At 38.9% G+C, this 288358-nt stretch overlaps 2 protein-coding genes and 1 long non-coding RNA gene across 7 annotated transcripts; 1 reads left to right on the top strand and 2 right to left on the bottom strand.

Annotated features, from left to right (window-relative positions):
• Positions 1 to 15364: 15364 nt before the first annotated feature.
• sgcd (sarcoglycan, delta (dystrophin-associated glycoprotein)) lies at positions 15365 to 222340 on the bottom strand. 4 transcript variants are annotated; one of them, XM_079898341.1, is made up of 8 exons: positions 222273 to 222340; positions 102202 to 102387; positions 72245 to 72346; positions 62120 to 62207; positions 59130 to 59249; positions 33109 to 33181; positions 21602 to 21725; positions 15365 to 18423 (listed from the first exon to the last, which is right to left on the bottom strand). In XM_079898341.1, the coding sequence occupies exons 2-8, from the start codon at positions 102385 to 102387 to the stop codon at positions 18247 to 18249; spliced, it is 870 nt and encodes a 289-aa protein (XP_079754467.1). In that variant the 5' UTR covers positions 222273 to 222340; the 3' UTR covers positions 15365 to 18246. The 4 variants fall into 4 exon arrangements, with proteins under 4 accessions (XP_079754467.1, XP_079754468.1, XP_079754465.1 ...); XM_079898342.1 differs by lacking the exon at positions 222273 to 222340 and adding an exon at positions 193625 to 194047; XM_079898339.1 differs by lacking the exon at positions 222273 to 222340 and adding an exon at positions 164029 to 164202.
• Positions 208395 to 213604, top strand: LOC307174495. The gene is made up of 3 exons (XR_013824001.1): positions 208395 to 210528; positions 210813 to 212010; positions 212310 to 213604. It is a non-coding gene; the product is annotated as an uncharacterized lncRNA (long non-coding RNA).
• Positions 222341 to 238491: 16151 nt separating the features above from the next.
• On the bottom strand, positions 238492 to 240070 carry LOC307174491 (uncharacterized protein). Of its 2 annotated transcripts, none has more exons than XM_079898356.1 (5): positions 239835 to 240070; positions 239335 to 239428; positions 239156 to 239243; positions 238888 to 239058; positions 238492 to 238743 (listed from the first exon to the last, which is right to left on the bottom strand). In XM_079898356.1, the coding sequence occupies exons 1-5, from the start codon at positions 239845 to 239847 to the stop codon at positions 238510 to 238512; spliced, it is 600 nt and encodes a 199-aa protein (XP_079754482.1). In that variant the 5' UTR covers positions 239848 to 240070; the 3' UTR covers positions 238492 to 238509. The 2 variants fall into 2 exon arrangements, with proteins under 2 accessions (XP_079754482.1, XP_079754481.1); XM_079898355.1 differs by having other exon boundaries at positions 239811 to 240070.
• Positions 240071 to 288358: the final 48288 nt, after the last annotated feature.

Below are 288358 nucleotides of genomic sequence, written 5' to 3' on the forward strand. Positions count from 1 at the left end.
AACATCCAGTATGCGGCAGTCCTGTGGGCGAAAATGCCTTGTTGATGCTAGAGGTCAGAGGAGAATGGGCCGACTGATTCAAGCTGATAGAAGAGCAACTTTGACTGAAATAACCACTCGTTACAACCGAGGTATGCAGCAAAGCATTTGTGAAGCCACAACATGCACAACCTTGAGGCGGATGGGCTACAACAGCAGAAGACCCCACCGGGTACCACTCATCTCCACTACAAATAGGAAAAAGAGGCTACAATTTGCACGAGCTCACCAAAATTGGACAGTTGAAGACTGGAAAAATGTTGCCTGGTCTGATGAGTCTCGATTTCTGTTGAGACATTCAGATGGTAGAGTCAGAATTTGGCGTAAACAGAATGAGAACATGGATCCATCATGCCTTGTTACCACTGTGCAGGCTGGTGGTGGTGGTGTAATGGTGTGGGGGATGTTTTCTTGGCACACTTTAGGCCCCTTAGTGCCAATTGGGCATCGTTTAAATGCCACAGCCTACCTGAGCATTGTTTCTGACCATGTCCATCCCTTTATGACCACCATGTACCCATCCTCTGATGGCTACTTCCAGCAGGATAATGCACCATGTCACAAAGCTCGAATCATTTCAAATTGGTTTCTTGAACATGACAATGAGTTCACTGTACTAAAATGGCACCCACAGTCACCAGATCTCATCCCAATAGAGCATCTTTGGGATGTGGTGGAACGGGAGCTTCGTGCCCTGGATGTGCATCCCACAAATCTCCATCAACTGCAAGATGCTATCCTATCAATATGGGCCAACATTTCTAAAGAATGCTTTCAGCACCTTGTTGAATCAATGCCACGTAGAATTAAGGCAGTTCTGAAGGCGAAAGGGGGTCAAACACAGTATTAGTATGGTGTTCCTAATAATCCTTTAGGTGAGTGTATATATATATATATATTAAAAAAAACACAAATGAGATGTTTATTTTTGCTTATTTGTATGGTTTAATTGGATCAAAGGTAAGCAGCAAATAGATTGGTTAATAAAGTGAGATTAAATACATAAAGGACATTTGTATTATTTAAAAATTTAGATAGTCTAGAACTACAGTAAGCATCATGTTAACACAGAGCACACAACACCTCTGCACTTACTCTCAATTTCTCTCTCAAAAAAAAAAAAAAAAAAAGGGACAGGTAGACCAAAAAGGTAACTTGCATTACTTATTTGAAAAAGTAACTCCAATATTTTGTAAAGCAATGTGTTACTTTATTCTACACTTGAAAAAGGAATCTGATTATGTACTTACATTACTTGTAATGCATTACCCATGCACAACACAAATAATTAAATGCTTGGCGAGCTTTACATATCACAACTAGACCAAATTAAGTTGAACACTCATGGCAATGAGTAAAACCACTAGCAATGGTAAAACCTCATAGTAAAAAGGTATCTACTTCATAATTTATTATTCCAGGTGTCTGTCAGTAATTGCTTCCCAATATCATGGAGTGCCTCAAGGCTACCTGAGCTGACAGTGAATGAAACTAGCGTAATATCAAATGCTTACATTGAGTCAACACCCTACGGCTATTCAGTACATTTTGTGGGATGAACAGAATCCACATATAATATGAAAACAGCCATATTTGTGCCAGTTCATCCAACCACAAGCTCATTTCAGGGGTTGTGTGGTGTACGTAGCCTTAGCAGCTCAACCATTGAGCTAAAACTGCGGTTCTGTCGCAGTGTCAGAATAATTGGCTGACTGAATTAGACCAACTGTGAAGTGAGTGATTTTGATTGTCTCAATCTGTTTGTTTCTGAGCAAAAGCCTTTTAAGTTTCTAAATTCACTTGTGCAAATGAATTGGATGGAAAACCTGCTAGTTTGCTCAACACAAAAACAAGTACGTTTAATTTCAACGTGCATTTTCTTCCTCCAAAATGTCTCCAGTTATACAAGGGAAAGTGAAAAGCAGGGTCAAGGGTCAGAGAGAAACCGGGTTAAGAAAATAAATTGTCCCAGGAAGTGAGACAGACTTAACTGATCTGAGGCTTTGCAATGCGGAGAGCTATTTTTCTTACCCCTTAATCTGCATGTCCTTGTAGCGTTTGCATAATTACACTGGATTTGCTTGCGTTGAATGTACCTCAACAGGTTCAATAGTGACACATCTCCACTCAAAGCAAGGACAACACTTATGTAATGTAGCTTACACTGTGCCAGCTGAGCCCTCATGTACGGTAATGAAAACCCCACGGACATATTTATTGTTCGGCAAGGTTTCTGATCACAACAGCCAGGTGTTGCAGTTTTATTTGTTTTGCTCTGGGGAAAGTGCGGCCATGGAAAAGTGAAGACGCATGCAAAGCTTGGATGACTTGCGTCAACAGCACTTACATGCCATTGAGGGACTGGAAGAATAATTGAAACTGAAAATGATAATTAGTTGTTAACAAAAATTACAAAAAAAAAAAAAAAAAAAAAACTAAACATTGAAGACATGTTTTATATAGTACTGTGCATTCATCTAAAGCTGACAGCAATAAAGAGGTTTGGTAGAATACCGACGTATTCCCAATGATCCTTCAAAGTGAGTCTTCAAAGCCAGGTATGAGTTATGACTGCATAAGTTTACAATAATGCCAGCAGAGGAAACTCTGCTTGCTTTGATTTGTGGTCTTTGTATTGTTGTGCATCAAGCAATTCATCATTATGGGAAATGTTTCTCTAGTCTATCTCACATCCTCACAGCTCTATCAGAGGAACTGTGTATTTCTGCATGTAGGTCATAAGCATTAGACAAAACTCACAGACAGCACATAGACAAACAGATAGTCCCGCCCTCAAACTCACATTATAGGCTGAGTCATTGTTGCTGTGTCAGGCTGGTCAAGATGTTCAAATAAAAAGAGTGATAACGCCACATAGAGCTACAGCAATGAATGAACGAACGAATGAATGAATGAACGAACGAATGAACATTGTCCTACGGTTTGGAGGATGGACGGACAGACAGACAGACAGACAGACAGACAGACAGACAGACAGATGATAGATAGAAGGAATGGATGGATGGAGGGAGGGAGGGAGGGATGGATGGACGGACGGACGGACGGACAGACATAGATAGATAGATAGATGGATAGATGGATAGATGGATAGATGGATAGAGGGAGGGAGGGATGGATGGACGGATGGACGGACAGACAGACAGATGATAGATGGATGGAGGGAGGGATGGATGGATTGATGGAGGGAGGGAGGGACGGACGGACGGACATACGATAGATAGATAGATAGATAGATAGATAGATAGATAGATAGATAGATAGATAGATAGAGGGAGGGAGGGAGGGATGGATGGACGGATGGACGGACAGACAGACAGATGATAGATGGATGGAGGGAGGGAGGGAGGGAGGGATGGATGGATGGATGGATAGACAGACAGACAGATGAAAGATGGAGGGAGGGAGGGGCGGACGGACGGACGGACAGACGATAGATAGATAGATAGATAGATAGATAGATAGATAGATAGATAGATAGATAGATAGATGGATAGAGGGAGGGAGGGATGGATGGACGGATGGACGGACAGACAGACAGACAGATGATAGATGGATGGAGGGAGGGATGGATGGATTGATGGAGGGAGGGAGGGATGGATGGATGGACGGACAGACAGACAGATGATAGATGGATGGAGGGAGGGAGGGAGGGAGGGAGGGATGGATGGATGGATAGACAGACAGACATGAAAGATAGAGGGAGGGAGGGACAGATAGATAGATAGATAGATAGATAGATAGATAGATAGATAGATAGAGGGAGGGAGGGAGGGATGGATGGACGGACAGACAGACAGATGATAGATGGATGGATGGATGGAGGGAGGGATGGATTGATGGAGGGAGGGATGGATGGATGGATGGTTGAATTGACAGACAGACAGACAGACAGATGATGGATGGATGGATGGATGGATAGAAAGACAGACAGACAGACAGATGATGGATGGATGGATGGATGGATGGATGGATGGATAGAAAGACAGACAGACAGATGATAGAGGGAGGGAGGGAGGGATGGATGGATTGACAGACAGACAGACAGACAGATGATGGATGGATGGATGGATGGATGGATAGAAAGACAGACAGACAGATGATAGAGGGAGGGAGGGAGGGAGGGAGGGAGGGATGGACGGACAGACGATAGATAGATAGATAGATAGATAGATAGATAGATAGATAGATAGATAGATAGATAGATAGATATGTAAAATAAATAAATAAAAAGAAAGCAGGAAATAACATCCCCGGTTTGATTCTTTTAACTTCTTGTGAAACCTGACATGCAAAATCAGGGTGCTTGTTTAAAGTTAAAAGCTGTAAATTGCAATATATGTAATATTATAAATAATAACAATAATATATAATACATAATACATAATATTAGATAATATCAAGAAATCCTGGGGATTTCCAGTGCATGGAAACAAACGGCCTACTACCAGACAGTTCGTATAACTCAAGTACAAACAACAGCTAAACCTTCCCAGAATTCACTCTCCAGGAATGGACAGAGAGATTAGTTCATTATTTATTAGATTAACTGGATATTTTAAGCCTTTACATGATAAACTAGCAGTCACACGTCTTATTTAGCTGTGTTTTTGATCAATCAAATTCTGCCCCCTAATGGCAGGCCACATGGAGGCTCACTGGTTGGAGGCCAAAGATCCAGCACCCGGCCCGTTCTTTCATGTCTCCTATGGAGAGACCATCACACAAATATGGTAACTTGTGTTAAAGGCCTTTGATATTTCAGGTTATTCATCATACTGCTTACTGGTGCTCATAGATACAGTCTCTATGTCTTTATTTGTATAGGTTGTCCAGTGGTGTTGATGGCAAACAAACTTCAGGCTTAATGAATTATTAAATATCTTGTGCTATTTCGCAAACTATTATTTATGGAAGCCCTCAGAGTAAAAACGGTGATTGTGAGATAAAGTTTAAAATAAGAAATAAAGTCACACTGTGAGATATAAAGTCATAATTATGAAATTAAAAAAAAGTTTTCTCACTTGCCTTTTCCCCACAGCTTCCTTAAGTTTTGCAACAATATTCCACATGAAGGTTACAAAACATTTTAAATTCAATATCTCAACTGCATCTGAAGTAGATGCCTTTGAAATTCATGGTCCCCATTCAAATGCAGGTCTCAATATTTGCTGCTAAATAAGTTTATCCTTTACTTTGTAGCCGGTCTCATGTCATATTCATTGCATCCACAGACAGCTCACAATAGAAATGTATTCTAAAATATATATTTTTAAACATTATCAATTAAAACTAGATGATATTTTGTACTTTAATTACCTTACTAAATTAAATATAGCATGAACAAAATATACATGTCATATATCTATGGAAGCTCGTTTCCACCACGGACAAAATAAAAATAAAACAAATAAAAATGAATTAATTAATTAACAATAAAAATTATTTTATTTTTATTCTGAGAGAAAAAAAGTCTAAATTGTGTGGTACCATTGCAATCACGTAGCTAAAACAGAAAAAAAGCTGATACATTGCCATATTTCAAACGGTATGATTCGTACACAAGGCCAATTTGTTATCATTAAAAATTATGGCTGTGCAATAAATGAATAGCACATGATTGAAACATGAATGTTTGTCTGGATTTTTTTTCCAGTTACCCCCAGGGATTGGCTGGCATGAGGATGCAAACGCATCGGTTTAGTGACTGATGATCTGAAACATGACACCTGTTTATCCAGACATTTGGTCTGATTTGAAATATATGATAATGAAATTAATCTGCAATGACTGCGTTTAGTTGAGTGATTTCACAGTTCACATCCTGCACGGCATGCACGCTAAATTGATTTAATAACTTGACCTGCCATCCACTAATTTACTTTGATGTGATTCCACTATGGTGTGAAGTGCATCTGTACAAATGAAGTATTTACATCTTCATTGTAATTACTGGGGTTAATAAGGCTGTAAATAAGAGTAATCTGCATAAAAACAAGTTTTCGATTAGAAAGGCAATGCTGAAAACTAATCTTTGTGGGATCATGAGAAAAATATGATTATGCATTTGATGGCATCCTTCATAGCATGATAAAAGCTTGTAATAAATATGTAATAAGTGATGTATTAACCCTTTATAACAACCACGATTTCTGTATTTAACCAAAAACATAAGCATAAATCAAAAACATATGTATTAACATACATATAAAATATGTATCAAATAAAGACTGACCAAACACCCATATTTCAACGCAAACACCAATATTTCAAACTTCAGTTTAGTTTACTTACAATTGGAAACCAATTGCACATTTTTTTAGACTCCATGGCCTGGTTTCACAGACAGGGTTTAGATTAAGCCAGGAGTAGGCCTTAATTCAATTAAGACATCTAAATAGCTTTTATAAACTTGCCCTAGAAAAAACATCGGAGTGCATCTTGAGACAAAACATATCTTATAACAAATATTTTAAGGTATGCCAGTGCAAGCTGCTTTCAGTTAAAACAGCTCAAACACACATTTTTGAACTAAAACACACATTTTAGTCTGGGACAAGGCTTGTCTGTGAAACCAGGGTATACTAAAACGAAAGTCTTTTTTTCCTTAGAATTGGACTTTATAGTTTCCAATAACTTTATAGTGTTGCTGCTTGATGATACTGTTTATTCAACCTCTTCAAGAGTTCTTCTTGAGTGTATTAACAGGGAGTGGGGGTGCAAAGACTTTTGCACGGTAAATGCAATGTCACCTTTCCTAGGCCAGACATCTGAAATATATCATAAAGTATGGAAGCTTGTTTCCGCAACATTTTAAAATATTATTTTTATCTCACAATTGCGAGTTTACATCTCATCTCAATTTAGACTTGATTTCTTAATTTTTATAAAGTCAGAATTGCGTGTTATAAAGTCAGAATTCCGACTTTTTTTTCTCGCAATTGCGACTTTATAGTTCTGACTTTATTATACTCAATTGCGAGTTTATATCTCGCAATTCTGACATCTTTTCTCAGAATTGAGATATAAACTCACAATTGAGTGTAATGAAGTCAGAATTGCGTGATATAAAGTCGCAATTGCGTGTTATAAAGTAAGAATTTTGAGATATAAAGTCGCAATTGCAAGTTTATATCTCACAATCCAGATTCCAGATTCTGACTTTTTTTTCTCAGAATTGCATGATATAAAGTCGTAATTGCATGTTATAAAGTCAGAATTCTGAAAGATAAACTCGCAATTTTGAGGAAAAAAAGTCTTTTTTTCCTTAGAATTGGACTTTATAGTTAGCAATAACTTTATAGTAGTTTTTTCTCGCAATTGCGAGTTTATATCTCGCAGTTCTGACTTTATTACACTCAATTGCGAGTTTATATCACAATTCTGAGAAAAGATATCAGAATTGCGAGATATAAACTCGCAATTGCGAGAAAAAAAGTCCGAATTCTGACCATATAACACGCAATTCTTACTTTATAAAAATAAAGAAATAAAATGTGAGATGTAAACTCGCAATTGTCAGATAAAAATGCTCTTTTCAAATTTTTTATTCTGTGGCGGAAACAAGCTTCCATACTTTATGATATATTTCATATTTGTAGTGGCCAAAAAAGATGTCTGGCCTATAGGAAAGGTGACATTGCATCTACTGTGCAAAAGTCTTTGCACCCCCACCCCCATACACTCAAGAAGATTTGAAGAGGTTGAATAAACAGTATCATCAAGCAACAACAGCTCTGTCCTTCACAAGTTCCTTCCTTTATAACTTCCTGATTGCTTTGGTATTAAACAGAGATGAAATCGAGTAGGGGGAGAAAATGACTTTCTGATGAAGTGTAATTCTTCCTGGAAATGTTGCACCTACGCTGAGGTCGGCTTAAATTTTAATCTCAAAGTCTGGATGATGAAATAAACATAAAACATATGGATGATAAAGCCGCTGCTCCGCTTAATTGATGCTCCACTCAGCCTTGAAGCATCTGATTTAAAGAGCAAACTGTGTTGTAGATTGGCGCCCTGCTCCATTCTGCAAGAGTGCATGCTAAAAAAACGTACAGTCACAATAGCAGTATAAAGATGCCTTTGGCAGTGACGACTGACGAAGTTATGCCTAAAATCTCTCCAAGATGCTCTGTAATTATGTTTGTCCATTTGTCCATTTATTTTCTATTTGAAATCAACATGTCTCTATGGTAACTGACGAGTGAAACAAATAAATGACATGGCAGCTGTGTGTTTTTCTTTTGCTTCCTTTTCAAACCAGCTAATAGCCTATCAGTCTGAATCCAACACATTGTTAATTATTTGATGAAGAAACTGCAGTGCATTGTCATGGTAGCAGAGTTAATGCTTCTAACTGTATATTTCATTCATTATTAAACTGAATTTCATGTTGCAACAACATGACATTTTACAGGCAATGGCAACAGAAACCAGTTTATTGGGTTATTAATTGTGTTTGTCCCTGGCATCTTATTAAAATTCTCACCTAAAAAAAGTTAAATTCTGTCATTTTTTACAAATATAGCAAAATCTGCTAAGGGTTAATAATGGAAGAACACTGTTATTTACTATTATTCAGTTCACTAATATTTACAACAGATTCTGCACTTTTATGGGTTTAAATAAAATATTTTTGTTATAAGAGACAATAAAACCAACTTTGGGCATCATTCCTGGTTAAGAAGGAACCTGATTTTCAAAAGTCAATGAATTTGTGACAGCTGAATGTTCAGTTCAGTTCAATTCAATTCACATTTATTTGTGTAGCGCTTTTCACAATATTGTTTCAAAGCAGCTTACAGAAATTGCATTGTCTACATTACAATTTAAATTAAAGTTAATTTGAATGTAACATTTTGAAAAGCCAAACATTTCAGTCTCTGAGTAGCATGTCATTTAAGCAAGCCACAAAATAACATAATTCTGTGAAATAAGTATAATGAACTACGCAAAAGCATTTCGAACGTCTCCAGCACATTTTATAATTACACAAAAATCAAACATAGTTCAGCCCTTACGCACGTCATGTCTGTCAAAAACTGGCTGTTGGTTGTAATATTAGAACTAAAAACATTGACACACTCATGGGCATTAATAATTTCACTGAATACTTGCCGGCTAAGAACTAATTAATTATTACCCTACGATCCATCTGTTTTCAGATCCACATCATTTGAATATCACAACATGATGTCTGTCAAAAAATAACGTGCACAATGCACGGAAGCATTTACGAGAAGCAGAGGTCCAGCGAGTCATGTCAACTAAGGTTTTCCAGGCATTTCCAGGTGGGTTTTCCAGGCATTTCCTGTAAAACCCTCACTACCAGATGTTGTGACCACGTAATCGCTTTTCGAGAAGAGGGAGAAAATGGAGGCCTGAGCGGCTTTAACATTCGGTCTGTCAGAGACGATAACATACGCAACAAAAAATTTGTCAACAAATAATTTATTTGCAAATGACAAGTGCATGGATACATCAGAAATTGAACGGGCATCTGTTGTATCCATCCAGTGTAGACAGCGTCTGTGATTATAATGGGTTATATTTGCTTTTGATGTGACGCAACGATGCTCACATCCAGTGAAGGCCAATGATGGCTGAATACCAGTGGGCGGGGCCTATGTTGCAATGATGCATAATTATTCATCGATGTCTTGCTCTGGAGGCAGTCATATGCAAATGTATTCTCCCATGTGACGTCACAAATCCCGCAATATCCAAACGAGCCATTTTTTGAAGCTTGATTAAATAAATGCTTTGTTTATAATGAGGAGGACATTTTAAGCTATGAAACTTTCAGGATGTTTTAATGGTAAAAAAAACCCGATATGTATATCAAAAGATCAAGGCAAATTTGATTTATCATGTCATGACCTCATTAAAGTTTCAGTTTGTGCAGTTTTAAATATAAAACTCTCACTTTGTTTAAAGTGCATCTCTAAAGATGCTCAGTAAAGGCAGACGGAATTTCAACATGACAAGACAATAAACTTAAACCAATACCTGTCATGACATTATTCATCACTGAGTTGCGATTAGCCCTTAACAGTAGCATTGAGAAGAGGAAATATCTCTTATTCTGGTGTGCAACCGCCAAAACACAGTACTTTAGATAAGCAGCTAAATAAACACTCAATAAATAAGCACTCATGGATGGCCTTGTTTGACGTTTGAAGAACTAAGTGGCTCATGTGGATGTTGTAAACTTTGAATGACTATTCAGTGTTTTGTGGTTTAAACTTATGAAAAGAAAAATATGGACAGTAGTCAAAGCTTCTGTTGTCTGGCAGTTCTTCTGAAAATCTATTTGAGGCAATCTCCCATAAGAACCACATGATTCTTGATATAAACATTACATATTTTTTTTCATAAAACATTTAAGGTCTGTTAGTTTCTTTAAGAAACTCTGCATCCCTTGAATCTTACTAGCAGCAGTATCTGTCTTCATCAAGAGACCCATTTATCTTCACAAGCCGTCTTTGAGAAAGGCTGTGGATATTATACAAACATTTAAATCCATTGGGAAATGAGTTGCTTGAAAATAAAATATTGTGTTGACACTAAATGGACGAACAGGCAGTGTACCAATACAGTTTAAATTCAAGCAGCATTAGCCTTTATTAATATATGTCACAAGTAAAGCGGTCTAAAAGTATATTCCAAAAGTCTGTCATGGCAGCCGGAAGAGTTGAGCAAAACATCCACAGAGCTAATAATGGTAAAGGACAGAAGGGTTGACATTAATTGCTACATTGTGACAGCAATGAGTCATTTGTTTACTAAGCTTTCAGTGTTGCAGTGCTGTTCTTGAGCTTGATTTTACTTCTTAAATCGTTGCATTTAAACGCAGTAGGCTCTACAACGTCATCAAACATTTGCTTAAAAGAGGAGTTTATCAAATATATACTTTCATCATTTACTCATCTTTATGTCATTCCAAACCTTCCAAACAATTACACAATAATTTGAAAAAGTGTTTTTTTAGGGCTTTTTTCAACACACTCTCATGACGGTTCGTAACTATTTTATGTTTTGGTGTAAAACTTCATCTCATCTGCAACATAAAATCTGTACATACAATATTCATTGGGGAGGACCTTCATGCTTACTTTTAGCTGAAAATCTTTCCGCTTAAAATTTCCATATGAATCACTTTGTAGAAAATCTTACAAAATCACCTCAAGTAGAAATAGTTATGTTTTCTGAGATCCATTTTTTTTCTGTGCTCCATCCATACAATGAAAGTCCCAAACGTTCTTCAAAATATTTTCTTTTGCATTCTGCAGATGAAAGAAGTTATTTGGAACAACATGAGTGAGTGAGTGAAAATTTTCATTTTTAGTTACTGTATCTGTATCCAGGGCCTAAAATTAACACTCTTTCAATTCTTCTTGCGCTTGAAAATGCCTGTATTGGCGAATATCCTCATAAACATTGTCGGTTATGTCTTAAGTGAACATAAACAGTTGAGAAAGACAGCTCGTAATTTGGGATTTTTGCCACTTTGTTCTTGGAAATAACGTCTGGAACGCTACTCAAAGTCGGACATTCGATCTGTGAACTCGGGGTACGTACATTGATCAACCCCCACCCTCAGCGAGACGCGTCATTTGACGTCACCAAGATAAACGTAAAAACAAACTTTAACATTAGACATTAAGTTTATGTAGTACTTCCTTCGTTTTTGCTTTTCGTCAGCTGTTTTCAAAGCAAGTCGTTTTTGCCAAAATTGACACAAAACATGATATGCTCTCGTTGTGTCGTGGCGACATCATGTTGTCAACATGTGAACGTAATGTCTGACTGCCTGGAACTCACAACTCACTGAGGTCGGAAGTGGGACATATAATTTGGGATATTCCCATATCCAACCTCGTCTGGAACGCAGCATTAGCTCTTAAAGTGACAGCAGCCTTATGATTAAATGATTACTTCCATCTGTGTAGGCCTACTTAATGTTAATAAAACAAGACAAGACAAAAAACTCACTGCTCTTGACTGAATAACTTTAATACTTTATTACATTTCTGTACCTGAAAATTGTGACATTTCACTGGCATGTTATATGTTGGTGTCATAACTGCCTGTTTTTGCAGTTTCATGGCTGGTAAAAAAATTTTTTATGGACGGTAAATTTTGTCAAAGTCACTGGTCATTGGCAGGTGTGGCAAAAAGTTAGTTTTAGGCCGTGCATGTACCTGAAAATATCAGTAAATGATTTTGTGGAACAATGTCTTAGTTGACATTTTACATAATTCTAAATTTATTTATTTCTAAAACTAAAATTGTTATGTATTATATGTATATGAGTAAATAAGTATTATGACAAATTGCTTTTGATGTTCCTCATTTGCAAGTCGCTTATAAAAGCATCTGCTAAATTAATAAATGTAAACACAATTATAAAATAATGAGTCAATAATAGAGATTGCATGACTATAAATAATTATCATTAAATAAATAATTTATATTTATGACAGTTAATCTATCACACTGGAAATTGATGGTCGAGCACATTGTGGAATACAGTATTTTTTGCAGTATGGTCTGTTTTTTCAAATGTATGTACAGTACATCAAATATGAACATACAGTACTACAGTATATACTGCAGCATATTCCCTACAACATGCTGTGTGATATTTCAGAATCAGTTCTCCAATTTTTCCCCCCCAAATGTCCTGTATTAGATCTGGCCAAAGTGGTTTTGATCATCCACAGTCAAATATTCACTTTAAACATAATTACTTGCTGTTTAGTGTAATCATGTGCAGGAGCATATTGAACAATTCAGAAGAAACTTGACCGAGCCATTACATTTAATTAACTTTTAAACTGGGCTGTCAGTTCTGTGGAGGACTCCTTAATTAGCGACAAATTAGGCCAAAGTGCTGTAAAAAAAAAAAAAAAACCTCCAAGTGACCGGAAAGGAAGTAAAGAAATTCACTCTAAATAGCCAGTCAGTGCAAAATCATGGAATACATGTTACAATTACAATAATAATGGATTTTAGCAATACATGCGACAGTTATAATAATAATGCACTTCTGGAAATACCTACATGGGATTCATGTGAGGTCTAAGTCACAATTAGAACCTTCTATCATGCGTGATAAATATTCATGAATAATGCATTGCGGCTACAATAATTATCGGTTGAATATGGCGAGGTTCGTGTGGGGTTCACTGATGCAACCGTGTTTACAGATGCTTTAATTGTCAGGGAAGAATTCTGAAGCGTTTTTTTTCTTCACTGTTGACTTTTGAAATAGCTTGGTCTGCATTTCCCCCCACCCCCCACCCCACAAAGTTTTGTCTTTCAAAGTCAAACTGAAAGTTTACATTCAGCACAGTATGGAATGTGGGCGGTATAGCGAAGTGTCTGACGCTTGGAAGTGGAAAGTTGACGATTTAAGCCCTGCAAAGAAACAAGCAAAGGCAAAGCAGCAGGGAAACTGGAATTGATGTACTGTAATTTGCTTTGGATAAAAACGTCCCCTTAATTATTACTTTCTTAAAAGTGGGTGGCACCTGTAGTCATTGAGGTATAACATGGTCTGCATCTGCATGGGTGTAATTCAGTAGGATTGCAGTGAGCTAAGAATAGTTTTGGAACTGTATTACCTTTTCAAGTCTTTGAGTCGTCATTGACATGCTGCTGTGTATAATGAGCAGGAATCCCATCTATTCCATAATCTATTCTAGCCATTAGTGCCACTCATGAAATCATTTCTTCTGTTGGGTTGCCATGGTTGCTGGCCTTCAACATTGAACATGTTACCAGTTGTCACCCTAACACAGCTAATTTTCCAATATTACCTTGGAGTCATGAAAAATGCCTCGTAAAAATTCAAAAACTGGTAACACTTTAACAGTCTAACCTAACAGTCTACTAATACTCTAAAGAGAGTTAGTTGACATGTAGTTGCAAAGTTACCTATAGTTAGTAGAATGTCTAATGTGGACTATCGACATTAGATAATGATTTTACAATATTCTGAGAATTATTTTACTTCATTCACTTAGACAGTATCACATGTAAGGGTGTATAATGTTCATTCACAGATCATTATCACAAAATAAACTCAACCATGGTGATTAAGACAATCATTTATTTTGCGATTATGACTGTACATTATCTCACATATTACATTGCTAATAGAAAAATATAAATGGCCCAAAAAAGGATTTGTTTACATATCCTGGTTAAGTTCTCATGTGTGTATATATATATATATATGTATGTATGTATGTAGAGAGAGAGAGAGAGAGAGAGAGAGAGAGAGAGAGAGAGAGAGAGAGAGAGAGAGCGAGAGAGAGAGAGAGAGAGAGAGAGAGAGAGAGAGAGAGAGAGAGAGACCTCTGTATTAATACTGTAAATTGTAGATATTTCCAGTTTATGCTAGTAAAGATTACAGTAACATTTATTTTAAGGTAGTTACATAGTAACTTTATTCATAAGTTAACCCTAACCTAAACCCTAACTTTTACTAATTACTGTAACTTATAACTTATGATTAACTTATAAATACTAATTAACTTATAAATGCATAGTTAATTACTTAGTACTTATGTGTAATTACACTGTAACAACATATATAGTGTAACCAAGATTCCTAAGCAAGTGTTTAACTTAGAGAAATTGGCCCTTATCCATTTTTCTTTTCTCAAGTTTATTGGTTCAGTTTAGGTTGCAAATCAATTCATAAATACAAACCGTATACATTAAGTTTAATAAATTTAATATAGACAGCTGACATTTCTTTGCATCAATAAATTTCTCTCAACAACCATGTATGCTTTGCATAGAATATGCGAGGATTTTCATCGTTACCTCAAAAAAAAAAAAAAAAAAAAAACTACAAACAAGTTCAATGAGTTTCCAGTCATCACAAAATGTCAAACAAAAGTTTAATGTCACTGAATTTCTGCAAAATGGCCAACAAAAGTCTGATAGACCAAATACAGGATAAAATTCTGCACACCATGTTGAAGAAAACCAAGATACTGTAAGTAAGCCCCAGCTTCAACTGAAGGCATTTAGTCTGTAATATTAGCTATTTATGTAATCAAATTCTCAATTTTATTTACACAAATGTATACATGTGGGAGACTCATCCAGTATAGCTGTCACACATTGAAAGCTAGGTTACGCAAGAGCTGATGTGTTGTTTTATTATCAAAAAATATATGAAACATTTTGTGCTCCTCGTACAAAATCGTACATACACGTTGTTCTGAAGTAACGTCTGGGAGAAGAGAGGAAACTAAATGCTATATCTTTTCCTGAACACTCAAATGGCTGTAGATTAAAACCTTTATTCAGCACAAAAATTCATCAAACAATATAATGAGCACATCAAACAACAGAAGAATCCGTCCGTAAGTCCTGCCTTTAGTCGAGTCGTTCAATACAGGGGAAAGGTCAAACAAACGTAACATATAGTACACGTAAATGTTTTTTCTCTAACCTCATTCAATTATGTCACTGGCGTCCGTCTTTTAGTGTCAAGCAAGAGTTTATTACAATAGCAATCAAGCACACACACACACACACACACTATCAAATTTCAAATTCTCCTGAAAAATCAAAAGAGAATGAATATGATTAAGCCCTTCTGTGAGGCTGTGTTGTACCCTACAGAGTTCCCTGTGTTACTCTCTCCTTTCACTACCCATAGAATTTAGTATGTTAATTGGATGTTAATTTAAACGCAATGATCACAGCTGTCACTCCTCATTGCTTCAGATATAGTGGGCAAGTGGCAATGAATTTCAGTGAGAACCACTTAAATTATATCACAGGATTTCTTTTCTTCATATTTCAGTGGAATATAACCCATGGGAGTGTGAAATGTAATTATACAAGAGACAAGATTCAGTGTTTCATATAAGGTCAGTCCAGATCTACATTAAGAACAATCAGTGCGTCCGAAATCATGTACTGTCTGAGTAGGCACTGCATATGAATTTGAACTTACTTTGCAACCGTTAAAAAAAGTATGTGTTATGTAGTATGAATATGGGTAGCATGTACTGCTGTACTGTCATCCGCCATGTTGTCACCGTCACGTGAACTACCAGCGACAGTTGCGTCGCTTCACTTCCATTCATAAATCCTCTCCCATGGCCTCATGGGATAGCAAAGTGTCCAGCGAATGCACACTTCAGAATCTCTCCGGAAGTTGTAGGTCTTCTGGGGACTTTTTGCATTCTGATTTTGAATACTGTGAATTCGTACATACTACTCGTTTGCCGTACTGTTTTTCGCATACTATATAGAAGGGAAGTATTCGATTTCGGACGCAGCGAATGTGTCTTTTGCATTCTGGCATATGGTGTATACTATATTTGTATACATGCTACCGTTCAAAACTTCAGTAAGGGTCAGTAAGATTTTTTTTAACACTTTATTTGAAACCTTTTATATATAATGCATTATTAAAGTATTCACTATGCTTTGCAATGCATCTTCTAATGCATTGTATGATATTATGAATAGTTGTAAACAGTTATTTTACATAAGGGTCACACTTTATATTAGTCTGTCTTTAACTACCATGTACTTCCATCAAAAAATAATTATGGATGTGTAACTACATCACCTTAAAATAAAGTGATACCCTTTATTTTACCGTCCTGTTTCGCATATACATACTATATGCACTTATTGTAATAATGACACTAACTGGGTAATAACTAGGTACTAACCCTGGACCTACCCCTACCCCTAACCTTAACCCATGTTGTTACCTTATATTACTCAGTATTTTCGTTGGGATGTACACTGTATCTAACAATTATCTTTTTATTTTACAGTATGTGCACTTTCAATGTGCTTACTTATTGTGTTTATGTTGTATTGCAAAACACTTTTGCTGCTATTGAGATGGGTTACAGGTAAGGTTAGGGATGAGTTTGGTGGTATGGGTAGGTTTTAAGGGTGCATTACGATTTAAGGAAAAGGTCAAATGTGTAATTATAGATGTAATTACATGCAGGTATTAAAAAAATATATATATATATACACACACACAATGTCAAAACATGTATGTACAAAATAAGTGCATTGTAGCCTATCAAATGATTAATTTAAATATTAGTACATATAGCAGTTAAAGACCCTTAATATAAAGTGAGACCAAAAAACCCAAACTTCTGAACGGTAGTGTATGTACAGTATAAAAGCAAAAACAAAATGAGCCAATTCCTCTTTCAGTCTTGGGAATTGGGAAGTGTGAACTTTCAATTCATCTTCAACAGCTTTGTTTTACACGACAGCTTTGCTTTTTGGTTCGGGTGTCTTGGTTTGTTTAGCACATTTTAGTGTTCAATTATAGAGAAAGAACAAAAGTCAGGCTTAACACACACAAAAACAGTAAAAACATCCACACATCAAGAAAGTGTTTCTCCCAAACTCAACTTTTCTTCATTCCGTGCCAAGCCAAAAACAAAAGAGTTTCAAACAAAAAAATCAGAAATGTTCTCTTCACCTTTCCAAATTAACGTGGAAATCAGCGCACAACGTGTGAGTTTGGGGTCACTGGGTTTCTCAACATTTTATATGCAATTAAAAAAGTTGATCTGTGGGAGCAAAAAGCAAGTAACTCAAATGCATGTCTCCTTGTCTAAATAAAAGTCAGTGGGGTGTGCTTCTTGCCACGAGTGCATTGTATTAAGGCACAGGCGCTGTTCTCCTCTTTGAACAGAGTGGGTGCATGGGTTCCATCCCAGTGCAAGCACAGTTTTGGTTCAGGTGATCACCATCATGAGAGGCATCCCACATGGAGGACTGTCAATGTAGGACTTGAGTAATAATACAAAATGAGATGTTACAAATAGTTTTGACCTCAAAACAAAAGAAAACCGTCGCATTTATGTGGCGTACGCAAGATAAAGCACCCACTGTACTTTCCTCAGCAAAACATAATTGATTCTGATAGAAAAAGAGGACGCTAATGAGAAAAGGCGAGGTATGCGCGACTTTAATGGTGTCGAATGGATTTCTGGTGATCACCTTGAAAGTTTCTGGTTCAGACATTGTTTTACAAAGTATTTTCACGAATCTTGAGGAAATCCTTTTCGGTTCTTGTCAACGTTGGATTCTTCAAGAGGAACGAGTCCTCTGTATGTATGAGTGTTATGTAGTGTTTGTGTGTGTGTGTAGAAGTGAGTTTGTGTGTATCTAGAGGCATAAGTTGCTGCTGATCTGGCAAGTGGAGCCAGTTCCTGCTTGTGATAAGAAGAGTTTTCCGTTGGGACAGACACACACCTCAAAGACAGTCTGTCTAGTTCCAGAGGGGGAGGGGGCTTTTCCCTCCGGCAGACGTAGGAGCTTGATTTTCCTGGCATCCAAGGTGATCTAAAGAGAGAGAAAGGAGAGGATCTGAAGTTGATTTTTTTAATAAACATACCTTCAATCGGTTTATGTCACTTTCCATGAACAAGGTACAATGTAGGTCCTTTATTGTCAACCTCAGAGGCCTTTATTGTACATTCTTTGTTTGAATATTACTTTTTAAAGCCTCTTACTAAAACTTGGGACATATCTAAAACTATGAATTTGTTATTTTATAGCAATAAACATTTAAATCAACATCAAAATGAAATAATAAGCTACTTTGGGACCTTTTGGTGGTTTATTTAGTCAGAGATACACTTGTATTTTTCATAAATTAAAGGGGAAAAATCTGTTAATTAAAATGACAATAAAACTATTTTACTACAATGAATATCATAATGTTAAAAGTTTGGAATTTTTTTTTTTTTTTTTAAATGTTTTTGAAAGAAGTCCTCACCAAGGCTACATTTATTTGATCAAAATACAGTAATATTGTGAAATATTTGTACAAATTTCTATTTGAATATTTATTTATTACCGTGAAGCTTAATTTTCAGCATCATTACTCCAGTCTTCAGTGTCACATGATCTTTCAGAAATCATTGTGATATGCTGATTTGCTGCTCAATTATTATGAACTAAAATTGGTACTCAATTGTTAATTCTTATTATTATCAATGTCGAAAACTGTTTTCGCTGCGTAATATTTTTTGTGGAAAATTAGGATGAATACAAAATTCAAAAGAACAACTTTTTTTTTTTTTTTATGGAAATCTTTTGTAACATTTTAAATGTCCTTACTGTCACATCTGATCAATTTAAATTGTAATAATATCTCACAAAATTACAGTTTTTACTGTATTTCTAATCAAATAAAATACAGCCTTGTTGAGAATTAGAGACTTCTTTCAAAAACAGAAATAAACCCCGAAATTATTCAAAATTTTTGACTGGTAGTGTATGTCGACATGATTTTATGACATTGTGACTTTAATTGTTGGATACAGAGAAGGTCAAGACCTCTGAGGTGAACAATCCCTATTTTAAGAGATATACGGAAATTAGATGTGCTTAAAACTAGACACATTTCACACTACATTCTTTTTTTTTGTTAGATAATAATGTACCATATTCATAGAAAGTACCTTCTATGATGGTAAAGATTAGTTCCATGTTTATTTTTCTCTTTAGAACTCTCAAATTGTAGGCCCCAAAAGACCAGAATTGTCATTTTATTGAACAAAATATTCCATCTTGCAGCCTGTTCATCCAAGTCAAGTCCTCTAACCTCCTACATCCAACCAATCGTAACAGTTTCAGTGACATAAGCACTCCAGTAAGTCTCGCTTAGACACACTTTTAGCCCTTTACCCGAGCTGCTCCTTTCTCATTTCTCACTTTCTATTTTTCATGGGACCCTTGAGAAAGCATGTATTACCAAGGCTGGGAGAGGAGCTAGTCAAGGTATAAAAAGGTAAGAGGAGTCATTACTGACAGCCTCAAGGAAGCATTCCCATCAAATGACCTGAAACACTTTTTAAGCAGGGGTCTCAGCTGACTTCCCCAGACATCTGCTACCGGGCAAATTCGAGTGAGGGAGGGCTTTCCCCCCGCTCTGAGGTGGCTAATGTGCAAACCTCCAGTCTAATTGTGGTGGAACTGTCAAGAGGGCAGTCGGGCCGTTGGAGGTGTCTGGTAAAAAAAAAAAGAGCGACAAATGAAAGTGCTGAGGGGTACTGGAGTGGAATATGCGACAGACGGGAGAAAGTCAAGAAAGCATAACCTGAAACTATGAGAGCTGATTCAAGCTCGGTCCCTTGACCTCACTGGGACTCGTTTATCTATCAATCTGCAAGTCAAATGGGAAAACCCACGGGCGTAGCAATTATTATAAATGGGGGACATGTCCCCCACTCTTTTAGAAATTTCTGCATTAGTTCCTATTCCTTTTTGTTTTGCGAGAGCATGGATAATTGTGACACTTTGCTCATTTATTAAAAAAAAAATTTCTGGTAAAGCTCTGAAATTTTTCCTCCATGGCTTTGGCATGTTAGCAGATATTAGCTGGGCCAATTAAATTTATACCTTGATACAATTAAAATAGAAGTGTACAAATTGAAATCGAATGATAAATGTACATAAAATGACGAAAAAAGTTATGTATTGTGAATAATAATTATATTTTATCTGTGCATGGTTGTTTTAGTCAAGGCACAACCTCCTCAAACACTAAACATATTTTAAAACTATGAAAGATCGGCTGTATAGTGATATACAGATATATTTTTATGCAAATGAATATAAAGATATTTAAAGTGCATTATAATGGCGCGTGCAAAAATGTTCACTGTTACGGAATTATGATGAAAATTAAACAAAAAACAACATAACGAGGTCTTATTTGTTCTCATTCAAACATTTTTTAAATATCTATGTATGAAATTGTCTGTTAATTTGTAAGAATTATTGTTTTTAATTGGGCGTGTGGAAGCACATTTCAGCTTAGTGCAAAAATAAAACAGGTAATTATGAAATAAAATTTTAAATAATGTCACACTGCGAAACATAAAGTCCCAATTATGAGAAATAATTTTGCAGCTGTGAGATATAAAGTTGCAATTATGACAAATAAAGTCATAACCACTTTATTCATTTAGTCTGAAGCTGAAAATGGACCTCCGTAGATTACAGTTATTTGTGCTCTCCCCTAATTATGACTTTTCCATGCCTTAATAACTCTCTCCACTTTTGAAATCATCCCCTAATTGTGAAAAACCATTCTTGCAGTGTGTGTAGGTCTTTGGAAGTGGAGTTTTAACTTAGTTTTCATAGAACATATATTGCATATTAGTTTGATTCATTTAAAAACTTGCTGATCATTTTAAATTCATTACAATTCCCGTAAACAGATTCCAACTCTATCTCTTAAAAGACCACCAACAACTCATTTATCAACACATTACCAGTCTGTACAATTAAACCACAGATGTTTGAGCCAGATAACTGACATACATATTGTATTACAGCATGAATGTTTAACTAAACGTCTGCTTCCCTCTGAAGATGAGAAGGGGACATATGGATGTACAGTAGATGGAGAGCTTGTTTTGATGACAATTAATAGCAGATGGAAGTGTCACAACACAGAGTACATTAACTACAGCACCAGGACTCCCAGTACAGAATGAAGGACAGTTACCTCTCCATCTTTTGACTCCAGACGTAAATCGCTCCTACAGGTCGCTTGGAAATCCCCTGCGTCGGCTTCTATTTTCACTCCTTTAGGTGCCTCCATGTAAAGCGAACGTGTGGGAGACTCCAGCCTGAGCAGAAGACATCACAAAATAGGATGTCTTTTAAAATAAGACCTTCGAATCAGATCAAAATGGCCCAAAATGTTACAGCAATGAAGCTGATGAGACTTTAGTGCTTCAAAGTTCATGATTCCCTGCAGGCAATGCAATTTATGCAATCTCATTTTTATCACCAAATGTAATTGAAAGATTTGTGAGAATATCCAGAGTGTATAATATGAGAATTATGGAACATTCAGTTCAACATTCAGATGTTAATCAAGACACTTTGGGAATTATGGTAACACTTTTGTTACATAGGTTACATGTACTTACCATAGTAATAACAGTAAATTATGCATAATTACATGCAACAAACCCTCAACCAAATCCTAATCCTACCCTAACCTATAGTAAGTACATGTAGTTAATTAATAATTCTCAGTCCTTAAATATATAATTACATTGTAACAACACCTTAAAATAAAGTGTAACTGGAATTATATATAGTGGAGTGTTTATTATTATTTTTTGGAGTCAATTTCTATATAGACATTTACTACATAGAGATCAAAACAAAACTAAAATTATAACATTCCCACAATTTTTTCTAAAAGATACATTCAATGAACACACTTTGGCCTTTTGGCCCTGTTTACACGTGGTATTAAGATGAGTTTTGGTCGATCGGATCACAAGTAGACGAGGGACACATTCCCGTTTACACCTGGTGTTTTAATCCGTCTCTTTTGTCCACTTTCAACCACTTCTGTCCAGATGTCTTTGAGGGGAGTGTCTATTGGCGGGTAAATGTATGTGTTTTTTCAGATCTTTCGATCGAACGGACAAAATAAGCTTGCGCAACTTACACGTGAACGTGCCCAGAGACGATAGAGAAACATATGGAGAGCTCCAGACCAGCTTCATTTCTGCTCAGACAGTTGCAAGATCACGCTGAACGCTGTGAGACCATGTTAGAAATCATGAATGGTGAGAGAACATTGTGCTTGGTACATTTTTCGTCTTCATTCAAATTTGGGTCTACAGCTGACAAAGTTTAAATCCCGTCTGGCTAACGCGCTTCCCATAATGTTTGCGCATTAGGTCAGTAGCGGAGAGTAGCCGGTCTTTTGTGGCTGTTCGAAATGCATTCAACCACATGAGCGCTTACACTATGAAAGCAATCCGGTCGAATTTGTTTTCAGAAGTGCCAGAAAGTGCACAAGCTCAAAACGTTTAAGACCACGTTTACACCTGCATTTAGTGACGTCCACTTGTGATCCGATTGACCAAATCTTAGTACCAGACTTACAGTAAACAGGGCCTTTTTGTTGACAAACCCACAACTGTGAGTAAACAATTGTTTTTGCCCAACAGATATTGTAATTAAGGAATAAAATTCCCAACTTCTCTCTTGTTCGAAAAAGTTTTTTTGACAAAAAATGGACATTTAGTAGGTACATTCATTAAATAATGCAAAATGAAACAGTAGAGTATTTAAAATACTCGTTGGCATTTATCATATTTTTATTTTATTATATTTTAATAGAAAAATATATTTTAACAAAATTATTGTTTTACAATAAAATACGTATTAAAACATAATTATACTATATAATAATTATTGTTTAGCTATATTTAATATTAATATTTATATTTATAAAATGTAAATTGCAAAAGATAAAAATAATTTCTTAAAAAATAAATACATAACAAATGCTTTTGAAAATGGCTTTTTATGAAAAACCCACATGATACAACACAATGACCTGCTAGTTAATGAGCTGTATAAGAGATCTGATTAGCATGTTAGTAGGCGAAGCGAAAGTAAGAAGTGAAAAGATGTGAAGGGCCAATCTGATGCAAATTACTAATAACAATGGGGAAGATGAGGAGACCTAGCTCAGTAGAGATTTAATTGAAAAATCACTCAAAAAAACATTTTATTTCAAAAATAGCCTAGATGGATGCATTAAAAGTTTTTAAGATGGTTACGCCTCATATGAAAGCTATTTAGGAGTTTAAATGTTACAAATCAAAGTAAAATTAGGATCATTAGCTTGATGAAACATGAAAGCATCCTTCATTATCCTGAACCCGGCATTCAACCTTTTGAATTTCAAACAGTCAGCATCTGCGTGATATCGGTATTCACAGGGAGGTGGAGCAGAAACACAGGAGCAGTCAAATAGGAAATTTAAGCAGATTAGGTGACATTGGGTTGGTGCACGGCAGTCGCCCCTACCAGGGATAAAAGGGAGTTGACTAATTTGTCGCAGGTAGAAAAACAAAGGGAAAATCTAATTAACCCCCTCTGGGTTTGAGAGAAATATTAGGACAAAGGCAACACAGCATGCATGTGTTCTACTCAGCCAAGGGAATACAGCCCATATAGCCTACAAATGCAGCTGCAAAGAAAGAGAAACAGAAGAGGAGTTCAAATAAACCTGTACAGTAGCTTGAACATTAGCATGGCGCTAACTATGTGACTCTGTAAACCTGGGAGCTACCTTAAGGAGCTACCTTAAATGTGTTGGTATTGTAAATACCTAAAGCATTGGTTAGCATAAACAGTTAGCATTCCCATTCAACTAAAATGCATTTGCTTGGCTGGTGCATATGTCTCATAATTTCTTCTGTTAATGGTTTCCGTTCATGTCCATGTTGGAATCTGCCATGTGTCTGATGAATTTATGCCAAAATACTACAGTTTTTGACTGGATGCACACGTAAACAACAAAATATTCAACAAGAAACATGTTTTCTTCTCCCTTTTAAATCGTATTAAGCCTACATGTACTTTCCTAATAATGCACAATTTAATACTTAGTTGTGTTTTTATAGCATACTGGCATTTAGCTGTCTATTTACATTTAGCCTGCTCACAGCTAATGACAACATTGCTTCTAGCCATGACCTTTTTTTTTTACATGTTTCAAGTTTTATGCATTTTAGTCATAATTTGTTTCTCTCAGTCTTGTGCGAACCAGCAAACCTCATACAAAACACAAAACAACAATGCAGACAGGTTAAATAGGTGCCTCCATTAGTTTTCAGCAGTGCCACTAATTTCCATACATTTAGCTTTTTTACAGCCTTACACTTTCTCTGAGGACTATTTCAAACTTGCTGTTACAATTTTCCATCCTGCCGATTATTCCCAGTACATTTATTCAATGATAATGAAAAGACCCAAGGGTGCTGTGACCCTGTGCACGGTGCACAGCATCCACCCAATTACCCCCAGACATACAGGCCTCAATGGGGCTCAGCAAGACAGTTCTGGGCTCTTTTCAACTCGGATTGGAGTGATGACCAACGTGTCATGAGCAGCGAGCTCGATTCCATGACCAAGCGCATATCGTTAAACAATTACCGCCTCCTTGAGCTGCGGAAGTAGAACGGACATGGCTGTTGAACAGAAAAGATAAGAGATACCACAGAAGCGCTCTTGTTATATTACATGCACACTATAAAATGTGTTTTATGGCCTATTGTTTCACTGTATGCCTCTTTCTCCATTTATACTCACTGTCTTCCCAACTTTTATGGACTGCAAATTTTCCACAGTCAGCCTGTACCTGCCACAGTCCAGTGTCTTAAAAGTGTGATTATTTCTCACTCTTGCCTTATGGGAAAGGAATTGGATAATAAAATGTTAAATCCGTATTGACAACGTAGAATTACAAAGACAAAAACGTTTTGTGCTGAAAGCCACACAATTCCAAATTGCTACCTGCCAAGCCTTTCAATCTAATGAAAAAGGGAGTGAATTTTACTTCAGCCCGGATGGAGAGCATGTCATGCAAAAGAATAAAACAAAGGGTCAAAATTTCATTTCATATTCAGTCAAGAAAGACGCTGGGATATGAAAAACATCATATCTAAAAAAATAATCAAGCATCAGTCAGAACTCAAAGGGCCCTATCATACACCCGGCGCAATGCAGCGTCAAGCGCTGTTTCAGCCTGACGCAGTTATCATTTTCACGTCCTGCGCCACGTTGTTTAAATAGCAAATGCATTTGGGTCCATTTGTGCGCCCATGGGCGTGCTGGTCTGAAAACGAGGTGTGTTCTGACGCATTGTTGGCGCGTTGCTATTTTGAGGCAACTGAAATAGACTGCGCTATTGACCAAATGAAACCTGGTCTAAAGTCAATGGCGCACTATTTTTTAATATTAACACAAACATGCCAAATATTTCAAATAAAAGGATTACTATGTAAAAGATTATTATTGTGTACATAAAGATATGGTGGAATCCGGCTTGTCCCATAGATGGTCTGCTTGCACGCTTTAAACTTGCGCACGAGCAGATCCGTTTGCGCTCTGGAGAAGCGTTCGGTCTTTCCACTATCAAATTCTGTCATGTAAATAGCGAATCCGTCATGGCATGAGCGCAACTGGCATTTAAAGGGAATGGGAGATGAGACTCTGATTGGTTTAACGCACGGAAATCCCAAAACACACCCATTACTCATTAAGAGAATAGGGACAACCCTTTTAGACCATGCGCCTGGCGCGCCGTACGCTTTAGACTATGCGCTTAGATCGTTAAAATAGGGCCCAAAAAACTCTTCAAACATTGATGATGTCCGAGAGTCTCGACTCAAAAATTAAAATCACAAAACTTGGGGATGAAGTGTCATGCCAAGTCTTTGTCGTGTGAATAATTTAAAGGCACTGTCAGTAAATACAAGAAGGTTAATAATATCCAGGGATAGCATCTGTTAGCATTCTCATTTACCTCAATGGCACTTGTTTGGCTAGCGCAGGACCCACAACCTAATGTAAACGGCAGCAGACAATTAAAAATATCCATTTCCATGAAAATCCATGTCCATTTCATGCTTTTAAGAGTCCTCCAAAAAAGAATCAGGCACTGTTGGCTTGGTAGTCTTAACTGGTCTCCCAGCTTGGTCAGGCTGATTTGTTGGCTGATTTTAGAGAGGCTTTGTGGCTTTTTATCTGTACCAGCTGAGATAGTCCATCTTAAAGCAACTAAGACTAGCTTAAAGTAGTCTCAGTCTCAGACGTCATGCCCATGGACCATTGGGTGAATGTCTGATGCATGAGGCACACAAAATGTGAACCAGTATGTGAAGTTTGCGGCACCATTTTTGAAGTAAACTTGCTCAATGTTCTTGAATGAATAATTTATTAGATGCACACTGGTCTGTACAAAACTAACTGTGATTGATTGACTTACATAATGGTCAGACCTCATCTTGGGTCCAAACAAGCTTATGCTTGTTTAAGCATTGTTTCAGACTACAGGGTTAGGAAGTCACGGTTCGGTACGTACCTCGGTTTTGGGGTCACGGTTCGATATGAGTTCGGTACAACAGCAAAAAGCAACGAATCCCCAATGCTAGGTTTCTTTTCATTTATTTTGAACAGACAGTAGTGCAAATTACAGTTTGTTCCACCTAGAGTTATTTAGTCCCCCTGAGCTAGTTGGTGCAGAACAGCCTCCTTTAGTGTATTAAACACTAAGCAGTAAACATAATGCACTCTTGCATAGTCTTTTTTTTTTGTAGGGCTGATAAAAAAACAAAAGTTACTTGGTCACAATCAGCAACAAAACTGAAAAGTATCTCTTGTGTTATAAAAGTACAAAATAGAATAATGAAAAAGAATACTTGTGTAGAGATTAGTTTTTGCACTCCTTTTTCTGCCTAGTTATGGTGATTGTCGCATCTGGATGACGTCGTCTGCCCACTCCCCTCATTATATCAGCGGAAAAAACTTAAAATACTCTGTCATTTATGGTCATACAGATCATCATAGACATCATTCGAAACTGTAAAGGGTCTATTTTTATTTCTGTACACTCAAAATGAAAATAAAAACATTGTTTTTGTAAAATAAAGAAAACAACAGAATGCCGTTTTCTGCCAGTTAGTGGAGTGTGAACCAAACAATAATCGAAACGTCTCGGTTACGTATATACCCCTCGATCCCCAAAGGAGGGAATGAAGACGTTACGTCAGAACGGAACTGACGAATTGGGATCTCACCTGAAAGCCCAATCACCTTTGAGTGTAAACTAACCGAGCCAATGCATATTGGCGTGCAATATTTGCAATGATTTGCATCGAACGTGACTGACTAAAATGGAACTGAGCGCATAGGCTATACTAGCAAGCTCTTGTGTGCCATCTGAACTCTTGTTTTGGTTTGGTGCATAGATCATCTCGTCTTCTTCTGCTCTTTTTCCTGTTATGGAGGTTAGCAAACAGCGTTGCATTACCGTGCACGCCCCCTTCTGGATTGGAGTGTGGATCACCTGTGACTGACTGTGTTCATCCTCTGACTGTATGCACAGAAACTGTGACCGTTCGGGACAAATACATGTACCGTTACGCCCTTAATATCTTTTATAGCTTTTGGGTTGGTTTTTGTGACAGAGAGCCAATGAGAGACTTCCCTTGTAGACTTGTGTTTTTCATGAATGAGCCTCAGATTTTCCATTGCTGGTACAGTAGTTATAGGATCTACAGTACCAGCAGATGCTTTTTCATAATTTACAGAGCCTATAGGCTCAGAACACCTTTTTTCAGTTATATCTGTCAAGTAATAGGGACATTTTAGGCATACTAATAAAAAAATAAAATAAAAAAAACCTTACAGATCCTTTAAATGACCTGCTCAAAATATACACCTCTGCCTGTGATTGGAATATTTCTTTTTCATTCAGGTTATCATCATAGGATGACATCTTTTACCTCTGCTTTCCCTCAAAGGTAGTTGAGGCTCTCAATTAAATTAATTACATGATATGCTGATTAACTAATCACATTATTTGCATATATCAATTGTATGGTTTACTAAGGCAAGCCCACAAATAAAGATTAATCAAGAAATTAAACACTTTAGGAAAATGATTAAAGCATGGAACTGATTTTACATAAAGTAATTTTTAGAAGTATTATCCACCCATTCTCTAAACCACTTATCCTCCTTACACTATATCAAAAATTCTGCCTTGAATTTTAAGGTGCAATCAACTTAAATGTTTAAGTCATTTCAACTTAAATTACATTAAACGGAATGAAAAAAATGAGTTGAATCTCTTTTTTTACAGTGCACTGTAGGGTTGCGGGTAGGAGAATCATTGTATTATATTATATTATATTATATTATATTATATTATATTATATTATATTATATTATATTATATTATATTATATTATAATAAATAAAAGCCTAAATTATATCTGTTCATCATATGAAGTATGTCTCTTCAGAAAACATGGATTAAATCAATGGATTCATATAGTTAACTTTTTTTACGTCTTTATTACGTTTAATACTTTAAAATTTGTTTACGTGGACTTTCAATGGATGGACAAGAATAATGAGATGATATTAAAAATATCTTCATTTGTGTTCTGAAGATGAAGGAAAGACTTTGGAATGATTTTTGCTTGAACTTTCCTTTTAATGATAAAACATGACAGACTCCTAAAATCTCCAAACAATTTTTTGTCTGTTACATTTTCACCTGAACTAGTTGAAATTGACCTGAACAAATGTAAAATTCTGTCATCATTTACTCACTTTCCTGTTGTTCCAAACCTGTATGAGTTTCTTTCTTCTGTTGAACACAAAAGAAGATATTTTGAAGAATGTTGGAAACCAGCAGTTGACGGTAGCCATTGACTTCCATAGTATTTTTTCCCCCTATGAAAGTCATTGGCTACCGTCAAATGTTTGATTACCAACATTCTTTAAAATATCTTCTTTTGTGTCCTCAGACTGGGTTAGATCAACTTGAGGGTGAGTAGGTGATGACAAAATTCTAATTTTGGGGTGAACTATCCCTTTAAACACAGTCCTGTTAACAGTTATTCAGGGAGATTTCACCCCTCATTTTGATTGAAGGCTGTCAGTGTTGTTGTCCTTGTTCATCACAGAAAGCTTGATAAGCCACGACACCTGTCTGTGCTTGTGGCTTTACTTCTGCTTGCTCCATCAGCAGAACAGACAGGAACGGACCAGTAATGTGTTTGTGTGTGCACGGGCCGTTCATGAGGAGCCTGTCTCCCCACCGGCCATTTATTGCTCATTATTTCCTGCTAAATGTGCATTCACTGCCATATCTGACCCAGTTGCCAATGCTCTGCCGTTCATGTTCGCCTACTGCTTGGGGTATTGGCATTGCAATTCACGTGTTTGTTTTAGTTAATGAGAATCTACTTTAATTAGATTTTGATGAGCATCCAGGCTTCGATCAGGACAGAAAGGAGGCGCCAGCGACACGCACATTGATCTTCCTTTGTCTGCATGTATACAACATTACTTGGATCGAGCCCTGGTCTTAATGAGTAGCTTCACCACGGGTAAACTGTACTTTACAGCGCCAGCACTTTCTCCAAAGAGGCCTCAGATACTACGCAGAGACCAGGGACATATTTTGTTTGTGACATTTGGCGACAAAGGCAGAAAATAACACTTAAATTGGGTGTAATTGCTCAAAGCTTTCAGAGCAAAGAGCAAGAGCGATTATCCCCTCAAGAACTCTCATAATGCGCGGCCTGATCTTTGGAAGCGGCGTGTTGGAGGAGGTTGGAATTTTATCCAAACCATTATTACACAACAATGACATCAGTCTAATTTATAACTCTTATCTTCTCCCACCATAACGCTGACCAATAATAACCGTGGAACAATGTATCTGATTGAATTTAAAAAGCCTGCAATAATAGGGAACATTTGTCTGGATTTAGACTGCCTTCGAAAGCTTAGAAAAGGACATAAACTCTATTCAAAGCAATTGTAAACCATTAAAATCACAGAGAACTGACACCCTGTTTGGTTTACGAGTACCTTAGACAAGATAGTATTGAAATATCCAACGCATTCTCATCCTAGGGCGTCATATACTGACGCTTTTGACATTTCGTCTACATCGAACGCACATGGCACCCTTTAGCGTCAATATGACACGCACAGAGCTTTGTTCGGTTACGGTTTAGGTCTGGGGTAGGGTTAGGGTTAGACCGCTAGGAGGCGCCTTCTGGCCAATATCTATCTGCGTCTCATATTGACGATAAAGGGTGCCATGTGCGTTCGATGTAGACGAAATGTCAAAAGCGTCAGTATATGACGCCTTGGGATGAGAACGGGCTGAAATATCATGACAACTGTCTGTACCAAAACATCCATTTGGGTGTTTCTCAAATAAGCAGTGTAGGATAGGTTTCCGAATTTCCATGTGACTGTCTTTACAACGGATAGTGATGCATTTAAAAGACGGTAATACAAATTTTTGCCCCCCCCCCCTTCCTCTCTGCTGTCGAAAACAGCTTACAGAGGTGCTCTATAATCTGCTGTCAGCCAGACGCATACGCTAAAAACCTAAATTTAGAGGTAAGTGGAATTTGTACAAATGTCATGCTGTATTTCCTTTCTTTGTAGCTTTCAACAGAGACATGTGTAGTGCTTGCTGGAAAAGAATCATTTTTCCCCGCAATCTTTGATCATTACGCTCTGTGTGGGAAATTGCAATCGACGTGCAATCATCTCCCTATGCAGCTCGGTAGCACGCCTCTGGATGTGGCGTCTTCTGCAGCTGTACTTTAGTGAAGGGCTTGCTGTTAATGATTTTGATAATACTAGCAGATGCAGATCTATAAACAGCATATTTAAAAAAAAAAAAAAAGCCGCTTTAGCGAGATACCAAAAGTGTTCTTAAATGGTTCATAATTTTCATCAGTGGCATGACTTTAGATTCAAGCACAAACACACACAAACACAGCAAAATAGCATTTTGATTTTAGTAATCAGTAGTTTCTTCTCAGTAAAGAATAAAACAAATACTTAAACCAAGCACATGCTATCGGTACAATGTTGGTTATATACTAATATTAGATTTTTTTTTTTTTTTTAACACTATCAGCCAATATTAGTGGAGTGGCTAAGTGCTTATGTTTGGCAGAATCGTTCAGTTTATGATACAAGCGTGAAAATTGGCATGAGCAGTCTCTGTGGGTCACTTGACAATAAGCCACCTACAGCTACTTGAAATTTCAAGATGGCGGCCATTTTTCAAGATGGCCACCACCTTAGTGGAGCAATTAGGCTTAAGAAATCATTTAGTTGGTGATACAAGCATGAAAATTACCATGAACCTAATTGCTCCACTAAGGTGGTGGCCATCTTGAAAAATGGCCGCCATCTTGAAATGTCAAGTAGCTGTGGGTGGCTTATTGTCTAGTGACCATCAGAGACCGCTCATGCCAATTTTCATGCTTGTATCACCAAATAAACCACTATATCACTTAACTGCTCCACTAAGGTGTCGGCCATCTTGAAAAATGAAAAATCTTGAAATTTCAAGTGGCTCGGACAATTTTCTTGTCACGTGACCCATGGAGACTGCTCATGCCAATTTTCACGCTTGTATCATAAACTGAACGATTATATCACTTTGCTGCTCCACTATATTGTTTGGATTGGATATTTAATAATTTCCCGTTTTTTATTTATACAGAAAAATAAATACATGTAATTATTTAGAATATATTTGTTGTCATTTACTGCTCAGTTAAAGTAAGTTGTTAATATATTCTAATAATTAAATAAAATGACTAAATTCACTCGTAGCATTTAAAATGATTAATTTTAGGTTTGATTGTTTACTTATTTAGATGAAATGGTACATATTGTTTACTTATTATGACTAAATGGTATATATTGTTTACTTATTTAGACTAAATGGTATATATCAGCCAATTATCAATCAGCCATAACATGAAAGTAATTATCAACTTATCTGTCATAATTTTAACATTCTTTAAACAAGATAAATTTACTTGAGAAACAAAATTGTGTAAGATATGAAGATCTTTTTAGAGAATATCTTGAAGTTTATTTTTCCTAGCCTATTGCCATTTCTTTTCTCCTCACCAAATGACACCAAATTTAGTTTACACCAACATATGTTTTACTTTCTACTTTCCAAACTGTCTATATAAACTTTAAATAAAAAAGCCATAATGACACAAATATTCTTCTTCTTATTTAAAACGTTATAAACTATAATCAATGGCTTCCGTTGCCATGACAAATCGGGTCTCACTTGAAATTGGGTCTCTATTAACTATCAGTTCATGATTATACTAATTACATGGACAATGCTAATTTAAAATATGTATAGGTTACTATATAGTGCATTATAAAACCAATTGAACATTTCTTTCATGTCATAAACTGTTAATTATTAACAATACTAAAAATAATAATAGCCTATAAAGTGAATAACTGAACATCATTACATTCTTTTATAACTGAAATATTTGGACATGTAATTACAGTGTAGTTAGAGAAAATGAAAACACCTTGGATGGAACACCTAATCAGAATCCAGAAATCAATAATGACATTATATTTTTTTAACGGTCTTACCGTAACTCTTTGAAGGGCTCAGCCCTCACATGCGGGGTCTCCACTGAGTTACTGAACACTGCACCCTCCGCTCCTGCAAACACAATCCGACATGTACAATCTCAGTCATGCTCTGAACGAAGCAACGGTCCACATGCTAAAATCAATGGACATAATCTGTGAAGCTCCTGTATTGATCCATACAGTCTGGCTGTGTCCCTGCGGATGTGACCTAAAGTTGAGCCACCGAAAACCTTTTCACTAGGCTTTGCTGAAGCAGTTACGTCACGGGTTACAGCCTCAGATTCGATCAATAGGCTTCGGTAAGGACTGTGGAGAGGCTCCTTGGAATGCTAATGCTAATTTGGAGTCCTTCTATAAACTACACCTACAGCTCAATACAAATGCAGCAGTATCATATAACAGTAAGTGTGATTTTCCTCTTGTAGACTCTAAAGGACGATCTAACACAAACCTCAAAAACTTTTTGACACCAAAATGACCATGACTAACAGAATAGCATGGCTTGAGTGCTTTAGGAGTGTGTGTACAGCTCCGATGTTTCCCGTGGAGATGCTCTCAAATTACAGTGCATCCTAGGAGGCTGAAGTGTTCCTAAAAAGGTTGCTACAAGGCCTATCTCAGGGGGGAGTGCTACCATTTGGCTTAATGGCTGCTCCGGGAGGTGTAAGATCTGTTGCCCACATATAGGTTGTGAGATCAACTGTGGATGGATTTGTTCCAAAATATCAGGAGGGGGCAAAACAGGGTTCTCAGCTGGTGTTTTATTCCAATAAGGAGACAGTTTCATCTTAGTACAGCTCACCGCAGGGGACAGATTTAGAGTCACAAATATGATTTGACTAACTAAACGAATTCAAACATCAGAAGGCAAACATCAGAGCATCTGTTCAAACACCAGTACAATCACTATGAAATCAATAGTTATTACACCAGCATCACTGTGAAAAACATTTGTAAGTATGAAAATCAACAAAGACTTTTGGTCTCTTGTTCCAAACTCCTCTTTCATTTGGAATAAAGGCACAAAGAACAACACTGCTTTGTGTAATGACTGAGACAAAATTTAACAAATAATTTTTAAAACTCACTCTGGGATATATAGAACCATGACCACCATCAGATAAGATGGTTTTATTGCTGTTAAAAATGTGGTCATGAGGTCAAGACAGAGGCCATTGGAAAGACAGAAACAGACCTTAAAACAGACTTTCCGGCATTCATTTATAGACAAATTGATCTATAAATGAACATGCATCCCAGAACATTGTGTGAATGATTTACTGTCTTGTGTAGTGTCTTTTAATTATATTATTTTTTGATACTGTGTATTTTATGATCGAACCAACGGTCAAAGGTCAACCTCACCTATACAATGTTTGGTCTCTATAAATTGGTACTTTGAAGATCGAAATGATTGTGTGTATGTGATATGTTGATAGCTGCACAACATATTAGTATCAAAAGAAGCTTTCATAGTTTCTTCATCAGCAACCAATCCAGCTGCACATGCAAATGAGCACGCTTGAAACAAAAGATCCATAAATTGCCAACAGAGGAATTTCCCGCTTGGAAATTCCACCTTTCTCATTGGTCAAGCAAACCTGGAAAGGTGGGACTTTTCTCAGGCTTTATAGAGACAAATTCACAGTGACAAATTCCCTCCCTCTTCTTTTTCTGGCCTCTACTGCTGCTTCTTTGAGTTGATGTCTGTGGGGACCTCCACAGGGGCCCATGGGCGCCGGCAGGCCTTGACCACAGCCTGCTACTCCTTCACTCTCCCAACAGAGTCAGACTGTAATTTCTTCATTCCAACTCAGAAGAAAACTGCAACTTTACTATCACTGAATAGAAAACCATCAACTCTTCCGACTTCCTCCCTTCTCCTGGTTGCTTGGCGTGGCCTCTACAGACCAGGGCCGCTCTAGCTCTACAGACAATATGGTTTTCTGTACAATCTGCACTCCAGCCATGTGCTCATAGAGACAAAGAGAACTTTCAAGCAGAACAGAGTCAAACAAACCTTGCAAATTCATCGCCATTTCTTCATTCAACACAGAAGAAATAGTTTGAAACTCATGGAACCATCAGAAGCCTTCTTCAGGAACTTCACAAAATGCTTTCACTGCAAAGGCCATGCAAATATACATTTAATGAGGTGCTCTGAAAATAATAAGCTGATGGTTCTTTTCATAGTTAGATGAATCTTTTCCATAGCTTCATTCCCTGTTTACGGTTTTATCCAGTCACTTTCTATTTTATCCATGTATGTGTGATTGTGCAAATGTGTATATGTTCAGAGAAGTTGTGTTTGTGATTTAGTCAATAAAACTTGTGCACAATACGTATTTGGTTCTAATTCTCTGACTACAGGCTCTTAGTAGTAATGTACAGTAAGAAAGACATTTCCCTCCCCCGGAAATGAACATTTCTTAGAATTAATAAACAATTAACACTGAGGGCCCTATCTTGCACCCAGCGCAATTGACTTTGAAATGAACTTGCGCTCCCAGGGAGCGGATCAGCGCAAAGAGGAGGCGTGTTCCGGCGCAAACGTTCCCTGATGCTATTTTGCAGGTTTAGAAAACAATTCCGCCACTGACCAGGAAAAACCTAGTCTAAAGTCAGTGGCACGTTGCGCATGTTATTCATATGCTATTTTAGGGGCGCATGCTTGGCCATAATCAATGTAGCGTGTACACAATGCACATACACTTTGCTTATCTCATCTACACACAGTGTAGATTCTCAGTTCTCATTTTTAGAAAACCATACATTATTACAAGGAAAAATATTAACACACGAGGGAAATCATTGTTGTGTCCATGAATATGTGAAAAAATAGGCATAAATCTAGCTTACACATTTACCCAAATTATTATACGCCTGTTTAACCAAAGCTAATTTGGGTGGGTTTCTCCCATCCCCATACAATGTCACTTCTCTGTCTTTTACAGCCCTGACGAGAACGTCGGTCTCCTCGGCTGTGAACCGCTCCTGGTGCGCGCCTGGCAAGTCCGCCGTTATAATAGCAATCCGCCATGGAACAAGCGCTCCTGCTTTTAAAGGGAATGTGAGATGTTGCTCTGATTGGTTTATTTCATGTAACGCCCAAACCACACCTATGAATAATGAAGCTACTTCAGACCAACCCATTTTAGAATTTGCGTCGGGCGCAAGAGTCATTTATCCCGCTGGTATAATAGCAACAGCGCCCAAGACCCGCCCACAAAGTTACTTGCGTTTCGCGCTTGATACTTGGGTTTCAGATCGTTAAAATAGGGCCCTGAGTGTTCACGGGACAAATAGGGTGATTGATTGTAATATCAATTTTATTACATTAAAGTAATTCTATTAACTGATCCAAATATTCATAATTAATTATTACAAGTTATGATTGAATATTAATTTTTATATTGAGATAATTTGCTACATTTGAAATATAAATATTTTGTAACATAAATGTCTTTACTATACTTTTAATCAATTTAGTGTGTTCTTGCTGAATAAATGCATTACTTTGAAAAAAAAAGTGTTACGTGTTACTATTACTACTTCTAAATATGTGACCCTGGATCACAAAACCAGTCACAATTCGCACGGGTATATTTGTGGCAATAGCCAACAATACATTGTATGGGTCTAAATTATCGATTTTTCTTTTATGCCAAAAATCATTAGGATATTAAGTAAAGATCACATTCCATGAAGATATTTAGTAAATTGCCTACCGTAAATATATAAAACATTTATTTTTGTGAGTGAATGCAGCACAATCATGAAAATAAATGTACAACTTTAAAGGCGATTTTCTCAATGTTTAGATTTTTTTTGCACCCTCAGATTCCAGATTTTCAGTAGTTGTATCTCTGCCAAATATTCTCCTATCCTAACAAACCATACATCAATGGGAAGCTTATTTATTCAGCTTTCAGATGATGTATAAATCTCAATCTCAGATTCTCAATCTCAAAATTGACTGGTTTTGTGGTCCAGGGTCACATATATAGATGAGCTCTTAGAGAAACAATGTTTCTTCGGCTAATACTGAAAAGTATAGTAGAATTCAAATGAGTAAATTAGGTGTGTGAAGAACTATTTCTCTTAAAGGTAAATATATACATCAACATGACATGTAATAAAAATTATAATAAAATAATTTGTTACATTTATATGGTGCTTTTCTTGGTACTCAAAGCACTTTACATGGAAGGGGGAATCTCCTCAACCACTACCAATGTGCAGCATCCACCTGGATGATGCAACGGCAGCCATATTGCGCCAGAACACCCACCACACACCAGCTTACTGGTGGAGAGGAGACAGTGATGAAGCCAATCAGTATATGGGGATGATTAGGAGGCCGTGATGGACAGAGGCCAAGGGGCAAATTTGACCAGGATGCCAGGATTACACCCCTACTCTTTTTCGAAGGACATCCTGGGATTTTTAATGACCACAGAGAGTCAGGACCCTGTGTTCATGTGCCTGTGATAACATCGTCTTTGGAGTAATAGAGGAAGCTGGACGGGCTACATATGTAATCAGATACACATCTCTCCTGTGGCACATTGGGTGGGCTTGTTCATAGAGAATAGCTGGAGGCGGGCCACGGCAGATTCCATCAAGGTCGGGAATCACTCCAAGGCACAGCAACAAAACGGCCATACCTGAAGGCCTTGGGACTTTGCAGAAAATGAAAAACAAGTTTATCATCTATACTGTATGAAAATGATACTCTTCTGCGAATCGAAATACCTACTCCTCTCTGGCAGTAACATAGATTATGGTGGCAGCTTTAGAAGACAACACTTCGAGATGGCATGCAGATATATGGGCCTTATGAATGGCAAGTAGATTATGAAAAGCTCAGTGGTCACCAGTGGATTCATTTAGGGCCATATAAGAAGTTTTGTTTGCAGAGAGGCACTCATGGCTGGAAGTCATGCACAGACATAAAGAAAATTGGACAATTATTTAATGCCTGCTAGATCTTTTCATAACTTTTTTTGTCCAAAAAGTTAATCAAAAAGTTTACCAAAAAAGAAACAACAAATTGCTAATTTATAAGTATTCACCCCCTTTAATGTGATGGATTCATGTTGAGTCAGTACTATTGGTCAGCTTATATCAAGTAGTTAGAAGTTAGAAATTGAAAAGCTCAAAGCATGTATAGTTACAAGAAGATTTCCAAGGCAGAAAGTGATCTCAGCTGAAGGAGAATGGAGAGGCTGTGCATATAAAAACTGCTGTCTGGGTATGTGCAAACTATGAAGTCAGCTGGAAGAAGGATTTATCTAGAGAGACAAGAATCAAGCTTTTGGCCATCAGACTAAATGGCATGTTTGGCAAGACAGACACTTCTTATCAGAAACTCAACATCCCTGCCATGAAGCACGTTGGTGGCAGCCACAACATCATGCTATGGAGATGCTTCTCTTTAACTTGGGAGATTTGTTTTCTGGCAAGATTTAATCCAAATCTTCTGAAGAGACATGATTGATTTATATGATGAACAGATATAATTAGGCTACTATTCACATACAGAGGGGAGAACAAGTATTTGATACACTGCCGATTTTGCAGGTTTTCCTACTTACAAAGCATGTAGAGGTCTGTAATTTTTATCATAGGTACGCTTCAACTGTGAGAGACGGAATCTAAAACAAAAATCCAGAAAATCACATTGTATGATTTTTAAATAATTAATTTGCATTTTATTGCATGACATAAGTATTTGATCACCTACCAACCAGTAAGAATTCCGGCTCTCACAGACCTGTTAGTTTTTCTTTAAGAAGCCCTCCTTTTCTCCACTCATTACCTGTATTAACTGCACCTGTTTGAACTCATTACCTGTATAAAAGACACCTGTCCACACACTCAATCAAACAGACTCCAACCTCTCCACAATGGCCAAGACCAGAGAGCTGTGTAAGGACATCAGGGACAAAATTGCAGACCTGCACAAGGCTGGGATGGGCTACAGGACAACAGGCAAGCAGCTTGGTGAGAAGGCAACAACTGTTGCCGCAATTATTAGAAAATGGAAGAAGTTCAAGATGACGGTCAATCTCCCTCGGTCTGGGGCACCATGCAAGATCTCACCTCGTGGGGCATCAATGATCATGAGGAAGGTGAGGGATCAGCCCAGAACTACACGGCAGGACCTGGTCAATGACCTGAAGAGAACTGGGACCACAGTCTCAAAGAAAACCATTAGTAGCACGCAAGGTCCCCCTGCTCAAGCCAGCGCATGTCCAGGCCCGTCTGAAGTTTGCCAATGACCATCTGGATGATCCAGAGGAGGAATGGGAGAAGGTCATGTGGTCTGATGAGACAAAAATAGAGCTTTTTGGTCTAAACTCCACTCACCGTGTTTGGAGGAAGAAGAAGGATGAGTACAACCCCAAGAACACCATCCCAACCGTGAAGCATGGAGGTGGAAACATCCTTCTTTGGGGATGCTTTTCTGCAAAGGGGACAGGATGACTGCACCGTATTGAGGGGAGGATGGATGGGGCCATGTATCGCAAGATCTTGGCCAACAACCTCCTTCCCTCAGTAAGAGCATTGAAGATGGGTCGTGGCTGGGTCTTCCAGCATGACAACGACCCAAAACACACAGCCAGGGCAACTAAGGAGTGGCTCCGTAAGAAACATCTCAAGGTCCTGGAGTGGCCTAGCCAGTCTCCAGACCTGAACCCAATAGAAAATCTTTGGAGGGAGCTGAAAGTCCGTATTGCCCAGTGACAGCCCCGAAACTTGAAGGATCTGGAGAAGGTCTGTATGGAGGAGTGGGCCAAAATCCCTGCTGCAGTGTGTGCAAACCTGGTCAAGAACTACAGGAAACGTATGATCTCTGTAATTGCAAACAAAGGTTTCTGTACCAAATATTAAGTTCTGCTTTTCTGATGTATCAAATACTTATGTCATGCAATAAAATGCAAATTAATTACTTAAAAATCATACAATGTGATTTTCTGGATTTTTGTTTTAGATTCCGTCACTCACAATTGTAGAGTACCTATGATACAAATTACAGACTTCTACATGCTTTGTAAGTGGGAAAACCTGCAAAATCGGCAGTGTATCAAATACTTCTTCTCCCCACTGTATAAACATTTATCAACGCACATACAGAGCACATCAAATATGGTAGATGAAAGCTCATCACTTGACACACAAGAACAAACCTCACTGATTCTCACATTTCAGCTTTAGTTTCTGCAAAACAATTTCATCCATTTTTATCACTCTACACATTTGCGATAATTATCAATGACATTTTGTTGCCCAAATTATGATTTTATTAACTACCTGAACTGCACAAAACAAAAATCTCCATTTAGAATCACAAATGCACAATTTATTTTACAAAAGTGCTATACAGTGAAATAATCACTTAAGCAATAAAAGTGCAAATCACTTTGGTCTGTGTCTGTATTTGTGGGCCCAGTGCTTTGTTACAATGATGGCTGAAACATTTCAAAAGAATATCTGCTTCATGAATGATAAATGAACAAATAATATGTGGCTGTCTTGTAGAGGTGACGCTTCCCACAACACACAATTCACTGGCTCGTGGAAAAAGTGCTGCTGTTCAAAGATGCTAATTAAAGTTTCTAGCTTGTATTTATAACACTTTTACAGAGCTCAATGTCGCTTTACAGCAAAGGTTATACTGTATGAGTATATACATGACATACATGTCTTAAAGATGCAAAACATACTGTTGTTATTTTGCAATTGAATGACCATGCAGATTTTCCCTTTAAAGATGAAGTGTTCTAGCAATTTCTGTGCCAGTAGCATCACCGGATTTGCAAGAATAAACACTAACTCGCATTGATGCTCCCTCCATTTTTGAGCCATGGCTAACTTAGGCTCTTTATTTTATTTCCTGATCATTTTTCTGCCATTGTTAGAGTCCTGCACGGGTTCGGGTACCCACGGGTATTTTTGCTCAAACGGGTGAAAAATATCCAACCGTGTCGGATACGGGTGCGGGTCGGGTCGGACACGGGGGAAACACGGGTCTAAACACGGGTTTAAAACAATCACATGCAAACGTAAAAATATATGCATATTTTTAGGAACACATCTACAAAAATATGCCTGTATTTCAAGTTGATAAAATAATTTAAAATCCACATCAGTTTATTTGTGCCGACGCGCCACGCCCTCCCAGGAATCTATAACGTTACCTAGGCTACTTTCACTTTTAAAAATGCATCATAACCGCGCACGATCTGCTTGCAGTCATTGAGATGGATGCTGAGGAGTTGAAGAAAAGAATAACTAGTGGAGATTGTAAAGTTGTCGACAATACGTCATAAAAAATCAAATCCACTATGTGGGAGAAATTTGGAGTTATTTGAAGAAAGTATTGTGAAAGGCTTATTTGCTGCATGCATTTTCGTGTTGGATAGCCGCAAATGTGGAACTTCATCGCCGAGGAAGCACGCAGATACTGTGGTAACAAAGCAGTTCTATCGAACAGTATTTTTCAAATTTAACACTGTTAAGTATGTGTGGTGTGCAGGGCGTGTTTGAACCCAAAATTATCAGATGTAGGCTAGACGAAATTGCGTGGCATATAGTGTTGTAGCCGCGTCTGTTCGATTGGTAAAATGTTAAGGCTTTTGTGGTTTTGTGGTAATGTGTTCAGGTTTTGTGGTAACATTTGCCATGTTCTTCATGTACCAGCCTTTTGACAGCTTCGGCTGAAGTTGTCCTTGTGTTAATTGTCGTGTAATAACTTCTGTATGACCTGGCAATAAACATTTTTGTAATTGTGTCTATAATGTGATTGGCTAAACTGATTTTATTTCGGGTGCGGGTCGGGTATCGGTTCTGTTTTAAGCGGGTCGGGTCGGTGCGGATTTTAAAGGTCCCGTTCTTCGTGATCCCATGTTTCAAACTTTAGTTAGTGTGTAATGTTGCTGTTAGAGCATAAATAATATCTGTAAAATTATAAAGCTCAAAGTTCAATGCCAAGCGAGATATTTTATTTAACAGAAGTCGACTACAGTGAACGGCTCGTTTGGACTACATCCCTCTACTTCCTTCTTTAGTGATGTCACTAGAACCGTTTTTTGACTAACCTCCGCCCACAGGAATGCTCCCTCAACTCTACTGGCTACTTGCGCACTTCTTATAACTTAGCCTACTGTGTTTACTCAGCTCTTACGGTGATTTTCTGAAGTAAAACTGACGCTTCATCTTTTGTGTGATGTACAATAAACTTTATTAAACTCATCAGTACATGTTTGATCATCATTCGGACCTGGTCCGAAACAGCAGACTTGTAGGCTATTAATAAATAATGGATACATACAAGCAGATGACAAATACGTTATAATAACCGTAATTAAACTACTAAACTATACCTGTTTCATCTCTAAACAGCACTCTGACTCTGTAGGCATTATTGTCCGACTCGAAATGAACACCGTTACTGAGAGTTTCTGATATTATCATCATTCCGTGAGATGAATTTGTCCTGAGAGACTGAGCGCGAGCTCATGAAGCTCCGCCCCCTGGGTCGTCCAGCAGCAGCTCATTTGCATTTAAAGGGCACACACTAAAACAGCTTGTTTTTCTGAGCCCCAAAAAATTTCAATTTAAACATGCTGTAAAAAATGATCTGTTGGGTATTTTGAGCTGAAACTTCACATACACACTCTGGGGACATCAGAGACTTATTTTACATCTTGTGAAAAGGGGCATAATACGGGACCTTTAAAATTAGTGCTGCTGTCGGAAAACGGGTCGGATGCGGTTTGAAGAACTGCGGGTACGGGCGGGTGCGGATTTACAAAATCGGACCCGTGCAGGACTCTGGCCATTGTGTAAACAATCAAATTATAATTAATGGACAAATCTGCTTCTACATCCATCTGAAAGCCAGTCCAAAGGCAGAATTATACAAGAGATTTTCAGAGCATCCACACAAAGCCACTGATGGAACATGACACGTGTTGCCTCTGTTGTGACCGGGGAGATTATGCACATGGCAGACAATTACCAAATTCCAATCGCTATCAGCAATCTGAAAATCGCTTAGCTTGAGCCGCCAAAGAGGAATTATCAACTTTTTACAGTTCTCTTCAATCCTTTGTACTAAAAGCAACAAAATATTGTGGATCTTTTCAGTAATATGCACCAGAGGACAGCTAAGGAGAAAATGGATTTGAATCAGACTTCAGTCATGACACCTTTCGGAGTGGATTAAATTCAACCAGCATTTGTTGGCATGGGGCATGAAATATACATAACTTGATTTTGGCGGATGAGATCTGCTGCGCTGCTACTGCTACTGTTGCTTCTGATGATGAGCAAATGCAATAATTTGCTCAGCTTAGTCAAAAATAACAAACAAAGGAAAGACTGCTGCAATAAATGGTAGAACTCCTGTAGCAGATCTCTACAGGTGGCACTGGGGAGGAGGAGGGATAACTTTCACATTGTGCAGAGTGCCGATTGCAGGTACGATATATATGGTTACGTGGATTTGGCTTTGAAACTTCTGACTGGCTGGTGCTGCGCCATTTAAAGAACCAATCAACGTTCAGTTAGAGTTTCATGCCTGAACGATGTATGTATCAGACATTGAACTTTTAGTTTATATTTGAGAGTTCATTGTTTTCCATACATTTCTATAATGGTCATATTTGCATGGCACCGGGGCCAGCTGTGTCTTGTTCAGAAAGTAAAAGAGTGGGCAGTGGGAGGATTCCTGGGAGGAAAACAGGTCTATCTGTGCATCCCAGAAATCGACTTCAGATCAGCTGGATCACCCGGGGGATAAATGCACTGCAATTGCACGCTCCACCTGAGGAATCTCTGTGTACCCTTTGGCTGCCCCACCATAGAGGGTAGTAAGAGTAGAGGAAGCAGTGAAGCAGCTTCGGGCAGTAAAAGGTGACTTCCACAACTTTGTGACCTCCTCATGTACCTCTGGGAAGAAAGGTACTGCGGCAGGACAATGTTGTGAAGCACGCCCCGCACCGAGAAAGCAATCGTCCAACCGCAAGCATTCAGGGCAGGGTGGAGTGTTCCACTCAAGCCCATTGCTCGCAGCGGCCTGGGAAAGCATGGCCATCAACTCTGGGTCTGACTCAACCTGCACCACTCTCCCAGAAGGGTGTAGCACTACTGAGTCTTCATCCCTGGAGGATTCAAGCCCAGAACGGGGAATAATGGAGAGGACTCAACCTTTTTCAAGGTATTCGAGTCTTGATATCAACAATGTGATGGTCATGTTCCTACCGTGAGAACATGAACCATCAGCAAACTCTGCCTAGCGTGTTAAAGGCTGTCGTGGCTGTCAGACAAGATCACACAGGAAGTGACAGCATCCAGAAAAACACAGGTGGAATTCCATCTTGAAAAAGGCCATCCGTGTTTTGCTCTTTTAGGGAATCTTCTCTATTGTGTTGAAGCGCCCCAAGGCAAAATTGCTGCACTCATCTGTGCACTCGTGCACTCATCTGTGCACATCACAACACAGATGAATGCACCTTTTCTCCAGTGGAAGAACATCTCCTCTCTAGCAAAGGGAAATGGAAGAGCAAGTAAAGACAACCGCTCGGCTCCAAAGCAAAAAGCTGAATGAGTGAGTTGCCAGCCAGCTTACCGTATGTCCGGGGGAGTGGCTTGGCATGCAAATCTCACTCCCCAATCATCATTGGCCGATTTCTTACTACCCGAAGGTGACTGGGCTCCCAAGGGAGACCCGATACATCAGTATAGACATAGCATTGAACGTGACTGGTATGTATAGTAATAATGAAGTTTGCTTGACATACTACATACATACTGTAATAACAAAGAAAAACAATACTTACAATGGGAGTTCGTAAACACTGATGAACATCTGTAAGGGTTTTAAAAACAAATACTTGACTAGAATATTTCAGCAATTTCCACTGAATGGTACACTGAAGTACCATGGCATAAATATTCTTTACACAAGCCTAATGAAATCTGTGTACATGTACATTCAATGGATAAGGGAAAGAATATAAATAATACCAGGAGTATTTTTACATTGACTGTTCATTAGCATCCGGTTTTTCTGCTCCATTAGTGTTACATTATTTTCAGACTGTCTATAGCCAAATTAGCTGCAAACTCCAACAACATCAACTCGATAAACCACCTGGGGAGGTATTGATATATCATTTTTTCAATCCCCCACCTCATTAAAGCCAACGCTTTCAATGACTTGGACAAACCCTAGATAATCACGGGCTAATTCTTCCAAACAAACCTGCTCCCTGCTGACACCCTGCAAAATAAACTTCATAAACAGATTGAGGGGGTAATCGATAAAGCCATTCAAGTTTCGCTTTAACTTCCACATACCTTCCCCATCTCAAATGATTTTATCATTGTGTTTCTATTTCATTGGCTGCGACTTTCCTCTTCCCTCAGTGTCACATTTGATCAATCCTGGAGTTATGGGCCAGTGCTCAAGTGTTCTGGGCACTCATAAAGATTCACTTAATGGATTTGTCCATTGACACAGGAACCACAATAGAATCTGACCCGCGCGTCGGAAGGTGCTCCCTCTGAAAAGATGCTTTGTTTACTTATGAACCTGTCAGTTGTGGCACCACGTAAAATGCTTTGGAGTGTGTCCGATCAAAGAGAATCTCTCCGCTGAGCGACTGCTGCCTGACAAGTTGGCACAGTTTCAAAATACACTGTCAAATCATTGTTTTAGTCAGAATTTTTCCAGTATCAGTATCGAAGCAAGATTACTTCAGAGGCAACCCTTGTAAAAAAGAAGTACATTTTTGTATATTTAGGTAAAAACAGTACTTGTTTCATAATATATAATATACTTTAAAAGAATATGCAAACTTAATGTAATGGTTTCAGACACTTAATTACATATTTACAAATAAATAAACAATGTATAATAGCTTTTTTGACCCACTTAAGTAGGACTTTTTTTAAAATGTATAATTCATACTTACGTTGTCTTTAATATATGATTAAAATGTACTGGCAAGAGTTTTGACAAACATTTATGGTTAAATTAAAATATAATTTAATGTCAGTTCTGTTGAAACGTGTACGTCATGTATTTAAATATATTTGTAATTACACATTTATAATGATAAAGTTGCACTTTGGTACATTTAAAATACTCTGTATATTAACTAAATGTAATATCAAATAACTCTACAGGTAAATTTATAATCAAGTACTTTACATGTGCTTAAGAATGTTAGTGTAACGCATATTCGGTTATTTGTCTTAGGTTCATGATATTTGTTTCTTAGTTTCTTAATATGGTAAAGCTGTTTGATTTTAGGCAAACTATAGTATAAAGTGCTAAATTAACAAATGTGACGTGATATTACTAGAGTTCCGAATTGCAGAGCTCGTGCAAACACATCCATATCATATGTTTTCTCAATTTTGTTGTGTGTTTATTTTGTTATTGAGAGGAAAGTGGGCAGCATACATTTACATATTTATCTAACTGTTGCTCAGCAGTGTGGGCGGCATCGGATATTCGCTAACATTATATTGCTTCTCATGTTTTTCAAACATTGTTTTACCCCTAAATGAAGAACGAAAAAGAACTTCATCATGAGTATATTGGGCCATTAAGTCTGGCCTTTGTGATTTTTGTAAAACATTTGTATTTTTTTTGCAGTGTACACAACAGTATTGCTCTAAACAGATACACTATAAGGGTTCTTTTTTACTGTTGGCCTTGCCACTCTTTATTGGCGTAGTGGAGGAATGACAGGAAATGATGGGGAACAGGATTAGATAAATGTCACAACACTGTACAAAACAACAACAACAAAGTATACATACTCTTTACTCCAATACATTTGTAATGAGTAATGCAATTACTCGTTAGAGGTTATTTCTGCTACAAAAGAAGATATATCGCCATCTACAGGGCATTGAAGGTGCAATTTCTTGAGTGTTTTGCCCTTACCCACCCAAACTTGTCAAGAAGGCTTTATTATGTGAATGAGAGTGCATTAGCAGGTAATTTCTAAATCACAGGTGTTTCATATATGAGATGAGGACGTGGCTGCAGCCGGTGATGAGGCTTTGGCTGCGTTTACACTTGGCATTAACATGCGACCTGTATCCGGATGTTGTCCACCTACACATTGAAAAGACAAGTGTAAACGCGCTTCTGATCGGAATGTTATCCGATCAGCGTGTCCAGGTTCTGAGGTAGTCGAGGACGCATTGTGATCGGATCTCAGTGTAATGTAAACGCAATCCAGCCATCGTGTCTGCATTCTCAGGTGGACGTCACACGAAACCCCACCCACTGTCATCATTCCCCCTCTTCTCTCCAGGAATTGCTGCACGTAGCTATGTGGTTTTGCGATACAGTCGAAGGCGAAGTACATTGCAAATATACAGAAATTTTTGCTTTCAGAACCATTTTCTGTACAGAACGCGTATTTTCCCCACCACAGCTGGCAATGTTCTCGGACCCATACGTTTCTCGGTATCGTTTCCATTACGGCATCTATCCACATTATTAGTACTTGCAGCTTCTTCATCCTCCTCATTTTGCAAGATTTGTAAATTGTACCCCGACTGAAAACTGTTTTTAAAAGAAAACCCACCACTTCAAGTCAACTTTAACCGGAGCCATCCTTTTTTTTTTTTTTTTTTCACGGGAATGCGAGATCCGATCTTTTATCCAGATACAGAAGCCACTTGATGTGGACAGGTGTGAACGCACCGTGTCCTGATTGGCTTATGATCCGATCTGCTTGATCAGATCACAGTGATCGTATGTTAATGCCAAGTGTAAACACAGCCTTTGATTATTCAATTTTACATTTTTTACAAAAATCCTTTATATTGAAGAACATTTGTGAAGGACATTGGTTTGAGCACTTGAGCTTAACTAAAAAGACATTTAAGAGGCTGTTGTGTAGACCTTGGTTTATTGCAATATTGAGGTGTTCAGTTTTATTTCGATTTTAGAAAATAAACGTGATTGTTTTTCAGTTCCATGTCTCTTAAGGGACTGTCACACTGCACTTTTAATTCAAATGAATATTATTCAAACGCATGCAAATGCGTCAGACTGGAAATGCAAGCTCATGCGAAAGTCTCACATTTCGCTGCGTTCCACAGTTCTATCTTGGTGAACTCTGAGCTGCGAATTCGCATCACGTGAAGACGTGTGACCAATAGAAGATCGATACGTCACGCCGTGACCTCTTGGCTGAATTAAAAGAACAATATTTTTACAGCAAAGTCGAGGAGATTGTATGTTTTTTACATTTTTAGTGTATTACTATTTGTTTTATGTTGAATTCATGTTTATCAAAAAAAATATGTTGCAGAGTATGAAGTCATATCACGACCGTTGCAGAGTGTGAAGTCATATCACGACCGTCGCAGTGTCTGAAGAAATTTTGCATGCTCAAATCTAGTGTGACTGCGGCTTTAGGTGTTGAGTGCTAGTGTATCCTTGAGCCTACATTTAGTACGAGTAAAGTACTTTAGTACTGTAAGAATCAGATCGTATTGAAAACTCAAGTCGTATTGGAATCGGTGACTTTAAATTGGGGAATTTGGTCATTTTCAATGTGAGGTATCTGTACTTTTACTCAAGTATGGTTTCCATGTACTCTTTACACCTCTGTGTAACAAATGATTAATGCAAATGTTATTACATAGTAGTTAGCTTAAATTCATTCATTTAAAGTGGGACACATTGATAAGGCTTTTTAATCCTAAAATGCTACTGTAGTGTTGCCGCTTACAGCTGGATATTAGGGTTGGATGGGCTTGTATCCAGCAGAGATGTGTTGTGCATTGACTAGACGGACTCCACATGAACGTGAGTAAATCACTGGCAGAACTGCAGGGCGGTATGACTGTATAATGCTCTGAGTGCGGTCAGAGCACAACAGCTTGTTACCGCTGATTAATGGAGACAACCGGGCACCATCCGTTAACGGCAATGCAGGCAACTGTGTCAGTGGAACACCGCTGCAGGTGGCCAAATGAGGCGAAATCACAGCTATCTGTCTGCAGCCAATAGCACGTTAGAATCAGACCAACTTGTAGCAAGATTCCCAGTGGGTATATTTTTTTATTTATTATGGATCAAAAAAAGTTAATCAAAATTGTCCTAAGATGAGAACGGGTATTGTTCGAAATTCATGTATAACTTTGATGAATAGTTTTGATCCACTTCAAACCTTGACTACTGTCCTTTGGGTACAATGTACTCATTGTTTTCATGTTGTATTGTAAAACACTTTTGCTGCTATTGTGGTGGGTTACAGGTAAGGTTAGGACAGGTTTGATGGTGTGGGCAGGTTTAAGGGTGGATTAAGGAGTCAACAGTGGAATTGTAGATGTAATTACATGCAGGTATATTGTACACACGCAAAGCCTTTGAATACATAATGACACCATAAGAACCATACATTAATCATTATGCATCAGCTCAACATGTGCTACTTGCTGATTCTCATGCAGAGATGACAGAAAACGCAACCCTCAATATTTTCACCCATATTTACCCATAGTAAAAATAGCATATTACTTCTATTTACTCTTAATTGTTGTAATTTACAATTTACACACAAAAGTATTTAAGAGTAAATAATGTAATGGTATAAATCAACCTTCTATTACATATAGTGTAAATAATATCTACCTTTTTTATAGTGTAAATATCTAATTATTTAAATATTATTTATTCATTTAAAAAACAATTACCCCGATTTACACCTGCATCTCTTGTACCACAGCTCAGTGCATCTTGGCGCAAGTTCTAAGCACTAGACTAGGCATTTGAGAGACAGCCGTGGCATTTGTATCTCAGAAGCTTGCGAAAAACAAACAACTAAGCAGTTAATTATCAAGGGTCGCTTCAAAAGTTAGTTTTGAAAACCAGGGATTTTAAATAAAATGGCAACCCTAAATAAAGACCCCCAGGTGTTTACCTCCAGAAAGCCTGTCCAGTTTTTGCATGGATAGTGTGTTAACTGAGGCAACCTCAAACACAAGAACGCATCATCACATAGATGAACAGACCTTCCGTTAGGGAGATAACACCATCCTCTGCAATAGGGCAATTTGTCATCGCTACAGTGAGCGTGACGCTCTGGGCTATAAGACTGTGTGCATTTGGGCAAAAGAGAAAAGAAGACCAGCCTTGGGCAGAGAAGAAATGTTTACAGAGGCTTTGAGCACACATAGGTTTATATAAGAGAAATGGAGTGTATCCTTAATCAAATTAATGAAAATGTACAGAGAGTGGTGCTGTGACTAAAATGCAATTTCTTCAGTAAACAGTTATACAGAGAGTCAGTATTAGGGAAGTCATTTGAAATTTTAAATACTGTCAGTCATACTACCATCAAAAATAAATAAAAAAAACGTTCAAAATAAACGGAATATTTAAAGGCACAGTATGCAAGATTTGGAAAAGCACGTAAAAGTCCTGGCAGAAAGCGATGCATAAGGATGTAGTGTAACGACGCCCAGTTCCAGGAATACACAACAATTTTGTTGGTAGTACCAGTTTGCAACAATTATGAGTTAACACTAAGTTGTCAACACTTCGGAAAAAAAAATCGAATTCGTCGTTACACTACATCCTTTTATGCATCGTCCGGGTTAGAGGTAGCATAAGCCATCAGGCAAGTGTTATTTATTTAAGTAAACTCCTGATGTACTTACAAACTTTCCAATGCCTCGTTTTATGAGTACAGAACCTATTTGTACTACTGTTGAAGTTTGGTACCATTCTGGGCATTATTAGTGGGGTAATTTACGAGATACAACCTTGGATCCGTTAGCGCCGGCACTAAGCCATTTGGCTGACATCTCTAAATAAGCTCTAACTTTAATAATGTTCGACCAAGGGAAAAAAGGCTTCGAGTGGGGGGGTGGGGGGGGGGGGGGGGGGGGCTGCTGGGGGTTTGCTCGAGATCATGGTGCAAAGGACCCTAGGTTGATTTTACTCCGAACCATCACTTTAAACTTAAAAGACTCAATGAATCATTTATTTGGATGATGAATCATTTATTTGACTAGTGATTTACATGAACTATGCAAACAAACTGATTCAGACTTCCTAAGTGCCCATTATGCTGCACAATGGAGTGTGTTCAATTGCTGCAACACGGTTTTGAAAACTATTGTTTCGCTACTGAAAGCGATTGGTCTAACTTATAGCAATAACTTTAAGTTAGCTATTCTCTCTAATACTGTAGAGAATGTAGAAGTTTGTGTTCAACATTTATCGCATATTGTGTAATTTGGCCTGAACACTGCATGCACTGTATGTAGACAAGCTCACATAGTTCAATGTGTACCACTAAATTGACTCCACTTCACATTGTATCTCACAGAAAAAAATGATTGTTGTAAGGCTAAATTATCAAAATAGTGAGTAGACTCAACTAATACAGCTCCTATTGAAAATTCCAAGAAAATGTTATAAAAAGAACCATATATCAAACCCCTTATAAATGGTATGGCTTGGTATGTTTGTGTGCTCATAATGCCATGAGGTTTCAGATAACAAGACATGACGTGAGACACACAGCACCAATATACCGTGCTCAATGTGAAAATCTAATCTTGCTTGGTGACCAGAGACAAGCTGAATTATTTCTGTGTGTGTGGGTACAGCAGAGCCTTAACCATAATTTACCTGCTTTTATAGACTCTTTATCATCCGCTTACCATGGTCATCTGACAGAATTCCAATGGTCACTCAGCACAGCAAATTTTCCATTCAGCCATAATAAAACAGTGAAATGTAGGGGCCATATTTCCTCTGTAAAGGATCCTCCTGTACCACATTTCACAGACTGTTAATCTCCATCGCCCCAACAAATGCATTGAGATTGAAGCCCGTCGAGAAGGAGCGAATCAAATTTGTCTATAGATTCAATTAACAGCTTTAATTACAGGCAACATTAATTGCTGCATGCTGCGATAATTGCAGTTAATTGAATATTCTTTAATAGACAAAAATATTATCTTGTTTTTATTATTTTATATATTATATATATTTGACTCACAGCAGTGGAAGTTATTTGTTTATATATATATATGAAGAGTTCAGATGCGAAAGCCTCTAAGTGCCATCTGAAATTTTCTTCTAGAATGATCATTTTTATAAAGCTTGTATATTTAAGTTAAGTTATTTCACTTAAATGACAATTAATAGGTCATTTGCATTGCCATTTAAGTGAAATTACTGAACTTAAATATACAAGCTTGATAAAAATGATGAAATTTCAGATGACACTTAGAGGCTTTTGCCTCTGAACTCTTCATATATATATATATATATATATAAACAAACATAAAAAAACAAATAACATCCACTGCTGTGAGTCACTGGAATATAATTGAGGCTAATCAATGCATGTTAATTATAATTAAGGCAAATAATCCAACTGCTAATATTATTATCCCTCGGACTGCTGTTAACTGAACATACTGGTGATGAGGAAGAGCTGCAAGCACAATCTGACATATTCAGCAAATTCGCTGTCACGGCCCGTTTCGATTATCACAGCGGAGCGCTGCTATGTCTCATCTCAGGTTCTCAACATCACTGAGACTCCCCAGTCATTTTCCAGTAAGACTTTAGGAAAGGAAACTGGGGTGAATGACAGTGGTTTCAAGCGATTGTGCAGTTTGGGCTTTTTTGATTGTATTCCTGTAACCAAGGGATGAGCCTAAAGATCCGATTTGAATTATTTACAATTGCTGGCAGGTGAAAGCTAAATGGCAGGTAACGGATAAGGAATGAGCAAAAAGCGAAACCTGTGTGAGCTGTCCAGAAAATTCCCAACATTTGACATAATGACAGTTGACATATAGGTGCAACGTTACTTATAGTCAACAGAATGTGTTACCAGTCCATTGAACAGAATTCAAGAAATGTTCACTAAAATCAGTGTAAGAAATCTCAGTACCACTTTACAATAACATTTCAATTGTTAACTTTAGTTAATGGATGCATGATCAACAATACTTCTAACATTTACTAATACATTTTCAAAATCAACATTTGTATCCGTTAACATTAGTTATTACACAGCTCTGTGGAATACTTGATTCTGATTGGTCAATCGCGCCATCCAGTGGTAGTTTTTATTTGGCGAACTACTAAAATATTAAAACTCAGTCAAATCAATATTTTGTGTACAGTTATTTAATTATGCCATCCAGTATCGTGGACTCGCTCTCTCTAGTTTCATACAAACACAGTTGCTGCCATTTTGTGACTATTGTTTTGTACACTGTTGGATTATAACGGTACGATTTTAAAACAGTTTAATCTGAAATCAATATCTCTTATCTCCGAAATGCTGTGTAATAAGTGGTATGACTCTATACTGTATCTCTTAAAAGTTTGTTTAGTTTGAACTTGCCGCGCTGCAACTGCTCTCTCCACGGAAGCTTTGCGTTTAGAGACCTAATAAAATATTTCAACACAGATCAATATTTTGTGTCTAATTATTTACTTACAGTATGTGGCAAGCCGTGTAATAAGTGGGATAATGTACATCCAGCAGGTTGGGATAATAATATTAATGTACATCCAGCCGGTTGGTATAATATACCCCCTTCAGGCCAATGCAAGACCCCTCCTCATCACCCTGTCGGGGGTTTATTCTGAGATAACAACAGGCTGGATGTACATTATCCCTTACTTAATGCACTGTGAACTAACAAACAAACAATGAAGAATTGTATTTTTATTAACTAACATTTACAAAAATGAATACATGCATTAAAAATATGTGTGCTCATTAGTTAATGTTATAGCTAATGCATTAACTAATGTTAAAAAAACATAAAGTGTTACTAAAAACCCTACAAAGAAATCAACAGATTATGTCTGGCCTCCACTATGAGCTTAAACAGAAATTTTAATCACACCAAATTATTTCTGTGCTGTGTCTCAACCTTAATATTTCTTTATGCCCCTAGAAACCATGAAGTAAAAGATTACACGAAAGAAGGGAATAAACGAACAGCTACATAAGGCAATTTTTAAAAACCATCTAACATTTTAATGTAAAATTGCCTAATTACTCACACATTATGAGACTCGAAGCTTGACATAGCATCTCTCGGGAGTGACTTTGGTACCCAAGCAAATTGCTTTCCCCTCTTTAACATCTGATTGTTAAAATTAATGAAGAATGACATTCAGCTCCGACTAATATAACGCTCCTGGGACAACATCAGCACGGAGGCCATATCATTGTTTCAGATATAAATAACTCTTTCGTTTCAGTCTTACAGGAAAATATTGCAGCCTTTCATTAGTAAATTTGAATGCTTGGCATTTCAGTGTTCGTGGCTAGGTGACAGTTTCCTGAATTTTGTCTCATGTAAAAGCACAAAAAACAAACCTACTATCTTAAAAAATAGTCAAGGTCTTCCAGTAGCTCATATTGAAATAAGGCAACGCGCCTGAGCAGATGTTGCAGGGTCTGTCCTAATTTGCTCTTATTGCTCTTCCTGTGGAGCTGAACAAAATCCGAACAGATTTTCGCAGCTCCCCCGCCCCCCGTGAGACATTTTGAATTTTCTTCCCTGCTCTGTATTCTTTTATATCGGGGCCGACACTTATACTATAGCAGTCTCTCATCAGATGAAGCACTGCTTATCATAAAAGAGTTGCAAAATACTGTAATCAAATGTCTCCAGCTGGGAATGATTCTCCTCTGCACCGAGACGAGCACATGAAAGAAAAGTCAGCGAGTGAATGAAAAGAAAAGTTTTCACAGCGAGCTCTTCATGTTCTGGAAGACTTTAAGGTTGGATTGTTTTATGAAACTATGATTCATCCCATTTAGTGACTGTATATGCGTTTTCATTTATTTGTGCATACACTGTTTAAAGTAAAGCCTCTAATTAGAAGCAAAAAAAGTCCCACAAGGAACATTCATCTCTATTTCTTTAGAAAACGCTCAGTATTGAAAAAAAAAATGGAAACCTAAAAGATGTGCTGCAAATGGTAACTTTGCAGCATTCAAGAATATTCAAGAATGTTTTTTACTGAATCAACCTAAATATACATCAGGTCACACCAACAAAACTAAATTTAAAGGTAGGATCAAGGTAAAAATAGCTCTTTACCACTTTTTACATTGTACTAGCATCTCAAAGAACTTAGAAGATATCACAATATCACAATTAAGAAAGTAGTACTTAATTGGAGTGAATGCTATCTTTCTGCATGCTATACGAATTGACAAGAATGGGCCAATAACATATAAGAGTATCCATGATAGACAAAAAAAAAACAAAAAAAACAAACAAACATATGTCAAGTTCTTGTCAATGTACCCTTCCTTCCTGTAGCTTAAACAGGTAGAGCGTGGCAATGGCAACTGATAAAATGTGGATGTGAATGGAAAGTCGCTTTGGATAAAAGTGTCTGCCAAATGCATAAATATAAAAATACTCTTTGTATTCATGTTGGTTTTTCACCCACCTTTCGTAAACTGTTTTTAACCTCTAAAAATGCCACTGTAAATGTCAAGTAAAATAGAAACTTTTTATTTTCATTACACTGAATAAACATGAGTTAAAGTTTTTATACACTTAATGTCCCTTTTAAGTATGCTTTTAAGACAAACTATGTGCAAATTCATCAGTCAACACCATTGCTGAGTATTTTTTTCTCCTTAAAACTGCAGTGAACCAAAGACTTTGAAATCGCTGGTGTTTCTGACGTCACAAACTACCTTGTAATCAATCACGTCAACGAATGGGGGGTTAGGTGTAGGGTTCCCCGGGGCTCTGGTCCCGCTGCTGCCGAGGCACAGCGGCGATCACAGTCATGGGGTTCGCAAATGAATCTATCAGCGGGTTAAAGACGGGCCCAGCCTTATCTCTGCCTTCACCTGAAAGGTCCAGTGCCTTCTCTCAGGGTTTGGAAGCTCGCGCAGCGGTTCCTTCCGCCCCGATTGAGGAACTAGATGTTACCAGTGTCTATGCAAGAGATACTGAGGACTCGCCACCTCAGTCTCATACGTTTGAGGAGCTGGTTGAGGTTGTGACAAGAGCAGTTGAAAGACTGAGTATTGACTGGCCAGCAGATAAGCAGGACATTCATTCCAAAAGCAGGCTGGACGAAAGCTTCCTGCCATCATTGTCACAACCTTAACGCCGGGACCTACAGTTTTCCCCCGATCTCCACATCGAGGTGTCGAGATCGTGGGAGAAACCGGTTTCGTACAGAGTGTATAGTGCACAAATATCGCAACCTATCTCTCCCCCAAGGCGGCATCTTCCCTAAAGTCCCCAGCATTACCCACTAAGCCAGTCAGAACCACATCTTCGCTAGTGGGTAAAGCTTACTCAGCCGCTGGTCAGGCTGCAGCATGCCTTCATACCATGTCGCTGCTGCAGGCCTACTAAGCTGTGTTGTTAGGAGACATGGACGAGGTTGGGGGAATTGGTCCTGACGTTTGCGAACTACGTCGAGCCACAGATTTATCTCTCAGGGCCACTAAGGAGACCGCTAAATCCATCGGCCGCTCTATGGAATCCCTGGTGGCCACTGAGAGGCATCTGTGGCTCAACCTAAGCAATATTAAAGAGAAGGACAATAATTTTCTTATGGATGCGCTGTAATTTCAGTCGTCGAGAGGTTCCAGGAGGCAGCCAAGCCGGCGGCCGCTTTCCAGAAGCTCCTCCCCCGTCGCTCTCATGTCTCCGCAGCTGCTGAGTGGGAACAGCCCCAAACTTCCAAAGCCAGCTCCTCACACCGTGCCACCCAGAAACAGAGCATAGCCTCCCGTGTTCCCCCACAGAAAGGCTGCGGACAGGGAGGGCGCTCTCAGCCGCAGTCTTCGAGGGGTAAGACGGATCTGAGGACCGTCATTATCTCCAAGAAGGCTGCAGGGAAGAGGTCCTGACACCCGAGGGCTCAGGCCAGTGAGGGCAGTCCCCCCTGAAGTGGAGCGGTTAAGACATTTCAAAATAAATCCAGGTGCTTGTTTATAATTAAAAGTCCTGCATTGTGCAGTTTTCCCCTAGTTATTATTAGTATTTTGGTTACACAATACACTGTGTCTGGTATTTAATTCAATGTTTAAAATATACATAATCCCATAATTATTACATTAAAAAAAAAAACAGTTTGGAGCTGAAATAATTAAAAACCTAGTGTACTTTTTGAATTCAAATAAATAAAATCATTTTGCTGTGTCTCATTGTATCTCTTTTAATTAAGGAAAAACAAATTATTTTATCAATTTGCATTGCAATAAAGTTCTTTGTGCCTAAATTTTTCATTTTCTTGGGGAAAGAAGTAGCTAGGTGTCAAGCCCTGCAAGTCATTGGTTGAATCAGATTTTTTTTGAAAGATTTGCCCAATAGAAAGAGATTTTGTCAAAGAACAAATATTAGAGTGAACATTGCTATTTGTTAAGTCTTGCTTGGACTGACAGGTGTAAAGTTGTATTCTGAGTTGATCAGATGTGTTCTGAAGGCAATTGAAGTTGTGTTTACTCTAGACTCACTCTCAGCTGTCATGACATTAGAGCGTAGATCTATTGGCAGGAGCTCTTAAGATTGTTTCTAAGCTATAGACTCGTAAAAGGAGACATTTATCTCAGTATTAGAGTAGCAGGATTTTACTGACCTCATAACGTGCACATCCTCCCTGTGTGGTCCACCAAACTAATTCAGATGCCTGGCATCACCCCAGAAACACTTGAGATAAAATCCGAAAGAGAAACATTCAGTTCTAAATACTCCTGTTCTCGCTGCAGTCCGTTGCTGAGTTTGAGTGGATGTAAGGTAATGAACTGTGGCTTAGGGAAAATCATTGGGGGAAAATGGATGTACACAGGCTTGAGTAATCACTTTAAAGGAAGTTTAGCTCTACCTTAGAGACAAGCAAAGCTCCATGATCAAATACAGCACAAAACAACCTTGAACAGTCCAGGATTTTTTTCACCTCCTAAAATAAATCATTGAAAAAAAAAAGATAAATGGGGGAAAAAAAACATAAATATATATATTCTACCCATCTGGGGTTTTAATGTTGGAAAGCACTGCCAAGTGCTTCTTGTTTTCATGCCAAATGTGACCAGAAACAGAGAGGCCTTTTCAAAACGATTTGTGCCAATATTCTTTCAACATGCTAATGAATAGAGAATAAATGGGCCAATATGCCTTTAATAATAATCATAATAATATTAATAATAAAGATGCCATATTGTCTCTGTACTAAAGCCAAAACTGTTCAAATAATATCTGGAAAATGTTTACTTTCTATCAACCATACAGCAATAAAATAAAAATCAACGGAATAACATTTTGATTAAAGCAACAATATCATTCAGTAGTTGTGTCAAAATCAATTATTACTTTAACACGCTGACTCCCTGACGAAGGCTTGTATGCCAAAATGCGTCGGAGTGTTTTAAAGGTTTAAAGATGACCAAGCCATAACAATAAAGGCTTTTTAATCTTTCTAAAGAGAGTACCTTGGAGTTTCCTGAATTTTTGATTACTTTAACATGTTAAGTTTAACAGCGCTGAAAAAATGCATGTGTAGAATCCCCCACCCCCTCAAACCTCCTTGTCCTCAGACCCCAGAAAACCTGTATATTAGACAATATTATTGCAAATGGTATTGAAAGTATTTTTGAAAGCAACAAATAAATGTCAAATGTTTCATTATATTGTAATAGTTGCTTTGCCATTGTTTTTGGAGGGTTCTTAAATGTGTGAAATGGACTTTGACATCAAAGCTCAGGATGTACTTATTGAATTATACCACTGCATCAATTACCAACACAATTCGTACAAGAAGGACAATGTCTCATGCCAGTCTGTGCTTAAAATTTGTTCTGTGAGGCTCAGTTAGCACTTCAGCTTTCTCTTTGTTGACTGTGCCAAACAACTGTGTGATGGGAACAGGGCTAAGGCTTTGTGTGAGCATAAAACAGTTTAATACCCTCAAATGTGTTATAATTTCAATGTTCACTCACCCATAACTCGTAATCTCTCTGCACCAACTACCACCTCATGGTCGTCCGCAGAGAAGAGCAGTTTTCCTGCACTTGATTTTACCTCCAGCATTTTCCCCCGTGCATGAACTCCATGAGAACCTGGCAAAAATATATTTTACAGTTTATGAAGAACATTTTCCATGAGTCACCAAAGAATCTAGCTCAAATTATTATTATATATATTAGGGGTGTAACGGTACATGTATTCACCCTGAACCGTCACGGAATGTACGTCACGGTTCGGTGAACACAGTCAGTCACAGGCGATCCACACTCCAATCCAGAAGGGGGCGTGCACGGTAATGCAACGCTGTTTGCTTTCCGCCACAACAGGAAAAAGAGCAGAAGAAGAAGAAGAGACAATCTATCCACCAACCCAAAACAAGAGTTCAGATGGCACGCAAGAGCTTGCTAGTAGCTTATAAGCTGAATTTTGATTCATTTTTGAGACGCTCCACAAACTTCCCAGAAAAGAAACTAGCACAGCAGAAAGAGGCATCCTGTTTGTTTTCTTTATTTAAAGGACAAGTTCGGTATTTTACACTTAAAGCCCTGTTTACAGATCGTTTCTGATGAAATAGAACGGTTGAGATAAAAATGTGGACACATGCTGCTGTCCCGAGAATTTTAGGTTTATTTCGCTTCTCCACCCCACCTACAGAATGGCAGCCTATGGGCACTGGAACAATCCTTCATAAAACGCATTAAACTTTCGATTACAAAGACGTGAAACTCACCGAGTGGTCAGGGGTGTCCACTTTCCACTTTCAGGGGTGTATGCTTTCCAACAGGTTTTATCGTAGTTTTTGTCCAACTCCATTGACTTGAATTGGATGGGCTGTGTGCGGTACGGTATTACTCTGCCGCTTCTTCTTCTGCTTCTTCTGTGTATTCAATTAAATGCCAGTGGTTTGCTTGCAATTGGCAAAGGTGCATTATCGCCACCAACTGGGCTGGAGTGTTTATTATTCAAGCTCTCAACGGAAGAATGTACGGGTGTGAGGCGTTTGGAAAAATAGGTCCACAGTTTTACAACGAATGGTAAAACACCTGTTGGAAAGCATCTTTTGCAGCGATTTTTGTGTGAGCATATCAGTGAACACCCCTGACCACGAAAGTTTAATGCGTTTTATGAAGGATTGTTCCAGTGCCCATAGGCTGCCATTGTGTAGGTGGGGGGGGGGAAAGCGAAATAAACCTAAAATTCTCGGGACAGCAGCATGTGTCCACATTTTAATCTTAACCGTTCTATTTCATCAGAAACGATCTGTAAACAGGGCTTTAAGTGTAAAATACCGAACTTGTCCTTTAACAAAGGTATAATGATTTTTTTTTTATTATTATTATTTTTTGTATTGTATTGTGAGTGTACACAAATAAAAATAAGTTTCGAATGATGTCTTACTCTTATCTGTATGACCATAAATGACGGAGTATTTTAAGTTGATTCCGCTGAGACAAAATCATTTGGCATTGTGCCGATTTGTGTCGTGAAAGTCTAACTACTACAGTCCAGTGATGAAATGTGCGTATCCTGGAAATAGAATACCTCAGGTGCCACTTAACTCGCTGTCTCTTCGTAGAAAGGTGAAGTAAGCTCAGATTTAAAATGGCACATTTTCTCCTTCTTGCTCATCTTTCCGTGATTTATTGAAAAAGCGCAATATTTAACTTTGTGCATCCGTCATTGTCACCGCATGTTAATGAACTCCCGTGCGCAAAGAAAATTACAGCGCAGGCTACGCACAACACCTTGATAAAACCAATAAGCTTGAAAACAGCCGTTGCATTTTACCGTGCAACATTGGTCAATCTCTACATCATCCAGATGTGCCAATCACCGAAGCTGCCAGAAAGACTACAGGAGCGCAACAATGAATCTCTGCACAAGTTTTATTTTTCATTATTCCATTAATTTTTTACTTTTATAAAACAAGAGATGCTTTTCAGTATTGTAGCTCATTGTGAACCAAATAACCTTTTTTACTAGCCCTACAAAAAAATAGGACCTATGCAAGAGTGCATTCTGTTTACTGCTTAAAACACTAAAGGAGGCAGTACTGTACCAAATACCTCAGGGGGACTGAGTTCCACTAGGTGAAACAAACTGTAATACTGTACATCAATATATGTTCAAAATAAATGGAAAAAAATAGCATTAGGGGTTTGTTGCTTTTTCCTGTTGTACCAAACTCGTATCGAACCGTGACCCCAAAACCGATCTACGTACCGAACTGTGACATCTGTGTACCGTTACATCTCTAAAATATATACTACTGCAAGCAAGCAGCAAGCAATTAAAATATTTGCCATTTGGCACATTCAATCTTGTAATTTACTTAATGACTTTTCTGACCAGCTAGTATTCCATGCACATTATAATTCAATTAATGAAACATATACTTGTTCTTCCACTTCCACTTTTTAGTTTTGTATACAGTTGTTCTAGCACCATAACTCAAGTGAAAGTCACTTAACTAGTCCATTTAAGGCTAAATTACTTTCATTAAAATATAGCCTTACTAGTACGCTATTAACCAGGACTTAATAGTACATGCATCCGTGCACATGCAATTACTGCGCTGTAATGAAGTCTCTAGTCACAGTTATAAAGGCTACATCATGAGAAGGATGAGACTATAACAACCTGGCTATCAAATAACCCTTTAACTCTTTCAAAATAGTAATTTAACCATCTGTCCCATAAAATCTAACATTATTGCTGCCTGGATTCATTTTCCTCCTGTGAGCGGATTGGCTCGTATAGTCGCCTCCAGAGTTCAGTGAATATTTCATTTCATGCTATCTACCCTAATATAAACGCCCACAGAGATGGGGCTAGAAATCTTCATTCCGATTTATAGTCTGCGAAATCTTGGGGAGCAAGACCATTGTAATTAGCACAAAGGGGTTACATGAGGGTTTTTAAACAATTCTTAGCTTAAGTGTGTTTGTATTTGTGTGCTTACCTGCAACGAGTTGAGATACTAATTGCTTCTTCTCGTTGAGGATGTTGACAGACACGTTCTTAGAAGACTGCAGGAACAATGGGCTTCCCTGACATTAAAAAGAAGATTCAACAAATAAATAAAAAATAAATAAATTCAACTTTTTTACTTGTAATATAAAAAAAGGTAAGTAACCTGCAATTGTTATGTTAAAGGTGCAGTAAGCGATTTCTGAGAATCATTGTTGAACACTGTTGATATTTCAAATCAACCCAAACAAACACACCATTGTTCATTGCTCCGCCCCCCAAAAATGCCCAAACACGTAATGCAAGAGTAGGGGCCCTATCTTGCACCCAGCGCAATTGACTTTGTAAACACTTTGTACACATGCGTATGTATCATTCTCTGTCTTTTAGAAAGCCCTGTCGAGAAAGTCGGTCTCCTTGGCTGTGAACCGATAGCGTGCGCCTGGCAAATCCACCGTTATAATAGCAATCCGCCATGGTACAAGCGCGCCTGCTCTTAAAGGGAATGTGAGATGACGCTCTGATTGGTTTATTTCATGTTACGCCCAAACCACACCTATGAATAATGAAGCTACTTCAGACCAACCCATTTTAGATTTGCGTCGGGCGCAAGAGTCATTTATCCCGCCGGTATAATAGCAACAGCGGCCGAGATCCGCCCACAAAGTTACTTGCGTTTCGCGTTTGATACTTGCATTTCAGATCATTAAAATAGGGCCCTAGATGTCTCTTTATCATAACAGAAGCAAAGCAAAATAATGCTTCTTGAAAAATAAAGCGAAGATGACGTACAAACGACAAGGAATGTAATGTCTCTCAGCCGTCTCTCTTTCAACAGTCTTTCTTTAAATCTCCCTCTTGCTTACTCTCTCTCCTCCCCAATCATGAGTGGACACACCCCCTGCTCCTGATTGGCTACAAGTTTGTTGTGATGACTGGTCCGATCCACTTTCAACAGTGTTTATCAGAAATTGCTTACTGCACCTTTAAAGAGCTATTTCTACCTGAACTTTCTTTCTCTCTCACACACACAATTATTTGTAGTTTAAAACTAATGAAAAAATCAGCCAGTGCAAAATACACACAATCAAGATACATTCTCCGAAAACAAGTCTTAATATTTTATGTAGTCATGCTAATCAGGTGAATGTGTCTTTTAAGGCTGTTTAAATATTGTATCAGGAAAATAAGACAACAATACTTATTATTGCAGTGTTACACGTTCGCCTGTGAGTGCACAATATAAGCATTTGTGAAGTCTCTCCTCAGGCAGGGTTCTGTGCAAACACTTGGTAAAGATTTCGCTCTATGCTTAGGGGCTGATCAAACATTAACACAGCATGCATGTCTGGGTTGATTTAAGTGTTGGGCAGATGGTCTCCTCCTAGAATAGATTAAAATTTTTTTTTTTTTTAAATACAAAGCATTAATCTGCATACAGCTGAAAATAGTAAAAAAATAAATAAATACAGATATCTGTCATAATCTTGAATAATATTTCAAGCTCCAGTTAACTCTTTAAATAAAGATACTGTGTTGCACATTAAAACCCAGAGATACGTCTTTAATTTAAATTATGCATTTTAGTTTTGCTGCTCTGTTTTAACTCAAGTGTAAAATGCTTTCTTTTCAGATGCTCTTCATTATTGTGGGAACATCTGCAAAAAATAGGTCAGAAACAGAAAAAAAATGTGTGAGGCTAATTAAGAGGAACACAAGCTATATTTTCTATAATATGCACATATGTTTCATTAAATTCCTTGTCATTGAGGACATTTAAATCAGGAAAATACATATTTACATCTTAAAATCTAAAGGTTTTTTTTTTTTTTTTTTTTTGAGTTGGTTGTTGGCTTGACATTAACTTTTTTTGCTCACCAGCCACTGTGGTTAGTGGTTTTCCAAAGTTACTAGCCACTCAACATTTTCATTGTCCACAATTTTGACATCAATAACATGGGGGAAAACGTACTCGGTTACTAACGTAACCTCGGTTCTCTCTAGAAGAGGGAACGAGTACTGCGTTTTTATCAAAACGCTACGGGAAAAGTCTCTTTTCACGAAATACTGAAGCAAAAAATTATCCTTAATTTTCATACATGTAAAGCGCGTTGCAGCAGTAGTCAGCTATGGCGAGACGGCTTGCTCGCTCATTGGCTGCTCTGCGGCAACTGCATAAGCCTATCGAGCGAGGCCTGAGGTGACGTCAGGCCAATGAGGGCGCTTCGCGCCCTCCTTGCCATTTCCCGCCGAGACGGGTGTGGCTAACCTCTATAAAAGGAGCTCGAAAAGGCTGATTCACTTGATTTTCATCGCCGAAGCGAACCAGAGTGAACCGTACGCACGGCAGAGAACGCAGTACTCGTTCCCTCTTCTAGAGAGAACCGAGGTTACGTTAGTAACCGAGTACGTTCTCTTACGAGAGTCCTCTCGTACTGCGTTTTTATCAAAACGCTACGGGAACCCCTTGTAAAACGCCGTGCGTGCTGGGATAAAAACACCGATCACTGGAAGCTAAGCCAGATGTACAGTGCATAATCACCAGATAGACTCACAAAGAATCCGGGAATAAGGGATGGGGGACCTTAATTCCCTAAACTGTAACGTCCGCAGACGTAAACATGACCTCACAGAGAGAGTCTAGAGACAAGAGGGGATTCCCTCCGTCCTTATATGGTCGCGCCAGCAGACGCGAATATGACATCACATAGACAGGGTGGGGAACCTGAACTGAATGTGGGAAATGTGGGTCTTACACAATTCTGCCCATAAGACAGTCGGTAGCACGTTGCGCATGCGATTTCAGTGTTCTAGTTAGACAGCTGAATCGACTACACCGATAGTAGCTTAGCCTGCAAGGCGGGAACTTCTAGGTTGTAAAACCTGATAAATGTAGACGGCGAGGCCCAGCCTGCCGCCGTACATATATCCTGTAAGGAAATCCCGCTGGACCAAGCCTGGAGTGCGCTCTGACTCCCAACGGGCACTGAATGCCCTTGACAGTATAAGCCAGCGCTATGGCGTCAACTATCCATCTGGATAAGCTCTGTTTCGAAACAGCCATTCCCTTGGAACGACCACTGAACGAGACAAAGAGCTGCTCAGTCTGTCTGAAGACAGCGGAGCGGGACGCGTAAGCTCTTAAAGCCCTAACAGGGCAAAGAAAACTTGAGTCCCCTTCCTCACTTGACCCCGGCAGGGCAGACAGGGAGATAACCTGAGCCCGAAACGGCGTGTTGAGGGACTTTGGCACATAGCCATGCTTAGGTTTGAGTATGACTTTAGAGTCATTAGGTCCAAACTCTAAGCACGCTGGGCTCACGGAGAGCGCGTGCAGGTCGCCTATGCGCTTCACCGAAGCGAGAGCCATCAAAAACACTGTTTTGAAAGACAAATGTTTGAGGCTAATAGATTGGATAGGCTCGAAAGGGGCATCTTTCATGGCCGCCAAGACTGTAGAAAGGTCCCACATAGGAACTGAAGGAGGTCTGGGTGGATTCAGCCTCCTAGCTCCCCTGAGGAAGCGGATGACTAAATCGTTCCTTCCTAGTGACTGACCCAGCGTTGTTCCGGAGAACGCTGTAATAGCCGCCACGTAAACTTTGAGCGTGGAAGGGGATCTGCCCTTATCCAACAGCTCCTGTAGGAAGGAGAGAACCTCCGTCACCTCACAATCGAGAGGTGATAGGCTCCGAGCTGTACACCAGCCGGAGAAAACCGACCACTTTGAGGCATAAAGCCGCCGAGTCGACGGCGCTCTGGCCTGAGTGATGGTATTTATCACTCCCTCTGCGAGGTCAACGGATATCCGTTGAGCGCCCACGCATGAAGGGACCACAGCTCCGGGTGTGGGTGCCAAATCGAGCCCCCGGCCTGCGAGAGGAGATCTCTCCTCAATGGCACTGGCCATGGAGCGAAGTCTGCTAGCTGCATCAGGACTGGAAACCATGCTTGGTTCCTCCAGAACGGTGCTACAAGCAGCACTGGGCATTCTGTTTCCCTGACCCGCTCTAACACCTGTGGCAGGAGGGAGACGGGGGGGAAAGCGTATAGCGGGCAGCGCGGCCACATCTGGGACAGCGCGCTGTCGTTCTTGGAAAAGAACACGGGGCAATGAGCGTTTTCGCGGGACGCGAATAGGTCCACCTCCGCTCTGCCGAATCTCTCCCACAGCAGCCGGACTGTTTGTGGGTGTAGAGACCATTCACCCAGGGGAATGTTGTTCCTGGACAGTCTGTCTGGGCCCACATTCTGGAGCCCAGGCACATGCACTGCCCTCAGCGAGCGCAAATTGTGCTGAGCCCATATTAGGAGGCGTTTCGCCAGCCTGTACAGGGATGTGGATTTCAGACCGCCCTGGCGATTTATATAGGACACCACGGCCGTGTTGTCCGAACGGACTACGACGTGTTGGTCCTTGATATGGGGACAAAAACGCGTCAGCGCGTTGTGCACTGCCAGCATTTCCAGGCAGTTGATGTGTTGGAGCTTTTCTCGTTCCGACCACAGGCCGAAGAACGGTCTGCCCTCGAGCAGCGCTCCCCATCCCGAGGTGGATGCGTCTGTCGACACCATCCTCACTCTCGAGGAAGTCCCCAGGCTTACACCTGATTGGTACCAGCCGTCCGCCAACCAAGGTATCAGGGCTGTCACACAGCTTTGATTGACCTTGAGGCGTAACCGGCCGAAAACCCACGCTCCGCGTGGTACTCGCGCTTTCAACCAGAACTGCAGCGGGCGCATGCGGAGCAAGCCCAGCTGGAGAACTGATGATGCTGAGGCCATGAGACCCAGCATCCTTTGAAACTTCCTGAGCGGGGTGAAAGCGCCGCGGCGGAAAGACTTCGCCGCGCGCTGAATGTGCAGCACGCGCTGTGGCGACAGCCGCGCCGTCATAGACTGCGAGTCCAGAACAATACCCAGAAACGAAATCGTTTGACTGGGGTTCAGTGAACTCTTTGCCCAATTGACCGTGATGCCAAGATTCTCGAGGTGATCGAGTAAAATGGTTCTGTGCTCCACGAGCTGAGATCGTGATTGAGCTAGGATCAACCAGTCGTCCAAATAGTTCAGCACTCGCATGCCTCTGAGTCTGAGAGGAGCGAGCGCTGCGTCCATGCATTTCGTAAATGTACGAGGTGCCAGGGACAAGCCGAAGGGCAGGACTGTATACTGGTATGTCTGACCCTCGAAGGCGAATCTCAAGTATCGCCTGTGATGTGACGCTATCTGTATTTGAAAATACGCGTCCTTCAGATCTATCGACATGAACCAGTCTTCTCGGCGAACATGCGCAAGAATTTTGCTGGTCGTGAGCATTTTGAAACTGCGTTTCACTAATACTCTGTTTAGCCGTCTTAGATCCAGAATGGGTCTGATACCGCCGTCCTTTTTGGGGACTAGAAAGTATCTGCTGTATAGTCCCCCTTCGCTTTGAGCTCGGGGAACACGCTCTATCGCCCCTTTGCTTATCAGTTTTGATATTTCGGCGCGAAGTAGGTGTGCTACTTCTGAAACCACCGTAGTTTGGACGCGCGCTGTGAAGCGGGGAGGGCGTCGACAAAACTGTAGCGAGAAGCCTCTCTTTATAATGCCTAGCACCCAGTCCGAAACCCCTGGAAGCGCTGCCCATGCTTCTGCATGGCTGGCTAAGGGCTGGATGCGAAGCGCGCTCTGTTCGCCGTGCGACAGAGGCGCTTCGGGGCGCAATAACGTAGGCATTATGCCTGTGGCATTCGAGGCGGGGGGCGCGCTTATTACAGCGGGCAGAGCGCTCGTCCTCGACCTTACTACAGCGCTTGACTGAGTGAGGGAGGGCTGAGCGGGTCCCGTGGGACTCATGTCTGCGAGTAAATGTGGGCGGGAAGCGGGCACATTCACTGCTTTGGGCGCGCTGTCTGACTGAGCAGATCCAGATCCTCGTGATCCAGCGATGCGTGCGCTTCGCTGAAGAGATGAAAATCAAGTGAATCAGCCTTTTCGAGCTCCTTTTATAGAGGTTAGCCACACCCGTTTCGGCGGGAAATGGCAAGGAGGGCGCGAAGCGCCCTCATTGGCCTGACGTCACCTCAGGCCTCGCTCGATAGGCTTATGCAGTTGCCGCAGAGCAGCCAATGAGCGAGCAAGCTGACTACTGCTGCAACGCGCTTTACATGTATGAAAATTAAGGATAATTTTTTGCTTCAGTATTTCGTGAAAAGAGACTTTTCCCGTAGCGTTTTGATAAAAACGCAGTACGAGAGGACTCTCGTAAGAGAACTGCCATATAGATATTTTTAATATAATCTCATAATTTGGTAGTAGGTATATTAGGCTGCTATCACTTTAAGACCTGACTTACAGACCCATTATACTGTTCCATTCACATAAAAACATACATTAAGGCCCAATCCCAATTCTATCCCTTACTCCTTCACTTTCCCCTACCCCTCTGTTTTGCGCGTTCCCGTGAAGGGGTAGGATTGTCTATTTTGGTTGGAGGGGGAGGGGGAGGGGTAGGGGGTAGGGGTACACTTAAAAAGAAGGGGTATAAGAAATGTACCTTCACACATGGCTGCCAATAATCATTTTCTTTATGTCACATTCAATCTTGTGTTCATTTTTACGGTCATGTTCTTCAAAGAAACGTTTGCAAAAAAATCGCTGAAGTTCGCTAACGATAGTCCCGCGACATATTTTCATGTCTGATAACTGGTGAATGTAATTGCGGCAGGGAATTGGCTTATCTTTTACCGTATGTCTGCTATGAACGCATTGTTTTCTTGTGGTTATATGTGAACACGATATAAACGAACAGTGCTTAAACAGTTTCGTGCTTTTTGCAACATGATCAACCAGTCTTGTATATTCTTTATCAAACAGGGACACCTAAGGAAACCCGGAGGCTCATTCGTTTTCGCGCTGACAACGAGCAACGTTTCCTGAAATCCAAAAATACTTAGGATTCGAAGATATCGTCATCTCCGTTGTTTTCTACGAACTTCAGAAGAAAAATGCAAAACAAAAAAATAGCTGTAACTCACGCAATTGAGATGACTACAGCTGACGACGGCATCTTGGAAGTTTGTGATAAACATTGCCGCATCTCCTGTGACGTAGGCGCTAGCGACGACGTATAATGACGTGTAATGGTGTAATAGTGGTGTCCCATTTCTTAGGGGAATATTTTCACCCCTACGCCTTGCCACTCTGTTTCAAGGGGCAAGGGTAAGGGGTAGGTGAAGGGTTAGGAGTAGGCGAAGGGGTATAAAATAGAATTGGGATTGGGCCTATACTCGCCAAGACTGGCATTTTGACATTGCTTTGTATGTATTTGACTGTTTAAGCGCAACAAGCAGCGAAAAATAACTCAATTTTGTACTGAGAATAGGCTTTATGCTCACGCACTTTGGGTGTATATTCATCCAGAGCAAATAAAATTAGTGAGTGAGGGGAGGCAGGTTTTTGTGTTACTTGCTGTCGGAGAGATTAGAGATGAGAAAGTGCAGCTTGTATTGTGTATCTATTCTGTGGGAAATGATTATTGGAAGCATTTCAGATATTTCAATATCGATATCGAAAAATCGATATTTTTGTTAACACTCTTGCACTTATAGTTTATTATTTCAGATGCCTTTTTAAAAGACTACAATTGAAAAAAATATATATTATACATAAAATTCAACCCGCCAAACTGGCTAAAACACTGTACTGTATACATGATTGAACATCAATATGTTACAAAAATCTGACATATTTCAGAAATGCAATGAGAAAAAACGACCAGGTGGTTATTAAAGAGGCAGGGTTAGAAAAAATTGGAAGGATTTGTGACACCAGCCGAAAAGGAAAATTAAAGGCTGAGCAAGTTTTTAAAGAAGACATTTTTTTTTGTGTGAATCGTGCAGAATACAAACTAAAATCTGCAATGACAAAGTAAACAAGGTCAGTTCTGACATTAAAGTCTCAATGTAATAGAAATGTGAACCAGATTCATCATAAGAGAGTTGTTTACACAGAGAAACATCAGGAATGCAACAGGTGTTCAATTATTCATACGCTGTGACCTTCTGAATAAAACATCTAAACATCTATAACATTTAAAATGTACCATCTAACATACATCGAAAAAAACAAAAGGTTTGGAATATTACATTTGAAGGCCTCATCACAAAAGAGAGTGTGAAATAATGAAGAATAGTAGTAAATATTTAATTTCTATTTCAATGAATCTGATATAACTAAATTATTTGATATCCTTTATTTAAAAAATAAAATTCCGTTAATCATTTTGTATGCTTCAGTATGTGGCAGTCAGTTAAGCACCAGCGGATCAATTGGTTGGTAGATGCATCCCCAGGTTGCTATGAACTAGAAATGTGGCAACTTCTGGTGAGTTACTGTGGTTACAGTTCTTACTGTCCACTTTATGGGAATGTTCCTGCAATGCATCTTCTGCAACTTGCTTTGAATGAAAGCATCTGGAAATGTATATATATACAGTATATATATACATATAGATGTTTTTTTAAATGAAAAATCTCGGGTTAATTCATGGCACTTTTCCGCATGCTATTTTAGTACCAAAACCTGCACAATATTCACATACCATTCCCAATCCAAATGAATCAGCACTGGTATAGTGTATTTTTTTGTATATTTAATCAATATTAATTTGTTTTAATTTGGCATAATAATTTTGATCTAAATTAAAAAAGCAGTTTGTCTATCTATCTATCTATCTATCTATCTATCTATCTATCTATCTATCTATCTATCTATCTATCTATCTATCTATCTATCTATGCAGCCAAGGTAGTCTAGCAACTCTCCGTTGAGTTTCGAGCTGGAAAAAAAAAACTCTAATCAGGCCAATCAAATCATGTATAGAGTCGGTGGGCGGGCTTAACATAATGACGGCAGAGTTGTGACGGTTTTGCGTGAATTCAGTGCAACTTGAAAACAAAGAATGGCTGCTGCAGCTGGTGAACAACAGTCTTTCAAATCGGCTTTGGCCGTGACTCTGGAGGACTTGGAGTTAAGCTTTTCTTTGAGAAAAGAACAAAGAACGGCACTTAAGTCATTCTTAAAAGAGGAAGATGTGTTCGTAGTTTTGCCGACCAGATACGGCAAAAGTTTAATCTATCAACTAGCTCCGCTGCAGGGAAAACGCTCTGGTTGGTTGTAGCGCTATCCTATTGCGTGCAGAGGGAATTTGAAAGACAACCGTTTATCCCGCCCTTCGGATTGAGCCCTGCCAATGGTGAGTTGCCAGACCTAACGTCTTGATGTAGGTCTGGCTTGCCAGGCTAACTTTACGCGGCACACTTATCCTACAAGCTGCCTAAATGTAAAATAACACTATTTGTTCACTGTAGAAATTAAATATAGGTTCATCTTTGTTAAAGCTGTATTGTATTCTATTAACATTAATGACACAGACAACAGCAGGAATATTAGGCTGCTGTCACTTTAAGACTGAATGCACGGACTGAATATACTGACACACATCCGGTTTCTTTCTCAACTGTTCACTTATGATATAAGAGAAAACTTGTCGAGACGGGCATTTTGACATAATTTTGTGTGTATGTGTCCGTTCAAGTACAAGTAAGTGCGAAAGAGGGATCAATTTCATCCGTTGCACCCCTAATAATTAATGAACACACTTATCATCATGATTGCTATCTTACAGAGATGGAGAAAAATCCTACTCCGGTAAGTTAACGTGTCCCTGACCCCAAAAATGGCAAAAATGTTGGTACTCAAAAGCGCTTCCCTCCACGTTTTCTGCTTTGCCTCGTTTATTTTTTACCATGCATGCATACCATGAGTCTTTTATTTCCTACTGCAGTGGATGGGAGTTTCCTCTCATCACCAGTCCCATCAGGCCATTGCTATTCACCTCACCTCATCTCCTCTGTCTGTTTCTTTCTATCACTCTGTCTTTCACTCTCTCTAGTCTCACTCGTGCTAGACAGATGAGATAACGCCAGCACCCTACACATTATCAAGCCATCCATCCACTGCAGCCTCACTGATATTATTACGCCCGGACATTGTGTGAGAGAGAGAGAGAATGTATGTCCTCCTTGCTATCGCGCAGACACCATGCTGACAGGCCCTGATGTGTACTTACTGGTCTGGACTGGATTTCTTTGGCATACAGCGGCTGAAGGAATTCCGAATCGCCCTCCAGTTTCAGGCCTCTTTCTGTGATACGCAGGTTACCCATGCCATCCTGTAGAAAGAGGTGGAGAGAAAGAGAGGAAAAGAACAGGTTAATGACATGAATGAAAAAAGATGCTTATGAGTTTTTGTTAAAACATTTTTAGATTATGACATGGAAGTAAATTAGATTTTGCCTCACTGCAATGAATGAATGAATCTTTGTCTTAAACTAATCTTAATCAGTATTTTTGTCCAGTAACAAATTTGTAAACATTCGCAAAATTACATTTTAAAAAGCTACATTTAAAGCAAGACTTCTTTATCAATTAACATAAAACCTCTCAAAACCTTTTTTTTACATTTATGCTAAAAAAATGCCAATGAGGTAAAAAAAAAATAAAAAAATAAAATTAATTCAATGTATATTTTCTGAAAACAAGTATTAATATTTTACATGATTGTGCTTCTCAATAAATCTACAGTGTCTTCTTTTAAGGGTGTTTTCACTGGTAAATAAGAAAACAAAACTTTTTTTTTTCGACAGTGATTTATATAATGTCAATGAGACATCCCTCAGATGTTTTTCGATGTTAAAGAATTAAAATAGACAATTATAGATTTATAAAACAGAGGTTTTCAAACTGGGGTCCAGAACCCTCATGTCACAACAAGTTTTAGGCAGTTTACAGAAAACTTCAGTGAAAAAAATGTGTAAATAAATTAATAAATATATTTTCAAATAAAAAATAATACATGCCCCCTTGTTTTTAGCAGTAAAAAAGAAATCAACACCAAATCCAGATTTGTTTAGTCAAACAATCTCCTCAACAGAAATCCCAGAAGAACATCAAGTGATTCAAATCAAGTAATAACAAATATTTCACTTTCCATTGACAAGGAAAACTTTAACAAAGCAAGCAGATTCAACAAACCTTCAGCAGTTTTCGTGAGCCATACGAAACTCCATAATTTCAATAGGAATCAATGAAAGAATTTGCCGCGTTGAGCAACAAAAAAGGTGTTTGGTTTTCTATTGACAATATAAAATAAAATGTGCTCAAATTTCACTAATGTGAAATTAGTGTAGCCATATTCATTGTAGATATAGCACTTCCCTTAGGGTGTACTCACACTAGGCATGGTTGCCTTGTACCCTGCCTTGGTGTGATTGTCCCCCCTCCTCACTCCCCCGCTGGCCTGTACTCACATTGCATGTCTTTGAACATCCAATAAATGTAAAATTAATATCAGATTAATATCAGCAGTGTGGATTAGACTAAAATGTCATGCTCCAACTGTATAAAAACCATGACATTGTTACAAAAATGTTAATCATTTACTTTGATTTTAAAAACATTGACGGATAATTCAAAATTTTCCGTTAGTTTGTCAGGAAAAAACAAAAACAAACAAGAAAGAACATATTTAAACCTAGCACATAATCTTGTGTTTTACAACTATTATCTGTCCTGTACATGGTAGATAGGCCTATGCGGATTCACTCTATCTCTCTGGGTATGCACAGAGAGAGAGTATCCATACTCTTTGCCAAATGTCAAGAAAATGAACGTTTTTTTTCATGCATCGCATAAACTGATGCGCTGCTTTATATAAAAAGGAAAGATGTGTGATAGTTACTTCAATTATCAGTCACCCAATACTGTAAAATGCATTAGATGCATGGAGAGAAAGCAGGGGAGAGCTCATGTGGCTCACTTTACTGTGTGCGTAATATATATTTACACCATATAATACTATTTATAATATTTATAGCAACTACGAAGAGCTGCACGTGCAAGTGACGGGCTTTCGGGTGTATGAGCGCTGCTTGCACATCGTATTTGCCGCTAGAACCGCCCACGATTTGACTGTTTTGTTTGTCTCTCATTGAAAATGAACTAGGGACTTGTGCTTTCCACATCCCGTGTGAAACTGTGTTTATGTCGAACCAAGTGGAAGGTTCCTGCCAGCCCAACCTTAGGGCGGCCCGCCAGGAATACTCCCGATGGCCACTCCGGGCTTGCACTAAGCATTAAATGCATGCAAATGTGTTTTGATACAAGGTCCCAATAGCTCAGCTTGCTATTTTAACATTACTCTTACAGTAAACATAGACTGTTTGCTTTGAAGTCTGAAGCCTTTGGTGAGGAATCTTTTGCCACTTCCTATCCCTCACAAGCTCTTATCACCATATTTAATAACGTTCACATCAAAGGATCAAAGTGCCTGTCACAATTGTACCCTGCTTTGGTCTGCTGGCCATTTTCTTTGCACAACTGCCATTAACATGAGCAAATATGGGGAATAAGTTTTACTATGTCTGACTTCTGTAACAGACTCTTTGAGTTATGCTGTTGCAATTTGCAAGTCTGTTTGCATTGAGAAGACACATTAGCATGTGGATAGGAATCAAAGTCAGTGTGTGGCATCACAGTGTTTACTATTTGGTACATTAGTAGTCTATATAAAAGGGGAAGAAGAGAATCAAATAATGATAAAAATAGACTCAAATTTCCAGAATTTTAGTCAACTAAATCTTGACTAATCAAAAAACAGGATAGGTTGACTAAATATGCCAAAAAAACTAAAAACGTCATTTGATAAAGAACTAAAACCAAAAAAATAACAAAATAAAAATAGTTGACAAATTTAACATTACAATCATGGTAATTAGCTGCTTGTAACCAACTATCATGTTCCAAAACCAGATCTAAAAATCCCAAATTTATTTATTATTTTTTCAGTAGAAGAGATTTAGGGCAGGTTGGAAGTAAAACTTGGCTTTTGTGGTGATAGAATGCAAACTAATTAAAGATACAGGAGAAGGGGAAGGAAGGAGAAGGAGATTAGGCGCCATATGATAGTGAATATTTCCAGGTCTTTCTCTACATGAATCAAAGCAGAATCGAAGGAGTGGCGGATATGGGCAGAGGAAAGGCAAAGAATATGATGAATTATTCAGGCATGTTTGCAGCAGCTGACAGAAAGGCCGAAAACTCTCAGGTGTGTTTCCGCACGGTACCATGCGAGAATCAGCAAACCTCCTCTGGCGTGCCACAGTTTATGCAGCATCAAGGAGTAAATTGATTTCCACCACCAGTGTCACTGCACTGGCTGTTTGATATTTATTGTGGAAGAGAATGTGTGAGAGAGGAGACAAGAATTGCAAAGAGGGGTCGGGTGAAAAAACAATCTCCTTTATCTGATGCTGTAACATTGAGGGGAGGGACAGTTTAGAGTGCTTTAAAAAGAAAGAAAGAAGGGAGAAAGACACAGATCTTGCGAATAAGCTATTGCGGAATTAGCAGAAAAATTACTTCTAGGTTCCAGACCTCCAAGTGAGATCATTTCCCCTTGGGCTATGATGGGACCCCCTTTCTAAAATATAAAAGCAACTGTATTTTCATGTATAAAGTATTGTACTTTCGAAGGTGGACAGGGGTCATCATTGACACTCTGATTGGTCTGCGGCTACACAGCCCCATTCGATTGTGACCCATTCCCCCCATAACCATCATTTTTGTGTGCCATGTGACACAGTGGACCTTCTATTGGCTCGGACCATAGGGGATAGCCTTTGCTGCCCTTGCACATCGACGAGCTTGACAACACCCAGTCGCCGGTTTATAGTTTATCCCTCATCGGGCCACTGTTGGTAAATTCTCACCACTGCTGACCAAGCAACACATAAACCTTGCCATTTCAGAGATACTCTGACCCAGTTGCCTTGCCATAACAATTCGGCCCTTGTCAAAGTCAGATTTCTCCTGCATTCAACATGTTGATCATGAGAACTGATTGTTTGCCTACCAATTAATCTACCCAGACATTTATATGTGGCCTTGTTAGAAGTTGATCAATGATATTCGCTTCACCTGTGAATTTGACTCATCAGGCTATCAATATAATACAATTATTTGGGATTAACCCTTTAATTCATAAATGTATTGTCAAACATTATTACATATTCGGGTCTTAAACGACCCGGATCTATATCTAATCTCTAACTTCCGCAATAGTAGAACTCTCCTGATATTTTAGAGGTGACATATTATGCCCCTTTTTACAAGATGTAATGTAAATCCATGGTGTCCCCAGAATGTGTCTGTGAAATATCAGCTCAAAATACCCCCCAGATAATTTATTATAGCTTGTCAAATTTGCCCCTTTTTGGGTGTGAGCAAAAACGAGCCATTTTTGTGTGTGTCCCTTTAAATGCAAATGAGTGCAGCCTTACGGAGAGACTCAGGAAGATGTTGCAACTTTTAGACTGCACCTGGACGTTTCTGAATGGTTAGTGGACACATTTATGTAGTTGTAGTGAAGTTACATTGATTCATCTCATCGACTTGCATGTACTGTCATGTTTAACTTTTACACAAGTTGACACACTTCCCTGAGGTCTTTATAAGACAGCTGTGACGTTTTTTTTTTTTGTCAAATAGTGTTCTGTGCTCGTCTGTGCAGCCACAGGGGGTTTTCTTAAATGTTTTTGTTATATTGTTAATAATGAATAGACTGAGGAATAGTAAGAAGGTTGATGTCTAACTTTAAAAAATGAATGAGGGGAAGGGTAGTGAATGACTATCCTTCTCCTCATTTGAGTTTGTGACTATTATGGTTGACTATGATTATTATGTTGACTTGATGACATTTGAGGTTTGACACCTCGAAGATGCGCTCTCCTACATAATATCTTGATTATTTATTCATTATTATTAAAAGGAAATGACGAGAAAAAAAAAATATCTGAGCAAGCATAAAACTGGCTTGATATGTGCATCTCAATGCCAAAAAAGCACAGAAAGTATGCAGGGCTGTACAAGTCAAGCACATCTGCACACTGCACAGGATAGCAATTTCGAAACAGTAGAAGGTGAAGGTTTGGCTCTTGAATCTTAATTAGCTAACATGACTGGATGGTCTATGAAGATTACCAAGCAATGTCAGTGTAAGCTAATTAATATTTATGAGCCCAGTCTTCACCATATAGTGACATTACAACCCAACCATCTTCATTCCCCACAATTTAAAAGTCATTCTGTTGCCAAGGTTGTAAAGCCATGAATAGGGTAGCTTCCTCCACCAAAGCTATCTGATTTATATCTAAATGATAGCTTCCATTACCAAAGCTATCTCAACATATCTCATTTGTGAACATGTACACAAACTAGGGCTGCACAATTTTTTCAGATAAAAAAATGTGATTGCGCTTTAAAATGCAATCTTACTGCCGGTCTGTGATGGCACTCCATCCATCCATCCATCCATCCATCCATCCATCCATCCATCCATCCATCCATCCATCCATCCATCTATATATACCTCCCTCTTGCAGCAACATCTCTTCTCTGATGATGTGTTTACTGATTTGACGTGAGGGCAGGACAACCTGTCACTCACATGACATCACAGCAATAGCAAACAATAATGATCCAATAATGGACAGTCCCACCCTACATTTTCTTGTTCCAGAATCTGTTTCACACAGATATACACTACAATAGGGAAGAAAATACTATTGCAATTTCCATTTCATGCCGACTTTAAAGAATCTTCCAAAAATCTCTTTCAACATTCAGGTTGGGAGCAACATGAGAATGAATAAATAACTATATTGCATTGTCCCATATACCGGGTTCAGACTACATGATATCAGCCCAATTTTTGCACGATCCGTCTTATGTAGTGATTTTTAAACGACAATGGGTATCGGGACGCAAGAATCAATAGTTTAATCTCGTAGCCATAGTGTGTCATATTGGAAGACAACCGACATCGCTTCTGCTATGCTTCACAGTGTCACAACAGAAAGACTAGCATTTTTTTTTTCTTTTTTTTTCAGACCAGTAGAAGCACAGAAGCTCTTCCGTACACAGCTTTCAAACATGGCGGAGTGAAAGACTGATGATATTGGTGCTGCTAGGTGGAATTATGTAATGGAGGAAAGGTTTTTGGAACTATGGCAATAATACTCCAGACTTTATGAAATATCACGAAAGAGTGAAACAAGATAAATGCTGATGAAAAATAGCAGAGGTGCTTCAGCAACCCGGTGAGTACTGTAATTGACCGTTCGCAAAGACCCACCCCTTTAGTTACTGTTCCAATGTCCGAAAAGCCATGCTGCTCTCACGCCACACCATGTTCTCAGGCATGAAAAATACATTGCGGAGCAAAGAGGATACTAACAACACGCTGACAGACAGGACAGAGCAGAAAAATACCGTTTTGTGATACTTTAATGTGTTGTGACAGATCACTGTAGAGACTCAGTTAAAGCTGCTTGTGAACCAGTCATCTCTTCCTTCTAGTTAATTTATAGCATCCAATAAACATGAATAAACATCAGAAGGAATGTTGTTTCAACCGTGGAAAGACGTCAGTAAACGCCTCGGTTACGTATGTAACCCTGAAGGAGGGAACGGAGACGTTACGTCAGTGACTGACGAAATGGGGGTTTTGCTAGAGAGCCCTATGACCTTCGAGTTATTAGAAAGTGAGGCAATTGTATGAAAATACCATGGGTCTGCAGAATTTGCATTGCAAATTGAGTGCAATCTCGCATTATGTTACCTGCTGAGGAGCCGAGACTGTACGCCCCGGCCGTTTCAGCGGTACAGTGGTAGTGGCATGTGGATGTAACGTCTCCGTTCCCTCCTTCAAGGAACGAGGGGTACACACGTAACCGAGACATTCCCTTTCAGTCAGTCACTACGAGTTACATCAGTGACTGACGAAATGGGGGTCCCAATCTAATCTCGCCACTGCGGCTGTCTTCCAGTGTCCTGCGCAAGCCCAGCTCCCTGTCGTGAGGCTAGCACGAGCGAAGGGCCAGGTTAACGCAAGAATACGGTACACTGGGTAGCATATCCCAGGTGGAATATGTAACACAGCGCCTACCCGCAGGGAGGACTAGAATACACATATGACCCGAGTACAGGATGCTGTCACGGTTCATGAATTCACTGACTCTTTCTCGCGCTGTGTTTGTGTATATGTGTGTGTGTGTGTGGGCGTGGTCGCTGATCAGCCGCTGATTGTCATCAGCGCCAGCTGATTCTGATCAGCGATCTCTATTTAAGCTCCTGGAGCCGGTTGCACCAACAGGGCTTTACTAAGCCTGGTCCTAACTGCTAAGTAGGTCTTAGTTAAGACCAGTCTTTAGAGCTGACTTAACGTCAGTTGCACCAACCAAACTTAAGCCTAGGCTTAACTACGCCTGGTCTTAGCGTTGCGCGTTCATGTGAATGACCACGGAACTATAGCAGTTGACTAGCAGCGTGCGTTGCTAGGTTACGCTGTAAACTATCTTCCGCTGTTTTGTTAACTTGTAGCCGTATCAGTCGACACGCGGTGGATTTGTGGACATTAATCATGTCTCCAACAGTGTTTTGAAACGCACCATTTGCATAAAAACATAGCGCTATTAACAGCTGTACTGCTGGTGTCAATGCTGCGTTGTGGTTTCGACACAAACTGTAACTGTTTATCTCTCCGACAGAATCGAAACCTCATTGTAACAATGTAAACGTCCAATGGATTGCTTCTGTCCCTAATAACTCTCTCTCGTCTAATTTTTTGTGATTGATACATGTATCCCTTGTGCTTATGTTTAATAATAATAATAAAAAAAATAAAAATAAAAAAAACTCTCTCCCGTCTAAAAGCCCGCTATGTCTTTACTGCTGAGTTATCAAGTGTTACTATAGAAACACTATCTGTCGGATAATGGCTATTAACGCTATTATATGCCTAGATTTTGAATTTACGCCTGCTACTGACTAGGCGTAAGATTTACGTCCGGTCTTAGTGAGAAGAGGATTTAAGCCTGGATGGTGCAACTGTCGTAACTTTTAGGTCGGACTTAGAATGCTGAGTTAAGACCTACTTACCTTAAGACCAGACGTAAGCCCTGTTGGTGCAACCGGCTCCAGATCTTTCGTCCTGTGTTTGTCAGATCGTTGTTTGTATTATCCCCTGTGCTGTGTGGTCTTCGTTGGTGTTTCCCGGTTCCCGTTGGTGTTCGTGTTGAGTTTCTGTCTGCCTGCCGTCGTCTAAGGATCTTGTCTCTTCTCATCTCACCACGGGTTCAGGTTGCATTCTGTCTGCCAGCCATCATCGGAGGATTCTGTCTCATCTCATCACTCAGCGGATTGTCGGGTTGCCCATCTACCCCCTGCGCTGCCAGGGCTCATTGGACTGTGTGTTTTCTACCACCTTCTACGTGTTCATTCAATAAATCTGATTTCTTGCAGTTGCATCTTCTGTCTTCATTAAACGTCACAGATGCATATGGAGAACTCAGAGGTATCCAGCCTGCAGGGTGGAATGTTTCAACCTCGAGATGGCAAGAGAGGTCTTGCCGAGGGAAAGTCACGTGCTCGGAGGAGACTTACCATGGAAATACACACATGGGGGTTGCCCAAGCGGGGAACCATGCTAATGGAGGCACCTAGCCAATCACGAGGGCTGACAAACCGGACATGCACTCTGGTGACGGCATCAACAGTGCAGGAGGAACTTAGGGTCTATGGAGAACTCATCTGAGTAAAATAGCGCATGTATCCAGTCCGTGAAGTGGAATGGCACAGCAAGCGATGACACCAAGCAGGTCCTACTTACTGGCCACTGGGAGTGAGTACACCAGAGGACACTGGCTCTACACGGAGACTGTAGAATCTCACGAATGTATTAGGTGTCGCCCAGCCTGCAGCTCTATAGATGTCTGTTAGCGAGGCACCATGCACTAGCGCCCAGGAGGAAGCAACACTCTGAGTGGAATGTGCCTTCACCCCTAGGGGGCATGGCAGGCCCTGCACCTGGTAAGCCATGGCAATAGCGTCCACTATCCTGTGAGACAACCTCTTCTTGGAGAGAGCCTTTCCCTTCAGCTTCCCACCGAAACAGACAAAGAGCTGTTCCGAGGTCCTGAAACACCGCGTTCTGTCTACGTAAGCACGAAGGGCGCGTACTGGACAGAGCAGTGCTAAGGCTGGATCTGCCTCCTTCAAAGGCAGCGCTTGCAGGTTCACCACCTGATCCCTGAAGGGAGTGGTGGGAACCTTGGGCACAAATTCCAGGCATGCTTCATCAACCGAAAATGCCTGCAGGTCCCCTACCCTATTGATGGAGGGCAAAGCAACCAGGAGCGTCGTCTTCATAGAGAGGTACTTAAGCTGGACTGAGTGCAATGGCTCAAAGGGAGCTCTCTGCAGTGCAGATAGTACCACTGCGAGGTCCCAAGAGGGCATAATGTGGAGGATTTAACCTCCTCGCCCCTCTAAGGAACCTGATGACCAGGTCATCCTCCCCAAGGAGGTCATTGAGTCTCGATCTAAGCATCGCGATGGCCATGTTCCTCCACTGAGAACATGACTCATCCACGAGTGCTGCCTAAGCGTGATTAAAGCGATGCCCGTGCAGCTCTTTTAGAAAAAAAGAAAGCTCTCTTTAGCATTGCTGAAGCACCCAGGGGAGAACACGAGCCGTGTGCAAAGTCACTACACAGACGAGCAGCAGGATCATGAACCCGCTGAAATGCACTGTCACACCAACACCGACTGAAGAGAGATGCTCATTGCTCTTGATGAAGTTGAAGAGAAGCACATAAACACTTCGGCTCCGAAGCAGAAACATAATGCGAGTTTGCACTCACGGTTCCTTTTATACTCACGAAGTGGGGCGAAGTTCGCGATGCAAATTTTCATACCATTGGCTCGTTTTCTAATAACTCGAAGTTGATAGGGCTCTCTAGTGAAACCCACATTTCGTCGGTCACTGACGTACTGACTGACTGAAAGGGAACACAGTTTTTCAAATCCAAAGTTCAAATCCACTGAGGTTAATCTACTAACTCTCCTGACACTTTTGTCGGACAAAAATGGCAGATTCGGTGGATGGCGGATTATGATTGGTCAGATCGCCTGTCAATCAAACTCCCTGCGATGGGTGAATTAGCTCTTGTTTCCGGAAGTCAGTCGCTAGTTCCGCCTTCTCGATGACGTTAAAGACGGCAAGCGATGATTGGTCAAGAAGCAACATGTAGTCTGACATGTTTCTTGCCTGTGACAAATTAACATAATCTGACACAGTGACTATCGTAACAGAAAAAAATATCGTGTAGTCTGAACCTGGCAGTAAAGTCCACATCTGAATGAATGAGGACAACACATTAGCCTACATAACCAGAACACCCTTGTTGACAGATGTGATACTGAAAGTCTGTGATTCTATCTGGAACGGACACTCATTTGCATTACAGTCACACAAGGCTCCGCACTTATTTGATGTGCACGCTTTGATGCCATTGACACAGCGCACATCAACACCCAGTGAGCTCTGCAGAGCACTGCAACCTCTCCACAGAACATGACGCCCTAAAAAGACTCACCACTGAGAGATTTAAATGCATCTTTGTTGCAAAATCGCTATGAATAATGAAAGTCAGAGCAAGAGGGTGAACAATTGTTAGAGAGACATCAACAGATTGCATTCCTTTCCCTTTTTACCTGAGGAGAGAAATAAAGAACAAAATAAAGAGCCGGAATTGCTCATACGGGAGGCTTTTTGGTTAACCTGTACGCTAGTGTTTCATTCGCAGGGAAAAATATTCACAGAGTAAATTAGCAGGGTTAATTGGTGTCCAAATCGATTTGGATTTTTCAGTGTAATTGCATTCAGTAAGTCGGCAAAATGCCACTAGTGAAAAATGACATTTTCAAAACATACCACCTTTGCAATGCAAATAATGTTTCTAATGCTGTTTGTTTTACCTGTTAACTTTAGCTCATTTGTCTTTGCTTTGTTAAAAAATACTTTTCATGTTACATTTAATTATATTTCAGGCAGCAGCAGTCACTTCACAGCAACCTAGTGTGGATGATACTACACCGTGCCAATTTGTATAGTTGCTTTGCATGTGTGGAGAAGGAAAGATGCTGCCAATAAGAAATTGTGTATCCAAGCAGAAAAATATCTAAGATGACGTGACACATGCAAAGCTAGGTGTCAGTGTTTCCATGGAAATGAATTTGGTCTGAATCCTGTTCAGATTAAGAAGCAGCATTTAAATATGCTGAGGGATTACAACATTTAATTCCATGCCAATCCACTCTCGGTTTAATCTAATATAGAATGTGTGATCATAAATAATGCATAGTTGTAGGTTAGTATCACTTTCTTCATCCTGTGATTTTATGCAGGCCGCAGAAGAGAAGATATTAAAGTAAAAAAAAAAAAAAGATTCAAACTTCAAAATGTCCTCTTTTCAAACTTTGGCTCATTGGGAAAAAATGTGCCTCTACTCTACCTATATTTTAGCCAAACTCCAAAGCGTACATGTACATACAATTCCCTGCAGTTTCCATCTGAAATGAACATTAGAGGCAGTAAAATAGAGAGAGAGAGAGAGAGAGAGAGAGAGAGAGAGAGAGAGAGAGAGAGAGAGAGAGAGAGAGACGTGTTTCAGACAGTGCTCGAACACCTTATTTATTCCTCTTTCACGTTTACTTGCGCTTGAAAGGACACATACTCTCTGTTACTGTATGTCATAAGTGAACAGTTGAGAAAGAAACTGGATGTGTGTCAGTATATTCGGTCCATGCATTAGGTCTTAAAGTGACAGCAACCTAATATTCCTGCTGTTGTCTGTGTCATTAATGTTAATACATTTTTTTTTTTTTTAATTCATCATCACCTACCATGTTCGAAAAAAAAGAGGATAGTGAGGAGAGCAGTCAGGAGGAAAAAGATGACGACTGCTCCAAACTCCCAACGCAGGGTAATCCAATGTTGTTTTGTCCGGCCCAAATTAAATAGAATATAGAAAGAAAGAAAGAAATTAAATAATTTAGAGGTTGTTTATTTAAGAACAAGTGCTGCTTCTTTGTATCTTGGTGTCAGGTAAATTGTTTTCTCAAAGAGAAGATAAGAAGTTGCACCCTCTCGAATTCAACCTAAAACATGGGAAGCCTATTTCGCTTGGATCACAGGTGATAGCCATATCCCTGCTGTAGCCCATGTGTACCCTCAGATGCATATCGATGGAATTGCCTCTCGGCTTGCCGAAGGCTCCATCTCGAGATCTGATCGAGTTCCTCAAAGTCGGAGGAGCCACCCTTAGATCATCTATCATAGGAACGTGGCATTTCTCAGGAGTGCAGGGAGAAATGGAAAGAATGTGAAGAACACAGGGAAAAGATGGAGACTAAATTTAACATTTTAAATCTCAAAGGAATAGTTAATCCAAATGAATTTAGAAGCGACATTTAGAAGTCAGATATTTCCTAATATTTGCGATTGTCCTTGGCAAAACAGTAAATCAGTGTGTTTATCCAGGTATCTGAAACTGGCGCTACTTTCATGTCTCTCATATAACACCGTGCACTCGTTCTCTCTTATTCTACACAAACAAAACTGTTGTCATCTTGATTATTTTATCATAGCAGAATTTGTAAGATAATATACAGATAAGACTATGAAATAGTTTTGTCTTTAATACATTTTTCGTCCATGCATTTATTTATTTTGTGAGGTTCACGTCATCTCAAACCTATGGGAGCTTGTTTCTGCCACAGAATAAAAAAAAACACGTAATTGCTACTTTTTATCACACAATTCTGACTTTTTTCTCACAATTGCGAGTTTACATTTCGCAATTCAACTTTTTATCTCTGAATTGCATGATATAAAATCGCAGTTGCGAGTTATAAAAGTCATAATTGCATGATATGAAGTCCCAATTGTGTGTTTATAAAGTCGCAATTGCGTGTTATAAAGTCAGAATTGTGAGTTATAAAGTCAGAATTGTGAAATATAAATTTGCAATTGCGAGAAATAAACTCGCAATTCTTACTTTTTTTTCTCAGAATTGCATGTTTATATGTCGCAATTATGACTTTATAACACACAATTGGGAGATATAAAGTCAGAATTGCATGATATAAAGTCGCAATTGCGTGTTATAAAGTCAGAATTGTGAGAAATAAACTTGCAAATCTGAAGAATTAGAATTGGCCTTTATTACTCGTTTATATCTCACAATTCTGAGAAAAGATGTCAGAATTGCGAGATATAAACTCGCATTTGCGTGTTATAAAGTCAGAATGGTCGCAATCATCTTTTAAAATGTTTTATTCTGTGGTGGAAACAAGCTTCCATACAAACCTGTATGACTTGCCTACTTTCGTGAAACACAAAAGAAATTTAGCAGAATGTCAATAAAAACAAATGGTGACCATGGCTGCCAGATAATTTTTCAGAGAATAACAATGGAAATCTTAGCCTGTTCTTCACAAAAAGCTTTCAGTTGACTTGAAATAGTGTACGAGTCATATGGACCACTTTTATGATACTTTTATTGTGCTTTTTTGTCCTTTTACAGAAAAGGGCTGAATCAACATTCTTCAAAATGTCTTCTTTCGTGTTTCACGGAAGACAGAAAGGCATACAATAAATTATGACATTAATTTCATTTTTGGGGTAAACTGTCCCTTTAATTCAAGAAATACAAGGATCATGGCGAAATTGCTGCAAAACGCACGTTATGCAACACTTTCAAAGTGAACTGTCCAGTGAGTGGCGCTTAAAGCACGTTCAGTTTTATCAGAAACAGATGAATGTGAATCTGGGCAAGTTTCTTGGTTATTGTACGTATTGCAGAAGTTCATGAAATGTCCAATGACTGGAGCTAAAACGTTAATGCTCTGTCGCGTTCGGAAATACGTATCATATATCTTACTCTAAACCTAACCAATAGGGTTAATTCAAGCAAACGTAACATACATTTTTTTCTGAAGCACATCACAATTACAATGCTGTACCAGGTGAGCTACCGTTTACTACATCAGAACAATCATTATATAGAGCTGGATATGTGATGAAAACATCAAAAATGATTCATTTACAAATCATGCACTATGGTAAAAGTGTTTTGAGGTCACAACATTGAGTAAGGAAACATGCACATCGATAATCTCCCACAGTAATTAAAAAAAGTTGGCGTTTTACCGCCTCTACTGTTGAAGCCGCAGTAAACTGTATGTTATCTATATGTATGTTTTTGGAGTTTTGTAAAAAATTTAGGTGGAGGCACTTTTTCCCCCCATTGATCATAGGTTGTTAATTAGCCAGGTGAATAAACATGAGGGATTCATCTGATCTGACCCACATACAGTAGATGAGTGAGGCTTCATTAATGCTTCCCCAGAGCACCATCACCACCAATCACTGTCAGCCCTCATAGATTTCCTATAGAGTTCATATCACTTTGGACTGTACTGATCCGTCTCAGGCTGCCTATAGAAGCGCTAAATCGAGTGATTGCAGAACACACATTTTTAATATCAAAGAACTGTGAACATATTTTGCAAAGTCAACAGAGCTCTGCTGGGGCTTTTATCTGAAAGCCTCACAGAAGTTCAATCTTCTTACCGACACTCATGATCATCTGGATTGTGAAGTAGACTGACCATCAGCTGTGCACAGATTTAAAGTCTATTTTCAAAGCTGATGCAAATTATTGCTGACTGACCAAGCTCAAGCCAGCAGGTGAGCTTGGTCTCGCTCGAGTCTCTCAAACTGCAGAAAGCAATCATGTGGACTTTGAGCGACAAGGCCGCTGATGAGACACAATGTCCTGCTTGTGTTCGGATGTGGTCGGTCTGCAGTCCTCCATTCTCGGGCGGAAAGAACATTGACTAAGGTGTCCGCTCGCCAAAGACACGTACGATAAGGTCTTTCTCCCCTTTCGATCTAGGACGGACGATCAAGATCTTTTAAAATTCTGTGGGTGGCAAATTTACAGCTCTCTCACCACACTGCAGGCAGCTTTATTGAATCAGGGCACGAGGAGATTGAATAGCCTTGTTTTCAAGGAACAACATTAAAGAGGAGTGTCCACTTCAAGGTCTTTAAAAGATTCCTCCACACACTAGGGGGTGTAACTCAGTGGCTGTCATCTCAGTGGCTAAATGCTTTCATCTTTTTATTTCTGGGTCGTCACTGTGACCGCAGATTCAGCGTGCCCTGCGAAGGTGAATACACCAAGTGTGTCTACTGTTTACTTATATGGATCAGACTAACAACGCCATGATAAATGTTTCATTTGGTTTAGGTCACCCAGAAGATCTAAAACCTGTATAGAATGTGACTTGGTCCACAATTCGTGCGAGGGTACAGGTCTTATTTTAGATTTTATTATATATACCTGTTCAAAAGACTGAATGTTTTTGAAAGAAGTCTCTAATGCTCACCAAGGCTGCATTTATTTGATCAAAATACAGTAAAAATATTATTACAATTTAAAATATTTTTTCTTCATTTAAATATTTTTTAAAATGCAATTTATTCCTGTGATGGTAAAGCTGAATTTTCCATAATCCTTAATCAGAAATCATTCAAATATGCTGATCTGGTGCTCAAGAAACTTGGCTCTTAGTTATTCAATATTTTTGTGGAAACAGTGATTTTTTTTTTTTTTTTTTTCAGGATTCTCTGATGAATATAAAGTTCCAAAGAACAGTATTTATTTGAAATAGAAATCTTGATAAATATTCATTTGAAGCCTTTATATATATATATATATATATATATATATATATATATATATATATACAGTACAGGTCAAAAGTTTGGAAACATTACTATTTTATGTTTTTGAAAGACGTTTCTTCTGCTCATCAAGCCTGCATTTATTTGATCAAAAATACAGAAAAAAAATGTAATACTGTGATATATTATTACAATTTAAAATAATTGGTTTTCAATTTATTATACTTATTCTGTGATGCAAAGCTGAATTTTCAGGATCATTACTCCAGTCTATCACATGATCCTTTAGGAATCATTCTAATATGATGATTCATTTTCAAAGTTGGAAACAGTTCTGCTGCTTAATATTTTTTCATAACCTGTGATACTTTTTAGGATACTTTGATGAATAAAAAGTAAAAAAATACAAAAATAAACAGAAGCAAATGTTTTAAAAATAGAAATCTTTTGTAACAACAATATACACTACTGGTCAGTAATTTGGGGTCAGTAATTTTTTTCTTTCTTTTTTGAAATAAATCAATACTTTTATTCAGCAAGGATGTGTTAAATTGATAAAAAGTGATAGTACAGAAGATTTATATTATTAGAAAATATTTTTTTTTATTTTGAATAAATGCAGTTCTTTTTAACCTTTTATTCATCAAATATATTAGGCAGCAGAACTGTTTCCAACACTCATAATAAATCAGAATATTAGAATGATTTCTAAAGGATCATGTGATAGACTGGATGTCACATGTGATACTGAAGACTGGAGTAATGATGCTGAAAATTCAGCTTTGCATCACAGGAATAAATTATTTTTTAAAGTATATTCAAATAGAAAACTATTATTTTAAGTAGTAATAATATTTCACAATATTACTGTTTTTTTTCTGTATTTTTGATCAAATAAATAGCCTTGATACACTGTAAAAAAAAAAAAAGTTGAGAAAACTTAAAAGTTTAAGGCAACCAGCTGCAGGACATTTTTGAGTTTTCTCAACTTACGTGTTTGAGTTATCTCAACTTTTCTCAACTTTTTTCATGTTAAATAGTTGAATAAACTTTAAAAACTGAGTTTGTCATACAAAACGTAAGTTGGATTTTTTACAGTGTACTAATAAACAGCCAATATCCTAATAATATGCATGCTAATAAGCAACTAGTTAATAATTAACTGGAAACAGAAACCTCCCCTTATTTTCTTGGGGACACCAATAGATTCCCCCGTAGATGACACCAAGCGCTCTTGTGAAGCTCACTATAGAGACTAGTTTTCTCCTGTCAGACATCAACTTAGTGTCGGCCATGTACCAGATGTGGCCCGGATCTGGGCCGACACTATGATGATGTCTGGGCTGGGTGTGAGTTTAGAAGTAAACGGGAACTTTGATTGTTTCACAGGTAAGGTTCACAGTGTTTCACTGCCTTGTGTTATGCTGCCAACCCAGATGCCCCCTAGGTCTCAGGCTGGTTATACTTTATTTTAAGGTGTCTGTGTTACAGTGTAGTTATACAATTAAGTACTGAGATATAATTATTAACTACATGTACTATAGGGTTAGGGTTAGAATTAGGGTTTAGTAGCATGTAATTATGCATAACTTATAGTTATTACTATAGTTACTACATGTAATGTGTAACAAAGGCAATGCAAATAAAGTGTTTGCAAATTTTGGTGTAGGATTTACTTGGAAAGAATTTTTACTCAGAAATTGCTAGTAAATTTCACAAATAATAACAGCAAGTAACACATTGACTTAAATGTGAAACTTTGAAGTATAAAGACTGAAATAGTATTTGCTTGTAAAACGTACTCTCTGCTTTATTTACAGTGATGTTTGTATGTGATGTAGTATGCTTTAACTGTCCTCCGTTTCATCTAAAGTAAACCACTCTCAACTCCGGTTATAAAAGCACCAGGCAGTTTTAAACCTACAGAGGTTTGCAGTGGCCACTCTAGCATTGATATAAAGTAAACAGTAAGAGTGACATTCAAAGAGTAGCTGTTATTATGATTATTATTTCTGGCCCAAAGGACATAGTGACTTGTTTTACTTACTGTTCAAGGGGTGAAAGCACTTTTGCCGTTAAAGTGGTCTCCCACAGCACTTTTGTCACTACTGTAGTTTTGTATTTGCCTCAGACAAAACGGTGCAACTATTTTCCATTTCAAATAATAATAATAAAAAATAAAAGCTGCTTGTCTGCAGTTTGAAACTCTTATGTGAGCTTTTGATATATATGGACACCAACACACTCTCATACAGTGTACACTGCCAGGGTTTGGGTTCACTAAGATTTTTTACTCACAGCTAAGATCTTTTATTCTGCAAGGATGCATTAAATTGATCAAAAGTGACAGTAAAGACATTTACAATGTTGCAAAATATTTCGGTACAACTTTACTTGAAAGGTATTCATAAAGCATGTTATAATGCTTAATATCTTTTCATAAATAATTGTAACCAAAGTTAAAATCCATTTTACTATTTGCAGATTTCTTGTTACATCTGAAATTGGTTGTTTGCCATGTGTTTTAATGCTTTATACTTTCTAAAGGTATAACAATTATTTGATACTGTAAGTATTTTAATGTAATATGTGCATTATAAGGTGCATTACAGGGCATAATTAATTATATATATATATATATATATAGAGAGAGAGAGAGAGAGAGAGAGAGAGAGAGAGAGAGAGAGAGAGAGAGAGAGAGTTTGGAAACATTACTTTTTTATATATTTTTGAAAGAAGTCTCTAATGCTTACACTGACAAAAAAAAATTGTGTTACACTTTTGTAAAGGGTTAAGAAGTGTTTGTCACATTTTAGTTTATGGTCCAATTTTCATTACTACAGTAACTAACTATTAACTATGACTTTTGCGTCATTAAACTCCAAATTACTGCTTATTAATAGTAAGTAAGTTAGTTGTTACAGGTAGGTATTGGGTAGGAATTTGGTAGGATTAGGGATGTAGAATAAGTTTGTGCAGAATAAGGCATTAATATGTGCTTTATAATGCACGTAGTCATGTTTTATATTCGTGAACAAATCCCTGTTTCCTGTTTCTAACATAAAAACTACACAGGTTTTTATGTTTTTTACGAATCGAGTGAATAATTCAAAGACTTCTCCAGAAATGTGGCACAAAAATAATGTAACTTAACGACACCTACTGGTGTAACGGTGTAACCTGCAGAAAAGGATGGTAAACTAATCTGAAGGAATCTGAAGAAATAAAAAAAAAATAAAAAAAATAATGAATAATTAGCCTATAATTAGTTACACATGGCATATCTGGTATATAGAATAACTTTATGACGATAAAGTTACATCTAAAATGGGCATTGGAATTAGCTTTTTAAGCCCTGTCAAAATTAGATCTGCAGATAATTTTGTCACAGATACAAAAAGATGGCTTTGCTGCACATCTAGATATTATAAAAAACATTTTGCATCATTTTGAATCATTTTAATGTATTTCAATAAAAAATAAAATAGCCCACCACTTGTGACAGGCTCACAGAGAATCCTTTCTCAAGGTTTTTCCAGGTTGGTCTCAACACATAGGGGTCAACTGCTTCTTCCCCCGGGAGTCTCCCACCGGCTTTGATCCACATTTCAAAGGCATTCTGACCTACCCCAGCTCCTCTAGCCTACCTATCAATTTTTTTTTTGTGCTTTTCATAATGCATAATCTTTTTCAGAGGTACAAACAAAGACTTGATCAATGGAATTGTATTCTGCAAGAGACAAAAAGGCATTGCGCTTTACCCTCTGTGCTTCTGTTTGTCCATAGAGACAGGCTAACGGCCCCGCCTGCTAATGTTAGCCTGTGATAGAACAAAAGAAGTCAGTTGCATCACTCTCTTATTTTTGACTAGGGAGAGTGCAAGAGCATGTCATTATAGTAACATCTAAGAGAAAAAAATAACTCAAGAGTACACAAGCATAAAAATAAGGTTAACATTTTAAGGAAAGTGTTAAATAATGCTAATGCTAGCATAATGTGAGGTTTACTATAGTTCTGTCAGGGTTCTGTCACGTCAGTCTGGTTTCTTGTTTTCTTGTTTTCTTGTTTTTCGTTTCTTGAGCCCTGACTCTCATACGGTCTTGTCATTGTAAGCGTGAAGTGTGTTTATAACGTCCACGTGCTTTCTTGTTGTCTTGTGCTGTGTAGCACATGGCTTGTGTTTTACATTAGATATGTGCTTTCATGTTGTAATTTTCTGTGTGAACACGCAGTCGGTAAGAGCTCTCATTGGCTGCGTGTTTGTTTCTTGTTTGAGCACATGGCTTGTGATTGTGTTCACTTTAGGCTCGTTTGAGATGAGCAAAATCTGTACAAAACCGATCACCGCTGATCACCGCGAAATGCATGCCGGTTAAAAATGTGTTCGAGTGTGGGTCGCCATGCTCTTGCTGACGGCACAGCTTAATGCTTATTGGTTAAAACAACCGTGATGTAATTCTCTTTTAAAATGTTTGATTTGAAACTGTGATATGTTTTAATGTGTATAAATTATGCGTGAATATTCCCAAACTCTCAGAAAGTGCTATCTCTCTATGGGATATGCTGTCATAAAAAAATAAAATATGCCTATTTTAAACTAGAAATTGAGGGAAAACTTCTTTTGAAAGTAATTAAATAAATAACAAGTACTTTGCTTGTTCATCATATTTATTTTCATATAAAAGCAAAAAATGTTAAGAACGATATGCTTAAATCAGAGAAGTTTTTCCTTTGAGTTTTCCGTGTACAGATGACGCCATTGTCAAAACGATCCCCATTCACACGGATTCGCGAAAATGACTAAAAACGCTGCATTCTGCTGCCAGGCCATTAGATGGCGATGAAACACTACAGACTGAACACGTAATATGCATGTGCATGACGTCATCGCCGTCAGATATTCACGTTTTTGTTGTTTACACAGAGACCGTTTTCAAAAACGTGCACTTTGACAGCCATTTTCAAAAGTTTGCGTTTTCAGGCACTCAAAACGCCGTTGTCGTGTAAACGAATGGCCAAAAGGCATAAAAAAGTTTACAATTTTTTAGTCGTGTAAATAGCCCCTAAATTTCAGGCCAGGTGCATCTCAAACGAGCCTTTTGTGTTGTTTGGTGTGAGCACATGACTTGTCATGTTTGTTTCTATGTGCCATGTACTCTCCTGTCTATTGTCTTAACCCTGCCCTTCTTGTTCCCTGATTATTGGTTAATTTGCCCCACCTACTTTCCCTGTTTCCCTCCTGTTTTCCTTCCCTAGTTATTCTCTGTGTTCTCAGTCCTGTTGCAGATTGCAGATTCAGTTCAAAATTATTCAGGTCTGGAAAATTTGATCACTAATGATTTGGTTCTCAAGTTGTATGGCTTCAAAACACTTGAAAATGTAAACACAAGTAATGTGGACTACTGTTATGACATCTTTATTGTGCTTTTACATACTTAAAGCTTCAGTTGTCATTTATTCCCTTTGCATGGTGAAAATAAACCGGTTTATTATTAAAAAAAATATATCCTTTTGTGTTAACAAAAGGAAGTCAAGTTTTTAATGACTTGAGGGTATGTAAATGATGACAAAATGTCCATTGTTCCGTGGTTTGGCACAATAAATTCAACACTGAAAGACATGGAATTCTAGTATCCATGTGAAAAAGGAGTGCTGTTGAATAATCTATCTGATGTTTTATTTGTTCTTTAAATCTCAAAAGCTACTTAACAAGCCACTAACAGCCTATCACAGTGTGTAATGTAAGACATTTATGAAACGTCCTGCCAAAACAAATGGATCCTATACCGTCCATTCTCTACAGAGTTTCAATATCAGAGAAACTCTAATCTCCCTATTCTTCTCAGGTTAAATTAATTACTTTCCATTTGTATAATAAAAGAATATATTTTGTAATCCGAGTTATATGATGAGTAAACAAACTTTTTAAACTCTCTGCAATTGCATTTTACAGAAGTGTGTACCTGGACATGAGCGTTCATTTTGTAAAGTGTCCGAAATTAAATATTATTACATAATTGTCATATGTAAACAGATGTTGTAAGCCATCTGATCTCCCTGAGGATTGTTCATTTGCACTGCATCTGGTCTGCCATTATGACAAACACCCTTGACATTCCACCCATAACCGTCGTTCTGAAACTCGAATGCTACACTAGGCTGTTCAACCTCCTCATTTCCATTTAGCTCCCAAACAATTAATTACTTTTGTCAGGGGAGTAAAATCTGTAACATTTCCCTTTTGCTCCCACGCCTGACCTTTTCATGCTGCTGCTGAGTGGGATATTTTTTTCAAAAACCATTGGCGGCGACACTGCGAAAAAATGAATGAAACTGCTATGAATGAAAAAGCACTAAATCCAGCAATGTGGCGCCTGAGCTCTTTAGATGCAAATCGGACCAATTCATTCCGAATAAAGTCAACAAGCCTCTGGAAAGAACTATTGTTTTGTATGCTATTTCTCTATCTCTCAATCTGTCCTTTTCTCTTTCAGGCAAACAAAATTGACAAAAACCAATCAGACTCTATTGAAAGTGCTGTGCTTTCTTCTGCTTATAAAACTAATATCTTATTCAACTTCCTCTGGGGAAGTGGACACACTATGATTTTAACGCAGAGGAAACCTGGAAGCACTGACATATTCAATTGTGTTTACAAATGCAAATAAACCAATTGTATTAAACCTGCCATAAGAAATATATCTTTGTATCATCATGCTTCAAAGTTCATCAAAGACATGATTTGATGTAGTAAAATGCAGTGTTGGGGAAAGTTACTTTTAAAAGTAATGCATTAAAATATTGTGTTATTCCCTAAAAAATAAACTAACTGCATCACTTATGGCGCTTTTCCACTACACAGTACCAGCTCGCCTCGGCTCGGCTCGGCTCGACTCGCCTTTGTTTGGATTTCCACTTTGTAAAAGTTGTACCTGTACCTGCTTCCAGGTACTTTTTTTCGTACCACCTCCGGCGAGGTTCTGAGCGAGCTGAGGCGATACTAAAATGTGACGTGAAAACACGGCAGACTGCTGATTGGTCAGAGAGAATCATCACTATTCACTGCGTCATCATTGATACTAAGAGTATATTTTTAATCAGCATGTTAGAATTATTTCTGAAGGCTCATGTGTCACTGAAAACTGGAGTAATGGCTGCTGAACAGATTTTCTATTAAAATAGAAAACAGTTGTTTTAAATTCTACTACATAACATAATATTACTGTTTTTTTTTTTTATCAAATAAATGCAGCCTTGGTGAGCAATCTTTCAAAAACTACTGACCTCAGACTTTAAAACAATAGTGCATGCTCTTACATATTCAGATGAAGCCATATGTGGCACATACAGTGTTGATGGTATTATGATTTTTCCATTACATTTTAATTATAAGGAAGTTTACTGTAATTGTATTTGTCCCAGTTGAGCTGTGATTCAGCTACTTAATATAAAATACATTCAAAACCAAAATGCATTTACATTAAACAATACTAGTTAATATCATTATTTTGATGAATCTTTTTGCAAAATACACTGTGATCTGTTTTTCCAGGAAGAGAAAGACTGTACGTGTAAATGCATATTTCTGTAAACATTATTTTTGTCAGGTTTTAGATGTACACAAGCATATGCCATCAAAGCTAGACATGGACTAAAAGCCATAAAACGCTCATTTTGATTTCAAGAGAACTTTATAGATAAGGAGAGACAGAACAGAATTACTCCAGTGTTCATATAGTGCCAGAGTAGTGGTTTATGGTGTAGGCTTAAAAAAAATTGATATCCTTTTGTGAACTTTCAAATAACCTTGAGTGCTTTTAATGGCTGACATACTTCAGTCAGTTGCCTCTATTTCACCCTCCCCGGTCTGTCCAAATTGGGACAATGTTGTCTTTTCTAATCCACTGCCAGCTTAAAACCAGAAAGGTTGGTCCATCTAGCTTCACGCTGTCTTGTACTCTTAAAAACAGGGGTTCCGAAAAAGGTGTTTTTGCAGTGATGCTATAAGAACCATTTTTGGTTTCCCAAAGAACCTTTCAATGAACAGTTCTTGTGAAGAGCATTTTAATAATCAAGAACCTTTTTTTCCACTATAATGAACCTTTTGTGGAATGGAAAGGTTCCATGGATGTTAAAGGTTCTTCATGTAACCATACATATCAATAAAGAAGCTTTATTTTTAAGAGTGTAGGAGCCCGACATGCCCATTTAGCAATCAGATCTTCACTAGAGGCTCTGATCTTTAATTATTTTCTTATATCAGTATATCAGGGCTTTTTGTACTGCCGTTTCCACTACATTCATTTTTATTCATAATTAATTCAGGGCAGGGCATAATTTTTTTGGGCGTCAGATGACCCATACCATATGAACCCTGCTAAATAAGCTTTAAAAAGATAATATCTGCTTGCATAAAGCTAATTAGTGATTTGTAAGAGCTATTAAATGTTCAACCACTGTGTCCAGAGAGTTTACAGTATATGTAAAGGCAGCACATGAGCATTTTCGAAGTACCGCATTGATGACTGCACTGTAAAAAGAGCTTTATGAGATGTTGTGTGTGCGCTTCTTATCTAGCCCTGTAGGGGAGGGCTTTAGAGGTTGTGAATGTGCAGCAGCTACAGCCTCAGTGTTATTTTCAGTTTATGGATGGCGTTGAGGTGCCACAGTGGCAGCTCATGTTTGTCGGCAGGTTGAAAATGGTGCTGCATTCTATTAACCCAAGTACGCCATTGCTTAATGTGTCAGGTCTAGCAAATGATGTTTTTATCCTCGTGGGCCCTGGAAAAGCCTGTAGCTTTGGCACAGCATGTTGGATTTGTTCGCGTTTTATTGTGTTGGAGTCATTCTTTTCCAGCTTACGTTAGCTTTTTACTGGGAGAAAAATATGGAGCGCAGTGCCATACAGGAACAGGAGGACAAATGCAAGGGAAGTACATAGAAAATTCTCACTTTTCATTTGAAATTAGGGCTAGATTCAATATGAATGCAATTCACAAGCTAATTTATTTTGGTATGCATTTTTAGGAGTGTCCATTTACTCAAAGTGCAAATAGCCCGCTTTGTTGGCAGAGGCTATTTACACTGACTCCGCCCATTGACGTCTGACAAAATTACAGAAGATGCTGGATTGTTGACAGCAGCAATAGTGTAGGGGTAAGGTGCATGGCAGAAAGATTGGGCGCAAATCGACCCAAAGTTCGAATCTGCTTTTTGCCGAATTCGCTCTATTCCCATCACATATCTGATCGGAAAGGCAATTATTTTCAATTCAAATAATAAAATATTTGAAAAGTGGAAATAAAGTGTCTAATGTGTGTTCAGTGTTTATCGGTTAGGGGTAGGTGTCGGTGTCTGGAGGGCTTTATTGTCCCATAAGGTGGGATCCATTTAATAATTCATTTACATTCTTTTGCATACAGTTTAATTTACAAAGTGCAAAATAGTATGTTTCATCTGCAAAAAGTATAGCATTGCTACACGTATTGCAAAGAAAATGCTATTTGTACATAGAAAATAGAATCTATCTCTATTTTCACTTAGTGTAAATATCATATTGCTAAGAAAATGCTGCTATTTTCCCCCTTTTTTTAACTAAAAAGAACGTCTCATAACTATGGAAGCTTGTTTCCGCCACAGAATAAAACATTTTAAGAGATAATTGCGACTTTTTATCTCACAATTGCGAGTTTACATCTCGCAATTCTGACTTTATTTCTCAGAATTTCGAGATATAAAGTCAGAATTGCGTGAAATAAAGTCGCAATTGCGTGTTATAAAGTCAGAATTGCGAGATATAAAGTCAGAATTGTGTGAAATAAAGTCGCAATTGCGTGTTATAAAGTCAGAATTGCGAGATATAAAGTCAGAATTGCGTGAAATAAAGTCGCAATTGCATCTTATAAAGTCAGAATTCTGACTTTTTTTCTCGCAATTGCAACTTTATATCACGCAATTCTGACTTTATAATACGCAATTGGGAGATATAAAGTCAGAATTGCATGATATAAAGTCGCAATTGTGTGTTATAAAGTCAGAATTGCGAGATATAAACTCGCAATTGCGTGTTATAAAGTCAGAATTGCGTGATATAAAGTCGCAATTGCGAGAAAAAAAGTCAGAATTTTGACTTTATAACACGTAATTGCGACTTTATATCTCGCAATTCTGACTTTATAACACGCAATTGCGACTTTATTTCACGCAATTCTGACTTTGTATCTCGCAATTCTGAGAAATAAAGTCAGAATTGCGAGATGTAAACTCGCAATTGTGAGATAAAAAGTCGCAATTATCATTTACATTTTTTTATTTTGTGGCGGAAACAAGCTTCCATACATAACAGTTGTTCCATAATGAATCACTAGTCGCACTGCATGTTTTTAATTAACTAAAAGGAACTGGCTCATAACAGTAATTTTTTCGTGAATCAGACTGATTTGTTTTATGTTTTATCATGTTTTTGATTTAGTAAAAAGGACCGGCTCATAACAGTGATTCGTTCGTGATTCAGACTACACTGACTACTCTGGTCACACTGAATGTTTTTGATTCACTAAAAAGAACTGACTCATTAAGTCATTTGTTCATGAATCAGACTACTCTGGTCATGTTGCATGTTTTTATTGACCAAAAATAACCGGCACATAACAGTGATTCGTTCATAAGTCAGACTACACTGGTCTACACATTGCATGGCTAGTCATTTGTTCGTTAATTGGGCTGTACACACTGTATATTTTTGATTCTAAGAAAAAGAGTGTTCTAAAGTGTCATTTGTATATTGATGCTGTTGTTCTAAAATTATCATTCACTAAACTGAATCAAATGAATACAAATATGATATCACTAAGCTGCTTAAAATAAGCAGACCATATCAAGATCTTTCGAATCAAGACCATGGCCATTCAGAAAGTTTTGTTCTTTCGAGTTCTTTTCAATCGGATCATAAGCCATCTGAATGACTCAAAAACAAATCACTCTGAGTTCAAGCAGAAACATGCATGTGGCAGTGAAATGATGCACGGCTTTACTGAAACAGGCAGGTCTGACTGAACACTCGATACTGCAAAACTTTCTTCCCATACTCAGAGCTCAAAGTACCGACATGGAGGGGAGGCCTCCAGGGAAAGGACAGGGACATCATCACATCATCACTTGGTCATTTAGAGACTCTCCACACCAGCTTTTGAACTGACACTTATTGTTTCCCCCCAAGAGTTCAATTAATTCTGGTGTGAGTATCAGCCGCAGGCCAAGATGGCTGCAATGTGAGCGTGCGAGTTCTCTGGAGCTCACAGATTCATGTTCACGGTTGACCCGTGCCTCACAGAAAACCCTTGTGACAGGCTGTTGGTGGGGCCGTTACAAAATGGCAGAGTTAGTCATGACACGCATTTCCATAATAGCTTTGGAGGGTGTCAACGAGGCGGCGCTTGAATGAGAGCAGGCAGCACAAGCTAACAGTTGTATTGATATAAATAGAGCTGCCAGAATCAGAGGATCTACGAGGAACACTCTGAAATCCTGTAGCCTAATTGTGTGTGTGTGTGTTTTTTTTTTTGCCTCAAAAGAAATGTGAAGATGCAATTGCTTTTCTTTTTGTTTCATGCATGTTACTGTCCAACCCTCCCACCCCCCATTATAGTCTTCTCGTACTCTGATAACTGAACCCATGGGATTCATAGAACAATGCTCAAACAGCCCCAGGTCTGTAAAGCCAATATAATCGTATTAGTATCAGTGTGGTTGTAAAGAAGTCTCTTATCCTCACTAAGGCTGCTTTTATTTTATCAAAAAATGCAGTAAAAAACAGGAATAGTACTATAATTTAAAATAACAATTTTCTATTTTAAAACGTAATTTATTCATGTGATGACAAAGGTGAATTGACAACAGCCAAAATTCCAGTCTTCAGTGTCACATGATCCTTCAGAAATCATTCTAATACTGATTTTGTGCGCAAGAAACATTTCAAACATTTTTTGATTATTATCAATGTTGAAAAAAGTTGTGCTGCTTAATATTTTATTATTATTATTAATATTGACACATTTGTTAATCAGTTTAACAATTAGTTAGTCTTTCATGGACAAAATGTCTATAATTTTCTATCCACTATATGAGATTGAGGGTATTGCAATCTGGTCATTTTAGCACAGAGCAGTCTTCAAAATATTCCTAAAGACTTGTACATCTCTAACGTTCATGTGTAAAAGTGCTGTTTTAACACAGTGATAGAAAAGTGTCTATCCATATCCAAACATAAATACATACAAAAATGTATGTGTACACTTCACCACTTGAACACTGTGGGGACCAAACTGAAATCTCAGCACTGACTGAGCACAGAGACGTGTACAAATATTATAAAATCACCTCTGAGATGTAAAACATGCCTCATTAGTCCTGAAATGGGCATTCACTGCCAAATAGCTATGAAATTAAGACATTAAGACTTCTGCATGGTACTATATTAATCAAATTAAAATGATATAATGCTAATTACATTTTGTCTAGAGAATGAATATTGTGTGGAAAGAGACAATGACGTGCAATCTCAATTTCTAACGCATTCTCCCGTGATGTCAACATTGATATGCACTGTCCTTTGGCATCTGAGGACACTAAATATTTAATTCCGTTCTAGCCCTGACACATCGGGCATCCTGCAATCTGAGGTGACATAAATCAGCAAAACATCCAGCTGCTCATCTGCATCTGCACTCTTCACAGACCTGATCTCCACAGGTCCCTTGAGAGCCCAATGCCCTTCACACCATCTTACTCCAGCCTAACACTCCTTTTACAGGAAGGCTAAGAATCTTGACAGAAACGAGAAGCATGAGTTGAACGTATCACCCCACATAAACATCACATTTCATCTGCATAAATCTGCATTGCAAAATCATTTTAGTCACAGTTAGGGATCAGGCCCCAGGCATGCACTGTGAAAATGTTTTGTCAGGTAACCTAAATATATGCTTCCTGTGGTAACATCTAAATGAAGGGGTTTAATTTGAGTACAAATTTTGTTTAATATGACGGAATCAATCAGACTGCGTCCCGGATGGGACGGTTAACTAAAATGAAGTCATTAACATTCTTTGTGTGGTGGAATTTAATTATCATTGATGCTCAACAAGTATAAAATATTACCCGTCAGTGAAATATACCATCACAACAACAGAGCAGAGGAGGACTGTTGAGGCAGGCAAAAGGCAAAAGTTTGGCATAAATATATCAGGCATATATATATACGGTGGAATATATACGGTGTGGCATATATACCTGGCATATATACGGTGACAGAATGCAAAAAGAAGTCTATAGTAGTATGTCCCAAAAATGGCCAAATATGACAAAGTACATACTTTTGAGTGTGTAGCAGAAGAGAAGGCGGTTTCACTTTATTTTGATGGTTCCTTTAACACATTCTGTTATAAGTAATGTTGCACCTATCTACAAACTGTCATTAGAGTGTTAGTAGAGTATTAGTAGACTGGTAGGGTTAGAATAAGAATATGTTGACGTATTTGCAAAGTTACTTATAGTCAGTAGAATGTCTGTTGGGGAGCATCACAATAAAGAGTTAGCAGATATTAAGCAGACAGTCTAATAATACTGAGAGTTAGTTAGTTGCAAAGTTACTAGTCAACAGAATGTTCAAAAGGGACCATCAAAATTTTTGGGACATACTACTATGGACAGCTTTGTGCATATTGTCACCATAAACTGGCCTGTCAATCATCCTGTCATGTCCTCATATACACACTCCACATTCCAGCTCATTTAATGTACGCACATACAAAAATAAATGTAATTATTGAAATAAAGTTATGTACTTCCACAACAAACTTATGCAAAATGTTTTCCGGTCCAAATGTTTTTAGCAAACATTCCTCTGCATCCACCAGTACCAATCATGGAAGGATATAAATCCTACAAAGTAATAAATAACCATACAAATGTTACTTGAAAGTTAGTAGAGTTTGTTTACAGAGGGCATTGTGCCGCTGGGTGGGTTTGGGGTCCTGTGACAGTTCTGCCCACGGGCCCCCTCCTTTGATCGGGCCCTGCTGTACATCCAATTAATCAGAACTCAAAGCACAGTAGGAGAAAGTTGAAAGATCAGTAAACACATGAAGTGAGGGAAGGCAGTTGGCCTTGGAGAACTGACTCTACGTGCGAAAACCTTAACAGATCGACCACTAAGAGGCAAATGAAAGCAGCCTGGCTGAAGCTGAGAAAATACACAGAAGTGAGCAGAAATAACGGCTCTCCATCATAGTGATCCGCCAATTCTATCCAAGTCGTTCAAAGAATCGATGCCCAGCAGCAGTAATGAAGCCCAGAGTAAAAGACTGAACTTACTATAGTGAAGTTCATAACTTTGAGGATCCAGATGGTGAGAGCGAGGTTGACCACTATGAGGATCATGAGGAGGAGGACAAAGAAGTAAAGGCAACGTTTCCGCCAGCCGTAGATCCCCACTTTATACAGTTGCGGTTTTTCAGTACTCTGGACATTGTTCCTATGAGGGCACTGTTCCTGGGTCATCTGGAAGAAGACACACATAAAACGTTAATTGAAGATTTTGTTAGAGGCATTGAGAGGAACAATATATATATGTGTACCCTCACATGTATTAAAGGTGTAAGCAAAATAAATGACTTTTTATTTTAAATTAAACTTTTAAAAAGTCATTAAATTGAAACTTTTATTGGAAGTGGTGAAAAATATATATTTTTAAACCATATGAAACCAACATGAATACACATATTACATTACAAAATAAGTGGAAGTACCTGGCATATATGTGTTTTAAAGTAGATTTTGAAAAGATTTATATGTCATTGACCCTATTGTTTTAAATATAGATGGAGGTGTAAATGTGTACAGTAAAGACACTGCAATGCAGAACTATGGAAAATAATGCTTTGAGAGACAGTGCCTTTGGGATAGTTTGCCACTTTTCCCCTATTTATAATGAAATCATTCACTCAGACAACATTGTACACTGGTTACAAAATAAATGGAGGTCAATAAAGGGAAATCAGTGGGCTGGAAGTCAATCTCTGCTCAGCCAGCATGGAAACACTGACTGTGGGATATTCTGATATGAGTTTGACCCAGTCAGTGTAAAAGTTTGCTTAAAAAAAAAAAGAAAAAAAAAAGTTTTTTTGCACTGCCCTCTAAAACCTACATTTTATCTCTAGGCAACAAATTTCTACCAGTTTCACATGAGTAAGTGACAGTTAGATGTAGGTGACTGATTCAGAACACAGAAGGGTGAAGAATAATCAGTAATTGCAGCAAGGGTCCAGTTTTTATGTATAAAAAATGTATGTAATATGTAATTATATTGGATTAATCTGCTTTACATGAGGTATTCACATATGTTAGAAACTTACAGGTGTGACTCTCAAACCGTCCTGCATCCGAAATCGAATATTTCCTTACTAAATAGTATGCGGAAAACATTATGCAAAAAGAGTAGTGCGTCCAAATACACCATTTTGGAAAAATGGTAATCTACTACCGCCGAGATTCTGGAGTGCACACTTAATGAACACTTTACTATCCCATGAGGCATGGGAGAGGATTTATGGCCAAACCACAGAAAAGAGCATTTATCTCTTCTGGTTCCATCGTCCTCAAGTCAATGTTTTATTTTTATTTATTTTTATGGGTTTTTGGTTACATGCTTGAAATAAGGTCTGTGGTTAACACAAGCTCAATAACATTCCATTGATTATCTCTGATGAATATAAAATTATAATATATATTATATAAAATTGTTTGTAGCTCCCCTCCCTTCCAATGTTGATGATAGCATTATTTTACATACAATATGTATCTGCTTACATATGCTATGCTTGTTTCTGCTTCTTCTTCATGTCTTTTGATCAGGAGATTCAGTACTCTTTCAGAAGATGTGTCATTGCGCCCCCTACCGTAAAATAGTGGAAACACAGAAAGGCCAAAATTTTCTTCAATGGCGGGGAAAGAATTAAGTAATGTTACGTTATTTTTGCATTATTTATAATTTTTACCCTGGCCTGGGCTTACTTGTTGACATGAAACTTTCTGCCCTGGCAGAAAGCTGTGTTGTCGTGGATTTCCACTCTGGAGGGTGGTTTCACTTTTTTTTGCGTTTTTAAGCCCCCAAAACACCGTCGCCGTCTAAACGAAAGGCACATCTGATAAAATATTTTTACGTTTTCACCGGCGAGCGTTCTCGTGTAAACAGGGCCTTGGTCTGTGTTTGCCTTGTGTTCCTTGTTTCCTGTTACCACACCCCCTTGTTTAGTCCAAGTCTTGCCCTCATTTCACTAATTGTGCTCACCTGGTCCTCATGTGCTCTGGTCCCTTTATATTGTGCCTCTTTCCCTCATGTCTTTGCTGGTTTGTTTTGTGTTTGTACTTTGTGGTGTGTTCTGGTTTGTGCTCTTGAAATTATCCTAGCGTAGCTGTTTTTTGTAAAAAAAAAAAAAAAAAAAAAAAAAATCCTATTCCCAGTATCAGATTATCCTTGTTGCTATTTTGTGTTGCTAAGCTTTAGCTCTTGTGCTTTATAATCTGGTTTGAGTTCTTGTTTAAGAATTTTATTTTTTAGTTATTTTCTTCAGTTCTTATTTTTCCTGTCAAGAGGATGTCTTGCTTATCTTTAGCAACTCCAGTTTTTTCATGTATTGAATTTTTTTTAATACTTTTTTCATTAGTTTGCTTTTTTGATCTTATCAGTTTAGTTTTGGTTCTCTTTATTGTTGCTATATCTTGTCTATCTTGTCTTGAGTCTCGTCTTGTATGTTCTTCTGTGTGTCCCTGCCCAGTATCCTGAGTTGAATGCTTCCTGAGTAACTGCCTGACTGGTGCTGCTATCTAACCCCTGTGTCAAGCCTCTAGTTCTGTGAGCCTCTACCTGGTGCTACATCTGAGATCTACATCAAGCTACGTGTTCCTTGTGTTCATGCCTGGTCTTTCCTTCAGAGCTGCCTCATTGCACTCGCGTCATCGCCATCTTACTGACGTCTCAGTGGTCATCCATCCTGCCTGTCGTCTGCCCTGCCCTACTGTTTGAACTGTTGCTCACGCTTCACTCTCCCTGCTGTCTCAAGTCTTCAGTCTTGTTAATAAAAACCCTTGTCTGCTCATTTACGTCTGGGTCATATCTCTTGCAGAACTGTGACAAATGTAATGTCTTGTGTATTCATTCAGTGTTTTAACCGCTGAAAGGCATCAACAAAATAAGCTTGTAAACAATATCATGACATTCACCTCAGAAAAGACCATAGATCAATAACCATATTCAATTTAGTGTTATAGTCATGACCACCTAGACCAAAACCAGACTAAAGCGTTGAGGGGTTGAGACCAAGACAAGACCAACACAAAGCAGGGTGAGACCGAGTCAAGGCCAAAGCCAGACCAACACCCTTCAAATTCATCTAAATGATCCACATTTACTGATATTTAGTGTCATGTGGCGTAACGACAAACTAATAACATACATTATTGTGATTCTACCTTAAATGTGTGTACACTTAAACATTATACATTATATATATTGAAGAAATCTACTTTTCTTCAATGCAAAGTATTATTTTTGAATAAACCACAAGTAAAATGTCAGTAATAAAATGAGAACAAATAAACAAATTTCAAACAACAGCACAAATAAATGCAATAGTATAAAGAGAGCTATGAAATAAACATGGCTTTTCAGGTGGGTCTAACAAGTTATTATTCAGGTAAGAAATACTACAGAAATTAAAGTCATCAAATGTAAAATAACACTGTATAGACTTGTAAAAATTAAATGCAGATTAATGCTTACAATTCAAGTCAAGAGTCTTTTGTTCTTAGATTAACATGACAAACAGCAACAGGAATATTAGACTACTGTCACTTTAAGAGTTGCATGGATCCAATATACTGTTACACTACGCTATTTATTTATATGGTTTCACTTTATTTTGATGGTCCCTTTAACACATTCTGTTGACTATAAGTAATGTTGCACCTACATGCCGACTAACCCTCATTAGAGTGTTAGTAGAGTATTCGTAGACTGGTAGGGTTAGGGTTAGAATAAGTTGACATGTACATGCAAAGTTTCTTATAGTCAGTAGAATGTCTGTTGGAGGAGCATTATAATAAAGAGTTAGCAGATATAAACCGGAAACAGGAACACAAGGCAAACACAGACCAAGGCCCTGTTTAAATGAGAACGCTCGCGGGTGAAAACGTAAAAATATTTTATCAGATGTGATTTTCGTTTAGACGGCGACGGCGTTTTGGGGGCTTAAAAACGCAAAAATAGTGAAACCACCCTCCAGAGTGGAAATCTTAAAAACGCTCCACCGTCGCGTTCCCGTCTAAAGGGTAAAAACGCAAAAGTCTGCTAGACAGTGAAGGTTGTACGCAGGTGTTGCCGAAAAGGTGCGTCCTCAGCCGTTTCTTGAAAATGGCTATGGACTCAGCCGCTCTGGTTGAGTTAGGCAGATCATTCCACCAGCAGGGAACAGTCAAGGTAAAGGTCCGAGAAAGAGATTTTGTGCCTCTTTGAGATGGCACCACAAGACGGCGTTCACTTATAGAGCGCAAGTTTCTGGATGGCACGTAAGTCTGGAGTAATGAGTTTAGGTAAAAGGGAGCAGAGCCAGTGGTTGTTCTGTAGGCAAAAGTCAGTGACTTGATTTTGATGCGAGCGGCAACTGGCAACCAGTGCAAGTTTATGAGGAGAGGTGTGACGTGTGCTCTCTTTGGCTTGTTAAAGACCACTATAGCTGCAGCAGTCTGGATCAGATGCAGATATCTGACAGTGCATGCTGGAAGACCGGCCAAGAGAGCATTACAATAGTCCAGTCTGGATAGAACAAGAGCTTGGACAAGGATTTATGCTCTGATAAGGAAGGGCCAAAAGGCAAATCTGCAGGACCGGGCAGTTCTAGCAATGTGGTCTGTGAAGTTCAACTGATCATCAGTCACAACTCCAAGGTTCCTGTCTGACCTTGATGGAGTTTTATTTTTTCAAAAACTTTTATTAAAAACTATTTTATTTACATTCCAAAACCGACTGTGTTTAAATGAATACACGCCAAGACGTAGACATGACAAGAGGGCATTTTGACATAATTGTGTAAGTATTTGACCGTTTAAGTGCAGTAAGCCACTCATTTTGGCTCACTCGCTTGTGCGCTCCACTTATATTAGATTATGCCAAACTACTTAAGCTTTCATTTTTATGCATTTCATTCTTTTAACTTCTTCAGCTTAATCCTGTCAGAAATTAAAAGGCCTGCTCCTGCATTCAAGTCTTTGTACTGCATGCGTGAATTGCATTTGTAATATATATTTTTTAACAAATTAACACATCACACAATGCAATTACAGCAATGCAGAAACTGTATTTGTTCCAGTCCATTTTAACCTTGATGTTGAATGTTCAGTGTAGTAATAAAACTAGATTAAGAATTACATAATCATCTGGAAGCTCAATTACATTTCTGCAAAACGTCCTTGGTATGCTGAAAACAACAGCCAGGCTTTTAGCATCCTCAATAAAACATAGCCTGTGATTAAAGGAAGACTTAAATACAAAGCTCAGTGTCTTTCCTGTTTCTGAAGATATGCCTGGGCTCACACAACTGTAAATGGAGTTGCTGAAGGACAGGTCAGGTGAAGTGAAAGCACTATTCACTGCTGGTTCCTCGGGGAGAAGCTGAGATGGCAACTTACTCATCTGTGAACTGAAGTGTTAGTGTCCTACCCTTGTCAGCGGCAAATACTACAGATGTTAGCCGTATCGTAACAGGGACTGGTAACAAAATAAGGTGGAAAAGGACTTACAGTTAAAGATCAAGAACTTTTGATCTAATAACCTCAAAATAGAGCAACATACACGAAGCCACTCTAAGAATATTACTGTAATTTATCCAAACCTTTCTTTACAACATTGAAACGATTTGAAATTAAGTTTACTGTGGTCATACACCTTTTTTTTTTCTTTATTACATTCTCTGCATTTAAGAGAGAGAGAGAGAGAGAGAAAAAAATCCCTGAATTTAATTCAGTTGTGAACAGTGATTCTACTAGAAACAGTTTTCTTAACATTAAACATTTTAACATAAACAGGGATAGTTCACCCAAAAATGAAAATTCGGTCATCATTTACTCATCCTCAAGTTCCAAAACTGTATGAATGTTTTCTTCTGCTGAACACAAAAGAAGATATTTTGAAGAATGTCAGTAACCAAACAGTTGATGGACCCCATTGACTTCCATAGTATTTCCTACTATGGAAGTCAATGGGGTCCATCAACTGTTTGGTTACTGACATTCTTCAAAATATCTTCTTTTGTGTTCAGTAGATGAACGAAATTCATACAGGTTTGAAACAACTTGAGTGTGAGTAAGTGATGACAGAATTTAAATTTATTGGTGAACTATCCCTTTAACATTATTAACTAAACTCTATCCAAAAAATGAATTGAATTGAGAAATCAATATAAAAATTAGATACATTTCAAAGCAATCAGACTGAATCTCTTGCAGTTAATTGTAAGCTCCACTCTTTACACACTAAAACTTCAACATAACAGGAACTCTTCAAATTCACAACAGAACAGTACACACCCTGTTCTTCATATTGCTCAGAAACACATAAACAGTGCATTCCAAATGGTATAAATAATGCCTTTACAGGGCACTTCAAAGAGAGAACAATAATCGCTGCCATATTGTTGGGTCGTTCCAAAAAGGAAATCATTAAAAAGTTCAAAGAATAATAAAAAAAATGGTATTTGTAATTTACCTGTGACAATACTGTAGATAGAACTTAAATTAAATGTGCAAACATGTTTTGAGAGTGTTTAAGAATTTGTGAAAAATGTTTATGTATAGTATTGATATTGATATGAATTAAAATGAGCAAGCAGGAAAAAAAAAGAAAAAGAAAAAACATTTTCTAGTGTAAAGTCAGATACTGAACACTGCAAAAAAAAACAAAAAAAAACAATACATTACATCAATACATTACTTTTTGTATTTATTAGTCTCTGTTAACATAAAATACAACTGTTCATTATAGTTCATATTAATTCAGGTCCATTAAATAATATTAACAGATTAACAGACCACTTTTGAATTTAATAATGTTGAAATTAGCATGAACTAAGATTACAAAATGCTGTAGATGTATTTTTCATTGTTAGTTTATGTTAACTAATATACTTAACTATTGTCAACAAATTGAACCACACTATGAGCCCTATCATACACTCGACGCAATGCAGCGTCAGGCGCGACGCAAATGTTTTTTGCTAGTTTCAGCCCGACGCAGTTATCATTTTCACGTCCTGCGCCACGTTATTTAAATAGCATATGCATTTGCGCCCATTTGTTCGCCCATGGGCGTGCTGGTCTGAAAACAAGGTGTGTTCAGGCACATTGTTTTAAATAACAAAAAAAAAAATATTGCGTAGCTATTTTTGAGGCAACTGAAATAAACTGCGCCATTGACTTTAGACCAGGTTTCAGTTGGTCAATGGCGCAGTCTATTTCAGTTGCCTCAAAATAGCTACGCAATATTTTTTTTTGTTATTTAAAGAGTGCATTAGTAATATGAGCCTATAGGAGGGTCCAACACGCACGTACACTCTGCTTATTAAACACACAGGGATCTGCAACAGCACACAAACATGCAAATTAATAAAAATAAAAGGATTACGTTAAAGATTATTATTGTGTACATAAAGATATGGTGGAATCTGGCTTGTCCTGTAGATGGTCTGCTTGCACGCTTTAACCTCACGCACGAGCAGATCCGTTTGCTCTCTGGAGAAGTGTCTCTCCGCTATCAAATTCCGTCATGTAAATACCGAATCTGCCATGGCGCGAGCGCAACTGGCTTTTAAAGGGAATGTTTTTTTTGCATGTAAAGCCCAAAACACACCCATTACTCATTAAGAGAATAGGAACAACCCTTTTAGACCATGCGCCGGACGCACCGACCAATTCTCCTTAAACTAACAAAAGTGGATTTGGACACGCCCTAAGTGAACTTTAGACCATGCGCTTAGGTTGTTAAAATAGGGCCCTATTAATGTCTTACTATACGTCTTGCAAAATGTCTTATATTATAATAAATTAAATACATGCAACAAACATTTAACAATAAAACAAAATGCATTAAGAAAATAAATAGGGTCAATTTTGATTTAATGCCAGCTTTAAATATTCCGAGACCACAAAACACTACAGGGTCTACAGGGCACAGCTTGAATTCTACACTAACGGTTGTTTTCAAGGCTCAGTGTGGAGCATCGAGGCTCAGGATTTAAGACTAAATCCTGCTTTTATAACAAATGTCATATGTTCCCTTTGTTCTTTTTGTGAGTCTGGCAGGTTGCAGCGCTTGAGATTTTAGAGAGGATGATGCTCTACTGTTGGCTCTAAAAAAAAAAAAGGAGGATTGTCAGAAAGCCGCAGAATATGAAACACCTGCTTGTAGTTTAGCCTCCCTCCCTGGTGCATGCATTTATTGGCAGCTCACTGGAAGAGTTGCAGGAGGACTGCTCTCACACCCTCATCCATTCCTCAGTTTCTCTACATCGCTTAGAGCCAAAAGCAAATACAAAAACCATCTAGTTTGGTTTTTAAAAAGCACAGAGTGTATTTGTTTGTACATTCAGATTTACAGCGATTTTGTCACAGAGACTCCTGAGGCCACTTGTTTCCTCTGAGCTATAAAGCAGTCATCTGTACAGTCTTGTGATTGTGCCTTCACGGTAGACTTTGTTGTGATCGCTGCAAAATATCATCATAACCATATCAATATTGGGTTTAAGAGACCACTCAGTCTTGTTTATTTGAGGTTATAAAGAGAGGCAGAAAATTATTCAATGGCCTATAAAGTTACTTTTATCTTTTTTGCTAACTCCAAGCAAAAATAGTTTTTTTGTGACTACAGGTTCATTCAAATTTTAGAATCAACATAAAAGTTAAAGAAGCCTGTGGAGACCATATAGCCTATAGTAATCCAATTATAATATACAGGTGCATGGACCAAATATTGTACAGAATTATTTTTTTTAATTTTTTTTAAATCTATTGAAAGAAGTCTATGCCCACCAACGGCTGCAATAAAAACAGTAATACTGTGAATTATTAGGCCTTTTACAAATTAAAATGAATTACCCCAGTCTTCAGTGTCACACAATCCTTCCGAAATCATTCTAATATGCTGATTTCCTGCTCAAGAAACATTTCTTATAACTATCAATGTTGGAAATTGTTGTGTTTTTTTTTTTTTTTTTCAAGATTCTTAGAACTTTCAAAAGAACATCTACTTGAAATAGAAATATTTTGTAAAATGATGTCTTCACTGTCAATTTTGATCAATTTAATATGTCCTTGCTGAATAAAAATTTCAGTTTCATTAAAAAAAAATACTGACCCCTAACTTTTAAATGATAAATAAAACAATTCAGTATTGTGGGTCTTGCAAATGGCGGAAACTTTGGTAAATTCAGCCACTATTTTTTATCTCAGAAACACTCAGCAAATACAGGTTGCTTGACCATCATAACAATCATTCTATGAGAATGATGTTCATTCTGCTTTGAAGAATGAGCAGCCCAGCAGATTACAATGTATGTAATATATTCTGACATGACAGACAGTCGCACAGTCTGACTTGGCCTTGACACAGTCTCACTGCAGTCATATCGTACAACCTGACAAGCAACAATTGTAAATGACAGGAAGAAAATGCAACTGAACTCTGGGTTAGTTTAGTTCATACCTAACTTTACTCTTCATTTTCACATTTGTCCTTCACAACAGATCCACAAGCAGTATAATGAACCTGTGGGGGTTCAGAAAATGTGCTTGTTATTTTAATGATTCACAGGTATAGGCCAATTGCAAGGCAAATGTCTCATCATTAAAGCAAATGTTTTGCGTAAACTCATGCGAAACATCTTTTAGTGTTTTAATTTTATTGGACAAATGAATTGCTTGACAATTTGAGTACTTTTGCAAAGCATCCAATGTAAATATGGCTCATTAGCCTCACTGTTTGCCAAGGTAAACTGGTGTTTTAGCTAATGTTGTTGCACTCCACAGGTAATATCAGCTCTGATTAAAATTGACTTGTTAGGAAATAAAATGTGCTTTTAGTAAATTAGAACTCAGTCGGGTAACTGAAATTGGAATCGTGCAACATGGATTTGCTCAGCTTGATTTCAGTGCTACATGTCACTGAATTTCAAATGAGTCCAAACTATTTCTTCTCATTCTCTAGGTTAATGACTGAAAAATTGAGCTGATGGCCAAGTGAATATGGCAGGAAATCCTGAAGTACGTCTCTTAAAACTTAAAATGATAAGCAAACAATAGTCATGTTTGGCTATATGCATAGAAATCCTTCCCAAATAGTATGGATAGTGTTTAGATAGTATACATACAGGAATGAAGTTTTTATCTCACAGCAAAGGTACAGATAGTCTGTCCTATCCTAAATATACGCGCATGACAACGCAATGAATTTATTATTTTACAAAAGAAAGTTTCTTCATCTTACTATTGTTTATTTTATTTTCATTTATTTACTTTGGAACTTAAACGACATGAACAAAATTATAGGATTATTCATAAAACATAAGTCTGGCATCACTGCAAAAACAACTTCTCATTATGTAACACTTGAGTTAAAAACAAAAGACTTAAAACAATAGGCTATTACATTATAAATATGATGGATGAGCCACATTTGAAGTTGCTGTATAAAGCCAATACACGCACTTCACATCAGTTGAAATCTATTTTAATGCACCTAATTGGCAATGTTGCTCAGCTACCATTAAGAATCTTTAGTTACACAGTGTTTAGTTGCATGGCTGCGACAGTTCAAAACAAAATCTACTGCAGGATCTTTTCATTTCCCTTTCCAGGCTTCCACATTCTGCTCGTTTCTCTACCACAAACCTTAGTGGAATCTTAAAAAGCTTCCATAGGCTAATCTCAGGCTGGTTCAAATTCTCAGAGGCCTATGATCACGTCTGGGGCGGGGGAAAGCTGTTTTTACTCGGACACTAAAGGGCAAACTGAAACCAAACGTCCCATAACCTTCACAGCTGTTTCCTTCACTCTCCAGCCAAAGTCCAGCCCCCTCTTTTCCTCCTTATCTGCCATTCCCACTCCAACCTGGCATCCTCACAGAGAATCACAACAATCACCTTTCTGACAGAGTCCTTTCGTCAGAGGAGCATGAGCGTAAAACAGCACCGCGAACCCTGTCGGTATCTCTGCAATCTTTCCACAGCGAACCCCGTTGTTACTTATTTATAGTAGCATGTTTCCCAGAGGGCCAAAGTAATTGAAACCAAATGTGTGGAGGCAGTGAAATGGGGAAATAGAGCAGCGGTAGCATCTGGACAGGAGAAAAAGAGAAAGAGAGAAGCGGGAAAACTCTTTGTCTGCAATCGGGACACAAACTTTTTGGCTTCCAATTAATTCAAGACTTCTATTTGGAGAGCCCAACGCACTGCCAGAATACTCCAATACAATGGGACTGAAAGGAAGAGCGACAGAGAAAGAGACAAAAATAACGCAGCAACCCCAACTGCTCCAGCGCAGACAGAAAACTTCCCAAAAAATGAAGTAGCAGTTCGCATTAAGCACAACCCTGTCTTTCTGCTGCCAGGAAGTCACATGCGTTTCCTCGCACAAAGCACAAAGTCAGAAACAATGAGTTTAAAACTTACCATCCTGACCATTGCTCTCAATCTGAAGTCCAAGCTAGAGCACACAGGGTGTGACAGGCGGATAAAAGTAGACTGAGACACCACTTAAAGATGGCATGAGGCCTATTTTCTCTGTCTCTGTCTCTCGCTCTCTTTCTTTTTCCGACTTCAGGCAGTTACAATCCCCCCTTCCGACACTGTCAGCTTTTCCAATAGAGGACGCGCAAGCCAAAATCCCTGCCTCAGAGTCTGCAGGAATTTCCTGGACTCTTAGTCTGGTATCTGCAGCAGAACCACGGAGAACAGCGACTGAGTCTCTGCTACCGTTTGCCTGAGTAACTGCCCCCTGGTTTGTAGCCAGATATAGCACTAGGAGACACATGGGGGAAGTTAGGGGGTTGATGTCAGGGTTTTTTATTTTAGGACAGCCCCTCACCCTCCATTTGTGTGTGTGTGAGTTTCAGCATGCAGCCATGGGAATTGGGAATGCATTTAATTTTCTACTTGATGTTCCTGCCAGGCTGACTATGAGGGATAAAATTGCCACAGAGCCCTTCCTACACAGCATTTTCTGCAGGCATGAAGTCATCAGACTGATGAATAATAGTAATCATTGTTTAGGTCGCTTCCTTTAACTGGCCAGTTCAGCATTAGCAGGGCATACCATGGGGAGCGTGAAACCAAGACCACATGCGCGATCAATATGCAGAATCCCCAGGATGATTAATCAGCATGTTCATTGCTAACGCCGGTGCTGTGCTTGACTGTAGTGTGTGTTAGGGTACAAAGAATTACCATAAATGTATTCATGCTGTGTTTTACCTTACTGCGGTGACAAAGAATTATGTTTGGGATGTTCGGGCTTGAATTTATTCAGGCAGTTGTTGTTTGCTTTGTCAAGGGTTCGAAAACAACCAATTAGAGTCAGAATTCTGAATCAGGGTTTAGAGGCACCATTTCCATGTAACCTTGCTGATTAATGTTGTGGTTGTGTCGAATAAATTCACCACCAAACCGTCTGCATGCAGTTGTTTTGGTGGAGGTGACTCCTGGATTTTACTTGTAAATATTCACCAGCACCAGATATCGCTTAACCACAAAATAGATGCACTCAACAGAAAAACAAACAATGTCCTGATTATACTTCCTTTGTATGAGTTTTGTCACTCACCTATTATTAACTAAATAAATGTCCAGCTAATATGATATATTTGCCACTACATATTATGGAAACCTGCTGAATGACTGCCAACAATAGTACTGGCAGTCTGAATAATATTATCTACTCCCAAAAAAACAACTATAGCCTTCAAAAAAAGGAAGCCAAGAGGTCCTCTGAGGGGCAGAGCCAATACAACAAAAGTAAATAGAACTGGAGCAAAGCAAGTGGAGAAACAGATGTGTTTTCTCTGTGTCAGTAAGTGGAACCAATGTCCAGGTTTACACTATTTGGTAAAAAAAAAAAAAACTTACATTTGATACATTTGATACTATCAACCACAACATTCTTTTGAACAGACTTGAAAATGTTGGCATTAGTGGAATTGCATGGGCATGGTTTAATTTATATTTATCTGAATGTTATCAATTTGTAGCATTAAATGAAGAGGTGCCATATCGACCACAAGTTCAGTATGGAGTACCACAAGGCTTAGTACTATGACCGTTGCTTTTCGCCCTGTTCATGCTACCCTTGGGAGATATCATTAGGAAGCATGGCATTAGTTTTCACTTTTGCGCTGATGAGACTCAGCTCTATATTTCTTCGCGCCCTGATGAAACATACCTATTCACAAATTAACAGAATGCAAATGCATAGTTGATATAAAAAAATTTGATGACTAGTAATTTCCTATCGCTTTATTCTGAAAAAAATAAAAAAATAAAAAAATAAAACAGAGGTTCTAATTATTGGACCAAAAACATCCACACGTATAACCTAGAGTCTAACACTTGACGCTTGTCAAGTCTTTGTCATCAGTTAGGAACCTGGATGTGCTCTTTGATAGCAATCTTTCATTTGAATGCAACGTTTCTAGCATCTGTAAAACCCCATTTTTCCATCTTAAAAATATATCTAAATTATAACATATGTTCTCAATGACAAATGGAGAAAGGTTAGTACATGCGTTCAAGACCTATTGTAATGCTCTACCGGGTGGTTGCCCTGTACACTTGTAAATGTAAATGTAAAAGTAAAAAAAAAAAAAAAAAAAAAAAAAAAAAAAAAACCTCCAGCTGGTCCAAAACGCAACAGCTCGAGTTCTTACTAGAATCTGGAAGAATGGCCATATTAGCCCGGTTCTGTCAAACTGCATTGGCTCCCTATTAAACATTGCATAAATTTTAAAATATTGCTAATTACTTACAAAGCACTAAATGGTTTAGCTCCTCAGTACTTGAGCGAGCTCTTAACGCATTATAGTCCTTCACATCTATTGCAATCTCAAAATTCTGGCCAGTGGATAAATATTATAATAAATATAATTAAATTATAATTAAATATTTAATATAATAAATATTAAAATCAACTGCAGGCGGTAGATCATTTTTCTTTTTTTTCACCCAAACTCTGGTCTAGTCTTCCTAGACTTGTTTGGGAAGCAGACACACTCTGTCAGTTTAAATCTAGACTAAAAACACATATCATTAACCTGGCATACACATAACACATTACCAATTTCTATTATTCAAGTCAGTCAAGTGATTGTTAGGCTGCATAAATTACTGTATGTCAACCGGAACCTGGAACACTTCCTATAACACCTGATGTACTTGTTCATAAGAAGAATGGCATCTATACTAATATTAGTCTGTCTGTCTCATCCTGAGGTTAACGTAGTCTGCCTGATCCGGTCCATATCCAGATCAGATGGTGGACCTGCACCTAGACACGACCAAACCCCAGCCCTGAATGTCAGCAGAGACTGTGTCTACTAGACAATCCCCTGTGAAACCCTCATCGACATGACAGCCTGATCCTCAAAAAAGACCACAAGGTCCAGACACAGACCCTATGACCAGCTTCGACTCCATTCCTGCATGATGAATCAGATCTTCAAGCAAAATTAACTGGGTGAATATTTGAATGCTACCGATCACGATCTGAATTCTGACTTGTGATGCAGCCTGAATCATAATCACACTGTTTTTGTCTGTTGACCAGAGGAGAACTGGCTCCCCGACCGAGCCTGGTTTCTCCCAGTTTTTTTCATTCTGTCACCTGATGGATTTTGGGTTTCTAGCCACTGTCACCTCTAGCTTCCTTAGTTGGGGGCACTTAATATTCAATAATATTATTGATCTGACTGTACTGACGCTGTTGTATGAAGCTGAACTGAGCTGGCCGATGACTTTTTTTTTTTTTTTTTTGCAGAACTGCTATATACTGTATGAACTGAACTAATTGATGAATTGATCTTTACAATCTTTACTACGGAACTAAATCAACACTGAACTGACTTAAGCTGAACAACAGCCGAAATGCATAATGTCCTGTTGTCACTGTAAAGCTGCATTGAAACAATCTTTACTGTATAAAGCTCTATATAAATAAAGGTGACTTGAACTGACTTGACTTGACAAAATCATAAAATCAATAGAGTCAATCAATCATAAAATCATTTTCAATAGAGCATGTAAGAACTACAAACTAGCAAGCGATACTACAGTGTTCTGCTGCAAAGAGTTAAGGTCCCAAATTATGCACTATACAATATGCACTCTATGCTGCATATTGCTGTAGAACATTGACTGTAATGAACTAAATAGGCCACCAACTATTCACTATTCATACTGCATGTAGACTGCAACATTTATTTTAAACATATTCATTTGTAGACCTAATAGTAGCACTAGGCCATGATTTCCATCTCAACAACTAAATGTGAGAAATTATTCTTCTGTAAAATTTGGTGCATTTGGTTTCACATCTCAGTTATTCTCTAAAACAGAACAATTTCCACAGGATCACAGCTGCAGTTTAGTACAATTGTTACGTAAAGTGTCAGGAAGTGTTTATGTCAAGAACAAGTAAATGTATTACCAGATATTACATTATCTAAATCACTTCAGCTTGTGTCACAGTGGTTTACTTCACTGCCAGACCATGGGTGTGACAGTGCAGTGAACTGCGATGTTAAACTTGAAATGAAACACACACGAACGTCGATATGTGGTAAGAGCAGGGACGACTGGGGTCCAGAAAGTGTACTGAACATGATACTTAAGGGAACCGGGGGAACAAAATAATCAGTCTTTACCAGTGAGGGAGCTCACTTATGAAGCATAATGAAATCGGCCTCTTTCCATTACCGCAGTGGTACCGCAGGGGGTACACATTAGTCCTGTTTGTGCTTTTGTGTGCGTGTAGCAGCGCAAAAGGCTCATTGGAAAAACATGCCCATACCTACATTTTTGCTAATGTATTCACATACATATTCACTTCAGTTTCCAGCTGAAATCAAAACTGGTGGCAATAAAACAGCAACAACTTTTATTCCTTTTCAAACGAATCATGATTACAGGTTCAGACTATTGATTAATACTTTTTTTCATGCTGTTCCTTGCAGAATACTATGGTATGACCTCAAAACACTTTGCATGATTTGCAAACTTGAACATTTTGACTTTTACATCACATAACCAGCTCCATGTGTCTTTTCTGACATAGTAAACCAGATCGGTAGCTCACCTAGTACAGCAGTGCACTTATGATGCAGAGCGCTCGGGCAAGAGTCCCACAAAACACGAGTCACAACACCTTAAAAACTTGTAGAAGCGAGTAAAAATGTCACGATTGCTTCAGCAAATGCATTTTTCCTCCCACATTTTCTTTTTTTTTAACACTATAATTTGGTTCAGGCTAGGGTTAAGTGTAAGTGGTATATTATTTCCAAACGCAATAAAGCATTAACCATTTAAGCGCCACTCACCAAACATTTCATTTCCAAACTGCTGCAAAACATACCACAACCAAAGTAATAAAACATCGTTACATTCACACTCATCTGTTTCTGGATAAAACTTTAAGCACCACTCACTGAACATTTCATGTCGCCAAATGTGCAAGAAGCAACATAATGCAATTTTGCAGAAATGTCGCCACAGGCATGTATTTCCAATGAGCCTGGGTTGATGCAGCCACAAACACTTTATGACAAATGTCTACTGATCCGCAGTCGAGCGCTACCAAGAAGAATTGCGACACTGTTTAACATTTGAATTCCCTAGGAAAACTTCTGCAAAGTTGAGCAACCATTCGCGCAGCTACGTACTTTGAGTAAACCAGTTATCAGATCTGATGTCTGTGTTTTGATACGGCGCAAAACTGCCTCGCGTAGAGCGGGCATTAAGAAGACAGATTTCATATCAGCACAGCTGAGGACACAAACTCGGCCGTTCTATCAAAACAACCCTGCAGGGTTGAAATGCTATTAGCCTCTGTTAATCAAAACGCCTGCCACTGCATCAAGCATTCCTCCCACAGTTTGGGCAAAACATATTGCTGTCATTATGCAAAGCCGCTTTTCTGGGTCGAAGTGCTGATTGTTCCTCAGAAGCTTTGAATGATCAACATGACGAGTCTGGCATTGCAAGACAAGGCAGCGTCTGCGGGCAAGTCGTCTTGGGAGAGAGGATAAAGGGGAGGGCTTGAAAAACCCACCCATCCGACGCGAGTGAAGCCGCTGTTAAATGTTCCTTGGCACTGTAACTATTGTTTAACTGTTCAGTGGGTCAAAAACATTTTTTTTATTGACTTGATCGTTATAAGGATGAAGGATCACCCCCCAGGTTTTGGACTTTCCTCATGCGTGCACGGATGGCTGAACAGATATTTAAACACTCACTATACCCAACTTTCCTTCATGCATATTTTCAGAGCTTTTTATTGTCATTTTGTTTTATTCAAAGTAAGCTAAAGCCAAAAGATAAACCCTAATATACAAAACCAAGTCAACAAATAACAAAAGGACTCGAATTGGCGAATCATTTGCTTTGAATCTGTTCATTAACGATTCATAGAATTTAATGCCCCTAAAATGACATACCAATGCTACATATGAGAGAAGACCTTTTAGGACGTGGCGAGGAAACTTAGTTTGCTGCATTGCTATCTTTGAACTGCCATGGAACCAGGTGACTGATTTGGAACGATAAACGCACAGGAAACTCAACTGTTTATCGTTGAGTTTAGCATTAGTATGTTGCTATTTGCATTCCGTGACTGCCTTCTGTAGAAAGGATACATTTACTTCTGCCTAATTTTGCTAAAATTAGGTCTTAGAAGGCAGTATAATCATGCTGCCTAACATTTGGAACAGCTTTTGTGCCAAAAGCATGCCTAAGATGCTTTAAAAAATTTACCAGGTTTTGGAACAGAGTTGTAACTACCATCTGCCCCAACCATATGTACTCACAATCACGCACACGCATATATCCGGGGCCTACATATTTTGACACACCATTATCCCAACATCTGACTTCTGTGCGGACATCACACGGAGCCTGGGGAGCACGATATAGTTGAAAAGGGCCAATCGATCGCTAAGCAAATAGCATCTCTGGCATCAAATCTGCTTGGCAGTGGTCTGACAAACCTGGCCATGTCAAATGAACCGACTGCCACATCTATAAGCATTCAATAGGTAATTGAGGGCTGGCTAGGGAGGGAGTGGAAATGTTAACAAAGACCCTGGAGAAGCAGACAGTGTGTAAACAGGAGTCCCGTTGGTGGATAAAGACAGGGAAGATATTATGCTGCCTAAATGCCATAGGGCTTTGCCTGGGGCACGCAGTCCTTAGTCCATTTACACTTCAGCTCACTGCACTCAGTCGCATGTGTTTTGTAGCTAAGAAAGCGAAAGCGTGCAGCTGAGCAAAAATGACTTACGACTGTGCAAGGCCGTGTATAATCAAGGGAACACATATATAATGCCCAATATTCATACAAATAGAGGACTCTGAGGATTCACAAATCAGTTGTGCTTGGTTGCACATGGTATTTCAGCACAACAACCTGCATTTTATTCATTAAACCACTCACAATATAGTTTTATTTATTTTAGGGTTTAGTTCGTTAAGTAAAACCAACACAAGTCCAGCTCAGAGGTAATAAATGTGAACAGCAGGATTCTGAACTCTGCAATAAAACAGTTTAATAAAACAAAACCAAATGTAATATCGTCCAAGGTGCAAATACAAAAATATTTGGTTTCACTTTATTTTGATGGACCCTTTAACACATTCTGTTGACTATAAGTAACGTTGCACCCAGTCTACTAATACTCTAATGAGAGTTAGTGAACATGTAGTTGCAAAGTTACTTAGTCAACAGAACGTTCAAGGGACCATCAAAATAAAGTGTTACCAAATATTTACATTATTTCAAAAGCTGATGCAAGAGCATATCTATAATACCTGGAGAAAGCTATCCACTAAAATTCACAAACATCCCATTGACAGTTGCTCGTCTTGGGCCAGGCTCCACTGGAAGTGTACGATTTGAAATCTTCCATCTTGGCTTATTGGCTTTTTTTGAGCCAGTCACCTGAGCCATAAATGCCACATGACTGATCACTCTGGAGATGAAGAAAATGATGGCATGACAACACTGATTAGCTGATGGCACCACAAGAACATATTGGCTAAAAAATCCAAAATCGCCCTCTACACCCCTAAATAGGGCGCTATTTAAAAGGAGATAGCCATTTGAAGTGGTGTCCGAAATCACAGTGGATATTACTGAGTGCACTCATTCAATCCCACAATTCACCGCAATAACGAGTGTACAGCCGATGTACAATCAACAGTTAGAGAATATCCACAATCCACTGAGAAAGTCAAATGTCGATTGAATTCCCTCGTCTGACATGAAGATTTCACCTGCAGCTCAATTATCCATCCATCCATTTTCCAAACCGCTGGTCTTATGTGGTCAGAGCGTAATATCATATAGGTATAAATTTATTTTGATTTTGATTATGAAATCGAATATGATAATGTTGATGCATAATTTCCACAACAGTCTTTGCCAGTTTGCAAAGTTTCAAATAGTTATTAAACAGCAAGCACAAACTATGCAAAAGCGGCAACCCTTTATAGCGCACTCAGTGCCCAAATTCACTCACTCGTTTTCATTCACTCTCTCAAGTGAACTATTTTAGTGGACTAATGTAGGGAATAGTGAATGAGGGCATAGGGAGCGATTTCGGACATAGCCAAGCAGTCCACAAAACTCGACTCCTTGCAAGTTCGTTCATTTTTTTTTTTTTCACACTTTAATTGCATTTTGAATTTTGTTTAAATGTTTAAATACAAGGTAAATATGTATTTTAAACGGGCTTCTCAGACAATCAGTGCAGAAAATGTGTGCCGTTTCAGTTTGGGTCTAATTACTAGTAACACTTGATTTCATCATCTTTATTCTTCCTTTCTCTCTCTACATTCTTTATAACCTCCCACCACGAGCAGCACTGTAAAATTCCCACATTGCCTCCAAGGGTTGTAATTAGACTCTATTACACACCAGGAGAATCAGAGCTTGATTGGGCCTGAAGACAGACTACAGATCTTCTCTGTTGATGGCCTTTAAAGACTTTGAATCACACAAGCTTGAGTGATACAGGAGAGAGCCTCATTCTCTCTGATGGCTTTAATCACCTTCTGCAAGATTGATTTGTGTTTATTTTGCTGACAAAACATTGATTACCATGACTGCACCAAGCCTCAAAAGGCTGAGCAGATTGTACTTTGCCGCCTGCACGGGTACATTGGCATCTTCTTCAGGAAGGAAACGGGAGTTGGAGTTTGAGGCTGAATGGTGATTACATGTTATGAGTGGATCCAAGCGAGTTGTCTAACTCTTTGCTGCTGGAATCATTTTCTTTTCACACAAAATTCACTGAGCTGCACAGCTGTTCCTCAGTATAAAACATGTCAACCATTTTCCATTGCTGAGAAATGAAGAAACATTCCACATTGCAAAAATCCTTTTCTGGATATGGTTTTTTTTTTGTTTTTTTGTTTTTTTTTTTGCTAGTAAAAATATCTTAAAAAATATTCTTAAAACAAGATAAATTCACCTGTTAAAAAAATATAAAGAATATTTAATTTTTGCAATGCAGAAAAAATAAACCCATTTAACTTGCATGACATTTTATTGTGGAACAGAATATTCAAAATGGATATTAAAGCTAATCAAGACAAAAAATAATTTGTCAAAAATTAATTAAAAAATGAATTGAAAGTAAATAAAGTTTTACATTTTTGAATGTAGATAGATATATAGTTGTTTATTAGGTTATTTGTTGTTCTATGGTTTGGTGATATATATATTTGGTTGCACTTTATTTTGGTTTATTATGGTTTTGTGTCTTGTTCTTGTCTGTCATGTGTTCCCCTGTCTTTTCATGTTTAGCTGTCTCCCGTTATGTTGATTAGTCTTCCCAGGTGTTTCTTATTTACCACGCCCCCTTGTTATCTTGTTTAGCTTGGTTGTCTGTGTATTTAAGCCCTGTGTTTTAGTTCAGTCACTGTGAGTTATTGATGTTGTTAGGTTGCATGTTCTTTGTTCTGTTCCGAAGTCTGAGTTTATGTCAAAGTTCTAGTTTATTTAATAAAAACACTGCTGCACTTGGATCCTGCTTCTTGCTTCCTGCTCTGCATCGTAACACTTACAGTGTACTGACCTAAGAAAGTACTGGGTGATATATGGTAACTACAAGGGTTAAGGTTAGGTTTAGGGGCAGGTTCAGGGTTAGTACCTAATCATTACCCAGTTATTGTAATAAGTACATGGGGACAAGTGCTACCATTAATTTATTGTCATAATTACACACTAAATGTAAATTCTGCATGATTACAAGCAAGCAACTCTAAACCTAACCTTAACCTATAGTATGTATATGCAGTTAATTGATATGACTCAGTACTTATTTGTGTAATTACACTGTAACAAAATAACTAAAAAAGTGGGTTACACTTTATTACTATAGGGTGAGGGTAGGTTATAGGATGAGGGTTAATTGCATGTTATTATGCTACTGTTATAAGTACATGTAACATATGTAACAAGGACAATGTCAAATAAAGATTTACCAAAAAGTGTAAACAAAAATTCTAATTGTATCATGCACAAAATAATTGGGAACATGCATTAAGAAAGTGAATGGGGTCGTTTTTGATTTAAGGTTGACTTCACAGGATGTTCAATGTGGGTCTGCTGTTTTTGTTTTTCTTCTCTAGGCACATGAAATGTATTTGGACAAAATCGGGGGTGACAGAAGTGATATTTTCTTCCTGAGGGCTTAAAAGGTCCTTCATTTCCAGGCCACTTCTTAAAGCCACTGGCAATACTTTCCCACTGTCTACAACACCACGTGACATAACCAATTACAGCACAGCCATAAACATCACGTAAGGGATGACAGTTAGAACCGCCCCCAAACAGCAAACTAACAACCTGGAACAGACATTTCATAAATGATGATGCATCAATTAAAGAAGCCCTCAGTAACCTTGGACATAAGCACATTAGGAATTCAGCTTTCAAGTGGATTTGTCCTAAAGGGCATTTTTAACAGCTTTTATTTCTGAGACATAATAACACTTTGCTCTCTTTCTTTTACTCTTCCTCTCTGAAACGTGGTAATGCTGAAGAATTCAGTGTGCTGTGAAAGTTTCCCCCGGATATTTCAACACATCTGAAAGCCCTCTATGCGTGGGGGGTGTTTATATCCAGCCTGATCTCACGGCAATTCATACGAATTCTACGAGGTGGCTAATTCGTTCGAATTCATACGACCTCACTCGTACGAATTCGTACGATTTTTTTGCTAAATCGTACATATTTTACGAATTGCCCAATTCGTATGAATTCATACGAATGACCTACCCCTGACCCCACCCCTAAACCTACCCATCACGTGGGTTTAGACAAATCGTACAAATTCGTACGAGTAAGGTCGTACGAATTCGTACGAATTAGCCACTTTTTTATCACTCGTACGAATTCGTACGAATAGGTCGTGAGATAGCGTTGTTATATCTAACTCATCACAACAATAAGATTCAATGGCAAGATGTTCAAAAGGCGCTTATAAGTAATATTTGTTGGAATTAATTCATTCTCTATTCCTGTGCGAGTTCGCATAACAGTCACAAAAACAATGTAGTAGTACACTGTCAAATCTAATTAGGTAAACTTGCTTAAAAAAGCATCCACTGTTGTACTGACAAATGCTTAGTTAGTATAGTTCACTTACATGAGAGATCTAGTAACTAAAAAAGAACTGTAGAGAGTTCTTGATAATTTACATTAGATTTACTCTTGACTTATTATAGCTACCATTGTTGTTACCATTGTTGTGTTTTGCATGCTGAATGTTGTCTGTGTTTGACTCAAGCATGGTCAATTGCAAGAAATTATTAGAAATATAGAGGGATTATATCAAAAGTTTCACAAGGTGTTTATAACTTAAGTATTAGCAATAAAACTGTAAAATATCATTATTCGACATGAAAAATAGACTAGTTAATGATTTAGTTAGTGATTTAGTACACAGCCCGGAAAGTACTGCGTAATAAAGACGAATTTACAGCACAACTTTCGGTAATTATTGTGTACCTATAAAGTACTTACATGTTAGTATAAGGGAACAATATGTAAGTTTGGGGAATAAAGTGGTAACAACCAGGATAATTAAAAAAGTATTTATACTGTAAGAATAAGGGGTACTTATTCTTCTATTATGATACAACAATCTTACATTTGGGAGCAATTTAGCAAGAACATACACTGCGTACCTTTCATACTGTATAGGATTTTTAAAAATTACAGGGTACATTATCTATGCATTTATACAGTAAACTTTTTAACAAAAGTGCTTAAACTTTTTCTTAAATATTGGGGAAAGATACTCTTGTTTCATGTAGTGGTGCTTGTTACCCTCTTGTTCCATGTAGTTACAGGGTATGTGTGACGTTGCGGGCCGTGAATTAAAGTGGTGCTTGTTAACCTCTTGTTCAAATGTAGTTACAGGGTAAGTACAATAAAAATACATACACACAATCTTATATCAATGACTCAGAAACCTTCATTTGAAAAATAACTTAATTCAAAACAGATTTACAACACTTATTTTTCGTTTAAATCTGCTTTTTTAATCAACAATTCATTTCAAATGCTAGACAGAAAGTAGCACGCATTGTCTCCCCCCTTTTATCTCTTGCTTGGCTTCTTCCTTTTGTTCCTCTTCTTTTTTTCTTTCTTTCCACTGATGAATCTGAAGATGAAATCATGTCTCTTGTTATTCTGTATTAAAAGAAAATGCAGTAAACCCAGAGATACGTCCTCACCATTTACTCATCTTTTACCCTCATGCCATCCAAGATGTATACAACTTTCCTTCTTCAGATTAGCACAAATAAAGGTTTTTAGAAAAATATAAAATACATCTCTGGGAATACATATAATGCAAGTTCATGTGTTTCTAAAAGTTGGAGCATCAAACAGCACATACTGCAATGACTGTAGTAATCCATACAACCCCAATGGATGGATCAATGTATTCTGAAGTGAAACGATAAGTGTTTGTAAGAAAAATTACAATATTTTAAACTTTTTTAAACTGTAGACTATCGCTTCAGACCAACTGTAATAAGTTGTTTTTCAAATAAAGGTTTCTGAGTCAGTGATATTAGATTGTGTGTATTTTCATTGTACTTACGCTGTAACTACATGGAACAAGAGGGTAACAAGCACCACTTACCCTGTAACTACATGGAACAAGAGTATATTTCCCAGTATTTAAAAAAACTACTTTACTTTACTTTACTTGCCTTGAAACATGTAAGCCCAAACTTAAACATCTGCACTTTAAAAAAAAAAAAAAAAAAACCTGTGTAAATTCATAAATATGTACCTTGTCATTTAAAAAAAGCATATACAGTATGTATTGGTACACCATTATTACAAAAAGGTACAATAAGGCATGTTCTCGCTAAATTGCTCCCAAATGTAAGATTTTTGTATCATACTAGTAGAATAAGTACCCCTTAGTTCTATAATACTTACAGTATATATATATATATATATATATATATATTATTCTCCTGGTTGTTACCCCTTTATTCCCCAAACTTAACATAATGTTTTCTGAGTAAACAAGGAATAGTATGTCAGTGCTACAGATTACTAGATTTTTACAATTAAGTTAAGACTAAGTAAAGTTAGCTTGACTAAAAAGTGTTAGTTAGAACAACTGTTGGATTTTACAGTGTAGTTGCTTTATAAATGGAAAGAGGTTTATTGGCCTAAATCATAAGACATTAGTCATTCTGGAATATATTGAAAGGCAACTTAGATTATGTGAACCTTGCACTATTTATACTGTTACTGCACAATTTGATGCTTTGTATGTGTTGGAAATGTTGGATGTCATCAGTGGCTGTACCTATCTTTTCATTAGGGTGAATCTGGGTAAATTGCGCCACATTTTGACTGTTAAAATAAGGAGGTCCAATTTTGCTTCTGGAGGGCAAATGGCGAGTTTAGCACCAATCTTGCTCAACACATTTGAGGGAAGTTAGTAATTCAGAAGACCTTGATTAGCTGGTTCAGTGTCTAATTAGGATTGGAGCTAAACTCTGAAGGATATTGGCCCTCCAGGAATAAGACTGGAAACCCTACCGGACTACCGGCCTTCTTGTAAATTCTGAAAACTTCTCTTTAAAGCCATTTTATGGTAAAATAAAACCTGAACTATGCACTCAATTGTAGCTTAAATATATTTGTAGGATGTATGTTAATTAGAACCATTTACTTTTTGCAAGGATTTACCATAGACTGTATAAAACAATGGATGTAGTGTCTGTGGCGTCACCCGTAGGTTTTTGAAGAGCATTTTTGAAGCCCAAAGTGGGAGGAGCCGGCCGTCGCCATCTTGGCAGCGGGTCACTCCCGGATAACCAAAAATGGGCAAAGAGGCAGGATGCGGGTGGAGTTGAGGTGCCTGGTTTTATACAGTCTATGGTAATTACAGGCCTAGTTCCTAGTGTCAACATGTCAACAATTAAAGCAAATACTTTCAATAGTCTACCCTTTGAGACCGGAAGGTTGCCGCTTGGTATGCATGAATTAATAATACAATTAATCACATTTATATATTCCATTGACATTGGCCTCTTCAAGTACATGAGCCTTTACAAAGACCGTTTTTTTTTATCTGACAAACTCAATGAATGCTTGATCAAGATCGTTAGGGTACTATGACTAATTTGCCAGTACATGCACAAAGCAATACATTTGCAATACCAGTCTGGACATGAATACTACTACAGTATAATCTATTAATGGTACACATGACACGACCGAGACTGCTCATCTTTCTGCTGAGTGAATTAGTTTCCTGGGACGGGGAAGGTGACATTGCGCACAAACGGAAGAAGGAGCCCCAAGGTCGATTATTACACTAATACAATTTCCACATAATTACAGTTAAACTCTCATATCCTCTGACCCGTCCTTGAACCACGCTTGCGCGTTTGCAAACGGCGACAAACACGGCCTCCTCGAACTCCACCGTGTCAAAACGAGGCTGAATCGCAAAACAAAACAAAAAAGCAATCAAGGGAAAATCGATGCTTTTCAGCGTTTTGATCATCTGTTGTTTGTACCTGTCTACAACTTGGAATTCTCTATCGTTTATACACTTGGTCTTGCCCTCTTTACAAAGTGCTCTCCTTTATTTTCCAACGAAAGACTACAGTATATGGTCTAAACAGAATCAATTTTCTTTTCCTATACCATTTGTTATTTCTGTCTACGCTTCCAAATAGTTCGACAGCAGGTGACTTTCAAACTGACAGACAAACAGATAGATCAAAGCGAACAGAGCAACGGTTATGCTGCCTGACAGAAAACGCTTGGCTTTTTTTCATTGTACAAAGGTATGGTATGTCAAAGTGGTCATGAGTCAACGTATGTTTGTATTGCATAAATGCAATCGTGGTAATTGCAGTTTGCTGTAAGGAGGTAATGGTAGCCCTACATGTCACAATTGAGCTATCAAATGCCAAATCATTGCACATCCATCATGACGGTAAACCTGGACCACTCTTGAGCTTGTGTGCTGGACGTTTCATTTGTAATGCCGGTTTTGCATAAAATGTCAATCCCAAAAAGGTAGACGGTTCAGAAACCTGACAAACTGTCTGGAGGCTGACAGGTACACACACTGTCGACCTTTCTGCATTAGAAATTATCTGTGGGTTTGTAACATTTGCACTTAGCCAGACCAAAACGTGTTAATTCTAAGAGAAACACCCTTGATATTACTGTTATGTTTTAATGGTCTAATGCATGCTTGTGTTTATTCTACTTTACAGCTAACTTGGAGATTATTTGTTTTCTTGTGTCTCCTAGAGGAGTTGCCCGACTGTGACTGTTGTTCCTCATGGCAAGCCATGAATATGATGCAAACTTTCATTACAAAGTGTGACAGGATTGAAAACAGGTGTGTAAACTTAACTGTTTCATTGCAGTTAACTGGTTGTAAGCTCTTATTTGAAATTTAAAATGGTGTTTATTTTCACTTAATTTCAGTTGAACTGGCTCAAAACAATAAAAGCTAAGCTAAGCATTACTGAGATTGGGCAGAGCATTTTCAGATGCCTAAATGCTTTGTGTTTTACTGGATGTTAGAAAGTTAACTGTTGTTTTATGTGTGTTATTCATGTTATTATATTTATATATTTATATTTATATAGTTCAATAGATTTAATGCACAATATATATTATAGATATTATCAAGTTATTATCAGGTATACAGTTTATTGGTATATATATATATATATATATATATATATATATATACATATACATACATATATATATACATATACATATACATATATATATATATATATATATATATACATATACATATATATATATACATATACATATATATATATATACATATACATATATATATATATATACATATACATATATATATATATATATATATATATATATATATATATATACATATATATATATATATATATATATATATATACTTTTTTTTTTTTTTACCTTTGCTGTCATCTAATGCTCACTTAAAAGTTTATTTTTAATAAAACTAATAATTATACCCATCCGTCCATCCATCGAATAGCAAAGTAGCATTTGCCATAATACAACACTTTTTACAACAAACAATATCAACACCACTAAATACAATAAATACCTCAGATTACCACAATGCAAGTTTGGGAAATTAACCATTTAGAATCATGCAAAAGACTGCTGACAAACACACACAAATAAATAATTACATTTGTGTTGATAGATCGCATAATATAACACTTCTTGCTATAAGCGTTGAGAACTTACCATGACAAATTAAATAATTCAATTAAATCATTTATTTTTGTGTTCATTGTACCCCAGGGTTTACTGTGTTGGAAAAGTGGAGCAGTTTCGGCACTTTATTCTGGTGGGGGTGTGACACTGAGAAGGTATGCCTTGAGATGACATATGACTTGTAAGATGAGTTTTTCCTCCTAATAGCCCGCGGACTTCACAGCCAGACCACCCCTGGGCAATGAGAGAGTGTTGTCTTCAAGAACAAAACGCACACACTCATTGAGTGTCACTCTCCCTGCCAATAACTCTTCGTGCATTCAGTGGCACACGACACACGTCAGTGTACTTCTTCACCACTGCCCTTTAAGGCAGTTCCAGTTCCATCTTCTTGTCACTCTAGAGGGGCCCTCTTTGCTTCAACTTAATTTGGTTGGGAGAGCAGAGCGGGAGATTTTCCACCGACCTGACAGGCCCTTGAAGGAACACTTAGTGACAGCAGAAGAGAATCCACATTCATTTGCTGAAGACATAGATCTCCCACCAGGCCGAGTCCCCAGTGTTGTCGCTTTGCGTCTGGCACATATGCAATAGAAAGCTTGACCTTACTGTGCATTGAAATGCTTAATCTTGTGAGACAGAGGCTGAGTGGATGAATCAAAGCTTCTATATAAAGGTCAAACAGATAGTTAATCTACTGCAGCGTATCAGTGGACCTTGAAAAAAACACACTTGAAAACCACTTCATCAAAGATGGACTTGGACATGCATAAGATCTGAAAAGAATGATTTTTTCTGTATTAACTTTTCTGAACCCTTTCTGCGATGACTAGTGTTTTTTAGTAGATGCTTAAGGTCATTTTTCCGAGTAAGCGCCACGACAGCCTTTGGCCAACTTCGGGCTGTTGGTGAGCGTGTGTCGGGCTAGTTTTTGTGGTGTGTTCCACATGTCAGCTTTAGTCGGGCTCACCTCGGTGGCAGATTTCCATTTTCAGCACGTTGAATTGGCGTCGGCGAGAGAGATTGGATGTTCAATTTTGCTCAATGAGTGCATGAGAATAAAAGTGATGAAAGAGAGCAACGTCCTCAAAACGGCACTGACAGAAGGCTGTTCCAATTTTACGTCATATTACCTGAGCATTCCAATACGCGAATACTGTACTACTACTATAATAATTCATTATATTTATATAGCACTTTTCTCTGCACTCAAAGTGCTTTAGAAGGGGGAATCTCCTCAACCACCACCAATGTGCAGCATCCACCTGGATGATGCAACGGCAGCCATATTGCGCCAGAACGCCCACCACACACCAGCTTATTGGTGGAGGAGAGACAGAGTGATGAAGCCAATGAAAATGTATGGGGATTATTAGGAGGCCATGATGGACAGAGGATTTTTGTCCCAGATGCAGCTGACACGAGGCGACAACACAGTCGGCTTTTGTCGCACAGTCGCCTTTATTTTGACAACTTATTCATACTAAAAGCCAAACAACTTCAGTTATGATTTCATGGGGACTTTAAGTGTCCAAATACTGCATGGAGTCTCTCTGTATGACTCTATATGTGTAAGCTTTTGAAAGTTAATATAGCAATACAGCAAAAAAAAAAAAAAAAAAAAAAAAACAACAACATGAAATAAGCTTTCATAAGCATTAATATTGTGTTAGGATTCAAGTGGGCCAATTTTTTTTTTTTTTTTTTTTTTTTTTTTTTTTTTTTTTTTTGCAGTGTCAAAAATGTATTTTTTTTTTCTTTCTTTTTTTCTTACAAAGCTATTTCCCAGACTTAGCTGTGAAGTGAGCTAGCTTTAATAGGCTTTACATAGCAGGGTTTGGAAACAGCTGGAAGTTCAACCTACAGGCTTATTCTTATTCTGGTTTAACCCAGAACTGCAGAGCGAATTCCAGCTGCTTCTAAACTTTAAGCTTTCAAGCATTACTGAAATACTGGGCCTTTCAGAAAACATACCACAAAGATTCATGACAGATAGACTGTTTTCATGAGTGAAAAGGCAATACAACACCACAATAAAAACAGCACAGTCATTGTTCAGGATCACAATGTTTGATCTCACGACCTTTTGATTACTAACCCGAGCTTTACCCCTTAGATTACACTGTTATATCAAAACAAGTCAGTCACTCCTTTCTATTCCTTTCTTTCTTTTGAGGAACACAAAAGATGATTTTTTTGAAATATGTTTTAGTAATTTTCCAATACTGTTTTGGACCCCATTGACTTTTGTTGTATGGACAAAAACGGTTGAAACAATTTTTCAAACAATATCTTCTTTTGTGTTTCACAGAAGAAAAACAAAATGAATGCAGGTTTGGAACGACATGAGGGTGAGTAAATGAGACAGAATTTAAATTTTTGTGCGAAATATCCCAAAAAATGGCATGGTGTAACCATCAAGTAAAAAGTAATAACGTATGTTCTTTACACCTTGAATACATGTGAGTATACACATCTTAATTATTATTTTTTTTTATTTTACATTTTTACGTTTCATAGCTTCTTATGAATATTACAGTTTTTTTTTCAATCGCTAACAAGCGCTTACCCATACTTCAGATACTTTTTCTAAACTCTTAACACAGACTCAAACCTACAAAACACAATTGGCAAAATGGTTAATTGTCTTCTCAAAAACACATTTTGTTAAATATATACTAACTCTTCATTTCAAAACAGAACACATGTTTCTCTGCACACACTAACTTTACCAAAACACTGGAAATCTGACTCAAAATGAAATTATTCTGTCAAAGAATAACACTTCTTTTCACTTCACAAGGTTCATGCACTCAATCAAAGTACACCAGGTTTCAAAATACTGGCTATTGTTGACATTACAAAAACTGCATAGACTTTTATGTTTCAGTTTTACAGGTATTTGCATGCAAAACGTGCAATTCACCGTTTTACACTAAATTTCTTGGTTGGGAACTGTATGTCCACATGTACAGTACTTTCACATTCATAAGCATTCCAGTAAAAAGCAAATCAGTTTTTATTCCTTTACTGTTTACTACAGGAGGTACAGTAGAAACACGGTTTGATAGAACAGAAAAAGTTTTACAGTATTGCTTACAGTGAACAAAATATCCATTAAACTCACAAGAGCATTGTGAACAAAAAAACAACAGCAAAAAAAAAAAAAGGGGGGGGGGACAAAAAAAACATAAAATTACTGTATCTAATCTCTGCGATCTTCAGGGTTAGGCCTCATGTTTTCATCAAGATCACATCTGATATCATCCAAGGTGATGCACCTGGGATAAAACTGCTTGGTATGTCAGATCCACCCTTGGAGCCAGCATCCATGGCTTCAAGGAGGGACATCTGGTCATGTGGCTGATGGTCATAAACCTTCCACCTCCACATTACATTTTGTCCAGGTTGATGCCTTTTGGCCAGATTGAATCCTGCCTCATCTATGTATATGAATTCATGAGGGGCCTGGTTGGCCTCCAATTCCATAACTCTCAAAACAAAGATTATGTAAATCATGTCATTACTGTATACTATTCTGTACTGTGTAGGTTACCTACTTGCAAAGTGCAAAGCTTATAGAACTGGACATTGAATTGAATATACAGTACACTATACCTGGACATATTGTCGTTGTAGCTCCTTGACTCTCTCACTGATATATTGTTTTTGAACTGATATCATTGCAGAAGCAGAGGTTTTTATAAACTTTCATATTGTAAAATATTAGTACAATTTGAAATAACTGATTTCTGTTTAAAAATATGTATGTCATGTAACAAATTGTGTAAATTGTAATTTATTCCTGTGATGAAAAGCTGAATTTTCAGCATCATTACTCCAGGAAGATGCATATGGACTCGAAAAGCTTGTTTCTTCATGACATTGTTCAAAAGCAACACATTTTGCTAGCAATCAAAATCACATTTTGCTAAAATCATGAAATTTACAAAAATGGTAAAAGTTTCATGTAAATGGTAAATAAATGTAAATAAATGCAGTCCATACTGTATCTAAGGTTTGGAATATTGTTTTTGCTATTGTGGGATGTTGTGTGTTAACATTTGTAAATACTACAAAAACAATCCATAATTTTGTTGGGAGGTATAGATTGTCTGTTAAGAAAATTTAAGCATTATGGAAATGTGTTCACTGACTGCATATTGTGTGAAAACGACAAGAAATGTGTGAATGGTATGGCCACAAAAGACCGATGCTGTGCTAATTGTGTTTAGAGTTTTGAAAATGTGAACACTGGCTGAACGCTTGTTAGCGACTGAAAAAAACTGTAAAAATGTGCAAGGATTAAAGTTTTTGTGCAGTGTCAAAAATGTTTTTGTAAATGAAAGCTGATGCCACACAAAAAAAAAAAAAAAAAAAAAAGTTAGAGGGTATGCGTTGACGTCACTTTCCCGCCGGAACACGCTCCCCTCAGCCGGACTGAGTGGCAGAAGAGCTGCTGCATGACTGGATTTAATAGGGGAAACTGAGAAAACGCGAGTAAAGCGAGGGATTATACGTTTAAACTAAAGGTTGGACTCAATATAGTGTTCCTACAACTTACCAAAGATCCAGTGATCCATGGATATTGACATGCAACCAGGAATCGTGTTTCCTGACATTTATATGTGCCTGATTTCGACGCTGGGGAAATACATGACGCAAATTTGCCTGTGAACCCTTTATATAAATACAATATAGGTATAGGTCTAAATCCGGGTGATCACTTATATAAATGTTATATTTAGGCATATCGTTTTAGATGTACTTTGTGTTTTTCGTTGCATTCATGCTGAAAACCAATGCTGCCAATCAGTGTTTCTGCCACTCAGAGGACGTGACCGCAGTCACTCTCGCATACCCTTCATTTTCCTATAACTCCAGTGTGATAGTCACATGATATGTATGGTTCAGGTGATTGGTTCAGAAATGAACCCAGAACTGAATGGACATGACTCACGATGGCAATACACACCTCCTTAAAAGTCAATTTGGTCAACTTAGAAGAGTATACTAATACAGATGGACTAAAAGCCAACATAGGCTTGATTTCCAGCCCATTAGAAAAACGTGCCTGTGGCAACATTTGTACAAAACGCAAAAAAAAACAACATTTCGTCGTGCACATATCGCGACAGTTTCAAAGTAAAATGTCCAGTGACTGGCGCTAAAAGCGCATTTAGTTTTTTTTCCGGGACAGATGAACGTTAATATAACAACATTTTATTGCGTTGGAGTTTGTACACATCACCGCAGTTCTGAATTGAAATGTCCAGTGAGTGGCGCTAAAAGCTTAATGCTCTATTTTAAAATAAGGTACACCTACACTAAACCTAAGCTTCCGAGCAAGCTTAGCATGGCAGAAAAGCTGAATATATGGAGCTGGTTAAGTGATGTTTTGAGGTCATACCATAGTTGTGCAAGGAGCCGCGTGAAAACAAGTCTTTATTAATCCATAATCTGCCCCTGTAATCATAATTGTGTGTGAAATCGGTTAATCAGTATGTATTTTGCGTTTTGCAAAAATGTTGCCACACGTACGTTTTTCCAATGAGCCTGTGTTGTTGATTTCATAGGGTCTGTAAGGACAAATAATAAAGCAGCTGTGGTTTTATTTAGGCGGGCTCCACCTTAAAGTGGCCTAGACTGGCATGTGCGAGTGAGACAAGGCTGTGCAGTTTCAGCTTTTTGTGCCTATTTCTCTGGTGGCCTCATTAGCTGTCTCTCCAACGCCTCAGTAGTGCTGCAGCTCCAGCCCGGCCTGATGCTTATAGCTGTTGCTCCGTTCCAATCCCATGCAGATCAAAACCGGTCTTATTCCCTCAAAACTGCCTCTCCCACCGGCATGTCCAGGGAGTGTCGAACAAAACCATGATGTCCCAGATAGGAAGTCACTTAAACATCACCATTAGGATCATCAAGCAGCCACTCAAACAACCAGAGGCATCTTACAACTGTTTGCTTGGTGTTGACGCCATCGTCTTAGTGGTTTAATAAAGTCCCGCTGACATATTGACTATTAGGAAACTAACTCAGGACTCTTTGTTAAGTCAAGACTGAGTCTGTAGAGTTTCCTCCTTAGAAATTCTCTTTGCTTTATCATTTGGTAAACCATACCGCTGTCAGAAACTTTAGTATTGATTTGATCACACAATATTCTCAAAGCCAGTGGAGGCAAAAGCCATTAAATAAGGTGCATTGAATGCTGTACCACAATAAAAGCTGATGTTTCCTTATAATGGGGGAAAAAAAAAGAAGCGCGTGTTTTTACCCTCAGGAGAAACAAAAAGAATATCGACTCCTTGTGTACCCTAAATGGTGTAGAGGATTCCCAAACTAAAACATCACAACAAGTCTAGCCTTTTGATGAACAACACTGTCTAGAGTCCTCAAGTCTTTTATTGCCTGATAATTGTGGCATCTCCATTTAGCTGTCCAATAGAGACAAGTGTTATTCTCATCTCAGACAGGCTGAATCACTGCAACGAGCCAGTGGATATGCAAACAAGACACATACTGGATGTTGTCTGTACTAAAAGTTTCAGAATATCTAAATTGTAGCATTCAGGCAACTATTATTTTGAGAAAGGAATGTAACCAGAAATTGTAATGTTTTGGAAAATTTTGATGAAAACGCAGGGGCAGGTCTGCATGTCGTTGAGTTATAACTGCTGTTGACTCATCATTTTTCCTCCTCATATGCGACAGTCGTAAAGTCACACAGTCAGAAAAAGCTGACAGTGTAAGAAAAAAAGGCAGTGTTTGGCTTTTTCTGTAATCATTATATTGCATATCAGTACAGTACAGTCATTGTGTGAAATGCAAATGCATTTTCATTATATGATGATCACAACTACATAAAAATCACCCTTTTTTCCCCCTATGATTGATTAAAAACGTAAGTAACAGAAGCTGGCTTTAATCACAGAAACATATTTCATGAAACAACATGAAATTCAAAGCTGATCCTTTTAAACTGTCTTAATGAAGTCCCTGGACTTATCAAGCATAATTCATCAGCATTCATTCATTCATTAAATTAAGTCTATTCCATGTATGCTTCCCTAGGTAATATGCAAATATGCCTTGTACATATTCTTTTTTTTAGAAAATTCTTTTTGGTGATTAAGTATGAGCAATTCATAATTTAAAATGGTTTTTAAACGTATTCTTTTTTACATTATGAAAGATTGAAAGGTATAAGATGGCACACATATGATTGTAAGAATGAAGTAATTCCATAAATGAAAATGACTTTCAAAATTGACACCGAAACATACAGTATATTTGTGATGGTAATCGAAGACAGAGACTATATTAAGCTCATTTCGGTGGACCAAGTGCTGCTTTTTCTGTAGGAAAGCGCATGTGTGTGACTAATAGCTAATACAGTAGCTACTTTCATGCTTTATGACTCATAAGAAGAGACCTGTTTGTGTAAGAAACAAATGAACACAAATAATTATTTACCACCAGTTACAAGAAAAAGCCTAGCCAATTACACACGGTTAATTAACTGAAGAACTTTAATTTTCTGCTTTAAAGGAATAGTTCATCCAAGAAAATACGACTTGTGACTTGCTTTCTTCAGTGGAACAGAAAAGGAGAAGTTTTATATATATATTATATATTATATTATTATTTTTTAAAATTTTTTTACACAGCTCTTTTCCATACAACAACAGAACATTGATCATGCTTGCAAAATATTTGCGTTCCCCCGAGAAATTTTTAGTTCGATCGCAAAAATTTGGAGTTCTGTGTGAGTTTCTCAGGGGAACGCAAAAGTTTTGCTAGTGAACAAAAAGTTTCTTGGGGGAATGCAAAAGTTTTGCGAGCGAATGCAAAAGTTTTGGAATATTTTTTTTTTCCTCCAATCTCTTTTTTTTCCCATCACGTCGCTTCCGAGGCTACGTGGATGAAAGTCTACTGGGGTCATTTTCTCATGAGATCTTCTCTCCATTTCATTTCATTCGTGTCTTGAAACATTTGAGATGTTCAAAGCGTGATATGATTTTCCTTTCCTACAAGTTTTCTCTCGCTTTCTGCATTCTGTCCGAAACCTTTAGGTGTTTTTTTTCTGAATTTCAGCACAAAATTGCTTGTTAAAGACAAGGAGGGCTTGAGTTAGAGGCTGAGAGTGTCCCTCTCAGGATATATTTAATAGCCTTCTCTAACTCTTAAAGAGCCTTTTCTTGCTCTGTCTTTCTCTCTCTCTTTCTCTCTCTCTACATCCTCACGTCGCTTGCCTTAGCTTCGGCGGTTGGATACATAAGAAATAAAAAATGTAATTCTTTGCCACTCTTAATGGAGCTCTCGGCCTTCATACCTCAGTCTTTTCATAGGTCGCCCACCCCTTAATTAAGGTATGTGGAAAGCTCTCAAAGCACTGTGTGAGGAGGCAGCTCTCCACAGGACATGCCTAGCAGCTCAGATGGGCCCAAATTCAGCTCTGATACAGCTGATAGGAAGTCATTAGGTATGACTGTACTGAAAGAAAGCAGCAGACTGGGAGAAGAAAGCCAGACAATGAGCAAAAAGCACTGGGTGTATGTGAACCATGGGTAGTCAAGCAAAGCAAAATGCCACAGACAATGAGTGTCAGCTGGAGCTGCTGTTCTCTCTCATTTCCGGTGCTGACCTTTTGATGAATATGGTATGACAGCGACCGAACGCAACCGATTCGAACCCTGATTGCTTATAATTCCCTTTTCAAAGGAGAACTATTTGATTTGATTTAGCAGTGTTGGGGATTTAGAGTGGTAAATAGAAGAAAAAGGAAATGGATATAAATCTGACAACCAAAAATAATGGACCGAGTTTTAGTCATTCGCTCAGGAAAGGAAATTGATTGGCCTGATAGGAAATAAAAGCAGTGCAGCTTTCACAATGCCTTGTATCAGATGCCATTCCTGCAAATTCTATTTGTCAGAAATGCAAATTAAATGAAAGTTAATCACCCTTTCTGAGCGCGCCTTTTTTTTCTTCCTTGTTCTTCCCCCGTGATTGATTGAAAAAGTAAGTAACAGAAGCTGGCTTTAACTTAGGAAACATCATATTTCATCTTCAGTATTAAAGACAACATGAATTCAGAGCTGATCTTTTAAAACTGTGTTAATAAATGTCCCTGGACTTATCAAGCATAATTCATCAGCATCAGCAAATTAAAAGGCCCAATTTTAGTGTAATCAGTGTACAGTTTCCCTATAGCTATTAATTGATCAAATTTCAGAGAAACGCACAATAAAAAGAGGCTGTAACATGGTCATCCATTTTGAACTTGAAATCACACCTTGCGCGTGTTCAAACTTTACTTTAAAGACTCACCATTTTGATGTAATTGTAAATGTTTATTGAAAATATTGTTTTATCCTTGAGTCTATTTGATAATCAGTCTAACGTACATTTAAAAATATATATATGTTGATCATTCCAATATGGCGCATTAGAAGTTAAATATGGAGTAAACTTTGTATCGTCTTTAATATCAACCATAGAAAGATGTAGAGGGTTGCTTGACTCCTAGACATCATATAATTGGCAACTACGGCTATCCACAATAATTACATACACAAGTATCTGTTCTTTCACAAAAGAATGTGGTTTTATGAGAAATTGCTTGTATTGTGTTTGCAATATCATGGCAGACAATCAATATTTTAAATAACGCCCTGCCTTTGAGGTTCGTAGAGTGTCTTTTGTAACAGTAAGCTTAACAAGCCCTGTTGTTTCTTGAGCCATTGATTTTGAAAAGGCATATTGATGGCAATCACACTACCCACACCAGGGTGGCATGATGATTATAGAGTTCAGAAGTTAGAAGCAGGCTTTGAATGTGGAGTAATCTTGCCTGAATGCTCAGCTACTGATAGAAGGCACCGAATTGGGAGGCTTCGTTCTCCGCACGATCATGTGGCTCAGGAGATTACTCCTGGCCCATAGGGAAATGAAGAAGCTTTCCTTAAATCATCTTGCTCTATTCACTCCTAAAATCCCAGCCGTTGCAGGAAGGCTTTACACGACACCCTCAACTAATGTGGCCTTTCCGATGACCTTTCACAGCAAACTGACACAATCACCTCTTTACGTCAGCGTCCCATTATGTGCTGGTGATTTTCCCAGCACCCTGCACGGTGAAGACCGAGTCTTTGTGCACAGTGGAACTAAAGCGAACGGAACATTTCAGGTCAGAGTCTTTGAACGAGTGCTAACTTGTGTATGCCAAAGCTGTCCGCTGCAATGAATGCCTGGAAACTATATGCGCGCAGTGAATACAAGGCATTAGGCTTTATCGCGGCTTAAAATACATCCTCGCAGCCTCAAGGGTGGCAACAGTGTGCTCCCTAGAATTTCAGCAGATAAATGTTTAAAACATTGACAAAATGTTATTTGTTGACATTTACCCACAGAAGGTCCCAGAAGCTTGAAGCTTGACAGGCTACTAGGCCAAAGCCTTTAAAGAGTGCCAAGAATTGGCAATATATATGCATGAAACACAAAGCCCTTTCAGGATTTCAAGGCACTTCAGATTCCATGTTGTGTCATTGGTAAGTAGGGCTGCTCAATGCACTGGGATGTTTTTTTTGTCCTGTGCACCTTTTACAGGTGAAGCTCTCTACTTCCAGAAGGTCCTAGCCTCCTCCCCGTCTCCATCTGAAATCATTGATACTGATTTCCTGGGGCTGTCATATTATTGATTTTTAGGATTTATGAGCGCTAGGCTCCTGAATAGGTCCCAGGTCTGTTCGTCCGCATGTAGCAGTCATTCATTTGAACACTGTCTTTGACAGGCTTTGTCCAAACCAGTCCACTTTTTCTATTAACCTTAAAGGAATGTTCTGATTATTTTCAAAATAGAGTCTCAGGCGCTGTGGCAATGCTGTCAGTTACCACAGACAACAAGTGACTAACTTTCAGTTTGTATTAACATGCATTATGCCCCTATCAGAACAGCATGTGACATTGGTGGTGAGGGGTGAGGGGGGGGGGGGGAATTTGCCTTTCATACATGTAAAATATATGGCCAATGACAAAAAAGAGTGCCCATCATAAAATAAAACAAATCTTAAACCTATTGGAGTATTAATATCTGTTTTGTACCATTGTAATACACTGACAACCACTCATCACAGTGGTGATGAGTCACATAATGAATCAAAGCTCATCACAAGCAGCTCTTCCACAAGAAAGTTAATATTAATATATAGAAGTTGCACAGTGTCATTCACACATACATTAAACACCATCATGCAAAAAAATGCAATAACAATTCATTTAACAACATTAAATGTAACATAAAACCCTAATGTACATAACTGATTAGAAAAAAAAAAACTAAGAAAACTATGAAGAAACATAGTTATTTCAACAAAAATACATCAAATGTGAAGTGTCACGCAGGGAATTGTGGGAATTGTAGACAAAAAAATGTCTATTTATGTTTTTTTCACTGTGAATTATTCAATGACTTGTTCTTTCAAAAACTTCCAAAAACTGTACATTTAAATGTACCGTTAGATCTATCGCAGTTATTTACCGTGTAAAGTACGGAAACTTTCTGTTAACCAATTAACAATATTTTTTTTTTAAATTTTATATATATATATATATATAAATTAACGGATCCAGACAAAATAGGATTGTCATTAATTGACCTATAAAGTGTGTCTAAAAGCCCAATTGGCAATGACAATGATCAAAAGTAACAAAGTATTGATTATCAGGTTAGAAGTTGTCCACCGAATACGAATCAGGCTTATGAACATAACGGTCCTGTGTGACCTGTTCTGTAGGAAGGCCAGGTCTGTTGAGCCCTGTCAAGTGTAATTGCTGCAATATCATTCACAGAAAGTTTCCAGCTCACTTGTCAATGTGTTGTGTATCTGTGGAGGAAATGGGTTCAGCAAAGAGCTTGTGTAGGGACCGATGGTGCTATCAAGAGAGGTCACTGTCAAGCCTCCCATCGCCCGGCAGCTGACAGCTTTAGTTTAGCGAGTGCAGATGACCGGCTGGCTTTTCTCTGCTGCTGGACGAGGGTTACAAGAGTCCGTCATCTATGGGAGAACCGGACCGTTTTAATTAGCTGGATTATCATCGATCCAGAGGCTGTGGCAGTCATAGAGCAGCAATAGAGGTTACCAGTCTTTCATTTTCAGCATGCAACAATGTGACTGACAGTACTAGACCTGTGCACTTCCTTTGATGAATTTCGTAAGTGTCACGTGGATGAGGATGAATGGTGTGTCCAGACTTTTTCGACTGGGGAGGCGTTTACAGAATTTCCATCAAATCCTTCTTCAATCATCTAACAACTTTAACAAATCATTTAACAACTTTCACCATGCTGCATGGACATCTTACGTGTGTAACAATATTTTCTGCTTGTCCACTGAAGTACTTCTCATATTCGAACAAATGAAAAGTGTTTGTCAAGTGTTTGTCTGCTTCCAGCTATGATTTGAACCAAAAAGATTATTTCTTGTCTTTTATCCCGCCTCTGACTTGAGAGAGGGCCAATCATAGTGTAGAATTTTAGACATGCCATTGGGGTGTGAATATTTGGGTAGACAGGGCATCGAATAGTTTTCGGTTCAATTCAGGAACGATTTTAGCAAATTCAAAATGAATCAATTTGATTCACGATGTAATTTAATTCGATTCGACTTCAATTAATGATTTGAAAACGCAAACTTTTAAAAACGGATTTCAAAGTTTTTGAAAATGGTCTCCGTGTAAACAATAAAAATGCGGACCTCTGAAGACGATGACATCATGCATATACGTATTACGTGTTCAGTCTATAGTCTTTCATTGCCATCTAATGGCCTGGCCACAGAATACAGGATTTTTAGTAATTTTCGCAGATCCGTGTGAATGGGGATCGTTTTGACAATGGTGTCGTCTGTCCGCGGGAAAACTCAAAGGAAATACTTCTCCGTTTTAAGCACATCGATGTTGTGTAAACATACCCTAATATACACATGGTAAACCGCTGTGATGATTAATGTCCATAGAAACTGATGAGTGGCGGAAAATTCTGACAAATGAACACGTGACGAATGAAAACAAAAGGCCATGAAAACGAAACTACCAAACACAACTGACATATAGTAACAGAACGCCCCCTCCTGATGGTGAGACCTTGTGGCGTGGAGAGGAGAGGCGAAGGGATGGTGATAGTTGGCAGCAAAGGGATGGTGACAGTAGGACGACATCCTGATGACGACCGATGGAGGCAGAGCCAGTGGATCCTAGGGCGCAGACGGAGAGCAGATGGACTTGAGCAACACCACTGGCACTGGAGACCTAGGCGGAGTCGTGGAGATGAGCGTCTGCGGCAGAGCCAGAGTGCCTGAGGACTGAGGTGGAGCTGGTGTGACGGAGGACAGAGGTGGATCCGGAGGGAAGGAGGAACCCGCTGTAGGAGTGGAGATGCTGATGCTGAGATAGAAACAGCGGCTAATGAGGCATCTATGTATGTGTATTTATGGTTGGCGCCCTCTGCAGGCATTTGTTATAATACGTAATGTTCAATAAAACCATATGATCACTTGCTTTTGATCCTTTATTTGAACTAATTACTATTGCCCTCATTGTTATTATACCTATCTATTTTAAGTTGTTTTAATGGTTATTGTTCAGTTAGGTCTATTTTTATTACCACAAAAAAAAAAAAAAAAAAAAAAAAAACATATTACTCGATTAATCGTCAAAATAATTGACAATTTTATTGATTACTAAAATAATTGTTAGAGACAGAAAATGTATGTGCACAATGTGTGCGTTGTAACAAATGATTCATTTAAATCTTAGTAGACAGTAGTTAAAAGACACTTAATATTAAGTGGGACTGTGATTTTTGCCGGAAAATAGGTTTGTTATGGAAAGGTTGTAACTTTAGATGCCAGGCAAATTGAACAATTCTTGATACCAGTTTAGGTACCTCAGCAAAAGCTAAGCCTAATATAAAAAGTTCACTGACAAATTTTGAAGTAAACAAGTAAAAGGTCAGTAATACAATGAGAACAAAGAAAGAAAAACTATGTACAATGGAATAAACAGGGCTTTACGTTTTTCAGGTAAGTCAGTTGTTGATGGTTTTAAAGCAATTCTTACAATCTCAAGGATGATGAAAGATAATAAGTTCAGCTGTCAATTCAGTTTGAAGACAAACTTTATTGTGTCTGCAAACTACATACTTCCAGATACCAGATTCTTTTTATTGATGTTTTACAACATCTAGTCTTTGAACTCTGATAGGGTCATGAGCCTTTTCCTGCTGTATTAATCACAGAGATTTTGTCTGGAGAAAGAGCTGGTAAGTTTCAAAATTAATCTTTGTAGTTAAAATGCCAGCCTGTCAAGGCAGACCCTGTACTCCTGACAGGCAGATTTGTCACTGTACTGGGTGGCCCAGCCTGTGACACAGTGATGGATTGTGGGATAGAAGGCCAGGATGTCGGGGTGCATGAATAGGGTGCAGGCGTTCTTCTCACTCTATCTCGTCTTTATTATTATGCCTTCATGTGTCATCGTCCTCTCAGCTTTGATCTGTGTGTGAGGGGAGTGACATTTCCTCGCCTGCATGTGTTCGCAAACTTTTGAGAGATCCTCTAAAGCCTTTGTTTCGTGATGTTGGGGCACGGATGGCAAGCAAACATCCTTGTTTTGATGTCCAATAAATGTGAAAATGTCAAAAGTCATAGCGGATGATAACAAAAGACAAACATCATTCACACCAGATCGTCGTGAGACCTTTCCTACGGACCGAATCAAAAGCCAAGCCTGAGAACGGCCTGGAAAAGGTGACACTGTCTCCGTTGTGAAATGTACACATCCCCGAGAGACGCAAGAGAGTAAACTGACATCTAACATCTGTGTGACACACCGCTGACAGTATCTTTCTGAATACAGAGAAAATGTTTTTCTTTTCTGGATAATTAGTTCTTGCTTTCCAGCAGAGTCGCGTGTCACGCAATCAGTGTCGCGCGGCGGTTATGAATGGAGAGAGAGTGCCCTGCTGGGTGAGGGCTTGTCAACATGATCCAATTCATCTCAACAAAACCAAATACTAATCTAACATGAAGATTTTCTGAAAGCTACTGTAATAGACTTTAACACTTGATTTTACACTGTTCATTCTGTGTTTATTTTGAGTTGCAATCACAAGCTGTTGCAATCAAAACGTACAGCTGACACAACTTGTTTTCCTTTCTTTTACAGAGAGACAATTGTTAAGGAGCAGAACATTCTGAGTGTTTTTATTTTATTTTTTTTAACTATGTGCTCTTTATTTATATACTAATAAACCCTTTTAAAACACAATTTTCACAATCTCACTATTATATATTTTATTTGTTTAATTATTCTCTTTTTTTTCCACCTTTAAAGTCATTAACATTTACACCTCAAATAATACACTGTGTTTAACATAATTTTGTGGTTGAAATGATGGTGGTGGAAATGATGCTTCAAATATTTTAAAAGTAGTTTTTGTATTTTCCATGTTCCGTTTTATATATTCTATGCACAGTTCAATAATATTTTACACTGTTTGCAAAATTTAATAATTAATAATACCCATTGTTCATACCATAGACTGTAAAAAAGAGGGATGAAGCCCCTTCACTCTCTTCCATTGGTGAAAAGTGAAGCCGCCAAAGTCCTAATATGGTGCTGACATCTTGCGCAGATTTGGGACCTGCTTCTGCGCAGTAGTGAATGCAGGACCTGAATCTGCGCAGTAGTATAAAGCCTTATGACCCATACTATGACCAACCAACAGGGGGTGATCGGGACGCTTTGGCTTAACTTTTCAGCATTTGTGCGGCACGCTTGGTTCATACTAACGCTTTTGACTCCTTGATAAACAGGTAGGCTACACTATTAAATTGTTGGTTGAGATGGAAATGGTGGCACAAATGTGGGACAGCCGAAATTTTAAAATTGAAATAAATCATTTTCACACAGTATATGCTAAAATATTGTATTTGTTTAGATTATCATTATTTATTTATTTTTATTTTTTTAAATCATAATGTTTCTCTTTTTATTAACAGTGTTGTAAGTAACACATTACCAGTAGTGTGAGTTAAGTAATCATCCAAGTAACTAGTAAAGTAACAAATTACTTTTACATTTACAATTTCTCTGCCATTCGATGAGCAACCATAACCAATAAGCAAAAATGACTTTAGATAAACACATTTGTGTTTCCTTTTTTATTATTGCTGATGTCACAAACACAGGAGGAGACAGACAGGTCTAGGTGCACACAGTGTTTATTACACTGAACAAAATTATAAACGCAACACTTTTGTTTTTGCCCCCATTTTTCATGAGCTGAACTCAAAGGTCTAAGACTTTTTCTATGTACACAAAAGGCCTATTTCTCTCAAATATTGTTCACAAATCTGTCTAAATCTGTGTTAGTGAGCACTTCTCCTTTGCCGAGATAATCTATCCACTTCACAGAAATGGCATATCAAGATGCTGATTAGACAGCATGATTATTGCACAGGTGTGCCTTAGGCTGGCCACAATAAAAGGCCACTCTAAAATGTGCAGTTTTATCACACAATACATTGCCACAGATGTCGCAAGTTTTGAGGGAGCGTGCAATTGGCATGCTGACTGCAGGAATGTCCACCAGAGCTGTCCCCCATGAATTGAATGTTCATTTCTCTACCATAAGCCCAGGACCTCCACATCCAGCATATCTTCACCTCCAAGATCATCTGAGACCAGCCACCCGGACAGCTGCTGCAACAATCGGTTTGCATAACCAAAGAATTTCTGCACAAACTGTCAGAAACCGTCTCAGGGAAGCTCATCTGCATGCTTGTCGTCCTGACTGCAGTTGCTAATGGCAAATGCTCACATTCGATGGTGTCTGGCACGTTGGAGAGGTGTTCTCTTCATGGATGAATCCTGGATTTCACTGTACAGGGCAGATGGCAGACAGCGTGTATGGCGTCGTGTGGGTGAGCGGTTTGCTGATGTCAACGTTGTGGATCGAGTGGCCCAATGTGGCGGTGGGGTTATGGTATGGGCAGGCATATGTTATGGACAACGAACACAGGTGCATTTTATTGATGGTATTTTGAATGCACAGAGATGCCGTGACGAGATCCTGAGGTCCATTGTTGTGCCATTCATCCACGACCATCACCTCATGTTGCAGCATGATAATGCATGGCCCCATGTTGCAAGGATCTGTACACAATTCCTGGAAGCTGAAAACATCCCAGTTCTTGCATGGCCAGCATACTCACCGGACATGTCACCCATTGTGTCACATGCCTGTCCCGTCTTGTGCTGCACATGGGTGTTTTGTTATTTTGGGCCATGTGCTCATGTCATTGTCTGATCCCTCCCACTTGTTATCTGATTATTGTTTGAGTTCTTCCACCTGTTCCCTCTTGATTAGTTCCCTTTAATAGTCCCCTCTTGTTTGCAGTCTGTGTCGGTTCATTGTCTAATGTTTCCTGTGATTCCCCAGTAAGTTCTCGTTCTGTTTTTGGTTTTGTATTTACTAGTTATGTTTTCCCCCTCGTGGGTTTTGTTTTGTGTTTAGCTTTTCTTTTATTAATAAATATTTCTTTCTCTGCACTTGAGTCCTCGCACCTTTTGTATTTACCCATTCCGTGACACATTGAGCATGTTTGGGATGCTCTGGATCGGCGTATACGTCAGCGTGTTCCAGGTCCTGCCAATATCCAGCAACTTCGCATAGCCATTGAAGAGGAGTGGACCAACATTCCACAGGCCACAATCAACAACCTGATCAACTCTATGTGAAGGAGATGTGTTGCATGGTGAGGCAAATGGTGGTCACACCAGATACTGACCCCCCAGATACTGTTTTCGGACCCCCCCATACAGTAAAACTGCACATTTTAGAGTGGCCTTTTATTGTGGCCAGCCTAAGGCACACCTGTGCAATAATCCTGCTGTCTAATCAGCATCTTGATATGCCACACCTGTGAGGTGGATGGATTATTACGGCAAAGGAGAAGTGCTCACTAACACGGATTTAGACAGATTTGTGAATCATATTTAAGAGAAATAGACCCTTTGTGTACATAGAAAAAGTCCTAGATCTTTGAGTTCAGCTCATGAAAAACAGGACAATACCATCTCAGGTGAGTAGATTGGTAAGGAGTCTGACATAAAGCAGTGTACCCTATACTGCAATGAGACCAGACAAGGAGTGAAGGGTGAACGGGGTATATAAAGGGTGTGTTGATGAGGGAGTGCAGGTGCAGCGAGTCCGTACTCTGGTGATTGTGAACAATTGGGCGGGTCCTGGTGATTGAGTGATGATTGGGGCTGTGATGGTGTACAGTAGCTGACTCTGTGACAGCTGAAGTAAGAGTGTTAAACTTTCTTCTCCTTTTGGTGTGAAAGGGCCTTTACATTTTCCAAAAATAAGACTTTTGTTCTTTTGTTATTAAACCCAAAATATGGCTATTATTGTAATATGAATATTTTTATTTTTTAATACTATTATGTAGCGTAATGTAGACTGAGACACTATAATACAACTAAAAAGAGGTTTGAGTGCCCTTTAAAGTTCAAGTCAATGCACAGACTTTTTTCTTTGTTCAATTTGCACACTGAAAATGGGTTGGAGTTCTTAATTTTGAACTCTCAAAGTGCACCATAATGATGAGTTTAACTTAAAAACGTACAAAATGTTCTTACTGGGACCCCCCGGACCCCGATATGGACAGAGGCCCACCCACCACAGTTTCACAAAATCCTGTGGGAAACACTGCTACATTCTTGTAATAAATATTATTGAATCATTTTAGCACACGCATTTGTACAGTTGTCTGTCTCAAACTGTAAATTATTTATTGTTTCCACAAAAGCTTTAAATGAAATATTCCACTTGTGAGGATTTTTATTTTATGCTTTAAACCATCTTTAACATGAATATCGAGATCCTCAATGGTGCCTCTGTGTTTGGCAGAGATCAGACCCAACAGTGCCCAAAATACGACCACATTAGATGAGGGCACTCTCAACGAATCATAACGATCACATATCAATGGCTCTTTGTGCTGCTGTCCTTTGATGTGATTAGACGCAAGGGCCAGGGCAACACGAAGATAGCTTCCAGTAATATATTCCTCTCTCAGGAGCATATACGGTGCCACCGTAAAGTGAGGCTGGAGAAGTAAAGGCAAAAATAGAAGCTGTCATGGCCGCTGACCTAATGGATTGGAAAACAGATAAACAAGCGTGAAGTGAGGGGGAAAATAAAAATGAATGAATGCATTGGAAGACCGCGTTAATGAACCCCACCGGTGGCATGGAGAGGGGCTATCATGCGCCTTTTATAAGATTGTTTTACAGCACTGCTTAACCTTCATGGGGGTCATAAGAACGGATGTGTTCCCTTTGTGCAGTGCAGGGTTTTTAGTATAAGCTGTATGCTTATACTGTATGATTTAATTTAACAGGAAACAGTAAGAATGAAGTTAACATGCAGACTTGGAAGTAGATTCTTTTTTTTAAGTTTTATGATTTTAAAAAGAAAGACTTTTCATGTAAAGTACTCTATATTTAATATATTTAATGTATTTTAAAATTTTAATTTAAATATATGTTCAAATTAAATATGGTTGCATGTGGTTACAATTACTTTGCTTTTCAAGACTGCATGATGTCGGCATTTGCAGTTACTATTTTGCACTATTTTACATTTAATTCATACAATGTGATCCATTTTTTTCTATCATGTTAGGCAGTTTTGATTTATATGCTTGTGAATGTTTGGTTAAAAACCTATCCGCTCCTTCTGGGCTGTGTTTAACTCCACTTTTGAAGTGTCAACTGTCAAGTTGTTGAGGGAAGTGTTTTTGGAAAGACCCTCGACCCCTCGATTTTGAATCTACTCAACATGTACACTTCAGGCAGATCCAGACCACAATGTAACATGATTGTGACGTCACAGCAGATTGTGCTTAATCAACCCCCCAACCCACACAACCACACACCCCATATACAAGTGTATAATATTGGAGTTATTTTGACATTTACAGACATCCCAACCTGCAAAAAGTCATTTCAAGGAGGTACCCGTACCGACCCCCCCCCCCCCCCCCCCCAAAAAAAGGAAGGAGGACAAGCATGACACTTCACCTCAGAGTTGTGGTCACTAAAAGATATAAAAGCATAATATATCATTTCTATGAATATAGGCCAATGCAATTGATAATTATGTTAAAATATGTAGATTACTTTTACTTATATAAGCTGCTTGTACTGTTTATGTAAACTGCTTTTATTTATATTCCATTGAAACTTTAAACAGGTCTAAGGAGTTTGTTGTTTTCATGTAGCCTTGGCAACTAGCCGGCCTGAATAATTATGCACATGAAATGAAACTTGTTGAACTCACCTCAACATGTCTTTTACAATAATTTAACCCACCATGGGCAATGCTGAAGTCACTGTTACAAACTGTACAGCGTGCAAGACTATCATTATGTTTTACTCTTATAAGGGGTACACTTTTGTGTAGTCTGGCGTAAAATGTGTCTTATACTTTCGTTTTTTGTGGCACTCTCCCTCTGCCATGGCGCTCCTGTTTCTAGATACACTGAACTGATTCGGTTCGGGAAAAGAGATAAAAGCCCGCCCACACTGACAATTGATTGGTTGATTTACCGAAATAGGCCAATCAGGATGCTCTCTATCTTACATGTGCTTCATGAGGCACACTCGCTCCCTCTCTCTCTGCCGTGCATGCGCTACACGGTTTACTTTGGAACACAGTCTCTGTCTCGCATGCGCTCTCTTGCTCGCTCCCTCTAGATTCCGGGAGATTTTAACTCATTTGCGGGTATCAGGGAGCCGCTATCAATATATGAACTTCCGGGAGACTTGGGATGTCTGCATTTAACCACATAATACTTGCAGCTACCTTAAGCTGACAGTTAGAATTTATTATATTGTTATCAATTTCATTTGTGTGATTTTTTATATTATTTCCAACAGTCCAATACATGCCTATAGAATGGTGCGTAAAACAAATTCATAAGGAAAAAAAACTGCAAATTCTAAATCAGCTTCATTGCAGATTCTAGGTGATCAAGGGCTTATGGGTGTTCCATTTAAACCCATTGCAAATGTGATGTACATTCTACTGAACGAGATGGAGGGAAGTTAGCGAGGGAAGGGCAAAACATTTTTTACTTAAACACAGCCCTGGTTTATGGAGATCTTCTTATTCATTTGTTTTTGGATCCAGAGATGCTGTACTATTTCAGAAGATCCGTAACCATGTGACCTTCATCAACCATAACTCCATCTAGGACAGCCAGGAACCTTTGAGTTGTGATTCATGATCTGTTATACTTCATAGACCACATTACTATAACTGCCCAGTCCTGCAGATTTGCCTTATACAACATTAGGAGGATCAGGTCCTTCCTATCAAAGAGAGCACACGTCACACCTCTCCTCATAAAATTGCACTGGTTGCCAATCGCCGCTCGCATCAAATTTAAGGCACTGATGTTTTTCCTAGAACAACCACTAGCTCTGCACCCCTATACCTAAACTCATTACTTCAGACCTATGTGCCCTCCAGAAGCTTGTATTCTGCGAGTGAACCTTGTAGTGCCATCCCAAAGAGGCACTTTCACAGACCTTTACCTGGACTGTTCCAAACTGGTGGAATGACCAGCCTAACTTAACCCGAGCTGCTGAGTCTTTAGCCATTTTTCAAGAAGTGATTGAACACTTTTTTTTCAACACTTGTCCCATTAATACTAACACTTGCTACAAAAAATAAACCTTGCTACGTGTGCTAAAGACTAACTGCGACTAGTCACAGCACTTGCATAGTGTTGCCCTATTATTGGTTTGATTGGTTCTATTGTTCTCCTTACAAATCAACTTACAAATGTAAGTCGCTTTGGATAAACATGTCTGCTAGGTAATTAAATGTAAATGTGACAGTGCCCCCTACTGTATAATAGTAAAAACACGGATTGCCTGAATCACTCCTCAATGGCAGGGAAGCATTATGACATAAATTACAGAAATTCTCATCAAAGGCTGGGAAAGAGTTAAATGTTATTTTTTTTTCCATGTAAGCATAAAAAACATAAAACTTACTGGGGCGTAAGCAGACGGTACGAAAATGCACAAATGAGATTTGAATTTTGAATTACCAACCCCCTTCCCCCCTCAAGCTCCTTGTGATTCACAAATGTTCCACCACGTACCAAGTCCACCCTCACAACCGACTTTTTGAAGACATTCGTAATAAAAGTGATATTAATTCAGCCAGCGCACATACCTGTGTTTACTTCCAGTTTTCGGTCGAAGTCCATAGTAGTCGATTGTCAAGTTCACGCGCGTGATCATAGATAACTAAAGCTATGCGCGTGAACTCGACAATCGACTACTATGGACTTCGACTGAAAACTGGAAGACAATTGCCCCATTGAAGTCAACAGGGTGCAAATTTTAAAAAGAGGATAACACGGTGTAGGCAACAATTGCCCCATTGAAGTCAACAGGGTGCAAATTTTAAAAAGAGGATAACACGGTGTAGGCAACACCGATTTTTGTCGTTGTTCTATGTACTGACAGCACTCCAAATTTACAAAAAAAGTTGTCAGTGTTAAAATTGACCGGAGTTCTCCTTTAATTCCCTGAAAAGTGTCTGGCCGTGCTACATATTTCAAAAGATGCATTCTGACATGCCTGTAGTTTCAAAGCTTTTTATTTTCAATTCTCCCTTCAATAGCATTTCACAACAGTTAGAGTTTTCATATTATAGAAGGGACAGAAATATAACCTTCATTTCTCAACATAAAATGGAACTTTTTGCCTGAGAGTCTTCAAGTGGCATTCTTTCTTTAGGTTTCAAAGGGAAGGTTAAAACTGTATTTCATGCACCACTGCTCTCTTAAAAACCGACATTGCACTTATTTTCTGTCTACTAGTGCTGTCAGGGACCTCTCAGTATTCCCACTGGGTGGTCCGAGAATGGAAGACACAAACGATAACAGATGCCAAGCCGTGACATCTCTGTCGAGTGACAGCCACATCCAAATGAATGTGAGTGGATGCAGCTTCTCTATTGTCTACTCTTCTAAAGGTGGTCATGTTCACCTCAGTAGATCTTAAAGTCATGTCTCCTTGCACTATTTTAGAGTAAAGTGAACAGTAGGAAGGATGGGCGACACTTTAAATACTACCCAGTTCATCCTCTCTCCATCGGATGTTTTTATTCTAAACTGCTGCCAACATCTGCTCCGTTGTTCCAGCTGTCAATCACAGCAAAACTGAGCTGCCCTTCCATCGCTGTCCTCCAGAGTTCGGTTCTGTCTCAGTGCTTCTCCAAACTATAGGACTTCACTGCTGGGTGCAGTCGTGATTAATGGCACAGTCATGGTGTAATCAGCCAAGAACCATGTTTGACCTTCCTCTATCATGGTACAGAAGTCCTAACAAAAGCTCTAACATGGGAAAATCCAATTCTCATGTTGTGACTCGAGGGCATAGTGACCTTTCTGTCTTGTTTCACCACTTGCACTGCACTAATACGACATTGAGACATACAGATATTATTGTGCATGTGTGTTCATCAGAAATTAAGTATGAAGAATATCTCTACAGGGGACACTTTGTAACAATCAACCATCCATTTATCACATCGTTTAAAAATTCTGGAAACCCATTAGTTTTCCAATTTGCCTCAAAATAACTGCAATGAATCACCTTGGAGCCATTGTCCAACACCTTGAACATCAAAACCACCATCCCAGGAATAGTTCACCCAAAAATGAAAAATCGGTCATTATTTATTCAACCTCATGTCATTCCAAACCAGTTTGACTTTCTTTGCAGGGTTATTGTAGTTAACTAAAACTAAGAGGAAAAAAAGAAAGAAAGCTAGTTGCTTTCAATTTAGCAAAACAGGGTGTTTAACAAATGAGAAACATAATTACTAGTCCCAACCGTCAAACTTACAATGTTCATGATAGAAAAAAAGTGTGATGTGATCCATCTGACACAAACTCTAAAGCGTAACGAAATATTAATGCACTTTGCACCATAAAGGGGGACAGAACATAACAGCTACAGCACCTATATAAACAATTAATGAGACAAGCACCATGGCAATTCTAACAGTGGAGCAGAAGTGTCAAGAATATAAACCACATGCTATTCTTCAGATGCTTCGCCCATCTACACAGAAAAAGATAAGGAAAAAACAGTTTGGGATCATTACTTGATAACTGAAGTGCATGATTATTTTGACTCAACATCAGCTAGTTCAGGAGTGAATTTCCCATCATCAGCTGCTAAAGCCTCACTGTCTTGCGTGAATCTGATGAAGACAAATTATATTGAACTTAATATTGCATTCTTTCCTCCAGCAATCCCAACTTTTGCTACAAAAAAGTTTTGGCTTATGACACGTACCAAAATTGATGGATGGGACTTTCTCATGCAAGGTATCCTCATAATAATGTTAGAGCTTCATCTTTGCCAGGATTCCATTTAAAAGTTATTTTTCTGAATTTTCTAAAATATTTAGAAAGTAAGGAAGGACTTTTATGTGCAATATTTAAGAAATCCATTCAATATTAGTCAATTCTAACATCAAGGATTGAAGCAATGAAGTGGTCCTTCATTATGATTGGCTAACCTTTTCGCATAATAAATGAGCAACGATGCTTAATACTCTCCTTAGTTAGATAAATAATAATAATTGTAAATAGTATATTATGTAATTATAATAATAAATATAATGAAATAATATCATTTAAACGTAATAATAATACTCATATCTATCCTTCTTATTCCTCATTAGTCTTTGTTGTTGATGATGATGTTGTTAACATGTTTCCGTGGTATTTATGGAATGCGGAATATCCAAATTCTGAAAAGAGTGTGATCAGGGAAAATTCAAGGAAAAATTCAATTTACCACGACATGACCCCCTTAATAGGTGAGCAGTGAACTCAGATTGTTGAGTTAATTTCTTGTTAACCTTATTGGTCTGTGCGCCATTATTTTATATGGGTCAGTAAACTCTGCTAAGTGTACAATTTCGTTGGATCTTTGGACCTGATAATAGTTTTAGAAATTTTCTGTTCATTTGCATGTAACTTAAATTCATAATTAGAGAGTAATCAGCCACTGAGGGTGGAAAAGAGCTTATTGATTCAATTACAGTCAACTAGAGCCATAACATTACAAACCCTACTCATGTATGTCTGCCAATTAGAAAAAAAAAAAAAAAAAAAATCCTGCAAATAGATAGCACTTGATAAATAGCATCTGGTCCTGTTTATTTTTGTCTGAAGTGAGAAAGAAAGGGCCAGAAAACTTTTTCTGTCTCTATCAGACAGACCTGTTTTAAACTGTCGAGGGAAAAGCAATTCCCAGATTAATCAAGCATAATGCATATGTGCATCAACAAGCTTGGCACCTTCTCAGAGAGCATACTGTTTATGGCTGCTGCAGCTAATCAGCCTCCGACCAGCTTGTAGACAATTTGCGATCCTTGACTTTGAATGTTTTCTCCAGTCCCTGAGTGTCTGAGTTTCGAAATGTGCTTTTAGATGTGCAAGCTTAAGAATCTGCCACTGTACTGTCCTTATGATCCTAAGTAATAGAAAAAGCCACAGTCTCATTGTAAAATTGATGGATTTGGTTAAATTCAGCCAGTCCTCTGAACATAATTGCACTCGCTTCATCATCACATAATCAGAAGTATTGAATTAGGTGCCACTTTATTCAAATAATGTATCATTAGACCATTATCAATAATTGCTCTTTCACTTAATTAGCTGCTTTCCACATCAATCAGGCAATGCTACAGTAGGTTTAAAATATAGGTCTTCACACCATGATCTTGGAGATAAAGGATGTGCAGTAGACGAAATCAAGGGGTGAACTTTCTGTTGCTGTCCTGAATTTGTACCTTGAAAAATGCTGCGTTCTTACTTTTCGCCGTCTAATCCTGTTATAGAGCATAACCGTGCCTCATTATGACAACATTATCAGCCATTCCACACATATTCAAAACCTTTTGTGCCTTTACGGAACTCAATTTCTGCTCTTTTTTGTTGTTGTTGTTGCCAGGCACTTTTGGAATGAAATTAGAACGTCATCTACTTCAAAAGCTTCCCGCTTTGCTCTGGGTGATTTCTGAAGCATTGTCTAACTTTGGGAAAATCCTCAATACTGGCACTGACTAAACTCAGCTTTTTCTAATAAAGGAGAGCTGCTAAACCACACAGACAGTGCAAAAACTGTGTAACATTGGTTTATGGTTCTCGTGCTTTTGCTTCTGTATTAAAATTTTACATTAGTTTATCACACAAAAGTAGCCTTTGAAATGTACATTATTAAAGGGATAGTTCACCCAAAAATGTAAATTACCCCATGATTTACTCACCCTCAAGCCATCCTCGGTGTATATTCTTATTTCAGACAAACACAATCAGAGATATATTAAAAAATGTCCTGGCTCTTCCAAGCTTTAAAATGGCAGTGAATAGAAGACAAGATTTTGAAGCCCAAAAAAGAGCATAAATCTATCATTAAAGTAATCCACACGGCTCCGGCGGGTTAATAAAAGGCCTTCTGAAGCGAAGCGATGAAAAATATACATATTTAAAACTTTAAAAACTAAAATAACTAGCTTCCAGCAGACGGCCTACGCTTGTCGACTTACGCCAAAAGAGACGCAAAGTAGGAATAGTGTAAGCTTTGACGCCTCTCGCGGTTAGGGTTAGGGTTTATGGCTGACTCAATGAATCATTTAATCAACCAATTCATAAAAAAAACATAAATTCATTCAGGAATTAAATGTGTCTGTTTTTATGAGTGAGTCGTGGAATCTGATTTATTCAAAACACTGATAAGGAGAAACAAAAAAGTGACTGTCTTTATGAATGTGTTGTTGAATCATTCACTCAATCAATCCAGTCAAGAGTACATATTCATATCAAGAATGAAAAAGGTGGCTGTAATAATAAGTGAGACATTGAATCATTCATGCATACAATACATTTTAAAAAACAATGATTCATTTTGGAACAAAACAAGTGAATGTATTTTAGTGAACTATTGAATCATTCATTTAGATAATTTGTTCAAAAACAGATATGAAATAAGTGGGACTGTCTTTAATTGAATCATTTAATCATTCAATTAACCATTTTTTTTTTTTTTAATATACTGATTTCTTCAGGAACAAAACAAGTGACTTTCTTTATGAGTGAGTCATTGAATTATTCAATTAACCAATTATTTCAAATACACTGATTCATTCAGGAACAAAACACTGTGTCACTCGAAGGTGTAACGGATTTATTTTTTATTTTTTTTACTTGGTTTGGAACTACCTTCCTTGACAGATCAAAGTAACTGGTAATATAAATGAAAGTTACTTAGCACTTACTAAACTAAAGGTTTAAAAAGTATATCTATTTGCTGCCCCTAACTTTTCAAGATTATGTGGTTAGCTGCATCTTATTATTTGCATTTGCATTTAGTACCTATCAGAACAGACCTGATACCCATTTTTGGGTCATGACCCACCAGTTGAGAACTAAACAACTTCTGATGAAGTCCAGCGGACGTTAACTGTTCATCTAAATAGACTTCAGAGGCAGCAGATTTTAAAAGCTGCTAGCTGTTTATCAGCCCACCATTTGGCAAGCTCCAACAACGACAAGAAAATAAGTGCAGCGGCTGGAGGGGTATCGATCCCAATCAAATAAATTGCCATTGGCTCAGTTCTGTGTTGATGACTCAATGATGCTGGATTGTCACCCGAGGAACATTCAGCTCAGACATTTGGGTTCTAACTAGTGCAGAGAACACACTTCCACTGCTGGATCTATTGAACCAATTTGACATTCTTTATGGTGGATCCAATTTCAGTTTGCTTTTATGGCCGCTTTTATTTCAGCTGAGAGAGGGGCTTAGCATACTTATAAATGACGGAAAGTAAGAATGTGAAGATAATGGCTCCTGCTTGATGTCAGAGAATAAACAAGCAAGAAGACTTATGTGTTCACGGTGACTGCAAATCACAGAGTGGAGGCAGAGCCTCTAAATGAAGTAGAAAGGCCCCAGAGTGCAGAGTCAGGCGGGAGGCAGAGTGACAGGTGCGCTTTAAGCCTGGCACACATTCAAAGGCGAGCACAGCTTGTCTAGAGCTCATGGCAGCATCACAGAGACAGAAATAGCATCTATCATTTCTAGTGCATTGGTAGTAAATGTTTCTTCCAAACTCTTTATGGTGGCGAAATCATTGATTTTTGACTTTCTGGGGTTGTGTTTAAGTTGATGTAGAAGCAGAATTCAGTTTGTGTAGAGCAGATGTTTCAAACACATTCATCGACACCCAGCTTAACTCATAAACACATTGGGCCCTATCTTGCACCCAGCGCAATTGACTTTGTACACCGTATCATTCCTATTCTGCACCCGCGCACAGCAGACTTTTCCCTCCACAGACGCATGCCGGTAAACTAGGGAATGAACTTGCGCTCCCAGGGGCGGTGCAACGAAAAGAGGAGGCGTGTTTCGGCGCAAACGTTCCTTGATGCTATTTTGCAGGTTTAGAAAACAATTCCGCCACTGACCAGGAAAAACCTAGTCTAAAGTCAGTGGCGCGTTGCGCATGTTATTCATATGCTATTTTAAGGGCGCATGCTTGGCCATAATCAATGTAGCGTGTGCACAACGCGCATACACTTTGATTTTCTCATCTACACAGAAGCAGCAGTTTTCATTTTTACAAATCATACATTATTACAAGGAAAAATATTAACACACGATGGAAATGATTGTTGTGTCCATGAATATGTGAAAAAATAGGCATAAATCTAGCTTACACATTTACCCAAATTATTATACGCCTGTTTAACCAAAGCTAATTTGGGTGGGTTTCTCCCATCCCCAATGTCACTTCTCTGTGTTTTACGGCCCTGACGAGAACGTCGGTCTCCTCGGCTGTGAACCGCTCCTGGCGCGCGCCTGGCAAATCCGCCGTTATAATAGCAATCCGCCATGGAACAAGCACGCCTGCTCTTAAAGGGAATGTGAGATGTCGCTCTGATTGGTTTATTTCACGTTACGCCCAAACCACACCTATGAATAATGAAGCTACTTCAGACCAACCCATTTTAGATTTGCGTAGGGCGCAAGAGTCATTTATCCCGCCGGTATAATAGCAACAGCGCCCAAGACCCGCCCACAAAGTTACTTGCGTTTCGCGCTTGATACTTGCGTTTCAGATCGTTAAAATAGGGCACATTAGCTTACTTCTTAAAGTTGTAGAAATGTATTTTTTTTATTTATTTTTTTATTTACAGTATGTGCATCATTCGGTGGATATTTAGGAAAAACAACTGTCCCTGGGCAACCCAGTTCATTTTACAGTTTCCATCAATTTTGAACAGATACAAGGACAAATAATCATTACCCCTAATAATTTAATTATACAGTTGTTTCCAAACATCCATTGAATAATTTATAACACTGGATCATTGCTGTTGTAGTTTGACGGAGAAGCAGGCTTGTCATTTAAAGTGATTTTCTATTCTATTCTATTCTATTCTATTCTATTCTATTCTATTCTATTCTATTCTATTCTATTCTAGCAATAAGCCTTGAGAGGCTTAACCCTAACCTTTTACATGAATTTATCGATTTTAAAACATTTTAACAAATAATAATAATAATAATAATAATAATAATAATAATTTACCATGAATATTTCTTCCTGCATGTAATAATTACTATATTTGCCTGTCTGTATGACTGTAAAGGTCTGGTTTGTAGCAACTTTTTATATAGAATTTCTGTATATCATAGTATAGTATAGTATAGTATATACTGTATTTCTAGAGTACTCATTTACTATTGCAGCCTTATCTTTATAGTACTGGAAACTTAATGTAATTTTGATATTGTATAAAGAACACATCTACATGGATATGTGTATGTTTTTTGGGGGGTGGGGGGGGGGATTCAATGTGACTGATCTACAGCAATTTGCAGTGTCTACAATACCTGCAGTCTCTCCTTCTGGATAACAAATAATAGATCCACTTGTGTTTTAGCCCAAACAAGTGTTCATGTTGATTGTTTTCCTGGCACAGCTGGTCGTCTCCTTCTCTCATTCTGTCTGTGAGCTCCTAATGAGATGCAAAAGCAAACCCCCAGAGTATGTGCCCGACATTCAGCGCAGCATTCAGAGTGGAAGAAGAGCCTGAGACGCGGTCTCATTCAGCATGACCACACAAACACTCCGGCCATCACTCCGTCTGCCCCGCATGCCAATGGAGTCACTCTGCCTCGTCACGCCAATCTCAAACTCTCCCCTTCTCACATCCCTGCCTGAAGGACTTAGATATGTATCATTCATTCTCTCTTCTTTTCAGAATTTCAGAAATCCCTGGTCTGTTTCAGACAGCTGTAAGTAGTGTGTTTTTATTTTAGTGCTAACATCTCAACAGGTTACAGCATCACACTGTGCATGCAAGCAGAGTGCAGGATTCCTACAGTCATTAAAACTGGGAAATAATGGAGAATTTGAAAACTGTGACTGCTTGGAAAAGTCATGTAAAAAGTACTCAACATTTATGATGACATCGTCATCAAAACTATCCTCATTGATACGGATCCGCAAAAACGACTAAAAATGCTGTATTCTGCTGCCTGGCCAGGAGTTGGCGATGTCACTTTGTAAAGAAATGCTACGCGTCTATAGACTGAACTCGTAATATGCATGCGCATGACATCACCGTTTTCACAAATTTGTGTTTTTGTAGTTTACATGGAGACAATAACGGTATTGTTTACAAAAATTGTAACTTTGAAACCCGTTTTCAAAAACTCTGTTTTTACAGCCCCTGACAATAGTGAGGGACCTGAGGGAAACGTGACAACTTGAACATGAACTCATTTTACTTCAGTTACAGTGCTTGCCAATTAAGGCCAGGGTTACAGTATTATCATTAACTAAAAATAAATCAAAAAAACACATTACTTGAACTAAACCAAACATTAACTGAAATATAATTATCTATTTTATTCATAAAGACAGCCACATCATGATGTACTAAAATCAAACAAAAACTAAAAACAAAAGCTAAATGAACTAAAACTTACAGACAACTAACTTGTAAAACTAAAAACAATATAGATATATTTAATCAAATAAAGAATAAAAATGACAAAAACACAATAATTACTAAACGAAATTTAACTAAATCCAAATTTTTATAATTTTTTACTGTACCAATGTTTTTTCATGAACCATTAAACTTGGCATATGACAATGCTAATGTTAAAGTGGACATAAGCCCTTGAAATATGACACAGTGCCCTAGCAAAAGCCAGATTTTGAGCACTTGTTTACAGTATCAGCCTATTTTTTATGGACCCTTGAAATTGGCAAATAGGACAATGCAAACAGCCATTTTGCGCCATCAGTCCATTCACTGCGTGGTTTTCTCCGCCTTCACAGAGAACGCTTTAAAGCGAGCAGATATTAGTTTGATGATATCCCGTTCTCATCCCCAAGTCGTCATATACTGACGCTTTCAAAAATGCTTCAATATCTGACGCTCAAAGCACCCTTTAGCGTCCATATGAGACGCATAACCCTACCACAGACCTAAACCTACCCATAAACGAAGCGTCTCATATTGACGCTAAGGGTGCTTTGTGCGTCGGATATTGAAGAACTTTCGAAAGCGTCAGTTACATGACGCCTAAACCTACCCATAACCGAAGCGTCACATATGGACGCTAAAGGGTGCTTTGAGCGTCAGATATTGAAGCTTGTTTGAAAGTGACGCTTTGGGGTGAGAATGTGTTGCGATATTAGTGGTATACTACCCTAAGTGGTTTACTGCCCTAACAAAAGCTAAATGTTGAGCAAATAGAACTTTATTAATTAATGCACATCCATACTCTCATTTTCTTCATAGTAAAATGTTAGTGACGCACAAAGGAAATATGTTATAGACAGTAGGCCTAATTGTAACGGATGAGCACGCAAAAAAATCCTGTGCACAAAATTTTTACTGTGCACAAGGAATAGTTTCTTTTGAGCATGCAAATATCTGTATATTTTTTATTTTTGCAAAGGTCCCTTTAGGGGCTCCATAATAAATTAAAAATTACCTTCTTTAAAAAAAAAAAAAAATTGTTTAGCCAGTTGCGAAAACAAGCTTCCATGGGTTTAGAATGGCATGAGGGTAAATATATAATTACAGAGATTTCATTTTTGGGTGAACTATCCCTTTAGGAACAGAAAAAAAATGTCCATTGAAATTAATAAAGAGACGCTCTTATTATTTAAGTTTGAAAGACTGTTGTCTGGATTACAAAACAGAAATCTGAATAGGTTCATGGTGTTAGTTTGAATGCTTTGGGGACAAAAGTCAAGAATGAGGAGTGAGTCACGAAATAAGCTACTATAATGATTTTTATTTTGAGACTGTTATTTGTCTTCTTAATAATGTTGTGCTCATTCTCTAGAGATAATGAAAGCCAACAATGTTTACAAACCAAATATGCGTCATTTCAGCCCATGACAATTAATTTCACCTTCAGAGAAAGTCAGAGTACACTTGATTCATGAGGTGCTGTTAGGATAGGAATCTTCAAGAAATAAAGAGAAAACAGGCTTGAAGATTCTGAAGTCTTCCTAAAACTGAGATATTCATTCACACAGAGAGAAAAAACAAATGCTGTTAACCTACAGTGAGCGAGGATGGGACACGCACACATCTAGCTCTGGAAGGAAACATCATTTCAAGCTTGAGTGGCCGCTGCACTTGTGTCCTGCCAAATCGAAACAATGGCTGTATTCCAAATTTCCTGACCTTTCTGATTAATTCCCCTAACCACTGGCCTGTGCACACTGTCCTCTGGTCACTATTTCTTGAGCCAATCCATGCGGTTGCTGGACCGACCTGACATCAGATATCAAGTAGTGACCAACACTGTACCAAAATTGAAATGAGCATACAAAAATAAATAAAAACATTCTTAAAACAAACTATTTATTAATATTGATTTTACCCTGCATAGTTTAGTTAATGGCATTTGAGAATGAGTGTCAGACAAATAGTCCATGAAATCTGCTTAATTAGCTGCTTCTGCCAAGTGACAGAAGACTTTGGACTCTTATGCACACACAGGCTGAATTTGTTTATAAAAAAAAATAAATAATAATAAAAAAAAACTGTCATATTTGAAAACATATTTGTTTTCTATTTTATTATACTTTGAAATATATATTTTTTTCTTTGATGCCAATGCTGAATTTTCAGCATCATTACTCCTGTCTGTAGTTTCACATGATCCTTCAGAAATCATTAGATTGAAGTAATTAGGATTATTTGATGAATAAAAAGGAACAGAATTTATTGGAAATAGTTATCACAACTTTTAATCTTTTGTCACATCAACTTAGATAATTAATGTGGCTCAGAAAACATAATATTTTGAGTTTCTCTTTATTAAACTAATCTCCTTTTTCTTTTACATTTTTTATTTTATTTTAATTATTTTATTTTAATTTAACTCAAAATTTTAAGGCAACCAGGTTACTTACTTTTTTAAGTTAAGCCAACAATAATGTTTTACAGTGTATTTCTACAATTTAAGTATAGTAAGACAATATATATATATATATATATATATATATAAATGATGGTTTGTCAAAGAGTATTATTACACAGAGTACATATGAACTGACTAAATTTGACTAAAGCTTTGCTTAGAATCTTAGTTACAGACAAAAGAAAGAAAAAAGACAGCAAAAGGGTGGAGAACTTTGCATTATTGCATTTTGCTTCTGTAACATACTGTAAACGGTAAGACAAAATGCCTCTGAATAAAGTGCTGTGACACTCCTCTAACTATATTTATATACTGTGTCGAGCACAGCTATGTTTAACCAGTCATAGCTCACGACCCATGTCTAACAATTGCCCAGATGGTGACTACTATACCCGATCTTGCACAATAATTAAAACCAAAGTGAAAAACAGCCTCACTCACTCTTTCCCGCCTCCATGTTGGCCTTGGATGACCTAGTAGCCGTCCACCCAGCGCAGGGGGATCGCGAGGCAGTAATAGCCCACCTGTTCGTCCACACGACCCTTCCGTGTTAGACCTGAGGCCCTGTCGTCCTGCCATGTAATAAAACGCAGACAGAGATTGGTGCTGTCTCCACTAAGGTCCTTCATTAAAACTCTGGAGTTGTTTGAAAGTCAACAAGTTTGGGGCCACAGAATGGTGGCTGGAGCTACAGAAAGGCATCCGATTGGAAGACATCTAGGCTGGGGAGGAACAAACATCTCGGGTGAGGGGTTTACATGCCCCATAGGCCATACCCCAATCAAACGAAGTGTTATGGAGACAAAGGGCCTTTGCAACTCAAAGGAGTTGAATTAAAACAAGGCCAAGAGCAAGATCCCAGTGGGCTGTGGCATTTGAATAATATGGACTCACATCAACAAGCCTCAGTGTGCTGTGGGCCCACTGCTTGTTCTGTCAAAGGCTTTGTTGTGTGTAAGTATCCAGGGTCATAGAGAACTCTGGGTAATTTCACACATTCAGAGCAGAAAAATATGGAGACATAAGAGATGACATAAACTGTGAATGGGCAAAACAAAATAATAAAAGGATTGCAAGGATTCTTTCATGAACAAAACAGACAGCATACTTTGCATTAAAGTGCCCTTGTTTCAGCAATTACATGTGTACTTGATATCAACACTTCTTCATTATTATTACTACACTGTAATCAATATGTAACATGAGAACATTTCAAAAAGTGACCAAAATGATGTACTGTATGATAGCAGTGTCCTGAATGCATTCTGTGTGTCTAATTAGCATGTCCCAGACTCCCCTTCACACATTCAGAAGAAAATTACACGGAAGTCTGTTGAGGTATCAGAATATCAACACACTTTGCAATAGTAACGGTATGTTTTTTGGAGGATGCCATTTGCAATAATGTGGGTGATATCAAGCAGAAAATTAGCTGGCCCCATCTGGCCCAAAGTCAATAGCCTCTGAAGTTTCCCTTCAGGGAACTTGCTGTTCAAATACAGTCCTGAAACCCACCACAAGTTGTACCATCTCAGGTATTACAGTTTAATTCATGATAGATTTCACACCCTAATTCATCTCATCCTAATATTTGCATACAATTTACAAGCAAAGTGGAGTACTCTTCCTGCTTTGTTTAATGCTGACAGTACAAGGCGCTTAATACCTGTTGAAAAAAACACTAAGCACTATGCAAACACCATGTTGAGCCACACAGTGCTGAATAAAACTCAGCTTTGGTAAAACAATAATGGCATAGATTACCCGCCAAATGTCATACAAGCAGGCAGGGTTAGGATGCTATGAAGTGGGATCCACTGCCGGCTTGGCAAACAGAGGTGCGCTTCTCGGCTCGTTTGATAAATACGCATTTGCCAAATTGGATTTAGATAGGATGTTCTCTATCTAAGGTTCTACAGATGCTCATTTGCATGTAAGTTCAGTGTGGAGGCAACAGCATGGAGGGATGAGAGATTTCCCTCACAATAATGAAGAACCGGCCCTCCGCACCTGCAGTCACTTGTGTTTTCATATATTTAAATCTGGCACAAACGCTCTTCCTCCTAAACTGAAAATATTGCCCAAAGGTAACAGATATGACAGATAAACTTAGATGTTAACCTTCTGAAGCATCACTTGCCAGAGATTTTGGATGGGTACTGTTAAAAAAAAAAAAGGTAATCAAAAAAGATATAAAAAAAATATATTTGTAAGAGGTGCAAAAGTCACAAAATGCAGTGATAAGTACATTTCACTGCTTAAAACATTTTGAATTGAATTACTGAAAGACAAAACTAAGTTGAAACTCTGAAAACTTCTGAAAACAAAGATAATGATGAACCATTTTTACATTATAGAATACAAGCTATGTGAACAAGCACTGTGATGTTAAACATATGTTTTATTTGATAAGTATCCACTGCTATATGTTAACTCAATTTCATGAGAAAACAACTATTTTATGAGGTGGTGATTTTGAATGAATTTGTGCATGTGATTAGCCTGGAAATCCAGACCCAAACCTGAAAGATTAAGGGTCTGGCATCGACTAATGAAAATCACCCAGCTCGAGGGGCGTCACCAAGCATGCATTTGAAAATCTCACTGCATGCAATTGGATAACACTTCGACCAATCACAACAACACATGGGGTGACGTATCCAGAGCCCCATACGCTTAGTTACCAGCGGAGCTAACTGGTAGATTAGATTAGACCGTATCCGGTCGGCAAAACAGCAAAAACGTCCTTCTTGCAAAGGTCTTCTGTTCCTGTTTTAGATAAAAAGCCAAGTCTAACTCGTTCATTGTAGCGCCCAAAGTCATTTCAAACAACTGGTGTTCATCCATAGCCATCTTGCAATGTTTACTAATGACTTCGACGTCACAGCGCTGTCGTCATCTGTTTAGCTCGCCTCTGGCCCGCCTATATCAGATAACCCGATGTGATTGGTGCAGCTCGGATACAAGGGCATATTTAATGAGCATCATTACTCGATAGTAACTCGCTGAGCAAATTCAATTTGTGCTCTCGCGAGAACTATACTATAGCATGTGGTCTGAACGAAAAGTTTTTTTTTTTTTTTTTATGTAAGTATGAAAGTCCCCACCCCTAAATCTAACAATCAATATGCAAGTAGATTGTAAAAAATAAATAAATAAAAAAAGTACAAATTCATACAAATTTGAATGAATTAGCCACAAATTCACCAAGATGTAAAATAGTTATGAATTGCCATGCGAGTGTGTTGTATACTTAGAAGTTGTCACGCCTGCCAGCCACCAGAGGGCACTCCTTCAGTCTTTCTTATCTCATTACAGACTGCATTTCCCATAACCCATTGCCCGGACTCATTATGCCTGATTGCTTTCAGCTGTTTCTCATTGCTCTTGTTAAATCTGCCTACAGTTGTAATCAAAATTATTCAACCCCCATTGCAAATTGTGCTGACTGGCAAAATTTACAGACTTTCAGCTGTTTGCAATGAACAAATCAAACAAAAGTAATTGAAATAGCTCAACACAACAAATGTTTCAAGTGGTTTCCCCAAATTCAACTGAAAATGCAAATAATAAACCTAAAATCAAAATAATTCAACCCCTTAATGGCAAACATCTTTAATACTTAGTAGAACACCCTTTTGCTGTTATAACCTGTTGCAAACAAGATTTGTAACCAGACTCCTGCTTCTGGCAGCGTTTCTGAGGAATCTTATCCCATTCCTTATGAGCAATGGCCTCCAGTTCAGTAATATTCTTGGGTTTGCGTGCTGCAACGGCCTTCTTCAAATCCCACCAGAAATTTGCTATGAGGTTCAAGTCAGGTAACTGTGATGGCCACTGTAGAATCTTGGTGGAATTTGAGGTATGCTTGGGATCATCGTCTTGTTGGAAGGTCCAATGACGCCCAAGCTTCAGCTTCCTCACTGACAGCATGATGTTTTCTCCTAGAATTGCCTGATACTTCAATGAATCCACCTTGCCTTCCACATGCTGCAGGTTTCCAGTGCCAGAGGATGCAAAGCAGTCACATAGCATCAGCGAGCACCACCATGCTTAACTGTAGGCAGAGGGTTCTTTTCAGCATATGCTTCATTCTTCCTCCTCCAGACATACTCCAGTTTTTTTTTCATCGCTCCACAGAACAGAATCCCAAAACCTCTGTGGCTTATTTAAATAATTTTGAGCAAATTGGACCCGATGTTTCTCGTGCTTTTGGGTAAGTAGTGGTGTACGCCTCGGAGTTCTGGCATGGAAACCACCTGTGTGCGCCTTCTGTATGCGCCTTACTGTGCAAGCTGAAACCTCAGTGCCTGTTACCACCAAGTCTTGCTGCAGGTCTTTTACAGTCACTCACAGGTTTTTCTGAAACTGCCTTCTCAGAAATCTGGTTGCAGCCATTGATAGCTTCCTTTTTCTGCCCCGTCCAGGTAGTGTAACAACTGTTCCTTTAACTTAGAACTTGAGAACTATGCTTCCAACGGTGTCTCTAGGAACATTTAGTGCCTTCGCTATCTTTTTGTATCCTGTTCCTTCTTTGTGAAGGGTGATGATATCTTCTCTTAACTGAGCCATATTTCTAAAAAGCAGTCAAATGTGAAACTCAACAAACCTAGCCAGTTCAGATATTTCACGTGTTCTATCTCAAGCACACCTGGTGCAACTAATGAAGCCCTTGATTCCTTACATCAGGTTTGCTTGAGACCACAACTGTTTTGCAGATTTGTGCTGTTGTAAGGGATTATATCTGTTAGATAGATAATAGATCTGTTATTCAGGGTGTTGAAATTTTTCAGACAGGTTGATTTTCAAACGTACCTCCACCAGATCTGCAGAAAAATGCATTTTCTGCATTTGACACCTAAGTGGTGAGACCATAACTTGTAAAAACCATGTTATATTTCCTTGCATGTTTGTCATCAAAGGATCAAGGAAGCACTGGTGTCTAATTTGAATATGCTCTGTATATGATTATTTGCTATATTGGGGAACTATGGGGGTTTGCCTGAGGGCGTAGGAGTGAATCAAAGAACTTTAGAGTTTGTTTACGGCAATTTAATGAACTTCAGGTTATGTTGAGAGATGCAAACGATTGAAAGAATAAGAGATATCGGTAACACTTTAGAATACTGTTCCTTCATTAATGAATAATTACACAGGAACAAATGAGTAACGAATTATTAACATTCTAGGAAGTTAACTACTATTAACTAACAAGAAACTCTGATTAACAAATTAGTAAGTAATAGCGCTCAGATGAACGTAGTAGTTCACTATTAGCTAATCAATAACTACTATTTTTTTCATACCGCCCAGAGAACTACTATCTACAGGTTCATAATTAACATGAATAATGCATAATTTATAATAAAAGGTAATGGTAACCCACTAGTAATGACTCAAGTATTACTACATCATTCTAAAGGAACTACTAATTATTTGGATCAGTATTCTAAAGTGAAAAACATGATAACTACCTAATATTGACTGAAGTCATTGTAAGCTTTTGAGATTTTTGTAAGATTTTGTATAGTAATTCCTTCCAATGGATTTGGTAACACTTTAGTCATTACTAGTGTGTTCCCATGATCTTCACTTTAGAATACTGATCCAAATTATTAGTAGTTCCTTTAGAAAGATGTAGTAACACTTGAGTCATTACTATCCAAAACCTTACAAAAGCCTTAAAATCTTACAGTGACTTCAGTCAATATTAGGTATTTATCATGTTTTTCACTTTAGAATACTGATCCAAATTATTAGTAGTTCCTTTAGAATGATGTAGTAACACTTGATTCATTACTAATGGGCTACCATTACCTTATATTAAACATTGTGCATTATAAATATTTATTAACCTGTATATAGTAGTTCTTATAGTCTTCAGTGAGGTATGAAAAATAGTAGTTATTGATTAACTAATAGTGAACTACCACATCCGACTGAGCGCTATTACTTACTAATTTGTTAATCAGAGTTTCTTGTTAGTTAATAGTAGTTACTAGAGTGTTACTAATGCATTACTCATTTGTTCCTGTGTAGTTATTCATTAATGAAGGAACAGTATTCTAAAGTGTTACCGAGATATCCTAACTTCAATTATTCTATACAATACATGATTTCACTGTACTGCAATGTGTGTGTTCATAAAATAATACATTTTGGTGAATTCCTTTTGTTCATGTAAGACTATTGTTATTATACTTTTCTTTTCCTCTGTAGGTGACTTTCATTGCATATTCATTTTACCTGAAGATGTTCACCCGGCATTGATGCATTGTTCACCAGAAAAGACATGGATTTAAAGAGGCATAAAAAAACCCTGACAATGAAGCTGAGACTGGCTTGACAGTACAACAACACCCAGAGCCTGCTCTAAAAGATAGCTCTAATATACGTTCAAAGACACACATCCATCAAAACTGAAGGAGATTGAAAGGGCTGAAATTAAATACATTATATAAGGGAGTAATTGATGAAATCATTCTAAAATCGCTGCTTTTGAAAAACTAAATCTTTTTGATGCTAAAAATGTGTCTAGTGCTGCAAAAGATGTTATTTATGTCAGTTATATGTTGCTCTATATATCAGTTAGAAGTTATATGATTTTTAAACCACAAATGTTTTATATCATGATATGAGGATGAGTAACTTGCAAGGTTGACAGCAATAATCGACCTTAAGAGTGTGGAAGACTTCACAAACCAACTTAACTTTTTTACACTGCAATTTAAGGCCCAGTTGACTGATGCATTGCCTGCAGGAAAATTTGAAATCATATACCAACATATTCAAACGACTTAAGACTTATTCACCCACTGCAACACAATATGCTGCACCAGAAGAACATAAAGTTGAAAGTATAGAATTGAAACCTTTTAGAATATATTCATGTTTATTAGTAATATTATTACACATCAATATGTCAAATGAATTGGATTATTTTTGAATTAATTAATGAATTCATTGATTATATAATTTTGTACTGTATATATGTAACAGTTAACTCAAATTATTGGAACCCTTCATGAAAATTAACTAAAATTATTACATCAGCAATGTCATTTTCTATGTATCAATCTCATCAAGTTAATGTTTTTAAGAATTTGTACATTTATTCCAAAATAATAACGAAAGGCAGTGACAATTTAAACAATACATTTTATTTGTGAACCGATGTTCAGCTGTTCTTTTTAATAGTCAACTTATTTTCGGATCATCAATCATCAAGCTCGGTAAACATTGGCCACAGACACAATACCTTTAATTTCATCAAGCTGATTGAGATTGGCCACTAAAAAAACAGTTTTCAGGCCTTTCAAATTTGATTCTGATCTGACATAAAGCTGATATCTAAGTGGCCGAGTTGTTTACTTACTTTTTAATGAGTCTTTCCATCAATGGCATCATTTTGCTCATTTGTGAACGTGCATGAAAACAAGAGGCAGGATTAATCGCACTTATCAATCAGATCCAATCATAGCGCGATGGAGGCATTGCCTCCTCTCACATGACAACCCCCCATTCATTCTCAATTACCCCCCCCCCCCCCACCACCAAACCCACGGCATGCTTTAGGGGGTCTTTTAAACTCAATGGGTTCAGTGAAGGCAAGAGAGACGTGAAATCCCACTGTAACTGGTGTCGCTGTTGGACAGTGTTACTTTAGAAAATTAGTGATTTATACACTTTTTAATGTACTATTTTGAAATATTTGAGCTTTTTTTTTTTATTGTGTTTTTTGCACGATCAAGATGATGTCTACCACTGTCTGCCAAACAAGTCACACCTCATTTGCATCTGGTCAGCCTCCCGTGTCCATTTGACTCACATGTGCAGTGACCTGAATGGAATTTAACTGGTGCTAAAACATTCCATCTGTCTTATTAATTATGTGAGTCTCCCCATCCCACCTCCATTTTGTCCAAAACTGAGTGATTATTAACTGAACAATTTCCGATGGTCTACATAAGTCTGCCCAAAGTGCTAGGGTTAATTGAATCCAATTAGCAATGAAATGCGTACAAATGGATTGTCTTCATAGGGGGTGTTTTTGCTGTTTGAGTGTGAACAATCGGTAACAGGCTTAAGCAACCAAAAGATAAACCCCTTTTCAAACAGTAGTTGGTCCTCACAACCAAAAATACAAATTGCCTTGTGCAGTCTTTCCTTTTTTCGTGGTTGATCTGTCAAAGTACATCAGTTTTCAGCCTTTTCTTCTTCAACAACCAAAGTTATCACCTTAAAATAAATTGGTGGGATAAAACGATTATGCTCCCTTGGGTTTCTGGTGTTCCCAGCACCCTGGCACGTTTGATCTGGAATAAAGCCTCAGCGAAATGGGAAGCACCCCAACTGTACACTGGTAAGGGAGAAAGACAGTTGTTTAAATGAGGTTTCTTATCAACCAGCTGTTTATTCAGTCTGCCTGGAGCCTACGGGGACCCTGATAATTCCACCCTTGCGGAAAAGATGTTATTTACGGAGCCATATGGGGAGCACTGCCCTCAGGACTACCTTATCGGGTGACAGGGTTATAGCGGCATAACCGCAATCACAAAAAGCTGTTAACCTTGCCCATGCTCACTGAACTTCCTTTAAGAGAGATGGAGACATGGAATAAATTGGTTTAATTATGGATCGCAATCACAAAATTACAGTATTTACATTGTGCTGATTACTGTAATAAATGTCTAATGGCAGGAATCCATCGATGATTAGAGTAATGCTTGCACAAAACAATCACTGTAGACACACAGAAAAACAAGCCAGCAATAACATATATGAAGAGCAGTGATGTCAAATACATATACATTTTATGAAATTACACTAAATGAAAGGATTTGATTCACAGCCTTTAAATTAACTGCAAGATGACCCTTACTTTGATATTTTGTTGACTAATACATTATCATTTAGATTTATATGCCCAAATACTATTAGGGGGTTATTGTACGTCAAGCTGTAGATGGGTGAATGACAAAAAGAGTGTCCGTGATAAGTAAAAATAGGAAATGGGGGGTTATTATTATTATCATCATCATAATAACTGATGAAATAAATATCATCAGTTATTATTCAGTTATTATCAGTTATTATCCATAAATTAATTTTTTTTTTTTTGGGAGGCACACTACATGATGATATACAGTCTGAACTAACCGTGCTGTATCATAAAAAGGTCAAATTATATGATTTTTTAGAGACGTTTTTTAGAGATGGTTTAATCACCCTGTTTGATCTTAATCCCTTAATATATAAATACAAAAATCTATTTTAAAATAGAAATAACAAATGTGCATGTCCTAGAAGATACATATTCAAGTCATAGTGTATATGAAGTGATTTATTTTACTCATATTTGTGAATAAATTCGGACAAAAAAAAAATTGTGGTGTGCAAGAACTACAAGGGCAGTGACATGAAACCAAGGATTCCAGTTCATTTTTTATCATGTCTTTGATCATGTGCCAACTTTGTAAGCCCAATTTCTGTAGCTCTTTAAATGCTCCTATGAGCAGTGATATAATGAAATAAGAATGTCGAATGCTAAAAGACACAAAATACCTCACCCCTCACCAGTACCCCTCATAATAATTTTTAAAACAGTCTCAACTCCTAAAATCTAATGACCCATGACGGAACCCTGGTGCACGCCAGCAGCTAAATCCAGACCCTGCTTTTGGCAGTGTCTTGAAATAACCACTGTCACTGACGGAGTGGGCCAGGTGGCACCAGCTGGAATAGATGCCACTGTTGATTGATAAAGTGCCGCTGGTGTTTCCGGACCAGCACTTCACTCCTTGCCCCCTGCAAACTCCTGTTCTGACCATCACAGGGTCAGCCAGGTCAGCCCAACCAGCACAACATTAGCTTCAATACACCAGCATGAAGACACTATGATTGGCCTGTTGGGGTGTACATCTAATGTACAGTGCCAGCATGAGCAAAATAATGACAGAAGACAATGAGGCATTAAAATGTCATTTGGAGGAAACTGCTGTGTGATCGTAGGAATCCAGTTTAGCCCAGTTATGATGACACATTGTTCCTCTCTCCACTTTGGTGGTTTAAATAGTTTAGCGTCCATTAAGCAAAAATGTCAAATGTCAAAACCTCAGAATGTGGCAACTGATCAATCAGGATTAAGTATTCCAAAGAGCCATGGAATAATGAGTTAAATGTAAATTGATGTTGATATAGTATATCAATGATACCAAAATGACATTCACTTCTTTTTTAATGCATTATCACTCAATGGAAAGTGTTAGGGCATTTTTCAGCTGATGTAAAATTCTATATCATAAGCATCATCCTCTGTGCTGGAGGACATTTTATAGCCTTTTATTTAATTAAATGCTTGCCAAAACTCTCCCAAAAAACAAAACAGAAGAACACATTTTAGAGGAGACGTTCCAATCATTACACCTGATGAATGTAGCATCAACCTGAGATGAATTCTGATTGGTTGGTCAAAGCCCAAATGCCTCCGAGGCAAATGAAATCGATCCTGTTTTTTCAGGTCATCTCCTCAATCAATCAGAAGTGATAGGCTCAGTAAAATCAATATCAACTTCAAAAGCGTATACTACATCTTTTGTCAAAATACAGGGACCATTTGCACTACAACGCTAAATAATAAACTGTGTAAACATACAAAAAGATCAGCATATAATTTAGTCACACGTTGGTTGCAGCAGAGATAAAACGGGATCCAGCTGTTTTTATTTAGAAATTTACTCAAATCTTCACAAAACAGAGTATCATGAACAGGAACCAGAAAAAGAACAACAAACTGAACACGACACAGAACTGACAAAGAACTGAAATAAACACAGGACTTAAATAGACAGCAAATGATAGGGGCTAATTAATTAAACACACCTGAACAGAACTAAACCAATCAGTGACCACGGTGACAGTTAACTTGATAATCGCGTCAAAGCAGCTGGTACACGGCATGACTGTCCTGTACGAATTTTATCCAAGGGGGTAATCCAGCACCCGGAAAGCATACCTTCAATGGGGGCATCCTTTGGCTAACAAGCCATCACCTGCTGCTATCATTCCATTGACTCCCATTCATTTTTGTGTCACTTTGACAGCGAATAACTTTACATCTGAGGCGTTTAAAGACTCTATTTGTCCATTGTTTATTTCTAAAGAAACACGACAATGTATAAAAGGCTCCAGTACCTTGTATCTTACACTATGGCCCCGTAGAAGCCGTTTTTGTAAAAATAGGCTAACGATTGAATCATAACCACGCGAGTCTCTGTCGCATAGTAGAGAGATTACCGTATAGACAGGAGGAGAAGCTTGCGGGCAATCGGGGGGACGTAGAGGCATAAAGTCCGATAAAGTCAAAGGAGAAGCCCATAGAGAGTCATAAAGTTGCTCCTGCTACTAGCTCATGGACACCTCCTACTCACGCTCTCCGTCTCTGCAAGATTCGTAAGGGAATGATTCAGATTTCTCTTGGCACAGCTACTAGAAGACAGACAGGTTTCTCACGTCACATCTACGTCATCAAGCTCAGTTTGAGTCTGCGCAGTACGCTCAGCCATCAGGAAGTGAGTGCTTCTAATTGACTTCACTTCTGTTGAAGTCTATGGGGTCGCTGTGTCCATTTCTTTTACTGTCTATGATTTTAGACAGCCTGCTAATTAACAAACTGAAAACCAACCTAGAAACACAGACATGAACAGAACAGATAAAAAACAAACTCAAAACGTGACAAATATAATATTTGCCATATATCATTTAATGCTTCTTCCACATTTGACCAGTTATTTTTGTTTTTATATTATATTATATTATATTATATTATATTATATTATATTATATTATATTATATTATATTATATTATATCATATTATTGCCAGCGTTCTGGACCCGTTCTTTATAGTTTCACATGTGTTCTTTGTCTTTGATTTCTGCCACTCATCTGTTTCCGTGGACACTAACCATTAATCTCAGCTGCTCATCATTTAGTTTGTCACCACTGTCTACTTAAGTTCCTCCTTGTTCACGCTTCAGTGGACAGTTGTTATTTGTGTTAGTGCACACTGTTACGCCTGCTGCTTTCAAGTTTAATAAACCTTGTTGATATTTTATAATCCTGTTGTCCATCTTCATCTTCTTCAGACCCCGCATGACTATTATATTATATTATATTAGTTTAGTTTAGTAGTTTAAGCAGTAAAGAGAGTGCAAATGCTCCCTTTACACACAAACATGCACAAAAATGAAGAGAAAAAAATACAAATTTTTGCTTTTTCTGAATATCAGTTTTTATTAAAAATGAATTATATGTTTCCACTGTGCAAGAAAGGGTTAAAACGTGGCAGTGTAAATTAATTGCATTAGTTTTTCACTGCAGGTTTCCTAAAAATTATACCCATGAAACACAGTGTTTTATACCAAAAGTTTTGATTAGTTTGCTTAGATTTCTGGAAATGCAATGCCTCTCCAAGCTAAACTGAAGCAGGGCGATGCATTTTTCCTCAAATCCATAACCACACAAATAAAACAGGAACTTATTGGTATGCAGACTTTTTTTATGAACACTTTCCAACTTCAGATATCCAATCTACTAAAAAGCAATGTGTCTACGACCAGCCAAGCGGCTCACAGCACTACGTCATCCTAACATGGAATAATTTTTTTTATTTAAAAGTGAAGTGAAAATTAATTTGAGCCTCAAAGATGGAGTTACCACTCATTTATAAATGTCACTACGTATGCGGGTTGTCCGGTGTACCGCTTTATCTCGTTCCAGAGTGGGAGCACAATAACACATCGTCCGGAAGCCAATGATTCACAAATTACATTATCATGCTGGGAACAAAACTGGAGGAGAAAGCAAACATAAAAAAAACTAAAATAAAAAAAACTCGTAAATGATAAATTAAGAAGAAGTCACAAAACAAAATAATATGATGCATGTGGGTTGCATTCTGCCATGTAGAGATGTTGATATTTAAATTTAATCACAACAAGTCCAAAATATTATAATATAATATAAGTTGGTATGTATATAGTTTAAAGGTCACCTAACTCAAACAGAACTGGGATTATTTATTTTCTATCAATCGATGTTTAAATGACATGACTGGAGAGCCATTCACTACATATTCATAAGTAATAAATTCAAACAGCCAGGGCAGTGATTGACAGGTGAGATGTATGAGGGGTGTTTCTGAGCCATTGTTTCATAATACCTCCCAAGTTCCATTCAGACAACACAATATTCCTTCAGTTAATTGCTTGTCAGGAAAGCACGCAGGTTTGAGACAGTGATATAATGCCTTTGCTTTGTTGACTGGCAACAATATCTGTCTGAAAACTCGCTAATGAAACAGATGCGGGGAAACTTCCAATTCAAGAATGATGACTTTGCCACTCATTTTTTAAATTCACTTACATGCACAAGTTCGGATAAACTGTGATATAAAAAATTGGCCAGTTTAAGCCAATAGTTGCTGGCGCTCTAAGGGATAAACACCTGTGGAATATTGTTTGCAGATGGTGCTAATAAAACAATTTTAAATGACAAAAATATGTATGTTGTAACTTATGTTTAGAAGTCAGAAAGAGAGCCATCAAGCAAATTCATAACTGCTAGTGAGCGTATTAAATTTGCTTTGATGCCTCTAGTTAAGTGTGATCTCTCTCTGTAATTACTATAGAATTTGCCTCACACTGTACCTTATAATTCACAGCTTGTGATTAGATTGCTGTGCAAATTGACATGAACAGCTGTGTTCTGTTACATAACAAACATATGGCCTTCCAAAGACCAAAAAAAAAAAAAGAGAAAAGCTTACACTCTAAAAAATGCTCGGTTGTTTTAACCCAATTTGGGTCAAATATGGACAAACCCAAACGTTGGGTTAAAATGTAATTTAAAAAATGAACCCAACGGCTGGGTTTGTTCATATTTGACCCAAAGTTGGGTTGAAACAACCCAGCAGTTTTTAGAGTGAGAAAAGTCAGGTCTATACTATTATAAACCAGATGAGTAAATCTGAATTGAGGACTTGAGGAATTATTATTATGTTTTTATGATGTAAGAACAATCACAGATATATTCCAGCATAAAAATAAGATGTGTGACGCATAACGTCAAAACGAGGAGACTTTAATGAATACTGAGATACTAAGAACACAACACAACTACCGTTAACGCACAGAACTAAGGGTACGTTTACGCGACAACGATGTGCTAAAAACTGAAACGTTTTTTCTTTGTACAGATGGCAACGTCATCAAAACGATCCCCGTTCCTACGGTGGCCCAGTAGTGCACAACACAATGAAATTTAAAAAGCAAACATAATTTCACAATGAAATCAAGCCCTAACACAACAAAATCAAGCTCCAACACAACAAAATCGAGCCAAAACAAAACGAAATCAAGCCTCAACACAACGAAAATGCTCCTGACCACTAGGGGGCTCTCGGAGCGTGGTAAAGTTAGTTTCCCTTGCCACTGTTCTATAGAGTCGGCAATCTTACAAAGATAGACAGTATGTAACCATTGTATATCGACATGAAAAATGTATTCAAAATCACCTAAGTGCATTATAGCTGCATATTAATACTCAAGAAGGTTTCTGTACTGTTTTACACATACAGTTTGCAGTGCGTATGCGTCTTCCGTTTTTAGTTTAAAACGATGTCGTGTAAACGGCCCCTAAGAAAACAGAAAGCTTAAATACGCTGAGATGATCTTTAACAGAAACAAGGAACAGGTGAGAACTAATTAGTATCCATAGAAACCAAGGATCTAGAACTCAGGTAAAACAGAGACAGCACGTGATAACTGGAAACCAAACAGAACATGACAACGAAACTATGAAACTAAAGATATGATCATGACAAAAAAGTTATATCATCTTATGCTGTTGTGCTAAAAATAAATACATATAAAAGGCGTAAAAAATAAATATATGTAAAAGGCACTTAGATAATTGTTTAAATATTTATTTATTCTCTTTTACACTGACTTAATCAATAAATTAAACATGTTAAAAATAATGTCTAAACAATACTGTCAAGCATAACTTCTATACTGTAATTCCAAAATTTCTTCCTTTTAGCCTCAAAGTGCTTATGCATTCTCGAAGTCATTAATCTTTCACATCTTTATTAAGCATCACAGATATTATTTATTAAATCCTGCTGAATAAAAGTGATAAATGTGTCCGGATGAACTGATGAGCACTTAGCGTCTCTGTTTGTACATTCTGAGCAGAGAAGACGACAGCTCACTAATGCAAAGACCGTGTTTCTCCTTTGGAATCCAGGAAGTAAAACTTGACCTTCTCAGATGGATCTTGTAAGGTCATTTGTTGATGTAACTGTTTCTATGCACTTCAAAAGCACCCGTGATATCTGCAATCATTGCGAAGCTATTCTCAACTGCTGAGCATGCTGGGGTCACATGACGCCAAAAATGCCTGGTTATTAATCTTAAAACTAATCACTAGCTTCAACAAACAATGTTGCAGCAATCTGTCCTTTTCAATTTCATTCGTATAACAATTAGAATCATGCCTTAGCTCATATACTGATAAATGCCACAAAACATAAAACATAATAAAAGTCATCGGGGTCCAAAACGGTTTTGGATCCCAATGACCTTTATTGTATGGGGAAAAAAATTCTTAAAAGTTCTTCAAAATATCTTATTTTGTGTTCAACAGTGCAAAGAAAGTAATAGAGGTTTGAAATAACATGGTGGGGTAGGGTGACCACCTGGTTATTTCTCTGTTGCAGGACAGTAGATGTGATTTTGCAGGACAATGCGGGATGTGTGCGTACTATTATTATAGTAAATATTGATTTACATTAGCTGGAAAGCCTATTTGCCGTCAAACTGGATGATATTGTTTTAAATCGCCAAATGAGCTTCGTTAATTGTGACTGGCACTCAATTTGCCCATGTTCAAGTGATACAGTGTGTTTTTTGTTGGATCTTGTAGGTTTAATCAGGATGTTGTCAGTATGTCTGGAAAATGTTCTGGATGGTGTAGCTTTTTTTTTTTGATGAGGTCCACACTGGTTCCTTTGCTCCATTCACATTCATCATCAGCGGAAAAAAAACTTTGAATGCATTGGTTGATTATTTCCTCGCTCTAGCTAGAACATAATGGCTGTGCAAATGGATTTTAAAATGGCAATCTCATTTTTCAGTATTATAGACTTATTGTTGTATTGTTATTTCAGGGAAGAATACAGACAATTCAAATGTGGGACACTGCTGACGTCTTGCATGACGCGGTACAAAGCTCCCAATTTTGTGACTCCCGCAAAATGCGGGACAGGTGGTCACCCTATGATGGAGGGTGAGACATGAGGGAATCTGACTCGTCTGGATGATGCCATGCACTGCCACATTCAGTAGCATACGAGTACATTTCTGACTATCAAAAATAAAATGCCCAGTGAGTGGCGCTTAAAGGTTAATGCTCGATTGCGTTTGAAAATAACATACACAACCTACATTAAACCCTATCCCAAAATCCAACTGATAGTGTTATCAAGAGCAAACGTGAGATAGAAATGCATTTGCTGAAGCAACCATGCCATTTTTGCTTCTACAAGTCTTTGAGCTCTTTTATTGTGTCTTGTTTCTCACAGTACTCGTACCAAAACGCTCTGCATTGTAAATGCAGTGCTGTAACAGGAGAGCTACTGAACAAGTTTACTACATCAGAACAGACATATATATGGAGCATGTAATGTTATACCAAAATGTATTAGTTTACAAATCTTGTTTAATCAATAATCTGCTTCTGTAATCATCATTTGTGTGAAAAGGAATAAAAGTTGGTGTTTTACTGCCTCTAGTGTTAATTTCAACTGGAAACTGCAGTGAATAATATGTACTGTATATGCATGTTGCGAAATTCAGTATAAAGATATAATACAAAAATACAGAAAATCAAATAGGTTCAAACACTTTTCACAGCACTGTAACCCTAAAATCAGAGGGAGCTGAAATGAAAGAAATGTTGTTCCAGGAATATGTTGTGCTTGTGCAAATCACGTTAAGCCCAATGCACAGCCGGAACATCTCTGCACATGGTTAGCTGTGTGCTGTAGCAAAGTAACACTAACATATGTAAAGACCAGATAAATTCCTAATTGAAATGCTAAATTATGTACCGTACCCCATTCACAGGTGTGCATGTGGAAAGAGGAAACTAGCAAACTGTCTCCTTGACAGCATTTGTTCTTCTTCCACTTTGTCTATTCTGTCAGCCTTTGCCACAATGTGTTTTCTTTCTTCACCCGCTCCATGAGCACACCAACAAACTTCCAATTAACTAACGAAAAGCAGGAGAATACCATCAATAAATCTAAAGAGAGCTGACAGCGAAATGTTTCAGAAATGTTTCTTCCCCTTCCTCTCAATTGCTGGGGTTCGTATTTTCTTTAACGCTATCCTCAATTATCTTCCAAAGAATTATTTCCCCTTCCACCACTTCTTTTCTTTTCTTTTCTTTTCTTTTCTTTTCTTTTCTTTTCTTTTCTTTTCTTTTCTTTTCCCTCCCGGGGAAAGATGGATGCCAAATAAAAGCCATTATGACACTGCAGAGGAGAGGGGATTCTAATTATATGGCAACTGGGCACAATGGGTGTACGTTTAGCACACCTGTGTGAACCAGGGCGGTCGTTTTTAAATCCCATCTGCCCTTATCACCGACTTTCACGGTCATTAACACACACTGCATTCTGGGATGTGGAAGAGTCAATCAAAGTGTCTTGTCGAAGGGAATGGACCTTATTCTATGTTACAGGTGGGGGTGGGATGACACAAATATCCTGCTAAATGTTCTTATGCGGTATCAGACCTGACATCTTTGATTGATGATGTCACAATATCCATTTGTCACAGCGTGGTTGCAGCAAATGATGAAAAACCAAAAAAGCAGGATCTATGCGGAGTAGTTGTTTTCATAATAACAAACTAAGGGACTGTTAACACAGCACCGTTTTCAACTAAAAGCTGAAAACTTTTTCTGTGTTTTGTCTTACACGACAACATAATTTTGGGGGCCTAGAAACGCAAACTTTTGAAAACGGGATTCAAAGTACAAGTTATTGAAAATTATACCGTTATTGTCTCCGTGTAAACTACAAAAACATGTGTATGTGTATTACGTGTTCAGTCAATAGGCTTCTTTACAAAGTGACATCGCCAACTACTGGCCTGGTTGCAGAATACAGCGTTTTTGTGGATCCGTGTGAACGGGGATCATTTTGACAACGTTGTCGCCTGTGCGCAAAAAAACGCAAAGGAAAAACGTTTCGGTTTTTAGTACATCGGTGTTGTGTAAACGTACCCTAAAAGTAACAGAACACTCAGGCTTCTCAGAAATAGCAAAACACAATCAGGACAACCATCTAACATTAACAATAATGGACAAAGGGGTACTGAAACTGAGGGCTATACATACAGAGATACACTAGTGCAAGAAACACTACGCGCCTTTAGGCTGAACATGCAATACGCATGCGCATGATGTCAATTTTCACACATTTGCATTTTTGTCGTTTACATGGAGATGATAACGGTATCGTTTTTAAAAACTTGCACTTTGAAACACTTTTCAACAGTTTGCGTTTTCAAACCCCCAAATGAACGGCCATGTGTAAATGAACTGCCAAAAAATAAAATAAAAGTTGAAAACGGTGGCATGTAAACAGCCTCACCGATCAAATGTTTTTTTCACCGACCTTTCCATTAAGCCAGGTTTATTAAATCACTCCTTTCTGCTTGCTCTTATGATATGTCATCATTATTAATTTGTCTGATATCCTCTGAAAGCATCTTAAAAAGCATAATTAAAAAAACTGTAAAGTAATGAAAAAAATATTACTTTAAAACAATAAGAGAAGATAATAATAAAATAAAAATGTATAATAATAATAATAATAATAAGTAATAAGTAATATTTGATTATTATTTATTAATTTTATGACAAGGCAAGATTGTAAAATGTCATGTGGTGCTGCTCTCATAAACTGATGTTGATATTATGCTGTTGATATGATATATATGTATAATCATTTTGCACATTGTTTGGCTTAAAGAGTCGATGGTAATACTAACACGTTTCATGTTCAATCAACACAGTCTCACCCCCAAACGTCACATACTGACGCGTCTTGACCAAACGGCAATATACGACGAAAAGGGTACCCCTAAAACGTCCGTATGTGACTATTCGGGTTATGGGTAGGTTTAGGTATGCGTTAGGGTACCGCTAAGAGGCGCTGCTGGTGCGCTTATGTCTTCGTCTCATATGGACGTTTTAGGGGTACCCTTTTCGTCGTATATTGCCGTTTGGTCAAGACGCGTCAGTATGTGACATTTTGGGGTGAGACCGGGCTGGTTCAATTACATTTGTGCTGCTTTTTCACAGTCTCAGTACTGTGTTGGTTCGTCACTTGGTAATATCTTGTCAAATCTGGGCCATGAATCAAAACCAGTGAAGAACCATTGCTTTACATCATTATAGTAAGTGCAATACATACAGAATTTGACTGAGATGCTTGAAAAACATTTTCAGTGTAGGATAAAAGATTTGCAATGCTATGCAAGTTATTTTCCTGAGCTGAGGTCCTTCAGGCCAGTGCGAGGGCCGAGGTGAAGAAGACATAAACTAAATTAGACAGTGGACAGAGGATATCCTTCACAAAGACAGACCTTCAGGACAGAGAGAGAATACAGAGAGAAGAAGAAAGTAAAATGCGAGCTCCTCCGAAGGACAGGAAGGGAGATGAGAAGAAATCAAAAGGCTTAGGCCAAGAGCCAGAAAAACAGAGACGGAGGCTGTGAAAGCACGTCAGGGATAAAAGAAAAACATAATTTTCAAAATGTGACAACATATTCAGAAAAGAACGATTCTTACACCCTCTGGGGTTCCTCAGTGCCTGAAACCTGCAGAAAAAATACCAAACATTGGGCTTTTTCATACCAACATCTCACAAGTGCAGAAGACTGCAATCATTATTTTTGCAATCAATTTTCTTGATCAGTTTTTTTTTTGTCTTTTTTTCCAAGAGAAAATATCAAAACATGCTTAAAGCAAGATAACTTTGATCATCTGAAAACCCGATGCAAAATTGCATAATAAATTAGGTTTTGTTTTATAAGAATATAGAATATAGAATTAAGTTTATTTCTAAACCCATTAGCATGTTTTTTCTTATTTTAAGCATAAACCCAACTTGATTATTGTTATATTTTATACATAAAATGTAAAATAATAATAATAATACAATTTAATAAAAAAAATACTAATAGAGTAAAAATTCCCCCAAGCAGATACGGACAATGGATTTGAAAGGTATTTTTTTTATATAAAATAAAAATTATTATCATTAACAAAAAAAAAAAAAGTAAAAAAAAAAAAATGTATAAATTTTTTGTTAATGATAATAATTGTTATTTTAATATATATATATATATATATATATATATATATATATATATATATATATATATATATATATATATATATATATATATATTACCATAAATCTAAAATATAAACCAAGTAAACAACAACAACAAAAAAAACAACTAACAATGATATAGTGAAAACTAACAAAAACTACACTAAACTGGAAAGACTATTTGAAAATAAAATAAAAATAAAATGAAAAATTCTAAGCTATAACAACCCTGATCCAGACCTTTTGATTCAAGACAAACTTGTTTTATGCAGTTTTTATTCAAATGCTAAGACCAAATAAATCAATGGCTGCATAACATAATGTAATGGATGTCAGTCCAACAAAACCATGTGTGCCTTCAAATAAGACAATCACTGCATCCGAAATCAAACACGTCCCTATACTACACAGTAGGGGTGTATTGGGACATCTCAATGGCAGAGAGAGTCCCAATTACCCTAAAGTCACCCTATGCGAAAAACAGTATGTCAAAAGAGTAGTCCCAGTACACAAGCTGTGTCCCAAATGACGCGCTATACACTATGTACTTGTGCACTCGAAAAAAAGGAAAAGAAACAAACAAACAAAACAATAAAAGCAAAAAAACAGCAATACACTTAAAGATGAACATGAATAGGCAATCTGTCAGTTCATAAAATAATAAAAAAACGCTGTGCCTCTTCTGTGTGTGTATATTTTATGGCTTTTCAGCTATAGTCTCTCAAAGCAACTGTGTGATTATTATGCAGCCACTCGATCTTACCCTCAGAGGAGCATTTATGGGTTTCCTTTCCTGCTAGCATTATCCTCCAGAGGTGATATGACTGCTATACACCGATCCCATGAAAATGCTCTTATTTGCCATAATCATTTCTTCCAGGACCATGCCAGGCTTGTTTAATTGGACTCAAAGGCACCCGTTCCTTCATTTCAGAGTCATGAATTTGAAATCAATAAGCAATGAAAAGGAAAGGAAACATCAGGCTGAATTAGTAATCCTTAGACATCAGGGTACTTACAAGGGAAATTTACAAGTCTAGGCTACACAGGGTAATCATGAATATGCTCAGACCTATTCATTGCATTGTTACATAATTATCCAGATGAGAAAGGCCTAATACAACGTATTAACGTCAAGGCACCCTGGTATATGGGTCTCTATGCAATATTGAATTACACTCTCTCAACAGATATTGCATTATACTAATGCATTACCTGAAGATGCTGTAAGTGATTTGTTTTATTCCACACATGAAATGTACCTACGTGACAGATATCACTGAAATAGGTGACACCTGTCTTCCTAACAATGATAGGCTCTATGACGAGAAAAAAAAAAAAAAAGGCTTTTCTATATATCTATATGAAAACTAGCCAATTAAAAAAGCTCTATTTTTTCATGTCCAGGTTTTCTAACATTGGGTTGGCTTAGGGCAGGGTTTTTTAAGGAGAACGGAAGAGCATGAGCGTGGTCAAATTTCGTGGCTTAAGTGTGCAGTTCTCACCAAGGATGATAACAATAACTATGAAGTTTACATAATCATTCGAATTCTATGAGAACATAGGGAAGTGCACAGAGGAACAATATTGGGGTTACAAATTATTTTAAGGTGTCTTTGTTACACTGTGATTAAACATTTAAGTTATGAGTAATATTAAGTAACTACTTACTATAAGTACTTACTATAGTACTTACTATAGGGTTAGTAAGTATGCATCATTTATAGTTATTACGGTTGCACTTTATTTTACAGTAAGTGCACTTACGGTGCTTACCACCCTGTGAACTGCATGTTAAGGTTAGGTTCAGGGTTAGTATTGCTAGTTATTACCCAGTTATTGCAATCACTATAATAAGTACATAGTATGTACAATGGAAAAAGGGCTGTAAAATAAAGTGCTACCGTTTGGTTACACTTTATTTTAAGGTGTCATTGTTACAGTGTAATTATATATTTAAGTACTGAGTAATATTAAGCAACTACATGTACTTACTATAGGGTTAGGGTAGGATTAGGATTTGGTTGAGGGTTAGTTGCATGTAATTATGCATAATTTATTGTTATTACTATGGTAAATACATGTAATAAATAAAATAAACACTTTATTTTAGTGCCCTTGTTACATATGTTACATGTACTTACCATAGTAATAACAGTAAATTATGCATAATTACATCCAACCCTCAATCAAATCCTAATCCTACCCTAACTGTACAGTTAGTACATCCAATTGCTTAATATTACTCAGTACTTACACTGTAACAATGACACCTTAAAATAAAGTGTTACCCAATATTGTTGGAATCACTTTCAGATCTTTTCTTTTCCAGATGATAAATGGTAAAAATACTGACAGCCCATCAGAATCCAGTGACTTTAAAAAGCACCATTCACTGGGGAGTTTGGCTGTCTCTTTTAAGAAACTCAAGGTGGGTAGTTTTCAACCTGAATTTCCGCTCTTTCCCACCTTTCGTGTTGTGTAATTGGGGAAGCATTGTGCTATGGCCCAGAGGATCTGTTTGTTCAGAATCTGTGGCTCGACAAAAAAGAAGGAGCAAGACAAACGAAAGAGCTACCGAAAGCTCGACACTCAACCTGCCAGCTGGCTCCAAACATCCTCAAATTGGCTAAAAAGCGCCTTGCGCCAGCTGCCAAACATATTTCTTCAGCCGAGGACAATGCAGTGACGTCCATCCAGTATCTGATACAGTCCTCATTGTTATTTCTGAGTGAAATGATCATTTCCTGTGGGGGATATTGTACAGTGAGAAAGCCGGCGAGGCTGATGAAGGGTGAATGGGCTGTCTGTTCGCTGTCAGAGCTGGCCTCACGTCCACTGCCAGAGCTTGCGGCCGGCCCTAAATGAATCTGTCGGAGTAATTGCTCTGTGAGTGCGCTGCTGTGTGAGGAGTCTACATTCCATTAGGCTGAGAAGACCCTGGGGGGGGAGACGGCGGGATTTTGGCTAGATGTGTTTGTGTGATAGGGCAGGACATCTTAAAGTGAGTGTTGTAACATCTAGGGACGAGAACGCATAGGAATACGTGTCAGCCCATTGATGTTCCGGGTTTGTGCAGAAATGTCATTCGCTCATGTGTGAAGTTAAAGCATTCCCAGCGGTACCGGTAACGGTTGGCTTTTTCATGGGAAGACTGATTTGTCAGTGGGAAATGTAGTACATGTAGCCTGTGCTGTATATATATATATATATATAAACATTAAAAAAGTGTCATATGGTAAAAAAAAAAATCATAAAAGGAAATACACAGCAGTTAAATCAACTTAAAAAAAGATCATCCACAACATGTCTAAAAACGTGTATTTAAATGTAAATAGGCAAATTGACCTTTCAAACACATTTTTAGCCTTTTGTCTATGATTCATCAGTTCTTCAAATACAATTTATTTTTAGCCTTTTGTGCATGATTCATCAGTTCTTCATATACTGTGTATATATATTTATATATATATATATATATAGAAAATATATTGTATTTGAGCAATGCCCATGCCCACAATCCAAACATTTTCAGATGGATGAAACATCAGGTTGCAGAAGTAAAGTGGATTATTTTGGATTATTAAGTGGATTATTCCCGATATTTTGTCCCAGTAGAAAAGGCCATTTGCATCTGTTCTGTGTTCTTTAGAGTAAAGCTGCATCAACCTCAGGTAGACGTCTGATTGAGTGCCATTGTAATGTGGAAAAATTGGCAGCTTCCTTACTCAGCCCAGCTGCAGTAAGGAAGACTTTTGCAATCAATGTTGCTACCACTCTGTATTTCAGATTTGTTATTTATAGATTTGGCTAGCACGCATTTTCTCTGGTTGAAAGAAGAAAAAAATCCTCTCAGCAACAAATCTGACAGGCTTTAGCAGTTAGACAGGACACCTGAGGTGCAGATGAACATTGAATATGGGTCTATGTAAATGCACAAGACAGCAGTCACTCCAATATATTTCAGACATTCCCAAATTATATAGACAAACTGTGTGGAGATCAGAGTCATGCAAGCATATATAGAGATGTGGCTATTTTTTTGACAGCCAAGACTAGTGATTGTGAAGCTTGTCATGCAATCACATTTCATTAAATCAGACTATCCAGTTCCACCTAGTCAAAATGGAGTATTTGAGCAAATATATATAATTTTATTTCAAAATTATTTTAGTCATTGTAAGATTTTGCAATCCAATTCAAACACATACAAAATACTGTAGCGCAACCAATATCCATCATGGATCATGGCATGAGGACACTGGCATATTTAAAGCTATGGTGGTTTTCTCTAATGTTCAATAAAATATCCATATATTATATATGACTGTAGCATAACATTACAATATATTTTGAAATGCGGAGCGATGTAATCTTAAAACTCCTGCAGAGATTTTAACTGTTTTGTCAGACTACATTATTGACATGCTGAATTCAAAAGATTTTGAATCGCATTTGTATGGGAAAGAGAACCGGAGAAAGAGAGCGTGCTTTCCTTTGATAAAACGTAATTTTGAGGGAAAACATGGAGATAGTTTGCCATATTTATTTGATTGGTCAGCGTCTTTATCGGTTTTGGTTCATTTGCTGTTGTAGGCTGTAAGGACCTTTGTAATGCTAAAATAAAATAAATGCAACGTTCATCAACCAATCAGAATTAAGCATTCAACAGCCCTGTAGTATAATTGGTCATAAAAATAAAAATGCTACTTATTTGACTCAATAAAATGATTGGTACTACATTGATAGTTTGAATTCAGATTCAGATTTTGCACACACACTGCTAATGACAAAATTGCGTTCATGAAGCAAAACACAGCAGCAGCGGTTTGCAGATGTAATCCATTGTTTGGATGTTAAATCTCTTCAACCATTCAGTCCTGCAGAATAAAGGGTTAAATAAATCTAACTCCAGAAGCTCATTAGCCAATGCAGCCGACCATACAGCAGGTAAATATGACCATCACTCACGCAGACAATATTATCCATAATCCATTTGCTTACATTAACATACTTGAAAATGTACATAAACCCCTGATTATTTGTGTATTTACAAAGGGCTCCCATCAGCTCATTATAAAGAAGTGCAGTGTGTGCATGCAACTGAAATTTACAATTTACAATTTAATTATTTATAGGCTATTTGAAAATTTAAAAAATGTCAGCCTTTTAAAAGGATCTTCTTTAGTTAATTATCAGGGCTCAATCTGTCAAGACTTATTGTTTCATGCAACCCTAACTGTATTTTAGTCCCACTATAGTTAACCAGACATGTTTTGTGTGATGTACTTGTACCTATTTTGTTAGTTTAACACCCTTAAGATTCTCCAAGCTTTTGTTCAAACCTTAATTGAGGTGGTGAGACCCCTACAAACTCCCCTGTCTTATTTGCACCATTTTCCCCAGCAAATCCTGTAGTTGGAGGCTAGCAGATGTCGGCAGTATAATAAGGTGACCCTCATTCTACATTATGTGTCAGTCACGGAGGATCGCCCTTAAGCTGAGTCCCGGAGATCCCGATTTCAGTCGCGCAGCTGTGCAGGTCTGCATCAAAACGATACGCGGAGTTATTGTGCATTTAATGCCGTGCCGGAGGCCCACGTGCCGCATTTATTATGGCTGAGAATTCAGCAGGCCTTACACATAAGATGGCAATCAAATAATGAAGGCGTTTGCACCCACACGGTCTCCGCTGTTCGTCGTGATTCTTCATGTGACGCCTTTCAGGAAGGTACAAGCATCTCTGTGACACAGACGGGGAGGTTGACAGAGGTTTCATTCTCCCATGTGGAGCAGCTGGACAGCTTTGTGCGAGATAACGGATTTAAATAACCAAACAGAGAACGGGAGGACTTCTTTTCACAGGAAGTGGAGGCATTTTAATAGACAAATGTGGCAGTTTTGACTGTCAAAATGGATTCACATTCCTCTCCACTTTGGGGGACTGATGTGTCAAAAGTTGTTCTCCTGAATAAATCCCAAGGCAAACATAAGTCCTCATGTGAAGGGTAACGTATCAATTTGAGGTTTGGGTGAGAAGGGATTTAAAGAACAGGACACTCCACTGGCCTTTCAATCCCTATAATATTTGACAGGTAATAAGTGCAAGTCATTTTCTCACTGTCAGGTTTTATTGGCCAGATATCATATTTTAACTGGCCAAAGACACTTTATGAATTCAAGGTTGTATATCTTAGAAACGATATGTAACCAATATAAATGGATTAGGAGCGATAGTAATTGTTGCTTTGTTATTTGCCCCTGACACTGAAAAAAATAAATAAAATAATATATATATAATTTTTTTTCTACATTTTTTATTATATTTTATAATTAAATACTTGTTTTAAAAGAATATTTCTTGAATTTGGTTTATTTTTCTTACACAATTAGCAAATACTGTACATATGTATTTTTCCTTGTTTGAAGTGTAAACCTTACTAAATCTGGTTAGATTGATGCAAAAAGAAAAAAAAAAAAAAAAAACCTTTGTCTTTTTTTCAGTACAGTATATAGTAAATGTATACATGTGTCTTGTAATGATGTAAATGTACTTTTTTTTAAGTATGTTTAGGTATTTTTATTGGATGGAAATAACAATATTATTAATTATCATTGCAGGTTTTTCACATCAATAATTTATCTCACTGATGATAATAATTTAAAAAAATATAGTTATTTAACAGATCATCAAAAATCACACACACAGACACACGCATACACATACTGCACACACACAGTTTCACCTGTATAGGTGGCCCGGGACTATTTTTTTACTGAATGAGAGATGGAGGCTGATAAATATTTGAAAAGAAAACCAAGTTTTTGTAGTGCGTCAGCTCTAGATAACTTGAATACCTATCTAAATGCATCAGCATGACACAACATAGAGTGCAAGACACAGCCTGTGCTTGCAAGAAAACAAATCAAACAATAACACACACACAAACACATTCCTAACACATATGTGTGTGCCCGCATGTGTGTTCAGCTGGATCGAAGCGCAAATGACAGCAACCAAATTCAGTGCACATTTTGAGCATCAAAAATATGTCCTCATTTTTAATGCATCATGGTCCTGTAGGCTCAGATTACATATTTATTCAAACAGTATTCCTGCTTGATTTGAGTGCACAGACCCAGCTTTTACTGGCTTCACATCCTGCCTGGTCTTTTCCCGAACCACTTCAAAAGAATGTTGACGGATTGTTTAGTTTTTTACATATTCATTTAATCTCACCCTCCTTTTAGCCCTTTTTTTTTTTTCATTTCTCAACACATCAAATGCAAACTAGGGGCCACCAATTAAGTTGGAGCTTGTAGTAGACTAATTAGAGTGCAAAAATAATCCTCCCGTTTCCTGTCTCTGTGGAGTCTGCTGTTGATATACATGCCTCCCACCCAAACAGAATTAATAATCGCTATAGAAGCCCTTACACAGATGAGCTGTGTGGCACAGAGCTCTTAGGCTAATATAAGGGATTTCAGCAGGAACTCATTTCACACAAGTTAAAGAAAGCAGCAGGGACTGAAATGTATAGCTGAGCCTTAGGGGACAACAGGGATAATTGTAACATTTAATAAATGTAACAGAACACATTTTTTGAGAAATAAAATGCCGCAGGGTTTTTCTTTTAATGATTAAATATGTATACAATTTCTTCATTTGTGTTCCACAGAAGAAATAAAGTCACCGCTTGCAACAACATCATAAATATGACAGAAAGTTGAGTTTTGGGTGAACTATCCTTTTATCAAATCATTACTAGCTCTCTCTCTAAAAGTTATGCTTTGTGATGTTTTGGGCCTGACTTGTTAGAAATTGTACAATGTTCCTTTCAGCATGAATTTATCAGCTGTGAAAATACGGATAAAGAATGGTCGAGGGCATCCCAGAATGCATTTGCCATAACTTATTTTAAAGTTTTAAAGATGAATGTGGTTTTCAACCAACTGTTGTATTTCACTGATGTTATTTTCAAATTAATAACTGTAACTTTGAGGTCTAAATATCTATATGGGCATATTTTAATATGTATTTCCCAGTCCTTGTTTGCCTCGTTTGCTATGTGTTTCTATCAAAGTCTGTCGTTCAAAATCTCATGTTATGTCAAGTGCTATTCACATTACAGAACTTTTTCATTTATTCTTATTTTCATCACATACCGCTGTTATGAATGTAATACTGACATTTGTGTGCTTCTAGTTTAATTGTATCCAACTTAAGTAATGCATTTATTTGACTCAAGAAATGACTGCTAATATGTCAAAGATGTCTGATGCAAAACAAATAAGCCAAAAAAAAAAAAGTCTTAAAATTATCCCTACTCACTTCTATTTGGTAACACATCCAGTTTAGAATGACGAAAGGTGTAATGCCAAGAAAAGTTAAAGAGCATTTTATAATTATATTCTGTAATCTTCATCTCAGAGTATGTACAAATGTTGCAAACACATGATGGTTTTGTCATATTTATATTTCATAGTCGATCATTTTTAATTGCCATTGCTGGGCTTCAGATCTGTGCAGTCACAAACAGGTGAGAAAAGCAGCTAATTTCCTTTTCTCTGACAATTAATTCTGTTCAAATCTATAGAGGGATATTTCCATCCCCTGGCCAGACAGTCTGTCAACCTGCCCTCAGGTGCTCATTAGATCTCCGGCACAACTGACTCCTTCTACATCTTGTCTCTGCAGACAAACTATCCAATGGCACATTTGGCCCTACACATCTCCATAATGACTTTATGGCAAACAGAAGCACCTTTTTAAGTGGGAGAAAAAAGGAAATATAATACTTTATAAGGTGCTTGAAGAGATGTGTGGGTAGGAGAGAGTGGATTTTGGGCTGAATGGCACTAAACCAAAAAATTGTGGACACCAAAGTGGCAGAAAAGTGCCTTCTGGCTAAACCAGATCATCGAGATGCAGCAACAACTCCCTGAAGACAAAGATTCTGCCATACAACAGATCTTTCTGTCTCAGAAACCAGATATACAGCCTGCCATTGTGGATGGGAAATACGCCACGGCGTGTTTGGCATTTGTGAGTGTGGCTGAGATGTTTTGGCAGAGCAACAACACTGGTTTCAGCCGATGTGTAGCCTCAGTCTCTTGGCTCAGAGTAATGAGCAACCTTAGCAGGGATCACACATCACCTGCGTCCATAATATTGCAAGAAGTCACCATGTGGTTCTGCTCGGCGAGTTTAAAGCAGCACATTTAGCTCAAATGAGGGTTCTTGCACATCTTTAAGTCTCTTCTAACCCAATAAAGCTAATTTTGGCGGTTAGGACCTTCATTTAGGAGTCATCTTAGTTTCTACAACAGCTACAGAATAATGAAAGGTGGATGGTATCATAACAAATTGTATTCAAACTTTAATTTTAAATCTAATACATTAAATTTCATGTTCAAGTGCATCAGAGAAAGAAAAAGAAAAAAATCCCAAAATACCATATTGCAAATTTACTCAACCATAATGAGCAATGAAAGTACAAAAAGTGCAGTCAAAAGCCCGGAAAACACAAAATCGGGAGGGACAAAATATATTTTGAAGTCCTACCTCTTTATCAGATGCCAAAAATCACAGCCTTGATAAAGTCAGAAAACCATGGAGTTGATCGGCTGCCAATGTTTCTAATCTCTTTGCCTCTTTGTCTATTGCCGAGCACAAATGTGGAGTGGACCATCTACCATGGGGATGGACTCCATGGGCTTCTCTGACTGGCAAGATCAGTGGCTCTCTGGCGGGTAGGTGGAAACAGTGAGAAAAGTCCAGTAGTCCTCGCTGTGTGTACGGCAGGAGCGCCGTCAGAACAGAGCATCCTTCAGTGGGCAAGAAATCCAGAGGGAACGTGCCTGTAATCCCCAGACTGGAAGCATGCGCTGAAGATAAACAGGGGAGAGTTGCCTCAACATTGTTCTTTTTCCACTGGCAGCAACATCTCTCTTCTCCCACATCCTTCTGACGCTATTTATTTATGTGGGACCGGAGTGGAGGGAGCGTGAGTTTGTGTGTGTGTGTGAGAGCGAGAGAGAGAGAGAGAGAGAGAGAGAGAGCAGGAGAGAGCTTGCACTGTCAGTGACTACATTAGCAGCTCTGAGTAGGTGGAGTTTTCTTTGCAGCAGAGAGGATCATGATTCGAAATCCAAAGGAGGGAGAGAGAGAAAGACAGATAGAGAGAGAGAACGCAGCATGAATAGGTTAAGAAGCCAAGGAAGGGATAAAGTAGCACTGAGGTTCAAAGAAAAGAGGGATAGAAATGCATCAGGGGCTCATTACCTAGTTGACTAGTCAATTAGTTCTGCACTAGTCGACATGTCAAGGAGATATCCGTTATCTCTACCATTTAACTCAACGGCAGCTGCTCGGCTGACGCACGACCGCATGGAAGAGTGCTGTCATCTTGGTACCATAGAAAAATTTGAGCCAATCATCTCAGCTGTAAATGCCATGCAAAAAAAAAAAAAAAAATTACTCTGGAGCTGCAGGAAAATGATGCTGATTGGCTGCTAGTTTCAAACCCGTCACTAGCAACTATCTTGATCTGTGATGAGATGTGCAGAAAACAGGGAAAAACACGAATAAAAAAATGCATTGCACATTTTTAAGAGCCATTTGAAAAAATAATCTTGTAAAAAGATTTTTATAATGAAATGCCTAGTCATTTAAATGTTGGTCCATTAATGGAGAAAGATATTTTTAAGAATCAGAGGTGTAGTTGGTGTAGTGTTGTTATCTACTAGTAGGGGGTAACTGACCATACTTTGTGTCGACTAGTAATGGATCATATGATTTCAAGTGCACTTTACCACTTGTCTACTTACGTGAAGATGCATATGTAGAATTTCAGATTGACTGATATGGAATAAAAATGCAAGTTGAGTTTTTACAGAGATTTATTTACACATTTTGATTTTCAATACTTTGTGCTTTAAAACTTCTAAATGTCTGTTCAGTAGTCCCTATGTTTAGTAATTGTGACACTTCTAAGTTGCAAACATTTTACAAAACACACATACTCATCTCTGCACCAATAAAATGTACAACACTATGATTTACTATGAATTTATATGTAATGTGTAATTTGATTTACACATGGACAGTTTTCTTTGAATTCTCATGATTTCGGGCATGTGAGTTTCTGAACATGATGAATGGTAGGATACACTTAACCTTAAATAACATGCCAAAACTGTATTAGAGATAGTGTAGATTTAGAGTGCATAAAGGGCACTAAACTTTTGAGAATTTTTCTGACCTGGGACAGTCTTACGATTTACTTTCTGAAGAGTGCACATAGTCTCAATTTGCCAAGACCGCAGGTATGGTATTGAGACAGGCCCTTATTCTACGTGAGCGGTATCCAATCCTGGGCTACTGTCCTGCAAAGGTCAGCTCCAACCCTAATTAAATACACCTCAACCAGTTAATCAATGTCTTTAGGATTTCTCGAAAGTACAAGGCAGGTATGTTGGGACAGGTTGGAGCTAAACTCTGCATGACACTGATCCTCCAGGAGCAGGATTGGACACGGCTGCACTGCATGGTGAAAGCAAGCAAGTACACAATTCTTCTTTCCTAAAGCTTAAGACATTTTCTTTTTTCTTATTTGGAACTACTAAGAACACAACATTATCTCAAAAATGCAAAAATGCAACAAAAAAATAATAAAAAATAACATGATACAACAACAAAAATATAACAGAATACAAGAACTGGCTCTATTTAGAATATATTTGGAATTACTCAAAAGGGAACAAAGTGAACCGGGATCACATTGCATTCACAAAGCATGTTAAAAGTGAATTACTTTGCAGACAACCGGAGTGGTCTGAATTATTCGTATGAAGACAAAATTCCACTGCCATGAAATAAGTCAAGTGTTGTTCAAAGGCTCACAGACACTGATCGGCACATGAAGTTTAGACCATTGTGTAAAGCAATCTGGCAATGGAGATAAGCAGACTTTCTCAGCTCTATAGACATTCACTTATATCAACTTTCCATCAACACATGGATCGATGTTCATTTACAGAAGATCAACACTGACTCATCGATTAGTATTCAAACACAAATACAAGGCAGGAAGGATGAAGGTTACTAGTCATCTGCTTCTGGTTTGGCACTTCTATGCCCTGTTTCATCCTGTTTCTAAATTAAGATTGAATTATTTAAGCTCTCAAAGTCTGTGAGATGACATTATGTGCCAATTACTGTATGTAAATGATCATATTTAATAGTGTTTACATGATCTGATTGATTAATCTCTGAGATTCAGTCAATAACGACGATGTAAGAAACAAGAAGCCAATTTGTGCAACTAAACAGAATTTTTGATGTCATGATTCCATGCAGGTTTTATCAATTGCATAAGACTTAACAAGTCTACAAACATCTCTCATTTGACATCATCAATGCACAGTCTGGCTGTAAAACCCAGGCTTTGGAATAGAAAGTGTTTGATTTAGAGAGTATATCTGCAGACTTTAGACTTTATATAAGAACCAGAATTCTGAATAATTCAATAATTCCTTTGCATTGGAGCTATGTAGCAGATTCTTTTATTCAAAGTGGCTTACAGGGCACATTTATAGAAACAGTCCCCTTGAAACATCTTTATGTTAAGTGTCTTGCTCAGGAACACGTCTAGTTTATGGTATATGGATTACAACCCTTCTTTTGCCAGCTGAGATCTTTGACAACTTGACCACACCATTCCTAGTAGTATAACTGATCTACATAGTTTTCAACATGGACAGAATTGTTCCATTTTGTTGTTTAAACAGGATCAAGTCACTTTCTCTCTGTACTAAAGCTATCCAAAGAAGCTATTGACTGCTTAGATAAACAGTAATTATAGATCACTGCCTTGTACAAAGTAAAGACTCCTCTGTTGATGCTGGTCAGTTCAAATTACTGTAAGAGAGAACCGTGTTTCTGATATTCACAATACAAATGTCAGCTCTTCAAACCGCTAGATTTGTCTCTAAGTGATTGGTGTATGTTTTTTTTACATGCAACTAGTAAACAAATAAACCAATATCAGCTTTATTTCCTTGGAGGATAGACCAAAAAGTCATTCCAGTGACATTTCTAGCAGTCAGTGTACTATTTATATATTAAGACATCAGTTAGTTATGGCCTTCAAATCTGATCGATTAGCATTCCAAGAGTGCTATTATAAGACCAACAGCACTGAGACTTTCAATGTATGACTCTGTTTATGTCATAGTGTTAGATCAGTAGTAATCTCAGTCTCAGACGTCACACCCAAGAACTGTTGGCTGAATGTCTGATGCATATGGCACACAAAATGAGAAACACTTTGGGAGTTTCTGCCATCAGTCTGAAGGTCTGTCTATGCCAGACTAGATCAGTAGTGGTGGGGTTTTTTTCAGCGATTCTTTCTGCAGGTTACATCGTTATGGGTCTTAATGAGTGAGTCAATTAATAATTCATTTAACCAATTTATTCAAACCTACTTATTAATTCATGAATTAAACAAGTGATTCTTTATTACTGAGTTTTTGAATTACTCATTTAACTGATTCGATCAAAGACGCTCATTCAAAAGTTGGGTCACTGAATCATTCGTAACCTCAGAAATAGCTGCTAGTTGCAAGTTTTAATGTGACCTTTGTTGAATTAGCGACAGATGCTTGCTTGGACATATATACGTTGCATTACTTGTGTACACTACCTTTCCAAAGTTTTGGGTTGGTAAGATTTTTTCAAGTCTATTATGCTCACCAAGGCTGTATTATTGGGTTAAAAGTATTACATTTTAAATGACAGTTTTCTATATTAAAGGGGCTATTTGTATTAGTGACACCGGTGGCTGTAAATGTATTACTCATGCTCGCTGAATGTGATGCAAGACCCCAATGTACTCATGGAAAACATTTGCAATGATATACTGTTAACACATATCCGTACACGCTGCTGAGAGCGACGTTTTGATGAATATGCAAATATGTGCTGCACGCTTTCCTCTCAATAACAAAATAAACACAACAAAAATGACAGCGGTGAGAAAACAGAAGTTAAGAAAGCATCTGATAGTGATGTGGATATATTTCAGCCCGTTCTCATCCCAAGGCGTCATATACTGACGCTTTTGACATTTCGTCTCCATCGAACGCACATGGCACCCTTTATCGTCAATATGAGACGCAGATAGATATGGGCCAGAAGGCGCCTCCTAGCGGTCTAACCCTAACCCTACCCCAGACCTAAACCTACCCATAACCGAACAAAGCTCTGTGCGTCTCATATTGACGCTAAAGGGTGCCATGTGCTTTCGATGTAGACGAAATGTCAAAAGCGTCAGTATATGACGCCCTAGGATGAGAATGCGTTGTATATTTGTACCAGCTATGCAATTCACCATCATCATGTCAACAGATTAATTAAAATTACACTGTTATGACAGGTTGATTATAAAGTATATTTGAGATAATAGACTGTATAGATCTGGCGGTGTGAGACTATAGTTTGAATTAATCCCTTTTATTTGCATGCTACATTGACATTACAGTACAGAATATCTGTAACATTGTATATAATGTGTGAATGTGTGTGTGCTTTAAACAGTAATACTCCATTATTGCTCCATCAAATCAATATTTTTTCTATAATTTATGTAATATTTACATGTTTGTTTTGCCACTGTATGGATTTATGTAATCCGATGCTTCTTAATGGTATGTCTTTTATGTTATATTTGATCATATATACTCTTAGGTGTTTGATGATTATGTATATTGGTGATTATGTACAGTTTTGAAGTATTGTGATGCATAACGGCATGACTTTTAAATCACAAAAAATTTACATGTTGACGTAATCAGGGCAATCAGTGGTGGGCTGTTGGTGTTTTCTCAAGTCAACTTCTGTGGGGCTGGAGCATTGCTGTTGCCAGCAGCCAAATCTGACCCTGGCACCAAAAGAAACACCAAAGCAAGACCTGTGAATCAATCTGTCTCTAAGAGGTAAGTATATGTCACTCTTTCTCTCTCTTTTACACAAACACACACACAGTATAATTCACATGGAGCTGGTGCCAGACACACACACACACACACCGGTGGGTTGCCCTGCTGATGGGGTCATGTGGTTCTCTTCACAGCAGACACAGACAGGTGACTGGCTCTGAGGTACTTACTAAAACAGGACATGACTGTTGAAGTTCTCTTTAGAAAAAAACTCCTCACTCAGTCTATGGAACAGCCAACTGATGCAACTACAACAACATATCTTAAAGCCCCCCTATAGTCAATAATCTGTTAAAAGAAATGTCTTGATGCCTTAAAATAGCTTGAATGTAACTCTAAACCCTTGCTTCATTTAGTATACGCAGATATAAATATGCTAATTAGCCCCGCCTCCACTCACTCACTCACACCAGCTCAGAGATCCACTCAGCCAACTTTTACTCAAGTTACTGTAGTAAATGTTGCACGATGGTTTCGCTCTTTACAACGTCGGAGACACCTAATGGTAATTAATATGATTAGCCTTTTGCTTGACTACGTTATCAAACATTTAACACAAATTTATTGATTTATGTTTAAAAAAAACACAAAATTTTATTGGTTTATGTTTAAAAAAATTCTAATGCTAAAAATGCTAAAGGAAAAAATGCTAAATCGTAATTTAACATACTCAGTTTTCTTTTGAAATGTTTCTTGTTTTATGTATGTTTTGATTCTTTATTTGAAGAGAAACATACTGACAAGGATTTTAATTCAGTGAATAACCTTAAGAAAATTCTTAAGAAATTGACATGCATTTACACAGTTTCTTCCACTTTGTATCACCGCAAGATGACTTGGACGGCTCTCTGCTGCAGGATGCAAGGTGCAGATGTTCTGTTTTAATTGAGAATTCTAAGCAAGGAGGCAATGCGTCAGGCATGTAGAGTGAGCTACCTTAACGTCTCATCCAACTCAATTACATTTCACCAGTAATTCTTGGCTCCAGCCCACCCTCAGGCCTTGCCACTAAAGCACAGAACAATAAATCACCTCAACCTTGTTGCATCTCCTGAAATCTAACTGAGACAAAGAACCTTAATTTATTACAGAGTTGGAGTTTGAGGCAGGTGTGGCCACTGCCTCAATTTCCTTACCAAACTTCCAAGTCCAGGTGTGGGAGTTTTATTTATTGATACAAACTATGGAATATGGGAATGAAATGATGAAACTCGACATGATGCCACTTTCCCTCAGGCTGTTGAGTGCACAGAAGAAACCACATCTGATTTGGAATGGATATTGAGTGACTGGTAAGAGCCAGACAGACTGTACTTTCAGACTAAATAATTATTTGATACTGAATTTGTATTCTCCTTTTGTTCATGTTATCTGCTCAGTAGGTTTCTGCTTATTATAGAATTATGAGGTCAGTTTTCAAAAGTTGTGAAATTAACAGGCTCACAATAGGCTTGATTTGAAGTGCTAGGTATCTGTATGAATGCTTAAACCATTAAATTAGACAATAAATTCACTCTCAAAGGCAAGGCAAGTTTAAAATATCACATTTCATACACTATGGCAATTCAAAGTGCTTTACATAGAAAGGAATAAAAATAATCATAAAATAAAAGCAAGGAAAATTAAAAGTTATTCAAAATGCTTTAGAAAGGAATTAAAATTTCACACTGCCAATTCAAAGTGCTTTGCATAGACAATAAGCAGAAAATAAAAGCAAGGGAAGTTAAACAGTTATAAAAGGAATGAATTAGATTAAAATGAATTAAAGTAGTAAAAAAATGATACATAGAATAAACTTCTCATCTGGAAAAACACCCGTGTATCTTATTTTGCATCTTTCAATTTCCCCAATTAAGTGGTTTATGTTTCTCTCTTATCCAATTCTCAGTGCCATTTGAGTTCAGTTCAGAATCAGAAGGAAGAATACAGTGCAGTCAGTCGGACGTACAGTAGATACTCTGAGATTTTCCCATGATGGTCAGTCTTTTCTGTGGTTTTTCCCTCGGCCCACCTATATATCTCTAGGCATTTTTAGAGAGATCAATTTTCACCTCAATTGAAAAAGGTGAGCACTCACAACTTGCTCACAAATTTGATCATCCAGACCCTCATGGTTTCCCCTACTACAATACCGTGGATTAACTAAACCCACCAGACTAGTATCCCCATACTAGTCACCACAGTGTTCCTTTGACCATCATGAGTAAATCCCCCTTAGGTACCTTTTAACAATTTAGACAGTTATAAAAAGAATTAAAAGATTAACTGGCAAAACACTGGTGTATCATATTTTGTACAGCTGTTTGTTTTACTGTGAGATTATCCCATGTGGATTGTACTGTGTCTGCGGTGATCTTTCGACGCGCCTAAAAAAATCTATTTGACGTCTCCAATAGACCCGATTTTTCCCTAAAATCGGACAGGAGGAGCTCCAGGACTGACTCTTCGGATTCACTGCCCCATCACTCCGCACCCCCAAAAAAACCATTTGTTCGGAAGCTCTAGGAATGGAGTCGATCCAGTCCGCACCCCACAGAACCTCGAGTTCAATTGACACATCAAACTCACTACTCCACCACAGACCCAGGTCATCAGCATGGTTTCATCTCTCAATTTCTCCAATTACAGCAAGTAATTTTTGTGTGTCTCTTATCCAATTGAGTGCCATTTGAGTTTAGAATCAAAAGGAGGATGCAGAAATAAAATACAGTGTAATCAGTCAGACACACAGTGGCACAGTGCTCATTCAGTAAATGCACAGCTAAACAGATGTGTTTTGAGTCTGGATTTGAATGTGACTATTGTAGGAGCACATCTGATTCTTCAAAGACTCTCTCTTAGTCATAATGGGCTACAAGACGTCTTTTAAGGACATAAAATGCATTTGTTGTGTCATAAAGATGATGCAAGAATGTTCCAATTCCCATGAGATTCCCAAAGACATGAGAGGCATGTTACAGTGATTTTACCACAGGTTATCAGTTATAAAATACAGGTGCTGGTCATAAAATTAGAATATCATCAAAAAGTTGATTTATTTCAAGAATTCAACTTAACAGGTAAAACTAATATATTATATGGACTCATTACATGCAAAGTGAGATATTTCAAGCCTTTATTTGTTATAATTTTGATGATTATGGCTTACAGCTTATGAAACCCACGAAATCAAAATCCCAGAAAATTAGAATATTACATGAAATCACACAGCAATTACACAGTAATACCATGGTCATTGAACCAGGTTTTGGCTCTTTTGGCAGTGTGGGCAGGTGCAAATCCTGCTGGAAAATGAAGGAAGCATGAAGTGCTCTGAAAATGTCCAGGTAGACGGCTGCGTTGACTCTGGATTTAATAAAGCACAGTGGACCAAAGTCCTCTTTTCTGATGAGAGCAAATTTTGCATCTCATTTGGAAACCAAGGTCCCAGAGTCTGGAGGAAGAATGGAGAGGCACACAATCCAAGATGCTTGAAGTCCAGTGTGAAGTTTCCACAGTCTGTGTTGGTTTGGGGAGCCATATCATCGGCTGGTGTTGGTCCACTGTGCTGTCCACTCAACGCAGCCGTCTACCAGGACATTTCCAGAGCACTTCATGCTTCCTTCAGCAGACAAGCTTTATGGAGATGCTTCCTTCATTTTCCAGCAGGATTTGCACCTGCCCACACTGCCAAAAGAACCAAAACCTGGTTCAATGACCATGGTATCACTGTGTAATTACTGTGTGATTTCATGTAATATTCTAATTTTCTGGGATTTTGATTTTGTGGGTTTCATAAGCTGTAAGCCATAATCATCAAAATTATAACAAATAAAGGCTTGAAATATCTCACTTTGCATGTAATGAGTCTATATAATATATTAGTTTTACCTGTTAAGTTGAATTCTTGAAATAAATCAACTTTTTGATGATATTCTAATTTTATGACCAGCACCTGTATATAGGAATCAGTTATAAAAGTATTAAAAAAATAAAAATGTTGTCAACTTTTTAAATTGACATATTCAAACTGTTTAATTCATGTTCATTTGCCACCAGCCTTTCTTTGTTCTTTTGAAAAATGCTTGATGGAATGGTTTACATGTGGGAGCAATTAGTTAACTTTTAAGACTTAAGAATTAACTGAATTTTAAGAATTTTGCAAGTGTCTTAAAATTCTGTCAAATATATATAGTTTTTTGCACAGTAATGTGCATAGTTTATCAGTATTTGTTTTTGTAAGTAATTTTAAGTTGGTTTAGCCATTACATATTATAAACATGTTATAAATATGTATAATGTTTTTAATGTAAAGTTAGAAACTTTAACAGCTGCACAGTATGAGACTATAATGATTGACAGCAGCAATAAGCAGCCCACCTGAATGTATCTCAGCCATGAAATAACTTTGCTTAACTTTAGTATTCTAAAGCTACTCCTATATAGGTTTTTTATGAATTCAGTTCAGCTGAATACCAATAACTGAATGGCCATAACATGACATAATCGCAGGCGAAAGCAGAGGCAAAACGGGAAATAACAAGAAGAACTCATTCCCGCTTTAGCTGCTTTTTTTGGGCAGAGATGAGTTTGTTATTGTGTATTTTCCTGATGCAGTTCTGACAGCTCCATCCTAACAAAAACCAGAGACAGCATAAAGAACATAGTGTACTGTGATGTTGGGGTGGGAGATATGAATCTTATATCTAGATTTGAGTACATTTATGTCATGATAAATATATATAACACAACATAGTTGCATTTGCTTTTAATAAGGTTTTTATGGTATAAAAAAATGTTAATCCAATTTAAATTTCATAATTCTCATCGCCAATTTCAATATCACAAAAATAATACTATCCTAATCCTAATACTAGCCTAAGGGGGAAAAAACTGTCAAGCTTACTGAAGAGAAGACAAGCAAACAGTTTGTGATAAAATAAGAACAAAGAAACTTATTACAAGCAATAGCACAACATATTACAATAGAACTAGTAATAATTGACAAGTGAAATAGACCTATCTGAAAAAACATCAAGCACTAAATAATATGAGTGGAAATCATTTGGAATATATTATTTTGAACTATTTTATTCAAAATAAATTACATTTCTTGCCTTCTAATATTTTTTTTAGGATATTGGTAAAACTAGTTATATTGTTTACATGTATTCCCCAGGTACAGTTTTTGCCATGTCTATGTATTATATTGCGTTTTTAAGGGGCTTGTTTTTTTCTTTTTTGTGATATCTGGCAACCCTTCACTGAAGCTTTAATGAAGAAAGGGAAAAGTTCAGAGGTGAGTCGCAGAACAGCAGCTACTGTTAGTGGAGTTCTTTAACAAAATAGTTTAAATTGTACACACCTTGTAACTGCATTATTATTTTACTCAAGCCCGGTGTAGATTGAGACGCCATCTCTGCTCAGCCTTTCATATTGGAGCGAGTCTTTTGCATCAGCAAAATGTTTGATTTTCAGATGGTTCCCTTTCAGTCGCTCACGTTCGACGTAGTCGACGTGTCGACAGATTATTTTTCTAACTCCAAACGATCGGCCACTGATCGGAATGTTTCGGTTACGTATGTAACCCTCATTCCCTGAAGGGTGATTGGGATCACGCTTAGGGAGCCTGTCATCTTCGAGTATTGGTAAAACGAGCCATTGGCGTGCGTCTGCCCCGCAGTGCGGGTATAATTATGAAAGTGGATGCATGCACCAGTTGTCTTTCGCTTCGGAGCCGATCGGTGTCAATGTCTCTGAAGAGTGTTGTTGTGTTACAACGCGCGAGTGTGTCGGTGTTCTTCTGGAAGACTCTCCCAGTGCTGGTGTTTCTAAAGCGAGTTGCAGCGGTGATCGCAAGCTACTGAAGCTCTCACCTGCTGTTTTAACAGCATTTCATTTAAGAGTAAAAGTAGTGAGTGCTTCACTGTACAGTGTTGCCGCGGTTATTCGTTATTTGTTATTCTTTATTCCCCTGTGTGCTCCGGCACTGGTGACGGGTCCCATTTCCTGAAAGAGCAACACAGGTGTGTTTGCGCCTTTTTCAAGATGCCATTCCATCCGTGCGTTTCTGGGTGTGGTAGGGCTCTGTCCCCCTCTTACAGTCACGATAGATGCATCACATGTTTGGGCTTACAGCACGCTGAAGCAGCTCTCGTGGATGATTCATGTTCTCACTGAGGGAACATGGTCATCTCGGTGTTAAGATCGAGACTCAACTTCGAGTCCCTTAGTAAACCACCTTAGTAGTTCTTCCCCCCTCACTACCGTTGACAGAGGAGCGGCGAAGGGTTACGAGGCTATCCCTCCAGTGAAGCGGTCTGTTGCGATGCAACTGTATCTTCTTGGGACTTATCTCTGGTGCTTCTGCACTCAGAGACCTCCCCTTGAATCACTGCAGGCAGCTTAGTTAAAAATCTTGTATTTAAAAGAAACTGTTCTCCTGCTTGCTTGTCTCTATCAAGAAGGTAGGGGACCTGCACACATTTTCGGTCGACGAATCGTCCGGCCGGCCAACTCTCACGATATCCTGAGACCCCGGCCTGGATATGTGCCCAAGGTTCCTACCTCTCCCTTAAAACGGGACCAGGTGGTGAGCCTGCAAGCTAGAGATGCGTGGTTGGCGGTTACAGCCGCGGATAAACCGCGGATCGGGCGGATGACATGACAAAAAAATTATATTTTAATTAAATTCGGGCGGGTGGCGGGCGGTTGAACCAATCAAATGAAAAATATATGTATACACCAATCAGCGGATGGTGGGCGGGTGAGGTTTTGAAAATTGGTCAAAAACGTTAGTGCGGATGGATGGCGGACGGATGATGAGTTTTGTGATGCGGTTGCGGATGAAATAATAGCGCATCCGTGCATCTCTACTGTAAGCGCTTCCCCGGAGGAGGCAGACCCAGCCCTGGCTTTAATCTGTCCCTTCCACTCCTTGCGGTTATAACAGGACAGAATGCAAAGCCTCAGGACCACAGACCAGCTCTTGTCTCTTATGGAGACCAGCAGAAGGGAAAGCTGTTTCCAAGCTGAGGTTGGCCCACTGGATAAGTGGTTGCCATCATCTTGGTGTATATTTCCAAGGTGCACCATGCCCCCTGGATGGTGAGCCTCTCCAAAGAGAGAGTGTAGCTCCTTCCTGGACGTTGACAAAGGGTGCCTCGCTAACAGATGTTTTTACAGCTGCGGCCTGGGCAACACCAACACAATAGCTAGAAAAATGGCCTATGTGTCGAGCCGGTTGCTTTCCGTGGACTCCCTTCACATGAAGCCAGTTTCACTGTAAGCCTGGTTCGAAGTGTCAGCTTGCTGCGCCATTCCCCTCCTGTGGACTGGATACGTGTGCAATTCTTGCTCCAGTAGAGTTCCTCTTTAGCCGAACCCTGTTGAGTTCCTCCACACCCTTCGGCATCGGACGTGGCAGAACGTAACAGGCCTAACACTCGTATGCACTGGTGGAACCTGTGCTAGGCTGGGTCCATATGTTGTGATCCCTACGGCGATCCCATATGTGTATTCTTCCACGGTACGGCTCCCTGTGGCGAGTCCATGTCTTCCCTTGGAAGAGCCTGCTCTGCCGTCACTGATCGGTTGCGTCTCCCCCCTGTTATAGGCTGGAGCCACCTCAGTGACATTCCATATGTTGTACTGTCCGGTAAATCACCCAGTTCATATGTGTTATTTCCCATATGTTACCTTCCTACGGGCAGGATGTGGCTTCCGCAGCATATTCCTTCCAACGAAAGGTTAACGCTTTCCCAGAGGTCTTGTGGAACAGCAGTGACTTCCCTGGCCTAAGCCCTGTCCTATCTCCGCCTCAATAATGCGGGGGGATCAGGAGGCTTTTGTCTAGGCACTGGAAGGTGGCAGCACTGGTGGCGTTTTAATAGGGATCCCAATCAGTCGACAAGCCGACTACGTCAAACGTGAGCGACTGAAAGGGAACGTCTCGGTTACGTATGTAACCCTGGTTCCCTGAAGGAGGGAAAGGAGACGTAGTCCCGTCACCACTATTGCTGGACCACTGCTGACTCAGGGCACCGCTTGGCTCCTCAGCGAAAAACAACTGTGTGCGTGCATCCACTTCCGTATTTATACCCGTGCTGCGGGGCGGAGCGTGTGATGCAATTCACGCACATCAATGTGCATTGGCTCGTTTTAATAAGACTCGAAAATGACAGGCTCCCTAAGAGTGATCCCAATCATTCAACACGTCAACTACGTCTCCGTTCCCTCCTTCAGGGAACGAGGGTTACATACGTAACCGAGACGTTCCGATCAGTGGCCGATCATTTGGAGTTAGAAAAATATTATAAGCACTGTTGCATTCTCACTATTTAGTGATTTAGCCTCAGATACTCATTTGCTTTTACTATATTGTGTGGCAAGCAGGACGAGGCCGAGGGCCATGAGAGCAAACTTGTCTGGGTGCTGCACTGTTCTTTTCCGTCAACATCACGTTAACAGAAGTTGTAAGGATCACCAGTGAGAGTGCCTGGGATTACCATCAGAGGGCACTCCAACCCGGACAATCACCACAAGAACTGCTCCGAGACAAGAAGGTAGAGGATCCAAATGCAGCTTTATTGAAAGGGTAATCCACAATCGTAGTCGAAAACAGGCAATGGTCATAAACACCGGGTAATCAGTCCAAACAATAACAAAAATCAGGCAAAAAACAGAGGAAACCACGAAAACCGGACAGAAGATCGAAAACCAAGATAAAGAAAACCAGGAAATTGCAGTGTAACACTAAACAAGACTTTGCAGTGAGTGATAGGGTGAACCAGGCTTTTATAGTGTGAGCTAAACAGGATAATGAGACACAGGAGAATGTGATAATGGATGATGGTCTGGGCTAAGGATTATGGGGAATGGATGTGTGGTGATTGTCGAGGTTGGATTGCCCTCTGATGGTAATCCTGGGCACTCTCACTGGTGATCAGCACGGAAGTATAGAATATCGATTTTAGAAATGTATGAATCGATTAGAATCGATTGGATTCATATGTGAATCGAATCCCCCCTCTTTTCTCTTTGTCTTATGTTTTTTAATTATGTCACAGACCACAGCAGGTATAAGGCTGCTGTCACTTTAAGACGGAATGCACTGATTTAAAATAGGCCTACTGTTACACATGCACATTCTTTCTCAACTCTTTACATTAACTTAAGACATAAATGACTATGTTTACGTAAAGACAGGCATTTTGACACATAAGTGTGTGTATTTGACCGTTCAAGCCCAATAATGCGGCAAAAAAACAGTACTCACAACAAACTGCATGAGCACAAAAAGCATGCACACTGTAAAAAATATTTTCATGATTTGTTTTAACAACTTTTTTTCTTTTGTCAAATCAACTTGGATAATTAATGTGGTTCAGATAACCACAACAGTTTCTGTTGATTAAACCAATCTCCTTGAATTTTAACTCAAAAAGGCAACCAAATAACTTACCTTTTTAAGTTAAACCAACAATATTTTTTCAACAGTGTATATTAAAATGAGTTCTCTTTTGCTGCTTATAGCACTTCAGCAGTTTAAAGTCACTTGTTTTTTAAACACCATTACATGCAAATAAGCTTTTGTGATGGCACATACAGCACGGCAGCGTCACGTGAGCACATAATTGTGATAGAGAAGATAGTCCAAAATATCTACCAGTTGATACACTTCTACCAGTTAATCATGTCTGCCTATATACCGCCCACTGATATGTACTTGACAAAGACTCAAAAAGATCAGCATAGACCACCTTGAATCAGAGAAAGTCTGAGTATAAGATAATAGGTAACTTTATGTTAATTTGATAATTTACATGTGTGATTAACTGTAGAACAAAACAATGTTGACTATGTAAATCAAGCTATTCTGCTAAACTTCTCCTTTTGTAAAGAAAGGAAAGAAAATCTTTCTTTTCCGTGTGCTTGTGGTGCACTGGAATGAGTGTTTGCTGATGGTGTGAAGTGAGCTCAGAGCTGTAAGTGTTAGAGGATCTGGTGTTGATAGCTCAGAGATCAGGAGGCACAGGTGAGTCAGACCAGTGGTCAGAAGTAATTAAAAACAGGACTGGTCATCAGTGGCCAGCACAGGGACCTTCGGGAACAAACTGACAGAAATAAATATCTTGTTCTTAAACTAATTCAACGTGCAAGCATACACAAAACCACTATAGCAAAACAAACTTTCCAAATCTGATTTCAAGAAATAAAGACTCCATGATAATCAGATGGGGTAGGATTTTTTCTCTCTCATCCATAGATTTGACTAGTGACTAGTGTCAATCTCATCTAAGCACATTTACTTAATTATAATGCCCTTATTAATCTTGACTTGAATCTGAAAATCAATGTTTGTTTGATTCCATCTTTTTTATGTATTTTGTTAACAGTAGATTTGTGGAGTTACTCATTTACATTTGTAGCATAAAAATATAATTTTGTATTTTTAAGTGAAAAGTAGACCCTTTGGGGAAAATTGGCCCGAATCAAGACAAAGGCCTTGTTACGACCCTGCGCTTTCTTTTCTCGCCTGCTGGTGGCGGTATGATTCAGGAGAGTGTGGAGGATTGTACACCCCTGCCGACTCATCTCCTTTGATTGCGGAGAGGATAAAACATGGGATTTATCCTCTCACCTTTACTTCATCCAGGGGATCGGCAGTCCTCAGGAGAAGTCACCTTTCGAACCCTTTTGCTTTTTCATAGCCTAGCAACATTTTCTCCCCCAACTGGATTATTATTTTCTCCTTTGATTTAAACCCTAGACATTATCATATTATTTTGTGTTGTATCATTTTGAGACCAAATAAAGATCTTGCAAGTCAAACCATCTCAGCAAGTGCATATTTTATGTAACGGTCGAGAACGAGCTGGCCGTGACATAAATTGGGGGATCTTCCGGGATCCTATGGTGTAGTAATATTGGTGAGTATGGGCTATGTGATTATTTATTTTTGTGAATGGTTACCTTTATAGATGAGAACTCTGGTTAGTTAGAGTGTTTCCAGCTGGGTTGCGAATACAATCCTTCCGACGGAACACTGTTTGTTGTTTTGTTTATTATTTTGCCTTTCTTATTTTTGAAGGTTATCCTGGGTGGAGATTAACTCTCTGTAGGGGGTACGTTTTCGGACTTTCAGTTTAACTGATTGTCACGGAGTTCAGCGTTTAATGCCACCCCGAGCCTGGTACACCTTTGAAGACTAGGTAGGAATTAGTTAAGAGTTTTTTTTTTTTCTTAGTTAGGAGCTGGAGTTTCTCATATTGTGAAAGGTGAATCCATTCTACAAAAAGAGAAAAGAGTAAATCATTGTGTTTGTGTGTATAGTGCATTTTTCTCTTCGTGCTTGCACTGTGTTTTGACTTGTGGGAAGTCTTCGGAAGTTTTGTGAATGAGCATAGGTTGCATAATACGCTGACGTAGTTTCTCTTCGAAGCAGTGATTTATGGGAGTTGTATTTCTGGTAAACAGTGTCTCACGTGCGTGCACTCTAAAAACTGCTGGGTTGTGTTAACCCAATTTTGGGTCAAATATGGACTAACCCAACGTTGGGTTAAAAAATGCAATTTAAAAATGGACAAATTGCATTTTGGACAAAATCAAAAATGGACAAAAATGCAATTTAAAAATGGACAAATTGCATTGGTTACATTAAAAATGTAAACCAACGGCTGGGTTTGTCCATTTTTAAATTGAATTTTTAACCCAACGTTGGGTTAGTCCATATTTGACCCAACACTGGGTTAACACAACCCAGCATTTTTTAGAGTGTGAGCTAGTTGTTTAATTTGTTATTGTAGTATACATATACGAACCAAATGTCTTCGGTGCTCGAAGATTTCTTTGCGTGTCCCTCAGAAGCTTTACTTGAGAGTTGTACAAAGGAGCAGTTGGTACAAATTGCCGAACGCTTCAGTGTTGATCTTACTACTCGAGAAAAGGCTGAAGGAAACAATTGTGACTACTTTGAAGTGATCACTTGTTGATAGAGGAGTTTTAGAGGTAAGTACTGAGTTAATTGCTCCCAGTGAATCGTTTGTGTCTGTGTTTGTTGGCAGTGAAAGGGAGATAAAATTCCCAAATTTGTCTTTGCAAGAGAAACAATTGTATTTAGATGCCACGAAAATTAGTGCTGAGCGTGACGATCGCGCTATGAAAGAGCGAGCGGTGGAAAGAGATCACCAGTTAGCTGTGCGAAGATTGGAGCTAGAGTTAGAGAGGGAACGAGACGAGAGAGCATTTCAGTTAGAGGGGGAACGAGACGAGAGAGCGTTTCAGATAAAAAAATTGGAGTTGGAATTAGCAGTAAAAACAGCTGAAGTTTCATGAGTGGATTTGTCTTCTGCTTCACCACGGCATTTGACTGTAGCTGAACCTGTGTTTGATGTTCATAGAAATATGAGATTAGTTCCGCCATTTTCTGAAAAGGAAGTTGAGAAATATTTCTATCATTTTGAACGTGTTGCTTTATCCATGAAATGGCCGAAAAGCTTTTGGACTTTATTGTTATAGTGTGTTTTCACAGGTAAAGCACAGGAAGTTTATTCTGCTCTCAGAGTGGTGAGTATGATGTTGTAAAATCTGCTGTGTTACATGCATATGAACTCGTGCCTGAGGCATATCGCCAAAAATTTAGGAATTTGAATAAAACTGATAAATGTGTTGAATTTGCAAGAGAAAAAGAATGTATTTGATCGTTGGTGCACTTAATGAAAGTTACAACTAAAGAGCAGTTAAGAGAATTAGTGCTCTTGGAGGAGTTTAAACATTGTGTTCCTCATGCTGTAGCTACGCATCTCGCTGAACATAAGGTGAATACACTTTCTGAAGCTGCTATCATGGCTGATGAATTTGTGTTAACCCATCGTGGGTCATTCAGTTTAGTCAGTCCTAAAAACGATATGAGTAAGTCTAAGTTTTGCTTTCAAGCTAAGACAAAGTCTCCTGTGATGAGTAGGAATATGAGTAGGTTGGGGCGGCAGTGGCTCAGTGGTTCATGTAGGTTGTCTACAAACCGAAAGGTTGGTGGTTCAATCCCCGGTTCCACCTGACCAAGTGTCGAGGTGTCCATGAGCAAGACACCTAACCCCAGCTGCTCCCGACGAGCTGGATGGCGCCTTGCATGGCTGACACCGCCGTCGGTGTATGAATGAGAGAGTGAATGGGTGAATGTGAGGCTATGTAAAGCGCTTTGGTGGCCATAGGTCTGTGAAAGCGCTATATAAATGCAGTCCATTTACCATTTACCATTTACCAATATTAAGGCGACAGTTGCTGAACATTCTAGTAAACCTGCACTCTCATGAGACATGGTTTTCTTTTATTGCAAAAAGCCTGGTCATAAAATATCTGACTGTCTTATTCTTAAGAAGAAAGACTGTCGAAACCTGTTGCCTTGGTTTCTACTTCGCCATTCATTATTGGTTTCTACTTCGCCATTCATTGTAGATACTCTTGATGAGAAAGATCGCCCTTTACCTAGTTCTGGTGATAAATCGTTTCTTCTAGAAGGAATTTTGCCTTTAACTTCTGAAACTGCTACTGGAACTCATGTACTAGTACGAGGTTTTGAGATGGGATTTGTTGAAGTGCCTTTGCATCGAATCAATCTTTCCTCTGCCATCGTATCTGGTGATGTTGTAGTTGGTGTCCGTTCTGCACTTCCAGTTCCTGGGATTACATTTATTCTGGGAAATGATTTAGCTGGTGAGAATGTTTGGGGACAGAGTGGTGTGGCAGCTCCGCCCATAATGGTATCTATATCTAGGAAATCTGATGTTGAAAATCATAAAGAAATTCCTGATTTGTTCCCAGCTTGTGCAGTTACTCGATCAATGGCTAAACCACTGTCTGAAAATCAAGTTGTAGAAGTTCCACTTCATGACACTTTCTTTTACACTGTTAATACAGGTGAACAAGGATCTGATGCGTCTAAATGTCCTGAGCAAAAAGACCTAAAGTCCTGCTCTTCGCTGTCTTCTGACCAGAAAGATTCTACGGTACTGCAAAGTGAATCTGTTGACGCATCTGAGGTTCTGTCCACTCCTGAGAAAACTAATGTTGATCTCTCTGATGTTGATGACTGTTCTCTGACTTCCTCGTTATAGATTTCTCGAGAGGATTTAATTAGAGCCCAGCAGAGCGATGACACTCTTAAACCTTTATTTTCTGCTGCAGGGTCTAAGAAGTGTTCTGATCATCTGTCCTCTTCATACTTTTTTGATGATGGTCTGCTTTGTCGGACGGGGGTCGTGCATAAAGATGTTTCTCTGGAACCTAAAACCCAAATTGTAATTCCTCTTACAGTAAGAGGCTCTGTGTTGAATTTGGCTCATCAAGGACTTGCTGGTCATACTGGAGTCCGTAAAACGTATGATCGTGTTTTGCGACAGTTTTATTGGCCTAAGGTAAAACGAGATGTGGTTAAACATATACGATCTTGTCATACATGTCAGATCACTGATAAGCCAAATCAAAAAGTGCCTGTTGATCTTGAAGTCCCTCACTAATTTTATGTCGACCTTTGGAATTCCCAAAATCATTCAATCCGATCAGGGTTAAAATTTTATGTCAAAACAGTTCTCAAGAGCCCTGCGTCAGCTTCGAGTAAGCCACAATATTTCTAGTGCTTATCATCCACAGAGTCAAGGAGCTCTTGAAAGGTTTCATCAAACCTTGAAGTCTCTTTTAAGGTCATATTGTGTGGAACTTGATGCGGATTGGGAAGAAGGTCTGCCGTGGATGTTATTAGCTATCCGTGAGGTAATCCAAGAAAGCCTTGGTTTTAGCCCAAATGAATTAGTGTTTGGACATGTAGTACGAGGACCTATTGCTGTTCTAGCTGATGAGTGGCGAACGTCTAAGCCTTCTGAAAACATTTCAGATTACGTGAGTGGATTTCGGCGTAGATTGTATGAGGCACGAGCTATTGCTAAAAAGAAGTTGAGTAAGTCTCAAACAAAAATGCAACAACATTTTGACAGAAAAGCTAAGCTGAGAGAGTTTTAGGTGGGTGATCAGGTATTGGCTTTGTTGCCTCTTCCTGCCAACCCATTTCAAGCTAAATTTACAGGACCCCACAGTGTAGCTAAACGCCTTTCAGATAATAATTATCTGCTGAATACTCCTGATCGTAGGAGAAAAGTGCAAGTTTGTCACAGTAACTTGTTGAAATTGTATGTAGCTCCTGTTCCATCTGTTACTGTTAGTGTGGTAAACACCTGTGGTTCTTTTAATCCAGAACAACAGTCTTCTCTCTTTTGCAGCACGAGTGGTGATTCTTCAGAGAATGCTGATGAGGATGGGAATCTTCTTTCTCGAGAAAAAGTAGACGGGCGACTTAACAACTCCGAGATTCTTACTAACCTGTCCTCTCATCTTTCTTATCTGACCGAGAAGGAGAGGAATGATGTCACTGAGTTGGTGATACCATTTCCTTCTCTTTTCCTTGACGTCCCTGGTCGTACTTCTGCCATTGAACATGACATCGATGTAGGAACTTCATGTCCTGTTAAACAGAATGCCTATAGAGTTAATCCTTTAAAAAGAGATTTGCTAAAACAAGAAGTGAACTATTTGCTTGCTCATAATCTGGCTGAACCGAGTTTTAGTTCATGGAGTTCTCCCTGCGTTTTAGTAAATAAACCCGATGGCTCATATCGATTTTGCATAGATTATCGAAAACTTAATTCCGTGACAAAACCGGACTGTTTTCCTCTACCTCGAGTTGATGACTGCGTCGATCATGTTGGCTCTGCCCGATACGTCAGTAAGTTTGACCTTTTTAAAGGGGTACTGGCAGGTGCCTTTGACTAGTCGTGCCAAAGAGTTATCCGCCTTTGTTACGCCCGATGCTTTCCTGCAGTACAGGGTAATGCCTTTCGGGGTTCGAAATGCACCCGCTACTTTCCAGCGACTGGTAAACCGTATACTGTATGGAATGCCCGGATGTGAGGCGTACCTTGATGACGTTGTGTTGTATAGTTCCTCCTGGTCTGAGCATCTTAACCAGATAAAATTAACCATTAACCTCGTTAAGTCTGAATTCGGAAAGGCAACCGTTACCTATTTGGGTAAGGTAGTAGGAAATGGTTGTGTGAAACCTATTGAGACTAAAGTAGAAGCTATTTGTAACTTCCCAACTCCCACCACTCGTCGTGAATTGCGACGATTTCTCTGCATGGTGGGATATTATCTGAGTTTGTGTGAGAATTTTGCTAGTGTAGTTTCACCTCTCACCGATTTATTGAGTCCGAAAATACCTTTTGGTGGTATGAGACATGTCAGCAGGCTTTTGAAAATTGTAAAGCTTTGCTGGCATGTGCCCCTGTTTTGACGACACCGAATTTTGAAAAGTCTTTTAGTCTTGCAATTGATGCTAGTGCTTGCGGTGCTGGCGCCGTTCTCTTGCAAGAAGATTCAAATGGGTTTCAACATCCTGTTAGTTACTTTTCAAAGAAATTTAACCGGCATCAACAGGTCTATTCCACTATTGAGAAGGAAGCCCTTGCCCTAGTGTTGGCTGTACAGCATTTCGAGGTATATCTAGGGTCAATTGCTGCACAGATTATCATTTATACGGACCATAACCCTTTGGTTTTCTTGAATCGAATGAGAAATCGAAATCAACGACTTATGCGATGGAGTCTCATTTTACAACCTTTCCATCTAGAAATCAAACATGTAAGAGGAAAAGATAATGTTATAGCTGACACCCTTTCTAGAGTGTAACATCGTATTCTCTGCGTTGCCTGTTCTTCTCTCTCTTTGCATCTCTAGGGCCCAGAGGTGTTGAAGAATGAAGAGGAGTAGAAGATGTTTCTTTGGACCACAAGAACTTTTTATTGTGTCTGTTTTGGGTGGTGCTTGACTGTCTTTTCTTTGATTTTTAGATTCGTTGCCGAACATTTTTTGAGGAGGGAGGTGTTACGACCCTCCGCTTTCTTTTCTCGCTTGCTGGTGGCGGTATGATTCAGGAGAGTGTGGAGGATTGTACACCCTTGCCGACTCATCTCCTTTGATTGCAGAGAGGATAAAACATGGGATTTATCCTCTCACCTTTACTTCATCCAGGGGATCGGCAGTCCTCAGGAGAAGTCACCTTTCGAACCCTTTTGCTTTTTCATTTGCAACATTTTCTTCCCCATCTGGATTATTATTTTCTCCTTTGATTTAAACCCTAGACATTATCATATTATTTTGTGTTGTATCATTATGAGACCGAATAAAGATCTTGCAAGTCAAACCATCTCAGCAAGTGCATATTTTATGTTACGGTCGAGAACGAGCTGGCCTTGACAGCCTCCAGTGGAATGTTATTGTTGGGGTCTTCATGATTTCATTAAATAATTAATATTATAATTAATTATAATATTATGATTTATTAATTCCGTTATTCAGATGTTGGCAATGCGAGTGTGTGTATGTTTACTTAAGCTCATACTCTTCTGGTCTTAGTAATGTTTGCATTTGATGTAAGGAGAAAGATATTTATGAATCATGGCTAGATATAATGTTTTTAAAATTAAAGAGAAGATGGTGGTCTATCTGAGATGAAAGAAAACCTCATTCTTACATTATTGTGTATCTCTGTGCAGTAATTAATCCGTCCTCAAAACCCAGTAATATGTTATGTTATTGAAATAAATGTTTTGCACCTTAAAAAAAACAAGAAACATAAAGAGAGCAATTACTTCTAGTTTGAAATCATTTGCAGTTGATGTTTCATATTGATCAAAAGGTTGTAGCAATTACAGCCACTTGCAACATTGCAATACAAATTTTTTTTTTTTTTTTTTTTTTTTTTTTTACATTATGGCTATTGTGAGACTTCAAACTTCATGACTGTGGGCATGTTGTGGCTCTGCACTCAAATAATGTCAAATATTCACTGACAAAACGTCTCATCGGCAAATTATGAAAAGTCCCCATATGAAATGCAGTGAAGGGCACAAAGCCTTAACAAATAAATGATAGTAATCTCAGTAGCATTTATGCACTGTATTAAGGAACAGTCCTATAAATACAACCACAATAAATTGCACTGTATATAACAGTTATTATTTTAACCATGTGCATGTTGTACATCAATACATCAACAGATTATTTACTTTACCACAGTGAATAAACTCATTATTTCAGCTGGACGTGTTCAGAATCTCAAATATTTGTGTTACTGTGTAAGAACACAGCATGCATTTTGAAGTAAGTCTGTATATAACTTTAGTTGTTCATATTGTAAGCATTGGTAACAGCATGATTCTTGGTTTTAGGCAGTTGTCTTTTAGCTAAGACTATAACTAAAGGTAAAATAAAAGAATATAGAAAAAAGCCAACATTACTTTGGGCACCATTCAAAGAATGTTATCCAGGAGAGAAAAATCAAAGGGCTGTCTGAGTCTCTTTGTCTTCCCACAGAAGTGTCTGGACTGGCGGGTTTGTATGTATGGCTGGAGGGCTTGTGTAATGATTTTACACAGACAGTCCACCACTCACTCAGCACTGATACTAGCGTAATGAACAGACCATAGTGATGAGTGATTCTGCCTTGAAAATTATATAGACTTTATTACATTGTTATAAAGAGGTTATTACATTCTAATAAACTACATATTGAGGTAACATAAAAACAAAAAAAACAATGGTAGTCCTGTTCAGGCACCTTATCTGGGGCTTCATAATATGATATTCATAATACTATTCATAGTTATTACATGATAATAAACTATGTATTACTGTAACACATGAACGAAGCAGTCCTGTTCAGATGACTTAACTGTTTTTTAAAAAAATATGTTATTAGTCATACCTGTCAGAGTTAACGAATAACTATATGTAATCTAAAATATTACAAATTACATAGGAACATTGATAGCAAACTAAAGATAAAAAGCTAATGTGTGCAAATGAAAATTCTGTCATCATTTACTCTCCCTCATGTCTTTCCAAACCTTTATGCATGTCTTTCTTCTACAAAATGTTTAATTTAAAGAAGGCTTTTATATTCTCAGTGAAATACAAAGAATTTTATTTTTAATGAAATACAAAGAATTTTATTTTTAATTTTTAATGTTTTTCACAATAAATATTATTCAGTTACAGATTTAGAACAACATCAGAGTGTATAAATGATAAAAAGGGAAAAGTAAAAAAAAAAATAAAATAAAAAAATACTTTAATATTATTTTTTGGGCAACAACAATAATATCAAAGAATGCAATCACACTTTCAGTCAGAGGTCAGACCTTCAGATAGCCCCACCCCCAAAATCATACCATTGGCTGAGTCAATGTTGCTGAGATGGGTTGGTCAAAATGCTCAACAAACATGATTTACACTTTTAAAGGACATCAACCTACATATATCTTACCTGTCTCTGCATATTAAGCTGGGATAGGAGGAAACATAAAAAATAAAATAAAACAAATGTATTTGATTATTTATTTTTTTATACTACAGGGCCGTTGAATGCTTGAATCTGATTGGTTGATGAACGTTCTAAGGTGTGCATTATTTTCAGGGAAACACAGCTAAAGTAGTTCCAGGCAGGTCTTGACCGCATTACAGTTCCATATCACTTCGCGTAGTTAACTGTAATAACGGAAAATAGGATACAATTCATAACAAGAAAAAGCATTTAGCCCCATGCGCTTGATCTGCAATTTTCAATGTCTAGCTTCACAATCAAACATGCAGTTTAATTTTAATAAATAAAGTATATAGTCCTATCTATAATCAATAGAAAATTAAACTGAATATAGGCTAAATAAATGGATAGTCCTGCAGCACAGATTTTTATTGCAGATAATAATAAATAAATAATTATTTATAGGCCCACTTGTTAAAAGGGCTTTGTGTTTCATTTATTTGGCTATAGTCTACTGTCATCTGTCAATAATGAAAAAAAGATGAATGAACGAATTAATTAAAACGAATTGAATTAATAAATAAATAATAATATTGACGCACATGCTTTTCTGTCTCATTATTGCAACATCTCTCTCTAATAACTGCATTAATAACTGCATAATGAATGTAATCACTGATCATGCCCAAACGCGTGTTCAGCGCGTTCAGTCTGTGTTCAAAGTCGGTGTTTAAAATCTGCTGCAGTCGATGAAAACAGTCAGAGAATGTGTCAGCTAGTCGTGTGTCCCCAGCATTAGTCTGCTATCAGTGGCTCAAACCTCCGTTACTAACTCTAAAATGACGTTTTGGAATTAGCAATGGAGGCATGGGATTAGATGCGTAAGAAATTAGTGCTACATACAAGAGCATTTTAATGACAAAAACTTTACAAACGTCTTGAAATACATAATCTGAACAATGTTTCGAGGTGTGGTAACTGTAGTAAAAGCAGGATTAATTGACTTTAGGCCGTTGAATTATTAGAAAAATAATGCACACCCAAGGTGTAACGACTCCGCTTCGCGTCGTGACCGCATTACCACCTCGGGTGTGCATTATTTTTCAAATAATTCAACGGCCTAAAGTCAATTATTCCTTACTTAAATACCAACAAACTTACATTCAGTCTGTGTTTTTGAATGATGCAATACAATATTAATATGCAATTTAACAATTTAAGTGACAGAAATACTTTGTCCAAAAAATAATAAGGATTCATATACTTTATGAGACCATGTCATTTATGTAAAATGCTGAAATAACAAAAAATGCTCATATGGAGAATGCTTATTTTTGTTGTGCATACAGTATTCATCCAAGGAATTCTGAGTTGACATTTTTGTAATTACTTTAATTTACAATATGAAACACTCTGGAGTAAACATCATGTTGAAATGGTAGTGAGGAGACTGACCTCTGGGAAGCACATCAAACAGCACATCCATACTCTGTAAACGTACAGACACTCATAAACACACACCTCCTTACACAGGCCATTACCACCTAACCAACTTGTCTGAAGCAGCAAATAACATGTCAGAATTCCCTATGTGGCCACCATATTTACAGCATTAAAGCCCGGCACACTCTAATGATGTGTTTTATCTTGCTGCTTTTATGGCTGACATCTCCCTGACACACACACATTCAGACACACACATGTCCAATGCTTCTCACACATCTCATCTGATCAGCAATAGTAGGGACTCTCTCGGGTTGACCTTTTGATGGAAGATGTTTGACCTTGGTTTTCCTTGTCACTTAGCCCCTAATTCTTCAGGAAAAAGCCTCCTATGTTTATTAGGATCTCATTTAGATGGAGTAGAAGATCTAATGTTGAGCCAACACTCATCAGTCAGAGAGAGAGAGACAGGGTGAGTGGTGGGGGTTTTCAAAGCCATCTGTCTGACCTACACTTATTCAGTGAACGGGGTTCAGGATTAGCGGCCATTCTTGGGATGGGTCACGATGGTCAGCTAGTCGACTAGTCATCCAACATCTGACTAGTAGTGAAGTTGACTAGTTCCGGGATTTTGAATCTCTTGTGAGGGATCCCTTTTCTAATATAAACCAACGGTAAAAAAATAAATAAAAAATCTTATGCTCACCAAGGCTGCATTTATTTAAGAAAATATACAGTAAAAACAGTAATATTGTAAATATTTTTATAATTTAAAAGAGCTGTTTTAAAGTGTAACTTATTCCTGTGATGGCAAAGCTGCCATCAAAATTTGCTGCTCAAGAAACATTTCAGAATTCATTTTGATGAAATAAATGCAGCCTTGGTTAGCATAAGATACTTCTTTTAAAAACATTAGAAAAAAAACTAATTATTTAAAACTGTTGACCAGTAGTTTATACACACTCACTGACCACTTTATTATGTGCACCTGTTCAACTGCTCTTTAATGCAAATATCTAATCAGCTAATTGCATGGCAAAAAACTCAATGCATTTAGGCACATAGACATTGTCAAGACAATCTGGTGAAGTGAAAAATCATAACTGCATTTTATAATAAGTTGATTGTCCCTTTAAAATGACACTTTATGACTTTGCTAGCAAATCACAGGTAGGCCCATCGCACACCGGACACGTCGCTTTCAGTTCAAGACAACAGTCCAAAACATCTAATCTGTGATGTCATACACAAGGGAGTCACGCAACTACAACTCACAGGTCTCGTATCGCACACCGGACATGTCGTTCAGTTCAAGACAGCAGTCCAAATCTAATAAAAAACAATGCAAAAGTTAATTTTAAGAAGTGGTGTCAATAAGTTCGGTGTTTGAAAAAACAGAACAAACAGAAAGAGAAAGCGCAATCTATATTATTATCTCTCTATATGAAGTCTCAGAAAGATCAACGTTTTGCAAAAAAAAAAAAAGTTCAGAACATTTTTTGTATATTTTTATAGCAGTTGTTCTAAGTAGCCGGTGCAAAGTTACTTCTTTTAACTTTAGCGCCATTTAACTATTTTTTGAACGCGTCTTATGTAAAAACACCTGTCAAGGTTACCTGAAACCAGCCTAAAACTTCCAGTTAAGACAATTTATTCAATTACTTTTTGAAGCAACCCTGAGTCAGTTTGAAAATATGTAGTTTGCACATCCCAAGCAGTCACTGAGGAGGCACTTCCTAGACTGTCTGGCTCCGTACAAAGACGTTGAGCTCATATTTATATGGATGGTTACAAAGACGTTGAGCTTATATTTATACGCATGGTTTCATGGATGCATAACTTGAGCTGATGTCTATTTGGACTCTGAAATAACACCTGAACTGATTATGTGTGACATAAAATAAATTCTACACCCAAGTCAGTGAGTAGAAGTACAGATAGCAAGAAAATTACTGTTATTATCAAAAGTGAAAGATGTAATTTTATTAACATACAAATGTAATGCTTTGATTTGGCCTTAAGCCAATTTAGTCTTATTAATTAATTGTTCCTCCTCTCAGGGCTGATTTGCTTGCATAATAAGACAGAAAATAAGAGAAAACATTTAAAATAATAATTATAATAATAAAATATATATTCCACCAAGCTAAAAAAGTGTGAGCAGCACATACTTTCAATAACCAACTTTTTTTGGTGACCAATGAGCATTACACTGCATTTCAGTTTTCCATTCCAAAGCTCACATACAATCCACAGTTACCAAAATCTCCCAATACATTTGCCATCAGAAATCACAGTCTGGCTGAATGAAGCCACAAATGACCTTTGTTTTAAATAATTTGCTTTTAAACGCTGCCCACTCAAGCCCAGAAAGCTTACAAATGGAACAAACCCACTTTCAAGATGTGAAGTTCCCTACCGTTAGATGTTTTGCGTATTAAATCCCTGGTCTTGGAGACCTTGACTGAGTTTACTGCCTGACTGTCTATTTTTAGCGTTTCCTTCCTAAACCGTATTTGGTGGTCTCCACCTCCACATGCTAATTTACCAGGCATAACAAAAATTTTAAGCTGGACTCAGCTGTCTGAAGTTATCACCATGCTTGAGTGTACAGCCAGGCTTCCTGACTGGGCCAGTAGGCTATTTAAGGGAACTTATTATGAAACACGGCTCCTTTTGCCAATGCAGATGCTTCCTAGCTGACACTACTCAGAAAATGCTGTAATAATACAAATACTAGAGCTCTGTATAAATGCAAAACAGCACTGGATTAGTAGTACTTAAAAACTCTGGTTAGGTTTTGCTTTAGTTTTAGTAATGTTGTTAAGTGCTTTTGTCATTTTTATTAGTTGTGTGTTTAGTTTAATATTTCTTTTTAGCTTTCATTTATTTATTTTTCATATTTAGTTTTAGTAACTTTAATACTATGGAAATTCATCTTAAAATCCTGAATTATTACGTTTAAAACTATGACAATATTTAAACAAATAGTCAAATAAACATAAACAATTTCAGTATTTATTCTGTGAAAATTATTTATATCAGTGTCCAAACATGACAAGCTGTGTGTAACGGTCACCAGCTGGAGTGCCCTTGAGAGCCACCAGAGGGCACTCCACATCAGACTATTATCATTCCCTCACTGCCCGGACTCTTCATCCATTATCACATTCACCTGTGTCTCATTATCTTGTTTAGCTCACCCCATATAAGCCTGGTTTTCTCAGTCATTATCTGTGAAGTCTTGTATGTGTAACACTGCATATCTAAGCGTTTCCACTGGTTTTCGATATTTGCCTGTATCCTGGTTTTCGATATTTGCCTGTATCCTGGTTTTCGATATTTGCCAGTATCCTGGTTTTCCTATCCGTCTCACCCTCTGGATTTGTTTGTTTGGACTGATTTATCTGTACTCTGACCTTTTGCCTGTCTTTTACTATGATTGTGGATTAGCTTTTCATTAAAAACACTGCATTTGGATCCTCAACCTTCATGCCTCAGAGCAGTTTGTGACACTGTGGCATCATTTTCACCACATTGAACAATTTTGTCTGGGAATACAGACTCACCTACATGCTTCATTTCTACTCCAGCAAGAAATCCTGTTTCTCTAGTTGTCTCTAGCATCAGCTCCTTATACCTGTTTGTATCCTTGTTTGGCTTGTCTCCTCCTGTTCTTCAGTCTCTGTCTGCACCTGGTGAGTGGAAATAAGATTCTAGTCCAGTTATTTCATGCAAGTGCTGTTTTACTGTTGAACTAAATACTTCCAAGACTTGTTTCAAGAGCTCATAGATAATATACAGAGAGAGCTCACCTCTGCAACAACCACAACTTCCGCTATAGCTCTCCTTAACCCATGCCATCACATTATGTTGCCAGTCCTATGGTCAATCCAATGCCCTACTTTGGATCAGCGGAGGACTGCAGTGTTTTCCTTCGTAAATTTTATCTAGCAAGTTGACTCATTTCGACTGTCCCCCGCAGAAAATCACCGTCGACTGACCCAGAGACACTGCTTGTATTGCACATCATAGCAGTGTGTCCCATTCACCCTCCACATCCGCTGGTGAGTTTTGTGTCTAGTCCTATTGTTACTTTCTCACCTTTATTAACCCAAATGACTCTAAATACTGCTGATATATCGGTTTCAGTATCAGCTCTCTAAACCTCCTTAAAAGAACCTGTGACTCCTCGTTGAAGATCCACAATAACTGGTTAACCATTCATTTAAGGAACCATCCATTTTTGTGTGGGACCCACCAGCCTGTTACACACAGAATTTTGTGTTTTGTTTCTGGAGAGCTCCACCACAGATGTCATCCTGGGCCGCATTAGCCATTCGCATGTCATTTCCTGGTCCAGCGGAGAGATGTCCGAAAGAGGGGTGAGTAATGCTTTCCGGCCTCTTTTCTTGAACTCTGAACCAGCCATTCCAATATACCTGTGGACTACATCCATCGAAAGTATCATCAAGCATCTTTTCTATCATATCTGTGAAGATTCCTCCATTCTATTCAAACTTTCAGGACATCTTCCCAAATAGCAGCTCAGTTTCCTCCTCATCGACCATGGTACTGTTCAAATGATCTTCTGCCTGGTGAGCAAGTGCCTCATGGGAAGTTTTATCCATTATCCCTTTCTGAGATAAAGGCCATGGAGGAGTACATTGAGGAGGCTCTTTGTCAATGTTACATCCATCCATCTACCTCATCTGCAGGTTCAAGCTTTGCCTTTGTTGTAAAGAAGGTCTGAGGCTTGTGGCCCTGTATAGACTACCAGTCCCTGAACAAGATAACTGTCAAATTCTATTAACCTCTTTCTGGCTGCCCTGGAACTACTGTGTGGAGCAACCATTTTTACCAAGCTGGATCTCTACAGTGTATACAACCTCATTCGGGGTTTGGAGTGGAGATGACTACCTTTCATCTACCTTTGTGACCCCTACAGGCCACTGTGAATCATGCTGTATGGCCTGGTAAACACCCAGGGCAGGGCAGCCGTGTCCAAGGTTTCATGAATGAGGTTTTCTGAGAGTACCTCCACAAAGTCGTCCTGGTTTACATTGATGATATTCTGGCATACTCCCAGAACCTGGCCAAACATTGCAATCATGATGCACTATTTTTACGTAAGCTAAGGGACAATATCAGCCGTGATGGTATCCAGATGGACTAGGGGAAAGTTGATGCAATCTGTTCATGGCTCACTACTACCAGTGTAAAATAACTCCAACAGCGATTCATTCATCATTGTTGTACCCTGACATCTCCCTTAACAACACTCCTCAAAGGACAGCCGAAGTCTCTGTTCTGGACCAATGAAGCCCCCCACGCCTTCCAGAAACTCAAGGAATCCTTTACCACCCCTCCTATACTCTTCCATTATGACATTGGAAACCGTGAATTGTTAGCCATCAAGCTCACTCTGGGGGAATGGTGGCATTTGTTAGAGAGGCTTTGTCATTAATTTCTATTGTTAATGGACCATAAAAACATTGAATACCTCAGAGATGAAAATGACTCAACCCCAGACCGGTACATTGGGCCCTCTATTTTACCTGATTTAATTTTTCTATTTCCTATTATCCAGAGACCATGCACTCTTCCGTATCCATTCCCCATCTGAAAGTCCTGAGAAACTCGAGCCCATCCTTTTATCCAATATTTTTGTGAACCCGATTCAATGGTCACTGGACGAGGGCATGTCTAAAACCTTCTAGGTGTGACATTAGCTTATCCATTGGCTATCATCCACAAACCAATAGGCAAACAGAAGTTTCTGAGAACCTTTTGTCATCACGACCAGAACTCCTAAACTCAATTTCTACCCTGGGCCAAGTAGACATTGAATTCCCTCTGCCAACCATCGGACTCACTCAATTTCAGTGCATACTCTGCTTCCAACCATCACTATTTCCATGATCAGGAGAACCATCCAAGCCTTTGTACCAGTCTTTGACCACTGGTTTAAAGAGAACTAGAGAGTTTGGGACATAACTCACCATCATCTCCAACGGACAGTGCAATGCCAAAAGAGCCACGCAAATGCCCGGAGATCAGACACTCCCACATACCTATCCCGGGCAGAAGTTATGCCACTACACAGGACATCAAGCATCACCTCCCATCCAGAAAGCCTCAGTCCCCACTACATTGGTCAATAAGGCATATGCATGGCTCTTTTGCATGCTCATTTGCATGGCTCTTTTGGCATTGCACTGTCCGTTGGAGATGATGTTGAGTTAAGTCCTAAACCCTCTCATTCTCTTTAAACCAGTGATCAAAGGCCACCATCCAAAGGCAGATAGATCCTGTGACATATCAGCTTCAGCTCTCTCCTCTGTACCAAATTCATTCCACATTTCATCTATCTAGATCAAAACCTTACCATCCCTCTTCTCTCACCCTCTTCTACAGAGCCCAGTCCAGCTGCAGACCCTCCTACATCAAGATCCTAGATTCCCACCTCCACAGAAATCATCTTGAGTACCTTGCAGACTGGGAGGGCTACTGAACAGGAGAACATTCCTGGATACCTGATACCATGATATTCTAGATCCTACCCTGCTTTCCACCTTCCATGAGTCACATCCACACCATCCTGCTCCAAGGTTAAGAGGTCGACCATGGTGTTGGGAGTATCAGTCCACAGGAGTGGCCCGTGGAGGGGAGGGTAATGTCATATGTACACCGGGCTCCACCGCTCCTTCATACAACCATAGAACTCTCCTGTCTAATCAATCACACCTGTCAGTCATTGTTACTCCAATTCACTCCACATTAAAAAAGAGGACTCACCTTTCAGTCAGTGACCTCATTTGAGAATAGTCTCACCTGCCCGCATCCTTTCTACTCCAATGAGTTATCCTTCGTTTCTCCAGTGTCTGCTCCTTACCTGTTGGCTCGTCTCTTCCTGATATCCTTTAGTCTCTGTCTGCACCTGGTTAAAAAAAACAAAACAAGATTTAGGTCAAGTAATTTCACGCAAGTGCTGCTTTACTATTGAACTGAATACTTCCCTGTATCTCCAATTGTGCTAATAAACTGTTTGTGGTTCACTCAGAAACTGCTAATTAATAACAAAGAAACAGCAAGTAACACAGTTATGAAATTGTGAAGTAGAAAGACTGAAATAGTATTATTTTCTTGTGAAACATACTCCAATAATCTGTTTTATTTACAACTTTGAAAAAATCCTTATGTACATAAATGCTATCTGTGAAATTAGCCTGGGCAAGACAAAATAGCACACCATTTTAGCCCGCCACTATTTCAGCAGTCCACTTTAGACATAACTATAAGTAACTTTGCAACTACATGTCAATAAGCAGTCATTAGAGTATTTGTAGACTGTCTGCTTAATGTCTGCTAACACTTTAGGTTGATGGTTCCCCAACAGACAGTCTACTGACCTTAAGTAACTTTGCAAGTATATGTCAACTTATAGTCTAACCTAAGTCTAACAATACTCTGAGATTTAGTTGACATGTAGTTACAAAGTTACTTATAGTTAGTAGAATGTATGAAGTGGACTATCGAAATAAAGTATATCCTGCCATTTCATACTAACATATTTTTAAATGTCATTTCCACCACCGTGATTTGCATTACAAGTGACGATATTAAACTCAATGCATCATATGAAATGTGGAGTAAATGGCACTAAAGTAATTTTCATTACTTAGTAAATTAAATAAACTAGTGAATATGTAAAAAGTGTTTTAAGAGAGTTTACCAGAAAAAAAAAAAAAAAAAAATTCAAAAACATTACATTTCTAAGCAAGAAAAAACACCCACAATTTACAGTATATAAGTCCTAACTAAACGCTCTGAGACTGCAGAGCTTCACACATGAATGTGTCATTCAGAATGTTCTGAATCCATTTCATTTTTTGGCCTGCAGTATCGTTTCCTCCATATCTGTCACACTGGTGGGAGCCGTGCCTCTCCTATTAATTGTCAGTGAGGGCTGGAGGGCCAGTGCAGGCAGCGTCTGGTTCATTGAATTATAGACACCAGTCTTCATTTTTATGCCTGGAGGTGCTTGGTTGTAATGTCAAGATGAGGGCCAGCGTTTCTGTTCTGCAGGTGTCGAGTAACATGACACCATTCTATTGATTTGGCTCAGTGTATATACTTGGGAGGTGTCTAACATCATGAAGAGACGTGCAAATAATACTGTCAACTTTTCTTTGTCTTTTGTTCCAACAAATTCTCCTTAATTGAAAATATCACAGATTTAGATTTGTCCTCACTTTACCACAGTGACATTAACGCATCCATAATTAAATGAAGTGTAATTTCAAAAACCAATTCACCAAAAACAAGTGTAATTTCAGTTTGTAATTCTGTATTTAAACTGTGCACTATTAAAAAAAAAAAAATCCATATGAGTCACAAATACTTATAAATTTAGACCAACAGATTTAATAATTAAAAGTTAGAATATCAATTAAAGCATTTGCGAATAAAGCATCCCATGTGTTCAAGAGCATAAATAATCACTTCTTGGGAAAATGGAACAAAATATCTGTAATAAAAATGGAAGTTGCTGCAGTTGGAGAAGACACCATGGGACTTTTTTATTGGCCTTTCCATTTCCATAGCATTTCCATTATGTACTTTCACACTAGCTATTTTGGAGCACACCCGGGTTCGACTGATGTCAGAGATTGGTTTGTTTGGTGTGAATGCTGTTTTCCAAACTAGGGTGTGCACCCGCAAACCGTACTCGAGTCGGTTGCTCGGGGAATATGGTTAATGTGAGCTCCAGTATGTAGCCTCTTTCCCTGAGATGGGAACGAGGCACTGTGTCATGGCGTAGACAATATGGGAACGCAATATTTGAACACATGGCAATCTTGATTGGCTGTTGAGAGGTCAGGTGACCATAAAAGCTCACCTATGTCACAGAATCCCCAGATTCTAATTGTCTAAAGGAAGTGTGGCAATGCAACGCAGCATTTCATTCCCTTCTCAGGGAACTGGTTTACAAATTCCCTTTCAAATGGAACTCCATGCTGCGTCATGGCATTGATGGTATGGTAACGCCAATACTAACACCGGGACAATGCCTGCCCATCAGGGCTGTGAAACACTGGCACAGACACTTGTTGAGCAGAAAGACTGGACCGGCCCAGACGGCCCTTCATCACGGGGTTGAATCCATGTCATGACTTCGTATGAATGTGTGCAGAGAGGACCAACCTGCTGCAGCACAAACATCTTGAAAGAATGCACCCTTTCAGGACCCACTGAGAGACATTTGGTAGAAGTTGCCACACTACAGCAAAGTCTGACAGAGGAATCATTTTCTCAATAGTATTGCACATGCACTGGAGGAAGAAGGCCTGAAGTATGACCAGACGAGCAGTAGGCTGTAAACATGTCAGGCATGACCATGTCTAACTCTGGAGCCAGATGCATACAACATTGGATCATTTTTTAATTTGATTAATTTAAAGAATTTGTAGAGCAAGCTTCCAAATCCAAAAAGGGATCCTGTGAGTTGGTTGATATAGTAACAGAAATGAGAACACGCATCTCAAGCTCCTCCTCCTCCAACAACTCCACCTGCGACTCTATGAACTAAGCCTCAGTAGTGCCTCAGTAGGTACAGAACCCAAACCAGAAGCCTAAATGCCATCCCATCAGGCAGGAGCAGTTAGCCTTGTGGAGAAATGCTCACAATGATCGCAGTCAGCGTCCTGACCAAGGACTGACCAAGCAGGTTTTGAATGTAATCTGGTCTGGGGTGCAAAATCCAAGGTCCTGCTGATCTCATGCTCTTCTAAACGAAGTCAGTGCGAATAGAAGAACCACTTAAAGAGTCAGTAACTACTCTGAGGCTGACTCTAAGTGTTCAAATGGAGCCTATGATAAACCTTCCAGGACCACAGAAAGGTCCCAAGAAGGAACTCGCTGCCTGCAGATTGCCTCAGGTGTCTGGCACCATGCAAAAATTGAGATGCCAAAGGGTGCCTCCCCACAGAAGCTCTGACAAAGGTACATGGCAACCGGAAATAACAACCACATATACTGTACTTTAAGGGTAACAGGAGCTAACCCTGTTGAGAAGCACTCTTAGAGGAACTCCAGCACTGTACCAGCCAGGCAGTTGACTAGGTTCAAGTGCCTCTGTTTGTACCACGACTCAAAAGTATGGTGGCCGAGAGAGCTCAACACGCTGCAACTGAAGAAAACACATGCAAATAGAAAAACACCCGCAAATTAAGAAAACATCTTCACCAGTTTCGCAACACGTGTTCTCCAAATACTCACAACGCAAGCAAGTACAGAAACATGCTGCAAATAGCACAGACCACAACGGAAATGTTTCCAGAGGACCCCAATAAATGACGAACCCGGGTGGGACATGCTCGTGAGCATCCCTATGCCCTAATCCCTTCGAAGGGCAGATGGCAGAGCCCTTGAAGTGGGGAGTTTTGAGTGAGCAGGGCACTTGTGTGCCATTATGTAGCCGTTTGGAACGCACTTGGTGAAGGGAGCAAAGAAAGACAGTGAAATTCCCTCATTATTTCATCTGGGATGTTCCCATGACAACACAGCATGGTGTCCATCAGCTGAATAGCTGTTATTACCAGAAATATTGTATTATTTCTATATATATATTTTATACAAAAAAAAGTTTTTAAAATATATATAATATATTTGTGTGTGAGTGTTTCAACTTTAAAACTTGCCATCTCATCTTTGGACCCTATATTACCTAACAATTCTTATGAAACTTATTTAAACATAACATGACAACATTTGTACAGTGTAACTGATGTATAGATTAACATCTTTTCCTCATGTTCTTTTTCTCTATCTTTTGTATTTATTTATTTATTTTAATTTTCAGCTCATTGTTCTTTTTTCATTAGTATTCTGATGACATTGAACATATTGTTAATACATTTTGTATATTGTATACAAAGTTGTATGTCGTAAACATGTCATCTCTGTATGTTTTGCAAAAAAAATTAAAAATAAATAAAAATAATAATAAAATAGACTCTGATCTGTAAGCACATCCCAGCCGGGTTCGTCACTTATTGGGGTCCCCTGGAAACATTTCCGTTGTGGTCTGTGCTATTTGCAGCGCGTTTCTGTATTTGGTTGTGTTGTGAACTTTTGCAGCGCGTTTCTGTACTTGGTTGTGTTGTGAACTTTTGCAGCGCGTTTCTGTACTTGGTTGTGTTGTGAGTATTTGGAGCACACATGTGTTGTGAAACTGATGAAGATGTTTTCTTAATTTGCGGGTGTTTTTCTATTTGCATGTGTTTTCTTCAGTTGCAGCACGATGAGCTCTCTCGGCCACTGTAAAAAAGAGCTGCAGACTGCATTGTGGCGACCATATCAGCTTAGGGAGATGGCAGATAACATTCGCAAGCCATCTGCTTGGTGGCAGGGAGGGCCAGAATTTTTTATTTATTTGTTTGCATATCTAACTCCTCAAAGCTGGATGCATTTTTAACATTTAACTCCACATTGTCAAATACAGTGAGTAAATTAACCAGACAATTTGTTACAATGACAGGTTAGAATATACTAAATATATATGTTATATAATATTATATGTTCCGCTCTCACCTCAACTTCAAGCATAATCCACATGCCGCCTCGACAAACAAGCCACGAGGTTGCTTTCAGGGTCGGTAGAGAGGACAAGAGATTAAGGACATGATCAAAGTCAGTGCCTCTTCTGACGCAGTACCCGAAGCACAAGGCGCAAATGCCTGATTGGTCAACAAGAGAGCTAGGCAAGAGCGGAGCTTCCTCATCATGAAATTGCTCACAAAGAGGACCAATCTCAGTTCTCTGTCTTACCCCTTTCCCTTCCCCTTACCACTTTGTCTGCATCTTCCCCTTGCTTCTCGATACCGAGTGAAGGGGGGTAGGGGTAGAGCTTTCCACTAAGAAATGAGACACCACTCGATTGCCGTTTGCGTCATCTTCCCTTGCCACTATCTGGCTGCTACGTCAACAGAGGCGACAAGCGTTGACATAAACAAACGAAGATGCCGTCGTCTCAGGTTGTGATGTCGATTGCCTGGGCTCTCTTTATCTTTGCACTCTTGTGTGCCATCAATCGAAGACACCGTAGAAGAAGACTGTGTCTCAGACGCATACGACTGCTCACGGATCAAGTCATGGTACCTATGTTTCATTGTATTTAACGGCGGCGACACCATAGCTAAGCAAAACATTAACAAGCAGCTAACGTTAGCCTACTATTCTTATGTTGTTGTAGCTACGATCTGTAGCACATGTATTTTTATCCTTGTATGCGTTAATTTTGTGATGTAGTTTCAATATCATAGTCCAGTGGTTCTCAACCTTTTTTTTCAGTGGGCCGCACTATGTCTAAGTTCAAGTTTCACGGGCCGCATATAATTTACATTTGACGTCACCAATGCAAACTAACCAGATATTAAGGTATCTAAATGATTACAGTTAGATTTATTATTATTATTATTAGAGAGTATAATTCTACTTACCATTAATGGGACACCTGATGTTGTCGGGAGCAGACCAGTTTGGTGAAATTTGGCTCAAAAGGAGTGACAGTACAATGAAGTTGCGACTGTAAGTTGCAGTCTGTAAGACGCGCACGGAAACGTGACTTGATGCGCGTCATTGCAGAAAATGTGCGTTCGCAAATGTATGTCGACCCAAATATGGAAAGCACTTTTGAACTTAATAATCTGAGGTTTTGTCCAGAGATGTTTCGCCACATTTCTGTAACTGAGGATGACTGTTGCGCGGTATGGCTGTGTCCTCTTGCCTGAACATCCATCAGTTCATCTTCGAGTGCGCGGCGGGACAAACCGAAAGTTGCAGCCAAGTCCTTGATTTTTTCCACAGGGAAAGTCAATGGCTCTCTGATGAAATGTCCTGCAGATTTTATTCTCTCAAAATCAGAAAAACGAGAGGTGAATTTTTCCTGCATTTGACTGACAGTTTTAACGAATCGTTCTTTCTGTTGTATGTCCAGTACACCCTCACACGCGTCATTCAGAAGTGGAAAGTGAGTTAAATCATCATCTTTGAGTTGTGCAGTGTACAGCCCTAGCTTCATTTTGAAACTCTCAACACAGCCCAACAGGTCATCAACATGTTTTTCGTCACCTTGAAGTTGTAAGTTCAGCTTGTTTAGGTGAGCTGTGACGTCTGAAAGAAAAGCAACGTTTGTTTTCCACTCATTGTCTCTCAAGACTGGAAATCTTTCTCCCTCGCCGATGTCATTAAGAAAGTTTACTATCTCGGGGAGTACAGCCAGAAAGCGATGCAAGACTTTCCCACGACTTAGCCATCTCACTTCACTGTGCAGAATGAGGTCTCCGTAAGCACTGTCCAGTTCGCCCAACAACGTAACAAAACGGCGGTGCATTAGAGGCCGCGTTCGAATGAAGTTGACCACCTTGACCACAGTGTTCATAACCTCCACAAAGTATCCATCAACTAACTTGCTGCATAGTGCTTGTTGATGCACAATACAGTGAAATGCCAACAAGTCAGGGGAGATTTTTCGCATTTCAGCTACGAGACCCTTGTGTTTTCCCGTCATTGAGGGAGCACCGTCAGTAGTGATGGAGACAACTGAGGATTCCGGTACGTTCATGTCTTTGCATGCTTCACTAAGTGCTCTATAAATGTCCTCGCCCCTTGTTCGTTCATGTAGCGATTTCAATGCCAATAAATCTTCTGTAACCTCAAAAGTCTCTGAATTCACACATCTCACCCAAATGCAAAGCTGAGCAACATCTCCGATGTCTGTCGATTCATCCGCAGCCAGACTGAGTGCTGAAGCAGTGGCTAGCTTAGTTTTTAGTTGTTCTGTCAAATTCTCAGACATTTCAGAAATTCGACGAGTAACTGTGTCATTGCTGAGCTGTAAACTTTTTATCCTGCGAATTATCTCGCTCTTGTTGCTCAGATCATCAAACAGACATTGTGATTCCAGAAAACAGTTCTTAACTAGCTCTCCATCACTGAATGGTTTGCCGTGTTTGGCAAGGAGCCAGGAAATTTTGAACGTTGCTAATGTCACGGCCTGAGACACTTTTAAGCTAGCTCGCATTGTATTCTGTTCAACAATGGCATTTTTTTCAAGACTAGATATCTTGAAAGCTCTTTCCTGAGATCCAGGTGGATATTTCGTGTCAAAAGTTGCATGGGTGGTATCGAAATGCCTTTTGAGATTGTAAGTTTTGCATACGCCCAGTATTTTATTACAGAGCAAGCAGAAAGGCTGTCCATCTCGCTCGTTGACAGCAAACTGATTCTTCCATTCTTCAAGCACTTTCCTACCTTCACTGCTGATGCTACGACTTTTCTTGTTTGCAATTGCATGTGCTCCTTTATCACTATTTTCCTCGCATCTTTTTTCTCCTCTAATAACAAATTTGTCCATTTTGAGTTTTAAATCTGCCAGAGCGCGCGCTTGTAATTGTGTACGTTAACTGTGTAATTGTCAGTTCATAGTTGCGTCAGTACTGCGCATATCTGAAACCACATGATCAGCAAAATTATTTTACAAAAAAAATAAATATTGTTCAAACTTTAAGTGGTTTAATAGGCTACATTTAAAAAAAAACAATAATGAAATATGAATTGTAAAACTATAAGTTATTAATAATTTTTTTTTTTTTTTTTTTTTTTTCTTACGTGGTCAGCATGGGCCGCATCAGCATTTGTGACGGGCCGCATGCGGCCCGCGGGCCGCGGGTTGAGAACCACTGCCATAGTCAATATCATGTACTAAGGGTGTAACAATATATCGCAATAAAAAATGCAACAATACGTATCGTGGATAGTTCATCCAAAATAAAAAATTACTTTTTTTGTTTCTCCAGGCCGATCGTCCACCTATGTACTGCAGAGTGGATGCGACTGTGCCCATCTTGCGCCTATGGTTTGACGAAGAGGCTGAAATAAAGCAGGACCTACGCTTGACCAGGAGAGCCATGAACAGCCTACAGAGGCTTCTAGACAGGAGTCAAGATCATGGCTGGGGAAATCAACTAGAGGTCCTCAAATATACATATTGGTTGGAACACGGACTCTCATACCAGGGTGGTGGCAAGTGTTTTCAATGTCCCCAAGGCAACAGTATATCGAGTAATACACAAGGTGGCACAGAATATTTGGAACAATCTAAACAAAGTTATCTCCTTCCCACAACATGAGCTGCAAGCTTTGGGTTCTATCAGGGACCCCTGCATTCCACAACGTTGTAGGGGCGATAGATGGCACACACATTCGGATTAAACCACCAGATCTACATCGTCTAGACCAGTGGTTCCCAATCCTGGTCCTGGGGACCCACAGCTCTGTACAGTTTGTATGTCTCCCTCATTTAACACACCTGATTCAGATCATCATCTCATTAGGAAAGAGCTCTATGAACTGAACTGGGTGTGTCAGATAAAGGAGACATATAAAATGTGCAGAGCTGTGGGTCTCGATCAATATGCAGGCCATATGTGATGCAGATGGAAGGTTCCTGGACATCTTCGTGGGTTACCCAGGGTCAGTCCATGACACACGTGTGATGAAAAACAGCTCCTTTTACACATCTGGACGTTACCCCCCGCCGGGATACATTATTCTGGGTGATGGTGGGTACCCCTGCCTCCAGACCCCTATATGCCTGCTCACACCATACAAAGAGCCAGTACATGGACGAGTGCAGCAACGCTTCAATCACCGCCATTCAAAGGCACGGACAATGGGGACACACTGGATCCTGATGAGGATATTACCAGGGATGATCTTGACCCCCATCCTCCCCATGCCTCTTAACGAAGCCTCAGGGAATGTTGCACGAGACGCACTGGCTGCCCAAGTTTCCGGGGATGTGCAGGCCACATGAAGAGACATGTTGCACTGTTGATTTTCCTTCATGAGAATTATATACATGTAATATATTTAAGAATTTCATAGTATTTTAATATTGTTCTTCTAGTGTTCTGCCCCAACTTCTTAACCGTTGGCATTCATGTGTTTGTATTGTTGTATAAATGTTATTGTTACATATTTTCTTATTGCATTTTTTTAAAACAATAGCCTGAGAACTAAGGAAGCTTTTTATGAGGAGTAGGCATGTTCTTACCTTGGTATTATGTTTTGTTTGTGGAGTGGGGTGTAATGTGGGATTTCTACAGTTGTTTGCAATAAATCTTTTAAAACACACTACATATGGTGACTATGCTTTGTATTATTGTAGAATGTATCCACATCTAGAAAAGCCTTTTTATAAGAACATAATTTATTAATTCAACAAGGTGCTGAAAGCATTCTTTAGAAATGTTGGCCCATATTGATAGGATAGCATCTTGCAGTTGATGGAGATTTGTGGGATGCACATCCAGGGCACGAAGCTCCCATTCCACCACATCCCAAAGATGCTCTATTGGGTTGAGATCTGGTGACTGTGGGGGCCATTTTAGTACAGTGAACTCATTGTCATGTTCAAGAAACCAATTTGAAATGATTCGAGCTTTGTGACATGGTGCATTATCCTGCTGGAAGTAGCCATCAGAGGATGGGTACATGGTGGTCATAAAGGGATGGACATGGTCAGAAACAATGCTCAGGTAGGCAGTGGCATTTAAACGATGCCCAATTGGCACTAAGGGGCCTAAAGTGTGCCAAGAAAACATCCCCCACACCATTACACCACCACCACCAGCCTGCACAGTGGTAACAAGGGTCTTCTGCTGTTGTAGCCCATCCGCCTCAAGGTTGTGCGTATTGTGGCTTCACAAATGCTTTGCTGCATACCTCGGTTGTAACGAGTGGTTATTTCAGTCAAAGTTGCTCTTCTATCAGCTTGAATCAGTCGGCCCATTCTCCTCTGACCTCTAGCATCAACAAGGCATTTTCGCCCACAGGACTGCCGCATACTGAATGTTTTTACCATTCTTTGTAAACCCTAGAAATGGTTGTGTGTGAAAATCCCAGTAACTGAGCAGATTGTGAAATACTCAGACCGGCCCGTCTGGCACCAACAACCATGCCACGCTCAAAATTGCTTAAATCACCCTTCTTTCCCATTCTGACATTCAGTTTGGAGTTCAGGAGATTGTCTTGACCAGGACCACACCCCTAAATGCATTGAAGCAACTGCCATGTGATTGGTTGATTAGATAATTGCATTAATGAGAAATTGAACAGGTGTTCCTAATAATCCTTTAGGTGAGTGTATGTAAATATAAAAATACATATTCAAATATAAATATAAACTCTTAAAACATTACTATTAAATTAATATGTAAACAGTTGAGCAATTGAACAGGTAATCCTTAGAACAATAATACATATTCAAATGTAAATGATATAAACTCTTTAAACAAATATAATTAAGTAATATGTAAACAGTTGTGCAATTGAACAAGTAATCCTTAGAACAATAATACATATTCAAATGTAAATGATATAAACTCTTTAAACAAATATAATTAAGTAATATGAAGAGTTTGGTTCCAAAACGCGATAAACGCCATTTTTTTTTTAATTGAGTTCCCGCAAAAATCTGTATTGTATAGAGTCGGTATTGAAAAGTCAATTTTAAATTTTACGTAAAATGCGATATCCGCCGTGTTATTGTGTCATGTTTTCTCCCTTTCTTTCCAAACCACGACAAATGCCAGTCTCCTTTCTCTGCAGAATGTGATAGATCTGCTCTCAACCAATCACAGCGCACCATTCCACGCATTGTAAACAGTAACGGCGGCGCTTTGAATACACCCGGCATCCTAGTTTTTCCTATCTACTTTGTACTTTTTGATCAACAAACAAACAAAAAAATTAATAATTTTGACGGCATTGATGAACCTGTGGTGGTTTCTGCGGTAGGGAAGAAACGTAAGCCATCGAAATCTAATCATTTAGCCTACGTGAGGAGATTAAGAAGATGTGGCATGCGGGAGGAGGAAAAATGCCGGCTGTTGCTTGTTCTCACACGACAGCATCAAACTTCAGTCACGCTGACACATTGACCCCAGGGGATCTTTTAAAAAACTTTCAATTGTTTTACTCAAAGTCAACGAAATCCGAGCAGGACATTTTACAGCTGATCGCCGTCAAAAAAGTTCAGGAGGTATTTCCTAGCGATGGCTGACTGAATGTATTTTTAGTCCAGTGCCTGTATTATAAGATATTGACCGAGTTCAGAGGCTGTCATATGTGGATCAACTTACTTTGTTGTGTATTTTCAACAGTTTCAATATGAAAAATAACTTTCATATTGATTCAATGGATTAATTGCATTTTGGAAAAAAAGTGTCATGAATTTATTGCATTTTGGGGGAAAGATTACCCGTTTTATAATAAATCTTTGAAAATCAAAATCTGGATTTGAATTTTTAATGTTATTATAACCTACAGATGCTATGTGAAAGTTTGAAACAGAAAATAGTGGTTTTCATCTTGCCACTTTCTTGGTAAAGAAAACACATTTTTACTCAAATTAATCAAAATGGATTTATCGCGTTTTGGAACCAAACTCTTCATATGTAAACAGTTGTGCAATTGAACAGGTCATCTTTAGAACAATAATACATATTAAAAAATGTAAACTATATAAACTCTTAAAACAAATATATTAAATTAATAAGAAAACAGTTGTGCAATTGAACAGGTAATTCTCACATCTTTTCAATCATTCTTTCAAAGAGGTCTAAAAACCTCTGTGACTTCGCCTCACTCTCTTCATGGCGCCTTTGCTCCTGAAGAGACTCCTCGATCAGGTACTCCATAATAGGATTGGACCTCCTCCTAGATGTCGTGGCACTTGTTTCTGCAGGGGTACTGGTTGGCATACTACTGGGTCCTGTGTCAGGGGTCCAGGATGCTGCTGTGGTGGAGGGCTCCACAATATCCTAAAGAAGAAAGAAAGAAAATTGTGTTACCTTTTAGAAATTTCAGCAAATATCTCCTAATGAAATTTAAAGAGAATGTTTGCGAATCTGATGTTAGTGGAATTCATGAAAGTACTGAATTGCATGGTAAATGATTAGCCTCACCATGAGGATTGTAATGGGATCCTCTGCTGGTTGGAAGGATGCCACCACCACAGGGGGGTCCATCGCAGGCCAGGCACCCAAAACCTTGTGCATTTCTCCATAGTACTGCCATGTAGCAACAGTGACCTCACCCTGGTCTGTCCCTGAGCCGGTTTTTGGAGTCCTCAATTCCTGACACACACACACACACACACAAAACAACCGGCTAGTTGATACATTCATTAGGTAATTGGAAATTGGAAATTATTTTAAACTGGACATCATATACCTTGTATTTTTGTTTTAAATTCTCCCATTTTTTGGAAGCCTGCCGTCCAGTCACCTTGCCCTCTAAGCCAATTTGTTTCACAAATTTCCTGCATCACAACCGACAGCTCAAACATTCAATACCGGTATTTTTAGCACAACACAGAACGCAAGAATATGATTGAACAATGAATTACTCACTCCCATTGTTGTTTGGACGTTGTTTTGGACTTCATGAACTCTTTTTCATTTTCTGCCCTGAAGCGAATGAGCCGCCGAGTCTCCTCAGGTGTCCCTGAGGGAAAAGGCAAATAACTTTATACGTTTACATTAACTTGATAGGTGAATCACGTAGCGTAGTTCTACCAATATCAAACCAGTCCACCGGTCAAATCAATCAAGGAATAACGTTAGTAATGTCACACAAATTAACTTCACACTAATTTCACCTAAAAAACATAATATGAAGTGTCATGTCAAGGATTAACAGATAAAAGTTAACGTTAGCTTAGCTCGACAAATAGCGCATAACTTTTAACGTTAGCTACTAGCTAGCAGTTAAATAGCGATTCAAAACAAAAACATTACATTTAAAATCGCTTAAACATTGTATTAAAGTATCCTAAAACAATGAGTGTCATAATTATAATGTCAATTAAACTGATGAAAATACTTACATTTGTGCGACTCCTTCACAGTACGACGCTCAGCCATAAAAAAGCTTGATGTTGGCACTTCTTGAAAAATTTCTACGTTGTTACCCCTCTCTTTCAAGTGTGGTCCTCTACAAACTTCGTTTCAAGGGCTATGTAGCCCTTCACCTTGGCCCTAGCCCTTGATCAAAATGAGAATTGAGACGCCACTTCCCCTCACATGAACGCGCAAAACCGAGGGGGAGGGGTAAGGGTAAGGGCTAAGACAGAGAAATGAGATGCAGCCTAAGCCTTTTCGAAGGCTGAACGAGCATGCTTCGCTCCCAAACACATAACTCCCAAACAATGCGTGTTGTCCCCAATAATAAAGTGGGAGCATGGCAACACACAATTCTTAACTTATCATTTCTGCTGGCCATACAAAACACATATTGGGACAAACAAATTTATGAACGAAAAGCTACTTCCTAAAAAAAAAAGAAGCTGGTGATTCTGTGATGTATGTGCCCTTTTAAGTTCTTGCTGACGTGCTACGCTAACGTGCACCTAACCTCAGACGTGCTTCAGACACCGGTCACACAGAATCGTTCCCATAGCATCAGTGCCATGATACAGTGTCGAGTTCCATTCGAAAGGGAGCTATGTGTTTGTGTGCGTGTTCTCACTTACAAGTGTGACTGACGTACTGCAAGCAGAGAAAGTGTATATGTAATTTCTTTTCATCTACTCCTGCGTTCTTTAGAACATTTGTGGTAAATTTGTGGCAGATAGAATCTTTTTATGTTCATGCAAGTATTTACACGTTAAGAAATTTTGCTGGGTTTATTCATACATATACCAAAACCATAGATCAAATTATCATCTAATTGATTGAAAAGTTGTTGAACAAGAAATCTGTAGTTGCCTTAATGAATGTATTTTCTGAAACAAAATGGTGTTACTTAGAATAATTTTTAAGACAGTATGTATTATGTCATCATTCTGTCATTCTTTCATTGATACAATGCATCAGGTTTAATTTACTTTTTTAAAGTTTGCAATTCTTTTTTACAGTGCATGTACACACACCTAATACAAGAATCTGCAGATTTCTTGCTATGAAGACAAGACTACAATATGCAATAAAAACACTACTGATCACAATTTAATATGCAAATAGATGCTGGAAAGTTACTTTTGAAGTAAACACTTTTTATTGGGTCACTCTTCAATTGGAGTGGCAAAAATGTTTGTTTAATAGATTAATATCATATACCAAGTAAAATGGAAGCTTAAATATGTTTTGATTTTTAATTCATTTATGCGATTTAAGCATTTATGCATTCAGCTGTGAATGTCTGTGTCAGTATTTGAAGTAATTTTGGATTCTGTTTTGTTCTAAAATGAGGATTATGCAACTTAAGGAAGTCATTAAGACAAAAAAAAAAAAAAAAACTTTTATTTTGAAATAATTGCTTTATTAAAAATTCAGTTCCCTTTCAGTTTGGTCACGTTCGACATAGTCGGACGTACCGTACTGATTGGGATCACGCTTAGGGAGCCTGTCATCTTCGAGTATTGAAAAAACGAGCCAATGCACATTGGCCTGCGAGATTTGCATCTCGCGCTCCGCCCCGCAGCGCGGGTATAAATATGGAATTGGATGCACGCACCGCTTGTCTTTCGCATCGGAGCCGATCGTATGTCAATGTCTCTGAAGAGTGTTGGATTGTGTTCAACAAGCGAGTGTGTCGGTGCTTCTTCTGGAAGTCTCTCCCGGTGCTGGTGTGTTTACAGCGTGAGTGCAGCGGTGATTGTGAGCCTTCTGAGCTCTCAACTGCTGTTTTAACAGCATTCTTTGTGTTTGTTTGTTCTGACGGTTGGTTAAAGGGCGAAGAAGGTGAGCGCTTCATTGGTACAGGCTGCACCATCTCCTGTCAGTGTTGCCGCGGCCATTCCCCTGTTTGCTCCGGCACTGGTGAGAGTCCAATTTCCTGAAAGAGCAACACGGGTGTGTCTGCGTCTTTATCAAAATGCCATTCCACCCATGCGTTTCTAGATGCGGTCGTTCCCAGCTGACGGTCACAATAGATGCATCACGTATTTGGGCATTCAGCGAGCTGAAGCAGCTTTTGTGGATGGTTCATGTTCTCACTGCGGGAACATGACTATCTCGGTGTTGAGATCGAGACTTACCTTCACCCGTGAAGGTGGAGTCCCCATCCCCATGCCCCACTCTAGCGCCCTTTCTGGCCCACCCCAGAAGAGAGATACTGCGCTGTGTGGGATGGGTGATCTGAGGATCACAGTGAGGGCTTCCCCACCCAGTAACCAGTCCCCGTCGGCCCCTCACTTCTCTGTCACACCGTAGCCGGTGGAGCTCCCTACTGAACATGCTGGTCCCTCTGTAGTGGACCGAACAGCCATTTCATTCGGGGCTCCTCCTGAGGATAGGATGTTGATCGCTGCATCAGAAAGGCAGCTGGACTCTGGAGATGACGACTCGGCTGCACTACCTCCTTCTGGGAGAGTAGCGTTACCCGAGCTGGAATCCTCCACTGTGTCCCGAAACGTCTCGGGTTTTTCAGGGCGGTGCGCTGAGGACCAGCACAGTGTGTGCGGCCCTGTAAATCCTTGCCACCCCCCAGCCCCCTCTTGTATCGCCAGCCGGAAGCCATGTGCGGTTCGAGGACCCAATTAAGCCTTCTCACGCACCCCCTGCCGACCTGTGGAGACGGGTAAGTGTTGCACCGCACACTCAGACCCCACTTCGGGCCGTCCTCGGGCCTTCCGAGTCGGGTCCCTGTCATCCCCTTCACTGCCCCACCCCGGGTACGTCTGTGGTGCCTCTGGTCCCCCTGGCCCGGTTTGTGGAAGCCTGGAGAGTGCTTCCCAACCAGTCCAGCTGGCTCCTCCGCCATCAGAAATGATTCATCAGACGCGGCTATAAGATTCAGTTCGGCCAGTGTCCGCCCAAGTTTAGAGGTGTTCGTTACACTGCGGTGTTGAGCGAACATACCCCTGTCATGCGTGTGGAGATTGCAGTCCTACTGTCAAAGAATGCGATAGAGCCGGTCCCTCCAGCCGATATAAAGACCGGCTTCTACAGCCCGTACTTCATTGTACCCAAGAAAGGCCAATCTTGGACCTGCGAGTCTTGAATCGGGCCCTTCACAAGCTTCCATTCAAGATGCTAACGCAGAAACGCATTTTCGAATGCATCCGTCCCCGAGATTGGTTTGCAGCAACCTGAAGGACGTTTACTTTTATGTCTCCATCCTGCCGCGACACAGGCCATTCCAGTGCTTTGCTTTCAAGGGTCGAGCATATCAGTACAAAGTCCTACCCTTCGGCTGGCCCTGTCGCCCCGCTTCTTTACGAAGGTCACGGAGGCAGCCATTGATCCCATGAGAGAGTGTTGTGTTCTTGTCCTCAACTATCTCGATGACTGGCTGATACTAGCTCAGTCTCGGGAGCAGTTGTGCGAGCACAGGGACTTGCTGCTCCAGCATATCAGTCAGTTGGGTCTTCGGGTCAACTAGGAAAAGAGCAAACTCGCCCCTGTGCAGAGGATCTCTTTTCTTGGTATGGAGCTGGACTCCACCAGATGGCACGCCCCACAGAGGATCGTGTCCGGTTGGTGCTGAACTGCTTGAATACTGTCAAGAGCAGACAATGGGCATGCAGTAGCGGGGGTGCTAGACATTGAGAGTGGAGAGTGGAGACATTGAGTGATGTTCTTCTCACCGAGAAGACCACCGAAGATGTTCGATCGGTACTGTGCTTTCCTTCCTGCAAGATGGGTTGGTCTCCCTCCACCCTCAAAGTGTATGTTGCCTCCATTGCCGCACATCACGATGCAGTTGACGGGAGATCAGTGGGGAAGTATGACCTGATCATCAGGTTCCTGAGAGGAGCGAGGAGACTGAATCCGACCTGCCCCTCTCTATACCCTCTTGGGACTTAGTGCTGTCGGCACTGTAGAGACCTCCCTTTGAGCCATTGCAGGCAGCAGAGTTAAAAGTCCTGTCTATAAAAACAGTTCTTCTGCTTGCTTTGGCCTCTATCAAGAGGGTAGGGGACCTGCACACATTTTCGATTGACTCCCTTTCGGGACTAGGTGGTGAACCTGCAAGCGCTGCCCCCGGAGGAGGCAGACCCAGCCCTGGCTATTCTCTGTCCCGTCCACACTCTGCGCCTCTGTGGACAGAACGCAAAGCCTCAGGACCTCAGACCAGCTCTTCGTCTGTTACGGAGGCCAGCAGAGGTTGGCCCTCTGGATAGTAGATGCCATCGTCTTGGCGTATTAATACCATGAGCTATGACCCACCGTGTTGCGAGCCCACTCCACTCTGAGAGTAGCTTCTTTCTGGGCTCTGGCACAGGGTGCCTCGCTGACAGATATTTGTAGAGCTGCTGGCTGGGCAATACCAAACACATTTGCTAGATTCTATAGCCTACGTGTCAAGCTGGTAGCTTCTCGTGTGCTCTCTTCACATAGAAGCCAGTCAACACCGTAAGCCCCACTCGAAGTGTTGGCTTGCTGTGCCATTCCCCTCCTATGGACTGGATACGTGCGCCATTCTTGCTCCAGTAGAGTTCCTCTTTAGCCGAACCCTGTTGAGTTCCTACACACCCCTCGGCAACGGACGGAACGTCCGATGCCAGGCCTAACACTCATATGCAATGGTGGAACCTGTGCTAGGCTGGGTCCCATATGTTGTGATCCCTACGGCGATACCATATGTGTATTCTTCCACTGTTCTTCCTGTGTCTTTCCCTTCCTGTGTCTTTCCGTTTCTGACCGGTGTTGTCTCCCCCCTGCTATAGGCCGGAGCCACCTCAGTGACATTCCATATGTTGTACTGCCCGGAAACGCCCAGTCCATATGTGTAACCTCCACATGATACCTCCCTACAGGCAGGATGTGGCTTCCGCAGCATCTCCCTTTCCACCGAAAGGGCACGCTTTCCCAGTGTTATCCAAGTCTGTCTGAGTGGGTCATGCGTTACTGGCCTAAGCCCTGTCCCATCTCTGCCTCAATAAATGTGGGGGGGATCAGGAGGCTTTCGCTAGGCACTGGAAGGTGGCAGCACTAGGTGGCGTGTTAATTGGGATCCCAATCAATATGGTACGTCCGACTACATCGAACGTGACCGAACTGTGTAACCCTCGTTCCCTGAAGGAGGGAACGGAGATGTAGTCCCAAAGCCACTAGTGCTGGATCACTGCTGACCCCGGGCTCCGCTCGGCTCCTCAGAGAAAAACAAGTGGTGTGTGCATTCGCTTCCGTATTTATACCCGTGCTGCGGGGCGAAGCAGGAATGTGCATTGGCTCGTTTTTCAATACTCGAAGATGACTCGAAGCGTGATCCCAATCAGTATGGTATGTCCAACTACGCCTCCGTTCCCTCCTTCAGGGAACAAGGGTTACATGTAACTGAGACGTTTTATGTGCCCCTATTTCCACCAAGGGAGAATATATTTCTCTCTTTCTTTCCTTCTTTCCTTTTTCTTTTCTTTTTTTGGACATAAATCCAAAAAGATGAAAACTGGCCTGTGTTTAAAAGATTACATTTTCAATAAAAATATATATAATGTTTACCAAAGACAATAATAGTTTAGTCCAATTGGTTCGGGCTAATTTAATTGTTAATTGGTTCGGGCTAATTCAACTTATAGTTAGGGATTTAAATAAACTGTCAAATATTGTGGCTTGTTAAAAAAGGGTGTGCTATTAACTATATAACAGAATTGTATACTCTATAAAATTTTCAGCTGATATAAAATAAATTAAGCAAAACAATCACACATACATAAAGTATACTGATGGAAGGCCAAAACCACACAGTATGTAAAGACTACAACATCATAGAGCTCTTGTTAGTTGGATCAATAAGCCACAACCTAGAAACCACTAAGAACACCCTAGTAACCATGAGAAAAAAAAAAAGAAAAAAAAACAACATCCTGAACGCCACAGCAACATTTTAGAACACCAAAAGCCTGAAAAACCACCCAGAACATTGTGGCAGCGCATTTTACATTTTACTTTTTTCTTTTTTTTTATTCTTCAGAATATGTAAATATCTTATTTATTATTATAATACTAATAAAAAATATTTTTATTGGGGTTTATTATAAGCATTTAAAAGAGTATGGTAATGTTTTTCTTTCTTTCTTTCTTTCCCCCTTTTTTCCTTTGGCCACTCAGATAACGGCTCTTGTCTCTATTGCTTTGATGTCAGCTTGAAACAGGCCATCAGAAGAAAAAAAGCCAAACTCCTGGAGCAGCGCCCACAGCTTTGCTGATTCTGTTATTTTCTCCTGTCACCAATGTTGTGAGAACTTGAGGTGATATAAGGTGGGCTTTTGTCAACCAATGAATCCTAACGAGGCTCTGCCCATCATTTATCTAACACGTATAAAATTGAACCAGCTTTCTGTCCCTTATGCAGGCCTTGCAATGTTCCTCCAGCAACTATCCAGCAGTGACAGACAGACAAAAATAGATTTGCTTCTTTCTATGGAATAGTATTAGGGGTTCATCACACAGAAAACTGTCAAAACATATCAAACACATTCATACTCTAGATAAAAGGCGATTTTAAAGAAGATTACGATTATTACAGTTGTACATAATCCTTACTGAGATGTATTTGTGGTGACATCTTTGTAGGTATCATTCGGTGGCACATATTACCATAGTCATTTATATTAGATGATATCTATTCTCAGAGGGTGTTTGTTATGGATTAGGATATGAAAAATGAAATGAAGGTGAAAGCAAATGCCCTGACCCTGTGTGTTTTTAGAATTCTCCTTTCGGTGTTCAGGAGTGTAGGAAAAAATAAGTCGTTGTATTTATTTTTTTTAGCTCCATTCTCACATTTTTCTCTTCACACCCACACTGCAAAAAAAAAAAAAAAAAAAAAACAAAACCTTGGCCCACATGCTGTCTGTGTCTGATTCTAAGGTTGTGGTGCTCGAGGTTGTGACTCGTGCTGTGGCCAAGCTGAATCTAGAGTGGCATGACGAAAAGACACAGGCCATGCAGTCTAAACTCGATGATCGCTATCTAACATCTGGCCAAGAGCAACCTCCCCATTGGCTTCTTCCCTAACCTTCACATTAAGTGTGAAGTGTGAGTGACAGAATGGAACCGGAAGCAAGAAATGGAACTATGGAAAAGATCCATTTAACTATGAAAAGAACCATCATCTTATCATTTTCAGATCACCTCATTAAATGTATACTTGCAAGGTCTTTGCAGTTTTTCAACATTTTGTGAAGTTCCTTAAGAAGGATTTTGATGGTCCCATGAGTCTTAATCGATTTCTTCCGTGTTGACTGAAGAATTGGTGATGAACTTGTGTGGTTGGTTTGACTCTGTTCCCATGGCTGGAGTGCAGTTTGTGGGCCGGAGAGGACACGCATATCAAACAGGAGAAGGGTGGAAGTTGGAAGAGTTGATGGTTGGAGTTGCGATGGACTTCTTCTGCATTGAATGAAGACATTGTGCCACACTCCTGATGTTGTCCTTTGATTCTGTTCTGGTTTAGAGAGTCCTCTCTCTCCTGAATGAGCACATGGCTGGTTGTGGGTCAAGGCCTGCTGCCCTGGGGCCTAGTGTGGCCACGCAGGACAGCTATGCAAACGTACCGAGAAGGCCAAGAGAGGGAATGGCTTGTGTAGAGGCCATTTAAAGTCTGAGAAAGGTCCCACCTCTCAGGGTTGGCTCGACCAATAAGAAAGGGGGAATTTCCAAGCGGGAAATTCCTCTGTTGGGAGGATTTATGGCTCTGTCTCAAGTGTGGTTAGACATAGGCCTTGCTGTTTGCGTCCATTCATACTCAGATAGATATAACAAACACACACTGCAGTCTATGAGAAGGTGATGTTCACTAAAGTGTGAGTCATTAAATGAGGATTAACTAGATACAGTAGAAGACACAATACAGGCGGGGTTACATTGACCATTGGTTCTATCATAAAATGCATAGTATCAAAGACATAATAGTTTTAAAAGACACTACACAAGACATTAAATCATTCACACAGTGTCCTGGGGTGCATGTTCAATTACAGATCAGTTTGTCCATAAATGAATGTAGGAAAGTCTGTTTTAAGGGCTGTGGGTCTTTCCTATGACCTCTGCTTTTTCCATGTGACCACATTTTTAACAGCAATAAAACCAGCTTATCTGATCGTAGTCATGGTAACCAAGACCCTTCTTGCCCTTGTTGGGGGGATGGGACCATAGATCCCAGAGTGAGTTTTAAAGATTATTTGTTAAATATAACAAATAATTGTGTCTGATTTGTTTCAGTTGTTACATACAGTTCCAAGATGCTCCCCCTTAAGTTAATTGTGTCACAAATCCAGTTTCAGGACTGGTTTGTGACAATAGATTTAAAGGATGCACATTTTTTTACAGATTCTGCCAGAATACAGGAAGTTTCTCAGGTTTGCTTTTGGGTGCACAGCATACCAAATCAAGTTCTTCTTTTCAGCCTAGCCTTATCCCCATGCACATTTACAAAGTTGGTGCTGCTCTGGCTCATTTGTGACTCTAGGGCATCCGTGTACTCAGCTACATAGACAATCGGCTGATACTGGCTCAATCGGAAGAGTTGGCGGTGCAACATCAAGACGTGCTCACTCACATGAAGTAGCTGGGGTTGAAATTGATCACAAAGAAGCGTGTGCTTTATCCAGCTCAGAAAACTACTTTTTGGGGGGTTGGTATGGGACTCGACCACGATGGAGGCAAAGCTGTCTGCTGCATGTGTAAAATCGATCCTAAATATAATCGATCCAAAGATATCAAGCTAAGTCAGGAGCTCTCAGTTCTTGTAGTTCAGCGGCTGTTAGGACTCATGGCGGCAGCGACCAATGTCATTCCACTAGGCCTACTGCACACAAGACCATTCCAGTTCTGGCTCAAATGAGGGCAGTGTTTCTAGCTCTGAAACACTTCCTCCCACTCCTGAGAGGCTATCATGTGTTGGTCTGCACAGACAACACATTGGTAGTCTCCTATATAAATTACCAGGGCGGTCTGTGTTCGCATCTCCTTTCAGGCAGGCACATCAGATTTATCGGAAGATAAATTCATGTCGCTAAGAACAGTTTACACTCTGGGGCATGCAAATTTGGGGGCAGATATTCTGTCGAGGCAGGGGCTGAGGCCTAGGTAATGACAACTCCATCCACAAGTAGTGTAGTCCATATAGCAGAGGTACGGTCGAGCAGAAGTTAACTTGTTTGCCTGCAAGGAGATGACCCACTGTCCCTTCTGGTTCGCCCTCACACCTCCAGATCCTCTGGGGCTGGATGCCAGTGTCTCTGTTCTGGATGGCCTGAATATGGTGCTTGGATCTGATATTTCGCCTCGATGGCATTCCATGGGAGATTCAGGTTCAGAAAGATCCTCTGTCTCAAGTGCAAGGGACAATCTACCACCACAAGTCAGATATCTGGAATAGAGATGCGCAGATGGGCTATTATTTCATCGGCAACTGCATCACAAAACTCATCATCCGTCCGCCATCCAGCCGCACCAACATTTTTGACCGATTTTCAAAGACGCACCCGCCCGCCATCTGCTGATTGTTTTAAGGTCTGTGGGCGATGCAAGGCGCTGCTGACGCGAGGCTAGAAAGCTCTTGCCTGTTCTAGAAAGGATACTGATGCAATGCAGCAAAGATATTTAAAGGCTAAAGTGCCTACTTGTATAGCCTATTGGCTATGTTGTATCCCCATTCCCCAGACTATCAGCAGTGAACTCTGTCTCCGATCGGCGCACAAGGACAAAAAATAAATAAATAGCCTAAATAAAACGCACATCGGCAAACCTGACCTTACCTGACTAGGCTACTGTACAATTTTATCATTGTAATAAAAACGCAATTTGGCACATAATTTCAACATGCTGTTATTTAGCCTACTACTAATTAATGCCAATTGTACTTTATTTATTTTTTTGCAAAAAGAAAGAAAGCTAGAATAAAATAGCAAATCATTCACATTATAGGCTAATTAACTCTACGCACTGTCATGTCAGGGTGACCACTAGGACGAGCCTGTTCTGAAGACTCCCGTTAATTTTGACTGCATGGGAAGAGAGCTTGTCTTTTTCAGGCAGACAGTGCAATTCATTTTATACCAGCAGGCATAACAATCATTTGATTGGTTCAACCGCCACCGGCCCGAATTTAATTAAAATATTATTTTTCGTCACGTCATCCGCCCGATCCGCGCATCTCTAATCTGTAAACTTTGGGTCTGGCCCCTGAGAGGTCCATAGATGTTCTATGGACTTGTTGAGCCAATTCTGAGTTCTAGAGCCCCTTCCATTAGGAAGCTTTATGCCCTAAAATGTTGACTCATGGTGTGTCATTGTTGTCATTTTGCAAGCAGCACCAATTAAACAGTCAACTGCCCAGTCAGTTCAGTGCTGGAGTTCCTTAGAATGCTTGTCAACGGGGTTGACCCCGTCTACATTAAAGGTCTATGTGGCTGCCAACTCAGCTAGCCACATACCTTTAGTTTGGGCTTCTGTTGGTAGAGATCCTCTGGTGTCTAGGTTCTGGCACGGTGCCAGAAGGCAGAGGCCTCTGCCGGTCGCAAGTTCCTTCCTGGGACCTAGCATTGGTTCTGGGAGTATTAGCAGAAGCACCATTTGAGCCATTGGAGTCAGTTTTTAATACAATACTCTCTAATTAACATTGTAATGGAACAAGCATAATAACGGAACAAAATAATTTAAAATGAGCCAGAGCAAATACTTCACATTGCATTGACATTCTTATAGAGAAACAATACAGAAACAAACTATCTGTGAAATGAGATACTAATAACACTTCCGCGGATATTCCGTATAATAGCAAGTAAAGTATCTCAACTGAAAAAAACACTGCACTGCCAAAATGCTCTCAAACACCCACAGCTAGGCATTTTTCAGCAGAGTGCCTCGTGCTTTCAGCCGGCTGAAAACGCTTTGGTAGATACGCGGCTTAGGTGTATACCACTTTGTAGCTTTTCCTTTAAGCTTATTTTTCTGATCCCATTTGCAGATTTCTTTTCTTGTTTTAAGTATCTGACTTCATTTTGAAAAAATGATCAGAAAATAAGACAACTCTTTCATTCTCATTGATGGAAATTTACGTCATTTGTGAGGAAACGCTTCCTCGCCATTGACGGAATTTTCCGTCTTTCCTTGTTTTCACTGTAAAACGGTAGGGGGTGCGCTATGACACATCTTCTGAAAGAGCAAGCACGGCGCTACACCGGGGCTAGGGGGCGCTAAAGCCCCGTCAAAAATCTGTGTAGCCCCAGTTAAGCCCACGCAACCAGGGGGCAAAAGACCCGCGCTCTTAGTTCGTACCGGAGTACATCTGACCTCAACACGCAAAAATCCGGTGCAGCATCAAAGTATTTGACGAGCTGCACATGACCACATGACCACATAGCACGTAGTTGTATGGGATTTGTCAAGGGATTTGTACGCTCTAATCATTTCTCTTGTATACACACTTGGTGTCTGAATTAGATAATTATATATATCAGGCCATACAATTGCTGGCCACTTCTTGTCATCCACAATCCAAAGATCGTCAAGTATTATTGTATAGGGATCCGGCAAGATCTCACCATTGCTGAAAGTAAGTTTTTTAATATAATCGCCACGGTCAGAGGTACTAAGGCTTCCCACATAATCCATCGTCAAATCTTTGATTTACAGTAAAGTAACGTTATATGTGTGCAGTCATGATATGTTGCAGGTCGTAAAGTAACGTAAACAAGGTTAAATTATATAAAAGCAAATTCGGGCTCTATAGAGGCTATTACATTACTAACTTAGTCTAACATGATAATTCATACATGCATCACAGTATGTCCGGATTTTGATTCGTAAACAGTTGGACGTTTTACATAATGTAATATTAATATGAAACACAAACAAACAGATCCAACTCTGAAATCGCAGTTTATTATTGAGTCAACAACAAGAAATTACAAACAATGCGAAATTACGTTAATTACAATGTTCTTTTACAGAACTCGGCATAACAGATAGCTGTTTTTTGCCCCATGGATGCACACGTATCCGGTATTGTTTGTATACAAGAAACCCGTGTGAGGCTAGGCTAGCTAGTTTAGGCTACAATCTGTTACAAATACAATGGATCGTTTTGTTATTTAAAAAAAAAGAGTGCAGATCGAAAATGAAGACCAAGATCCAGTCTCCCAGATGGACAAAGAAGAAGAGGGAGATTCGAAAAATGAATTTGAGAGAGAAAGTCATGAGCCAGGACCCGAAGGAGCACCGGAGCTGTCCATCGCCGCTAGTTGCTCAACAGTCCCAGTTAGATGTGCCGCTGACACCGACACCGCTCCCTCTGATTTAAGCCAGTCACCTGTAGATGAACCGAGGCGGCCTCTTCTCCGGCGTTATCCGGCCACCAAAGTTGGACAGCAGGATCGCTACTTCAGTCGTAGATGGTATGAGGATTACAAATGGCTGGAATATTCTATTTCAAAGGACCATGTTTTCTGCTTTGCGTGACGGCACTTTCAGCGTCCTGGTAACCATGGAGACAAGGCGGCATTTACCCACCATGGCTACCAGAACTGGAAGAAGGCGACAAGTTCATTTAAGACACACAATGTCAGTGTTGAGCATAAATATGCCATGGCAGCGTGGAATGAGTGGAATATTCAGAAAGAGTCTGGCTCAACAATATGTAATGCTCTGAGTGATGGACATGCAAAAATAGTCCGTGAGAACAGAGAGTATATGCGAGCAGTTGTGGAGTCATTGCGTTTCACTGCGTACCAGGGACTTTCACAGAGAGGAGACACAGAGAATGACAGGGCTGTCAACCAGGGAAACTTCCTAGAACTTTTACAGATCATAGGCAAATTTGACAAAACAGTAGCACAGAAAATATCAGAAAATCCAAGAAATGCGAAGTACACGCATCATGATATACAGAACGAAATACTGGAAATTATGGCAAATATGATTAGGGATCAGATTAGTGGTGAAATACAAGATACTGAAATATTTGCTTTGATGGTAGATGAGAGTAAGGATCTGAGTAAAACGGAACAAGTGTTTGTCGTGGTGCGCTACGTGAAAAATGATCACGTTGTGGAAGAATTTCTCCATTTCACGCCAGCTGACGGATTAGATGCAGCGTCACTTTTCACTACGATTAAAAACACTCTCAGCAAATGTAACATTGATCACACTGCCTGTATTGCTCAGTGTTATGATGGTGCTGCTGTAATGTCTGGTGTTCACAACAGGGTCCAAGAGAAATTCAGAGAAGAGGTCCCTCAGGCAGTCTACATTCACTGCCATGCACACCGCCTCAATCTTGTTCTGGTGGACTGTGTCAGAAACGTGAAGCCAGCGGGGGATTTTTTTGTTATTGTGCAAGACATGTACAAGTTTTTCTCAGGCTCATTTGTCCATGCCCATTTCATTAAGAAGCAAAAGGAACTTGAGCCTTCACAGCAGCCCATTGAACTTAAGAAACTGTCTGATACGCGCTGGTCCTGCCAGTACTACTCGCTGTGGGCAGTGCAAAAAACCCTCCCCGCCATCATTTCAACCTTAAATGACATTAAGGCGCAACCAAATCCACGCAGATCCACTGATGCACGGTCATTGCTTTCATTCATTGATGCTGAATTCATCCTCCACCTTATTCTGTTTGAGGATCTTTTTCGTACAGCAAAGTTCCTGTCTGACACTCTACAGTCACCCGATCTTTTGCTGGAGACTGCCACCGACCTCGCGCACTCGGACTCTTGGAGAGCCATATGGCGCAAGGCGGAGGCCCTGTGCGCCAAAGTCGGTGTAGCAAAACCACCTCAGCTCCCACAAGAGAAGAGACAATCCCAGCAGCCTCACCATCTGCAGGATTACGTAGTTCAAGCTCCAGTTCAAACAGAACACCGATCCATGTCCTCTCTGGATGAACTCCGAACATCCTCATTCTACCCTGTCATTGATCGACTAGTGAATGAAATGACACGACGGTTTTCATCAGAAGCAGGTGCTGTTCTCATGGGCACGTCAGCCCTCAACCCCAAAAATGCCACATTCCTTGAAAAGGAGAGCCTTGAGCCCATGGCGCAGTTGTATGGGATCAAAAAGGACGACCTGCTGGCCGAGGTGCACCAAATGCGCCGGCTCTTGGAAAGAAAAAAAGAACAAGGTGAAACAGTCGGCAGCACACTGGAATTTCTGTCCATGCTTAAACCATACAAAGACTCATTTGAGGACGTCTATAAACTTTTGCGCATATCTGTTACACTGCCTGTAACATCCGCTTCATGTGAGCGCAGTTTTTCCTGCATGCGGCGCGTAAAAACCTACCTGAGAAACAGAATGGCAAATCCTCGACTTAGCAACCTTGCCTGCCTGTCCATACACGCAGAAAGAACCAAGGCCCTTGATGTCCAAAAGATTATACTGTAGACTCATTTGCACTTAACCACAACAACAGACGCATTGTCCTCCTGTAAAACAACTCAGTGAGGTTTTTTCCTGACGTTGCGATCAGAGACTGGTTGTGATACATTTGATGTCATGACGTGACATTTAATTCGTTACACTGTAACAAATGCACAACAGAATTTGGTGCGTGTTTTTGTTTGCAGTAGAATAATAATCAATACTGTAATGAGCCAGTTCATTTTATGCTCTTTAAGTGTGTGCCCAGTTAACAGGTACAGGGTGTTTGTTTTTCTTGCTGTGGCGTTGTATATTATTAATTCTATTTTTGACGTTGTGATCCGAATCATTAGACACAAACTGTTTGCACTTCCCGTTGCGGCTGCACTTTGTAGCCTATGTTATTAATTTAACTATCAATTTAATTTCTTAAGTTATGTTGTGATCCAAGACAATATTACCAATGCATAGATGTTTGTTTGTTTTCATTAATTATGCATATGGAATAAATATGTTTGTCGCATTTTGCATGTATTGTCTGATTACCGGCAGACGCATGGTCGCTGTCCGGTGCTGAATCTCGCACCTTTCCACGTGAAACATTTTTGTCATTGCCTTGTGGTCGCTTGTATTAGGCTTAGTTATTTTGTTGACTATTCTTTGGCCAAATCCAGTTAAAGTGCTGTGTATCATAGCTGCTTTTATTGAAAAAACGAGAACCTCTATATTATAGAGTAACTTAAGTAATGAAAATCAATTGTTTTCTTAGCACCCCCACGTATCGGTCCAGCTCCCCATTAGCACCAGTAGAGAAAAAATCCTGGCGCCGTGCCTGTGAAAGACTATTGAATATCCAGATCAAAACACATGCAAAGAAGATGCAGAAACGATCAATATCATATGTAATAATATGCATATGTAAAATAACGCGATCATCAACATTAAACAGCATATAAATCAAAACTGCCTAATGTTACTGAATGAAATGTCGAACCAGAACGAAGTATAGGACTGTGCAAGCATTAGAGTTGTTGATGGACTCGATCTACTTCATCTATATTTTGATCAACGTTCTGAATCTGATCCAGATGTAGTCTTGACAAAAACATGATTTTCTCAGCTTTTTGCTCAAAATTTTGCTTTTTTTTAATGAAACACCCACATTCAAGTGTTGATCAAAAAAGAGTGCATGAAGCCAGAATAAAATGGGGTTTTATGTCTAAAAGCCGAGGGTCTGTTCTTTATTTTTATGTATTGCATATGTTCAGATATTCATACAACAACATTTTCTGGGGGTCAAAAATGCTGGCAGTGGCTGGCAACTTTTTTTAAAAAAGGCTGGTGGGGAAAGAGTTTGTCATGATCACCAGCTGGAGTGTCCGTGATAGCCACCAGAAGGCACTCCACCCCAGAATATTGCCACTCAATCAACAACTACACTTCCCATAACCCATTGCCTGGACTAATTATTGTTTGATCACTTCCAACTGTGTGTCATTACCCTTGATAACTCTCTCTATATATACCTGGTTTATTCAGTCATTCTCTGCAAAGTCTTGTCTAGTGTCTTACTGCAATTCTGAGCATTCTTACTGCATCTCCTGGTTCCCTGAATCTTGTTTTTTGATCTTCTGCCCATTATTATTGGATTTCTCTGTTTTTACCTTAGTCCCTTTGACCCTGTTATTATTTGGATCCGGTTTACCCTGTGTTTTGACCTATTGCCTGACTTTGGATTACAGTACGTTTTCTGGATTGCCCTTCATTAAAACTGAATTTGGATCCTCAACCCTTGTGTCTCAGAGCAGTTCATGACAGATTTAATACCTTAAAGGTGCAATGCGCAACATTTCATGTTAAAAATACCCGTTTTTCTAACCCATACATGCTTAACCCCCTGAGGTCGGCAATCACGCCGGCGTGATCTGCTCGTTTTTTTTATATATCAGTGCAAAATACTCTGTTGATTTTGATTTTACATACTTGTATTGTACATCATTCAAAACTGTTAAATGTCTTCTTTTATTTGTGTACACTCATAATAAAAACAAAATGTTGTGTTTTTCGTAAAACAAAGAAAATAAACATGATGCGCGTTCTGCCGTCTCTCTCAATGTGAAACTCATTCTGAAACGCGACAGAAAATGACCTGTAACTCAGCGAATGTTTGTCACACAGACTTGAAACGCATGTCTATACAACGCTTGGAATCTCTATTTTTAAAGTATGTAAATTATATAAAAAACAAATATTCTATTTTTAAGTAATCCATACGAAAGCAGCGGCATGTACAGTTTCTCAAACGCGTCCTCATTAAATTTAATTTGAACACGCCTACGCGCGCACGAGCGATTGACATGCAAATGATCCATGCGGAGAAACGCAGACCTGTAAACGCCCTCATCACCTCAAAACAAAGAAGCAGAGACTTCGTAACTTACTCCTTTTCATCGCGTTTGGACGACTGTAAGCTGTGCTGTGCTGTGCTGTTTACCTTGAATTTGCCTCGGATTTACTTCAAACGCGATTTGAAGATGAGAAGATTTTTAAGGTAAGACATGTTAAACTGGTCGTGCCAGATTAAAATGTATGTTATGAAATGAGTTTGGAGTAAAAACATGAACTAAGCCTAATTTCATATATGTACATGTATATAGACAGAAACATGAAATGTGAAATGTGAACTAGAATGATAGGCAACGTTTCAGTGCTTGTATACGTGTTCAACACGAGGATGTTTTTATATTCTATAATAAAACACAGCATGGTAAAAGTAGTATTATAATATTTAGACCCGTGTTTACTGTTAAGCCTACTGTGTTTGTGGATATCTGGTCAAACGTAGATATGTATGGTAACCATAATGTTTTATATTTGAGCGCGATCGCGTTTGAATGTATCAGATCTTGCAGCGCGATCGCGTTTGAATGTATCATTTGAAAATTTGAAAAGCAAAACACACCAAACAGCTTCATGTTTTTACTATTATCTCATTTCATATCATCATAACGAATGGAAACATTTGAAGTAACATGATAATCAATATATTTTTCTCTAGCTTGGTTGTTACTGAAATATTTTGGAAGATTTATACTGCTATCTATTGTTATTATTATTTTACCCAGCACTGCATAGCTTATGCCTACAAGGCACAACAAACCTGGTGTTCATTATATTATATATTGTTGGAAACATTTGTGTGTGTGTGTGTGTGTGTGTGTGTGTATTTTGTGAATTTTAAAAAGCAATTTTAACAAGAAAAATCTAATATTTATTTGCAAAATCGTGCAGGCCTTTCTCTTGATATCAGTATGTTCACTTTTTTTTCAGGGCCCAGATGCCACTGAGTCCTGCCGACTTCAACATTCACATGAGTCTCTGGAACATGAACATGGTAAAGTGAAAATCAAACACATTGGAAATGAAAGGTATGTACAATGTTTTTAGGAATGGCACAAAGATCTCTGTCTTTCAATAAGTGCTTTTTTTCCATTTGTTGTGTCTATTTGGATTATGTTGTGTAAATAAATCAAACAATCTAAAAGCCATTCTTTTTTAAATCTCCTCATTTACAGTATTGTGCAAGGTTGCTCAGAATGATAGGGGCCTGATAGCTCCTAATAGGGCCGTTAGGGAGTGTCTTTGTCTTTCTCAGGTGAGAAAACCCATACATATTAATGAGCTTCCGCATAGAGCTTTCTCACACAAAACACGTCGTAAAAATTTTAAATCAATATATTGTCTTCTCTGAATGAGCAGTCAGGGTGATTTTCACATAGTTTTAGAGCAAATATTCTAGGCTACGTCATACGATTTTCAAAAGTCTTGTGAAGAAATAATCAGTAGGGGTTTCATGGCCTTATTTCAGTGAGAATTTTTTTTTGTATTTTCACAAACCACGCATAAATGTCATTATCTCAAAACTACAAACTTTTACACACATGCTGTTGATATATTATTGTAGCAGAGTTTGTGCTGAATACAGTGTAATTAGACTTTAGCCATGAAAATGTCACAAGTAACAGAAATAACCAGAAATGTCAGAGCATGTCAGAACACCTCCAGGGCCCAGAAAACAGCTCAGACCTCAGAGGGTTAAACAATTGCCTGATGGGCTGAATGAGCCCTTCTCTGATCATTGCGATTGCCTCTATAATCCTGTACAGTAAAATAAATAAGAGGGATTCGGGACGGAATTTGAGACTGGGCGTTATGTCATGAGCGTGCACACCTCTGGTTGCAGTTTCGCTTGTCGCCAGAGGGGGCATAGTTCTGCAAAAACTCAGAGACTTGCGCAATGCACCTTTAAGAAATTTTGAATCTCAAGTAAATGCATCTTGATTTATGAATTTTTTTATATTTGTACTGGAAAACAAGTAAAAAAAATACTGAGTGAGAAAATAATTTTCTGCAGTGCAGAGAAAGACATGCAATTAAAAAAAACATTTAGCATTAATAGACATTAATAAGCAGTTTATAAATGCAAATGCTTTTTCTTGATTTATAAGCATATCTATAATCTGTTTAATAATTGTATTTTCATACTTTATTAATGATCAATTTATCATTTCTAAATAATGCATTACTTTATTTACAAACCAGTTATTTAGAAATTGTAAGTAAATGATTGTTTAAATGTACATTTATGTATATTATTTAAAATATAAAAATAATTACTTTGTGTTAATAAATGCTTTATTAACATGTATTCCTCCTGTAATTCATGATTACTTTGTGTAGTTAAGTAGTTGTCAGTTAACAATTTTATGAGCTCATCTAAAGTGAGGACTATTTATATTTCTCGTAAAGCTTTTACAAAGGAGATTTAAAGGCTCAGTTATATTCTACACTGAAAAAAATGATTCATTGACTAGTTGAATTTACTAAAAAAAATTATGTTAATTGGATCCACATAATTAATTTTAGCTACATTTAAACAAATGCATTACGTTGAACTAAGTTCAGCTTAATGCATTTGTTTAAATGTAGCTAAAATAAATTGTGTGGAACCACTTACAAAATTTTTTTTTAATAAATTCAATGATTTCAGTAAATTCATTGAATTTACTAAATGTTTTTATCGTAAGTGGTTCCACACAATTTATTTTAGCTACATTTAAACAAATGCATTAAGCTGAACTTAGTTCAACGTAATGCATTTGTTTAAATTTAGCTAAAATCAATTATGTGGATACAATTAACATAATTTTTTTTAGTAAATTCAACTAAGTCAATGAATCATTTTTTTCAGTGTAATCAGAAAAAGGAAACAAACAACACAAAGTGATTCAAACAAATTTAACTGTACAACTAGTAACTTGATATAAAATGAAAAATAAACCTCTTCAATGTCATAGAAAATAAACATCCCTGTACACCTCCAGAAAACATAAGTAACATGCAGTAAAATTAAACTAAGCCTCTGCAATCTTATATAAAAAATGAATTTCTGTTAAGTGTAAACATTGCTGAATAAAAATGTACCAGTGCCAATAACAGGAGTGCCAAAATACAACAAATACATTTTTTATATATATTTTTTTTTTACAAAACTATCTCAGTACTAGTCCACGGACCACGGACCAACACGCCCACGGACCGTTGGCTGAACGTCTGATGCATATGGAACACTTTTCTGGAAACACTTCAGGAGTTTCGAAGTCGCAATCTGAATTGTTGAATTCTACAGGAGACCTGTGTGTCACGTTCTTTATCGGTCCGCCTTGAAACAAATGCCATGATGCCAAAACCCCTCGTGAAAGAAGAAAGTCATTGTGTGTGACAATGAGCGCTTCAACTAAACGCTGGATTTTCAAAAGTATGTGAAGTTCGCCGCTCCATTATTGCAGTAAACTTGCACAACGTTGTGAATTAATAATTTATTAGATGCACACTGGTGTGTTATTGTAGAGATATCAACATTGTATTGTCACGCCCCTAAACATGACGTGGAACTAAACAAACTGTCCTTGTCAAATGTCCTCTTGGGCGGTCCTTGGCCAAGAAAAGCTGCGATAGAGTTCAGATCTTCTGCCGTCTGGCTACGCGAGACTGCCTCAATATTAACTTTAAAACAGAAGATAACTGTGCCTTCAAATCTCCTTTTTAAAAGCTGTCACAAGAGTCACAACTAGTCCTCACTTTAGATGAGCTCACATAACTGACAACTACTAAATGTTTTATAACTACCTGAATTATCATGAATTATAGAATGAATACATGTTAATAAAACATTTATTAACACATTGAGCAACTATTACTATATGTCTAAATAATAAGATGTATAAATGTACATTTAAATAGTTTATTAATCATTTACTTGCATTTTCTAAATTATCTTATGAAGCACTGACAACTCCTAAATAAGGTTTAAATAATGTAATACTTCATTTTGATCATTAATAAAGTATGACAATTTATTATTAATGTCTATTAATGCTTTATAAAAGTTGAATTAACGATTTACTAATGCTTAACTAATGATTCGTAGCATTCAGTTAGCTTTTTAGCAATTATAAACTGTTATTTCTTCTACCTTTTTTGTTTGTTTGTTTTGTTTGCATGATATGAGGTTTAGGGTTCACTGCAGTAACCTTAAGATATTAGGCTGGAGACTGATCACAAATGTAACTAATAGAGCAGTATAGTTTGGGCATGTACATCCATAATTGCTTTCTCACCATTTTGCATTTCCTCATCAAACGTTAATGAGCGTCCAAATGATTTCTAATAGACACTTCAAAGAGATCATCAAAGCCTCATCTAACAAAATACAGTATGTGCATATTTTATCGGCTTGCTAATAACACGACATAAAGCACTTGCAAAACTGCTGAAGTCTTCATTTCACTGCAAACCATCTTCATGTGATATTGTCAGCTCACACCCTCAGGTTATATGTAACTATATATTAGTGATGCATGTTCAACATGCAGTGTTCTGAACTTTGTTAGCATAGTGCCAAGCACAAAAGCTAATAATGTCCTTTGCAGATGCCAGCTGATGATAAATGGCACCTATGATGCCCAGTTCATAGAGTCCCCCTAACCGACACTACTGTGCCCTGTGGCACGTCATAATTCGATTCCTACCAAATTATTAAGCATCCTCTGTAAGAACTGATCAGTGTGATTTAGCAGCTGATTAGGAAAATGACTCTTACCAACAGGGTTATGTATAAATTATATTTAACAGTGTTACGTAATTAAGGTACAACACATTAGTAACTAGAGGAACTTTTAATAATTAAATCATTGGTAAATGTTTAAAATAATAGATTTTTTTTTTTAAAGAAACAGTTTATTAAACGTTTAGACTAAATCTAAAAAAATTGCATATGTGTTGTTGTAGTATCATATTTGATACATCAGGCTTTTATGGCTTATATAATATGATATAGGCAACCACTTGTGGAGGAAAAAAAAAAAACAGATGCTCAAATTGATTTATGCAATTTTTAACATTTTAATTCAATTCACATTTATTTGTATAGCACTTTTCACAATACACATTGTTTCAAAGCAGCTTTATAGAAAATGTATTACAATTTAGAGTAATCTGTTATCAGAAGTGACTGTCAAAGTATTGTCCAAACATTTACAGTTCTAGGTAAAAATCAAGTTAGCTAACATCATGTTTTCATTTAGGCAGAAACAATGAGCTCATTAAACCAATTATTACCAGGTGTGATCCTAATGAGTCATATTGTATATATAGATAATTTTGCAGTTGTGTATGTTGATACAGAGTTGACGTCATCTGAAGTCCTCACAAGGGTTGGCGTCATCTTTTCACAGGTGTTGGGTCATCTAAAACCAGCCTAAATTGCAAAGACAACCAATAAGTAGCTTGAGAATAAGTCCATCAGGCTCATGTTTTGGCCAGGTCAGAGTCCAGATCTGAACTCTATAATGAATAAATGGTCTTACTTTAAACTCAAAACGAACTGGGAGACATTTTTCAACTACTCATGAACAGTTTGAAGCCATTAACATTTAGTGGAACAACACTGACTCTTCATCCTGTAAAAAGCTGTTTGCGAGTTGGGGAAGGCTATTCCGTGCTAAGTTACTTTATCTACAGTATTTGTGCAATTCTTGCTAATTTCCTGACCAGTGATTTTGTGATTAAAATGATGAAGACCATCTAAATATTTTGACATTTTTGGCTTGGCCCATTAGTAATCCAGTCTAGAGATCATGAATCCATGAGCTTTTTTGTATCAGAACCACAACAGATAACATGTTCCGTAGCTTAGCAATGTTTCTGAGGTGGAAGACAGCTGTTTTTGTAACATATGAAATATGATTTTCAAAAGACAAGTTACTGTCTAATATAACACCCAGGTCTTTAACTGCAGAAGATGAAGTAACAGTACATCCTTCTAGATGCAAATTGTATTCTGTGTGCATGATTTTGGTCCAGTTATAATACCTCAGTCTTATCCAAATTTATAAGAAGAAAATGACTGGTCATCCAATATTTTTTATCTTTAACACACTCTGTCAACTTGGATAATTTAGAAATTTCATCTGGACGTGATGAAATATATAACTATCATCAGCAGAAAAGTGGAAAATAATTCCATGTTTTCTAATAATATTACCAAGGGCATATAATGTATATTGAAAATAGCAGAGGGCTTAAAACAGACCCTTGCGGCACTTCATAAGTTACTGATGTTAACTTGGATAATTCCCCACTTAAATAAACAAAATGGTAAAGGTCAGATAAGTACGATCTAAACCATTTTAATGCCTGTCCTTAAATACCACTGTAATTTTGTAATCTTATCTAAGAGTATGTCATGATCTATAGTGTCAAACGCAGCACTGAGATCAAGTAAAACTAGTATTGAGATGCAGCCTTGGTCAGAAACTAGAAGTAAGTAATTTATCATTTTAACATTTGCAGTTTCTGTGCTATGATGGAGCCTGAATCCTGACTGAAAACTTTCATAAATATATTTTCTTTTCTTTTTTTGCAAGAAGGTGCACAATTTTGCAAGAAGAACAATTGAGCAGACACAAATTTGTCTAGTATTTTTTGCCATAAATGGAAGATTTAAAATGAGTATGTAATTTGACAATTAATTTGGATCTAGTTATGGTTGCTTAATAAGAGGCTTAATAATGGCCAGTTTGAAGGGTCTTGGGACAGTTAATAATACTGTGAAGAGGTTCTTCTGTAACAGGTAACAACTCTTTTAGTAATTTATTGGGTATTGGATCTAATAAACATGTTGTTGGTTATACAAACAATAATTGAGGCTGAATTACACACCACTGCCAAAAGTTGTATTTTTACAATTGTATTTCTAATGCTGATTTCTGTATTTCTGAAAGTCATTACTATTAAATTGTGTTGGAAAATTCAGTTCAAGTGATGTCTGTTTATACAGTTGCTGATATTTATATGACCAAAAATTAAGATGAAATTATGATATCTTGTAATTTAAATCAATGAGAACATAGACTAAAATGTATCCCAGTAATGTGCCTTAGTAAGATGATATTTAAATGCTTAGTTTTATGATCGATACTCTGTAACTTTAATTTGTGGGGTCAAAACATAAATCAATGATTGAGAGATGTACAATTAAACAACAAATAAACATTCCTCAAAAGCCTCAAAAAGTATCATATTTGATACTCACATATGATTTTTCAAAATAAATGAGGATATTCAAGTAAACCTAAGTTGCTCCATTCCAGTAAGTGTTCATCTTGAAATATTACAAACAATATAAAAGTCATTCTAACTTTTACTTTATAAAAATCATTGAAGATTTCACAGAACGACATACACCATTTAACTATATACCATTATAACGACATACACCATTTACTCTATTCTATTCTGTTCTATAATATATATATATATATATTCTGCGTTAGATTAAACTGAGAAGGGTCAACTGCTTCTATTGTTCTCATTTGTTAGTCGCTTTGGATAAAAGCGTCTGCTAAATGAATAAATGTAAATGTAACTTTAATGAAGGTAAATAATTTTTAATTATACTACACGTTTATGTAAATTATACTTTTACTAGTTAAAAAAAAAAGTATATTCTGTTGTAACAAGGTTAGTTGTCCAGGGTAAGGAGGCGGGAACCGGCAAAAAAAAATCATCAGCCCCTCACGGACGACTGCCGCACACACATAAACAAAACATAACATAATGTCGGTCCTCTCCCATCCTTCACTGTTGTCGCTCCTCCTTTTATGCTTCCATAGCTCCTCCTCCGTGAGATGCGAGGCCGGTGTGTCACGCAGGTGACGCTCATTATCAATTGCCACCGGTATGTGGCCCACCCTGCTTGCCACATACCCACATCGCCCCTCTCAGGCTGGGGGTGTACCCACGAGACTGCGCTCTACTCCCTCCACAGTCACGGCAGCCTGGAGGTAAGGACAAGATACAGAGGATAGCGCGGATATTACATCATTGATAGGCGACAATGAAAAGGGACGAGCCGATTTACAAATCCTTGGGAACTTTTGGGAACTGCGTGGAATAAATCACACTGTCCAAGTGGTTTTTGGATATTTTATTTTCAAAAATCTTACAAATTGTGCCTTTAATAGTTCATCTATTGCCAAAATTATGGGGAAAAAAAGATAAGTCAAGAATAGAAAATTATTGAAAATATTAAACATCAGGAATGTCGAAACCAATACATGTTGAAGGACGTTTACTAACCCGGCATTTATTCTCCCAGTGTGAAGTATTTCAGTGAAGAACAAATTTATACTCACTTGCATTATGTATTTCAGTTCTTATTCAATTAAGAATGCATGTTTTGCATAAACGTTCACAAGTGCTAAAACTTAGTCTTGGATCCTAAATTATTTAAGACAACTGAAGAGGTCTCCTAACTTACTTAGGAGATGCAAGATGGCATCATGTTATGCACAGAGTTTGAGGCCACATGCTCTCCAAAACAGAATGAATGTGTCGGATTGATATTATGGCAGGAATTTGGGTCAATGTGATTCGTAGTTGAGTGAACAAGTGAAATCCATCAGCCTAATTTTTTTAGTTGCATCACTTTTCATTTAATGAATACATTAAAACTCAATGTGGAGGGTCAGCAGTTATTATGCATTTGGACATTTTTATGGGCTACATGTCTACGTCCAGAGGTCTTCAACAACTAAACATTGCTAAAAAAAAAAATCAGTTACTTGAACATGTGTGTATGTGTGCACTATGGCAAAGGGAACTTCCTTAGGGATAGTTCACCCAAAAATGAAAATTCTGTCAGTAATTACTCACCCTCATGTTGTTCCAACCCCGTAAGACTCTCGTTCATCTTCGGAACACAAATTAAAATATTTTTGATTAAATCTGAGCGCTGTCTCACTCCTCCATAGGCTTCTAAGGGACTGAAACTTGCTGGCCCAGAAAAGTTATTAAAGAGATCGTTAATATAGTCCAAGTGACTCCAGTGGCTCAATCTTAAGTTTATCAAGCGACGAGAATACTTTCTGTGCGCTAAAACAAAGAAAAATAACGACTTTATTCCACTTTTCATTTCCTTCTCTCTGGGCGTCGAGTCTTTTCGCGTAGTGTTTAAGCGTAGCACGTCTGTGTTGCACGTCACCACGTATCACACATGACCAGCGTCGGCCAATAGTGAGCCTACGTGGTTACGTGCAACACAGACGCGCTACGCTTAAACAATACGCGAAAAGACTCAACGCCCAGAGAGAGGGAAATGAAAAGTGGAATAAAGTCGTTATTTTTCTTTGTTTTAGCGCACAAAAATTATTCTCGTCGCTTGATAAACTTAAGATTAAGCCACTGTAGTCACTTGGACTATATTAACGATCTCTTTAATAACTTTTCTGGGCCGGCAAGTTTCAGTCCCTTTAAGTCTATGGAGGAGGATTTAATCAAAAATATCTTAATTTGTGTTCCGAAGATGAACGAGAGTCTTACGGGGTTGGAACAACATGAGGGTGAGTAATTACTGACAGAATTTTCATTTTTGGGTGAACTAACCCTTTAAGTGACATTTAATAGCAGAAGAAAATACATTTATATGCATTTTATTGCTTCAAAGAAGATCAAAAGCTTGTAAGCATAGATTTTTATGCAGGGTGACGCGTCAGGAACTTTGACAGATTGCTTGTGTTGTTTAATGTGGTTAAGATGCTTATCCCTAGTGCATAACTTACATTGTACTGATATATTCTTATCTTTAAATATTATACATTCAAATTCAGTTTCACAAAATGCCTTGTCTTATCTGCAAGTAAGTTGCCATTAATCTAAACACCTCATAAAGCAAGTGTGTGCATGTATGTCAACATACATAAGTAAAATATTTATTTTGGTAAAATATTAGTGGTGAATGTCAAATTTAAATGTAATTGTATTTTGTTTATGTCATGCTGCTAACAAGAGCACACAAAGACGAAGATAATCCAAATAAGTGATCTTTATTCCAGGAAGAAGAAGAGTACTCACAGGGTAACACATACAATCACCGACAGTAGACTGAACAGACCAGGGACACTTTATAAGGGAACTAATGAGGGAGATCGTAATCAGGGAGAACAGAAACAGGTGTGAATGGTTAACTAGTCAAGATACACAATGAGGGCAAATGAACTGAACAAGACAAGACAAACTAAATGAATACATAACTGTTACAGTTTAATTAAAGTTTTGCATGTAATGCAAGTAATTGTATTTTAATAAGAACAATAACTGTAAAGGGATTACTAAAACATGCTTGTTTATCTTTAATAAATAATTTAGGGATGTAAATTGTCCTGCTGCATTAAAGTTATGGAAAATAGCTGTCTTTTGTTATAATGCTTATAATATTTACATTATGACTTCAAACACCACTCACTTAATTTAGAATCGCTTTATTGGTAGAGAAATTAAAAAAAGAGCCAGAACGTATAGTTCCCTGAGAAGGGAATGAGACGTCCCGCATGAGCCGGTGTCTGAGGCACGTGTACCAACTAGCCAATCAGGGCCGATACAGTGATGACTTCAAATGTCTGAAGGAAGACGTACTGGCACGTCTGAAACATGGTCACGTGACGTGGCATCTCAGTCCCTTCTCAGGGAACCTGGTTACATGCGTAACCTGAGACGTTCCCTTTCAAAGGAACTCAACGGCGTCAGCTGACGCAATGTGGACGTCAGTATCAACTTTGCCATGCTGACCAGTGCCTGGTTGGAGACTAAAAATAATCTAGAACCTTAGGCATTGAAACTTAAAAAGTCAGTCAGCGAGTGGAAACTCCCTGAACAACGTTGCAATGGGAAGGAGCGTAACCTCACTTAATACCCAGGTAATTATCATAGATGATCATCAAGCATTTGTCAGCTCTACTTCCCAACATATTATAAGGGAGCCAAACACCCAGTGCCAGCTCGACCTGATGCCAGCCATCCTCTCTTTTTTATCATTATTATTCTCCTCTAATAACAATTCTCTGCACCCCTCAAAGGTCCTCATTAACAGAAATATCGTCTGTCGTTAATCAGAAAGCAGTATGGTGCACCTCTGAACCCTCCTCAAAGGGGGAGGGAGGAAAACTTTATTCTCCTCTAAAAGCAGAATTATTATACCCCAGCACCCTCTTCAGAGGGGGAAGAAGGAAATATGTTAGAAAGGAACGAGAACAGGGCAAAGCTTAAATAGCAGCCCCACTTACGCTATCCTCTTTTCCTGATGTATTTAAAGCCTTTTGATCTGAGTGCGGCTTACTCCTATTACGGCGCCTCTGCTCACCCCTCCTCGGACAGCAAGGACAGCCACACTCGCCTTTCGCTCTTCTCTCTAGGAACTCGTTCCTGGCAAGGGCTCAGACGGTTCTAGGAGCCTGCACCAGGTGAGGATTGAATTTCCTAAAGGTGGCCCACGCCTCTCTAAACCGGTTCACTACCGTCTCAACAGCAGCGCCGAACAGTCCAGAGGGTGAGACAGGGGCATCCAGGAGGATCGCTTTGTAATACTCCTTGATGCCCGGCAAATTAAGCCACAGATGCCTCTCCGTTGTCTCCAGAGCGTCCATAGATCATCCAAGGGAATGGGCCGACTGCCTGGTAGCACGGAGAGCTAAAGCAGATCTGCCTGGTAAGCTTGCAATACTGACATAGTAAGCAAAACTCTGCCAGTCTGACCAGCTTCCGCATACGCTTTGCCCACCAACCTCAATGCCATTTGACATGCCTTAAAGGGGAAAATGGGAGAATAATTTGAAGCAGAATGGGCCAAGCGAGCAGAGTATGGATGTTCCCATTAGCCTGACACCTCAGTGTGCAAGTTCGGAAGAAATGGAAGGCTCACCGGAGCAGTGCACTCATGACTTCAGAGATATCGCTCATCTACTGTAAGTGGCTGCTTGTGATCTCGTGCTTCAAGCTCAGTCTGACTGTAGCACGAGTCATAAGCTCCACTGGCTCATCGTTTTCTGCATTTTGAAGCATGGAGCAGGAAACAGATCTTTTACAAATATCTGTCTCTACTGACTCCACGCCTTCTATATCGTCAGAATCCTCATGTTCCACGATAGAAGCCAGGGGGACAGCAGAGCTACGGGGAGAAGTGAGGGGAACTTGCATCACGCCCCTTAAGCAGCTCCGTCTGAGATCCCCACGGATTTAAGCTGCGTGCTGCAAGCGCGGAGCACAAGCCGCGAGGCTCAGTCAGTAGCTTGATTTTCTTCATTCATGAAGAGCTCCAGCCAAGAGCGGAGCTGAGAAAGAGAAGCGAGAACGGAGAAATCATCACAATGAATGCATTTAGCCCCCTAGAGGGCTGAACTCCTAAACATGCTCCACTCCTAAACAGATAACACACATATCGTGACCATTGCCAGGCATTATGAAACGTGGGCATGGAGGGACACAGTGTTTAAACTGTTTGCTCATCATATTCCCTTCTCTTTTCCTTTTACACACTGCAATCTGCAATCTGACATCACTACACACATTCTACCAGCAAAGACAATTACGGCCCAAGAACAGTTTGCAATCGTGTCATGCCGAACCAAGCTCAAGTGGAAATATAACTGGAACCGTTCCTTGTTGTTTTTAGAATCGTTTGTCCCAACCTGTGGAAAAGAGGCTATTGTGTTTAAATAGACAGAAAAATGTGTATAAATACTCAGTATTTTAGTTGATAAAGCTCTGATTTCTCAGAGACGGCATTGATGGCAAGGCAGCTATTTATCACCTAAATCAGTACACCAAAACATTACTAAGGGTGCTTTCACACTGGCAGTTTAGTTCGGAACGGGGCACGGTTCGCATGACAAAACGCTAATGTGAACACTGTCATGTGGACCCGGGTGCGCACTGGAGTACCGAACCCGACCCTACCTGGAGGAGGTGGTCTGAGTTCGGTTGCACTCGAACCGTGCCGCAAATCCACTGTCTCCTCAAAAGAGTTTGTTTGCAAGCAGCAGAAAACCACCTTATGCGTCACACACACACACACACAGTAAACATGTGTTGTTCATACAGCTGTGCATAATAGCACCAAACTAATAAAAAAACACAATATATTGACTCGCGTTCTGTTTTCTATCATGCGCCTTGCACGTTTGCGATGACGTAAGATGCACGCAAACGCAACAGGGTTCGATAGAAACAAGTTAAGTGTGAAACCAGACCAAAAAACGCTCTCGGGCTCAGACCGCAGCCCAGTGTGAAAGCAGCCTAACTGAGTTTGCTCTAACACTAAGCTGTGGTGCACATGTGAGTGAAAAGTTTGAAACAACTTGCTGTCACGGGTTGGTTCCACAATGAGGCAAGTAAAGGATCTGTTAGCAGAAGCATTACTTTTTTAAACTAAATAAAACAAAACACTCTGGCACAGATGAACTACATAAGTGTAATAAAAACCAACCTTCAACATAAATTACACCAGACAAAGAACTGAACAAACCAAGAGCACCAAATACACAGGACAACAAGGAGCTCAACAAGAAACAGGTGCACAACATAAGCAGTAACTATGGAAACAAACTAGTGGGAAATAACAGGAATGAAACACAAGGAAATACAAACTAAGGGTCCATAACCATGAAACTAAAACTAACTGTGACAGCTGCAACATTTCCCAAACTTTTTTCTCATCCCCTCTCCAAAATTATACCAACAAAAAGTGGCAAAAAGGTCATTGCTAAAAGAGATTCACCCATAGTTTTCATGCAATATAATCTATAGATGCAGAAGAATCAAAATGTTTTGCATGAAGTAGACTTTACAGGTAAAAAAAAAAAAGTTTTACTTTGACTACTTTTGCAATTACTTTGTGTCTCAACTCAGACTTAAGTTGGCGACAAGTCTTCTCAGGTTGAGCTATATGATCTAGCAGTACTTTCAGTCTGGCATATTGAGCAGAAAAGAGTGGAATCATCAAATGTGGAATGAAACAATTGCATCAATCTGATGTTGTTGAAAACTAAGTGCAATGACAACTATGTGAAATAAAGTGCCCCCAAAAAGTAAAAAATATGAAAAGAGACCTGTGGGGGCAGAGGGATGAATCAAATCAAATGTGAAAACCAATGATTTTGATCCATAACTGAACTCTTATCTTGACTGGATGCTTCTGCTTATTTTTAAACCCTACGCCATTGTTCTACAACAGGCCTCACAGATACGTACAAACTATTCTGGGTCTGACAACCCATGGTGCACAAGAACCATCTGAACAAATATGCTTTGATGCCAGAACACCTACATACAGTATTATAGCTAAAATGACAGCAGCTCTGGGAAAGTTCAGTGTATTACTTTTCTTCTGCTTTCTCAAATATACACTGTTTGAATGAGAACTGGTTACATATACTGTATATGCCCATATAGAAAACGTATTGTTCTCACAGCATAAACCTTTGAGCTTTTAGAGTCTTCTACTTCCTATCCACGTTTAAAGTACAGTGTGCCTAAAGTTCCATCAACGCATTAAAGCAGCATATCCGTTAGCATGCTAACATGGCAACTTGGAGGAAAAAAAGGAAAGAAAATGTTGGAGTGTTTGCACTTGAAATGTGGAACTTTGTTAATTATTGAGTGTGGCTCACAAGATTCACACTGTCTTGGGAGTGAAGTGTGCTAGGAGTAAATAATTAAAATGTAGCTAGAGGGGGTAGAAGACATTTTCTGCCAAACACTGAGATGTAACTATAACCAAGACAGATATTTTTACCCAGCTTAACTGCATTGAAGAGGAAAAGTTGTATGCTAGTGTTTTGACCTTACACCTTTAATGTGAAATGTCACTTAAGTTGCAGTGTTTTGTAGTCAAATGGTCACATGAGGAACATTATAAAATAAATGTTCACATTAATATTTAGAAAGAGAAAAAAATAGCACAAAAAAAATTATATATATATATATATTTTGCAGAAGCTTTTATCCATAATATTATCCATAATATTATCCAGAATTTACTGAATACTATAATTAAGCACAACTCAGTCATTTCCAAGCAATGACCCATAGAACTGACCATATTATACACCTGGTGCAATGTGGTGCACTTGGAAATATTATAAGGAAACATGGAATTAGTTTCCATTGTTATGCTGATGACACTCAAATATATATTTCATCACGGCCGGATGAAAACGCTAAATTATCCAAATTGACAGAGTGTGTTAAAGATATAAAAGATTGGATGACGCATAATTTTCTTTTATTAAATCCAGACAAGACAGAGGTACTACTTATCGGTTCAAAAAAACGCCCACAAAACCTCTCACAATACAACTTTAACATAGTAGGATGTCCTGTTACTTTATCCTCTACAGTAAAAGACCTGGGTGTTATACTAGATTGCAACCTGTCTTTTGAAAATCATATTTCATATGTTACAAAAACAGCCTTTTTCCACCTTAGAAACATTGCTAAGCTACAGTACGTAATATGCTATCAGTTTCTGATGCAGAAAAGTTAGTTCATGCATTCATGACCTCGAGACTAGATTACTGTAATGCTTTATTAGCTGGTTGTCCTGCATCCTCAATAAACAAGCTACAGTTAGTCCAAAATGCAGCCGCTAGAGTTCTTACTAGATCAAGAAAATATGATCATATAACACCGATTTTAACATGACTACATTGGTTACCTATAAAGTCCCGTATTAATTACAAGGTATTGCTACTGACTTATAAAGCCCTAAACGGCTTAGTTCCAGTCTATTTAACCGATCTTCTATCGCCCTATAATCCATCGCGCTCTTTAAGATCACTAAATTTAGGCTTTTGGTCATACCTAGGATATCCAGATCCACCAAAGGAGGGAGAGCATTTTCACATTTAGCTCCAAAACTCTGGAATAGCCTTCCTGATACTGTTCGTTGCTCAGACTCGCTCTCCCAGTTTAAAACTAGATTAAAGACGCATCTCTTCAGCCAGGCATTCATCTAAAATTTTAATCTTACAGTTAAATCCGGTCTCTAGTTCATAAACGCCAGAGGAGAACTGGCCCCCGACTGAGCCTGGGTTCTCCCAAGGTTTTTTTTTCTCCATTTGGTCACCTGATGGAGTTTTAGGTCACCATTAGGTCACTTGATGGAGTTTTTCGGTTCCTTGCCACTGTTGCCTTTGGCTTGCTCAGTTGGGGATATGTTGGGGATATTTAATTTAATTTTATCAATCAATAAATTCCACTAGAAACAAACCTTGTTGTATTATTTTAATTGAATACTCTGAAGCTGCTTTGATACAATCTGTATTGTGAAAAGCGCTATACAAATATACTTGACTTCACTTGACTTGACACATTCACTCACATTAAAACACACAAACTAAATTATCATTCAAAATGTATTTTTAAACAAAACAGTGTTATAGAGAATTACGTATTGCATCTAATCAAAAAATTCTATGAGAGATAACTTAGCAATGCATCTTAGAGTTGTGAAGAGGATGGTGACTAGGTAGAACTGTGACAGCTTCAGACTTTGCTTGATTTTAAACAAAATATTGACAAAGTGTCCTTTATAATGTACCATTTTACCAATATGCCAAAAGCAGAAGGATGCTGTAATTCTATTCAGGTTAACAAACAAATGCACACATAATAACTGCTCTGGTAACAGTGGTTCTAAAAGGTAATAACTACATGTTATTTAAAAGTTCAAATTAAATATTCATTAAATTAGTGATTAAAAGTGAGTTATTTAGTGAAAATGTCAATTGACATAAAAAAAAAAAAAAATGCTCAAAAGTGTAGTGCTATTGAGGATATACAAAGAAGCTGCAAAGAGCACCAGTGAAAAGATACTTTTACCTGACAGACAAAGCAAAGTTCTGAATAAAATTTTCAGGAAGAGAAGGGCAAATTACAATTTACTTGCCGACTCTAAGTGGATTTTAATTCTAACTTTTCAGCCATCACAATCAGTGACATAATAGGTGAGACAGAGAATCTTTTCACAAACCTAAGTGCCGTCTCCTACACTCATTTTCTGGTTCAGATTGAATGGGCCTATCTCTAAATATACCATAGCGTTCTTTGCTATGTTGACACCGTAATAAGCATACAAATGTTTAACTGGCACCCACACAGAGCGCACAGGAGCCCAGAAACAAATGCTTCTGGAATGAGAATGGATAAACATGCCCAACAGGACAAATGTGCATGATTTGATTGAGTTGCCTCAATCCATTACGGTAAATCAGCCCTCTGCTATTGTTTCCTTGAGAGCTGTTTTTTCAATTCCGTTCAAATGTGTGAATAAAATTGTAGTGGGGAGGAATATCTCATTGCTTGGGCGTAGAGAGAGCAGACAATGGCTAATCACTGAAGAAGTATGATGTCTCCCTATAAGAGGTCTCTGGTCCATGTCCAAATATCTGTACTGGCTGTATGCGGCAGGAACTCAGCTAAGCTTGCCATGAATTTGCAGCTCACATACCTTTGAGATAAGCTTGATGTGATATTATCGTCTTGATATTCTGTTTTCACAAATGCAAAATGCTGTCTGTGAACACTGATGGTGAACAGTGTTAACGATTCAAAACAGCAATCATAGATATTCAATGGTTTTGCCTCGAATAAGATGAAGCTGAAGTACATCTGCCTCATTAATCTGATAGCTGAGGTCTACACAGTTATTTTATGTCATTTTAAGTACCTACACTATCAAGATGCTCGTTCTCATATCTTAATATAAATCTTATGGTAACGTTTCCTCTTCAAAAGAGAATTTAGAGCTGTTGTAGCCTAGCCATTGTAGCAGCTTCGTTTATTGTTTTTCCAACGTACCGGCTAGCTAGCTAAGTTTTGACAGTAGCGAGATGAACACGTCTGCCGTTCTGCCTTTTCAGTTTGAACCCGAGTGCATCGTAGGGCTCTGCCAGTAAACTTGACAACCACACCACCGTAATAAGTCATATACAACTGATTAGTAAATGATAAACTAATCATTTACAAAACATGAATATGCGTTTCATAAATGTTTAATAAATTATGTTTTTTTTTTCTATGTATGAAGCAATTAAAGGGTGCAGAAAGTGTTGTAAATGCCTTGTATAAGTTAATCCCGTCCGAATAGGGCTTTTGACTGATTACAATAATGTGATACTTTGACATCTATAATTTCAATTACTTATTTGAAAATGAAACTGAATGCATTCCCAATGATCACAATTGTTTAACTAGGCTACGAAAAAAAAAAAATCTGCTGCTATCATCAAGCAGAATTAAAAAAAAAAAAAAAACAGTTCCCATTCAGTCAGTCAACTCGGTACAACACATGACTATGGGATATCGCGCTCTAGCGCCATCTGCTGAAGACACCTTTATTCACGCCTGAAAGTCAAATGACGCATGACGACGTGGACGGGGCCACCTGCCCACAGCATATAAATGCAGTCGTATGCGTCATTCCCTTTGTTCTTCAGCTCTTCACCATGCTGCTAGAACAGCACAGTTTTCGTAGGAAAAGCCCACGGTGGTGATTCCTGTCGAAAGGCACAAACAGAGAAAAGTGTTAAAAACATAAAGTTTAGCATTGCTAACGAAAGCTAATAAGTCTTTTTCTCGTGGAAAAATGGCTAAAACCAAGAATTCTTGCCCATGCCCAATGACATGTGGGTACTTGTTGTCTGAAAAAGATACACACGAGCACTGCCCGGTGTGTTTGGGGATTGTCCATGCCATCCTGGCTCTCGCCAACCCCGGAGCATGTATACACTGCCGACATCTTCGTCGTTCGACACTCGAGCGGCGTGTAGCGTTTGTTGAGCGGGTGCTCGATGGTACAGTGGACAGACACGGTCCTCTTCTGTCCTCAGGTGCTGTTCCAGATACGGCACTAGCCGACCAGATGGACCGTATTTTTTACCGTATGGAAGCCGGGGAGGTTATGGATGATTTTAACAATGTTCCCCCTCGTTGGAGTGTCGGGAGGAGGACTCTGTCTCACTGGAAGCGGGCGAGGAATTCTTCAACGATAATTTTCAGCCGGAGCAGGTCACGGCTTCCCCCTCACTCTCCGAGGTGATGGGTGGAAGTGAGTTTATGGAGGAGCCCTTCATTGAACTATATCGAAGGGCGGCATCAAAGCTGTCGGTGGAGTGGCCAGCCCCTCCCCCGGTTCAAAAAAGCTCGCACTTCAGCGGGTTCTATTTATCTCAGGTTCAAACTGTGGTAAGGACGCATCAGCCAGGTCATTTGCAATGTGAAAATTACTGTATTACCTACCAAATGTAGTAGGTATGTGGTATTGCGGAGATAAGGATCTTACCTCACATGTATTATGGTTAGGATGAAAGATATCTATGGACTGCTATTCTGTTTGAAGACTTACCTGAGACACCTTATTGTACCATCAAAAAGTGAATTTGTGAAATACTGTATGACTGCACTTGATAAAATGAAATAAAAAGACAAGTAAAAAAAAAAAAAAGGATGCATCAGCCGCTTTACCCAGACTGTATAGCAGTACAACTCCATGGTCGAAACCCATGTCTTCTCTTTCCCCGGTGCCTGGAATGAGTAAGTTCACCGACCTCGAATGAGCACAAGAAGCAGGGTTAATATCAGCTCCTCCAATGGAGCATTTGCTTGCGACTTACTTGGCTCCAATGCAAAATAGCGGTTTCGCGGGCATCCCCACTCTCCCATCGGGACCGTGGAGGTTCTCGTACAGACAACTTGGCAGGATTTATGGTGATCAGGCCTGCCAGCTAGAGCCTTGAGCACAATGTCCTTGCTACAAACAAATCAGGCTATTTGCTTGGGTGAACTAAGCGAGGCCGTGTCAGAGGGAAGACCGTGTGACAAACTCATGGGGGAGGTAAGATCCACAGCTGATTATTTACTGCGTACAACACGTTGCGCGTTGGTATCATTAGGTCATGCGATGGCCAGTACAGTGGTGGCTTAGGGCCATCTATGGTTGACTCTGGCGAACTTGCTGGAACAAGATCGGAATGCGTTCCTCGGCGCACCAATCTGCACGATGGGTCTGATTGGAGAGGGTCTTGACGCATTTCAAGCGCGATTTGAGAATTCAAAGAAACAGGCAGAATCTATCAGGGGTTCAGTGGCTAGAAGGTTTAGCAGACCAACACAGTCGGCTGCTCAGCCAGGGTTTGGGGTGTCTTCTCGACTGCTACCAGCTAAGAGGCCGGCTGCAGCAGCAGCGCCGAGACCCAACGCTTGGGAGGTTAGGCCTAGGCGAGCGCATGCACAACCTAAACAGCAGGCGGGGTCGGTAAAAAAAGGCCCGCCCCCAGCGAAAGGGAATTTAGGCAGGTAAGGGGGTAAAGGCAGGGGTATCCAGTATCCAGCAATGCTCAATAAGAGAGGTGGGGTATTCCCCGGTGATGCCAGGAATACCTGAAACGGTGGCACGCATGCGCACCAACACCATGGGTTCTTCGCGTGATTCAGTGCAGCTATCGGCTGCAGTTCCTGCAGCTTCATGTCACAATTCACCCGGATCACAGAAAATTTCTGAGGTTCTCCTTCGAGGGGACTGTATACGAATTTCAAGTCCTGCCGTTTGGGTTGTCCCTAGCGCCGCGCACATGCACAAAGTGTGCAGAAGCGGCACTGACTCTGCTATGGCATCAAGGCATGAGAGTATCTCATGTATACTCCTGGCCGCAGATACCAGGGAACAAGCAGTATTGCAAACACAAACCCTTGTCTCCCACCTACGAGCTCTGGGATTTTTAATAAATCTCAAGAAGAGCTCCCTGGTTCCATGTCAGCAGATTTCATATCTCGGTTTAGAGATAGATTCGGTAAAGAACACAGCTATGCTGTCACTTCAAAGTGCCGAGAATTTTCGCAGCTGCCTGAGTCTTTTTCGACTGGGAAGGCGAGTGCGTTTTCAGACAGTGTTGAGGCTGCTGGGGTTGATTGCCTCAATAATGGCAGTCGTTCAGCTCTGTCTCCTCTTTATGCGTGCGTTCCAGAGATGGCCGCAGAGCACTGGTCTGAATGTCACACGGCATTTAAACAGAAAAGTGACGATAACGCCAGCATGCGTTCGGGCTCTGGTTCCCTGGGGATCCCCGGGTCTGTTGACAGAAGGAATCCCTCTAGGCAGAGTTATGTCACGTATAGTAGTGACAACAGATGCGTCCCTAGATGGATGGGGTGCTCTATGCCGGGGGAGTTCTGTAAGAGGAGAATGGTCATCAACACTGAAGGAGTGTCATATAAATTACTTGGAGTTGCAGGCAGTTCTTTTGGCACTGAAACACTTTGTGCAGCGTCTGCATGACGAACATGTGTTCGTCAGAATGGACAACACGTAATGTCGTACATAAACAGACAAAGGGGAACCCGCTGTCTTCCACTGCTACAAATAACACAGACACTCCTAATATGGGCCAGTGAACACTTAGCGTCGTTCAGGGCAGTGCATGTCCCGGGCCGCCTGAATGGCGGAGCAGACCTGCTATCCCGGGGAGGACCACAGGTCAGGGAATGGCGTTTGCACCCGAGAATAGTGGCGCAGATTTGGGATCGGTTCGGCAGGGCTGAGGTCGATCTTTTTGCGTCCAAGGAAAACACGCACTGCCCGCTGTTGTTCTTGACAACAAACAGCAGCGCCCCGCTGGGGGTAGATGTGCTGTCTCATGTATGGCCCAAAACTCTACTGTATGCGTTTCCGCCAGTAGACCTGATACAGCCCACTCTGGACAGAGTGCGTCAGGAGGGGCTGTCACTAATTTTAGTGGCCCCGTGCTGGCCAACAAAAACATGGTACGCATGTATCATGACGTTGCTGTCAGGGACATCGTGGTGTCTTCCCCAATGCAGGGACCTGCTGTCCCAGGCAGGAGGACAGATTCTACACCCCCGGCATCTATGGGGTATCTGTGGCATCTATGGGCCTACCCGCTGAGAGAGGGAATCTAGTGGCAGCAGGGCTCCCAATTAATGTCGAGGCCACAATACAGAGTGCTAGGGCACCATCAACAAGGGGGCTTTATGCGTTGAAATGGCGCATATTTGAACAGTTTAGAGGGGTGTCAGTAGACGACATTTGTGCGGCAGCCAGTTGGGCATCACCACACACATTTGTTCGGTTTTACCAACTAGATGTCACTGCTTTGACAGTGACTCTGTCCGTCCTTACTGCAGGGGCTTTAGACCAAGGACCGTCACTCTCTTGAAAAAGGGCCATGTGGCAGTGCTGGTCCCTTACGTTTAGTTTAGCGACTTGGCAGGGCATGAATATATGTCCCATAGTCATGTGTTGTACCGATTTGAGCGACTGAATGGGAACATTGAGTTATGCATATTACTGCTGTTCCCAGAAGGAGGGCAACGAGGTACAACACCTCTGAGCCCCGCGCAGTCAGAGGCTCGGTGAAGAGCTGGACTGAACAAAGGGAATGACGCATAAGACTGCATTTTATGCTGTGGGCAGGTGGCCCCACCCAAGTCGTCATGCGTCATTTGCCTTTCAGGCGTGAGTAAAGGTGTCTTCAGCAGATGGTGCTAGAGCGCGATATCCCATGTGTTGTACCTCGTTTCCCTCCTTCTGGTAACAGCAGTTAAATGCATAACTCAACGTTTTTAAACAGATTTCCTGAACACTCCCTCCGTCTGCATTGGTCAGTCAAACAGGGAGCCACACCCTTAAACTCACGCCATTGGTCGAGCTGTTGCTGTGTCAGGCTGGTGAGGTGTACAAAAACAGAGCAATGTTTTGATTAAAGCACGGACACAGTTACGCTATTTGTGGAAAACAACCTACAAATGGCTTAATTTAGAGTTGACTGCATATTAAACAACTGGGAATTTGATGGTTTGAAAAAAGGAAACAGTATGTCACCCTTTTGAAATGACAGATGAATAAAAAGCATGAGACATTTTCGACTTAACTGCAGGTAGGCAACAAGAAGAAAAAAATGTCACCTGTGCCTTGAGCAAAAATTCATGTTTGACTATTTCAAAAGCTAAGTTAAAGTTTTACAAATGCCAGTGTCACAGAATGACATCTTTATTGCTAAAGTAGGTAAGCAGAGTGACAGAAAGGTCCAAATGTTTGCTTGCAATGGCTGCACTGTAGAAAGTGATAACATAAAATGTTTAGGTTACCCAAAACATTTTTACAGTATGTTGAATTACTACAGACAATAAAAAATAAAAAAAAAATAAAAAAAATCATTGCAGTCCAAAACAACACTGGATCCCATTGGTAGTCACTGTACTGACAAAACACTGCAACAAAACATGTTGTCTGTGTTCCACAGAATGAATAAAGTAATACAGGTTTGGAAAGACATGAAGGGTGAATAATGATGACCAAAATGTTTGCATAGCCAAAACATTTCAAATCACTATAAATATTTACAGCTTCATATCATGAAAGAATGTTCTACCTGCTAGAGAGATGCACACACATGGTCTACTAATCTTGTGACTTTTCTATTGTACAGCATGCCGGTTTGCTGCCCATGTGAGAGATCCAATATATCCCATTGAAGTAGTTGGGGGAGTGAGGAGGCACAGAGGAGAGGTTTGCCGTCTCATCTGCCATGTGCCTTACTGCTGATAAGAAGCCGAACTTGAGCTGTCACTGGTCACGGGGACCACACCAGGGGCCGCGTTCTGCGTCAGGTCCCCTCCTTTAGGTTAAGTCACCTCACCTAAAAGCAAGGTGATAACTGTCTGGACTACACATCTTTTTCAGTATCTTAGAGGGCTGTTTTGACATTCATGACAGAGTCACTTTCCTCTCTCCCTCCTTAAGGCAGTGGAGAGTCTCTTAGGGCTAAGTCAGACAGACAGAGTCAAAAATCTCATTAACCTTTAAATGCTTTAGATGAATACGAATCCTTAATTTGTGAGTATTCGTTCTAAACTGTTTTTTTTTTCACATTTTTCTCTTTGGTGTGTTGGAATTATATATATATATATATATATATATATATATATATATATATATATATATATATATATATATATATATATATATATATATATATATATATATATAAAATATCAATATAATTAATCTAGTTATTTTTTTTATTGTTTGAAAGCACTAATATATATATATATATATATATGTAATCTAATAACTAGATTAATCACATTTTTTCTGTGATTAATCGTGATTAATCTCAATTAAAAACACTTAAGTTTTTATTATATTTTACAATTTCACAGGTAATCTCCAGATTAATGTGGAAACAACATAAAGACAGTACATTTTAAATACTTGATTAATAATGGCATCTTTTTATGAATTAAGGCCAGTATCACTGATACTAATACAGCTACTGATGTCTCGATAAAAACATTTATTAGGCTTCAAAAAATATAAAATTTCATTAAAGTGAACTTAACATCCTCACATAAACCCATAATAAAAGTAATAACTGTGCCCTTCCTGTCTAACAGGTAGGAAATATACAGAAACTGAATAAAGTTATTAAACAGTCTGCACTGCATAAATTATAAATTAAATAAAGGGTTAAAGCTACAAAAGTTCTTTAGTCTAGAGAAGTGAGTAATTTCTCTGTTCCCTTTGTTCTTTGATTAACTTCAATGACAGACAGCATTGTTGGCTGCTGTCACTTTAAGACCAGCCCTGCTGCACATGACATGGATCTCAATCACGTATCACTTTCTCACATCTCTTTAACGTTCACTTAAAGGTGCTATATGTATTTTTTCTACTAAAATGAATACTTTTTGTATTGCCTGTGTGTGAAGGGGTTGTAATCTCACATTAAAATGATCCACTTTGCGGGTTTTGCTATTACCTCAGAAAGCAAGTATTCTTATTTTTATGTGAAGGTGTCGGGTCGGATTTACCGCGAAATCCAGTGACGTGACCTGCATGCCGCTCCCGAGCCTCTCGCCTCGTCTACTGACTTTGCACTCAACAGCGACGGCACTGCAACTTATGACATGGACTTATGACTTATGCAACTTATGATATGTCTGATAACACTAAGAAACGACCTGCTCCCAGCACAACACAGACTCCAACACAAACTCCACATATTGATAAAAAACAAAAAGTTTTTTTTCTGCTGAAGCTCGTAAGGCCAGACGTGAATCGGATGAACTTCGGGTGAACTTCGGGTGAAAACATGGATCAACATCGGCAGGGCATTTGAATCATGGAGAAACCTTATCTACAAACCTAGAATGTACATTTCCTGAAGAAAATGTGAAGTGGTGCTTGCAGTGGCAAAATTTGTCACGGTTGCTAGGGTTCCATACTTATCATGGTACGAGCATGGAGCATTAGTTCAACGTCAAGCTGATAAAAGTAGCCTATTATTGTAACGTTGCAGTGGGAGTTTACCTGAGTTTCCAGCATGTTGTGTGATGCTTCCTCCGGTGTGTTGCGTCTCAGTCTGGCCGGTACCCAGAGTGCTCGCTCATGAGTTCGAGCACACGCACGAGCACTCGCTTGTAAACTTATTGGTTGCAATCTGAAACATCACCGCTAGAGGAAGCTGAAAACGTATTCGGTTACTAACGTAAACCCGGTTCTTTCTAGAGGAGGGAACGAGTACTGTGTAATATCTTACGCTAGGGGAAAATCTCTTTTCCGCGAGATATTGAAGCCAAAAATTATCCTTAATTTTGTAATAATGCAAAACGTGTTGTGGCAGCATGCAGACATAGGCGAGACAGCTCGTGCACCCATTGGCTGCCCTGCGGCAACTGCAGCAGCCTATCGAGAGAGGCCCCTCATGACGTCAGGTCCCGCCGAAACAGGTGTGGCTTAGGCTTATAAATATAGCTCGATAGGCTGATCGAATCTGGTTTTTCATCGCCGAAGCGAACCAGAGCGTGATGCATGCAAGGCAAGATATGCAGTACTCGTTCCCTCTTCTAGAGAGAACCGAGGTTACGTTAGTAACCGAGTACGTTCTCTCACGAGAGGTCTCTCGTACTGCGTAATATCTTACGCTAGGGGAACACAATGCAAAACGCCGTGCGTGCTGAGATCCAACACCAAAGTCCCAAGGGCAGGTGCCCGGGGCTCATATAGTGCATGATCACCAGGGACTCACAGAGAGTCTGGGAAAGAGGGGCTAGAACAGCATCATTTCCATAATAAGTAGCGTCCTATTAGGAGCCAATTATATCAGGTGTTCCACACAGTCAGGGCGAAAACTCGGCCTGAACTGATGAATAATAAGGGTCTTATATTAGACTGAAAACAGCTTAGCCTGCAAGGCGGGAACTTCTAGGTTATAAAACCTAATAAATGTAGATGGGGAGGCCCAGCCCGCCGCCATACAGATATCTTGCAAGGCAATCCCGCTAGACCAAGCCCACGACGAGGCCATGCCTCTCGTGGAGTGCGCTCTGACACCTAATGGGCACTGTAGGCCCTTAGAAGTGTAAACCAGCACTATAGCATCAACTATCCATCTGGATAGGCTCTGTTTCGACATGGATAGGCTCTGTTTCGACATGGCTAGTCCCTTAGAACGTCCGCTGAACGAGACAAAGAGCTGCTCCAACTGTCTGAAAACAGACGAGCGAAACACATAAGCCCTTAAAGCCCTGACCGGGCAAAGGAAGCTCGCATACTTTTCCTCATTAGAGACCGGCAGGGCCGACAGGGAAATCACCTGTGCCCTAAACGGTGTGTTGAGGGATTTAGGAACGTACCCGTGCCTTGGTTTGAGTATGACTTTCGAGTCATTAGGCTCAAATTCCATACACGTCACGCTCACTGAGAGCGCTTGCAGGTCCCCTATACGCTTTACAGAAGCGAGAGCCAGAAGGAACACCGTCTTGAGCGACAGGTGTTTGATATCTATCGATTGGATTGGCTCGAATGGGGCACCTTTCATGGCTTCCAGAACCGTAGAAAGGTCCCACATGGGGACTGAGGGAGGTCTGGGAGGATTTAACCTCTTAGCTCCTCTAAGGAAGCGGATGACCAGATCATTCCTTCCAAGTGACTGGCCAAGTGTCGGTTTAGCAAACGCTGCTATGGCCGCCACATAGACCTTGAGCGTGGATGGGGTTCTGCCCTTATCCAGTAGCTCTTGCAGGAAAGAGAGAACCTCCGTCACCCCACAACCTGGGGTTGATATGCCACAAGCTGTGCACCAGCTAGAGAACACAGACCATTTCGAGGAAAAGAGCCGTCTGGTAGACTGGGCCCTAGCCTGTATGTTCGTGTTTAGCACTCCCACCGGGAGGTTAGCGGGTACCCGTTGATGGCCCACACATGTAGGGACCATAGCTCTGGGCGAGGATGCCAGATCGAGCCCTTGGCTTGAGAGAGGAGGTCCCTCCTCACTGGTATTGGCCATGGGGCAGTGCTCGACAGCTGCATCAGAGCTGGAAACCAAGCCTGGCTCTTCCATAATGGAGCCACCAGTAGCACTGAGCATCCGCTTTCCCTGATCCGCTCTAATACCTGAGGTAAGAGCTTGACGGGGGGAAAGGCATAGAGCGGGCAGCGGGGCCAGACGTGGGCCAGCGCACCCCTGCTCTTGGAAGAGAACTCTGGACAATGAGCGTTTTCTTGAGACGCAAACAGGTCTACCTTCGATCTGCCGAATGTCTTCCACCGCAGTTGGACTGTCTGCGGGTGTAGGGACCATTCCCCTGCCGGAACATTGTTCCTGGACAGTCTGTCTGGTCCTACATTCAGGTGGCCTGGCACATGCGCTGCTCTCAGCGAGCGCAGGTTGTGCTGAGCCCGGACCAAGAGGCGCTCCGTCAGCCTGTAAAGGTTTCGGGACCTGATACCTCCTTGGCGATTTATGTAGGCCACCACCGACATGTTGTCCGAACGGACCAAGACATGGTGTCCTTTCGTTTGTGGACAAAAGCGCCTCAGCCCGTTGTCGACTGCCATCATTTCCAGGCAGTTTATGTGCAGGAGCCTTTCCCATTCTGACCACTGGCCGAAGAACGGTCTGCCCTCGAGCAGTGCTCCCCATCCTGAGGTGGAGGCGTCCGTAGACACCACCTTCACACTCAAGGAAGTCCCCAGGTTTACACCTGACCGGTACCAGTCGGTCGCTTTCCAAGGTTTCAGAGCTGAGACGCATTTCTGATCGACCTTGAGGCGGAAAAGACCGGAGGTCCACGCTCGACGCGGTACTCACGCTTTTAGCCAGAACTGCAGTGGGCGCATGCGAAGCAGACCCAACTGGAGTACTGATGATGCTGAGGCCATGAGACCCAGCATCCTCTGAAACTTTCTGAGCGGGACTATAGTGCCGCAGCGGAAGGTTTTCGTCATGCGCTGAATATCCAGTCTGCGCTGCGCGATAGCTGTGTTGTCATAGACAGCGAGTCCAGTTCTGTGCCCAGAAAAAAATATTCTCTGACTGGGAGACAGTGAACTCTTCGTCCAATTGACTTTGAGATCCAGATTTTCGAGATGTTCTAGTAATATGGTCCTGTGTTCTATGAGCTCTGAGTGAAATCGAGCTAGAATCAGCCAATCGTCCAAGTAATTCAAAACTCGCATTCCCCGAAGTTTCAGGGGTGCAAGCGCCGCGTCCATGCACATCGTGAATGTACGGGGTGCTAGGGACAGGCCAAACGGCAGGACTGTGTATTGATATGCCTGGCCCTCGAAGGCGAATCTCAAAAACCGCCTGTGACGTGACGCTATTTGTATTTGGAAATACGGGTCCTTCAGATCTATTGACATAAACCAGTCCCCTTGGCGAATTTGAGTGAGGATTTTCCTGGTTGTGAGCATTTTGAGCCAGCATTTCGAAAGCACATTGTTCAGCTGTCTTAGATCTAGAATGGGTCTGAGACCCCCGTCTTTTTCTGTACCAGAAAATATCTGCTGTACAGACCCCCTTCGCTCTGAGCTTGAGATAAAGGCTCTATGGCCCCTTTGCTCAACAGTTTCGCTATTTCGGCTCGAAGTAGACGTGCTACTTCCATTTTCACCGTAGTTTCGATTCGCGCTGCGTAAAGGAGGGGACGTCGAGAGAACTGTAGCGAATAACCTCTTTTATAACGTTCAGCACCCATTCTGATACCCCGGGGAGCTTTGCCCACGCATTTGCATGAATAGCTAGGGGTTGAATGAGATCTGGGCTCTGGTCGCGACATGGTGGCGACCGGAGAGCTTCGGTATGCTGTAACAGAGATGCCGTGCTTGCGGCGCTCGAGGCGGGGGGCGCGCTGATCACAGCGGGCAGCCTGCCCCCGCTCGACTCTCCTATGGCGGCTTGCTGAGGGAGAGCGAGCGGGGCGAACCCCGTGGGGCTTGTCATGTCTGTGAGTGAATGTGGGCGCGGGACAGCGGGCACATTTACTACACTGAAAACACCGTCTGCATGAGCTGACTGTATGTGTGGGCTGTGCTTTTGTGTAGGGATGAACACTGGACTGTGGTCATTTTTACTACACTCATAGCACCATCGGCCATGGCCGGGGGGGGGGAAACCCGTGGGGCTTGTCATGTCTGTGAGTGAATGTGGGCACGGGACAGCGGGCACATTTACTACAATGAGAACGCTGTCGGCTTGAGCCGACTGTATGTGCATTGGTTTCATTTTTACAGAAAACGTGAGACATGCAGTGTGCAGTGTTTGTGGGCACTGGGTCGTGGGCACATTCACTACATTTAATGCACAATCGACATGAGTCGATTTCATGTGTGCGAGCCCTGGAATGTGGCGGGCTGTGTTTGTGTGTAGGAATGAGCACTGGGCGTGGGCATTTTACTACACTCATAACACCATCGGCCGTGGCCGGAATACCAGAAAATACACTCTTTATGAGATTTATCTGGGCCGACGTAAAAACGGCGTTTGTGTGCAGGCAAACAGGCTTTGGTACCGGCTTGTTTTCTGCAAAATACACTGGAACAGTCGCATTTTCTGGAACTGAACGAGCGAGAAGTTTTGGTGAAAGTCTGGCCGCAGCGGGACTTGAACACCGTCGTTTTCCTAGGCAGGCTAGGAAGACTTTGAGGCCTCGGGCTTTATCTCAATCTTAGGCCGGGGCTCACGCAGAGGGGGGCGGCGGCCAGCAGAGCGAGAGCGCCATAGAGAATGGTAGCGGATAGCCAGATAGCGTCATCTTGTCTTGTGACGGCGTTCGTTTGCAGGTGTGCATGTATAACAGGCTCGTTTACTGCAATATTGATATTTCCAGTCGCCTGAACTTAGGAGGGGACTGAGAAATGTGTGAGAAATGGAGGTTTGTCCGGCCTCGGCGGGACTAAAATACTCTCTTTCCTCCTTCCGCCGGTGAGTGACGCACGCGAGGGGCGGGGTAGCTTTCTTGTAACGTAAAGAAAGCTAGCCCCTGAAGGAAACATCCATCCAGAGAGCGTCATCATGTCTTATGACGGCGTTCGTTTGCAGGCGTGCATGTATTACAACCAAGGTTATAATCGTTAACGAAAACTAACGAAAAAACGAAAACTAGGTGGGAAAAAACATTGTCGTTAACTGAAATAAAAATAAAAACGAGGCATTACAAAAGAACGATAACTAACTAAAACTGTAATGTGTGTTTGGCAAAACTAACTAAAATAAAATAAAATTATAGAGTAAATGTCCTTAGTTTTCGTCTTTGTCAAGGTCTTTCATTTTTTAACGCTATTTAAAACACGCAGAGTATTCGTTCAGCTGCATTTCCTTTCCCTGCTCTCCCTCCGTCTCTGTCACTCATGCGTCTCTCACATGCGCGCGCGCATACACACACACACACACACACACAGCCCCTCCCCTCCGTGCACACCGCGTCTCCATGAGAACGAGAGTTCGTTCGACGTTGAAAGCAAGTTCGCTAAAGGTTAGTATCTCTATCTCGTGAACACCTTACAATCACACATTAAAAAGTGGTATCAAAATATTTTAAATTCTGAATATAATTGTGTCAGTGTGTTAATGTCGACCCGAGAAGCGATTGCGCCTTTTTTAGAAAGTTAACTAGTACAATGCACTTTTTGGTTGTGGTTGTCGATGTCAAAACACTATATAAGCTAAATAATGTTATGTCATTTTTTTCCTTTTCACTTAATGTTTGCTGCTTCAATCCAGATGAGTAGGCTATTGACTGTAGGGAAAGTGGGGTGAGTTGTGCCAGTTTTTACTCAAAGTGACTTTAAAGTGAGGCCATGGCAGTAATTCCTTCAACTTAACGATGTACATATATTTCAGGATGTGGTGCATCCCTGAGAACAATAACTTTGGATCTGAAATAAATTGTTTCAGAAATATAGCTTTTGGGAAAAAAGTGGTCTCATGGCACAACTTGCCCCTGGTGCAGGGGAAGTTGTGCCTTTAGTTTAGGGGAATACATTGGGGTAAATTGTGCCAGTGATTTCTGAAGTAAAAGAACATTTTAATGTTATGAACTGCAATGCTATATGAAAGCAAGACAAATTTAATACAAAATTACTCATTTAAGGTTTATTTAGATATTGTCACCCTGGAATACCATAGCATGCGTTTTTCCTACTATGGTCAATTGCATAGGGATTTTGTATTGAACATAACTCTGGATCACAGTGTCATAGAGACAAGGGGGCGGGCTCATTTTACTCAGACGACCAATCAGTCTCTCAGGATCATTGTGAAGCTATCAAGCTACGCCCTAGCAACCATTTAGAGCACCATAGCAACACAATATATGATATTTGTGAATCATTTCAGGCAAAAAGGCTTTGGCAATAGATGCCTGT

The sequence above is a fragment of the Squalius cephalus genome (genome assembly GCF_949319135.1).
Source record: "Squalius cephalus genome assembly, chromosome: 17".
Taxonomy (NCBI): domain Eukaryota; kingdom Metazoa; phylum Chordata; class Actinopteri; order Cypriniformes; family Leuciscidae; genus Squalius; species Squalius cephalus.

Excerpts from the sequence above, each read along its gene's own strand:
- LOC307174491 (XM_079898355.1), bottom strand. The coding sequence starts at position 239,847 with ATGGCTGAGCGTCGTACTGTGAAGGAGTCGCACAAAT. Across the intron at positions 239,244-239,334 it reads ACGTCCAAACAACAATGGGA|GAAATTTGTGAAACAAATTG; the intron begins GTGAGTAATTCA and ends GTTGTGATGCAG. Across the intron at positions 238,744-238,887 it reads ATCCCATTACAATCCTCATG|GATATTGTGGAGCCCTCCAC; the intron begins GTGAGGCTAATC and ends TTTCTTCTTTAG.
- sgcd (XM_079898339.1), bottom strand. The coding sequence starts at position 164,166 with ATGGCAGGACGACAGGGCCTCAGGTCTAACACGGAAGGGTCGTGTGGA. Across the intron at positions 62,208-72,244 it reads AAGAAATCCAGTCCAGACCA|GGAAGCCCATTGTTCCTGCA; the intron begins GTAAGTACACAT and ends TTTTAATGTCAG. Across the intron at positions 33,182-59,129 it reads AGAGAGATTACGAGTTATGG|GAGCGGAGGGTGCAGTGTTC; the intron begins GTGAGTGAACAT and ends TTGTGTTTGCAG.